Source organism: Geotrypetes seraphini, chromosome 14 (genome assembly GCF_902459505.1).
Source record: "Geotrypetes seraphini chromosome 14, aGeoSer1.1, whole genome shotgun sequence".
NCBI classification, from domain to species: Eukaryota; Metazoa; Chordata; class Amphibia; order Gymnophiona; family Dermophiidae; genus Geotrypetes; species Geotrypetes seraphini.
Genome location: NC_047097.1, coordinates 6,102,473 through 6,390,830, shown reverse-complemented (window position 1 = coordinate 6,390,830; position 288,358 = coordinate 6,102,473). Strand labels below are relative to the sequence as shown.

General features: G+C 43.1%; 2 protein-coding genes across 6 annotated transcripts; both read left to right on the top strand.

Annotated features, from left to right (window-relative positions):
* The first annotated feature begins 44,314 nt into the window (after positions 1-44,314).
* On the top strand, positions 44,315-86,551 carry OAZ2 (ornithine decarboxylase antizyme 2). The gene is made up of 6 exons (XM_033920726.1): positions 44,315-44,363; positions 58,466-58,633; positions 58,941-59,074; positions 63,587-63,762; positions 73,970-74,055; positions 83,601-86,551. The coding sequence occupies exons 1-6, from the start codon at positions 44,315-44,317 to the stop codon at positions 83,729-83,731; spliced, it is 744 nt and encodes a 247-aa protein (XP_033776617.1). The 3' UTR covers positions 83,732-86,551.
* Positions 86,552-112,303: 25,752 nt separating this feature from the next.
* On the top strand, positions 112,304-278,551 carry AP3B2 (adaptor related protein complex 3 subunit beta 2). 5 transcript variants are annotated; one of them, XM_033920996.1, is made up of 29 exons: positions 144,992-146,030; positions 159,324-159,399; positions 159,498-159,572; positions 167,041-167,136; positions 169,975-170,135; positions 170,602-170,668; positions 173,914-174,096; positions 178,910-179,086; positions 189,178-189,275; positions 193,651-193,705; positions 194,107-194,178; positions 196,970-197,032; positions 200,533-200,665; positions 203,292-203,401; positions 206,161-206,337; positions 213,884-214,070; positions 217,959-218,077; positions 221,125-221,184; positions 231,054-231,165; positions 233,573-233,762; positions 238,647-238,818; positions 244,898-244,973; positions 254,510-254,616; positions 258,971-259,202; positions 266,863-266,947; positions 268,081-268,178; positions 271,375-271,513; positions 272,656-272,694; positions 277,461-278,551. In XM_033920996.1, the coding sequence occupies exons 1-29, from the start codon at positions 145,804-145,806 to the stop codon at positions 277,606-277,608; spliced, it is 3,534 nt and encodes a 1,177-aa protein (XP_033776887.1). In that variant the 5' UTR covers positions 144,992-145,803; the 3' UTR covers positions 277,609-278,551. The 5 variants fall into 5 exon arrangements, with proteins under 5 accessions (XP_033776892.1, XP_033776893.1, XP_033776887.1 ...); XM_033921001.1 differs by lacking the exons at positions 144,992-146,030; positions 221,125-221,184 and adding an exon at positions 112,304-112,550; XM_033921000.1 differs by lacking the exon at positions 221,125-221,184.
* Positions 278,552-288,358: the final 9,807 nt, after the last annotated feature.

The window sequence follows — 288,358 nt, the reverse complement described above, 5'->3', positions numbered from 1 at the left end:
CACGCTGCTGGCCTCAATTACCTGTTGTGGAAGATTATTCCAGCGATCAACCACCCTTTCGGTGAAGAAATATTTTCTGGTGTCGCCATGAAATTTCCCACCCCTGATTTTCAACGGATGCCCTCTTGTTGCTGTGGGTCCTTTAAGGAAAAAGAGATCCTCTTCCACCTCGATATGGCCTGTGACATATTTGAACGTCTCGATCATGTCTCCCCTCTCTCTGTCATGGATACAGTTAAGAGGAACGATTAATCAACTGGCTGGGTTGGAGGGAAGAGGAGTAGGGTTAAGGATTGAAAGCTATATCAAAAAGGTGGGTTTTCAGTCTGCTTTTAACCCTTTCAGGACCAAGGGACATATTTGTCCCATAACTTTAAAATCCTATAAATTTTGATTGGGATAGTCTACAGTTCTAAATTTGATATGTACGGATTCCATATGATACTGCCTTTATGTAAACAAACTGGTTCCGACAGTCATTCATTAGCGTCGTTGCCAGATTGACGAGAAGATTCACTTGCCACACTGTCCATAAGCCAGAAGTTTGATTTTTTTAAAAAAAAATAATGATATTTCACAAAAAAAATCAATTTTTTGGCATCTGCAAGCCCTTTTTACCATAAAAATGTCGTCAAAACCACAAAAATTGGCCTACGATCCTTATGGTCCTGAAAGGGTTAAACATGGGAAGGGAAGGGGTTTGACGAACAAACTCAGGTAATTTATTCCAGACATAGGGAGCAGCTAGATGAAAGGAACGAAGTGTGGAATTGGCAGTGGAGGAGAAGGGTAACGCTAAGAGTGACTTAACTGAGGAACGGAGTTCTCTGGGAGGTGTATAAGAAGAGAAAAGCGAGGAGAGATATTGAGGGGCAGCAGAATGAACACACTTGTAGGTCAGCAATAAGATCTTGAACTGTATGCGATGACAGATAGGGAACCAGTGAAGTGACTTAAGGAGAGAGGTGACATGAGTGTAGCGAGGTTGGTAGAAGACGAGTTGCACAGCAGAGTTTTGCACAGATTGCAAGGGGGAGAGGCGACACTGAGGGATACCAGTTAGGAGTAGATTGCAGTAATCTAAGCGTGATGTTACGAGAGCTTGGACAAGGTGTAGTGTGCTCAGAGAGGAATAATAAATATCACAGCCTATGTTAATTTCTAAATAGTCACAGGAACCTCAGGCTCTCAGAATTCAGAAGACAAGACTCATGAAACCGAGACTGAGAATGCACAATGCATATGACCATTTGGCTGCTCCAACGAAAGAGATCAGAACCTGCAGATTAAAGGATAACAGATGGGATAGTTACACTAAAAGCTGTTTCTGTGAATTCTTACACTTCCCTCCTGTTAACACTAGAGGGCATAAGAGAAACTCTGCTAAATGCCTGGAATGGAAACCATCTATAACAGGAAGCTTTTCTCCCAGCCACTTTTCCAATTTATTTGCTTGTTGAATAAAGTCATCGTGCATCAGTAATTTTCATGTTGGTTTTTTTTCCACCCAATATTTCATGAATAAAGCTTTGCTCCACCTCCACTCCATTTCAAATTCTTATGTAATCTTATGATAACTCTTCATTTGGGATACTGTTTGTAAGACACAGACTGTGTAGGGCATGAAGAGAAATGTAGAGAATTGGGACACTGTCTGTCATATATATATAAGGCTAATACATCAAGCAACCTGTGAAAGTGGGATACTGGTTGTGAAATAACAGCATATGAAGAGATGTGCAGAGAATTAGGCTGCTGGGGATGTTTAATTTAATCTGTTGACTACTTATGCAGGCTGTTTGTTCATCCAAAGTGATGTACAATCTTCAAATAAAACCAGGTATGTGGTATTTGTCATTTCTTTTTAATCAAAAGCACATGTCTGCATTTTAGTAACCTCAATGGCAAACCACAGTACAGACTGTTGTAGAAATCTACAGCCTGTTTTACAAAGCCGCGCGGCAACAGTCCCGAAGCCCTTTAAATCTCTATGGGCTTCGAGGCCGTTACCGCGCGGCTTTGTAAAACAGGCCCCTAGTCTTGCACTTAACAAATGACCTGTAGGCGACAGAAATTGCCTTTGAAAATGGAACTAATATGATCTTCCATCATTAGTCTTGTGTCCAGGATTAATTTTTTTACTGGGACAATGTCTACAAATGGGTTAATGTTGCACATCTTAAAAAAATGCTGTTCTACTACTCCACAAAGTGTTTGTTGCATCAGAGGTGCTCAAAATAAATTTCACAAGCTTTTTAACTTAGCAGTTGTTTCATATAAATGTTAACAAACAAAAATACACTTATGGTGAGTGAGACCTGGGGTGTCAGATATGACCAGTATAAGCAAGAGCGCTTCCACGGTCTGTCAATTCTTCATACATCCCCAATCATCATAATGAAATGTTTTTTATAGAAAAAAATTTTTTTAAATGATTTTTTTATCATAATTATCAGTGCTTCTATCTAAGGTTTTAAAGAACTTATCTTTAAAAGGCTGTATCTTCAATCCATTATAGGTAATGAAGGAACATATCGTATATTCCAGCGTTCCATGCAATTCAATACTCCCCTCTGCCATGCTGAATTGCATGGAACGCTGGAATATACGATATGTTCCTTCATTACCTATAATGGATTGAAGATACAGCCTTTTAAAGATAAGTTCTTTAAAACCTTAGATAGAAGCACTGATAATTATGATAAAAAAAATCATTTAAAAAAATTTTTTTCTATAAAAAACATTTCATTATGATGATTGGGGATGTATGAAGAATTGACAGACCGTGGAAGCGCTCTTGCTTATACTGGTCATATCTGACACCCCAGGTCTCACTCACCATAAGTGTATTTTTGTTTGTTCACTTTTTGATTCATACTATACGTTTGTGAGGATGGCCTCATATAAATGTTGGCACATATCATGATAGGTTTCTTTTTTTCCCCGGTATAGCAATGTTGAAATATTTACAAAGTATCCAGTGGATGTGATGTGCTGCTTTATTGTTCTTTTCTATTCAGAAATTTTCTACCACCAGAACTCTGCCGCCATCTATGAAATGAGTAATCGTTTCCAACTTACTTTTTCTATGCCCGAGATAGAGGAAGTACCTGTGTGTAACAATGTAAACTGCTTTGGTTGTACCCCAAAAAGATGGTATATAAAATCCATAAGCTTTTACCCTATACAAAACAATAGTGTAAATATTCTTCCCTGAATCTTGATGTTAGAAAAAGCAAATTAGCCATCTTCATAAGAACATAACAATAGCCTTACTGGTCCAACTAACCCAGTATCCCGTCTTCACGGAGGCCAATCCAACCCACAAGTACCTGGCAAAAAACCCAAATAGTAGCAGCATTCCATGCCACCGATCTAGGGCAAGCAGTGGCTTCTCCCATGTCTGTCTCAACAGCAGTTTATGGACTATTCCTCCAGGAACTTGTCCAAACCTTTTTTAAAACCAGCTACATTAATCGCTCTTATCATATCCTCTGGCAACGCATTCCAGAGTTCAACTATTCTCTGCGTGAAAAAATATTTCCTCCTATTGGTTTTAAAAGTATTACTCTACCTTAATCGAGTATCCCCTAGGGGTCCTTTTACAAAAGCGCGGTAGCGGTTTAACGCACGGAATACCACACGTTAAACCGCCTGCCATGCTAGTATCTAACACCTCCATTGATGAGACGTCAGGATTTTAGGCTGCCGCGGGGGTTAGCGCGTGATGAAATGTCCGATGCGCTAACCCCCGTAGCGCGCCTTGATAAAAGGAGCCCCTAGTCTTTGTAAATCTTGATGCAGTAAAAAAATCAATCCACTTGTACACCACTCAGGATTTTGTAGACTTCAATCATATCTACTAATAATCATTTCTCCCCTCAGCTGTCTCTTTTCCAAGCTGAAGAGCCCTAACCTCATTAGTCTTTCCTCATACGAGAGGAGTTCCATCCCCTTTATCATCTTGGTCGCTCTTCTTTGAACCTTTTCTAATGCCGCTATATCTTTTTTCAGATAAAGAGACCAGAACTGAATACAATACTCAAGGTGAGGTTGCACCATTGAGTGATATAGAGGCATTATTACATTCTTAGTCTTGTTTACCATCCCTTAGCTAATAATTCTTTGCATCTTGTTTGCTTTCTTGGTCGCCGCCACACATTGGGCAGAAGGTTTCAGCATATTGCCACAATGACACCCAGATCTTTTTTCTTGAGTACTGACCCCCAAGGTGGACCCTAGCATTCAGTAACTATGATTTAGATTATTCTTCCCAAAGTGCATCACTTTGCATTTATTTTCATTACATTTCATCTGCCATTTGGAAGCCCAGTCTTCCAATTTCCTAAGGTCCACCTGCAATTTTTCACAATCCACATGTGTTTCAACAACTTTGAACAGTTTAGTGTCATCTGCAAATTTAATCACCTCGCTAGAAGTTCCAATTTCCAGATAATTTATAAATAAGTTAAATAGCACTGATCCCAGTACAGATCCCTGTGGCACACCACTATTTACCCTCCTCCATTGAGAAAAATTACAATTTAACCCTACCCTTTGTTTTCTGTCCAATAGCCAAATCTTAATCCACAATTGAACATTGCCTCCTATCTCATGATTCTTTAATTTTCTCAGGAGCCTCTGATGAGGAACTTTATCAAAAGCTTTCTAGAAATCTAGATACACTATATGAACCAGCTTGCCTTTATCCACATGTTTATTCACACCTTCAAAGAAGTAAAGCAAATTGGTGAGGCAAGATCTCCCTTGGCTGAACCCATGCTGACTCTGTCTCATTAAATCATGTTTGTCTATGTGTTCCACAATTTTATTTTCATGATGAACTCGATGTACTCAGTTGATCCAGAATTAAATCGCATAATCTAATTGGGATATTTAGTTCTGTTAAAGGTGATTTCCTACATATAAAATCCAGTGCCCTGGCCATATCTGTTGACTTCCAGCAGCAGTATCTGAAGAGTGCCAATGGCAATTTTTACAGACTATTTCACCAGTATCTGGAAATGGCCAGGCTGCAGCAGGGGCATTCTGGTGAATTTTATCTATTTGAATAGTGGTGATTTATTATTTATTTTATTTTTAAAATTTCTATACCGTTTAAAACTAAGCAGTTTTACATAATTTACATTCATAAAATTGTAAAAAGCATAATTAAACAAACAAACAAATAATCCTCAGAGAACATATCTACAAAGTAGGTACATAGACTAAAACGCGTGGGACAGCTGCACGCCGACAAAGCCGCTCAGACAAATACATGCAGGACGTCAGCACGGCGGATTAAAATTTAACTTTAAAGCGCTCTGAGGGTTTTTTGGGGAGAACTCCCCACTTTACTTTGAAATGTTACAGCTGCTATTGGGGGGTGGGGGTACTCCCCATTACAGAGGAAAGTGTAACTTTTCCCTCTTTTTAGGGAAAAATTATAGTTTCCTCTCTAAGTGGGGGTGTTCCCCCCACCCCCCAACTGCAGCGGCATCACTGGTAAGTAAAGTGCGGGGTTCTCCCCCCACACACACACCCTCAGAGCGCTGTAAAGTTAAGTTTTAATCCGGTGCACTGATGTCCTGTGAGCATTTGTCTGAGCGGCTTTGTCAGTGCACGATTGTCCCACACGCTTTTGACTCTTCACCACAAAGTAACACCAAAGGCTTATACAAAGGGTCATGAATGATTCATCAACAACAATAAAAGAATTATGGACTAGCCTATCAAAAAAAAGTCTTCAAAGACTCCAGCTAATCCAAAATACTGCAGCCAAGTTGATCTTTGCAAAACGCAACTCTGACCATGTGTCCCCACACCTAGCCAAACTTCACTGGCTCCCAGTGATTTCCAGAATCCATTTCAAATGCTCCTGCCTGGCTTTTAAGATCATTCACGGCATCCTTCCTCCCTTAATCCCACTATCTTATAACTCCTCGAGTCCTGACTCTACCAGACCTGCCCAAAGGTATAAACTATCCTTCCCCTCTCTACACGGTATTCGCTATGCAGGCAAACTGGGAAAATCCCTTCTCTTCAGAATCACAGGTCTTTGGAACGACCTTACTACCCCCGCTGCGGAACCTGGGCTCCCTCCAATTATTCCGCAAGCAACTGAAAACCTGGCTTTTCACTAAAATGTAATTCTATCCCCCCTTACTCTTCTCTTCTATATATAAGTTCATGTAAACCTTTTTTTTCCTTCTCTTCCTATATTTTAAGTTCTTGTAAACCGTGCCGAGCTCCACAACATCCGTGGAGATGATGCGGTATATAAACTTAAGGTTTAGTTTAGTTTATTTTAGATAAAGGTATTTACAAATAACTGCGTCTTGAATAATTTTCTAAAACTACCCTCTTCACGGCATTTTTGTATTTGGCCCACAAGGGAATTCCAGATTTTAACTCATGCATAACAGAAGGTCATTTTACTAGTCTCCACAAGCTTCGGGTTAGCATTTGTTTTCAGTAGAACTAAGTTCTCAGAATGTAATGATCTATTTGGTAAATAATTAGACATATTGCTCTTAAACAATTCAGGTATGGTTCCATACAAAAACGGATGGCAAATCATTACTGCTTTATATTGTATTCTGAAAACAACTGGTAGCCAGTGCAATTGTTGGAGATAAATGTGATCATATTTCGATAATCCCATTAACAGCCCTGCTGCTGCTTTTTGAACAACCTCTTATCAGTATGGCTATATCACTGCTCTGCATGTGTATTCAGCAAAATCCATTATCTGGGCAGTAATGCTGAATATACCTGATATTTAAATGCTCCAGTGTACGTATATTTATAACTAAACTAAACTAAACTAAACCTTAGGTTTGTATACCGCGCCATCTCCACAAGCGTAGAGCTCGGCACGGTTTAAGGTTGAAAAGGAGCTACAATGAAGGGTTATAGGAAAGGAGCTAGGAAGATAAAGAGGGACAGGGTACCAAAGAGCGGGAGGTGTTAGATTTTTGAAAAAAGCCAAGTTTTCAGGTGTTTGCGGAAGGATTGGAGGGAGCTTGAAATTCTGAGCGGGGATGTGAGGTTGTTCCAGATTTATGTGGTTCTAAAAGGGAGGGATGTTCCTAGTTTTCCTACGCGGGATATACCTTTTGCAGAGGGGAATGATAGTTTTTGGGAGGATCTAGTGAAATTAGGGTTAGAGGAGTTCCAGAAGAGTGGGATAACGGGAGGGAGGATGCCATGTAGGATCTTGAAAGCTAAACAGGCACATTTAAAGAGGACTCTGGAGTGAACTGGGAGCCAGTGAAGTTTGGACAGGAGTGGGGAGACGTGGTCGAACTTGCCTTTAGCGAAAATAAACTTGGCCGCGGTGTTCTGGATTAGCTGAAGTCTATGGAGTTTTTTTTTAGTTAGGCTTAAATAGATGGAGTTCCAATAATCCAGTCTAGAGAGGATGGTGGATGGAACAAGGACGACGAAGTGAGAATGATGAAAGTACGATCTCACTTTCCTCAGCATATGAAGACTAAAGAAGCATTTTTTTACCAAGAAGTTGAGATGGTCATTGAAGGAGAGAGTGGAGTCTATGATGATGCCAAGGACTTTGCTTGAAAACTCAAGCTGAAGAGTTGAGCCGGAAGATAATGGGATGGAGGTGGGTAAATGACCTAATATTGGGCCGAGCCAAAGTAGTTTTGTTTTGGACTCGTTCAATTTCATTTGTACAGAATGTGCCCAGGATTGAAGGTTCATTATACATGCGGATATGTTCTCAGCGAGGTTAGTGAGGTTCGAGTCGGTCTCAAGGAGGATGAGGATATCGTCAGCATAGGTGTAGAGAGTTTCCAGGGGGATAGATGAAGGAGTTTCAAAGAGGACATGTAAATATTGAAAAGGATAGGAGAGAGGGGTGTCGGGTCTATATACTGGGCTACCAGTTTTCTCTGAGTTTGGTTTTAATTTGTTTTAAGCTGGCCATGTTTGGATTTCTTTCAGGCCAAGATTTACGTATTGCATCAGTAGCTGATTTTGTGTCTTTTATGCCACATGCAAATTGTGTGTGATCGGTACAGATGCAATAACGCATATACTGTATAGTTGTTTCAGTAAGTCTGCTCATGGCTTTAGGTAAACACTGCATACAACTAGGGACAGAGAATATCTCAGAGGAATCTCACAGCTCAGCTGATGAAAGAATGGAAGTCAGTTGTCTACTGTCACTCGCGGGAGCACTTACCTTTGCTGACCTCACAATATTGGCACCAGGCAATGCCAGCCTGCTAAACCTGAAGGTGCTTGCCTGCTGGCATTAGAACCTCCTGTTCCTGATGCTTTATTGCGCCTCCTGAGCTCGGAGGCACTGCAGCTACAGCTTTGCAGCTCATGATAACATAATATAATTCTTTATTTATATACCACACATATGCCTTTTGGTTTATGGCGGTGTGCAAAAGAATACAATAAGGAAAAATGATTAACCTTAAAATTGGTTAAACCATGAGAAAGTATGGCACACAAAATCTCCCTATCTGTCCCAAATAGGGATCACAATCTGTGCTAAGGTACCAGGAAAGTAATAACGATCTCTTCATATGGTGGGCTTGAGGGATCCGTGCCAACTACAGAAATTAATTTGACATACCAAAAGGGGAAGACATGGGGAGGGTGGGGGAAGGAAGGCAGTAGGCAACAGATGATGGGGGAAGGGGCAGAAAAATTGGGTGATGTGTAAGAAAAGGGGGAGAGGCAGAGAAAATGGGGGAGAGACAAAGCAAATGGGTGGTGGAAACAGGGGAACAGGGAAGGCAGGCTCATACAAATGCCCAATCATCCTCTTGCTGATTATATCCAAGAATCCTCTCACTTCTTCCAACCATTCAGGTTTTCTTCAATTCTCATTCCTTCCAAGTTCTCATATCCTCTCCAGCCATCCTTTCTCGTTTTCTCCAATCACACATTACCTTGTTTACCCCTTCTTCCTCACCATCTCTCCACATCCTTTGTCTACATCAGGGCTGGGCAACTTCAGTCCTCGAAGGCCAGAATCCAGTCGGGTTTTCCCCAATGAATATGCATTCAAAGCAGTGCATGCAAATAGATCTCATGCATATTCGGCATATAAATTTTTAAATAAATAAATATTCATTGGGGAAATCCTGAAAACTCGATTGGATTCTAGCCCTCGAGGACCGGAGTTGCCCACCCCTGGTCTACATCCTTCCTCCATATTTTCAATATTATCCCACCATCTCTCTCTCTCACCCCCATTATCCTTCCCAGTCCTGTCTCTCACTTAACATCTTGCCTTTCATTGTATGTAACTTGTTGTAAACCGCTTTGAACTTATGGTATAGCGGTATATAAGAAATAAAATTATTATTACCTTTCTAGCCCCCATTCTACTCCATCCCCAGCCCTCATCCCCTTTGTTTTTCACTCCTTCACTAGCCTATTTCTCCATCTTATCTTTTGTTAGTCCTCTATTTATACTCTGTATTCACCCTCTCATTTACTTTCTTCTGACTATGTATTTTCACAGTTCTCCTCCCCTACTTTCATTTCCCCTTTCTTCAACCCACTCCTTAGTCCCACATATCCATTTCTTTTCTTCCATCTCTCAGAGTCTTCAGGTCTATCACATCACATTCTGACTTCTCCCCCAGTCTTATTCTCTTACTCCCCCATGCATAATCTCCATTCAATTTTGAATTCCTATTCTTTCCCTCCCATCAGTTCCTAAAGTTCTGCTCTAACCTATTGCTGGGTCTTCATTCAATCTCTTAGTACCTGTTCTTCCCTCCAGAGGCTCTCTTTCCCTCATCTATACCCCTTGCCCTGCTCAGGAACCCTACAACTAATCTCCAGCTGGCAAAATCCAAGACTGGCCATCAGGAATGACTTCTGATCCTCTCACAGCTGAGTGTGGCGCAGTGGTTAAAGCTACAGCCTCAGCACCCTGGGGTTGTGGGTTCAAACCCATGCTGCTCCTTGTGACCCTGAGATAGTCACTTAATCCCCCCCCCATTGCCCCAGGTACATTAGATAGATTGTGAGCCCACTGGGACAGACAATGAAAAATGCTTGAGTACCTGAATAAAAATTCATGCAAACCATTCTGAGCTCTCCTGGGAGAACGGTATAGAAAAATAAATAAATAAACTGTTCCTACTAAGTTGTTCCCAGATCAGCTGTTTGAATCATTCAGGAAAAAAATGTTCCAATTGCAAGAGGAACAGTTTAGAAGAGCCAAGCCTTTTAGAAACCTGACAGAAGATAAAGGCTGATTGGCCCATCCAGTCTACTCCTCCACAGCATTCACTATTTCCACCTGTCCTTAAGAGATCCCACACTGTCTTGAATTCAGATACAGTCTTCATCTCCACCACCTCCACCAAGAGACTATTCCACGCATCTACCATCCTTTCTGTAAAGAAGTATTTTCTTACAATACTCCTGAGCCTATCACCTCTTAACTTCATCCTAAGCCCTCCCCTTCTGGAGTTTTCCTTCATTTGAAAAAGACTCACCTTCTGTACATTAACCCCACGGAGATATTTAAACATCTCTACCATATCTCCTCTCTCCCATCTTTCCGCCAGAGTATACCTATTAAGGTCTGTAAGTCTGTCCCCCATATGATTTATGACAAAGACCACTAACCAATTTTGTAGCAGCCCTCTGGACCGACTCCATCCTACCTCTATCTTTTTGAAGGCGTGGTCTCCAAAATTGTACACAGTATTCCACTTTTCTGTGGGCCAGGGCTAATTTGTGGAGGAGGAACTTGAGGAAGTTTGGGTGGAACAGGGCAAAACTAAATTTTTTCACTGCCAATTGGACACAGCAAGGGGGGAGGGGCATAGTAGCAATTTTTTCTTGTTTCCCCCCATTTTACTTCTTCATTCAAGTGTAGCATTTCAACAAAACACGAAGTTATTTAGTTCTCTTCAAACAAGTTTTCATAGGCAATACAGGTAAACTGGAATGTGGTTTTTTTTAAATAAATCATTGTCTAATCCAGTGGTTCCCAATCCTGTCCTGGAGGACCACCAGGCTAATCAGGTTTTCAGGCTAGCCCTAATGAATATGCATGAGAGAGATTTGCATATAATGGAAGTGACAGGCATGCAAATCTGCTCCATGCATATTCATTAGGGCTAGCCTGAAAACCCAATTGGCCTGGTGGTCCTCCAGGACAGGGTTGGGAACCACTGGTCTAATCAACATATATAACCAACATTATATAAGATATATAACAAACATTTACCGTTCTCAGTAGAAAAGGGTAAATTGCGGGGTTCAATAATGAATACGGAAATAAGAGAGAAACAATTATACTCAACACTAATCCAGGAAAGAATACTATTCAAATTCTACTGCATACTGTTTAAAACTATAAACGGAAACAGCCCAAACTACCTAAACAACCGACTCATCCAAACTACCTCAACCAGACATAGAAAAACTCACACTCCATTCACACACCCTCCAATCAAAGAAGTTAAATAGGAAAAACTTTACGACGGCCTCCTAGATACTCAAGCAGCAAAACTAGATAACCAAATCTCCAATCTATTGACAACAACCACAGACTACAAGATGTTCAGAAAAGAAATAAAAACAATACTCTTCAAGAAATCCCTGAAAAAGTCTTAACATCACAAATACCTTTCTTCTTCCTATCTTCATCTGGACTCTCTGATATTACCTGATCTATTCGTTACCTTCACTAGACATGACCAATAATCCTCTTTTGTAACACATCTATTATAAATCTTTTGTAATCCGCCTTGAACCGCCATGGTAATGGTGAAATAGAAATCTTTAATAAATGTAATTAATTATTTTTGAAATAATCAAAAGTGAAAGGAAGATTCTTTGCATTTTAAATTGTGGGGTTCCCCAGGGGCCTATGCTGGGACTGCTGCTTTTTAACATATTTATCAATGATCTAGAGATGGGAATAACTAGTACGATAATTAAATTTGCTGATGACACAAAGTTGTTTAAAGTTGTTAAAATTGCAAGAGGATTGTGAAAAATTGCAAGAGAACCTCGTCAGACTGGAAGACTGAGCGTCAAAATGGCAGATGATGTTTAATGTAAGCAAGTGCAAAGTGATGCATATGGGAAAGAGGAACCCAAACTATAGCTATGTGATGCTGAGTTAGGAATCACTGCCAAGGACAAGGATCTAGAGTCATTGCTGAATATATGGTTAAACCCTCAGCTCAATGTGCGGCGGCAGCTAAGAAAGCAAATAGAATGTTAGGAATAAAAATGTCAGAATGTCCTTGTATCGCTCTATGATACTGTGAGCAGTTCTGGTCACCATGTCTCAAAAAAGAAATAGTGGAATTAGAAAAGGTACAGAGAAGGGCGACAAAAATGATAAAAGGGATAGGACGACTTCCCTAAGAGGAAAGGCTAAAGTGGCTAGGGCTCTTCAGCTTGGAGAAGAGACGGCTCAGGGGTGATATGACAGAGGTCTATAAAATAATGCATGGAGTGGAAAGGGTAGATGTGAATCACTTGTTCACTCTTTCCAAAAATACTAGGACTAGGGGTAAAATCTAATCTAATCTTCCATTTGTGAGTCGCACAAACCTATACAAGTTCAAGGTGACAGATCAAAGAGGAAGAGGGAAAGAAGTAGGGGGAGGGCATGGAGCAGCAAGGGGTGGGGGCCTAGAAGTAGAGGATGCTATACAGAGGCTGAAACAGTTAATTGTTAAAGAGGTGGGTCTTCAGGTTTTTCCTGAATGTGGTGTAGTTTGTCTCTTTCCTGATTGCTTCTGGTAAGACATTCCAGGTTTTCACACCCAGATAAGTTAGCAGAGAGTGGATAATTCTCTCGTTCTATTTGCCCAATTATTTTAATATTCTGCATTGTTGAAAACAAATGTCAATCCAAAATATGTGGAAACCAATGTAATGACCTTTTCTTATGCAGGAGTAAAATTGTGGAATACCCTTGTTGGCCAAATTCAGAAATGCAATGAAAGGAGTTCATTCACAAAACTGTTAAAAACACAACTATTTGTTGATGCATTTCTTTGACTATTGATTTTGATTGTTGTAAGAATTAATTCTCTCTGTTTCTACTTGTCCTGATTTGTTTTAATATTTTATGTATGTAAACATTTTGTAAACCGTTTGGATATAAAATGGTATAAATAAATTTTTTAATAAATAAATAAATTTATTCTCCTTCCCTCTCCTCCCAAATCCTTTCCTATTTCTTTATCTATTGTTTGAAGAGTTGCCAAATGTGTTTCACATTTTCAGTCCACTTATTCCTAACAGTGATGATCTTCTCCATTCTTCCACTATTCCTTTCCATGCATGCATAATTGCACATCCTGCTGTTACTATAAGCTGTAACATCAATGTTTTGTTGTCAAAACCGTAGCTTGGTTTCTAGCACTGGCCACAGTAGTAATAGCTCTGATGCTCATAGGAATTCTATAAGCGTCGGAGCTGTTACCATAGTGGACGGCGCTAAAAACCATACTATGATTTTGCAAAAGGGGGGGGGGGGGGTTAATGTTTCTTTGTTACAGAGCCCTGGTAGATATATCTTGGAAATCTTTGTATATCTATTTATTTTTAAATTTTCTAGATGGGTTACACTTCTAAATATCCATAGAAATCAGCTTGGTGTAAGGCAAATTTGCCTTTAAATTGCTCAAATGAGGCTGTTCCTGTTTGATCCAAATACTGGATAAAGCATGGTAGTCCCTTTTCCTCCCTAGAGGCCTTGGTGCTGCTCTAGGAACAAATTGGGCTTCACACTTCACTCTTATATAGGGAACTACCAGTCAAGTTAGGCCTAAGGTACAATTCTGGTTGCCATACCTCAAAAAAGATATAGCAAAATTAGAAAAGGTAGAGAAGGGCAATGAAAATTATAAAGGAAAAGGGACGACTTCCCTATGAAGAATGGCTAAAGTGGCTAAGGCTGTTCAGCCTGGAGAAGAAACATCTCAGGGGAAATATGATAGAGGTCTATAAAATACTGAGTGGAGTGAAACAGGTAGATATGACTCGCTTATTTACTCTTTCCAAAAATACTAGAGTGTGGTGGAAAACTGGAACACTCTTCCAGAAGCTGTTATACGGGAAAACACCCTCCAGGGATTCAAGACAAAGTTAGACAAGTTCCAACTTCCTGCTAAACCAGAACGTACGCAGGTGAGGCTAGACTCAGTTAGGGCACTGGTCTTTGACCTAAGGGCCGTCGCGAACTGCTGGGCATGATGGACCACTGGTCTGACCCAGCAACGGCAATTCTTATGTTCTTATGATGAAGCTACTAAATAGTAAATTTAAAGCATACTAGAGAAAATATTTCTTCACTCAGCATTTAATTACACATAAATCTGGATTCATTGCTGGAGAATGTGGTTAAAGCTGTTAGTGTAGCAGGGTTTAAAAAAAGGTTTGGATAATTTCCTAAAACAGAAATCCTTAAGATGGACTTCGGGAAATCCATTGCTTATGAGTTCCGAGGATAAGCAGCCTAAAATCTGTTTTACTCATTGGGATTTTGCAAGATACTTGTGACCAGGATTGGCCACTGTTAGAAAAAGGATACTAGGCTTGATGAACTTTCTATCTGTCCCAGTATGGCAACTCTTATGTTCTTATGTATATTGGAACAACTCTGTGTGAGCTCATGCCTGGAATACATACCAATTCTGAATACATACCAATTCTGGAATACATACCAAGACTGAAAAACACTGATATAATTCTGTGGTGATACTGCAAGTTCAGAATGAGTTACAAAAAAAAAGAATAATCAGTAATCAAAGGGCAATAATCCAGACAACTGCAGCAGTTCTCCAGGGATATTCAGCAGCAATAGTTCCATAGTGTCAATGAATATTCTTACAGACCATCTCAGCACTACCTGGATAATGCCAGGCACTGTTCCCTCTATGCCAGTAGTTCTCAACTTAGTCCTTGGGAAACACCCAGCCTTTCAAGTTTTCAGCATACCCACAATAAATATGATGTATACTGGGCTTGATGGACTTTCGGTCTGTCCCAGTACGGCAACTCTTATGTTCTTATATTTATTCACACAACGTGCAATTAAACTCTGGAATTCATTGGCAGAGAATGTGATTAAAAAAGGTTTGGCTAATTTCCTAAAAGAGAAGTCAATAGGCCGTTATTGAGTGGCTTGGGGAAATCCTCTGCTTATTCCTAGGATTAGCAGGATAGAATCTGTTTTGCTATTTGGGAATCTAAATAGGTACTTGGGACCTGGATTGGCCATTGTTGGAAACAATGGACCTTTAGGACTCCTTTTACTAAGGTGTGCTAGTGTTTTTAGCGCACGCAGGATATTACCGCTTGCTACTTGGCTAGAACTAACGCCAGCTCAATGCTGGTCTAGCGCGCGGGGCAATTCAGCGCGCGTTAATGCCCTAACGCAGCTTAGTAAAAGGAGCCTTTAGTCTGTCCCAGTATGGCAATTCTTATGTTCTTATATTTCTTCATACAACGTGTAATTTTTGATAGTGTTCCCCCGGTCTTTCGCGGTCGGCGGTTCGCAGTCCCAGTCATTCGTGGTATTTTCCAACTGTGAAATGCTGACAAGGAGGGGGCAGTGGGAGAGACAGGAGAGAGCAGCCGGAGCGCTGATGAGTACAGGAAATCACTCGCTATATGCTCCGACCGCCTCTTCCTGCACTAAGTCGGGCCTTATCCAATCAGGAGCTGCTTTAACACACAGCTCCTGATTGGTAAGGCCCGACTTAGTGCAGGAAGAGGCGGTCGGAGCGTACAGCGAGTGATTTCCTGCACTCGCCGGCGCTCCGGTTGCGCTCTCCAGTCTCCCCCATTGAAAAACCATAGTCGCGGGTTTTCACGTTTCGCGGGGGTTCCTGGAACCACAAGTATCGGGGGAGTACTGCATACCATTGTACCACATTTCAAAAGTCTTGTACTCTTAAGCATAATTTTAACTAGTGCACCATTCCTTGCTTTTTTTTTTTTGCAACTTTTTCCACCTGAGACTCTAATGTTAACTGAGAGGAAAGTAAACTGCCAAAGGTTTTAACCATTGTAACAACTAAACCGTGAACACTATTCTTCTATTAATCATAGCCACTTTGTTTTATAAATGATGAAAATCAGCATGGGAAAGAAGCATAATACAAACACAAAATTATCGAGCTACTTTTTCTGTTTTTCTTGTAGTGCGGCTTGACCTGTAGTCTCTCTGCTGTGAGCTGCAGACTCGGGTCTGTCGTTCCATGCGTGGTCCTGCATTGTTTCTCATTTCCTTCTTTCTCAGTGCTGGAGCGGTTGGCGGGGAGAGGGGGGCGGTGAGATTTGCTGCCTTTGATTTTGAGCCGGGGAGTCCATGAGCAGAAACTGTGACGGCTGCTTTCCCATGACCCCACTGCACTTCCGTCTACTTGCAACAATCCCACAGGAGAATGGTGCAGGATGTGCGCGTGTAAACTTTGGGAAACAGTCCAGGAAGTTGAGGCTGAGCTTCATTATTTTAGTACTTGGGGAAGAAGTGAGGGCAGTGGAAAACCTGCCAAATTCTATGATAGGAAAAGCTTTTCGGTGGTGTTCTCTGTGACGTGCTTGGCTCTATATACACTTGTTGTCTTTGTGATCAATGCAAGGAGGTATTTATTTATTGGGATTTATTACCGCCTTTATGAAGAGATTCACCAAAGTTGGTGTATAGCAGGTATAATTTAACATAAAACGTACAATTTTGTTAACAACATAACAGTATTAAAAAGACCCAATATAAATACAATGAATGAGACATAAGATCATAATAAATGCTACACTGGGACAGATCGAAGGTCCATCAAGCCCAGTATCCTGTTTCCAACAGTGGCCAACCCAGGTCCTAGGATAAGCAGCATAAAATCTGTATCATTACTTGGGATCTAGCTAGGTACTTGGGACCTGGGTTGGCCACTGTTGGAAACAAGATACTGGACTTGATGGACCGTCAGTCTGTCCCAGTATGGCAATTCTTATGTTCTTATGTGAGCCAAGAATAGGTTAATCAAGCCATTGTGACATTACTGATGAGTTTGACTCTTAGGCATTGATGGAATGAGGCATTATGACATCACAATCTCAACTCTGGAATGTTGCTACTCTTTGGGTCTCTGCCAGGTACTTGGGACCTGGGTTGGTCACTGTTGGAAACAGGATACTGGGCTTGATGGACCGTCAGTCTGTCCCAGTATGGCAATTCTTATGTTCTTATGTGAGCCAAGAATAGGTTAATCAAGCCATTGTGACATTACTGATGAGTTTGACTCTTAGGCATTGATGGAATGAGGCATTATGACATCACAATCTCAACTCTGGAATGTTGCTACTCTTTGGGTCTCTGCCAGGATACTGGGCTTGATGGACTTTTGGTCTGTCCCAATATGGCAACTCTTATGTTTTTATGTCTCATCCATTGTATTTATATTTGGTCTCTTTAATACTATTATGCTGTTAACAAAATTGTAAGTTTTATGTTAAATTATACCTGCTGTACACCACCTTTGGTAAATCTCTTCATAAAGGCAGTTAATAAATTCCAATAAATAAATACCTCCTTCCATGGTCGCAAAAACAAGTGTACAGTATATAGAGCCAAGCATGTCAAAGAAAACTCCACCGAAAAGCTTTTCCTATCATAGAAATTGGTAGGTTTTCCCCTGCCCTTATTCTTCCCCAATGAGATAGAGTTAAAAATCAATAAACTGAAACTTACTATGACTACCATGAAACAGTTCAAAACTATACTTATTAGCAACACTGAAATCCACATAAGAGAGATATAATACACTAGTCTTTAAGCCCGTTACATTAACGGGTGTTAGAATATATGTCTGTCTGTCTTTCTTTCTGTCTCTCTCTCCCGCTGTCTTTCTTTATGTCTGTCTGTCTCTCTCCCTGCCCCTGTGTCTTTCTTCTTTTCTTTCTGTCTCCCTCCCTCCCACTATCTGTCTTTCTTTCTATCTGTCTCTCTCCCTGCCCCCTATGCAGCAGCATTTCTCTACCCCTCCATTTCCCTGTGCAGTAGCCACAGCAGCATTTCCTCCCCCTCCATTTCCCTGTACAGCAGCATTTCACCCCCATCACCCCACTTCCTTGTGCATCAGCAGCATTTCCCTCCCCCCCCACACTTCCCTGTGCAGCAGCTGCTGCAGCATTCCCTCCCCCGTCCATTTTCCTGTGCAGCAGCATTCCCTCCCCCCACACCACTTCCTGGTGCAGCAACAGCAGCAGTATTTCCCTTCCCCTCCACATCCCTGTGCAGCAGCTGCTGCAGCGTTTTCCCCTACCCCCCTTCCCTTCCCGCGATCTGGCATGCTCCCTTAGTCTCTTGCCACCTGCCCTTCCCTTCCTGCGTTCACGACAAACCTGCCGACTCCAGCAGTGTCCGTAGCACTCTACACACGCTGCTTCAGGGCCTTCTACTGTCCTGATTTACTCTGACACGTCCCTGATGATATCATACTTAGAGATGCGGCAGAGGAATCAGAGCAGTAGAAGGCCCCGAAGCAGTGTGTGTAGAGTGCTGTGGACGTTGCTGGTCAGCAGTTTTATTGGGACCGCGGGAAGTGAAGGGGGGGTGGCAAGGGACTTAGTGAGCCGACTAGACCGCGGGAATGGAGGGTCGGATGGGAGGGTCAATGGGGGTTTGGGTGAGTCAAGGAGGTGGGGGGGTTGCCGACATCGAACTGACTTACTGTGAGTGAGAGGGGGTCATTAGAGACACGGCAGAGCAAATCAGGGCAGTAGAAGGCCCTGAAGCAGCATGTGTAGAGTGCTGTGGATGCTGCTGGAGTCGGCGTTTTTTTTGAGATCACGATAAGGGAAGGGGGGCGGCAAGGGACTAAGGGAGCCAGCCAGATCACGGGAAGAGTCCCCTTGGACTGGAAAACAGCCAATGTAATCCCACTCCACAAAAAGGGCTGCAGGACAGAGGCTGAGAATTACAGACCGGTGAGTCTCACATCCATAGTGAGTAAACTCATGGAAACACTAATTAAGCATAAATTAGATACGATCCTGGACGAGAAGAATCTACGGGATCCCCGCCAACATGGATTTACCAAGGGCAGGTCCTGCCAATCCAATCTAATTAGTTTCTTTGACTGGATAACAAGGAAACTGGATGTGGGTGAGTCCCTAGACGTCGTTTACTTGGACTTTAGTAAAGCTTTTGATAGCGTTCCGCACCGCAGACTATTGAACAAGATGAAATCAATGGGACTGGGAGAGACATTAACTACATGGGTCGGTGATTGGCTAAACGGTAGACTTCAGAGAGTGGTGGTGAATGGTGCCCCTTCAAAAACGTCAGAGGTGATCAGTGGAGTGCCTCAGGGCTCGGTCTTGGGCTCGATCCTCTTCAACATATTTGTGGGAGATCTGACTCAGGGGCTTCAGGGTAAAATCATATTATTCGCCGATGACGCCAAACTATGCAACATAGTAAGTGAGAACACTTTACCAGACAGTATGACGCAGGACCTACTTCTATTGGAACACTGGTCCTCGACTTGGCAGCTAAACTTCAATGCCAGAAAATGTAAGGTCATGCACCTCGGCAGCAGGAATCCATGCAAAACTTACACACTAAATGGTGAAACCTTAGTTAGGACCAAGGCGGAACGTGATTTGGGGGTGATCATTAGCGAAGACATGAAGACTGCCAATCAAGTGGAGAAGGCTTCATCAAAGGCAAGACAAATGATGGGTTGTATCTGAAGAAGCTTTATCAGCCGGAAGCCCGAAGTTATAATGCCGTTGTACAGATCCATGGTGAAGCCTCATCTGGAATATTGTGTACAATTCTGGAGGCCACATTACCAAAAAGATGTGCTGAGAGTTGAGTCGGTTCAAAGAATGGCCACCAGGATGGTCTCAGGACTCAAAGACCTCCCGTATGAAGAAAGGCTGAATAAATTTCAGCTATATTCACTCGAAGAACGTAGAGAGAGAGGAGACATGATAGAGACATTTAAATATATCACCGGCCGTATTGAGGTGGAGGATGATATCTTCTTTTTTAAAGGTCCCTCGGCCACAAGAGGACATCCGCTGAAAATCAGGGGTGGGAAATTTCATGGCGACACCAGGAAGTTCTTCTTCACCGAAAGGGTGGTCGATCGTTGGAATGAACTTCCACTTCAGGTGATTCAGGCCAGCAGCGTGCCGGATTTTAAAAGGAAATGGGATACGCATGTGGGATCTCTAGGGAGGTAAATTCAAGGGGGTAGGGTTGTTGGAGTGGGCAGACTTGATGGGCTGTGGCCCTTTTCTGCCGTCATCTTCTATGTTTCTATGTAAAGGGAGGGTCGGGAGGGTCAGACTGTGGTGGGAGGGTCATATGGAAGGGTCAACGGAGGTTTGGGTGAGTCAAGGAGGTGGGTGGGTTGCTGACGATGAACTGACTTACTGTGAGTGAGGGGGGATCATTAGAGACGCAGCAGAGCAAATCAGGGCGGTAGAAGGGCTCACTTATCTCCTTTCTCAATTATAACACTTAAGTTAAAAAAAAAAAAAATACTTAGTTGTTTTGTGAAGTTTATTTTTTATTTCAAAGTCGCCGTTGCGGCTCCTCTCTCGATCCCTGCCTGCGTTGGAAGCCTTCTCTGACGCAGGTGCGATTCGAGAGAGGAGCTACGGCGGCGGCTTTGAATTAAAAAATAAACTTTGTCAGTCAATTGCAAGGGTTCCGTAGCCGGCAAGCCTTCTGCGAGAGAGATAGAGAAAAATAAACATTGTCAGTCAGTCCGGAGCCGACAAGACCACTGCAAGAAAGAGAGAGATTTGCGTGGTAAGCGTGCATGCGCACTTCTGCCAACCACGGACCTACAGATCAGGGATCACGGCGGTAAGAGTGCACATGCGCGCTTAGCATTTTATTATTATAGACTAGTCTTTAAGCCCGTTACATTAACGGGTACTAGAATATATATGTGTGTGTGTCTTTATTTCTTTCTCTCTCTGTCTCCTTAGTCGCTTTTTGTAATTCTGTCTTTTTTTTTTTCTTTCTGTCTTTCTTTTGGCTGTCCACCACCACCCCTTGCGTGCTCCCCCTGTCAATTCTCCCTTATTTTTACATCCCCTGTGTCCACCACCATCCCTTCACTGCTCCCCTTATCCAGCAGCAGCCCTTCTCCCTTTGTTTTACCTCCCCCCTGTCCATCAGCACCTCTTCCTGCTCCCCCTGTCCAGCAGTAGGCCTCCCTTCATTTTTCTGCCCCCCCCAGTCCATCAGCACCTCTTCCTGCTCCCCTTGTTCAGCAGTAGGCCTCCCTTCATTTTTCTGCCCCCCTTGTCCATCAGCATCTCTTCCTGCTCCCCCTGTCCAGCAGTAGGCCTCCCTTCATTTTTCTGACCCCCCTGTCCATCAGCACCTCTTCCAGCTCCCCCTGTCCAGCAATAGGCCTCCCTTCATTTTTCTGGCCCCCCTTGTCCATCAGCACCTCTTCCTGCTCCCCCTGTCCAGCAGTAGGCCTCCCTTCATTTTTCGGCCCCCCCCCCTGTCCATCAACACCTCTTCCTGCTCCCCCTGTCCAGCAGTAGGCCTCCCTTCATTTTTCTGCCCCCCCCCTGTCCATCAGCACCTCTTCCTGCTCCCCCTGTCCAGCAGTAGGCCTCCCTTCATTTTTCTGGCCTCCCTTGTCCATCAGCACCTCTTCGTGCTCCCCCTGTCCAGCAGTAGGCCTCCCTTCATTTTTCGGCCCCCCCTGTCCATCAGCACCTCTTCCTGCTCCCCCTGTCCAGCAGTAGGCCTCCCTTCATTTTTCTGCCCCCCCTGTCCATCAGCACCTCTTCCTGCTCCCCCTGTCCAGTAGTAGGCCTCCCTTCCTACCTGAGTGCTTTAGCTGTACTGCCTTGAAGGAGGGCCGCTAGCGCCGCTCTGTGAAGGCCTCCTCCTGGCAGCCGCTGCTCGCGGCCGAAACTGACTCTTCCTGTAAGCCGCTCCTGGCCCTGCGTCTGCCCTCAGCCGACAGCCGCTTGCCTCAAAGCCCTCCTCCCGGCAGCCTCCGTTCCGTGTTGCAGGAAATCGTGTGAGTTTACGAGAGCCGGGGACCGCCTCAAGCGCTGTGTTGGGGGGGTAGGCAGGCGCGGGGACCGGGATGCACGCTTTCGAAATCGAGTTGCCGCCATTTTGAAGATCGTTTTACCCTGCTCCTTGCCTTAGTATATTTTTAATTTGAAAGACACGGTGGTGGCGGCTCCTCTCAAGATCCCCGACTGCATTGGACTTCCGACGCAGGTGGGGATCCTGAGAGGAGCCGCTGCCTCGTCTTTCAACTTAAAAATATAGTAAGGCAAGGAGCAGGGCAGAACGAAGAACAGCAGAGTTTTGTGCAGTTTGGGAGAGGAGCCGGTAGCATGCAGAGTGAGAGGCGGGGGTGAGGAAGGCCGGCGCAGATGTGTAATTTTTTTTTTTTAATTTGAAAGCCGCCGCCGCCACAGCCGAGTACAAAGCTAGTAGGTGGTGACGTAAAACCCGCGCATGCGCACTCGTATTTTCGCGACAGATCAGGGAACACGTTTTTTTTAGTGCGCATGCGCGGCCTATCATTTTATTATATTAGATACTAAAAAGGAGACATACTAATGAAGCATCTAATAAGCACAAATCAGAACATTCAAATAACATTGATATGACGCTAATGTTTTTCTATAATACAGCTTATCCTATAGCTGAGGAGTCAAATTCAAATATTAGATGGGGACAAGATGGGTAGTATGGAGTGCTTTGGGATAAAGAGATGGGAGGCTCAACTCAAGGCAAGTTGTTTATACAGTTAAGGTATAAGGAACTGATTTAGCTAGTGTGTGTGGCAAGCTAGCACTGGTACACAATGAGTGTATAGTCAATCACCCTATGTATTAAAGGCTTCGGTGAAGTGCCAGGCTTTCATCTGCTTCCGGAAGCAGATGTAGTCTGGAGTTAGACATAGCCCTTCTGAGAGTAAATTCCAGAGCATGGGGCCACTCCTGAGACGGCTCGCTGATGGGTATCACATCATACAATTTCTTTTGATAACAGTACAGATAGTGATACTTCTTGAGAGGACCCCCCCAATATCTTGATGGTGTACAAAGGTGTATTTTTTGCGCCATAAGATGCACCTGACCATAAGACGCACCCTAGATTTAGAGGAGGAAAACAAGAAAAAAAATATTCTGAACCAAATTATGTACTAATATATACCAGGCTCTACACCCAGCCCCCCTCACTCCTTGCCAGGCTCTGCACCCTGTTCCTCCCTCTCTGCCAGGCTCTGCACCCAAACCTTCACTCCTTGCTAGGCTCTGCACCCTGTCCCCCCCCTTCCCTAGAAGACTCTGCACCCAGCCCCCTTCCCCCCTTGCCCTGCAAGGCTCTGAACCCAGCCCCCTTCCCTGCAAGACTCTGCACCCAGCCCCTTGCCCTGCCCTGTACCCTGTCCCCCTCCCTCTGGTGATCTAGTGGTAGGCTGCAACAGGCTCATTTAAAAATCTCCAACGCGGAAGTAAAACTCAGCAAAGTCCTAGAAGTGACCACCTCAGAACTCTAAAAAGGAAGGTAAAAGGGCTGAAAATATGGTCAGGGAACAATGGATACCCTTGTGCTGCTATTGTAGTCCATACTTACACCAAACATGGGAGATCATCCTGGAAACCATAGTGCCCTTGGTCGACACCTGTCTGCACTGGGTTCATGAAGAGGCTTGAGTACCATCCACTCTGTCCATTCTCTGGGTCGTGCTGGAACAGCGGCATGTTGGGCCAGGGATCGGCCAGCTGTGCGAGCAGCAGTGGTGGTGTACTGCTTCTTCCCTGCACTGAGCTCCTCGCAGCAGCCCTTCTCGGCGGCAGAGGTTCCTATTCAGGCAGCCCTTCTTCCCGGCACTGAGCTCCTCGCAGCAGCCCTTCTGGTGGCAGAGGCTCCGACTCAGACTGCCCCTCACCTTGCTCGCTCCCTGCAGGTACTTCACAGCCCGACCCACTTGGCACACTGAGCACTTCCCCTAGCCAGAGCGCACATGGACTGACACGGCAATTCAAGCTGCGGTCTCACTGTTACCCTCAGCCCATGAGGGAGGCCAACATGCTGCTACTGTACGCACGCCCCGAAAACATTGGTAGACTCTCCATACAGTTTGGAAGGTACCGGGGAGAGGTTACATTCGTTCCATAAGACGCACCCTTATTTCCGCTCACTTTTTTGGGGGAAAAAAGTGTGTCTTATGGAGCGAAAAATATAGTAGCTTGTTCTTTACATATTCTAACCCATTTCATCTGAAGATCTTGAAAATCCAAAAATAGAGATTTAAATTGGGGTCAATATTCAGACTGCAGGAGACACCCTGGCTAAGTCCCACTGTCAGCACTGACCCCGGATATTCAATCCTGGTTATTTCCGATGACCAGGCTGGAGGAGGGGAAAGGGAAAAAGAAGGAATGGTTGGAGGGTTTGGGAGTTCCAGGGCTGTTAAAAAAAAAAATAGGTAATGTGATGATCTTAAGATGGCCCAATAGGTTGGGAAAAGGCGATGGCAAAAGCTAGAAGGATGCTAGGTTACATAGGGAGAGGTATGGCCAGTAGGAAAAAGGAGGTATTGATGCCCCTGGTGAGACCTCATTTAGAATATTGAATACAATTCTGGAGACCACACCTTCAAAAAGATATAAACAGGATGTAGTCGGTCCACAGGAAGGCTACTACAATAGTATGTGGTCTTCATCATAAGGGGACAGACTTAAAGATCTCAATCTGTATACTTTGGAGGAAAGGCAGGAGGGGAGATATGATAGATATGTTTAAATACCTAAGTGGCATAAATGTGATTGAGGCGAGTCTCTCTCATTTGAAAGGAAGCTCCAGAAAGAGAGGGCATAGGATGAACTTAAGAGGTGATAGACTCAGGAGTAATCTAAGGAAATACTGTACATTTTTACAGAAAGGGTGGTAGATGTGTGGAATAGTCTCCCGGTAGAGGTGGTGGAGACAAAGTCTAAATTCAAGAAAGCATGAGACAGGCACATGGGATCTCTTAGGAAGAGGATAAGATAGTGAATACTGTGGATGGGCAGACTGGATGGGCTATTTGGCCTTTATCTGCTGTCATGTTTTTATGTTTATTGCCTCTTTTTTAAAGGTGGTATTTATTTATTATTTATTTAATTATTAATATACCACTTATATCCTAAGTGGTTTACATTAAGGTAGTTTATCATATTTCTCTATCTGTCCCGACAGGCTCAAACTCTATCTAGTGTACCAGTTAGCATGCGGTAATGTGCGTAGATGCCCCAACATACCCCCTTCAACAACAACAAAAAAATTAGTGCATGCAGATTACAGAGGGACCACAGGATGTCCGAGTACATTCTGCAGTATTCCATTTTTCCGTGTGCTTAGCCCGAATTTAGGCTTAACACACCTTAATAAAAGGATCCCTCTATATAGGTATCCAGGAGAAAACATCAAAGCCCCTGACTGTCTATTATGCTAGAACCAAAAACATGTAACGTGAATTTATTCAGCCATGCATTCATACAGTATGTTAGAAGGGTACAGGGAGATATATTAATGTAGTCAGAAAATTACTGAATGATAGAAAGAACAGACTGACTATAATAGTAATGATAATGTTTAACAGTGAGAAGAGAGTGGAACTACTGGTATTCAAAAAAATGCTCAGAGAAGTGAAACCCTGAAGAGGGGGTGAAAACCACCTCTTGAGAGGAAGAGTTTACCATCCAATCATTGCATTCACATGTAGAAAATCACTCTCTGGTCACTGGTGAAGATGTGACTTCATGACTCTTATGTAGTATTATTCCAAAAGTTATGTCAGAAAACTCTCTATATGGACAAAATAAGATTGCACTTAGCTTGCAAAAAGACTTAGAAAGGTTAACAGTCTCAGGGGTCCCAACGTGGCCCCGTTTTGAGATCTTCTGCTTCAGGAGACCCAAACGTGTTTGTTTAAAGCCCTCTGTGCAGACTTAGTAGAAACAATTTTTGCCAAGAGAAATCGGTCTTAAGATTCAGAAATTCCAAACGTTTGGAATTTCTGAATCTTAAGACCGATTTCTCTTGGCAAAAATTGTTTCTACTAAGTCTGCACAGAGGGCTTTAAACAAACACGTTTGGGTCTCCTGAAGCAGAAGATCTCAAAACGGGGCCACGTTGGGACCCCTGAGACTGTTAACCTTTCTAAGTCTTTTTGCAAGCTAAGTGCAATCTTATTTTGTCCATATAGAGAGTTTTCTGACATAACTTTTGGAATAATACTACATAAGAGTCATGAAGTCACATCTTCACCAGTGACCAGAGAGTGATTTTCTACATGTGAATGCAATGATTGGATGGTAAACTCTTCCTCTCAAGAGGTGGTTTTCACCCCCTCTTCAGGGTTTCACTTCTCTGAGCATTTTTTTGAATACCAGTAGTTCCACTCTCTTCTCACTGTTAAACATTATCATTACTATTATAGTCAGTTTATGCATTCATACAGAGCATAAAGTTATATTAGGATTCTCGGTTTCATGGATCAAATTTTTTTTCCCATGAGAAAAACAACAACAAATCCAATATAAACTTCCTGAATAGCAATCAGCATGAGAAGGAGCCTCAGTTAGCGTGGGAAACTCTGATTTGCTTCCTGGGAAGTATTAATAGAGCTCCAGCTGTAAGCAAAACATTGAATGTAGGTGAAGAACACAAGCAAAACAAAAGAGCAAAAATTATATTATTCTGGAACGAAGTCTCATGTTCCTATTGCGACCAGACTTCCGTATACAGAAAGCAGACCTGGGAAAGGATGAAGTATTGCGTGTGCAGCGTTAAAGGAAAATTCTCTTGGTCAAACAGAAATGTTCATAGATACTATATCCTTCCTAATATTCAAGAGCTATGGTAACCCCTGCCTTTCCCTTATAACAATATAAGTTTCACGTTTATTATAAGCTTGATATACCACTCATCAGTATTATCTGAGCAGTGTACAAATACAATAAATCTTAATAGGGGTGGAAGAAAAAAAAAAGTAAGAAAGAACATAATAGAAGAATCAATTGCAGAGAATGACAAGGGGACAAATTTTTCCCCACCCCTGCAGGAAACTAATTTTCCTGTCCCCGTGAGTTCTTTTCCTGTCCGTGCCCCATTCCTGCAAGCTCTGTCCTCATCTGCACAAGCCTCAAACACTTTAAAATCATAAGTGTTCGAGGCTTGTGTGGTTAAGGCTGAGCTTACAGGAATGGGGCAGAGCCAGGGACAGCGACAAAACTTGTGAGTACGGGACGGGGAAATTGAGTTCCTGCAGGGACGGGGAAAAATTTGTCCCCGTATCATTCTCTAGTAAATTGTAGAGGGAGCATGGGGAGAAATACAATATCTGATAGAGTAAAGGGGCAGAGGGGAGGGGAAAGATGAGTTCATACTCAGGCAACCTCTACTGTCCTACTGTCAGTTCTGCTAAAGGAAATCCTGTGATGAGTTGAATGCACCCTGGGCCTGATTCTGTATAAGACGCTGGTATCAGTGGCCCCTATGAAGCGACCACCGATCGCATGTCAATCACGCACCACCATCCTATGCAGAATCATGCCTACGCTCCCAGACAGATGTCTGAAATGTAGGCTTCTGTCTCCCATCTATGCTTAAGCCTACCCAAGGCCACTTCCGGGTGAAGTCATGCCCATATCCTGCCTTGGGCATCACTACACATCTCCGGAGACCTACAATGTGGGCATATGATTGTCTGAGGCTGCTACAAACTAAAGATTGACACGGTGACAAAATTCATCACCGTTCTCGTCCCCGCGGATAACCGCGGGAAATAATCCCATGTCATTTTCTAGTGTCTATTTCAATCTCAATCCTTCTACACCAGCGGGTCAATGGTTGTGGCCATTCATACTCTGATTCTTGCCTCTCTCCTTAAAGAATGACATGAAGATGGTTTCCCGCGGTTATCCGCGGGGACGGGAACAGTGATGAATTTTGTCACCGTGTCATTCTCTACTGCAAACCACAAAAAAGACCACAATTTGCCATTGAAATACTTTGATGTTAAACCAGTTAGCGACGATCATTAAACGTGCGGTTAGTTTTGTGCATCCATGCTCAAGTGTTTTGAAAATGAGCCTCCATAGCAGTTTTACAGCAAGGATGACACCCTTCACTTCAAGTATTAAATCTACTGTTGTAATACCAACTTGCCCTTCGTTTCCAAAGCACAGAAATTTAATTACCACTTAAGCTGGCTTTCTAATTAAGTTTTGCCCTCAAGCACATTAACTTTTACTGAAAATATAGGCCTCTATTAAATAATTACCACCATTTGTAAAGTTACGAGTAAGCCAGTAGATAACTGACATATTCCTGGCAATCTGTTAGTTACCCATTTATGCACAATAAATTCCAAGGACCAAGAAACCTAGCTCTTATTGTATTACGATTCGCAGATTTTCAAAGTTCTCAGTGTGTTGTTTCTTGCATATCCACTGCCATTAAAGCTAATAGATGATAGCATTTAATGTAAAAAAATTAAAAAAAAAAGGTCTCTTTCACCCACCATCTAAAACTGCTTGTCGGGGAAAGTTCACCAGTGTTCAAGACCTCTTGTTCTCAGTAATATGGTCCATAGAGCTGGGTGTTTTACGTAGCAAGCATCACTAAATTTGCGCGTAACAGCTATTTTAATGGGTTTAGCTACATCACATTCGCTACTATATTTTATTAGAATCAGCATCAGAATATTTTTATCTTAACTTACTCTGAAAAATTACTCTGTCATTTTCATTAGAAACAGAATAACTACCAATAAAATGGGATTAAGTTAAACGCAAATAAATAAAAACAACGTGCAGAAGCTTTTGTAGCCTGCCAAATATTAATCCATAGGCCAGACACAAAATTCAAATCCTTTTATATTAGGGAATAAATGCCTTGCCTAACACTTCTATTGTTTTATAGCATCTTTTAAAGTTTCGAAAGAAGCTATATTACACCTCAGATAAATAAGGGAACAGAACCAGAGCGAGGTTTGAAACGCAGGCAGGCGCCACAGTGCTGGTAGCCCAGAACGTCGTTCCAAACGAGGCTCGAAACGCACGGGGGGAGGAGGAGGGGGGCCGCTTGGTCGCCCGGTTCCGCCTGCCGAGGATCCCCTTTCGTGTAACAGGGGAGGGGGTGGGATTATGCAGATGAGGGGAAGATTCTGGAGCGAGCGGCGCCGTGGGTCTCAGAAGCTGCGGCGGAGCTGGGTCAGTCGTTGCGAGGAGCCTCTGGCGGAGGGAGGGCTGCGGTGCGGCCTGCGAGCGAAAACAAAACCTTGAGCGAAGGCGAGCTGACCGCGGCGCTTTAAAAGGAAGGCGCAGCGAGCGAGGCCTGGTCCTTTGATAACGTTCTCGGGGTCCTGAGGTTGCCGGGGCTTCCCCCCGGATGCTCCAGCGCTGTTTGCTGCTGAGGAGACTTATTTCCAGGTTGCAACGCTCGGTGGCGGGACGTAGGGCTCTTTCTTCCCCTTTCCTTTCGGTAGCAAACAGTGATACAACTGTGCTGCAACGCCGAGGATGATAAACACGCAGGACAGGTAAGAAACAGGGAGATAAAAGAACCCTCGGGGAACAGGAAGTGCAAACCTCCCCCTCCCCCCCCCCCCCAATAAAATGATAGGAATAGCTCCCTTAACAAAATAAGAGGGTTTGACACCCCCCTTTTCAACTTCCAAGCTCAAAGGTAAAGCATAATAAATACAAAGGGGGGAGACTAGCCAGATCTGTAGATAATAATAGCGTGGTTATATGGTGACAGAAAAAGCTGCGAGGTTGCGTTGTGTCACTTCCTTAATGTCATGTTTATTTTACTGTGCTTAAAAGAAAAGGAACCTGCATTTAATACTAGTTTGCAATAGAAGTACAGTAGTGGTACGTTTCACGTTGGTTTCCTTTTCAAAGCAAACGCTTAAAAGTAATTAGTAATATCTATAATAATTTTTAATGGGGAAATATGTTGATCTTATTATATATTCTAAGGATTTTAAGTGATGTATAAAGTGTAAAATGTATCTTTTTTTCTTCTATTCACTTAATGAAAGTATTAAAAATGAATAAAGATTTAAAAAAAAAAAAAAAAGTAATTAGGATACTTCTTTTTTTTTAGTTTAGTCTAAAGAGAAATATTAGTTTGAGCTTTGATTCTCTTTATAATTCCTGATTATCTTAATGACTTGGTAGTATAACATAAGTTTACATCTGCAATTATCTTCTTAATTTAATGTTTATTAAGCAAACTACTTAAGGAATACCTTCTCTCTATCGCTCTCTTTTTTTATATTGACTGGAACTTGATCAGAACCCTTCTCTTGAAAATACCATATCTTTCTAAATAGGAGCTTGGTTTGCCTATTTGTATTGTAGCTGTATATTTAGCTCATGTAAAAATGGCATAGATGGTTTTGGTGAAATATGAAACACAATGTAAACAAAATTCTGTCCATGAGCAAGAGGTAGTATTTTCATATTGTTTGATTTTTGTCTTTTTGCTTATTTAACTAGTTTGATTGACAATAGCAGTTTCTTCCTGTCCTTTGGGTTTCTAAATACTGTAAATGTATAGCTAATCTCTGTTGGGCAGTACCGCCAAAAGCCTTTATTTTGAACCATGCAGGATTTCTCATATTTTTCTACCTTTTCCCTCCTAGCGCAGCCAAAGCAGTGATGGCTTTTGGCAGGAGCCCCCAGCAATCCTGCATGAGCTCAGTATGTATGAACCCCATGACCTGGCCATAGATGTAGCTGCTGAGCAGTGGTTGGCATTCTTTTTTGAGGTGCTGTGAATGTTTCTGCAGCCCTTGTTGACCGTCTTAGAAAGTGAAAACTAGGCTGGAGTCAGGTCTTCTGATTAGTACTTTATCTGTTTATTTACTACAGCTTGATAGACCTTTAGTTGTAAACCACTTTGATACATATTTTGTTTTTAACATGATAAATAAGAGAAACATGAGTTTAGAAAAAGAAACCTTAGGTTAAAGCACAGGAGCCACAGAGAGCTGAAACAGCTGAATCTTGACCAATTTTTGTAATGGTCAAGTAAGACCCTTCAGGTCTAATTGCTAGGAGCAAGGTATTAGGCCCCACACATAGCTAAATGTTTCCCATGTAATATCTAAAGGTGTGAAGTGGAAAAGGTAATTTTAATAATGATAGCTGGGAGAAATGTAGTGAGCATAAACATATGGAAGCAGAAAATTGGAGGTGTAATCTAGAGACGTTAGTAAATAAACCTTTATGCACCAAGGTTAAAACTCGACTTGAATTTAACCTGATAAGGGAAACAAGCCGATGTTCAGAAATTAAGGGCTCCTTTTACAAAGCCGCGCTAGGTCCTTATGACCCTTTTCTGCCGTCATTTTTCTATATTTCTATTCTAAGAGGGCAGGGTTAAGGGATGGGTCATTAGGGCAGGGATCTCTAGGAGGGTAGAATTAGGGGGGTGGGTCAGTAGAGTGGGCAGATTTGATGGGCTATGGCCCTTTTCTGCCATCATTTTTCTATGTTTCTAATAGCGCGCACTAAATTGCCCCGCGCGCTAGCCGCTACTGCCTCTTTTGGAGCAGGTGGTAGATTTTCGGCTAGCGTGCGTTAAAAACGCTAGCGCACCTTTGTAAAAGGAGCCCTAAGTTTGGGAAAGCATAATCAAAACAGCATGCATTATGGAGCAAGTTGACAGCTGTAGATTTAAGAGATTTATTTATTTCATATTTACTATACCACCTTTTATCCCAGGACAAGCAGGCAGCATATTCTTAACGTATGGGTGACGTCACCGATGGAGCCCCGGTACGGACACTTTTAACTAGAAAGTTCTAGTTGACCGCACCGTGCATGCGCAGGTGCCTTCCCGCTCAACGGAGGAGAGCGTGGTCCCCAGTTTCTTCGTTTCCGTGGAGCGAAGAAGATGCATGTGCTTTAAACGGCTGTTGAAATTTTCTACTTTGCCTTCCCGCTCGCGTAATTTTCTTCCTTTTTTGCTTTTTTCCCTTCGGGTTTCTTTTTCGTCTAAAAAAAAAAATTCTTTAATTTGTCTTTTCCTTTATTTTTCTGGCCGGCCCCGGCGGGGCCTGTTGCCAACATACAGGCCTCCAGCTTTGATTTTGCGGAGGCTGTGTTTCCATTCATGCCCCCTCAGCCGGGTTTTAAGAAGTGCCAGCGGTGTGCACGCCCGATCTCTCTCACTGACCCGCACAATTGGTGCTTACAGTGCCTGGGTCCAGAGCATCGGGCTGACACCTGCACCCGCTGTGCTACTCTTAAAAAACGTACGTTAAAGAATAGGCAGATCCAGCAGAACATCCTTTTTGGCACCGGATCTGCCACGGAGTCTGCCACACCATTGACGGCGCTGCTAAAGTCGGCACCGACTACCTCCACACCGCCTGATCCTTCCTCGGGGTCGATGGCGTCAGGTAAGCCGGCTAAGAAGCCTTCCACTTCCCTTGAGCGCCCTCCTGCCACGGCGGCGACACCGGTCCTCCCGGCATCCAGCCGACCCCGTAAACGCTCCGCCCCGATTTCGGTGAGTACCTCGTCATCGGCCTCCTCATCGCCGGGGCGTAGAGCAGCACCTATGGTACCGAAAAAGAAAAAAGCGGTACCGATGCCTCCTCTGGACGACCGCATTGCGGCCATACTCCAAACTCAATTACAGGAGCAGCTACAGCAACAACTACAGCACCTGTTGCCAACAATATTGGCCCCGCTCCTTCCGGTACCGGACCGGCCCGAGCCTTGCACCATACCACCGGAGTCGACTCCATCGGTACCATTAAACACGTCCATGCCGGTGCTCGCGGCGGAACCCATCAACCCTCTCGTGCAACTACACTCTGATGCCGATCCTCTCCGACATCGGGACCGTCGCCAAGCCGACCGAGACCGGCACCGCTCCTCTTCCCCCGGTACCGTCTCCATGCGTTCTGGCAAATCTCTCTCTAAGACTTGCCACGCAGAACCATCCACACCACCGTCCCGTCCTATACACACCGACGTCAGGGACCCGGACCTCTGGGAAGAATCCCAACCCGGTACCGACGATGAGGCTTCTTCAACCGACGAGGAGCCCTCCACAATCGATACCGGTTCCAAGCCTGAACAATCCTCGTTCACCAAATTTCTTCGGGAAATGTCAGCGGCTCTCTCTATCCCATTAGAATCTGACTCTAAGAAGTCACAGGCTTTCTTAGATGCCCTAGACTTCGAGCAACCCCCCAAAGAATTCCTAAAGTTACCCGTCCACGACATCTTACGGGAAACTTTCTACAAGAATTGGGAGAACCCTCTCTCGGTACTGGGGGCCCCTAGAAAACTGGATAGTCTCTACAGGGTCATCCCTATCCCGGGGTTTGACAAACCCCAACTACCCCATGAATCTCTTCTTGTCGAATCCACCTTGAAGAAAACCCGGGGATCCAGTATTTATGCTTCTACCCCTCCTGGCAGAGAGGGCAAAACGATGGATAAATTTGGCAGGCGCCTTTATCAAAATTCAATGCTTGCAAACAGAGCCAATAATTATACCTTTCACTTCTCCTTCTACATGAAGCATCTGGTTCAACAACTCTCTTCATTACAAAAGTATCTTCCTGAACGTAAGGTCCCTCTTTTCCAACAACACATTTCCAGTCTGCTCCAACTCCGCAAATTCATGGTGCGCTCTATTTATGATTCTTTCGAGCTCACCTCTCGAGCTTCGGCCATGGCGGTTGCCATGAGACGTCTGGCCTGGCTGAGAGTTTCCGACCTCGACGTTAACCACCAAGACCGCCTGGCTAACACACCTTGTCTTGGTGACGAACTTTTCGGAGAGTCCCTAGACTCCACCACCCAGAAACTCTCTGCTCACGAGACCAGGTGGGATACTCTCATCAAACCGAAGAAGAAGACTCCGCCTGCTCGCCCCTATAGACAGCAGTCTTCATACCAACGCAGATTCTCAGCCAGACCTCTTCATCCACCTCCGCAACAAACTCACCAACCTCGTCAGCAACAGCAAACTCAGGCTCGCTCCCAATCTCATCAACCTGCCAAGCCTCTCCCTCAGTCAAAACCTTCTCAGCCCTTTTGACTCCTTTCTCCAGGGCATAGCCAGTCTCTCACCAGCGTTACCTCTTCCTCAACCTATCGGAGGACGCCTGCAACTTTTTCTCAGCCGTTGGGAGGTCATCACGTCAGACCAGTGGGTCCTTACCATCATTCGCCACGGCTACTCTCTCAACTTCCAGACTCTTCCACCAGACAATCCTCCCGTAGAGTCTGCTTCTCATTCCTCTCAAACCCTCCTCCTTCTCAAGGAGGTTCAATCCCTCCTTCTTCTCAATGCCATCGAAGAAGTCCCCCAAGACCAAAGGGGTCAGGGATTCTACTCCCGCTACTTCCTGGTACCCAAGAAGACAGGAGACCTACGTCCCATCCTCGATCTCAGGGACCTCAACAAGTGTCTGGTCAAGGAAAAGTTCAGAATGCTCTCCCTTGCCACGCTTTACCCTCTTCTCTCTCAACACGACTGGCTATGTTCCCTAGACCTCAAGGAGGCCTACACTCACATTCAAATCAATCAGACTTCACGTCGCTACCTCCGGTTTCAGATACAGCACCATCACTACCAGTACAAAGTGCTACCCTTTGGCCTTGCATCATCGCCCAGGGTGTTCACCAAGTGCCTTATTGTGGTGGCGGCCTTCCTCAGGTCTCACAACCTCCAGGTGTTCCCCTACTTGGATGATTGGTTGGTGAAAGCACCTACGTCTCCACTTGTGCTACAAGCCACTCAACACACCATCTCTTTCCTCCATCTTCTGGGGTTCGAGATCAACTACCCCAAGTCGCATCTTCTTCCCACACAGCGACTTCAGTTCATTGGAGCAGTTCTCGACACCACTCTGATGAGGGCGTTTCTCCCCTCTGACCGTCAACAGACCCTGCTCCATCTTTGCCGCCAGATGCTCCTTCATCACTCCATCCCTGCTCGGCAGATGATGGTCCTCCTGGGTCACATGGCTTCCACGGTCCATGTGCTCCCTCTGGCACGACTCCACCTCAGTGGGCTCTAGCCAACCAATGGTCTCAGACCACGGACCTTCTTTCTCATCCCATCTGTGTGACATCGTCTCTTCAGCGATCTCTTCAATGGTGGTTGAACTCCTCCAATCTTTCCAGGGGTCTGCTTTTTCATCTACCCCCTCACTCCATGGTCATCACCACGGATGCCTCCCCCTACGCATGGGGAGCCCACCTGGGAGAACTTCGCACACAGGGTCTCTGGACCCCTCAGGAACGTCAACATCATATCAACTTCCTGGAACTCAGGGCCATGTTCTATGCACTCAAAGCTTTCCAACACCTTCTCTACCCTCAGGTTCTTCTCCTGTGCACAGACAACCAAGTTGCCATGTATTACATAAACAAGCAAGGTGGCACCGGTTCTCCCCTCCTCTGTCAGGAGACTATCCGCATCTGGACCTGGGCCACGGCCCGCAATCTCTTCCTCAAGGCTGTCTACATCCAGGGCGAACAGAACTCCCTGGCCGACAATCTCAGCCGCATCCTTCAACCTCACGAGTGGACTCTGGATCCGACCACACTCCACTCCATCTTCGATCGGTGGGGCACTCCTCAGGTGGACCTCTTTGCAGCTCCTCACAACCATCAACTGCCCCTTTTCTGTTCCAGACTCTACTCTCCTCATCGTCTGGCCCCGGATGCGTTCCTGCTCAACTGGACGGGTCGGTTTCTCTATGCCTTCCCTCCACTTCCTCTGATGTTGCGGACGTTGTTCAAACTCCGCAGAGACAATGCCACCATGATTCTCATCGCTCCTCGGTGGCCTCGCCAACACTGGTTCTCTCTCCTGCTCCAGCTCAGCTCCAGGGAGCCCATTCCTCTTCCTGTGTTTCCTACTCTATTTACGCAGCAGCATCAGTCTCTACTACATCCCAATCTGTCCTCGCTCCACCTGACAGCTTGGTTTCTCTCGGGCTGACCTCTCCACAGAATCTGTCTCAGCCTGTCCGTCGCATTTTGGATGCCTCCAGGAAACCGGCCACCCTCCAATGTTACCATCAGAAGTGGACCAGGTTCTCCTCTTGGTGTCTACTGCATCACCACGATCCCACCTCATTGGCGGTGGAAACTGTACTGGACTATTTGCTCTCTCTGTCAGACGCTGGCCTCAAGTCTACCTCCATCAGAGTCCACCTCAGTGCCATCACTGCGTTCCATGAGCCTATCCTCGGAAAACCTCTTACGGCTCATCCCCTGGTTTCCCGGTTCATGAGAGGCCTCTTCAATGTCAAACCACCTCTGAAGCCTCCTCCAGTCGTCTGGGACCTGAATGTGGTTTTGTCAGCCCTCATGAAACCTCCGTTTGAGCCTCTTGCCACTACTTCACTCAAATTTCTGACATGGAAGGTGCTTTTCTTCATTGCCATCACCTCTGCCAGGAGGGTTAGTGAGCTGCATGCACTGGTTGCCGACCCACCTTTCACTGTTTTTCACCATGACAAGGTGGTTCTGCGCACCCATCCTAAGTTCCTTCCCAAGGTGGTCTCGGACTTTCACCTCAACCAGTCCTTTGTTTTGCCTGTCTTTTTTCCCAAACCCCACTCTCATCCTGGGGAACAGGCGCTACATACGCTGGACTGTAAGCGTGCCCTTGCTTACGATCTTGATCGCACCAGGGCTCACCGCTCATCCCCTCAGCTCTTTCTATCTTTCGACCCTAACCGTTTAGGTCGCCCTGTCTCTAAATGGACGCTTTCTAACTGGCTTGCTGCCTGCATTGCCTTCTGTTATGCTCGGGCCGGTCTCTCACTGGAAGGTGCTATCACGGCCCACAGAGTCAGAGCTATGGCTGCTTCCGTGGCTTTCCTCCGTTCCACGCACATTGAGGAAATCTGCAAGGCTGCCACTTGGTCCTCAGTTCACACGTTCACTACTCACTACTGTCTGGATGCCTTCTCCAGACGGGATGGACTCTTCAGCCAATCTGTGTTACAAAATTTATTTTCCTAATGGCCAACCATCCCTCCTCCCCCTCTGTTAGCTTGGAGGTCACCCATACGTTAAGAATATGCTGCCTGCTTGTCCTGGGATAAAGCACAGTTACTTACCATAACAGGTGTTATCCAGGGACAGCAGGCAGATATTCTTAGGACCCGCCCTCCTCCCCGGGTTGGCTTCTTAGCTGGCTTATCTTAACTGGGGACCACGCTCTCCTCCGTCGAGCGGGAAGGCACCCGCGCATGCGCGGTGCGGTCAACTAGAACTTTCTAGTTAAAAGTGTCCGTACCGGGGCTCTGTCGGTGACGTCACCCATACGTTAAGAATATCTGCCTGCTGTCCCTGGATAACACCTGTTACGGTAAGTAACTGTGCTTTGCTGAGTATACAGAGCAACGCGGTGTACAGTCTACTGGATAACAGGAAAAGAACAATTCAGATAGGATGTTTTCATTCGCATCAGCACAAACAAAATGGGCCAAAATATTTAAAGAACAAGCTAGCCCTTTATACACTGTTGAAATCTCTGAGGTTCTATCAAGAAGCATCACTATCTACCCTCATCAAAAGAAATTGTATGATGTGATACCCATCAATGAGCCTTCTCAGGAGTGGCCCCCTTGCTCTGGAATTTACTCCCAGAGGGGCTCTGTCTAACTCCAGACTACCTCTGCTTCAGGAAGCAGATGAAAGCCTGGCATTCCATCACCCAAGCCTCTAATCCCACCCCTACCTTTATGCTCATCACGCCACCCCCTCAGCCCAAATCTTCACTGGCTCTTTATCACCACTCTTTGTGCTGACTAGACCCGGGGATTCCTGTCAGCTCTTCACCATTTGCCACTCTTCTAGTGAAGCACCAGCAAACTGTGCAAAGTAAACACACAGATGCAAACAAAAGGATAAACACGCCCTTCCAGAGGTGTTCTACATGGTCAGCTGCCACGCTGGATATATTAACACCGATGCAGCAAACAGAACTGGCTCAGCCACCTTCCAGCTAGCTCTGCAACATCTTTAGGGGTGATGTTACTCAGCAGAAGCAAATGAAAGGTCAAAGCTGTAAGTTTTTAGCTGCACAAGCTGGCTTTGTCCTACATACAGTATTTTCCTTCAAAGACAGCTGCTGTGTGAGATGCCCATCACACCCGCTGTACTCGTTGTTAGAAACATTCAAAATTCATTGGTCTTGCACCCAAAGAAACGGCAAAGTGGCTTGGTAGTTAGAACAGCGGGCTAAGATCCAGAGCTCAACCCTACTGCTACTGACATGACCTTGGACAATTCATGTTATCTTCCACTGCTTTAGGTTCAAACTGCAAGCTACTTGGGGCAAGAGAATACCTACAATACCTAGATATAAACCTGTGCTAAGCTTGGGCTTGGATTTACTTAGCCTTCCAAACCCAACTAATCACTCTGGACCTCTCTTCCCTTGTGCCCCACACTGAACTGAAGGTATGCCAAACTCATGACAGGTCATTAAGAAAGCCACTTTTTTTTGTGCTGTATCAGATCCACTGGGTTGGTTCTTTTTTCAGTTTTTTCAATTTCTGACTATATGATCTTGATGTAGTTGGTATTCTCCAATGTTTTCTTGTGGATTTGTTTTCTGCACTGCTCTTGTGATTTGTGTTGCGGGGATGGGGACTGAGCTCACAGGGACAGGGATCGAGCTCACGGGACAAATTTTTTCCCCTTGTCATTCTCTACTGGCATATTTAGATTAGGTCTTTCCTATTGATAATGGTGTTCTTTTTCTTGTTTTAACTAATTTTATTGTGCTTTGTAAGCTGCATTGATCTGTTGTAAATTGTGGGATACCAGATTTTAATAAACAAAAACAATAAACATAAGCATCGGGAAAAATTCAAACTCGGCGCTTTTCTATAACGTGCTTTCCTGGCTGAGGGCTCTTTATAGAATAGCACTTGGTACATATTCCAGCACCCAGCTTTTGGGAATGAGAATTGTACACCAACTGAAGCCAGAAATGCACACAAATCCAAATTAGATCCAATTAATTTCAGTGATCAAAAGCCAATTATTGACTGCTCATTTACTACCCCCACCCCATTTTTTTTACAAAAGCATAGTTCAGTTTTTAGCACCACCTTCAACCTGTTGACGGCAACAGGCGACTTCAAAACTTTTCGAAAAGAAATCAAAAACCTACTTTTCAAAAAATTTATCCAGATATCTTAACCCACCCTTCCCCCTCCTCCTAGATAAATTCTCCCCCAAAACCTCCACTTAAATAATCTCTTCCTCCCCAAAACACCAACCAAGTATTCAGATCCCTGAAATTAACGTAATCTTATTTGTACTCTAATTGTAATCTATTTGTTATATCACACAGTAACGTACAGTCAATTTAATATCCAATTTGCAAGTTCTTCCGGAATTAATCCAGGTACCTCTCCTCCCTTGTAACCAAAAAAAAAAAACCCCAAAACTGTTGTAACTTCACTGGAAATGTCCAGTTAGCTCTTTTGTAATCCGCCTTGAACTGCAAGGTATAGGCGGAATAGAAGTCCCTTATGTAATGTAAGTAATATAATGTAGTAACAGCTCCTATGCTCATAGTGTTGGAGCTGTTACCCGCCATGGCCGGTGCTAAAAACCACGCTACGCTTTTGTAAAATGGGGGTTGTTAAACTTATTTGTACACGGATCTTAAGATCACGTTCAATTTGGGGCTCCTAGATTTGAGTACCATTTATAGAATCCAGGGGGTGAATATGTTTCTATATGCCTGCTGAAATATGTCTCAAGTTCCCTATAAAACATCGCCACATCTTGCAACGAACTTAACTCAGAAGGAAAAACATTTGACAAAACAGATACATATATTGAACACAACCAAATTGGTGTTACTTACAATTTGGGTTTATTTTATTGGTTAAATCATATAAAACCATTCTACTAAAGGCAAACTCCTTACCTCTTGTCCCGCCACCCACATCCTCTTTGGTTCCCCTATAGTAGTAAGACTTCTTGCAGTAACCTAATGAAAAGCAAAAAAATTAAAGGTTGTTTGGTACGATGTTGCGTGCGTTTGGTTGGGGGTTTTGGGGGAGGTATCTTTAACCTATTTTTTACTGTAATATGCCTACAGTTTAAAGAATTTTAAGTACACAATGAAAATGAAATGAGAACACAAAAATGAGGCCCAGCAAAATGGTACTGATTTGAAGACAGGGCAGTTTAGCTCTTTACTCACTAGGGATTGCCCACATATGGAAATTTAATTTTATGTCCCTGTATGTGATTATACAATGTATGATAAAATTGCAATGCTGAGGGATACATTTCAGACTTGCCCCCGAGGCTAAGATGTAATGGAGAATGAACAGTTTGTGCAGTGTTGCAGCTGTCAGAATTTTGTGATTGAAGTACATTTTGATTTAGTTGATGAGGATATATCCCTTGGGGCATAGATTCTAAGGGCCTGTTTTACAAAGCCGCACGGCAACAGCCCCGAAGCCTTTTAAAACTCTATGGGCTTCGGGGCCGTTACCGCGCGGCTTGTAAAACAGGCGCTAAGTCTAGGTTTGTACATCACTGGCCTTCATTAAGTTCTTTCATTTAAATATTGATTTGTTTCCCAATTTCCAAATGGGAGCTTTCTGACATGGAGCTATAAGTGAGGTAGATTTCTATATATTGAAGATGATGGGGAAGGAATTAAAAATTTTGGATTGCTTTGTCCATTTTAATTTAAATATTTAAGCCCCCCTCCCCCACCCTGTACGCAATTGCACAAGTGTTTTTTTTTTTAGTGCCGACTGGTCCACTGAATGCTCTGCACTGCTCTGCTCTGACAGTCATAGGAACTCTGATCATTGGAGCAGCGCAGAGCATTCAGTGCTGGCCGGTGCCGATATTAGTTAAATTGGAGGGAAGGGGGGAGTAAGACAGTGTAAGCTGCCAGTTTCTTTGACCTAACTTTCTTTGAGTAACTTTGTCATTAATGCCCAACTTATGACCTTTAATTTGGGCTCGGTTGTCACATGCTAACCTGCATTAATATAAATCATTTACCACAGTTCCCATATTATGGAATGGGACTTACCCCCTCTTCTGCAAAGCCGAGCTAGTGGCTGCCACGTGGTAACGGCCCCGAAGCCCATAGAGATTTAAAGGGCTTCAGGGCTTTTGCCACGTGTCAGCCGCTAGTGCGATTTTGTAGAAGAGGGGGTTAGTTATTAATAACGTGCATTAATGGCATTTGCACATAAATCTGGTATCGTACTTCGGTAAATCTAGTTCTTTGTGTGTTTTGCATTGAAAAAATAAAACTGTACGAGATCAGTAGTTATGATAATCTCAAATCTGAGATTTCTTGCCAAGCTGGATAGCTATATAGTATAAATTTTTCCAGTTTGTGCTCAGGTGACCAAAGCCTTCACTAGTCATTTGAGGTTTAGGCATCTTTTAACATTTAACTGTGTGAATAAACCTAGCCAACGAACTCTTGAGTGTGCATAATTCAAGGGTAGACAGTCCTGTTGATACTCATTGATTTTCTCCTTAGTAGATAAGAGTATTCCAAAATGCTAACCTCTCTGCCTGTAAGTCCTGGGGTTCTTGAACGCCTGAGTGGTCAAGTTCAACCATTCTTCCTAAACTGTTCCAAGAACATATTTTTGAGATCAGTGTCATCTCATTTCCATGCTGTATGACAGGGTAGTGTTTTGAAACATGCTTGTTTGTCACTTAACCATGACAAATGAACCTCTTTCTCTGTATACATGTTGCATGATTTACCTCAAAGGGGCATATTTTGTTGAGACCCATAGGCCCAGGGACATCACTGGCCACCCAACCATAGGAGGGAAAGCAACCCAATGAGAACTGTGAACCCAGCCAAAGAGACAACAGGTGGGAGGTTATTGCTGACTGTTTTACTTGAAATAGGTCCCTTTCACCATGGGTCAGTGCGTCCTTTGGGGGATGATGGGGATTGAGAACATTCAAGCAGATTTCCTCAGCTGAGATGTTCTGGATCTGAGAAGTTGGAGCTAGACACCTGAGCATTCTTGATACATGTAGATTGCAGGGGATTCTTAGCATTCAACTTGAAGGCATTGTGCTGTAACAGTAAGGCTGGCTGGCTGGCTTGATTATTTTGAGGAGGGGGAGAAAAGTTGGTGTGCAAGACATTGATGTACTGTTAGAGCAAGGGTTCAAAAAAGGTCAATTGTGATCGACCAGTAGATAGCAAAGGCAACACGAGTCGATCATGGAGCCCATCCCGGGCTCCTCGATAGACTCACATTGCCTTTGTGTTCTGTTCTCCCTGGTTCCCTGATGCCAGGCCAGGCACGTACAAGCGCCAGGCCCACAGCCTACACCCCCATTCCCCCCCCCTCCTCGACATCAATTCTGACATCAGAGAGGAAGTTCCGGGCCAGCCAATCACTGCCTAGCTGGGCCGGAACTTCCTCTCTGACGTTAGAATTGATGTCGGGGGGGGGGGTAGGCTTGTGGGCCCGGCGCTTGTATGTACCTGGCCTGGCGTCAGGGAAGCAGGGAGAAATTGGCGGCGGTGGCTTGGGGGTGGGGGAGGAGGGAGAGAGAAAGAAAGGGGGGCAGGGAGAGAAAGTAAGAAAAGGGAGGGGACAGGGAGAAAGGAAGAAAAAGTTGGACTCATGGAGGGTCAGAGAGAGATTTTGGTTGGGGAATGGAATGAGGTCTGGAGGAGAGGAAGCATGCAGGAAGCAGAAAGAAAAAATATTGGATTTTCAGTCAGAAGAAGGAAGTGCAACCAGAAACTCATGAAATCACCAGACAGCAAAGGTAGAAAAAATTTATATCTGCTGTCTATATTTTGCACTATGGCCCCCTTTTACTAAACCGCAATAGCATTTTTTAGCGCAGGGAGCCTATAAGCGTTGGGAGCAGCGTGGGACATTCAGCGCAGTGCCCTGCGCTAAAAACACTATCGCAGTTTAGTTAAAGGGGAGGGGTTATATCTGTCTATTTTTGTATAGTTGTTACTGAGGTGATATTGCATATTTTAAAGTCATCTGCCTAGACCTCTTTGAAAACCCCCCCAAATATGAATGATAATTAACATTTTCTCTGCGTACAGTGTTCATTGTGTTTTTTAAAATTTTATTGTTGGTAGATCATTTTGACTTGGTCATTTTAAAAGTAGCTCGCAAGCCAAAAAAGTATGGGCACCCCTGTGTTAGAGCCATGGCCTTGAGAAAGCCCCTTGTATGTGTTCTGCTTTATCTGCTCATCAGTTGAGTTCTGTGCAATATTGCCAAGTATATCCACTCATCTGGATTTTGCTGCCTTATTTTTTTTTTTTATAGTATTTTTAATAGTGATTTTATTTTGTACTCCTGCTCTCATTCTGGTAATTTGTGGCTTTTCCGCTCTTTGCATTTTTGGCAGGATTGCCAAGTATCCATTTGTGGTGATCCTGGTGTTTCTGAATTGGTCTTGACAGCTGTGATATGCAATCTGGGAGGGGGGAAGAATACTGACTTCACAGGGTCTAAGCCTGCTTCAGCAGGGGCCTATTGGAATGAAGGATCATGAACCCCTTCTGGCTTAGTGGCAGCAGTGTTTGGCCTTCCTGTGAAGGAGATTTGATCAGGTCTTATTGCTTAACGTACTTAAAGGTGCAGGTGGCAACACTGCCCCGTCTTCACAATTTAGTAGAGGTTTCTTAATTGGTTGCTTTGAGTTAAGAGTCAGTAAGTGGTGCCCATATGCAGGCTTGGGGATGATCCATGCTAGATTAGTATTGCTGTATAAAATGACTTTTACAGAATATTAGCTTAGCATGCATTTCATGTCCAACTTTGGGCCCAAACATTTAGGCCTGCAAAAGGCAACTGATGGCAGTTGATGTATTCTGTAACATTGTGCATGATTTCCAGGAATACTTCTCCCATGTCCATGCCCTATTTGAAATTGCACGCTATCAAAGTCAGGCATGCATGTTATAAAATAGGGTAGGGAATATCCATGCATAACTCCTCATTGTTGCCTGTTAAGTGCTTGTTAACACCAATACAGTATAATTTTGATTATCCAATGTAAACAGGACCAACCTGTTGTCAGCAAGCAAAAAGTCAGATAATATGGAAAACAGTGGTAACTTATGTTCTTATGTAACCCCTCAATCAATGCATAAACAAAGGCAGTAAAATCTGGATCCCGGGTCCAAAACAAATTTGCTCCAGTACAAAACTTCCCTGTGTGCTATGCCGGAAAACAGAAAGAAGCTGCACTTAACAGCAACAAGATGTCACCAGAGGGTGTCTCGGATATGCCAGATGGTCAGATTAGCAAAGGTCAGATAATCAAGACTACTGTAAATGATATTGCTTAATTAGCTAATTTAGCGTATGCGCTGATCCAGGATCTGCACACAACTTTGGGTGACCTGTACAGAATCTGGTGGTATGTGTATTGCCAAGAATATCTGTTGCTGTGGGCAGGGCACGATTACGATAAGCCATTGGCAAACTTTGCAGATACTTTGGCCATATTCTGCAACATGCATCTAAAGTTAGGTGCCCTTTGTAGAATCACGCTCACCAGAGTAAAGCACTGTTTAGGCATCCTTTAGAGAATCAGGTTTTAGGTGAGATTTAGGCATCCAAACAATGTCCTGACCTCTGGAAGATAAGCACAGGGTTTTTACTTATTCAGCTATAGCAGCTTCCAGGCAGGTGTCTGACTGCCCTGTGATATGATAGCTTAGAGATCTGCTAAGCTATCATATCACAGGGCAGTCAGAGACACCTTCCTGGAAACTACTATAGCTCAATAAGTAAAAGCCCTGTGCTTCTCTTCCAGAGGTCATAAGTTCAAATCCCAACCAGCTCCCCACCACGTATTTTAATTGTGGCATTCTACCTTGTAGGTGCACCTTGATGATCTCACAATGAGGTCACCATTGTGCAGCTGCAAACCTCCATTTGCAATGAAGTAGAAGCCATGCTAAGGTCTGTATCTGTTTTTAAGCTTTTGCAAATGAAGTTATGTATGCAATCTATATATTTTTGTCATGTGCTTTCTTTGCTTTCAAGAATGAGCTGCTTGGAGCACTATTTAGTCAGAAAAAAGGGTAGCTTTTTAGCAAGAAAACTAAAGCTATGTTTATCATGTGCTGTGCTTCAGTTAATGGATCTTTTCCTCTAATTAGCAAATAACCTTGCTGTTTGTCCACAAAAATAGGTTTTGCATGCAATATCTTTTTGATGTGCCCCGTTTGTGGTGCCTTATTAAATGTATTTTGAACTTAATAAAGCAAAAATAAAATCCCAGAGAGCTGTTTAGCAGATTGCATTAAAGACATCCAAACTGTGCATTAGTTCCAGAAGAACATCCAAAGAGTCCCTAAGTTCCGACCATAGAACTCAGATCTATTTGAAGCCCAAACTAAGCTCAAAAGTAGACCTGGTTTTCATATAGGCATGATATGGACACCCTAGTTTGCTCAGTGTTATGTAAATGAATCAAAGGACACCCAAATTGAGTCATTGCCCAAACCATGCCCATTCCATGCCTGCGCCTATTGAGTTAAGCATGGGCGTCCATGAAATTATGGCTGCGTCTACAAAGTGGCGTCTATGTCCTTTGGACGTCTAAGTACCAATTATTGCTTAAGACCCTTAATTGGCTCATTAACTACTTAGATTGGATGCCTAAAGCACGCCTAACTTTAGGCATGACTTAAGCGCCCTTTATAGAATCACAGGGCCTTTGTGCCCAAATGTTTAGGGCTTGTCCTTCCAGCAGAAACTAGTTAAGATTCACATTGGAAAGGTAGTGGGGGACGGAGGACTGGAAAATAGATCTAGTCATAGGAAGGAGGTAATCTGAAGAACTCTTGCTATAGAAGAGAAATTCCTGCATTTGGTGGGTGTTGGGAAAATAAATGAACCCCTTTTGCTAGCCTGCAACACAGACATTGTACTTACTGAGTTGTTTATGCATGCCTTATTCTCCTTCATCCTCAAAAGAATGAAATAGAACTACTGTTACTTTTGTGACCACTATATGGATGCAACACTATAGTGGTTTGTCTTGTTCCTTATTCATTTTTAATATATGTGGACATACTTGTTAGGCTTGCTCACAGGCTATGGGGTGGTCTCGAATGCAGCAGCTAGAGCTGTTCAGATGTTTGCATTGGATACCTGTATATTTGTTACAGGCTCTGCCCTAGTTAGCAATTCATGAGGTTTGGGAGGGATTGGACTGTTATATTAGAGAGAAGTTGCAGCAATACGACCATGGTGAGAGTTGAATTAGTCACAAGGAGAACAATGATGGTGCTCCTATGATATGGAAGATTAAAACAGGTATTTGTGTGATCTAGGGCCTTTGTGATATTGGTTTCAATGCTGGTAGAGGTACTGCAGTATAAGCACAGAATTATTTGCTCTTTAGAAAGAAAGTAAAAGCATAAATTTCACGATAGACTGAGATGAGTTAATGTAGAATGTGTTAGGCTGGATTAGGTCAGGTTGATTTTTGCACATACCATGAGAGAAATGAACCTTAACAGTTGGCATAGAATCAGATTATCTAAATACTCCTGGAGGAATTCTGTGCTAAAAAATTCAAACTTCTTTACACATAATTAGCAAATTCTGCAAGTTTTATTCATCAAAATTTTTACACAATATTTTTGCTAATCCTATATAATAAAGCGCATGCGCACTCCTGTTTGCGTGTTCTGTGCGCTGTAGGTCTGTGGCCGCAGGAGTGTGCATGCGCGAGTCCTCAGCCTTGACCGCGGCTTGAGGCAGCCGACAGGAGCGGCGCTGGCAGCGGATGGCGGGAGGAGGGCTCATGGTCCTGCCGCCACTGCCGCTCCTGTTCACAACGGCCTGCACGTCGCCGACGCTCTCGCAACAATCGCTACCGCTCCTGTTCTTCCCCTCCCTCCAGTCACCGCTGCCATTCCTATTTAAAATGGCCTGCTGAGGTTCGCGGCCGGCTGTAGCGCACCTCGCAGGCCGCTCTCCACGTGAGAGCACGTTCCCTCTGACGCGATCGCGTCAGAGAGAACATGCTACTGAGGTGAACAGCGGCCTGCGAGGTTCGCTACAGCCGGCCGCGAACCTCAGCAGACCGTTTTAAATAGGAATGGCAGCGCTGACTGGAGGGAGGGGAAGAGGAAAAAGAAGGGCCATGGAGCAGGCAGGAAAGGGGGCTGCTTTGGGGAGAGGGGTGTGCTGGAGGGGAAGAACTGGAGGGGAAGAGGAAAAAGAAGGGCCATGGAGCAGGCAGGAAAGGGGGCTGCTTTGGGGGGAGGGGTGTGCTGCAGGGGAAGAACTGGAGGGGAAGAGGAAAAAGAAGGGCCATGGAGCAGGCAGGAAAGGGGTCTGCTTTGGGGGGAGGGGTGTGCTGCAGGGGAAGAACTGGAGGGGAAGAGGAAAAAGAAGGGCCATGGAGCAGGCAGGAAAGGGGGCTGCTTTGGGGGGAGGGGTGTGCTGCAGGGGAAGAACTGGAGGGGAAGAGGAAAAAGAAGGGCCATGGAGCAGGCAGGAAAGGGGGCTGTTTTGGTGGGAGGGTTGTGCTGAGTGCAGACAGCAATCATGGGGGGGGGGAGGAACAGAAAGGGGCCATGGAACAGGTAGGCATTGCAGAACAGGGGGAGAGGGAAAGTGGACTGCTTTGGCAAGCAGGGGGGCCAGGGAGACAGACAGAAAGAAAGACGGACAGACAGGGGACCAGGGAGAGACACAGACACAAAGAATGACAGACAGACAGTGTCCAAAGAGAGAGAGACAAATAAAAAAACCTAGACGTACAGACATCTACTCTGGGCGACGGAAGGAAGGCAGTACGGAGTGCTGCTGGAAGTGGCTGCTAGGAGGAGGGCTTTGAGACGCAGAAGACTGTCCCCAAAGCCCCTGCGTAGAGTTGGGCCAACCTCTCCTTCCTCACCGACGCCGAAGAAGCTGCAGGCCCTGCTCCCTCTCGCGCTCTGAGCACTCACGATTGGCTGAAGGGTGTCGTGCCAGTGCTGCAGGTATAGGGGGGATGCTTTTGTTGGAGAGGTGTGCTGGGGGGTAGACAGCTTTGCTGGGGGGGAGGGGGAAGACACAAGGGGGTCAGGGAGAGGGAAAGGGGGCTGCTTTGGGGGAAGGGGTATGTTGGGGCCAGACAGCTTTGCTCTGGGGTGGGGGGGGAGCGGGGGAATGACACAAGGACACAGACACAAACAATGACACACAGGGGGCCAGTGAGACAGACAGAAAGGAAGACATTCAAGCAGCGTCCAAGGAGAGACAGCCAGCGTCTAAGGAGAGACAGCCAGTGTCCAAGGAGAGAAAAATATAATAAACATAGACAGACAGCGGCCAAGGGGAGAGAGAGAAAGAAAGAAAGACAGACACATACATCTATTCTAGCACCCGTTAATGTAACGGGCTTAAAGACTAGTTATCCATATTCCATTTTAAACATTCAAAATGGTTGGGGTTTTTCATACCTTTGTTGTCTAGACATTTTCTTTCCATCATGTTGATCCCAGTTTCTCTTTTCTGATTTCCTGTTTGTTGTCTGCTAATACTCATTCAAGCAATTGCTATCCATTTGTCTTTTCTCCTCTCTCCTGTCTATTCTCTCATTACACCTGCCTGACACATTAATTGTTCCTTTTTAGCTCTTTTCTGCCTCTTTCTTATCCTTCTCCACTTTTCAACTACCTATCAAATTTCTTTTTTTTTTTTTGCAATCATTTTTATTAGAAAGGGTACATCCCTATCTTATTCTTCCTCAGCCCTCCATTTCCTTTCATCTTCAGCATACTCCCCATAACCATAATTTTCTACCCTCTGTAATAACTGTCCTCTCATCTGTTTGCTTACCACCCCTTCCTCCCCCTCCTGACCTCTCTTTTACAAAGCTTGATAGTGCAGGCTGCTTAATGGTTAGAGCAGTGGTCCCCAACCTTGTCCTGGTGGACCACTAGCCCAATCGGGTTTTCAGGATAGCTCTAATGAATATGCATGGAGTGGATTTGCATGCCTGTCACTTCCATTATATGCAAATCTCTCTCATGCATATTCATTAGGGCTGGCCTGAAAACCCGATTGGCCTGGGGGTCCTCCAGGACAGGGTTGGGGACCACTGGGTTAGAGCACCAAACATGATGTCTAGGGATGCCTGGTTCAAATCCTGCTACTGATCTTCTAATTTTAGGCAAGTCACTTAACCTTTTATTGCCTCTGGTACAAAAATTAGATTGAGCCCTCCTTCAGGAACAGGGAATGCCCAGTCTATCTTTAGCTATTAACATACATAGTAGATGACGGCGGCAGATAAAGACCCGAATGGTCCATCCAGTCTGCCCAACCTGATTCAATTTAAATTTTTTTTCTTCTTAGCTATTTCTGGGCAAGAATCCAAAGCTTTACCCGGTACTGTGCTTGGGTTCCAACTGCCGAAATCTCTGTTAAGACTTACTCCAGCCCATCTACACCCTCCCAGCCATGGAAGCCCTCCCCAGCCCATCCTCCACCAAACAGCCATACACAGACCGTGCAAGTCTGCCCAGTACTGGCCTAGTTCAATATTTAATATTACTGAAAAAGATATGTACAGAAATCTAAAATCACAAATAAATTTAAATTCTGGTAAAATTCAGTGCAGAATTTTACTCTTCCTTTAACACCACACATTTTTATTTATTTATGTATTTTACAGCAGCTCGGAGCTAACGTATAGAGAATGACATGGGGCCAAATTTGTCCCCATCCCCACAGGGACTCATTTTCCTGTCCCATCCCAGCGAGTTCTTTTCCTGTCCCTGCCCCAGCCCTATAAGCTCCGTCCTAATCTGCATAAGCCTCAAACACTTTAAAATAATAAATGTTCGAGGTTTGTGCAATTAAGGCTGAGCTTACAGCCTTATGGGACAGTGACAAAACTTGTGGGAATAGGGAAATTGAGTTTACGGGGAAAAATTTGTCCCCGTGTCATACTCTACTAGCATAAAGATGCAATTAGAGAATGACATGGGGACAAATTTTCCCCATCCCCGCAGGAACTCATTTTTGCATCCCGTCCCCAAAAGTTTTCCTGTTCCTGCCCCATTCCTGCAAACTCCGTCCTCATCTGCACAAACCTCAAACACTTTAAAATTATAAATGTTTGAGGCTTGTGCAGTTAAGATAGAGCTTACAGGAATAGGGTAGGGACAGGGACAGCGACAAAACTCACGGGGACGGGACAGGGAAATTGAGCAAAAGGGCATTTCACCTCAAATGACCAAGATTCATAGCATCTTAGTGGGTCCCAGTTTTTTCTCTTCCTCCCACTCTCCTGATACCTCCAACATGGGATGCAGGGCATCACAGGATGCTCCATATGGATCTAATGCCCACCATTTTTGAAGATAGTAGAACAGTCAGGAAAGAGTGGGTATTTGAAGGTGTGAATAAACATGTGGATAAAGGTGAGCTGTTTGATATAGTGTATCTAGATTTTCAGAAAGCTTTTTATAAAGTTCCTCACGAGAGGCTCCTGAGAAAATTAAAGTGTCATGGGATAGGTGGCAAAGTTCAGTTGTGGATTAGGAATTGGTTATCGGATAGAAAACAAAGGGTAGGGTTAAATGGTAATTTTTCTCAATGGAGGAGAATAAACAGTGGAGTGCTGCAGGGGTCTGTACTGGGACCGGTGCTACTTAACTTATTTATAAATGATCTAGAAGTTGGAACGACGAGTGAGGTGATTAAATTTGCAGATGACACTAAACTGTTCAAAGTTGTTGAAACGCATGTGGATTGTGAAAAATTGCAGGTGGACCTTAGGAAATTGGAAGACTGGGTGGGTATATTTTGTGTATATTGTTTTCTATTTTTATGGTTGAAATTTAATAAAAATGATTGAACATAAAAAAACAAAACATATTATTACCAAGCCTGCTCAGTTGCAGTATGCACTACCATGTGCTGCACCAGAGGCATGTACGCATGCAGTAGTGCTGCCTGATTCAGAGAAAAAAATTTTGATGATTTGGCCTATTGAATCGATTTTTCTGTTCGCTTTCCCACTCTCTCAGGCTTTTTTTTTTTTCCTTCCCCACATACTGGCGGGTTTATTTTGTAGCATTTTCACCCATCTTACCCCCATTTGTCCTCTCCAATCCCATGCCAGCGCTGTGGTGTGAACAAAATAAATTTTAAAAAACACTTTTCCTCTCTCTGGTCCCAGCTCATACTCGCTGTCGAACACCAGCTCTGGCAGGATATATATTTCAAATATGACATATTATAATCACAAAATAGAAAATTATTTTTTTCTACCTTCCACTGCCATATCCAACATTTGTTTCTTTCCTACTGTCTACTTTCTCTCTTCTTTGTGCTCTGGGTCATAAGAACATAAGAACATAAGAAGCGCCATCTCCGGATCAGACCTTCGGTCCATCAAGTCCGGCGATCCGCACACGCGGAGGCCCTGCTAGGTATTCACCTGGCTTATTTTATAGCCAACCATATCTTTATATGCCTCTCTCAAGGAGATATGCATCTTCTTCCTTCTACTGACTACGCCTCTCTTTATACAGCCCAGAATCCTTCTGGCAGCAGCCACTGCCTTGTCACACTGTTTTTTTCGCCTTTAGATCTTCGGACACTATCACCCCAAGGTCCCTCTCCCCGTCCGTGCATATCAGCTTCTCTCCTCCCAGCATATACGGTTCCTTCCTATTATTAATCCCCAAATGCATTACTCTGCATTTCTTTGCATTGAATTTTAGTTGCCAGGCATTAGACCATTCCTCTAACTTTTGCAGATCCTTTTTCATATTTTCCACTCCCTCTTCGGTGTCTACTCTGTTACAAATCTTGGTACCATCTGCAAAAAGGCACACTTTTCCTTCTAACCCTTCAGCAATGTCACTTACATACATATTGAACAGGATTGGCCCCAGGACCGAACCCTGAGGGACTCCACTAGTCACCTTTCCTTCCTTCGAGCGACTTCCATTAACCACCACCCTCTGGCGTCTGTCCGACAGCCAGTTTCTGACCCAGTTCACCACTTTGGGTCCTAACTTCAGCCCTTCAAGTTTGTTCAACAGCCTCCTATGAGGAACTGTATCAAAGGCTTTGCTGAAATCCAAGTAAATTACATCTAGCATATGTCCTCGATCCAGCTCTCTGGTCACCCAATCAAAAAATTCAATCCGGTTCGTTTGGCACGATTTACCTTTTGTAAAGCCATGTTGCCTCGGATCCTGTAACCCATTAGATTCAAGGAAATACACTATCCTTTCTTTCAGCAACACTTGCATTATTTTTCCAACAACTGAAGTGAGGCTCACCGGCCTGTAGTTTCCTGCTTCATCCCTGTGACCACTTTTATGAATAGGGACCACATCCGCTCTCCTCCAATCCCCAGGAATCACTCCCGTCTCCAGAGATTTGTTGAACAAGTCTTTAATAGGACTCGCCAGAACCTCTCTGAGCTCCCTTAGTATCCTGGGATGGATCCCGTCTGGTCCCATCGCTTTGTCCACCTTCAGTTTTTCAAGTTGCTCATAAACACCCTCCTCCGTGAACGGCGCAGAATCTACTCCATTTTCTCGTGTAACTTTGCCAGACAATCTCGGTCCTTCTCCAGGATTTTCTTCTGTGAACACAGAACAGAAGTATTTGTTTAGCACATTTGCTTTCTCCTCATCACTCTCCACATATTTGTTCCCAGCATCTTTTAGCCTAGCAATTCCATTTTTTATCTTCCTCCTTTCACTAATATATCTGAAAAAAATTTTATCTCCCTTTTTTACATTTTTAGCCATTTGTTCTTCCGCCTGTGCCTTCGCCAAACGTATCTCTCTCTTGGCTTCTTTCAGTTTCACCCTGTAGTCCTTTCTGCTCTCCTCTTCTTGGTTTTTTTTATATTTCATGAACGCCAACTCTTTCGCCTTTATTTTCTCAGCCACTAGTTTGGAGAACCATATCGGCTTCCTTTTTCTCTTGTTTTTATTGATTTTCTTCACATAAAGGTCCGTAGCCATTTTTATCGCTCCTTTCAGCTTAGACCACTGTCTTTCCACTTCCGGTGAATTGCCGTCTCTCACTATATTGCATAGTTTGGCGTCGTCAGCAAATAACGTTATCTTACCTTAAAGCCCCTGAGTTAGGTCCCCTATGAATATGTTGAAAAGGAGCGGGCCTAAGACTGAGCCCTGCGGTACTCCACTGGTCACTTCTGATATTTTTGAATCCTGCTGTCTGCTAGGACTATGTTGCCTCAAGACTCTTGCTTTTGTGTGGTTGGCAGCACTGTGGTTTAATCCCTCAGTTTTAATCCAGAACTGTGCATACCTAGCATGTCGGGTCAGACTCCCAGGCAGTGGCTGATATAAGCTAAGTGCATATACTACTATTGATGGAAAATTATAAACATAGAGTATATTTTTTAAAACTAAAAACACAAAAAATAATATAAAATATTGAGTATGAAAATATAAACATGGACAGCCAGTGATGAAGTGCCATATAAATCTTCCCGCGGTCATGAGATAGTACAGCGGTGGAGTGGTGGGGCTGAGGCTAACCCATAAAAGCTACTAACCTATATGATCCGGTCTATTGATTTGTAATACAAACATTTGGGACTGGTAGAAGTCTACTATTAAGGTGTTTGCCATATAATTAGAAGATCTTCAAAAATGTTGGCACCTGATTTCTTACATTGGACTACACCACTAGGGAATCAGCCTATCAAAGGAGCACCTTACTTTGGCAGGCTGATCCTGTACATCAAAATATACTGCTAGGGGTCAGGAGCTTCCATTTTGCAGGCAGATTATGGGAGAAGTAGGAGTGGGTTGGGAGGCAGGATTAATGCCCATTCAGCAGGGATCTCTGGGGCCCACGTGGACTACTGAAGATCTTTAATCTGGGTACTCTAGCTGAGCTTTGGTTCAGATCTCCCTTTGCTTCCAGACTAGAATACAGTGTAATCAATCCCTGAGATTCAGTGCTACAAAGGAAGCCAAGAAAAAAAGTGCAGGTAGTTGTTGTTGGGTTTGTTTGTTGTTGTGGGTTTGTTTGTTGTTTTTTTATTTTACATGAAGTACAATTTCAATTTGGCAGTTTTGAAGCCCAACTTGCTATCCTTTATTACAGTGATTTTGCTCCAGGTTTTTCCACACTATAAGATTCTTACTACATCAGGATTAAGATTAGCTTGGAGAAAATTTGGCAGGAAAATGCCATACTATAGTGTAGTTTATTGCATCAGCCCCATAGAGGAAATGAAAAAATGCAAAGTGCAAGGGCAGTATGTTCTCTCTCCTCTACTGAATTCTAGCTACTCAGGCAGGGGGTGAGAGGAAGAAAATGAATAGAAAAAAAAAGAGAGAGAGGCTAACAACATTTCCTCAGGATTCAGAGAGGCTTATTTCCTATCAGTTTATCCAGGTTTTGGAAAGTCCCGAACTCCAACTGTGTCTGGAGGGCCTTCAACAAGCATGTGTGGATAACGTCGCATGAATCCGCGCATGTTGGAGGCTCTTCAGATGCAGCCTGAGAGTTGTTAAAAAAGAGATGAGGCTTTTTGGGGGCGGGGCTAGAGACAGAATGGGGTGGGGCTGGAGGCAGAACGGGGCAGAGCCATGCGTCTATGTTTTCACGTCATTAAATATGGTAACCCTAACCTGATTGTAATAGCTGAGGTATCTATTCCTTCAACTTTGTGATTATCAGTTGAGATGCTGCTTTGAGTTTTAACCACATGGCATTGAAGCTGTGTCAGAGTTTTGACTCATTGTAGTAGAATCCCAAGAGTTATTACATATAACAACTCTTGGCATGACTATCAGGGTGAGCACTTGATCAAAGAATTTGTATCTGTACCAGTGGATGTATACTTAATTTATCATGGGTATTCTGCATGGAGCATTTCAGAACCAGGATTATGCATTCTGATTTGTCATTACATTTAAAATCTGTGATATCTGTCTCCTTCCCTTTCTTTAACTCTATTCCCAGTGCAAAGGGTACAGTAGTCTGGACCATAGGTTTTATCCCCATATTTGCAGGAAACATGCAGAAGGCATCGAACAGATTCTTCAGCTCCACCTCCTTGTGTCACTGGACAATGCTCTTCTCCCTCGGTTTCTTTTTTTTTGCAAGTGGATTGAGAAAGCGTCTTCTCTCTGCATCTGGTTTATTTCGGGTCTTTTATCCAATTCTGCGAAGGCTTTCCCATGCCCAAGAGGTCCCCAGTATACCTGGACACATCTCAGCCAGGAAGAAGATGCAGACTGTGTAATCGGAGATAAATAGCTGGGGGAGGGGGCGATTCTTCTTTTAGGGACCCTATCTAGCCAGCTTGCACTAACATTGTGGACAGCTTGTGATTTGGTCCCCTGAGAGTGAAACCCCTTTTCTGAAAATATTTTGGCTTTTAGTATTGCTCTCCTGTGCCATTTTTGGTGCAAAATTGCAGGTGTGGCAGCCATCTAGGATTTTTCAATCCATCTCAATCTGCCTCAAAAACACCTTGAGGAGTGTTTGAGTCACGGGGCACATGAGGGGGGGGGGGGCGGGAGTCCTGGGCTTAGCCCTTTCCAAAGGGTTGAAGGTGTAGTCAGCTCAGTTGTTGGGTCGGAAATCACTTCTAGAGTTCCCTGAGGGTGACTCGGTGTCAGCAGCAAAACGCAAGCTCGTAGGATATGGCCCTACAGAGGTTCTCGAGATACAGTGCAGGGTTTTGACTCTGATTTTGACAGAGTTTAATATTTGAAGCTTATCAGAAGTTTTAAAGGCACATCAACGACCGGAGTTTCCCAGGTGCTGGCTCGGGGTGGTTCCCTTGCACAAATCTCAATTCTACTGCAGGATCTAGAGGTCCAATGTGAGATAGATTGGGATGACAGGGAGTTGGGCTTGATGCCCTTGCTCTCTCAAAGTGTCTCCACAGGGTGGGATGAGTCTGGGTCGCAGGCAGGCGCTCGTAGCCAGGAGTCTGTGGCAGCCCTAGACCAAAGAGAGGACCCAACACTGTAGATTTTTAAGCCATCGGATTTAATGAAAGTCCTCACGGTTATCCTGCAGGAGTTAAATTTCAATCCCATGCAGAAGTCCACAGCTCAAGTTTCTGTGTTATAGTTCTAAGACCCAGTCCACATATTTTCCTTTGCATCTGGAGATCACCATAATGCTGACAGAGCATTCAGATGCACCAGAAGGCCTTTTAAGGGGTGCCAGGGCCATGTCCAATTTATAGCTGATGGCTATGGATTTTCTGCAGCTATTTATCATTGGTAGTGCAAGTTATTAAGCTTTCTTCACTTCCTTGTGAAGGTGGAGTGATCTTGAAGGATGCACAGGTTCGGAGGGATGGATCTCATTCTCAAGAGGCAGTTTGAGGTTTTAGCCTCATTTTTGGTGTATACTTGCCACAATATGTTGAGTCAGATTCTGGCTGCAGAGGAGGGCACTTTACCCCAAGTGTTGCTTTCGGGGGTGGAGTATGTAGCCAGTGCTCTATACGATGTGTTTAGAGCAGGGGTGCCCAACACGTCGATCGCGATCGACCAGTAGCTCAGGAAGGCAACCCGAGTCGATCGCGGAGTGTTGCCGTCCTGACCTACAGGGCCGATCAGCCTTCCTCTCCAGTGTTCTCTCTAGGGCTTTTTAACTGGGCGGTCCGCCCAGCTGTCATCTGCTGCTGCCGCCGCTGCTGAACATTAAAAAAAACGGCTTGGAGATTTTAGCCCGTAGCGAACTTATGCTCCGTGGCTCTAACGTGTGCGTGCCGGCTTCCCTTCTCTTCCCTCTGAAACCGGAAGTTATGTCCGGGGGGGGTGGGGGGAGAGAAGGGAAACCAGCGCGCACATGTTGAGAGCCCTGAAGCAAGCGTTCGCTACGGGCTAAGGCGGGAGACAGGTTAGTGAAGCATTTGCTCTTCTTGCTGCCGGGTCCTGCCTACTTTCTGTTTCCGCGAAGGCAGGACCCGGCAGCATTTCCCCAATAGGTCCATCGCGATCTTGGGCCAATCAGCCTTCCTCTCCTCGACGGCAGAATTGATGTCGGGGAGAAGAATGCTGGTCGGTCGAAGCAGGGACAGCCTGGGGCGTCATCGGCTTTCGGGCCTGTTATTGGTGGCGGTTTGGGTCCTGGTCCCCGATGGCAGTGGCTTGGGGAGGGCAGGGAGAAAGAAAGAAAAAGGGCAAGCAGGGAGACAGAAGGAAAGAAGAGAAACAGAAAAAAAGAAAGGGAGGCAGAGAGAAAGAAAGGGCAGAGAGAGAGGAAGGAAAAGTTGGGGGAGGGAACGAGGTCTGGAGGAGAGGAAGCATACAGGCTAAAAGAAGGGAAGAAAGATTGTATGCACAGTCAGAAGAAGAAAGTGCAACCAGAGACTCATGAAATCACCAGACAAGGTAGGGAAAATGATTTTATTTTAAATTTAGTGATCAAAATGTGTCTGAATTTATATCTGCTGTCTATATTTTACACTAAGGTCCCCTTTTACTAAACCACAATAGAGTTTTTTAGCGCAGGGAGCCTATGAGCGTCGAGAGCAGCGCTGGGCATTCAGCGCAGCTCCCTGCACTCTAAAAACTGCTATCGTGGTTTAGTAAAAAGGGAGGGGGGTATATTTGTCTATTTTTGTATGGTTGTTACTGAGGTGATAGTGCATAGAGTCATCTGCTTTGACCTCTTTGAAAAACCCTGGAATAGGAATGATAATTAACATTTTCTATGCGTACAGTGTGCGTTGTGTTTTTTTTTAATTTTATTGTTGGTAGATCATTTTGACTTGGTCATTTTAAAAGTAGCTCGCAAGCCCAAAAAGTGTGGGCACCCCTGGTTTAGAGTAATGAGCAATGTCTTTGCTTACCCTGTTTCTGCCTGCAGAACGTTTTGGATCAGACAATGGGCAGGTGATTCAGTATCTAAGGCTACTTTAAGTAGACTACCTTTCTAAGGGCAGATGATTTTCGCCAAAGGATTGGACAATCTTATGGCCAGTGTCGCACACCATCATCCTAAGTCATTGCCTGACAGTAGGCCATGTGCCCCAGGAGGATCATGTAGGAGAGTTCCTTTTGTGCCTACAGGAGTTTGCCAGTCGGCAGGCTCATCTGTGCAGAGACCCTTTCATGGATCAGCAGAGGTTTGGAGGCTCTACAGGAGCACAGATGTCAGGGTCCTACTCAGCAGCCTCCACTAAGAAGTTCCAATGACGCCAGGCCACAGCTTGAGCTTTTCCCAATAGGAGGAAGATTCTCGCAGTTCTGGGAGGCCTGGAATCAGATTTATTTAGATCAGTGGGTGTTGGATGTCATTAGAGAGAGTTACAAGCTTCAATTTTGTCGTCCTCTTCAGGATTTCTGTGTGGGTTGTTACCTTCCACCTTGGTTATGGTATGTTTCCATTTCATTAATTACTTGTTTTGATTGCAGAGCAGAATAACATTGACTTTGTCTTGGAATTCCCCGTGTCCTCCTTGCTTCTCCTATTTAGAAGTTATCCATTGCTTTTGTACAAACTGAGCGAGAAGGGCACTGCCCAGTTACACAAGGAGGTGGAGCTGAATAATCTGTTTGATGCCTTCTGCAAGTTTCCCACAAGTATGAGGCTAAACCTATGTAGCCATTTATTGGAAAGAAGATTGAGGTAAGAACCTAATCTTCCCTTCTTACTCTTGGTTCTACTGTAAATCTATATGGTTGGCAGCAAATTGTTAACATTTTATTTTACTTGATTTCTTTTTGCTATAGAAGGTATTTCAAATTTAGACTGTAAACAGTTAATTTCTGAGGAAGTGGTTTTGTAAGATTGGGGGAGGAGGTTCCCTTTCTGTTGGAGACCATTCAATATCATTAATCTCTCTGTATTGTCTTTGTTTTTGTTTTGCAGTAGTATTTTACCTTTGAGTAATTGTGTCCAGTGCTGTACGCACATTGTTCCAGGGCCTCTGTGGTGCTCCTGATGCCCCTCACCCACTGTTGAAGATCCCCGGTGGGCGAGGGGACAGCAGGGATCCTGCTCTCCCAGCTGTGATATACAAGGTAAGCTTATGTTAATGGTAAATAAGTCCATGTATATAATCTTTATGCAAAGAAAATTATTTTTCAGAATTGAGAATAAGAAGGGTGGAAATGAACTGTAGCAATAAAAGAGAATTTTAAGAGGGCAACAAACCTGTGTAACCATGTAGAGGGAAGAAATAAAATAAACTCATTTTCTAATGTAGCAGAAATGGTAAGAGCAAAGAGATTTACATTCAGAAATGGGAAACAAAATAGGATTATCAAGAAAAAAAAAAGCAAAACATGCCCAGAGAGGCTTTGACAGACATACCCCATGCAAGATGACACATTTGTGTTTCATTCAACTAGCTTCTGCATTCCTGCTCCCAAAGCTAGGTGAGCACCGCTTCCTTTACTTCATCAGAGGTGAATCTGCGACCTCGCAGCGTCTCCTTCAGTGGACCAAAGATGTGATGATCGCTAGGCACCAGATCTGTACAGTAGGATGTGAAAGATGTGCAAATTCAAGCTGTTCCACCGTCTCTTCTGTCGCTGCTACTGTACGAGGACCAGATGATTCACATTCTTTACAGCTGCAATTTTTTGGAATTCTTTTATCATTACATATTCGTGCTAAGGCATCACAGAAACTCTCTAAAACAGCAATAACAACCTGGCCGTTTGTCCAAGCGTTTAACCCCACATAGGGTGGCTACTGCTATTACAGGGAGCCCTACACCCTTTCTCTCTACTTCCCATCTCCTGCTGCTTTCTGTTTTAAAATGCTTGATCTCTGGTTGAATGACACACACTATCCTTCTGAGACATTGTAGTTTCTTTTCATGCTTTTTTGTTTTTATGTTTTAGGATTGTAAACTGCTTAGATCTACAAGTTAGTCCATGGCAGTAGAGCAAGTTTTAATAAACTATAAACTATTCAGATTGACATCATTTAAGTGGGAAAAAAAATGATATAAACGAGTCATTGGAGAGGGGTGAAATTTCTGTCCCCATACAACTCTGATTGAGAAGCAGCATGCATGCTCTCTTTCTTTTGCTTAGCTTTTTAGGTTCAGCATTCACCATAGCTCTGATTATACCTGATGGTCTGTCATTAGCATGTGCTCTCTTAGCAGGTAAACTCCAAATTGGAATTCTTGTTGTTTTTCTATTCATAGTCCATATTTGAGACAAAACTTGGATTTGCCCATAGTTGTGATTCCTGATCTGCTTTCTGAGGCTATTGTATTTCACAGTAAATATGATTGAAACCATTTCTTGGCTAGAAGGGGTGGCATTTTATTTTTCATTTTAATTTCTATTCGTAAAGCCATTCCCAGTTTATGGCACAAAAAAAATCCAGGTCTAGCCATGTATGGCTCAAGAAACTTGAAGGAAATAGTTACTCTGTAGGCATGGCCAGAATAATTGAAAGTTTGATGGTATTTGTAATTTTATAAATATGAAATGCTGCTTAAGAATCAGATATGAAATGGCATGTATCCTTAGACAATTAGCAGTTTGATGACAAGTTTAGTGGGATGCATAGGGTGTTGCCTGCTTGTCCCATGATCAAGGCTTTCAACTATCATATACCGTATTTTCACGCATATAACGCGCGCGTTATACGCGTTTTTACCTACCGCGCATACCCCTCGCGCGTTATATGCGTGAGCGCGGTATACAAAAGTTTTAAAACATAGTTCCCACCCCGCCCGACGCCCGATTCACCCCCCCCAGCAGGACCGCTCGCACCCCCACCCCGAACGACCGCTCGCACGCGCTCCCACCCGCACCCGCATCCACGATCGGAGCAAGAGGGAGCCCAAGCCCTCTTGCCCGGCCGACTCCCCGACGTCCGATACATCCCCCCCCCCCCCCCCGGCAGGACCACTCGCATCCCCACCCCGAAGGACCGCCGACTTCCCGACAATATCGGGCCAGAAGGGAGCCCAAACCCTCCTGGCCACGGCGACCCCCTAACCCCACCCCGCACTACATTACGGGCAGGAGGGATCCCAGGCCCTCCTGCCCTCGACGCAAACCCCCCTCTCCCCCAACGACCGCCCCCCCCAAGAACCTCCGACCGCCCCCCAGCCGACCCGCGATCCCCCTGGCGACCCCCACGACCCCCCCACCCCCCTTCCCCGTACCTTTGGTAGTTGGCCGGACAGACGGGAGCCAAACCCGCCTGTCCGGCAGGCAGCCAACGAAGGAATGAGGCCGGATTGGCCCATCCATCCTAAAGCTCCGCCTACTGGTGGGGCCTAAGGCGCGTGGGCCAATCAGAATAGGCCCTGGAGCCTTAGGTCCCACCTGGGGGCGCGGCCTGAGGCACATGGGCCCAACCCGACCATGTGCCTCAGGCCGCGCCCCCAGGTGGGACCTAAGGCTCCAGGGCCTATTCTGATTGGCCCACGCGCCTTAGGCCCCACCAGTAGGCGGAGCTTTAGGATGGATGGGCCAATCCGGCCTCATTCCTTCGTTGGCTGCCTGCCGGACAGGCGGGTTTGGCTCCCGTCTGTCCGGCCAACTACCAAAGGTACGGGGAAGGGGGGTGGGGGGTTCGTGGGGGTCGCCAGGGGGGTCGCGGGTCGGCTGGGGGGGGCGGTCGGAGGTTCTTGGGGGGGGGCGGTCGTTGGGGGGGAGGGGGGTTTGCGTCGAGGGCAGGAGGGCCTGGGATCCCTCCTGCCCGTAATGTAGTGCGGGGTGGGGTTAGGGGGTCGCCGTGGCCAGGAGGGTTTGGGCTCCCTTCTGGCCCAACTACCAAAGGTACGGGGAAGGGGGGTGGGGGGGTCGTGGGGGTCGCCAGGGGGATCGCGGGTCGGCTGGGGGGCGGTCGGAGGTTCTTGGGGGGGGGCGGTCGTTGGGGGGGGGGGGGTTTGCGTCGAGGGCAGGAGGGCCTGGGATCCCTCCTGCCCGTAATGTAGTGCGGGGTGGGGTTAGGGGGTCGCCGTGGCCAGGAGGATTTGGGCTCCCTCCTGGCCCGATATTGTTGGGGAGTCGGCGGTCCTTCGGGGTGAGGGATGTATCGGACGTTGGGGGGGGGGGGCATCAGGCTTTCAGGATGGGGACAGACCTTCAAGGGGGGACACGGAAGTCAGGGGGGGTGAACGGAGAGTCGGGACAGCGCACGGAAAGTCAGGGCGGGCGAAAGGAGCGTCGGGCAGCATGCGCGGTATACCAAAGTTTTTGTACATATCATCGTGATTTCTGCGCGCTATACCCGTGTGCGCGTTTTATACGGGTGCGCGTTATTTGCGTGAAAATACAGTAGATTACTCTGCTCAGAGCTTGGGGGTTCTTGATGGACTGCCCTTGGGTGCCCAAGACTCGACAGTAATGCAGTCTGATTATTTGAGTTGCTTTTATAGTAGGAAGATATGATGACTCTACCCAAGGAGAATTTGGAACTAGAAATATTTTAACAGTTTTTATTCTAGATTGTAAAAGTGGCTATAGATCCTGCAGCTCATGTGCTTTTGAACAAAAATATGATAAACCCAAATTCCTTGAAATAGTTGCTTGTGAGCTACGGGAATTGGTTTAAATTTCTGTAGCCTGATCCTCAGGAATTTTTATCAGGAAGGACCAGATTATTTATCTAAGGCACATGTGTCAAACACAAGGCCCGTGGGCTGAATCCAGCCCGCCTGGCTGTTTTATGTGGCCTGCAGTGACTGTGCGCCTGACACTACACTTTAGTGAAACATTCTCTAGGAACCTCCTTGAGTCCCCCACCTACCATCGGGCAGCCAACGGTGCAACGAAGCCAGCCTCCCGCTGTCGGTCTGCCCCAGAAGTGTTCTTTCTGCAGCGTCCTGCCTACATGGGAAGAGGAAGTGCTGCAAAAAACACTTTTGGGGCAGGCCAACAGCAAGAGACTGGCTTCGTTGTGCCATCGGCTGCTCGAAGATTTTAAATTTCAGCGGCAGGGAGGTGGTAGGTGGGGGACTCAAGGAGGTTCCTGGTAGGAAGAGGAGTCAGGAACTGGGGACAGGTCAAACCATAGGATCCAGTTGAGAGGGGAGGGCTGGGGTTGGGAATGAGGGAAGGACATGCTGCTAAGGGGGAGGGGGGTTGGGAAAGCAAGAAGAACAGATGCTGCATGGGCTGGAAGGGGGTTGGGAAGGACAGAGGCTGCACGAGCTGGGGGTTAGGAAGGGAGGGAAAGAGAGATGCTGGTGGGTGGGGGAAGAGAAAAATAAAATTCTTGGACATAGGTGTGTGGAGTGGGAAGGAAAGAGGAGAAGAGGGAGAATTGTTGGACATGATATCGTGGAGAGGAGGGAGGGAGAAATGTTACACTTCATTCCTGTTGTGTATTAAAATGTACATGAGTGATGAAGATGTATACAACACACTTTCAAAAGATAGCTTAGCATTTAGGTGATAGCTGTGATAAGTGAGGTTACATGTGTTAAAAACTGGTAAAGGCAAAACCTTGTCACTCCTTTTGTTAAGATATTTTTAGTAATGATGGCAGAAAATGGCAGTGTTTATAACCATATTCTTTATTTTTCTTTTCTCTATTGTTTTAAAACTATTAAGGACGAGAAGCTAACTGTTACCCAGGATCTCCAAGTGCATGATGGGAAACCTCATCTTATCCACTTTCACTACAAAGTTACAGATGTGAAAGTGTCTTCGTGGGAGGCAGTGCTGTCCAATCAGAGCCTCTTTGTAGAAATTCCTGATGGTCTGTTAGCTGATGGAAGTAAAGAAGGGTAAGTTAGCAGTTATACCTTCAGGATTTGAGGATTAAAGGATAGCATATAATGAATGCTGGTGTAATTGTTTAATAAGCAGTACATATAGTTTTTACTGTCGTTTGGCCTACCTTTCTGGATTCTGACTTCACAGAAAAATATATTCACATATGACGGAAACACGATAACATGGAGTTGTATTACTGCTTACAAGTTTCAACTTTGAGCTAATTCAAGTGTTGAGGTTTCAACCCTGCATTGTATGAGAATGAAAATTGGGAGGAAGAAGGAAAACTCAAATTAATTTGGGCTGCATTGCCATGTTTTTCTCAGGTTTTTATTGATTTTTCTCTCCCGTTTCCTTCCTTAGCATCTGAAATTTTAAGACTTTATCAATCGAATAAAGAGAAGTAAATTAAATAAGCATAACTTTTTTTTTTTTTTTTTAATACAGAACCTTGTAAAAATATTCACACTTTTGTACTCTGACATTCTGTTTTCTAATGCATTTTTTTTTTAATAGAAGTGTTTCACTTACTGCCCAATATACTCAACATTTTTTTTTTAAAGACAATTATAGAAATGTCTAAAAAGTAATTAAGCATCAGAATGCAAAATCCTAATTGCATGTCTTTTCATTCCCTTTACTGTAGCAAACACAAATTAACTCTAATTTTTTTTAAAAAATGCCTTAAAGCACATAAGCTAAATGGAGCCCAGCTTTGTTCAGTTCAGTACTTGAGCTGGATAAAGAATGAAGCTGTTTCTATAATATATATTGGATTTGAAGTGCAGGTCTGAACATGCCAAATATGGAGCTGCCAAAAGAACTTCAACTGAGTTATTCAAAGATACAGATTGGGGGACAACAGTAAGAAAATATCAGTATGTGATATCCCTTGGGGTGCTGTCGGATCCACCCTTCTAAACTTGAAACAATTTGGCAACACAAAGATTCTACATTATCAAACCATCCCAGTTAAAGAAGATGCTAATGAAGCCTAAGATTATTTTAAAATAACTACAGAGGTTCCAGGCTGGGAATGGGGATAATGTCTATTCAACAGTTTTTCAAGACTGAGTGTGCCCTATTTGGGAGGATAACACAGTAAATGATGGCAGTGGAGATTGAGAGGGGACATAATCAAAACATTCAAGGTACTGAAGGGAATAGACTTAGTAGATAAGGGAAGGTTGCTCACCCTCTCAAGGTAGGGAGAACGAGAGGGCACTCTCTAAAGTTGAAAGGGGATAGATTCCGTATGAACGTAAGGAAGTTCTTCTTCACCCAGAGAGTGGTAGAAAACAGGAACGCTCTTCCAGAGCCTGTCATAGGGGAAAACACCCTCCAGGGATTCAAGACAAAGTTAAACAAGTTTCTGCTGAACCAGAGCGTACGCAGGTAGGGCTAGTCTCGGTTAGAGCACTGGTCTTTGACCAGAGGGCTGCCACGTGAGCGGACTGCTGGGCACGATGGACCACTGGTCTGACCCAGCAGCGGCAATTCTTATGTCTATCCAGTCTGCCTAACAAGGTGACCAGAGCCTCCCCCCAGCACTCTCTGTAAGCCCAAGTCACCCATATTTAAATACTTGTTGTGAAGTCACCACCATTATAACCACATCTCTAATTAGAAAACGAAGGCGACAAGAGGGCATCCACTGAAACTTAAGGGAGAGAGATTTCATGGTGACACCAGGAAGTACTTCTTCACCGAACAGGTGATTGATCGATGGAATGATCTTCCCCGCCAGGTGGTCGAGGCCAGTAGCGTGCTCGATTTCAAGAGTCGATGGGACAATCAGGTGGGAGTACTACAGAGTTATGCTCAAATGATAAGATACTCCAGGGAAGAAGGGTTCTTGAGTAGGCAGACTAGTTGGGAGGCAGGGTTCTTGAGTGGGCAGACTTGTTGGACCGTCGGCCCTTTTCTGCCGTCATATTCTGTGTTTCTATGAAGGATGTAAATTAAAGAACTAAGGCCAGTATTGGACAGACCTGCACGGTCTGTGTCCCATATTTGGTGATTCGGTGTAGAGTGGGCATCATGTGAACTCCACTAATATGGAACATGAGGATGTTACTGGCCAGACTTTACTGTAGATATCCTGCAAACAACGGGATGGTTGGATAGGCTGCAGTGAGCTTGGATGGCAACTTCAGCATTTGGAACCTAGGACAATACCAGGCTTTACAGTCTACAACCTAGAAATATCAAAGAAGAGACAAGTTAATCTAATCATGTATTTTTTAAAAAATGAGTATCGCTGATGGGCAGATTGGCTGGACCGGTCAGGTCTTTTTATCTGCTGTCACTATGTTATATATGCAGCCAGACATGATGGGGATGATACATGGTGTATTGCTGACAGTATTCAAGATGCCTTCTCCTCCCTCCTAAGCTGCACGGTTTCTCCCACTCAAAGTATGTGACAATAAAATGGTCAGAGCACTGGAGTTGTCGAACTTTCACCTGTCCCTTGCCAAGTGCAGGACACAGGCCATACAAGGTTGTCTGACATCAAGCTTCATTCCCCCATACTGGATTTGGTCACTTGAAAAGAAGAAAGCTACATAATGTGACACACAAAGGGGCATTTTCAAAAAAATGTCCAAATCAGAATTGGGATGATCTGTCATAAAGTCCCCCCCAAAAATTCCATCTCGAACCATTTTTGAACAGGAGAAAGTTTGGGTTTCCTGTTTGAAAATACATGAGAAGGATGTTCTTGCACTGATAACATCCAAAATGTGAATGCCAAAAAAAAAAAATCTATGTAGCATCATTTGTACAAAAATGGCCACACATGTCCTGCAGAGGGCAGCTTTTTGGTCAGTGCAGTGGACTTTAAAAATCAAAACCTAGGTATAAATCCACCTTAATTCCTTTATATGTTGTAAGCCCTCCAGGAACAGATAAACCTACTGTTCCTGACGGGTACACCACTACAGTAACCAACATGCTTGCAGGTGTCTTAGAAATACCTGCTGTACCTAGATTTATATATTCAAAAGGGCTCGCAAAATAAGTGTTAAAATGGGAGTTACACCTGGGTCCTGTTGTTCAAAGTCCCCTGCACTGGCCTAGGTGACTTCTTACACTTGCTTGCTGCTCTATTAGGAGTGGCTGTAATACCTTACACTGTCATAGATCCTGGTATCCATTGTCTCTTTCACTTCTTAGGGGCTAGAGGGGTCAGAAATACTGGGAGGTTAAGGATGGGTCATATCTTAATCCTCCCAGTAGTCAGCTGCTCAATCAGGGCACCTTTTATACCCTGGATGTGATTGAAACAGATCTAGATTTTTTTTTTTTTCTGCCTTGGGCATTTCTTCCAGTTCTATTATGGCTGAAAAGTGTCCTAATTTGGGGTCTGCCCTAGTCCCATTTACACACACTTACTATTTGGACAAATTGCAGTATAAAAAGTCTAAATTCTACCTTTCAAAAATCACAATTCAGCATATAAAAAGTTCTTTGGCCATCACTCTTCGGCCTCCCTGTAGAAGAATCCTCCAAAATCCTAGGTTTCATACTTGACTCAATACTTACCATGGAACCACAAGTCTCCAGTCTCCTCTACACCTTGAGACAACTAAGATTAATCAGACCATACTTTCACCAGCACCATTTCGCCCTAATTGTACAACTGATGATACTACCACAACTGGATTACTGCAACTCCATCTACATAGGACTCAACACCACTTTAATCCACAAAATGCAACTCATCCAAAACACAGCTGTCAGATTAATCTTCAACCTGAGAAAATACGACTCGATTACAGCCTTCACCAGGCAACTACACTGGCTACCCATCCCATCACGAATAACCTTCAAAACTTCATGCATCATTCACCGTATACTTTATGGAAACTCCGCGGCTTCTCTCATCCAACTCTTCTCCAAAGTATGGTCTACCTTCCGCAGAGCCCTCAGCAGAATACTTCTAAATATCCCCTCCACAAAAAATCTTCAATACAAATGTGTTTTCCACTCCATGCTCACCTTTCTTGGTGTAAATACGACTATTAAATTAATATATAACGCGAGGAAATATGACCACGTCTCACCACTGTTGATAGACGCCCACTGGCTGCCAATCGGTCACAGGATTACCTTTAAAATAATGTTGCTTATTTTTAAAACACTAGCATCTAATGAACCTCAATTCATATCTAGATCTCTAATTCCACACAGTACTCAACGTCCACTTCGTTCATCTGGTCAAAATCTGCTTTCAGTTCCCTCTCTAAAAATCATAGGAACAAGAAGATCTGATATGTTCACAGTGATGGGACCTCAATGGTGGAACGCTCTGCCTCAATATATTAGAATTGAAAATGACATTACAAAATTTAAAAAATTTTTAAAAACCTATTTATTTAATGATGCTTTTAATATCTAAAATTTTAACATCTTTTAGAGAAGCTTCTAATCGTGGTTATGGTTCAATCACCCCTTACCTTTTGTTTTTTCCTTATTTTCTACCAAATATTTAAGATTGTAACTTTTAATTTTTCCCTCCCAACTCTTGTCTGTAATTCATGTTATTATATTGTTAAAATGTTAGTTTCTCCTTATTATTCTTTACTTGGATTTTGTACATCGCCTAGCAATTTTAATAGGCGATTCATCAAATGAATTAATAAACTTGAAACTTGTAAAAACTTGGAATGACCTTACTGAAGCGATCAGAATGGAACCTAACCACACCATATTCTGGAAGAAAATGAAAACTCAGCTATTTGACACTTAATCGCCTGTACCCTCCCCTCCCCCCTCCTCTTCTCTTCTCTCCCCCCCCTCCATCCTTATCCCTCTCTATAAGTCGCCTTGAGCCTACCTAGGTATGAGCAATGCAGAAATAGAAGATTAGATTAGATTTTGAGTCATCAGGTACGTTAGATAGATTGTGAGCCCACCGGGACAGAGAGGGAAAATGCTTGAGTACCTGATTGTAAAAAACCACTTAGATAATCTTGATAGGCGGTATATAAAATCCTAATAAACTTGAATAATAATAAACTTGATCCATTTGCAAAAAAATATTTAGGGGACGACACCTGCTTGTGGAGGAAAGTGTTTTTGTGGTCTGGTGAGATTAGAATGGATCTGTGGTCTCAATGCACAACACATCCCTGTGTTAACATCCCTGCAGCTGAGTTTGTTGGTGGTAGCATTATGTTATTGGGATGTTTTAGTAGTAGGAACAGCTAGGTTAATGAAGATTGAGGGAAAGATGAATGGTGCAAAGTATTTTGAAATAAAAGCTGGGGAAGACTTTTTTTTTTCCACTGAACCCTCCTCTGCACCAATGCCTCCCCACCCACACTTGCTTTGTTCTTGATATGTCTCTAGTACACCCACTCAGTTCTACCTCTCATGTATACACAAATACACACACCACACCCCTGCTATGTCTCCAGCATACGAAAGGCCCTGTTATCTCATAATTAGGCATTTTGCCCTTTACATTTACTGTAGTATAACCACTGCCCTCACATATTTCTGCTACAGGTACCCTCCAGTTTAATAATTTCCTTGCTACTGATTAGGGACCCCTGATCTCTTCTACCATAGGCTTTTTTAACTTGGTGCTACAGGGCCCACTCTGTCCTAGCTATGCCATTGAAAACAATAACCCTTTACATAAACAGAAACAATAATGGAGTGGCTCAATGTGCCAGTCAAGCCAAAACTTGAATCCAATAGAAAATTTATGGCAGGACTTTGAAGACTGCAGTCCAGACAATCCTAAACCAACATGAAAGTGCTTGTGGCTGGAAAAAGAACCTTTCTTCAAAAATTGATTTTAATGTCGTGAATCAGAACCTTTTGGCTCCTTAATTACTTTGAGTATTTCTATATTTTATAATTATTTCAATTATCTACACTGTAACGTCATGTTCACCATGAATTAATGCATTTTGGATTATATTTTATAAAGAACAGAATGTGAAAAATGTGCAAAGGTATAAAGGCGCTTATAAGGCATTCTGTTTTTCATTGTGCATATGAGTACATACATAATTAAAGTATGTGATTATATTAAAAATGCTATTGGAGAATGCCCAGGAGGATTAATTACAAGTTTTCTACTCTGTTTCATCAACAACTGTTGATTCTTCTTAAAGCACAGCAGCTCTTGCTAATTTGAAGTTTACTTGAGTGAAGACTTTAACAAAAAAACCCCTGAGAAAACAGAATTGTGACAATATAAAAGTTAACTGTATATACACATTGGCTTCTGAATATTTTCACTTTTTGATATTTGACCACTAGTATACAATTCACCTGTAATTTAATGCATTTTTAATATCTTTGCGTTTTGTTTAGTTTATTAGATTCTTTATGTACTGCCTGTGTCATACAACCAAAGCAATTTATATATTATGTACAGATATTTTCTATGTCCCTAATGGGCTCACCTAAATCCTGTACCTGGAGTAATGGATGGTTAATTGACTTGCCCAGATTTGAACCTGGTCCCCCACCCCCCCCACCCCCAAACCTCAATTCTCAGCCCACTGCATTAGCCTGTTTAAAACGCTGTCTTATTTTGGGTCTTCCTTTTGATTTGTTTACCAAAGCAAATGATTTTGCCTTCATGGTCAAGCTTTAGGCTATGTGATGGATTTGGTCATCTTATCTAAGAATTGTGGTTTAAATTTCAGAGGCTATTTGGCTCTCCATTTTCCTACAGTTAAAAATGCAGTCTGCTTTATCCAAACTGTTCTCTGATTGTATACGATCTGTGACAAATTATATAAGGCTCCGTAAATCACTAAAGACACTTTTGTTAGTTATTAATAGTGAATTTGTAAATGTCCTAAAATTTGCCTAGTCATCTTTAATCTGAACTGCTCTGAGCTTGAGGCTGGTGCGATATATAAACGTCCAATATAATGAAACACAAATTTTAAGCCTCCTTAACAGGCAAAGTTTGATGTACTTTTATTTTCTTTTGGGAATGAGAAATCCTTAGCTACAAAACTTTTTTTAAAAGCACTAACTGTGTTAATCTGGCATAACAGAATTGACAGAGGCAGGTGGCATCTTTTTATAGGCATGAGCTTTTGAGTAGAGAATGACACAGGAACAAATTTTTCCTCATCCCCGCGGGAACTCATTTTCTTGTCCCACTGAGTTCTTTTCCTGTCCCTGCCCCATTCCTGCAAGCTCCGTCCTCATCTGCACAAGCCTCAAACACTTTTTTTTAGTATAAACTTTTTTATTCACCAACATGAAAGATATACACAGAACAGAGAGAACACAATCATTTTCTCAGTACAATGCCACAATACAGATTAACATGGTAACACCCAACTAGAAATCCCAGATATCAGCGAGAGTCCAGGCCTGTACTCTGATAGCCTGGAGCCCTCCAAATCCATACTAGACACAACCCCCCAACCGCTCCATCCCAACACCCCCCACCCCCAAAACCCCACCCTCAACCCACTGGCAAGACGGGGGCAACTGGCTTCCGCAAGTGATTGACCACCTGGCTCTTTATCACAGGGGGCAAAGTATCCAAATAAGAAGCCCAAACAGACAGAAAAAGCTTGCTCCGAGATCCAGAGAACCGAGCGGACATGGACTCCCAGTCCATTAAAAGATGCAATTTATTGCGCCAATACCAGATGGTGGGCGGGGAGTCCTGAAAGCCTCAAACACTTTAAAATCATAAGTGTACGAGGCTTGTGTGGTTAAGGCATAACTTACAGGAATAGTGACAGCAACATAATTTGTGGGGATGGGACGAGGAAATTGAGTTTTGGGGACGGGGACAAATTTGTCTCTGTGTCATTCTCTACTTCTGAGGACCAAGGTCCACTTTGTTGAATGCATCTGATAAAAGTAGACTGTGCATAGTCCTCCAAAGTTCATGCTTCAATAAATTGGCTAATCTACAAGGTGCCACTTGACTTGTCACGCTCCTTAGCATCCCATTGCAAAGAGGCAAAAAACTTGGGATTTTTTTTTTCTTTAGTTTAATATGAAGTTGATATACATGTGCTCTGCAGCTTTTCACAAGTGTCCTCTATTCTCCTACCAGTAGAGAATATAACAATTCAGGGCAGGAATTTCTTTGTTTGACCACTTCAAAGCCAATTGCAGAGAAAAAGGAGGAAATGGCAGGGATGTGAATTTTCCTTCTAGTGACTCAAGTGTAGCTAAAATCAGATTGTGTTCTGTAAACTCTGTGAACTATTTCTGTGATGCAAGAGGTAATGAAGACAACAGAATGAGAATGAGTTTCTGTTTGTCTGGAGCAGAGTGCTATTAGGATACAACGTTTACAGACTCTTCAAGAAGGATTCTCTGATAGAAACTCATGCAACAGCTGAGAATCCACTTTTTTGCTAGTGTGTGTGTGGCTTTTTTAAATTATTATGTATCATTTATCATATAATATGATAATAAAGGAAAAAGAAAAGTCCATGTCATTGGAAAGAGAAGAAACATAAATCAAGAAAATAGTATGCAGGAATTCCAGGAAAATGTATATATTCCTACATCAAGATAGCCCAAATAAGTTGACTTTTTACCTCCTCTTTACAGTTATTCCTGTGTAGCCTCTTTTTCTTAACAGTTGTACTAATTGTATTGCATCAAAATTAATATGCATTTAATATTGGGAAATATAATAAGACATTTACAAGGAAATCTCAGAAGGATCCACTGGTATGTGAACATTCGACTTAGGTCGAAACATAAATGTACCTGTTTGCACTTGGTCTTGCGTGTTGGATGTTTCTTCACAGTAAACTGCACGTAACTGACTTCTTTCTAGGAAATGATGCTGAAATCTACTGACTGGTTTCCAAAGTTTGAATTCTGTACTTATTTAAAATACATTTTATGGTTAGGCTTGTATTTGGTACAGTTTTGGCTAATCTGGTCTTTTAAATGTTGTAATTATAAGTCATTAATATGGCCAAATTGCTGCTTGCCAAAACCCAGGATCACTGCTGCTAAGTTTTTGCAAGACTTAGTAGTGGTGATCCTGGGTTTTGCAAGATTATCTTGAATAATAGATCATTTGATTAGTGAAGCTGGCCCCATTGTTTATTGGCATCTTGATTCCCAGGTCAGGTCTTTCACACCTGTGGATTGGTGGAGGGAAGGGGGGGTCATGGATGATGGATCATCCAAAAGGGCCAGATTTAGAGTCGGGTGTATATTGCAATAACTAGAGTAGATATCCTTGGGGGAGGGGTGTCAGTTAAAATACAGAAAAATCCCCAAATATCTGCAATGAACTTAAGAATTGCCATCCTGGGACAGACAGAAGGTCCATTGAGCCCAGTATCCTGTTCCCAACAGTGGCCAGAGACCCAAAGAGCAGCAATATTCCATACCTGAGATTGATACCTAAGCCAAACTCATCAGTGAAGTCACAATGGCTTGATTGTCCTATACTTGGCTCACACAAGAACATAAGAATTGTCATTACTGGGACAGACCAAAGGTCCATCAAACCCAAATCCTGTTTCCAACATTGGCCAACCCAGGTCCCAAGTACCTAGCTAGATACCAAGTAGCAAAACAGATTGTATGCTGCTTATAAGAACATAAGAATTGCCGCTGCTGGGTCAAACCAGTGGTCCATTGTGCCCAGCAGTCCGCTCACACGGCGGCCCTTAGGTCAAAGACCAGTGCCCTAACTGAGACTAGCCTTACCTGCGTACGTCCTAGGAATAAGCTGTGGATTTCTCCAGGCCTTCTCAATAATGACCTATGAACATCACATTTAGGAAATTATCCAAACCTTTTTTTTAAACCCCTGCTAAGCTAACTGATTTCATCATATGGTTGTAGCAGCAGGATCTGAGTACTGGTTCTAATTTAAAGCAATAATAAACTGGGTTAAAAGAATTAGCATTCTTAATTTTATTTATTTGGATTTAGCTCACACCTTTTTCAGTAGTAGCTCAGTGTGTTAGATTCAAGTGCAGTAGATAATAGCAGTATCAAACTGAGTGCAAACCTGAATGTATCAATTTCAGATCACAAAATTGAGTAGCGCTAGGTCTTAGCTGGATTTCTTTTTGTTAATGGATAATTACCTTTCCCTTCTGAATTATGCCACTCACTTCCAATATCTAATTCTTCTCCTATAAGGTTTCCATGATTTGTTTGAAATAGCTTATCACTTTATTGTTTTAAGACTTGTATCTGATCAAACCGATGTATTACTCTTCCTGTTTTTGGCAGATTATTGGCATTGTTAGAGTTTGCAGAAGAGAAGATGAAAGTGGGCTACGTCTTTATATGCTTTAGAAAAAGTCGTGAGGACAAAGGTGAGAATCCATTCAACCCGTTCTCTTCCTATTTAAACTTGCATATATCTAAAAGACCCAATTTTTTTCAATGACAGGACTGGTCTAAAAAGTGCTTTTTTATGTGTATTTTATAAAGGCCTTGTAAAATACAGGCACCCATAGCCAATTTCCCCAGCACTCAGATATAAAATCTATCCAAGTTATGTGAGATTCATCACCTTCAAACTAGGCAGACAGATTTTCAAGGGATTCTCCCAGGCACCCAGCTATCTGCATTCCTAAGGGTCAGATCATTAACTGCAGCCCTAACCTTTTCCTTACTTTGTCAAAGTATAACATTTGACAGTATAGAGAAGAATGTTCTCAAAAATGTATCCTTCACTTTCCTTGTAGGGCTGGCTTGAGGATTATATGGTGCCTTAAGTGAACCTTCAGCCATGGAGCCCTTTTGGGAGTAGCTGAGGCTGTTTCTGCCCCCTTTCCCCCAATCCAGCTCCTCCCCTTCCTCACTGTCATGTCCAACATCTCCAACTCCGTGCTGAGCATGTTGCTGCTACCCAATATTCATTTCCAAGACTACACCAAAATAAAAGCATAGTGTATAGGTTCTTTAAGAACAGGTCTGTACTGAAGCACAGCTGCATCTCACCCCTTCCAATTCAAAGTTTCTGTTGGGGGAAAGGGGTGAGATGCAGCTGTGCTTCAGTACAGACCTGTTCTTAAAGAACCTATACACTATGCTTTTATTTTGGTGCAGTCTGTATAAAGGCTCCTTGCTGTGCTAAGAAGTGCTGCACCGCTGGAGTTGTGCCATGCCATCACATCTGCCTAGGGTAGCAGGATTTAGGAGAGTGTATGACTAGTCATCCTAGAAATAGGGCTGGCTCTGTTAAGAACACAAAAATTGCCCTACTGGGACAGACTGAAGGTCCATCAAACCCAGCATCCTGTTTCCAACAGTGGCCAACCCAGGTCCCAAGTACCTGGCAGAAACCCAGAGAATAGCAACATTCCAGAGCTGAGATTGTGATGTCATAATGCCTCATGCCACCTAATGCCTAAGAGCCAAACTCATCAGTGATGTCACAATGGCTTGATTGTCCTATACTTGGCTCACATATGAACGTAAGAATTGCCATACTGGAACAGACAGAACGTCCATCAAGCCCAGTATCCTGTTTTCAACAGTGGTCAACCTAGGTCCCAAGTACCTAGCTGGATCTCAAGTAGCAAAACAGATTCTATGCTGCTTATCCTAAGAATAAGCAGTGGATTTCCCTAAGCCGTCTCAATAATGGCCTATGAACTTCTCTTTTATGAAATTATGCAAACCATCCCTGCAAAGCTAACTGTTTTCACCACAGTCTCCAGATACAAATTCCATTGTTTAATTATACGTTGTGTGAAGCAGTATTTCATCGCATGCTCCCTAGTCCCTAATGTTTTTGGAAAGAGTAAACAAGCGAGTCATACTACCCTCTCCACTCCACTCATTATTTTATAGACCTCTATCATAGCACCCCTAAGCCATCTCTTCTCCAAGCTGAAGAGCCCTAGCTGCTTTAGCCTTTCTCATAGGGAAGTCATCCCAGCCCATTTATCATTTTTGTGTCCCTTTTGAGATACGGTGACCAGAATTGCACACAGTATTCGAGGTGCGGCCATACCATAGAGCGATACAAGAGGATTATAACATTTTCATCTTTGTTTTCCATTTCTTTCCTGGTTAGAAACTGGATTTCAGTGCTTCTTTACCTGTGTCATATTCTGCTTTCTGTTCCAAACTTCCATAATAACCTTGGCTTCAATTTTTGTACTTAAGCCTGTGCAGCACAAATGTGAATAGACTGAAGCCTTTCAATTTTTTTATTTCTAGTTTTGTTCAACTTTTTTTTTTCATCTGTGGAGTTAGACCTTTTGTGCATGGCTGCATATTTATCATTTATTGAAAGCTTCTATACTGCTATTAATGACAGGGGAGTTAATTCAGAGCAGTTTCCCGTAATGCTATAAAAATTAGTTTTGGCTCTGTTATGTTTACAGTCTTGTATCCCACCAAATCCTCCTGAGTGGAGTTTGAGGTGGCTTATAACAGTAATCAAAATGCAGTCTTGAGTCCATTTATGTTGGTGATCTGTGTAGTAACAATAAACAGTGTGGTAGTACCAATAGTCTGTCGGTGGTGAATAACATTGACACATCACATCATAGAAACATAGAAACATGTTGGCAGATAAAGGCTAAATGGCCCATCTAGTCTGCCCATCCCCAGTAACCATTATCTCTTTCTCTCTCTGAGAGATCCCACGTGCCTATCCCAGGCCCTTTTGAATTCAGATACAGTCTCCGTCTCCATCACCTCTTCCGTGAGACTGTTCCATGCATCTACCACCCTTTCTGTAAAAAAGTATTTCCTTAGATTACTCCTGAGCGTATTGCCTCTCAGCTTCATCTTATGCCCTCTCATTACAGAGTTTCCTTTCAAATGAAAGAGACTCGACTCTTGCGCATTTACATTATGTAGGTATTTAAATGTCTCTATCATATCTCCCCTCTCCCACCTTTCCTCCAAAGTGTACAGATTGAGATCTTTAAGTCTGTCCCCATGTTTAAGGATACTGGTTTGCCAATCGGGCTGCAAAAGATGAACCTACCTGTTACTTTCAGTGCTATAGAGAAGAAAGGAGGCGCCCAGGGCAGTGGCGTGCCCCCAAACTCTTTCCTGCCAGCACATACCCCCATCCGTGTACCTTTTGAAATCTTGGCCGGCAGCAACCAGCACCTCCTCCCTGCTGCTTGTGCCATCCTCAGATCTTTCTCTTACGTCACTTCTGGTTCCTTCTCAACTGTTACGTTATGGCATATGATTTTTTAACTAGGCTGTTGATGTGATGCTCAAATGTCAATGAGTTGTCTATTGTGATTCCCTGGACCCCGGCAGATCTCTATATTGAGGTTGACTCCGTTTCTCAGTATGGAGCCCGACATATCAAGTCAAGCAAGTTGTTCCAGGCATACGGCACAACAAGACAGAAGAGATGGAGTTAGCAATTGGCAGTAGAGGAGGATATAGACAAGAGAGACTTGCCTTATGAGTGGAGTTGCCGGGGTGGAGTATAGGGAGAGATATTGAGGGAGCTGCAGAGTGAATACACTTGTAGGTCAGTATGAGGAGTTTGAACTGTATGCGGAAGCAGACTGGGAGCCAATGAAGTGACTTGAGGAGTGAGATAACATGAGCATAATGATTCTGGTGGAATACAAGGCTAGCAGCAGAATTCTGAACAGATTGAAGGGGAGAGAGATGACTTAGCAGAAGACATGCGAGAAATAAGTTGCAGTAATCTAGGCAAGAAGTGATGAGAGTGTGAATGAGGGTCTTGAGACAGCGTCCTCAGAAAGGAAAGTCTGGATTTTAGTGATGTTATATAGAAAAAAGTGACACGTTTTGACAGTCTGATTGGATATATGATGAGAAGGAAAGAGATGAGTCAAAGACCGAGACTTCCCTGCCAGAATTTAAAATTGGGTCCAATGGACATTCCCACCAAAATTCAAATTTTCCACCGGAATTCATATCTTAAATCAACAAACTTTCCTACCACATTTCAAATTTGTGACCAATGAACTTTCCTGCCAAAATTCAAATTCATGACCAACAGACCTCCCTGTTCTCAATCAGGTCAGTGAACCCACTATATATAAAGACAACTTACAACATACCTTGAAAAAAGCTAATGGCTAAAACGTCAGTTCTATCTATCCAGATGTGGCGAGACCCAGAAAACGGCAACAATGATGATGCCAGTTGCTTTAAACTAGAAGTGATGGGGCAGGGTGAACAAAGCCCCCAGGTGAGTATAAGCCCTTAGGTAAGTAAATCATTGAATACCTCTACACAGATAGGAAAAGGGGGCAATGTCTGGAAAGCAGTATATGCTAATGCTTGAAGTATGGGAAACAAGATTCTGGATCTAGAAGCTGTGATGGAAGATGAGTTGGATATAGTGGTGATCACAGAGACGTGGTTCATGGAGAACCATGACTGGGATGTAATTATAACCGGGCTATAATCTGTTCAGGAAAGACAGGGTAGGAAGAAAAGGAGGGGGGAGGAGTAGCATTATATGTTAAAGATCATATTAAAGCCACACAATTGCAGGATCTGCAGGGCAAGGAAGAGGCACTGTGGATCAATTTGGAAAGAGGGCACGGTAAATATATTTACATTGGTGTGATATACAGGCCTTCTTCACAGACAGAAGATGTGGACAGAGATCGCTCCTCCTAAACTTACTTGCTCCACTTCATCACTGACGCTGAAACCGTGGATTGAAGACAAAGTTTTATTTTATTTTTCTTTCCAGCTTATGATTTATCTTTAATCTTATCTATTGTTTTGCCTTTTGTCTTTGTTTTGTTCTATTTCTATCATTTAAATTTCTCCAGAATTCTACTGTTCAACGGCTCCCCCTTCTGCTTCTATTCCTTTCTCTCCTCTCTTCTACCTTCCAAAATATTTAGATCAATGCTGTCTTGTTAAAATGTTTATTTTATTTTTATTTTTCCTCTAACTCTATTTTTCACTTCTCTATTACCCTCCAGGTACTTTAGTTAGATTGTGAGCCTTCGGGACAGTAAGGGAATTTTTCAAGTACCTTTCTTATTTCTAATCTTAATGTATATTTTCTGTAAACCGCTTAGAACCTAACGGATGTAGCGGTATATAAGAAATAAATTACATTACATTTAATAGTAGACATTCAGAATATATCTAAAAAAAGGGAAAGTTTTACTAATAGGTGATTTTAACATGCTAGATGATGCTTGGGGTATCTCTACTGCGGGGTCTTCTAGAAGTAGGGAGATCCTGGATTCTCTACAAGGAGAACTGTTCAAGCAATTGACAATGGAACCCACGCAGGATGTGGTCATACTGGACTAATCTAACCTAAATCTTGGATTTATATACAGCACATGTGTCAAACACAAGGCCCGCTGGCCAAATCCGACCCACCTAGCCGTTTTATGTGGCCCATGGAAGTGCTCCCAAACTTCCCCTACTCACAGCCCAGCATGTCTTACCTCCAATGCCAATCCGATGTCACCGTCGCACTGAAAAACCTGCCGGCCTTGGCAGCGGTTCAGCAACGTTGTCCGCAGCTCCCCTTCCTGTTTTCCATCTACTGTGGTCCAACCGGGCTGAAACAGGAAGTTGCGTGTCATTGGAGACAGACCATGGCAGGTGGAAAGCAGGAAGGGGAGCCGCGGACAATGTTGCTGAATCGTTGCCAAGGCCGTAAGATTTTTTAGCATGACGGCGATATCATATCTAAATTACTGTACTTGTTTCTTGGCCTGGCTCCCCACAACTTCAATAAAGAGATTTCAGTACCTTCAGAAGTCTGTTAAATGATTACTTTATCAGCTGCCCTGTTCCTCAGCCATTCCCTCCTCTCCCTCTCCCCCCCCTATACTGGCTATCTGCCCAGTGTATTCATTTCCAATATACTTGCCCTTGTGTTCTATTTTTCTCACTGTTCCTTATGCTCCTAAGCTCAAATATTCTATTACATCGAGCAAGCCTCTTCATACTTTTTCTTCTAGAATTCTGTGCTTGCAATAAACTCCCTACCAAGGCTTCAGGCCAAGGGTGGATGAACTATGGTTGCAGACCAAAACTGACCCACAGATCAAGATGTACAAAAATTTACCTCTTATTTATTTTTATGGAGTACACAAGCAAGAAAAATATGCATGCAACAAAAAGGAAACAGCAATCTAAATGCTCAAGAAACAAAGAACAAGACTCCCACTTTTTAACAGATGTTTTAGCAAAATTAACTCACCTCTTTTAACAATCCTACCATCTGGCCTGCCAATGCTTACGTCATTGTCTGTCAAAATGCAGCAACCCTTTCTGCTCTGTGACTCCCCTGCCAATGTCATCAGTAAATGCAATGTCTGGGACTATTTAAGGCAGCCACAGAGCTAACAGTTATTGTTTTCCCTGCATTTTAACATCAAAACTTTCCACCAAAGCCCCAGAGCACCTGACACCACAGCTAGACCCAGATCTCCAGAGGCTCACTGCCAAGTATTCATTAGTTTGTTTTCTGCCCAGCTATGGATGCAGCCTCTACAGGTAAGTACAATGCACCTGCAGTGATGCAGATATAAATGGGTGTAGTTATTAGTGCACTAGCCTTTACTACTTCAAGGTTTATTAAAAATTTGTTATACCGCTTAATCTGAAATTCAAAGCAGTGTACAATAAAATTAATTGTCAGCATACAATGACATAAAACAATAAAGTTCATTATCAGCATATAATGACATAAAAACAATTGATTAAAAGCAGAACATATCATTACGGGGGATATGTCAGTAAAAACAAACGTACATACGCCAGCCAAACAAAAGTAACATGAGGAAGAAGGGGAGAACTACAATCGGTGAACAATAAGGAAAAGGTAGACCTGAAAAATAACAAAGAAATTGTTGCCCAGGACAGACATCTGATTTGATTTACTACAGAGCAACAAGAGCTTTCAAGCATATTCAAATAAGCAATGTGTAGTTGTCTGGTATTACTGCATTCATGAGTTATAGCCTGAAAAAGAAGTGGATAGGTTTTGTGAAGCTACAGACGTTACTGTACTTGATAGCAGAAGCTGACCGAAGTTCAATTTCAGCCCCAAAACCAATCTGAAATCTAACCTGTGCATTTTAGTGGAAACATAAAACTGTAACCCTGTTCCCTCGCTAGACAGAAAACATGTTCCCTCACCAATGCTGCCCCCCCCCCCCCCAGACCTACCTTGTAAAGGTCCTGGTGCTTGAGTGGTGTCTTTAGGGCAGGAGCACCCCGAGTTGCTGCTACATCGTAAAAATGGGGAGAGGCCAAGACATCTGTGGGAGGTCTCTGTTGCCATTATGGAATAGGGAATGGCCTGAGCAGCAAGGAAGTTGTGGTTGCCATTTTCACAGCACAGCCAACGGGGACAGGAGCAATACAGGAAGCTCCTGTACTGAAGCCACCATTAGACCACCTTGGCCTTTACAAGCTAGACCTGGGAAGGGTCTGTGGAAAACATTCTCATCCTTCCTGTCTCGTTGGCTTGCAACCTCAGTGGTGCTCAATAGGGAGGATGGACGAGAATACCACTTGCACACTTCACCTTCTCTCCCAGAGCCACAAAGTCACTTTTGATATGTTCGCAGGGGTACCTGGCAGTATCATTAGTGCCAGCGTGGATGAGCCACATTGGATAATTGTCATCAGGCTTGATGAGTCTTAGCAATCTCTCCATAACATCTTGATTTTGGCACCAGGCAGATAGCATATCTGCCGGGACATCATGTCTGGTCTGCAGATGGACACTTCTGTACCCCTCAGAAGGGAATCGTCAACCATCACTACCTTATGCCTCCTAGTGGTCACAGATCAAGCAATTTTGGGGGTTTTCAAGCTTTTGTCCTTCCTCTCCCTGGGATGCTTTCATCTCTTCCAGGGCAGCATACCGGTTCTTCAGTTCAAGGGTGGGTGGAATCACAGTACCAGTCTTGCAGGGTTCCATAATCTGAGTCCAGCTATCTTCCTCTTCCCCACTGCCAGAAATCTTTGATGCCTCATAAACCATTTCATCAATGTACCTCTCATTCTCACGGATGCTTCTCAGTCTTGCCACCTCCTCTCTCAGTTCCTTTACTTCCCTCATAAGGGATTCAAGCTGAAGACAGCTTGCACATGGAATCACTCCCTCTGCCTGGGTAACGTTTTCTGTCTGCACAGAGATAGAAGCTGTAACCTAAGCAGCAGCTTTGGTGACATGATGCTTCCCAGCCATACTGTGGCTGCAGAAGTACTTGCACCTGGATGAAAAAAGAAAGAACAGATAAATCCTACCAAAGCAATGCTCTGTTCCTGGTTGTAACTATGCATTACAGATGCTACTTCATGAGACAAGGAATAAGTTTATGCAAAGCATTTGGAGAGCCCTGAAACCCCATGTGACAAGGGTGTGCATCCCAACAATTTTCATTTCACATTTTCCCTGTCATTTATGGGCTTTTTCTTTCCTATTTTTTTTTCTTTACTGGAGCAATATCAGGAAAAGTGCATTCTCTTTTGGAAAGTGCACCCTCAGCATATTTCAGGGGGGAAATCGCACCAAACGACATGGAAAATGTTACAATTTCCCCTGTGGTTTCAAAGAAATGTATATCCCTGCCATGTGACTCCTGATCATCATCTCGGTAACAAAGTTTTTGATATTACTCTACAAAAACATTTGCAAGGATTATGATTTGTAGTTTTTGCTTTGGAATTAACAGATTCTGCTGAGCAAAATGCCTTTTTTCATTGTGGATAGAAGTGGCTGTAGCTATGATGATTGTACATGTAGACCAGGGGGTTTCCAACCTTTTGGCTTCCCTGGGCCGCATTATCTGAAAAAAATGTTTCTGGGGCCGCGCAAACGCTGTAGCAAGACAGAAGAGGGTGCCGGCAAGACGGTAAACACCCAGGGGCAGCAGAGGAAAACACTGCATCGCCCTCGACCGGGGCCGCACAAAATACTTCACTGGGCCGCAGGTTGGACACCCTTGATGTAGACTTTTATATTATTGAAGAAAAAGGTATTAATAAGATCTTAGCAAATCACTAAAATATAAAATTCCTTTTAATATTGAAATGGAACCATTTCAGAAGAGCTTTTGTTTTGCTTTACACTTATTACACTAATATGCAGACAAACGCCAGTGGTATATTGGTGGTGTGTGTGTGTGTGTATAATTAATAAATATATATATAATATGAAAAGCTAATTACTGAAACATGTTTTAATCTCAAGGTATGCAACTATATAAGCTATAAAAAAAATCCAAAACTTTGGTTTCTTACAGAGCTATCAGTGTGTCTTTTTTGTAATTTGACATTTATTTCTGCAAAACTGCACCAGAAAGCCTCTACTCATTTCACCTCCATTTAATTACCATACCACTCTTATAAATCTTAAATTAATTATTTTTACTTTAGATATTGAGAAAATAAAATACTAGGAAGCGTACTTGTGTAGATCTTTAAAATTGTATTTTGGACTGAAAGAAATATATATTTTTTAAAAAAGCACAAACTTAAAAGGTGTGTTTCCAGTTTAACTCATTCTCATACTTTTGGCCATATTTATCAAGTAAATTATCCCTCTCCTGTTTCTTTAAAATTAAATAGTAAGAGTGCAGCAACTTTCTGAAACTTTTTCCCCAGAAAATACTGCATTTCTCAAATTTCAGGATTTTGCACAGCAACTGGTGTTATCCAGTGCAACATAATTGTCCAGATAGTAACCTTTTTACCAAAGTTTTGTCTGTGTTGTCAAGACTGAGGGCTCCTTTTACTAAGCCGCGTTAGGGCTTTAACACGCGGAATAGAACGCACTAAATTGCCCCCCCGCGCTAGACCTTAACGCCAGCATTGAGCTAAAATGCATGCGCTAAAAACGCTAACGCGGCTTAGTAAAAGGAGCCCTGAAACTTACCTCATCTTCCATTATCCTTTGTAGGACCACTGCTGAAGACATTCAGTTTCCTGGGCTTTGAGATTGTGCGGCCGGGTCACCCCAGCGTTCCATCTCGACCAGATGTCATGTTCATGGTCTACACTCTAGATCAAAACTCCTCCGATGAAGAATAGTAACCACAGTAAAACGCTACACGTGTGGGGTTGTTTGTTTTTTTAATCTGAAGATAACTTGCTGTGGGTGGAGAATGATGTATGTGTGCGTGAGGGAGGGAAAAAGTAGAACTGAAGAATTTTCTAGCAGCTTATTCGGCGTAAGGGAAAACGCACAAACCTCTGAACTGAAATTTGCATTTCTTCATCATTAGAGTGGGCTGTGTGTTACTTTTGAGTTGATTGTCATTGGAAATGTTTTTAGATCAAGATAATCTACTTATCTATATCAAAATACACACAAACATGTATTCATGTAGTCAGTGAAGCTGTTTATGATCTGAAGTCGTCGGATGCATTTTAAAGACAGCTGTGTGATAGCCATTTAGCATAGATGTACCTAATAAGGAAATAGGGCATGAGTGAAATTTTCAACTTCTACACTTCTTAGTTTGGAATTTTGTGTGTATGACTTTTGTTTTGGATCTTAGTTGTAGCACCTTTTTTATATCATCTGTGATGGACTGTTTTTCTGTTTTGTTCTGTTAATGCTTACTTAAACTCAAATATATGACTTATTTTGGATGTGAATTCATTTGAAGGGGGCATGCGTTTTTAAAGTTTGAATAATTCATGGTCTTCAACTGTAAAATAATATCAATCCCTGCACTAAGTTACTCAACACCAGTGTATGTTGAAAGAATTGACTGTGTTTTGTGCGTTTCTATTTATTAGTGGTATCTAAACTATAGAGAGAGGCAAGACCTTGCACTGATTGGGCAAACTTTGTAAAATGCCATTGGTGAAGCTTCTGAGAAAATGGTTTGACTCCAAGAGCAACAGCTAATCCCTTCAAGGCAAGCTAACTTCACCCTTAGTCAGATCCCTGCAGTCGTTTAGGGCAGCAGCTGCAGACAAAGGCACACAATGAATTTTGATAGTCATGGTAACGCACCATCAGCAAGTTCTTTGACCTACGGGAAGGATGTCTGGTTTCCACATCGGGAAATGGTGTTAGGCTTGCGCCTTTCTGAGACTCGAAAGGTTTTATTCGTCAGGGGTTTTTTCTAGGCCGATAAATCTACTAGAAGTGTATGCAGATGAAAACCAGTATATCTTCCCCCTTCCCCCCTCCTTATCTTTGAGAGCAGATTATTTGGATTCAGTCCTAAGCCCAGCTTCTGTTTGTTAGGATGACTAGGCTAATGTAAAACTGATTGTTCACATTCCCTGGATTGGAGGCAGTCCTAGCTATGACAGGATAATCATGTACATTCCAGCTTCTGGAGCAAATCCTAGTCTGTTGGGCTTCTGGCTGATGTCAATATGAAGACTGGGTTACATCAGGAAGGGAGAAATTAAAAAAAAGGAAAGTCCTAGATGACTGTAACTATAGACTCTTTCTACAGTAGGCCCCTTTCCTACTGAGCTTGAAGCCCAGAGGCAGAAACTTTCATCTCAAAGGTAGGTAGCTAGATTTTTCATAGAAGAAACACAAAGTATTATGCAGGTGTGGTATGCTCACATCTAACAGAGGGAAGGCAGCCGCTTATCTACTGTTGTCTACACTTACTGTAAGAGTAGTGGGTTAGTGTTCAGGATAGCCTGTGAACCCTGTGAACCAAGAAGGCAGGGTTAAAACCCTGCTTTACAGCCTTGGGCAAGTTGTTTTACTCTATGGTGACTGAGGAACAGAACTTACATTGTAAGCCCTGTGGGGCAGGGAAATACTACTGTACCAGAACATGTAACTTGCTTTGAGCTCTAGATTTTAATTAGCTCACTTTTCCAAATCAAAGTCCAAATTTACACAATTGCATTGATGTATTGTTTAACAGCACCTCTACGGCCTTTACCACCAGTGTTTTTGTGGTGCCCTAAACCTACTGTTTGTGATATGGAAGGTGGGGACTGCTGAGAGGCAAAAATGAAGGACCAAAAACAAAACAAAAAAAACCCTTTTAAAAAGGGGGATGGGGAGTTGAAATATTATTAAACGTAACTGCTTTAAGATGGGACACTTGCATATGTTCCTTCTGTGACTTTCAGGTTGTCGGTACTTGTATAATGGCATTTTTATTGATGCTTCAACAAGATAATTGGTTCAAGAGAATGTAAAGGGGGGGCAAGGCTGTTGGTTTTTAAGCTGATGCCATATCCTAATACAATATTAAGCAACATTTGAAGTTCATTAGCATACACTTCAGTTGGGGAATCAATGTGATTATTGATATGTAAACATAGGCATCGGTCATTGTGCAAATGACCCATCAATCCTGTAATATACCTCTTCTGCAGTGGCTTCAATTTTCAGTTCTCTAAGCATATATATGTAGGTATATTTTTAGATTCACATGAGGAGTGTCAATAAATAGGGTGACTTTTTAGGTATAGCATATCAACAGTTAATATTCAGCATATTGAATCTCCTCCTGGCTGAGTGTATATACATAGCCATCTTTAAAAACCTTTCTTTTTAAAGGAAAAGTGTTGAACAACTGTGCTCTGAAAAACAAAACATTGAAGAGAATTCTGTATGGTGCCTGTGTTCTCTTTGATGGCAGATAATAAATAAAGTGCTACTGAACTCCAGAAATGATTTTTATTACGGTTCTGTGCCCACCTCTCATTTTTGTACTTTTAAAGGTGTATGTAATAAGGGAGGGTACAGAGTGAATATACTGTTGCAGGGATGGAGACCCTCCCATCCTCAAGGGTCTCATGTTAGTTGAGTGTTGTGCTTTCTTTAGCTATATGTTGAACTCTCATACACTTTCATTTTAGCTAATATAGATACCTGCCTGTCTCTACTGTTTCAATATAAATTTTTATTTGTTGTAATTTTGTCATGTTTTCTTTTTGTCTCCAGCTACTCTATCACCAGTATAGTATTCTTATATTCTGCATGTACCTATAATAATTTCTGTGCAGATCACAAAACAAGAACACTGGGTATTCCAATGATACACACAGTACAGTAAACATTAACAATTTTAGCAAAAAAATGTAGTAAATTATCCAATATGCAGAGCTGAGCTGGCAAAAGTGTCTCCACGTTCTAGCTGTCTGAAAGGCAAAAGAAGAATTAAAAGGCCTCCAAGAGTATAATCTTCGAAAAACGGGAAAAATAGAAAGGGTAGATAGGTAATCAAACTACTGTATGTTGTGTGTGGAGTTTTTTCAAAACATGTTTTGAATAATCCAAATATAGGAGGAGTGTGTGGCGCATTGGTTGGAGCTACAGCTCAGCACTCTGGGGTTGTGGGTTCAAACCCTGCGCTGCTCCTTGTGACCCTGGGCAAGTCACTCAGTCCTCCATAGCCCCAGGTACGTTAGATAGATTGTAAGCCCCCCGGGACAGATAGGGAAAATGCTTGAGTACCTGATTGTAAAACCGCTTAGATAACCTTGATAGGCGGTATATGAAAAACCTAAGAAACTTGAAACTTGATGGAATGTTGCAATAATCCAGCTGGGATCCAATGAGATAAGAGTGCCAGTCCCAAAATCCTAAAGTGCAAGGTATTAAAATAATTCCTCACCAGGAAATTGACTTGAAGTTCTAAGGACAAAGTATGGTCTAGCCAACACCCAGTATCTGATTTATACAACTCAACATGATATCTTGGTTTTTTTTAGCATGCATCTGTTTAACTAAGAAAGTATTATTCCTACTTGCTATCATAATTTTTGTCTTATCCTCATTTAATTTGCCTTTATGATGAGTGGACAGTTAGGCAATCGTATTCATACAGTTCTGAGCAAGTCTGGTAACCATATTAATTACAGGATTAATAGAATCTAAGTAACTTACTACTGTTTTATCTGCATAACTTCTATATAAAACACATCCCAATGAGATAATATACAGATTAAATAATACAGGAGAAAGCAGAGAACCTCGAGGAACCCCACTCTGTACTAACCAGCTCCTAGAAAGAACATCTGACATTTTCACCTTATAGGACCAGCTAAAAATCCACAAAACCAATTCAAAACTTGACCTACAATTCCTAAATTGGCCAAGATAGCAAGAAGAATATCAAGATCCACAAGGTCAAATGTGGTAGAAATTCCAAACTGCAACATTAGATATAATCTCCTTGCATTCAGACCTACCCTGAGCTTATCTATCAAGGATTCCACAACAGTCTCTGTACTAGGGTTAGATTAGAAACCAGACTGTGAAGCATGCAGAATATAAATCTGAGTCAAAAAAGATTTCAGTTAAGAAGCCATTAGCCCTCTATTTTATCTTAATGAAGCATGGGATTGAAGCAGTTGACAATTTGTAAGTAAAGACAAAGAATCTTTAGGATCCTTTACTATAGGAGTACCTCCTTCTGCAGGAAAAACACCTGCAGCTAGAAAATAGTATATCCTTTGCAACAAGCCAATCTTAAAATCATGAGACACATCCAGAATGCAGGAGGAATTAACATATTTGGAAAAACACAAATTCAACTCTGCTTATTGAATAGGCTGGAAAGTTGACGATTCTGCGACCTATCCAATTGAACTTGATCAATACTTAATTTGGATTGACATCTAAGAGTCAAAATTTTACCCTTAAAAAAGTCTGCTAATTCAAGGGCACTACGACTACTCTCAGAACTTAGAGCCAACTGTTGCATAGATATTAATTGTGAAAAAAGATAAAACAACTTCCTAATATCAATGGAGTTCAACCCTACTGATTTTGAGTAGTAGTTTTCTCACCACTAGTACATACTGGTACTTCAGCAAACTTGACCTGAGCAATTTGCTTATAAGCTAATAGCAATGAAGACTCAAGTTATGAAATATCCCCCCGCCACCCACTAAGGGCCTTTAAATATGCACATATTGTAAAAGGGAATAATGAAATGATTGCAGTCCTTATAGATTTTATAGACCTTCATAATAGTTTCACTTCCTATCCATCTATGTAATAATATAAATATTGTCATCAAGCCAAGTATCCTGTTTCCAACAGTGGCCACCGTAGGTTGCAACTACCTGGCAAGATCCCAAAAGAATAAAACTGATTTTATGCTGCTTATCCCAGAAATAAGCAGTGGATTTTCCTAAATCCATCATAATAATGACTTATGGACTTTTCTTTTAGGGACTTGTCAACTATGCCAACTGCTTTTACTACAATCTGTAGCAATGAATTCCAGAGTTGTTTACAGGTTGAGCAAAGAAATATTTTCTCAGATTAATTGCTAATTAGAATTTTAATTGTGTACCCCCTAGTCTTTATATAATTTAAAGGTTGTTAACATATGGGATATAAAAAAGCCAGACTATTTCTGGTCTCCCTAGTTTCTCCTTTTAATTGCCACTCGAACCATCTTCCCTAAGGTCTTGAAGGTAGATCACTGGTTTACATAGTTTTTCATTTAAGAAGCACTTGAAATTCCTCTTTGGATGACTGTGGAGATATGTTTCATGTAAGAGTCCTTTTGAAAGTTTCCTGTGGTTTGGAAATCTTTGAAATAAAAGGGCTTTTCTTGAACATACCACATCTGACTTTTGGTGGATACATTATACTGTGAAATGGCCTTAATTCCTTAACAGATTCAGGAACAACTTAAAGTTGGGGGGGGGGGGGCGCTGGCATAAGCTTGATGCAGTGCCATCATGCAAAGCACTATTACACAGTTGTTTGGTGTTGACCACTTGCTTACTGTCTACATAGCTCAAGAATTATAGTCTGAGACATTGGCATTCTTGCTACACAAAGCAAATGTTATGAAATAAGTATTCAAATTCCTGATGGATTTCAGATTGGTTAATCAGGGGCTGCATGAGCAGTAATTTAACAAGCATTTTTCAGGATGTTTATGATCGAATACATTGGAGATAATTTAGTAAGTTGTCAGCATCTCAAATTAAAAGCTTTCAGCTTTGTGGAAGATCATTATTTAAACAGCTGTAGGACTCTGCTAACATGATGAATGAGCTTCAGCCAGTTCCTCATATTATTTCTAATTACATTCCTAAACTGTATTTTTCTCTCCCAAAATGGAAATCCAAAACTGTTACTTCTGTTAAATACAATAACACAGTACATCATCAATGCAACTATGATAAAAAAAAAAAAAAAACAACCAACTCTACAAACCAATTACATGTCTTATTTGTGCATGGTAAAAGGTGATCAGCTTTTTGTTTGCTTTTCTGTCTTTCTTTTATTGAATAAAACCAAAGACTGTCTCTTAGAAGATGATGCACATACAGAGCATTTATATGACTGAAGTAAATTAGATGCTGCATCGTATTTTGTCAGTAGAAGTCTTCCTTTTCTTATGGAGACACTGTGATGGATTAATACATCGCTAAAGTATACAAAACAGAACAGCTTAAAAGAGAGGGCAGTTTTCAAAATGATGTGGGTAGTTGCTAAGTACATTATGTACATGTGGTATATCAATATAAAACAGAAGAAAGTTTTGAATGCTCTTTCTTTGAGAATTGGCTATGGAAGAGGTATCAACGTATTGGTTTCACCAGCAGGTGCCTTTACAAAATACATGTTGCCTCCCCAAGCCTATCCCTGCTTATGAGAATATCTTCTGTCTCTCTGAGATAGAAGTATGAATGCTAATAGCATAGGTATACTTGACCCACATACAGTGTGACCCCACTGTATGTGGGTCAAGTATACCTAAGCTATGAGCATGCATACTTCTATCTCAGAGAGAGAGCAGATATTTTCAGAGAGCCTATTACACAGGTAGAGGGATTTTGAAAATTGTACTTATTATAAATAAGTGATATGCTTTTATATCATTTTAAGTTTAAATTCTTTATTAACATCCAAAATTGAAAAGAAAAATATTCCCCACCAAATCTCACTTGGGTACAAACAGCAGCTGAGTCTCACTGGAACTTAAACATTGGATTGATAAAAATCATCTACTATTCCCCAAACCTTTTTAAAAGATAGTGAGCTATGCTTTTTAACAGCTGCCACTTCCCCAAACTTCCATACTAAACAAACTGCATTCTACCAGGCATGCACAGTACAGTGAGTGTAGTACAGTGGTACCTTGGTCTATGAGCATAATTCGTTCCAGAAGCATGCTCGTAATCCAAAGTACTTGTATATCAAAGCACATTTCTCCATAGAAAACAATGGCAACGCTGACAATTCGTTACACAACCCAAAATGTGCTGAGGAACTGGTGAGGGGTGGCCCAGGGGTGTGTACCTGTCGGGTGCTGCAGTTTGTAGGTGGCCAGCCGCGCACAACCATCGGGGTCCTTGTACAGCTGCAGGCAGCGCCGCTTTAAGGAGGTACCTCTTCCATCTACCAGCCAGCCTTCCGCACCATGTTGGAGAACCACTGAGCCCACGTAGCCGAGCGCTGTCCCACATGTGCGTTACGTATAAACACACACAATGTTGATGATTGATGTGCATGATTATACATAACACGCATGTGGGACGGCGCTCGGCTTGTACAGGTATGTGCAACTGACAAATATTAGATTAGATCTCCTTGAAGCGGCGCTGCCTGAAGCTGTAAGTGCTCGTTTATCGGGGCGGCGCTCAGTTTGCAAAACAAAAGTTCGCCGAGTGCTTTGCTCATCTTGCAAAACACTCGCAAACTGCGTTATTCGCAAACTGAGGTTTGACTCTGCTTCCATTCAGCATAATATATTCGTATTATAATGCTAATCTTATTAATACATCAAACAATTTTGTTTCACCATTAGGCAAAAGAAGACAATGACACTGACTTCAGAATAACAATTTTATAAGTTAAGTGAAACCTGGAATTTAAAAATTTGTTTCTCTTCTCCAAATCAGCGTTGCACACTCAAACATGTGCTTAAAAGTTTCTACCTTCAGATTACATATCCAGCACATACTGGACCCTTTTTTTGACAGCTTGAATACATTATAGGGAGTTTAGAGAGCCCGATGTGCCATATAAAACAAAGTCTGAGTTACAGAAGCAGACAACGTTGGCCTACAGACTCTAGGCCAAAAAACTGTCCAGTCATCCCCTTGCAAAGTTCCCCTGAAATCATGTTTCAAAATGTTCTCCAAAGCTGCACACCAATTACCATCCTTAAACTTTACCTTCCTATATGCAGCAAGGCCTTCTTGTGCTGTCCAATAAGCCCAACACAAAAATCTCACAAGCCTCTATCGCCCCTCCTTTCCAGCTCAAAAAGTTGAGAACCCCTCAAACAGTGCTGAAACTGCAACCACCACTCAAGCTCCTCAACAGTCAAACTCACCCCCATGTAAGAACTGGCTGATGTACCAGATTCCCTTATCTCGCCAATCACATTGCTTCGTGTACTATGCATTATGCCACAGCGAAACAAGATCAGAGATGGGTTGTATCAGTCCCATTCTGTCCCCCAAAAACCTAATCACCTATGGCGGTAATTGCAACACCACAGAAGAAGCACCACCTTCAAAGTGCATTGTAAGCAAACTGTCTAAAGGAAATGGGAATGCCAAAGCCCACTCCATCTGCAATCATAGAGGGCACCTCTCATCCCCTTCCAGCAAAAACCAAGCAACTGCAGAATAAGCAAAATGATACAAATTATAAAACGGGAAATTTACTCTCCCTCCTTCCTCATCCTTAAGCTGCTTAAGCTTCCGCAATGCATTCTAGGAGACTTACCCGCAAAAAAAAAAAAGCACAATCTTATTTAACAAGCTCTTATAGAAAAGAATCCAAATGTGGACTTGGCACCATGCTCAAAATATAATTAACCTTAGGTGCCAGTACCATTTTAACTACTTCTAACCTATCCGCTATGTTAGTAACCAACTCATCAACAGTTGTAAGAGCTCTCCTCTGTTGTACCATACCAAATTCCCAAACAGTTCAACATAGTAGCAGCCCATGCCAAAGGAATGTCACCAACATGTCCCCTGTGGGTATGTATATTAAGAGGCATAACATCTGACTTCCTGCAATTAACCTTATATCCCCATACAACAGAAAACTTTTCCAGCAAGGCAAATGGAGAATGCAAAGACTGCGCCGTCAAATAAACCAAGTCATCCGCATATATAAACAACTTAAAGTGCACTGCTCCAGACTGCCCTCCCTCTATCACTCTACTCACCCTTACTTCTATTTCCAAAGATTCTAGAGCCAGATTAAATAATAATAGAGACAAAGGGCATCCCTGCTTAGTACCACGGAAAAGGGAGCAATAAACATCCTAATGCTAGGTGCAGCATACAATAACCTAACCATATCTACAGACTTATTACCCATACCAAACCAAACACTCTAAACAATTCCACTCTATCCGGTTGAATGTCTTTTATACATCCAATGACACTGCCACCAACAGATCAGGTAACCCCGGGGCAATAATAAGAACATTTCAGAAAGTGTGCAAGTTATCCATTGATAATCTCCGCTTAATAAACCCACTCTGATCATTATGCACCAGAAGAGGCAAAATATTAGAACATCTTATCAATAGGACCTTAGCATAGATTTTACAATCCACAACTATAAGAAGAGCCTTACTGGGTCAGACCAATGATCCATCAAGCCCAGTATCCCATTCTCACGGTGGCCAATCCAGGTCCCTAGTACCTGGCCAAAACTCAAGGAGTAGAAACACTCCATGCTACCAATCCAGGGCAAGCAGTGGCTTCCCCCATGTCTTTCTCAATAACAGATGGACTTTTCCTCCAGGAAATTGTCCAGACCTTTCTTAAAACCAGCTATGTTATCAGCTCTTACCACAACCTATAATTCTCTACCTTAGTAGGATCACAGCTTTGGCTTTGGAATCGGCACAACCCAGAATTCTCTGAAGTTTTCCATACCTCCAACCCCTTCTACACTGGGGTTTGCATGCATCTGAGAAGCTGAAAGCTATGCCATCAGTAATTTCACTATTAGCAGGGCCTCTCAAGGTGAACAGGTTTCAGCGGAGATGCCAGACTAATGATGGTACCATCCATCTGGGCAGCAGCAGATGGGGCAGTGTTGGAGGTAGAGGATCACGTTTGATTCAACAATGGCGACAGCATTGAATTTATTCTGCACAGAAGAAGGGTCCTGCAATCTAGTTCTGTATTCTTTCACGAAAACTTGAAGAGGATCATCAAGTTGCTAGGACTCAAACACGAATCGATGGCACCTAACATGAAGATGATGAAGCACTGGCATACCAGATTTGTTTAGGAGCAATGAAGTTCAATACTATTGGCTAATTAGGTTGCTAGTTGTATATCTTTGTTGAAATGTTAATGATGTCATCATATAGAAAGTGTAATGGTGCAGAAATTAATACAGATGATAATCCTTTCATAATGTATTCCTACATTCATGTTGCTATTAAATAGCTCTATTTGGTCTCCTTTGCACGTGTACTGTAATAGCTGATTGACTGTACAGTGTTCTATTCGCTTATGCACTTGTTCTTGTCACTGTCTTCTGTGCGTTTCCACTTTGCTACCTTGTGCATTTGGTTGTTCTCTGCCTTCACTTGGTGATTCCACCTGTATCATGCTGTTTTGCTTTGTTTGTATATTGTTCTGTTTTCCCATAAAACTGATTGACTTAAAAAAAAAAATAGCTCTAATGTGATTGCCCAGTATTTTAAACAATCATTCACAAAGTCATGTCTTCCTTTTAAAAACAAAAGCTGACTATCCATCTGTCTTTGTGAACTGGCTCCCAAGTATTTATTGGCTTTACTCATATTTCCTATTTAATGTCATCTTTATATTGTAGCTTGCTTACTGCCTTAGTAACGATTGCGCTGGCAGAGGCCGGGGCCATCTCATGTTGTTGAATAAGAGTATAATACAATTTCTGTTTTTAAGTTATGTGAAAAGATAAATTCACCGTTGCATGAAGAAACTAATTTTAAGTGATGTTTGCCTGTTTGATCAATCTAGCATGTGTAAATTAAGATTTCACAGTTTGTCCTGTTTCTGTTCTTATTAGCTTTTAACCTGCTTTGTTTGCTCTGCTCCACACTCCCCCACTCTCAATCACTACAGCTAACTCACACTTTCTACCATCCCACAAACACATAATAATAATTATAATGACTTTATTCTTTTATACCGCCATAACCAAAAGTTCTAGATGGTTTACACTAAAAAGAGCTGGATAATCAGCAAAATACAATAATACAGTAAAAAAATACAAATATTTGTAAAATAGAATTTCAATAATAAAACTCACTAAGTAATAAACTTATCGAACAAAGTGGTCTTTATTAATTTCTGAAAACTGCAATAGGAGAACATAGCTTGCTGAATACATTTACCTAACCAAGATTGTGGCCTACCAGCTTGAAATGCTAGGGTCCTATCTAAGAAGGTCTTATACCTATTCTACACCCATTAATTTTTGGATAAGCAAATAAGTAGAAGTGAGCTCCATTGGCCCTTCCCCTTTTAAGGAGACATTCTGGTGGATGATGTTAGGGTGTGGGTGGAGCTACCTCTCGCCGATGCCGCTTGCTCTCTCCTGCCTTCTGTTGCTCCTTCTTACCCTCTCCTGTTGTCTGCTCTGCTTTTCTCTCCTTCTGGTAGCATAAGGGAGCCTACATTTTGATTTCTAACAAAAGACCCATCTGTCAACCAACATCTGGTGAAAATGGAAATAGGTACAGTGAGGAGTCTATTTCAGGCACAATGTGACACCTGGAATAGTGGTAGCAGATGCTGGGAACTTTGTCTTAATACAGTTGTAATGTGAGTAAAATAAGTAGAATAAAAGATATAAAATAGTAGTCCAGATAATCAAAAATCTGGATGATTGGACATTCATTTTTTTTCTTTGGTTTTAATAATTGTTAATAATAATTTTTAAAAAAGGCAGCATTCCCTCTCCCTCCCTGAACAGGCACCACCAACTCCCTCCTGGACCCAGAAGAAAGCACCCTGGTGGTCTAGCCAAGTGACAGCGCTGGTGCAGGAGCGATCCTACTCGCTCCTGCCCATGCTCTGTCATTGATGAAAATAGCTGCCGAGACTTCCAGTGGCAGTCTCGGGAGGCTACTCATAGCCTCCCTTTCCTTTTGTTTTTTTACTAATACACACTAGTATAAAAAGCACTAAACAAGATCTGCATAAGATTCAGGCCTGGCTAGCTTGATTTATACAGGAGATCCAAGGTATTTGTCACAAAAACAGAATGGAGAAACCCATGCATGATACTAAAAAGAAATTGGGCCCTGCTTTTCAACAGAAGAGTAATAGTTATCTACTCTGAGGATATTTGGCTGTTTGAGCAGACCTAAAAAAAAGTCAATGCACACATCCTCAGTCCCCCAGAAATTCTGGAAGGGACTATTCCATCTAATGAAAATCTTATTCTGCAATATTTTAATCTTACCCTTAAACATTCCTATAAAGGATGAACGAACCTGTACTCCACTGCCTGAAAAATCTCTCCCCAATGTATCTTCTTACAAAATCTCCACTGTCCTTCAAATTCTGAGGACCCAGGGATGTTTCACAACATTTACGCCCTTTGGGTGTATTATGTGACCACTCTGCTGTAAGGAGCTCGCTCCCGTTCAGTTATGAGTTGTGAAAATTGAGGGCCCTCCCCACCTTCACATATTTCATTATTATATAATTCAGTATTTAGTTTTTTGAATTCTGTGTTTCACTGCTGCCCAGTCAGAATTAAAGGAAGAGATGGGGTGGTTTCTGTTATTCTTCTTTTCCTATTGGGTTCTATATTGAAAAAATCTTAAAATTCTCATAGCAGACAAAATCTGAGTCTTCAGTCATATAAAGGCAATGAATTGCTGCTTGTGGCTGACTTGACCAAAGCCACTGGGATCAATTATCTGCCGTTTCCAGCCTTGAAACAACAGCTATGCTTCAGCCTCCACTATTTCATCAGAATGAGGATTACCTTCAAGTACACAAAGGATTTGCTGAACCTTAAGTTCCTGAGTGAGTATTCCATTGCTAAGATGATGACTTGAATTATAGAATAAATACTCTTCTTTTCTCTGAAGGCCTAATGTGCCACATGTATTAAGTTGATCTGGATATTGAATTGTATACTTTCTAAAAGATATATAAAACTGCTTTGGCATGTACTGTGGCTCAGCAGGATGTTATAATATGTATACACTTTTTTTTAATAAATTAGATTGGATGAAATTTATGTTTCCATTTCCAAATCCAATTAAACTTTCTGGTTTCATATGCAAGATGGCTGATAACTGCCAAGGCTAGCATAGAGCATCCTACTGTGTATAGGAACAAGCTGAATTGTGCAAATATCATTAAAGGGAAAGTACTTGCTGACAGCTGCAATAATTCTCCTGAAACTGTAGATAAAGTGGGCTCTCAGACCACATGCTGTGTGCTTATTTCCTTTTGTGGAACTCTCTACTGATTAATCTCAAGCCTGAAAATGGCTTATTGCAGTTTGGAAACCTTTTTATTTCATAAATATGTTGAACATAAATTCAAATCATAAGAACAATTATATGAGTTGCAGCAGGATCATTTTGTCTAGCTGCTGGGGGGGGGGGGAAATCTTTGCCCCAAACTCTCTACCTGGAAGTAATACTGCAACCGTGGAGCTAGATGGAACTAATAATTTGTAACTCTAAGGATCTGTTCAACTCCCCTCTACTTCACAGTCCCAGAAACCCGCCACCCCTTCCCCAACCTGGCTGGAAGACTTCAAAGATTAGCAAACCAACAGTCTAGTAATTTTATCCCTCATAGCAAAGTCCAGATTTTATACTAGTGTAAATCCTTGTCAAAATGATAGGGTAAAACAGCAACCCCTTTGGGTCACGGGGATCCCATGGAGACGCCCCTTAGGGTCGCGGGGATCCCGTGGGGACGCCTCCGAGGATCGCAGTGCACTCGAGCCGCGAGGGTAGTCTCCTCCTCCTTACCTGCCCTGTCGCAGCACACAGCCGAACGGAAGTCTTCCCGATGTCAGCGCTGACGTCGGAGGGAGGGCTTAAGCAAAGCCCTCCCTTCCTCCGACGTCAGCGCTGACATCAGGAAGACTTCCGGTCGGCTGTGTGCGGCAGGGCAGGTAGGAAGAAGGCAATGGCGTACGAAAGAGGGGGGAGGGGGCGGTCCGCACCGGAGAATGTGCACAGCCGGTCAGGTCCCCCGATCGACCGACAACAGGCCCGGCCGACAAATCTCCCTGCCCTGTAGCCGCGAATCTAAATTACCTCTTACAGCAGCTTCACTACTCTAGCTGCTGTAAGAAGGTAATTTAGATTCGCGGCTACAGGACAGGGAGATTTGTCCGACCGGGCCTGTTCTGTTGTCGGTTGGGTGCAAAAGCGCCACAAAGGGAGGGAGGAAAGGTGGAGTGGAGAAGAAAAGACGCTTAAGGGGGGAGAAGGCCGCTGAAAGTACTGGGGAAGACAAAGGGGTGGAGAAGAACGCTGAAAGGACATGGGGTAAACGGGAGGGGGGGGAAGGATGCTAAAAGCACATGGGGAAGACAGAGGGGGGGAGAAGGACCCTGAAAGCACTGGGGAAGACAAAGGGGTGGAGAATGCCGCTGAAAGGACATGGGGAAAACAGGGGGGGGGAGAAGGCCGCTGAAAGGACATGGGGAAGACAGAGGGGGGGAGAAGGCCGCTGAAAGGACATGGGGAAGACAGAGGGGGGGAGAAGTATGCTGAAAGGACATGGGGAAGGCAGAGGGGGGAGAAGGATGCTGCCTGACAGGACATGGGGAAGATGGTGGGGGAGAAGGACACTGAAAGGAAATGGGGAAGAGGGAATGAGGAGAAGACACTGGCAGGGAAGAAGACAGAGGTGCCAGACTATGGGGGGGAGCAGAGGGAAAAAGATGGGTGCCAGACCAATTTGGGAGGGGGGGAGAAAGGGAGAGGCACAGTAACAGAGCAAATGGAAGACACAGAGAGAAGAGAGGCAGTGGATGGAAGGAATTGAATGAGAACATGAAGAAAGCAGAAACCAGGCAACAAAGGTAGGAAAAAAATTCTTTTTTTTTTTTTTTTTGCTTAAGGATAAAGTAGTATATTAGTTGTGTTGATAAAAATTTATAAACATTAGAGGCTCTGGAAGAAACCCGTTTACAAAGTATGAATTCTTCCCAATTAATATTTCCAAATTAATAAAGTATTTTTGCTTATTTTTAAATGGGTTTCTACCAGAGCCTTTAATTCAGTAGCATAATTAAATGAAATAACTATTTCTGTAGTTTATAGGGACGGGTGGGGATGTAGGGGATTCCTCGCGGGGACGTAGGGGATTCCTCGCGGGGACGGGCGGGGACAGAGGGGATTCCTCGCGGGGACGGGTGGGGACGGAGGGATTCCTCGCGGGGACGGGTGGGAGTCCTCACGGGGACGGGTGGGGACGGGTGGGACTTTGGCGGGGATGGGTGGGGACGGGTGGGATTTCTGTCCCCGCGCAACTCTCTAGTGTATTTCCTATGTTTATATTCTTTTTCTGTCTTTGTAGTCTCAGCCTTTTATTTCTCCATTTGCTTTGGTTGCAGGGTCTCTTTGGCTTTTCTCTATTTTTTTTCCTATCTTTGCAGGGTGTCTTGTCCATTTAACATATCTTCTCCATATCCACCTTCTATCTTCCCTCTGCATCTCTATCTATCCTAACATCTACCCTCTGTGTCCTTGTCCCTTTGTACCCCTGTGTTCAGTATTGCCCTGTGCCCCCATCCCCTCTCCATCAGTCATTCCTGTGTCTGTCCCTATCCACCCTCCATGCACAGCATCTCTTCTCTGTGCATCACTTCTCTATTCTTTTCTGCCCCCACCTTGTGGCTTACATGTCTCCCTTTCTTCCTTACTCTCCCCCTAACCTGTAACCCATTTTGAGTTCCTTGGGGGGAAACATGATAGAAAACAAATAAATACAGTCGGCATCTCTTGCTTCCTAAGTCCAGTATCTTCCCTTCCCCCAATTCACTCTCTCTCCCTCTTCTCCACTGCCCTCCCCCCATTCTAGCAACACCCCTCCTTCTCCTCCCTCCCTCCAGGTCCAGCAGCAACTCTCCCTTTCTCTGCCCATGACCATCAGCAGCTCCCCCTTCACCATCCTCCTTTCCAGTCCAGTGTGGTACATCTCTCTCTCACCCCTCACCCCACCAGCAGAAGAAACTCCACTTTCCCCTTTCACCCATACCAGCAGTAGCTCCCCTTTCCATCTCCAACCAATGGCTACAGCACCTTCCCCTACCCGGACTAGCAACTGCTGCTCAGTGTTTTAACTTGCCTGCAGCAGTGTCAGTAGCATCAGTATAGCAATTCACTCAGGCAGCCACAGGGCCTTTGCTAGGTCACACCCACTTCCGAGGAAAGAGGAACTTGCAGGCGGGCTGTAACCCAGCAAAGGCCCTGAGGCTGCCTAAGTGAATTGCTGTGCTGACGCTGCAGGCAAATTAAAACACTGAGCCGCTGCTGTGAGGGAAGGGGAGGAAGCCACTGCTAATCTGGGCGCTATTCGACCAGTGGGGCAGCAGGGAAAAGAGGAAAGCAAAACAGTGGCTGTTGAACGGGAGGGAGAAGTAAGGAGGGTGGGAGACACATGGCACCTGCATAATCCCTGCTAATGGTTTGCGTACCCACTGGGATACGTAACCCATGGGGTGGGAACCTCTGGTTTAAAGAATGTCTTTGGCAGATGGGGCATCCATAACTCTTACAGAATTGATTCATCGTATTGCTGGTCTTCCTTTTTTTCTTGCCAAGAATCCCTGTATTTCTTTTCTCTTTGCACGGTGTCTAAAATACAAAGGTCATGCAAGTTTCCAAGGAAATCTTAACACACACACACCTTTTACAAAGCAACTCCAACACCCATTAAATCGAGGGGAGTGTGTGGTGCAGTAGTTAAAGCTATAGCCTTAGCACCCTGGGGTTGTGGGTTCAAACCCACACTGCTCCTTGTGACCCTGGGAAAATCATTTAATCCCCCCATTGCCCCAGATACATTAGATAGATTGTGAGCCCACCAGGACAGACAGGGAAAAATGCTTAAGTACCTGAATAAATTCATGTAAACTGTTCTGAACTCCACTTGGAGAACAGTATAGAAAATTGAATAAGTAAGTAAATCCCTATGGGCATCAGAGTGATTACCGCAGCAGCAACCACTACTGCAGCTTTGTAAAAGGAGCCCCTAAGTCTGGCAGTTCACACTATACGATGGCTGTTCAAAAAGTATCAGACCTTTATTCATAAAAAAATACTCATATTCAGATACAATCTTATACTAATCTCCTTCAAAGTAGTCCCCTTGGGCTGCCACACACTTCTTCCAACGGTTCTGCAACTGTGGGATGCAGCACTGGAACGTCTCTTTTGAGATTGCTCGCAACTGGTCCATTGCATTCTGCATGATGTCTTCTCTTGACTGAAATCCAGTCCCTTTCAGGAGCATTTTCAGCTTGGGGAAAAGCCAGAAGTCACACGGAGCCATGTTGGGAGAGTAGGGAGCCTGTGGAATCACAGGTGTGTTGTGTTTGGCCAGGAAACTCCGTTTCAAATGTAAAGAATGGGCAGGTGCGTTATCGTGATGGAGCTGCTAATTGCCCGCAGCCCACAGGTCCAACAGTTTGCATCTCACAACGTTATGAAGGCAACGTAGAACCTCTTGGTAGCCCCTTGGTGATGGTTGTGCCATGTGGTGCGTACTCATGATAAACCACTCCACTGGAGTCAAGAAGATGGTCAGCATGACTTTTTGACATTGCTGCAGATCTGCCTTGCTTTTTTTGGCTTCCAATGTGATGACATCAACTTGGTTTCTGGGTCATACCCATAAACCTATGACTCATCATCAGTGATCACTGTGCTGAGGAAGTTGGGATCACTGTTAAGTCTCCAGCATGTCCTGTGCAATCTCCTAATGGAGTTGCTTCTGCTCAATCGATAGCAGCTGGCACAAACTTCACTGAAATTCTCCTGAAGCCCAAATCCTCAGTCAAAATAGAATGAACAGATCCAACACTGATGTTTGCCTCATCTGCAAGTTCTCTGATCGTGATTTGATGATCCTGCATCACCAGGGTCCTCACTTGGTCAATGACGATCTCATTTCTGGATGTTGAGGGCCTACCAGAACATGCTTCACTCTCCACTGATGTGCGGCCATCTCTGTGGTGCCCATTGCTTCAACCCCAAAGGCCTGTTGAGTTTTGCAGATTATTTCCACTTGGGCATCGCCAAGCTTTACACAAAATTTAATGCAGTAACATTGTTCAACTTTTTCTGTCATTTTGTCAGAAATGAAAATTGGACGGCGCTCATTTACACTTCCTCACTCATTGGCGGTCTGTCAGCGATTGACAGCTTCTATAGGCAGGAAAAATTTCAAGCATGCACATTAGGGTCGCCTACATACATGCACCAAACCACACCTCCTTAGCGTTATTTGTTTACGCAAGAAAAATTAAGGTCTTATACTTTTTGAACAGCCCTCGTACATAGCACTGTAATTCACAGGCAATGATCTTCTTCATATTGTTTTATTTCTCTGTCCAACCTTTACAACCATATGACATAATTTAAATTGCTTTGGCTTGGACAAAGTCAAATCTTTGTATGTAGAGATGCATTTCTGCACATGAATATCTTTTCTGGATCCTTCATAGCCATTATGCAGAAAGCAGTACATTGTTAGATGTTTTTTTTTCTATTTACTGCTTGTTTCATTATTAATGATTGATCCAAGCAGGCTGAAGTTCTCCACTGATTCTATTGCTTTTCTATCAAGGATCATAAATTTCTTTTTTTCCTGTTGTCAAAATCTTTGTATTATTCTCATTAAAGTGTAGTCCCATTGTGAGCCTGTTTCTTGATATAGATAACAGCTGTTTCAGATCATCCTCATGTAAGATTGTTGATGAATCTTCCACCAATTTCCCATCTTGTGTTCCTTCATACAGTCCTGTGACTCTGATGATTATTTGTTCTGCATGTAAATTGAAAGCTTTCAGATATATATAGCCATGCTTCTTAATATGAGTTTTCCATGATTACGCATTCAAAGGCCTTGCTGTAGTGAATGAAACACCTTTTTGGTATTTTATTTCTTAGAGTAGGGAAAATGTAAGGGAGATTTTAAGTCAAATGCAGTATGAGTTGTGTCCATTAGGTGGGGCAAGAGTGCTTCTATTTGTTTCTATGCATAAACTTTATTGAAAAGGAGGAACCAAAGGTTCTAGTATGGTATTTTATGGAAGGAATCATTATTTATTCAATTTTCTATAACGTTCTCCCAGGGGAGCTCAGAAAGGTTTACATGAATTTATTCAGGTACTCAAGCATTTTTCCCTGTCTTTCACTAGTAAAGGCAGGTACTTTGCTGAACTCAGGCAGTAACATACCTGTGTATTGTTCATAATAATGTCAGCATGGGTTCAGCAAAGGGAGGTCTTGTCTCACCAATTTGCTTGACTTCTTTAAAGGTGTGACTAAACATATGGATAAAGGTGAGCCAGTTGAAGTAGTGTATTTAGATTTCAGAAAAATTTTGACAAAGTTCTTCATGAGAGGCTCATGAGAAAATTAAAGTCATAAGATAGGAGGCAATGTTCAGTTGTGGATTAGGAACTGGTTATTGGACAGAAAACAGAGGGTAGGGTTAAATGGCCATTTTTCTCAATGGAGGAGGGTAAATAGTGGAGTGCATGCATGTGATGCAGGTGGGAAAGAGGAACCTGAACTATAGCTTCGTGATTCAGGGTTAAACGTTAGGAATTACTGCCCAGGAACAGGATCTAGATGTCATTGTTGAGGATACTTTGAAATCCTCAGCTCAATTTGTAGTGGTAGCTAAGAAAGCAAATAGAATGTTAGGAATTATCAGGAAAGGAATGGAAAACAAAGATGAAAATGTTACAATGCCCTTGTATCGCTCTAGGTATGGCCGTGTGCAATTCTGGTCATCATATCTCAATGAAGATGTAACAGAATTAGAAAAGGTACAGAGAAGGGTGACAAAAATTATAAAAGGGATGGGATGACTTCAAGTTTCAAGTTTATTTCATATTTGATAAAATCGCTTTTTTCAAAGATTACAAAGCGATGCACAATAAATAATTTTCAAATAAGGGAGACATACAATATAGGGATAGACAGATGTGCACTTCATGGGGAAATCAGGGAAGAACTACAGTTTGATATAGGAAAGAGAACAAATAAGGATAAAACAATATTATATTATATTAGATCAGTGCTTGCCTACTTCAATTAGGAATGTCAACTCAGTTTGAGGGGCTCACTAATCAATTAAAAGTGTCTCTTTAGGAAACTTTTTAGTTTTGATTTGAGGAAAGGCTAGAGTGGCTAGGACTTTTCAGCTTGGAGAAGAGAAGGCTCAGGGGTGATATGATAGAGGTAGAATGGAAAGGATAGATGTGAATTGCTTGTCCACTCTTGTCCACTCTTTCCGTGGATTGTTCATTGTCCATTCCCACTGTTTTCTCTGTGCATTGCTCCTGTGGGCTCGTGTCCTGTTGGACATTTGGTGGGTTTTTTTTGTAGATTTAAAACAAACCAGAGAAAATATTTCTTCACAGAATGTGTAATTAAACTCTGGAATTCGTTACTGAAGAATGTGGTGAAATCATTTGGCTTAGTAGGGTTTAAAACGGTTTGGATAATTTGCTAGACTAGAAGTCCATAAGTCATTGTTGAGATAGCCTGGGGAAATCCACTGCTTATTCCTACGATAAGCAGCATAAAATCTGTTTTACTACTTGGGATCTAGCTAGGTACTTGGGGCCTGTGTTGGCCACTGTTGGTAATAGGATACTGGGCTTGACAGACCTCTATCCCAGTATGGCAATTCTTATGTTCTTATGCAATACTGCCTTTCTACAGCATAGAATAGTAGGGGTTATAGACTATCAGGGGTTACACACCTAGTTGCTGAAGTTAGGTAAGCATAGTATTGCAATTAAAAGTATTGCAATTGCCCAACAACAACTTCATTCTTCAATTTCATCCCTTAAGAACATAAGAATTGCTTGCTGCTGCTGGGTCAGACCAGTGGTCCATCGTGCCCAGCAGTCCGCTCACACGGCAGCCCTTGGGTCAAAGACCAGTGACCTAACTGAGACTAGCCCTACCTGCGTACGTTCTGGTTCAGCAGGAACTTGTCCAACTTTGTCTTGAATCCCTGGAGGGTGTTTTCCCCTATAACAGCCTCCGGAAGAGCGTTCCAGTTTTCTACAACTCTCTGGGTGAAGAAAAACTTCCTTACATTTGTACGGAATCTATCTCCTATGCACCAAATAATTTATTTCACTTAATTACAGCTTATATCCAATTCCAGCCTAAAAACCTGAGGCGGTGTACAAAAACTACTCTCATCTAACATCACAAATAATTTAGGCTAATAAAGCCACCTTGTCAGATTACAGGCATACAATAGTATAAATTATCTTGAGACACCCAATGAAGCTTGTAATCTTCATAAATTTACACAGGGTTTGGTAAACTTTCAAACGTGCTCCAGCTCTAAAGAGTTAATAATGCCCCTTGGGGTGCAAGCACTTATACCAGCCTTTGGCGTAGCATAAGTGCTTGAGCCTCAGGTTAGGCACTAGTATTCTATAACTGCCAAATATTGCTACCGATTCAGCCTATTAAATAAGTTGTGCATACACACCGGCTATGTGCACCGTTGTGCAGGCAAAACCTTAGACACCATATATAGAATTTGTGGGTAAGTACGTCTATATGGCTGTTTGAAATGTAATGAGACTGCTTCTGGTTTTCTTTCCAAGAAGTAGATGTGGCAACATTGTGCTGGTTCTTGTTTCTGAACCTGCAGTTGGACTGCCATAGTCTTCATGGCTGGGTCACAGCAAGAGGAAGAACATCATACGTTTTGTCATGGCAGATGAGGGAGACGTGTCTGTGAGAGTACTCCAGAGGTGTGTAATTGAATTTTGTGCTAAAACTTGGAAAGAGCCGTAATTAAACTCTTGAAATGTTACGGCAAGCATACAATGATGAAACAATTAATGGTGCTGCAATATTTCAGTGGTGGAAGCACTTCAAAGAGGGTAACATACGAGTGACTGATGAAGAGTGTTCTGGGAAGCCATCCAGCGCAGTTACTGATGTCAACATTAGCAAAGCTAAGGAGATGTTAAAAAAAAAAAAAACGAAGGCTAACTTTATGCAAACTTTCAGCTTTATTTGTCATCTCATTTGAACATAGAAACATAGAAACAGAGGGCAGATAAGGGCCATGGCCCATCAAGTCTGCCCACTCCAATAACCCTCCCTACCTTTCCCTGTGAAGAGATCCCACGTGACGATCCCATTTTGTCTTAAAATCAGCACGCTGCTGGCCTCAATTACCTGTAGCAGAAGATTATTCCAGCGATCAACCACCCTTTCGGTGAAGAAGTATTTCCTGATGTAACTATGTAGTTTCCCGCCCCTGATTTTCCACGGATGCCCTCTTGTTGCCGTGGGGCCTTTGAAAAAGAAGATACCCTCTTCCACCTCGATACGGCCCATATGATATTTGAACATCTCGATCATGTCTCCCCTCTCTCTGCGTTCCTCTAATGAGTATAGCTGCAATTTTTTCAGCCGTTCCTCATACGGGAGATCCTTGAGTCCCGAGACCATCCGGGTGGCCATTCGCTGGACCGACTCAAGTCTCAGCACATCTTTGCGGTAATGCGGCCTCCAGAATTGAACACAGTATTCCAGGTGGGGTCTCACCGTGGATCTATACAAAGGCATAATGACTTCGGGCTTACAGCTGATGAAACTCCTACGTATACAACCTATGATTTGTCTAGCCTTAGATGAAGCTTTCTCCACTTGCTTGGCAGTCTTCATGTCCTCACTGATGATCACCCCTAAGTTACGTTCTGCTACAGTCCTCACTAGGATCTCACCATTAAGGGTGTTCAGCATATTGTGACAGAGGAACTGAAAATGCGTCATGAGTGTGCCAGGTGGGTATCCAGAAATCTCAGAGAAGAAAAGACGCAATGACAAGTTGAAGTGTGCAAGAACTGTTCAAATGTCAGAGAGGATTCCCGATTTCTTTTTTTCAGTGTAAAGTTTACTCCGATTATGACTCAACACGGAGCTATGTTTCAGCAGAGACCTGCCTGCATCAGGAAGCTTCTTTGTGAATGGAAACATGCGACTTTGCCTCCGCCCAAAAAATTTCATGTGAATCACTTGGTGGGTAAAGTCATGCTTCTGCTGTTCTTTGATGCGCACCGTATGATCCTACACCACTGGGTTCCCCGTGGACAGACAGTTAAAGGTGGCTACTATGACAACATCCTGAAAACCCAATTGTGTGGAGTCATGAGGAGTCATGTTTTGTATGTATGTTATATGATTATGATTGCATTTTGTAAGCTGCTTAGGTTTAAGCAGGTAAGAAATTTTATAAATAAAGACTACATTTGCTGAAGAAACGTGATTTTTGCTGCAAGACAATTTCTGGCCATTTTTTTGTTTTATTTTTATTTGTTCATTTGTAAAGTGATTTGTACAAATTAGGGGACATGCATCCCTGTTTCTGTTTTGCTGCATTGTATGCAGAGTCCAGCTTCTTGGTGGTTCAGTTTAACTTTTGTCTACATATTTCCATTTTTAGTTTGTGATTATTCCATACTGGGTGAGGGTGTTTCTGTGTTCTGTGTGTATGAAAGACATGGTTTCCTGTTAGCACTGACTGTGCAGGAACAGCAGAAGCATGACTTTACCCACCAAGTGATTCACATGAAATCTTTTGGCAAAGTCGCATGTTTCCATTCACAAAGAAGCTTCCTGATGCAGGCAGGTCTCTGCTGAAACATAGCTCCGTGTTGAGTCATAATCGGAGTAAACTTTACACTGAAAAAACGAAATCGGGAATCCTCTCTGACATTTGAACAGTTCTTGCACACTTCAACTTGTCATTGCATCTTTTCTTCTCTGAGATTTCTGGATATGTACTAATATGGCTTGTTTGTTTTACATTGGGTGTATTGATATTCTAGTGCTCGCTGCAGTATGTATGATGCTGCCTTTTCCTAGGTACACTCTTGTGTGACTTGTAGATTATTACCAAAAATCATGTTCCTCATATAGAGGAGGGAATGTTAAAAAATGATCGTCCTTAGGTGTCAGGTATACAAAAAGAGCACTGTGGAGTGACGATGCTCCTGAAATGGACGTTAAGAATGTTAAAGTTCCAAAAGTACAAATAAGCAGCGTTTTCTATGTCTCCCCATATCAGCTTTTCCACATATCTACTACCATAGGACTTTTAGGGACCCCTGAAGCAGACTATCTTGTTGAAACACGGACCATGTTAGGTCCTATGTTTTCAGCGGACTAGGTCCTTCAGGCTTTTTATGTGGATTGCTTATTTGTATTTTTGGAACTTTGACATTCTTAATAAAGTCCATTTCAGGACCATCATCACTCCACAGTGTTCTTTTTGTTTCTCTTGGATTTTTTCTCTGTGGATATCTTGGGGTCAATTTTCTTTGGTTTTGTCATATATGTTTCAAGTTTATTATAAATTTGATTGATTGCTTATTCAAAATTCTAAGTGATGAACATATCAGTAAAATTACAAAATTAAGGAGGCAACAAAACAAACAAAGAACTAAACCTTATGAAACATATTGAAGACTAACTTTACAAACATAATAAAACAAGAGGAAAGGAAGGGAAAAGAAATTCAAATTGATTGATAGAAGAGAAGACAATTATGGTAAAAAAAAAAAAAAAACAATAGGAAGGGAAAGAACAATGAACCTCAGAGAAGCTATGGGATTGGAATGAAACTCCTAGTCAAGTTTTCTAATTATTAAATGCATCTTTAAAAAGAAAGCTTTTTAGTTTGCTCTTAAATTTATCCAAATTGTTTTCTTCCCTTAAGAAAATAGGGAGGGAATTCCATGTTTGAGGAGCTGTAACAGAAAAGATGAAATGCCGCCATGTGTTAATAATTTTAAGTGAGGGAATAACTAGTAAATGTTGATCATTGGACCTCAGTAGTCTAGTTGAGGTATAGGGAATCATTGATTTGTAAATGAAAGCCGGAGTTTTGTATAGCAAAGATTTGAAAGTAAGCAGACTTAATTTATACATTATACGGTGCGCGACTGGGAGCCAGTGCGTTTTCTTAAGAAGGGGAGTCACGTGATCAAATTTCTTAGCTTTCATTATAAGTTTAATTGAAGCATTTTGGATGATCTGTAAACGCCTGATTTCATTTTGGGCTATTCCCTTGAATAGGGCATTGCAATAATCAATTTTTGAAATAACCAAGGAGTGAATTAATATGTTAAGAGACTTTGGACATAGAAATTTTGAGACCGAACGGATTTGACGAAGTCTGTAGAAAGTTGATTTAACAATGTTACTAATGTGATCATGATAGGTTAGTTTATCGTTGAAGATAACCCCTAAGATCTTAATGCTACTTATCAACTGTAAAGTGGTTCCCTTAATAGAAACTGGAAAAATAAGTTTAAAACTATCTTTCCAGGGAAAGAACATGACATTTGATTTATTAACATTAAGAGCTAATCTGTTAGCATCAAGCCATTGATGAATCTGTTCAAGTTTCTTATTAATTGCTATTGTTTTGAGAGAGTTATTGAGATCAAGCGGATGTAAAAGCTGAATATCATCTGCGTAAGCAAATACAGTAAAGCCAATGGATTGGCAGAGGGTCATGAGGGGTGCAAGAAAAATATTAAACAAAAGTGGTGAAAGAATGGATCCTTGTGGAATACCATATGTTGCCGAGAAACTTTCAGAAGTTGTATTGTTGAAGGACACAATTGAAGAGTGATTTTCAAAATAAGATTTAAACCAAAGAAGAACCTGATCCGTAATGCCTATAGACTGAAGTCTATCTATAAGAAGATTGTGGTCAATTGTGTCAAACGCCGATGAAAGATCGATAGAGATCAGAAGGACAGATGTATGATGATCTAGAAAGTAAAGTATGGAGGTAGACATGCCAATCAACGAATGTTCAGTAGAGTGATGCTGTATAAAGCCTGTTTGATTTGGATGTAGAATGTTCATTTTTTTCTATGAACTCTGATACTTGATTAAATACTACCTTCTCAGTCAGCTTTGCCAAGTAAGGGATATTAGCAATTGGCCTGTAATTGGATTTTTCCTCAGAACTGATTTTTTGATCCTTAATAATGGGACAAATGACTGTTTCCTTCCATACTTTGGGCATACTTTGGAGACTTTCATTGATTAGAGCAAGAACGAAAGAACCGAAAATTGCAAAATAACGTTTAAGAATGAAAGGGGGGATTGATTTTGCTTGGGAACCCTTAGTATTAATGGTTTTAATAAGGGATTCAATCTCCATAAGATTAGGTAGATTAAATTGTGAGCATTTTGAGGATAATGATGACCTTGGCTCAGTTTGGTCTTGATCTGGTATGGAATGCTGATTCATAGTTAGGTTTTTCCTGATATTATTAACCTTGTCTATGAAATAAATTGCAAGTTCCTGGGCAGTAGGCAGAGTATTAGTTATTTGATTTTGCTTTTTGGTTGTAGAGGTAACCGATTTTAAATAGAGTACAGTGTATTGTGTCCAGTGGCTTACCAGACAACTGATGGGGGAATGAGGGTGGGCAGTGGCCCTGAGCCCAACGTGGATGGGCACTAAATTTTCTTCCTACCGTGCCCCATGTCTCCTACCCAAATGCAAAATATAAATACCCAAGTTGGTGGGTTTTCCAGAGCCCTAACAGCTGAAGACTTCTTCCTCTAGTCCGGCGGCCAGATCTCTTCAAGCTCTGCAGCTGGTGGCAGCTCAGAAACACTGCCACTAGCTGCAGAGCTTGGTGATTTCAGGCTGCCAGATGGAGGAGGTGGTCTTCAACTGGCGGAGTTTGGGGGAACTCCACCATCCAGAGCAAGGGAGGTGGCTAATTTTTGGTGGACCTGGGATACAGAGGATGAGAAGGGGGGACTAAGGAAATGAATGGTGGGGCCAGGGGTGGGGTCATGGGCCCTCTTTTTTTTTTGTCTTCACATATATGGTAACCTTAGGTAAGGGAGCAGTGCCGGACCTGCAGGGAAGGGGACAGAGGAGGGGGGAGGAGAAAGAGGATGGAGAGGGTGCTGAAAGTGGTGCATTAGGGGAGCACAGCCAAAGCAAGTTGGCTCAGCATGCCACTATCCCTTGAACCAGCCCTGCTGTTTTATGTTAAACTGTAGCTGCATAAAGGCAGCTAATCCCAATCAAGCCAAAGAGCAATGTAAAGTTTGGAGAAGCAGCTGACAACCCCTCTGGCTTGTATCCAGCCCCAGCCTGTGCCCTGAACTATTGAGGAGTTATGGACCCATCCCATCCCATGCTTCTTAGAGACCTGAGGGAGGATCCTGACAATACTCTACCACTGAGCCTGGGTTACAGAATGAAAATAACAAAGGGGATGGAACAGATTCCCTATGCAGAAAAGTGAAAGAGGTTAGGGATCTTCAACTTGGAGACTAGATCTCTGAGAAGAGCAATGATAAAAGTTTACAAAATCGAGCAAGGTCGAAGGGGTAAATTAAGGAACAATTATTTATTTCGTTTTCTACCCCGTTCTCAAAGAGCTCAGAATGGGTTACAGGTTCAACAAACAGCAACAAGGAGAAAATCCAACGGAGTCTGCAGTGTATGGACAACAAGGCAAAACCAAACAAAAACTGCAGAATATGGACAGGATGCAGGCAAAGTTTATTGTCGGGTCCCTTGGCTGGTAATAAGGTTGTATATATTACTGCATTTTATTATTGGTACAATAAACTTTGCCTGCATCCTGTCCATATTCTGCAGTTTTTGTTTGGTTTTTACAGGTTAAACATACATAATATACTGTACAGTTTATAGGTAACAATTTGCCATAGTTAGAGTGCAAGGTTTTTCAATATAGTACAAGTTTTTTTAATCCTAACTGGACACATACTATATTGCACACACTTATCAACAAGTACTGGAGGTGAAATAAAATTGCACAAAACACTAATAACCTGAGTAATAACTATACATAATTAGAAGTAAGGACACTGAACATAGGTAATAGGTTTCAAGTTTGTGCAAATTTCTCTTCTCCCCCCTAATACTAATTAAGTGTGGAAGGGGTTACCAGAGGAAGCAATAAGGACATATAGCATAGCTTAATTTAAAACAGATTTGGACAAGTTCCTGGAATAAAAAAAAAAAAGCTGTCAGAGAAAGATGCTCGGATGAATGGAATTTGTTGCTTTAACTCAGACAGACATATGTACCGCAAAAGAGCAGGTGAAATGACTCCAAGCGAAGGGCGGTCCCTGTGCTGGCCCAGCCCCTGTGACAGCTTGTAACCCTTAAAACGGAAAACCTGCTTACATGTATGAGCACGGTAACTTCAGCCTGTTTAATCATAAAGTGCAGCGTCTGGACCACCGAAACCAATGGAGCTTACAACTTGATGGACGAAATCCCAGCCGGAATAAACACTTGGAAACGCGGTTCCCAAATCTCGCCTCACAGAGACAATCTGGCACCAGCCCCGGGCGCATGTCTCTTTAAGAGGCGGAGCTTCTCGCTAGAGGTAAGGTGGGGAGGGAGGGAGCTCGAGCCTTCCCCAGCAGATCCGATCCAGGGAAAGAGCTGCAATCCCCCCCACCCCTCCACGCTCTGATTTTCGGGCTATTGTCTCTTTAAGGAGCAGGCACGGTGGCTGAGGGCTGCCGCGCTCCTTTCTTTCAATCGCCTGCACACGTTCTCCATTATCAGCCATGTCCGCCAGCCAAGCCTATAATGATGAGAAAGGGGGATCTTCCAGCCTGGGGGAGCCCGAATACGGGCACGATCCTGCCAGTGGGGGCATATTTTCTTCAGATTACAAAAGGTAAAAGGGGGTGGGCTATGGCTGCAGACTGCATGCTATTTTTAGTCTCTACGTTAGGAGCGGTGGGTGGGTGGGAGGAGGAAGTTAATTCCATCCCTTAGCATGGAGATGGAGAAAAATGGTGATCTGGGCTGAGATTATGGCCGTTTGGGCAAGACTGCTCGATTTGCATGCATCTATGCACTCTCTTGACGCCTATTGTGCAAGTAGGGTTTGCTGGATGGAAGGTGGTTTGGTACCGCTCACTTCTGCTCCGTCTCGGATTTGAGCTTATTGCATCTTGGTTTGAACTGGGACAGAAGGCGGAGTCTTCGACATCATTGCCAGGAGCAGGACATGTGGCTTTTCCAGACCTCACTGACCCCCTTCTCCCCCCCCCCAAACCTGTTCTGTTTTTGGATGTACGTGTGTCTAGATTTGCAACTTATCAGTCGATGAAAATTCTCTAAAGGAAAGGTCTTTATCCCCGATGAAGACAAATTGTCGGAGCTCTAAACATAGAGTGACAGATTGAACCAAACCTGAGATTATGTAGGCGACACACATTGCAAATATGTAAGACTCGGGCAGTATAAATACTGCATGTGCAAATTTGTGATACAAACAATATATGTTTCAGTTTTGTTCTCCTCTGCATGTTTTTTTGGTCAAATTATATTCAAAGGTCCAGTGAACTAACTCTGTCCTAAATAATACCTGTGATTAGAGGAGCTGGAACAAAAACTTTACTGTGCACTTGCATGTATCATTAAATTCTGCAATGTGGGTAATTTATCTTGGGTTTCATTCTCCCAAGTCATCTGTTTATCTCTTGCAAGGCAAAGCAAAGCCTCAAGGGAAGGAGCAGGACAAAACTAGGCTTTAGGGCTCTGATCTTAAGGTGGATTTAATTTTCCTCTTTTCGCCTAAGATCAAAACACTTTTGTCTCTCCAATAGGAATCCAGTGTGGCAACGCATCCCCCTCTCCCCCCCCCCCCCACCCCCACACACACAGAGACTCTTGCACAGATACTTATCCCAGACTAAAGTCAAGAGCAATTCTATAACGGAGTGGATACCCACATTTCCATGCCCCTAGCACACATAAAATTACAGAATACTAAAGCTTATGCGTGTAAATTTACACTCTTCTACGAAGGTGCCAGATGGACACCTAAGGGTATGTATAAGTGGCATAGCGCATAAGTGCAAGGTGTACTCATAGTTGGAGCATGAGTGGGCAGTGGGTGAGGCTGCCATGACTATAGTTATGCCACATCTATGGCTGGTGTAGCTGGGGGTGTAGGTGTGCTGATGCCGGCTTCTGCTAATCCACTATAATAAAACCCTTAGCGCGCATGCGCACTTCAATCTCCGTGCAGCCGTGATCTGTGGCTCCGTGCCCCTGCATGCGCAGTAGGAGCCTGCGCTGGTTTGCGACGCGTGTGGCGGTTTCCCCAGCAACATTTCTGCCCCGAGAGGAAAGATGGCAGTGTCGAATTCGGCGTTACTGCTTCTCAGCCTCCTCCTCCGTCACTGACGCCTGGCCCCACTCTGTCACTCCCATGGAGCTGTGCGGCCATGGGGCATTTGCTAGACCGGCCACGGCCCAGTGTTGCTGAACAGGGGGGAGCAGGGAAGGGGTGCTGCTGGACAGGGGGGAGGTAAAAGGAAGGGAGAAGGGCTACTGCTGGACAGGGGGAGCAGGGAAGGGGTGCTGCTGGACAGGGAGGAGGTAAAAGGAAGGGAGAAGGGCTACTGCTGGACAGGGGGAGCAGGGAAGGGGTGCTGCTGGACAGGGAGGAGGTAAAAGGAAGGGAGAAGGGCTACTGCTGGACAGGGGGAGCAGGGAAGGGGTGCTGCTGGACAGGGGGGAGAGACAGAAAGGAAGAAAGACAAACATGGGGCAGGGAGACAGATAGAAAGAAAGAAAGACAGACACACAGGGGGCCATGGAGAGAGACACAAAGAAAGAAATGCCTAAGTCTACACATCTATTCTAGTATTTTATAAAGGAATCTGGGCACCTAGATGCCATTCTAGAATAGGGTCTCATCAAGCAGCATCGGGATGCCTATAGGGAGATACCCAGAATAGAACTGCCCCCAAAGGGACCAAAATCTGCTAATTTCTCAAATCTTAGGTTATTGTAGGAAGAGGTCAAGAAATGAGGATCTGACTTGTTCTTATATCTTTGAATGGGGTTTTGTAATTAAAATCAGGCAAACAAGTCCTCTCCAAAGGACATCACACAATGTGATACTTGCCAGCGAGCCTTCTCCGGAGTAGCCTCCCACACTCTGGAATGCACTCCCTGAAAGGCTCCGCTTAACACAAGACTATCACCTCTACTTTAGGAACCAGGCGAAAGCCTGGCTCTTCAACCAGGCTTTTAATTGAAGAACTAACTAACGTGCGTACCGGCTTCACATACTATGGTATAGCAGGACATGTTTAGCCAGTACCCTAGCTGAGAATTCTCAAGCACTATTCTGACTTCATATTCAACTTCTTTAAATTAGTCCCCTATTTTGTTACTCCTGTTCCTCTTATCTTATCTATCTATATGCTGTCTATTAAAATGTTTTCAAAACAATCAAGCACAAGCCACCGTTGAATTCAATCAGATCATATACTTATTGTGTCCTTATAGATATCATGTGAAGGGACTAGCCACCGATGTTATCACTTAAATTATGTATGGACCTTCAGATGGCACCTGGGCAAAACACACCCGGTTGCTACTACTTTTCGTCGGTCCAGCCTTTTTAAATTTATTCATATAAGACTCATTTTGTGATTTTTTTTATATGTTATCATTTTTACTTGAAATTTTTATAATTGTAGACTTTTTTAAGAAAAGACTTTCACTTAGCTTATAGCGATCTTGTCCTATATCTTGCATTCATGCATGTCGGGAGAGGTGAATGCAAGATATAGGACAAGATCGCTATAAGCTAAGTGACGGTCTTTTTTTAAAAAAAAAAGTCTACAATTATAAAAATTTCAAGTAAAAATGATAACATATATATAAAAAAATCACAAAATGAGTCTTATATGAATAAATTAATAAAGGCTGGACCGACGAAAAGTAGTAGCAACCGGGTGTGTTTTGCCCAGGTGCCATCTGAAGGTCCATACATAATTTAAGTGATAACATCGGTGGCTAGTCCCTTCACATGATATCTATAAGGACACAATAAGTATATGATCTATTAAAATGTTTTACCATGTATTGTGTTGACATTGAAATGTAGCATACTATGCCATATTTTGATAGTAATTTGAATATTTTTATTGCTGTAGTTGTCTGTTGCTTATGTCTGGCTTATCTTTGCTGTACACCACCTTGAGTATATTCCTTCAAAAAGGCGATTAAATAAATCCTAATAAATAAAAAGATATTTAAGCACCTTTCTATAAATTGGCATCTACGTATGTGTATTTAAGCTATAGAATAATTCAATTATATAAATAACCGATCCCCTCCCTTTGGGATTTTAACCTTAATATATCATATGTAAACTAACTTCGGAAGTGCTCAGAACCCGCAGGTAGAGAAGCCACAAATGGGGACGCGCCCCAAAATGCAAACCTCCTTGGTCTATCACTGCACTTCCTCCTACACTGAAAATCTGTTTAATTAATCTTATTATATTATTTTATTGTGATTCTCTTCTTTTATATAAAGTGCTTAGTGCTTCATTGACTTCACCAGGCTATGGACTTTTTTAGCGTTCATATGAAATGATTGAAATCTTAAGGATGAATTTCAAGCACTAAGCCCAGACTGCCAGGACGTCTATCTTTATACCACATTTTTGATAAAAATTTCATCCAAGTTCCAAACACTGAGAAAAAGACCATTTTGGATGTAGGAGGGGCTAATCCTGTAATGGACTGGCTACCCAGATGTAGCAACAGAGCAGTGGGACACCTTAGAGGGCACTGCAGTGAACTTCACATGAAGGGTGCCAGAGAAGCATCTCACCAGAACTCCCATAAAGGTTATTGTTAGCCACCAAAACCTATCATATTCACCTGTCTACAAACCAAAAAGCCCTTATGGCTGCAGGTGGCACCTGTAAGGCAGTAGATTAGGGTTTTGCGGGTTTTTGGTGATCTCACATTTTCCACCATGAATGTTGTGGTTAGAGTGGCTTATGGGACTTGCTACTTCTCTGTATGGTTCACTACTTAAGACACCTATGTGCAGTTCTACTAGGCTTTCCTATAGCAGGTGCTGATGTTTTCGAGACAGGTATGTACATTTGTATTCTGATCTTTGTGGATGTGAGGGGGTCCGTGAGCACTGGGGGAGTGTGGGATGTCTTACTTTGATGCATGCAGTGGTCTTCTGGTTAGTTTGGGCACCTTTGTGACACTTAGACCCTTCTAAAACAGGTCTAGTTCCAAATGTATAAGTTCTGCCCAGGATGTCTTGTAAAATGTTTGATTATCGCTGCAAGACGTCCATGTCTAACCCACCCTTGAGACTGCCCAAAGCCCGGCCATAACACGCCTCCACCACGCCCATCTTGTGCTCTGAATGTACAGAGGCTGGAACACCTTGCTAGAAGTACAGAAAGACTGTTCTGATTATTGGCACTTGACTGTCCTGGTGATTAGGACGTCCAAGTGCTGATTTAGGCAGATTTTTGGATGCCTGGATGTTTTGATTTTGCCCCTCGTAGTATTTTCACTGTGTCTTTTAAAGGAATCTGGTTGTCCCTAATAGATAGAGCACTATAGTGAACTATTACGGTTTTCTCCTGATGCAGTGTTTTTATCGGCAAACAAGTCCTTGTTGAGAATTTGTTTGAGCATTGGTTCCTCTTCCATATTGAACTGGATTATAAATTGTTATAAACTGTTTTGCTGGGACTGCAATTGCCCTCGATGGAGATGACTGAAGCCTGATAAGATAAGTGTTGGAAGAGCATTCTGAGACCGTGTTTTTGATAACTATATCTAATTTTGCCACTTATGTGCGAAGGAGCTGATTTATCTGGTACTCTAAAGTCTGGGTTTTTGAAGCACAGGTTTTTCTCAGACATTTTGTCTGAATTTTTTTGCTGTGCTGTTTTTTTTCCCGACTTTTAAGAGGAGCCAATGGTAGTGATCTGAGCTGAACTAAGCTTTTGGTGGTAACATTGATTTCAGTTTTCACCCAAGCCTGAGGCTCGTTTAATTAATAATTTTGAATATTCTGCTCATTCTAGCATAGCAGCAAATAAGCAAACTGCTACAATTTTAGTATGTACCGGTATATTAGTGTTTTCAGTAAGTTTGCCCCATTGAATTTAGTGTATTATGTCCCTAAATATATGTCATGAAAAAAAATTGCTTCATATATTCCAGAGTTCAATAGTAGATTATTCAACTTAGTCAACCTGAAAATTTTTCCTATTTATATGAGAATTGAAAGTATTATGGAGTCATCAACATCTCTTCTCTTATCAAGGTGCATTATGGGGAAAAGATCTGGAACAATTACTTATGCATGCTAATAACTATGAGGAATTTAGGAAACACCTAAAAACATATCTGTTCCGGAAGTACTTAGGTAGCTGAACTGTACAATTTCCCACATTTGTTCTCTAGAACTGTTAGTCACTAATCTCTAACTTTGTTAGTTCTACTCAATTTGTAGCATTTTTAACCATTGTAAACCGCATAGAACTACACGGTCCTGCGGTATATAAACTGTTATTATTATTATTGAATATTGTCTGCATTTGTGAAAAACGTACATCGAAGAGATTGAATAAGCAGAGCAAGTGTGGCTAGATAGACGGATATAAAACAGTATAGGGCAGTGGTTCCCAAACTTGATCCTGGAGGCACCCAACCAGTGTATGCAAATCTCTTTCATGAATATTGTGGATATCCTGAATGATCGGGGTGCCTCCAGGATCAGGCTTGGGAACCACTGATATAGGACCTAATACAGAATCCTGAGAAACATTTGAGGGAAGGAGTTTTGGAGAAGAGCATTAATGATAGTAGGAGGCCTTGAAAGTTTTTAAGGTAAGAGGCAGTGTAGTAATGTTTGTAGGGCTGTCAAGAGATCATGTGACTGTATTAAATAGATTTAAACAATGCAGTAATGTACAGCATTATGTATGTAGTTGTTGGAAGTCTAGATTGTGAATGGCAGCCAATGTAAATCTGTTTGATTTTAAGCTGATAATTACTTCCTTCACCTGATATAAACTGTACATCCTGCACAAACCACAGTAGAATAGAAGTGGGAAAGGAAATATTTAAGAGCAGGGAATGCTGCCCTATTAAGAGGGTCTCACCTTGTATTTAAGAAAAATAACATTTTGGAACATAAAGATCAATTCGCCCAGATTTAGGACTTAAAATATTTATTGCCCAAAATAGTTTTGAGGACTTTGGCAAACAAATATTCATAGAGATACTATGCAAGTTTTTTTTCAGTGCATGCAATCCGTGTCTAACCCACCCTTGAGACTGCCCAAAAACCCGCCCATAACACGCTAGAAGTACAGAAAGACTGTTTTGATTATTGGCACTTGGCTGTCCTGGTGATTAGGACGTCCAAGTGCTGATTTAGGCAGATTTTTGGATGCCTGGATGTTTTGATTTTGACCCTCATAGTATTTTCACTGTGTCCTTTAAAGGAATCTGGTTGTCCCTAAAAGATAGAGCACTATAGTGAACTATTACTGTTTTCTCCTGATGCAGTGTTTTTTTCCCACAAAACAAGGCCCTTGTTGAGAATTTGTTTGAGCATTCGTTCCTCTTCCATATATGGATTTTGAAAGGGCATTGGAGGTCCATAAATCCCTGAAGCAGCTTAGTGAAACACTGGCCATTGTTGGATTTCGACAAGTTCAGAAAAGCCATTGAGAAAATCCAGCCGTGTATTGGCTATTAACTTGTCAAGATAAGTAACTGATTTTTGTTTTGCTTGAAGATAGATAGATAGAATAGGTTTAAGTATTTCTCTTGGAAGGGTTGATATGCCATTTAAATTTAGTTTTGTGAGAAGAGCTTTCTGAGCCTTTTTCCTTCCTGAATAGATATTGTTATTGTATGGTTACTATTATTTTAGAACTAAAATGGCGAAGATCTTTTGGTATAATATTTGTATGGCTATATTTAATTTAATGTGGTATCTTATACACTGCTAAATCTTCCAAAGGATTTGAAGTGGTTTACAAAACAATTGACATAAGTAATGGCCAAAAAGCCAATCAGGTACTTTTGAATTTCCCTCTCTGTCCCAAACTAACTATATTACCTAATGAAAGAAATAATTACTTACATTTAACTATGTAAAAAGAAGGAAGAGGTAAGATAATACAACAAATTCAATACTATAGGTGCATGAAAGGCACAACAGAAGGAAAAACTTCAATATCAAAGAACCCCAAGCAAAAATAAACCCCAGTCATTCTCATTAGCCTCGGTCTCAGTCAGCTTCTAATTCCATGTCCCCAATCAAGCCAGGCCAGCCTGGGCCAGTACCACAAAAGTGACTCCTCTGCTTCAATTTCCCTGCTCCTGAAAGGCTAGAACCAAATGCTGCAGCTCTGCCTGCCCACTCTGAAATGGCAGAACAAAGAGAGGTGAACCAGCCTCCCTTGGGACTACATAAGAATTGCCGCTGCTGGGTCAGACCAGTGATCCATCGTGTCCAGCAGTCTACTCACGCGGTGGCCCTTAGGTCAAAGACCAGTGGCCTAACTGAGACTAGCCTTACCTGCGTACATTCTGGTTCAGCAGGAACTTGTCTAACTTTGTCTTGAATTCCTGGAGGGTGTTTTCCCCTGTAACAGCCTCGGGAAGAGCATTCCAGTTTTCTACCACTCTCTGGGTGAAGAAAAACTTCCTTACGTTTGTACGGAATCTATCCCCTTTTAAGTTTAGAGAGTGCCCTCTCGTTCTCTCTACCTTGGAGAGGGTGAACAACCTGTTTTTATCAACTAAGTCTATTCCCTTCATTATCTTGAATGTTTCGATCATGTCCCCTCTCAGTCTCCTCTTTTCAAGGGAGAAGATGCCCAGTTTCTCTAATCTCTCACTGTATGGCAACTCCTCCAGCCCCTTAACCATTTTAGTCGCTCTTCTCTGGACCCTTTAGAGTAGTACCGTGTCCTTCTTCATGTACGGCAACCAGTGCTGGATGCAGTATTCCAGTTGAGGACGTACCATGGCCCGGTACAGCGGCATGATAGCCTTCTCCGATCTGTTCGTGATCCCAGGCTTAATCATTCCTAGCATTCTGTTTGCCCTTTTCGCTGCCGCCACACATTGTGCGGATGGCTTCATTGACTTGTCGACCAGTACTCCCAAGTCTCTTTCCTGGGATTTCTCTCCAAGTACTGCACCGGACATCCTGTATTTGTGTATAAGATTTTTGTTACCGACATGCATCAAATTACATTTATCCACATTAAACCTCATTTGTCATTTCTCGAGGGTGTTTGTTATATTGCAGGTCTTTGCAATCCTCCTGCGTCTTCACTACTCTAAATAACTTCGTATCACCTGCAAATTTAATCACCTCACTCGTACCAATTTCAAGGTCTTTTATAAATATGTTGAAGAGCACCGAACCCTGTGGCACTCCATTGGTGACGCTTTTCCAGTCTGAGTATTGTCCATTTACCCTTACCTTTGTTTCCTATCCGCCAGCCAGTTTTTAATCCACTTGAGTATTTCACCCTCGATTCCATGGCTCACAATTTTTTGAAGTAGTCGTTCATGTGGAACCTTGTCGGACGCCTTCTGAAAATCCAGATATACAATGTTGACTGTGTAACCCTTGTCTATCTGCCTGTTTACTCCCTCAAAGAAGTGCAGCAAGTTTGTCAAGCAAGATCTTCCTTTGCTGAAGCCGTGCTGGCTGGTCCTCATCAGATTGTGTCCGATCAATGATGTGGTCCTTTATCAGCGCCTCTACCATCTTTCTCTGTACCAAGGTCTGTAGTTTCCCAGATCTCCCCTCGAACCTTTCTTGAAGATCGGCATAACATTCACCACTTTCCAGTCTTCTGGAATCCTTCCTGATTTGATCGACAGATTGGCTATTAGTTGTAGCAGTTCAGCTATAGCCCTTTTCAGTTTCTTTGATTACCCTCAGATGGATGCCATCCGGTCCCGGAGATTTATCGTTTTTAAGCCTATCAATCTGCCTGCATACCTCTTCTAGACTGACCGTCAACCCTGTCAGTTTCCCGTCTTCGTTTCCTGCATATAGCCTGTCGGCTTCCGGATGTTGTGCATATCCTCTTTGGTAAATACAGTCGCAAAAAATGTGTTCAGTTTGTCGGTGATGGCTTTTTCCTCCTTTAGCACTCCCTTTATTCCATGGTCATCCAACGGCCCCACCACTTCCTTCCTAGGTCGTTTCCCCTTAATATATCGAAAAAACGGCTTGAAGTTTTTTGCCTCCTTGGCTATTTTTTCCTCGTAGTCTCTTTTGGCCCTTCTTACCGCCTTATGGCACCTGCTTTGATGTTTGTGCTTTTTCCAATTTTCGTCTGTTTTTGACCTTTTCCATTCCTTAAACAAAGTCTTCTCATCTCTGATCACTTCCTTCACCCCTACAGTGAGCCACGTCAATTCCTTGTTCTTTTTCCTCTTGGATCCCTTGTTGATACACGGTATATATAGATTTTGCGCCTCAGTGACTCTGTCCTTAAAAAGGGACCACGCTTGCTCTAGCATTTTTACAATGCTTATCCTCTTCTTAATCTTCTTTCCCACCATGAGTCTCGTCCCTCTGTAATTCCCTTTTCAGAAGTTCAGTGCCGTGGGTTGGGAGCTGGATGCAAGCAGAGGCTCTAGGCTGAAAGCTGACTGTAAGAGGCATTTTCCATGCCATTAGGGCCAGCGCTGCTGCAGCACCAGCCATAAATGCTGGTTCATTTTAGATGGTTTGTTATTTGACCCCTTTTTGGATTGTAGATCACACATTTGAGTCCCTCCATGCTACTGTGTTGAACCAGCTGATAGAATCCCAAGGAAGAGCAGCAGTTAGGAGAGACGAAAGAAAACACAGTGTCCTCAGAACCTGGTGTGCTATATACAGCCATGTGGAAAAATTAGGGAAGAGTAAAGAAGTTTCCAGATTTATTTAGCACTTTCTTTCCACCTCACCCATCAAACAAGCTATCTGGGTGGCTTACAGGCTAAAAGAGAAGGTAATATAATGGATAAACAAGACTAGAGTAAAGGGAAGGAGGAACGAACTACAAAATTTTGTACAGGATAGTATGTGTGGGGGGAACACATAAGGATGGAAACTGTAGCTAAGATTTACATCCCCCCATACACCCCCAATCTAGCATGTCTCATATGGTGTGGGGGCAAAGCCTACCTCATACCCCCATTAGCACTCCATCTTGATCCAGTATGAAGGGCTGTGCTGAACAGTCCCAAGATGAAAGGGTGGCACTGAACTGGCAGCTCTTAAACAGCCACGACGAATGGTCCCATTCTGACTGCTATAACGATATGCCACCTCCATATCATGTGGTCCAGGGAAAGAAGGGAGTGGGGCATAATGGTGCTGGGCAGAGAATGGAGGAGAAAAAAAGGGATGTTTGATAAAAGGAGAAAGTAAGAGGGATGCTGGACTGGAGTCACCACTAATAAAGGAGGGGGCCATTGTGCCAAAGCTACCGTGTTTCCCCGAAAATAAGCCCTAGCATCATTTTCAGGGTAAGTCTTAATATAAGCCCTACCCAAGAAATAAGCCCTAGTCCTGGGATTCGCCAGCAACTCTTCAAACTGCCCTCCCCCCCTCCACCGCACAGCTGAACCCCTGCTGACCCTCCATCCTTCCCTCCCCACCAACAGTGAGCGAGACCTACCTTGATCTGAAGCAGTGTCGGGCCGGCAGCACTCTAAACAGGCTGCTTGGCCTTGTCCGTCGGGGATTTCACTCTGCCGCGTTACTTATTTTTAAATATGTATCAATAGAATATTTGACTCATCTCTCAAGTATTTATACGATTAGTTACCTTTTAGATAACAACATCCTGGTTTAGCCATTTAACCAGGGGAATTATTAATCTAACATTTCACATGTTTCGCTGTGAGGCTTTATCAAGGAACCCCTGCAAGAAAACAAAACAAAGCCCAGTAATCTACACTAAGAAAAGGAGTACCCCCAATCTTCTCCCCTTACTACAACTGTTATTACCTGTTTCATCCCTAGCTCTTCTCTGGAGCGAAAATGGCAGGAAAAACCTATAGGGGCTCATAATCAAAAGAGAAAAACATCCCAAAACTGGCCTAAGTCGGCACTTGGACGATGATCAGTCAAAAACGTCCAAGTGCCGATAATAAAACCGGGTTGTGGACATAATTAAAAACAACCTAGGTCTTCATAGTGCTGCTGAACGACCATAGCTAAATGGGACGTTTCAGGAGGAGTGTCAAGGGCAGGATTTGGGCGAGACGTGGGCAGGCTTAGACTTAGTCGTACTTCATGTATAACCGAAAGTTATACAGCACAGCATAGACGGAACTTGGATGTTGTGACTTAGACCATTTAAAACATGGTCTAAGTCACAAAAACCCACCTAAAGTCACCAGATAAGCACTGCAGATACAAACTTCTGACCCCCACACACTCATCAGCCAGAAGCAGCCTTTAGCACTGTCTCTGATGCTGTAGCTGTGGAGGACCTGGTGGGTGGGTAAGTAGGTGCGGGACCTTGGAATGCTGAAGGGAGGGTCCACCTGCAGGTGGCCTCTACCATTGGTGGCCCTGGGCATTTTGCCAGGCTCGTTCAATAATAGCTACTCCCCTGATGATTAGGGGCCCAAACACAATGCAAATTACCCCTACCTGGACACAATGAAGGTTCTTACTCAGTACCCACTGCACTCGCAGAGCTGGCTCCTGTGCTGCTTTTAAATTGAAGCTGAGGTTCTAAAAGAGAGAAACGGCCTGCTTTGCACACCTAGATTCCTGAGATAAACAGAGTTAAACATTTTCAGCAGGAAATATCACCTGCAGTGCAGTGTAGTGTTCATGGTGCCACGTTTATGTTCTGGCTCCACTGCCAAAGTATTTGGCCAGTATACTGTAGACACGAAGATGGACGGCCTTAAGACAGTAGTGCATGGTTTATACTGGAATGTGGCCAAATGGGATTAGTGCCAGTGACAGCAGTGCCTCGGCTAAGAGCTGTAGAGGCTAAAACTCTCCCTTTGATCCACAGAACAGGTACATGGATAGTGCAAGCTCCTTCCTAGTCTTTTCATTCTTCCCTATTCCACACACGGATGCACACTCACTTATAACACAGGTGCCACTGTTCCTTTTAAGCTGAGCGGGAGTTTTCCAACGTAATTGTTGCCAGGGGAGGGGGGGAGTGCTTCTATATTGTGTTTTCAATCGCTAGGGATAGGAGGGTTCTCTGGAGTTCTGCAAAGCTTTCCTGTCCCTCACCATTGAAAATATGATAGTGAAACAACACTAGTCACTGGTGGAGGACTTCTGCTCAGCTTACATGGAACAGATAGGCCCCTAAGCCAACCTTGGTAGTACACAAATCCTCATGCACAAATTTACACCTACGCCAAAGAAAGTGTAAATGTGATCTGTGAGGGTCAGTTTATAAAGTGTGGGGGGGGTCTAGTTTAAGAGAAAAAGTAGGTGCCTAAAGACACATAGCAGCCTCTGTTTCTTTTTACAATACTAGCTTAAGTGGCAGAAAGCATGCCTATATTATGGACATTTACACCTGCCCTCAAGGACGTGTAAGTGCTCACTCCTAGATCATAATATGCACTTTTATGTGCATACTTGTTTTCGCCCACAACATAGCACAGAACTGGCGCAGTGGTGGCGCAGCGGTTAAAGCTACAGCCTCAGCACCTGAGGTTGTGGGTTCAAACCCACACTCCTCCTTGTGACCCTGGGCAAGTCACTGCCCCAGGTACGTTAGATAGATTGTGAGCCCGCCGGGATAGAGAGGGAAAACTGCTTGAGTACCTGAATAAATTAATGTAAACTGTTCTTGGGTATAGAAAATTGAATAAATAAAAACCACCAACCTTAAGCATGGGACACCAAGCAGTCCTACTCCAATTTGACATGGGGGAAGCCACTGCTTCATTCTTGCATAGAGTTCAACTCCTCTTATTGACCTACAAGGGTATTCGCTCTGCAGCTCCTCAGTATCTCTCCTCTCTCATCTATCCCCACACTACCCACCGGGCACTCCGCTCATCTCTGTTATCTCTACCCTTCTCCTCAACAGCCAACTTCAGTCTCCATCCCTTCTGTGCTACACCATATGCCTGGAACAAACTGCCTGGCAGTATTCAAATCCAGACTCAAAGGCTACTTCTTTGAAGACGCTTTCAATTCCAAGCTCTAACCCACCTTCTAAGCACCAATATCTGTCTTATCATTCCCTCTGTAATTCCCCCCCCTGAGCACTGTGTATTGATGCACTTTCTTGTCTGGTTTGTCTTGACTAGCTTGTAAGCTCTTTTGATCAGGGACTGTCTCTTCTGTGTTTTGATGTACAGCATTGTGTATGTTTACTAGCTATAGAAATAATTAGTAACAGTAGTAGTGGATGATCTACACTGTATTACAATAAATAATAATAACAGCTTATATACCACAATACCGTGAAGTTCTATGCGGTTTACAAAAGATTAAGCAAAGGTACAAATTGACTGACTTCAAGAGGGGAAGAAGAAAGAGAAGTAATTAGACAGGAAATTCATTGTTGAGGAGAAAAGTGATCAAAAGGACAGTAAAGATAACACTTTCAATACCAGGCTTCTCGCTTTGGGAGGTAAAGCTTGTATATAAGGCTCCCAAATATCCAAAATCAGCTTCATAGTTTAATAAGGGTCATTTGTATGTGTATTTGCAGAAAAGCTTACATTCAATTATTTCCACACTGTCCTGAAATTTTATTTTGCCAAAAATAGTTTGTTACTTTTACAGATTGCTTTCCTCAAAGTTCAGCCTAAAGCAGTTTACAGCTCTCCCTCCGTAGGTTAGGTGCAGAGCCGGCCCGCGAATAGGAAAAAAATTGTGAATAATTTTTGGGGCCAGCTCTGACCCATCCCCGCCTCCCTCCTGCGTCCCCGGACCTTACCTGGTGGTCTAGCAGCGACGCGGGGCAGCCATTGTGACGACGGCTGTACACAGGGCAGGAGCGCAGGACGATCAATCCTGCCCCGCGTTGCCGCTAGACCATCAGGTAAGGTTCGGGCAGCCTGCAAAAAGAAGAAAAATAGAAGAAAAAAATTGCGAATAATTGAATTCGCGAGTAGGAAACAGCGAATCGGAGGGAGAGCTGTACAGCAAAAATAATATAAGATACACAGGGTGGATCAAAAAGCTTGCAATCAATAATGAGCGGAAAGTGCAAGTTTAAATAGAAGCTCATGTCAGTCGCATGAAGCCTAAATATTATCCTCAAGTCTTATATTGCAAAAAAAATAAATCCCCAAAACCAACCCAGTCTGCTTTGGCCACTTTCAGAAGTTTGTGACAGGAAGCAGGAATGCAAGCCAAGGGTGTTCAACAGTGTAAAATGTCTTTCTAGAATAGAAGGTGCTGGAAACACCTTCTATCTCTGTGTGTGACATTTTAAGCTGACCTTTGGTTTAGTTTTGGTGTTTATGGGCTGCTGCTATGTTTATTTTCTAGCTAATCAGAGAATTTTTGACTGTACAAAGGTACTATTGCAGGGTACCTTTTCTGGCAGGATCAAAAAGGTAGGCCTAACTTCCTGGCGCCTACCTCAGATGCCTAGAGACGCCTAAGTCAACCATGCCTATTTTTCAGGTAGGTGTTGGAGGGCGCCTCAACTTCAGTTGCATGCAGATACCTGCGAAGCAACTAGCGGCATCTAAATTTTATCGGTTTTTTTAATGATGTGGTCAATTACCACGCCATGTCAAACGATTTAAGTTGCGTGCAGAACTAAGGCATCACAAGGTGTCCGTGATTAGGGTGCCTAGCAGCACCTAACATAGGCCCCTTTTATAGAATCAGGCCCATGGTGCCTCTCTAGGCCCTTAGGTTAAGATCTACAAAACTCTTTCTCAGCCACACAAAAATAGGAGGGGAAGCCTCCAGCACCACCAGCCCCTGGATTCGTGATTTCGATCCACTGCATTCAAATAAGTCTGACAAAAAACTAAAGGAATTGACCCCAAAATATCCACAAAGAAGAAAATCCAGAGAAAACCAAAAAAAACTCTGTGGAATGACAATGTTCCTAAATGGACTTTATTTGAAAGTGTCAAAGTTCAAAAGATACTCTGAAATCATCCACATAAGAGCCTTAAAGGACCTAGTCCTGTATCCCTAGCGGACTAGGTCCTTTAAGGCTCTTATGTGGATGATTTATTTTTATGTGGATGAAATTATTTTATGTGGATGATTTCAGTGTACCTTTGGGTCCTGTACCCCTAGCAGACTAGGTCCTTTAAGGCTTTTATGTGGATGATTTATTTTTATGTGGATGAAATTATTTTATGTGGATGATTTCAGTGTACCTTTGGGTCCTGTACCCCTAGCAGACTAGGTCCTTTAAGGCTTTTATGTGGATGATTTATTTTTATGTGGATGAAATTATTTTATGTGGATGATTTCAGTGTACCTTTGGGTCCTGTACCCCTAGCAGACTAGGTCCTTTAAGGCTTTTATGTGGATGATTTATTTTTTATGTGGATGAAATTATTTTATGTGGATGATTTCAGTGTACCTTTGGAACTTTGACACTTTCAAATAAAGTCCATTTAGGAACATCGTCACTCCACAGAGTTTTTTTTTTTGTTTTGTTTTCTTCAAATAAGACTGACCATCGTAATGTAATTTAATTTAAAATTCAGCCCAAATTTAGGTGCCTAGCGGGAACCTATTCTGTAAAAGAAATGAATAGTTATTGATGTGTATTATAGATATTTCTTCCAAGACAAGTTCCTGCTGAGCCAGAGTGCGGCAGGTAAGGCTAGTATCAGTTAGGGCACTGGTCTTTGACCTAAGGGCTGCCGCGTGAGCGGACTGCTGGACACGATGGACCACTGGTCAGACCCAGCAGCGGCAATTCTTATGTTTATTTACTTTTAGATCAATTTAGGTTTTAGGTTTTGGTTATTAGATATATCGTATGTTTTACCCATGAGACACAGAAAAATTCTTATTCAAAGATACACTGTACCAAATTATATGTACTGTATACATGCCCCTTTCCTAAAGGATATAAGTGAAAGGACCCTATATAAGGCTTAGGGCTCCTTTTAACGCACGTACCGGATTAGCGCGCGCTAGCCGAAAAACTACCACCTGCTCAAGAGGAGGCGGTAGCGGCTAGCGTGCGCAGCAGTTTAGTGCACGCTATTCCGCGCGTTAAGGCCGTAACGTGCTTTCGTAAAAGGAGCCCTTAGTGTTCTAAATATATGTGATATGTTTTTAAGATTATTTTAAATAAATTGTTATTGCCCTGAAGGTTGATGTTATAGTCCCTTCCCTATCCATAACACCTTTTCCCTAAGCATTAGTAGCCCATGTTGGATGTGAAAGGCTGGGATTTTATTCATTCCATTTATGGAATGCCCTAAGGATGCATTTGCCTTGGCTATATTGAAATTGCAATATCGCCAAGGCAAATGCATCCTGCATTTATAGATTCTACGATTTGCCATTTTTGGGATCACTGTTCCTGTCCTGATCAGTTGGTTGACTTTACAGTCCTAATACCAGGTGCTTTGTAATGTATTTAAGCAAAGAAGGGGGCAATTTTCAAAGGGTTTAACCATGTAACCTTAGGAATGAACCAGTTAAATCTCTTGCTTTTTAAAAGTTTACCTGGCTTTGTGGCTAATTATTCACAAGGCAGCCAAATTTAGTAAGTCAAAAAGCCAAGAGCTCCAGAGGTGGAATTTTGTAATGTAATGTAATTTATTTCTTATATACCGCTACATCCGTTAGGTTCTAAGCGGTTTACAGAAAATATACATTAAGATTAGAAATAAGAAAGGTACTTGAAAAATTCCCTTACTGTCCCGAAGGCTCACAATCTAACTAAAGTACCTGGAGGGTAATAGAGAAGTGAAAAGTAGAGTTAGAGGAAAAATAAAAATAAAATAAACATTTTAACAAGACAGCATTGATCTAAATACTTTGGAAGGTAGAAGAGAGGAGAGAAAGGAATAGAAGCAGAAGGGGGAGCCGTTGAACAGTAGAATTCTGGAGAAATTTAAATGATAGAAATAGAACAAAACAAAGACAAAAGGCAAAACAATAGATAAGATTAAAGATAAATCATAAGCTGGAAAGAAAAATAAAATAAAACTTTGTCTTCAATCCACGGTTTCAGCGTCAGTGATGAAGTGGAGCAAGTAAGTTTAGGAGGAGCAATTGACGTTTCCAGAAACTTTTGCTAGTAAACACTGATTTTCTTCGCTAGCCAAATAGATTTAGGTGGCCAAACCCAGCCACACAGAAAGCGGGTTTACATCTAACCGACTAGTTTTGGGCAGTTTCTGCTGCAACAGTTTGCAATCTAAGGCAGTGGTTCCCAACCCTGGCCTGGAGGACCCCCAGGCCAGTTGGGTTTTCAGGATAGCCCTAATGAATATGCATGAGAGAGATCTGCATAATGGAGGTGCCAGGCATGCAAATCTGCTCCATGCATATTCATTAGGGCAATCCTGAAAACCCGACTAGCCTGGGGGGTCCTCCAGGACAGGGTTGGGAACCACCGATCTAAGGCATTCCTGGCCTAAAATGCGAGTGTCTAGAGATCTGATGATGCTTTTTGGTTCAGTTATTTTTGTTCCTTATTTGATTCTGCAGCTTCATTAACAGAGAATCTACTTCAGGCTTGTTCAACCTTTTTTGATCGGGGGCCACAATTTTCATTTTATGGCTTGCAGAGAGCCAGAACGCGCACATGCACACTCTTTGTGTGAATCACACACACACGCCTGTAAACAAATAATCCTTCTCCAGGCCCGTTACTCCACAGTCACAGTGTACTTCATTCCCTGGGGCTTCTGGAAAACTCTACACCTAGGGACCAGGGTCAGTTTAACTCAAATATACAACTCAAATCAGAACCCTACATGGAAAAAGATATACCCTCTGCAACACTAAAAGGCCTTACTCACACCCATTCATCATCCACACAACAACACATGGGACAGCAGGAAAAAAGGAAAGAAGTTGAGAAAAAGCCTCAGTTCAACTTCATCTGGCAAAAAACTCCACTTCTTCAAAAACAACACTCCTGCATTTGAATAAACAATAAGGAAAAAGCACTGTGATAGGCTGCAGAGTGATATCAAACAGCACGCCGGGGCACACCACCCCAAATAGTGATATTGTGGACAAATGAAGACTGCAGCACTACGGTCCAGGATAAAGCACACGAGGCAGATACAAAAAAGAAAAACCCATTTAGCTGCTACTGGCATCCATAAGAACATAAGAAATGCCCTCACCGAATCAGACCTTTGGTCCATCCAGTCCGGTGACCCGCACACGTGGAGGCTAATCTAGGTGTTCCTTGATGGAGACCTAGGTGTTCCCTTATGATGACCATATTTAGCCGCATCCCTCAATGTGATTTGGAAGGAGGTGCGCATCATAATGGAGGTTTCCATCACAACCTCCTCCGGGAGAGCATTTCAAACGTCCACCACTCGCTATGTGAAACAGAACTTCCTGACATTTGTCCTGGGCCTGTCGCCCCTCAATTTCAGCCCGTGCCCTCTTGTCCGAGTCTCATTTGACAACGTGAATAACGATGCTTCTTGCTCTATTTTGTCGAGTCCTTTTAGTATTTTGAAAGTCTCTATCATATCCCCTCGCAGTCTTCTCTTCTCAAGGGTGAACAAGCTCAGTTTTCCGAGGCTTTTACTAGCTTCGTGGCTCACCTCTGCACCCTCTACAGCAGGGTTACATCCTTCTTTAGGTGAGGAGACCAGTGTTGGACACAGTACTCCAGGTGTGGTCTGACCATTGCTCTGTAAAGTGGCATTATGACATCCGCCGATCTACTCGAGATACTCTTCTTTATCATGCCCAACATCCAGACACTTCTCAGTCCAAAACTTCTTCTCCTGGGCCAGGCAGCCAATCAACCCAACGGGGAACCCTCCGTTTCGCTTCGTCTCGCTGCGTCAGAGGTATCAGTAACACTGCTTCACATGCATATTTTCCAGACGCACCATGCTCCTCAGGCTCTCACTCCACTTCACAAATCACTACTGGCGCCAGTAGTGATTTGTGAAGTGGAGTGAGAGCCTGAGGAGCATGGTGCTTCTGGAAAATTCCATTTATGTACACCAGTTGATTACATAGAGACCAACTTCAAATTCTAGGCCGCTGTTAAACTTCCTTCTAGGTTGCACAATAATACATTGTACGCCAGCAGTACTAAACTAGTGTTCATCCAGTCTTTCTCTCTTGTGTACCCCTACCAGTTTTCACTCCATTTCTTTCTCTCTTACGTTCCTCACCGCCCCGCCCCCCCCCCCCACCAGCCTTCAACAGTCTCTTTCACCTACCATTATGAGCTGTAGAAGAAATAACGGGATTCCTGCTTCTCTGTTATGTTTCAACTATCTGCAAGCTTGAGCCACACCGTGCTGGAATTTTGGGTTGTGAGAGTTGAAACTGTGAGACCAACCCAAATGCCAGCATGCACGATTTAAGCTTGCGAATAGTCAAGTCATGGTGGAGATGCCGAAATCCCCCTGTGAGCATCTATGTTTTACCATAAGAATTGAAAATCTATGGGCCAGGCAAAAGCACTTAGAGGGGCCAGGTACTGGCCCCACAGACCGTAGGTTGGACAAGCATGATCCACTTTGACATTTCTGTGCATCTTTCTCCCACTATGATGCTATCCACTTGACCATCATCTTGCAATATTTCTGAAAGGCTTGTTTATATCAATTTCTAGTTACTTTACTGCTCTGTCTTATTGCTTTGAGATTTATTTGCCCTGACCACACTTTATAAAGCTCCAGGGAGGGGGCTGTAGTTCATATCTACAACCAATGATAAAGTGTCATACTTACTGAAGCTAGACAGAGACATTTATGCATTTATGTGCTCTGAAGCTCTGTTGATGGATCTTTTTGCAAAGCTGGGAACATCCTTTCTATTAGAGCAAATCTTTCATAATATTGGAAAGCTATACATTGTGCATCCTCCCAATGGAAGCCTGTCTTTTTCAGTCCATGAGAGAGGTGGCTGTAAAACATTGCATTGCATATTCTGGCCATTGTAAGAAATCATAGTCCTGTATAGATTTAGCTCATTTTGTTTTTGGAAACTGTCACTAGACACAGCCAAGTCCATTTTTGTCCTAAAGCATTCTGGGAATTGACCTCCATTTTTTTTTTGTCTGTCTTTTTTGATTTTTGGTTTCTGATGATGCTTTTGCTAAAGCAAGGGGCCAGACTGTTCACAACAGGTGGGGTTGACTTTAGATATACAATAAGGAGTCGATATTTAATGCAATTTAATAGAATACAGTTTTTATTTGTATACCGCCAATACCTCCCTGAAGTTCACAGCAGTTTACATAAGTAATTATGGTGATACAAATTAAAAACTAGTTGTCATTTGGCCAGTTAAGTGCTAGGTTAACTACATAAATAGGACTGCATAAAAGTCAATCCTATCTTTATGTGGTAGATATTGCACTTAACCGGCTGTGCGTTAGCAGGGTGCACAAAACCGGAAATTCAGTACCAGTGCCTGGACATTGCCTGGCGTTAAATTTTCAAAGTTTAGCATCAGCGGTGGTCGGCAAAACACTGATTGCCTGTGTATGAATATTGACCCTTAAATGTTTATTATTCTGCAATTACATAGATTCTCCAGCAGAGGACTCCCTTTACTAGCCCAGAGTTGACTAGCACAGAGTTGGCCTTTTAGAGATTCCCGGGGTGGGGGGGGGGGGAAAGGGTATTTATTTACAGTATAGTTTTTATTGCTGCTGCTGTTCTGTTTTTGTTAAACTCCTTATCTTGTTAAGTCACTTAAGTCTTCATTGCTACTCTTTGGGATTCTGTCAGGTTCTTGTGACCTAGATTGACCACTGTTGGAATTAGGATACTGGGCTAAATAGACCTTTAGTCTGATCAGTATGGACTTAGAACAGATAAATAACTCACTTGGAGCTTCTACTAAAAAGGTGGATTCCTAGACCAACTTATCACTCTGTACATTCCAACGAGGACACGCTGCTCCAGTCAACAAAATCTTTTCATCATTCCCTCTCCAAAGCATATAACGTATGACACCACGCAAAAAAAACATTTTTTCAGTAATGGCTCCCACACTCTGGAATGCCCTTCCATTGTACCTTCGTCATGAAACCTCACTGACTAAATTTAAAACCAATTTTAAAAACTTTTTTATTCAATGATGCCTATGATATTATATCTTAAGGCACAACAATTTTAACGTGATTTAAGAAGCATTTTATTATCCACCTCATGTGATTCTATGTCTGTCTATGTAATGTATCCCCCATTCTCTATATTTTCTTTTTCCCTGTTTTTATTGTACACTGCCCAGTATTATAATAAGCGGTATATCAAAGCTTAAATAAACTTGAATCCAATAATATTCTCCCCTGGATTTAGTTCACACCTTTTCAATATCAACTACATTCAGATAGAGTAGGCAATTTCCCTGTCAATGGAGGCAATCAAGAGATAAGTGACTTCATTTTAAGTGTAATTAAATCTTGATTTACTAACTCTTTTTGAAGGTTAAGGCAGTGTACAAATCTAAAATTACAAAAAAAAAGTAAATAAAAGCAGGAAAGGAATTCCATTTAGATAGAAAAGAGTATTGGTCCTTACAAGATATAAATCCAAACAGTCAATCATAGACAGAGGATGGGTGTCAGGTCAAAGGCGCGCCCAGACAATTGAGCGCAGCACGCGCCGCCGCGCCGCTCTAAATTACTGTTTTTAGCGCTCCAACGGGGGGGGTGTGGGGGGGAACCCCCCCACTTTACTTAATAGACATCGCGCCGCGTTGTGGGGTGTGTGGGGGGTTGTAACCCCCCACATTTTACTGAAAACTGAACTTTTTCCCTGTTTTTAGGGAAAAAGTTCAGTTTACAGTAAAATGTGGAGGGTTACAACCCCCCACACCCCCCGACAACGCCAGCGCGATGTATATTAAGTAAACTGGGGGGTTCCCCAACTAAACCCCCCATCGGAGCCCCTAAAAACTGTAATTTAGAGCGGCGCGGTGGCACGCGCTTTTGTCTTTCGCGCCGTTGTCTATGAACCCAGAGGATGAGCAGTGGGGTTAGGTATAGAATTAGGTTTAGTGCTTCTGCGCTGTGAAACAGGTACCTTCTGTATAGAATTGTGTATAACCTAATTAGGAAAAGTATTAAAATCTAGTACACAGTGTTGCAAACTTTCTAAGGTGTGCAGCTCTACTAGGCTTTCCTATATTAGGTGCTGATGTTCTGGAGACAGGTATGTACGTTTTTATTCTGATCTTTGCTGGGGGGGGTGAGGGATCTGGTCACTTTGGATACCTTCTGGGCACTTAGACCTGTTTTTACATCGTCTTAAGTCGCAACGTATAAGTTCTGTCCAGGAAGTCTTGTAAAACCTTTGATTATCCCTGCAGGATGACTAGGGACTCCTTTTACTAAGGTGCGCTAGGGCTTTAACGCGCGGAATAGCGTGCTAGACCTTAACGCTAGCATTGAGCTGGCGTTAGTTCTAGAAGCGTAGTGCACGGTAATTTCCTGCGTGCACTAAAAAACGCTAGCGCACCTTAGTAAAAAGAGCCCTAAGTCTAGGTCGGCCCACATCCCGCCCTAACCACTCCTCCAGATATGCCCCTTTTAGCTCTGGGCACACAGCGGCATTCAGAGGCCCTGGATACATCCAAAAAGCCATTTCAATTATCGGCACTGTGGCACAGTAGATATTTGAGTGGCAGTGTTAAAACTCTGCAGGGACTATGAGCACACTTATTTTTTTAAATAATTTTTTCAATCATTACATTAATATAATGAACAAGAAAAAAAGGCATCATTTACAAAACATTTACTATAATCAATACATCCATTCATAATTCCTTTTCAAGCCCACATAAATGGGGAGATATACTTCATTACAGAACAAAATTAATAGGAAAAAATGAATAAACTCAAAAGTCCATACATCATGGATCTGAATACATTCGTAATCTGATAGGGATAATTATCACTTCCTCTTATTCTTTATAGTTGAACAGTGATCATTTAATCTCTCTAGCAAGCAAAAATTGTTGTAGTTGTATTGGGTCCCAAAATATAAATTCATTGTCTTGTAACTTAACAAGGCACTTACAGGGAAATTTTAGATAAAACGATGCCTTGAGAGTCAATACCCTAACCTTTAATTTCAGAAATTCTTTTCTCCTTAATTGAGTGACTCTAGAGACATCCAGAAAAGTTCTAACCAAATCTCTACAAAATTTCATTAATCTATTTTTAAAATATAATTTCATTAATAACATCTTATCAATCTCACTCATGCATGTTATTATCAGGGTAGACCGTGTCAAATCCTGACTATCCTCTAGAAATTCTGTCAAATTAATTTGTCGATACCAGATGGTCTATACCAGGGCTGCCCAATTCCGGTCCTCGAGATCTACTGGCAGGCCAGGTTTTCAGAATATCCACAATGAATATGCATGAGAGAGATTTACCTGCACTGCCTTCTTAGTATGCAAATCTCTCTCATGCATATTCATTGTGGATATCCTGAAAACCTGTCCTGCCAGTAGATCTCGAGGACCAGACTTGGGCAGCCCTGGTCTATACCCTGGGCAGATTCTATTTTTTTCTGAGGAATATAATAATAATTAAATGGGAAACTCCGCGTTGGGTAAACCTAGTATTTCCTTAAAAAATTTATTTAACAAAATTTCAGGAGATAGTAAATGAGTTACTGGAAAATTAACCAATCGAAGGTTCCTTGCTCTATAAAGATTTTCCATAATTTCTATTTTAGAATGTATCACAGTAGAATCTTTAACCACAGAGATAGACAGTCTGAAGTGTAGTAAGTTGAGATTCCACTACATTTAGCCTTATATCTAAAGAATCCAAATTAGTATCCACATTTTCAAACTTATGAGAGACTGTGAGAAATCCACTGTTTGTTTCACTGTTGACCTCAGAAACCCCTCCACTCTAGAAATACCTAACCACAAGATGAGCACATTTTTAAAGAGACATGCCCCATTGAGTTTCCCTCTGAAAATCTGAGCCCATAGGAGACCATAGTTACAAAAGTACGGTAACCTCAGGGGATTGAAATAAGCAGAAGGATGGGAGAGAGGTGAGCAGACAAGTCTAGTGTGAGATGAGTAAATGAGATGGTGAGGAGGGATGTAGGAAAGTGAGGTGAGCAGATGGTATGCTGAGGGTTGCAGAGAAGTGAAGTAAGCTGATAAAATAGCAAGAGCTGGAAGGAGAGGGAGATGAGTAGACAGGGCTGGAGGGAAATGAAGGGAGCAGATGGGACATTGGAAGATGGAAGGGGGAGTCTGCAGGCCTCTGAGAAAGGAGTTTGTGTGTATGTAGATACAAACACAAGTTAGATTAGAGGGTTGATTTTTTTTTTTTTTTTTGTTATAGGAGAGTCCTCCAAAAGAAAAAAATAAATATAACAAAGACCATAAGGGTCATCACACCCTCCCCCCCAACTGTAACGTCATATCCTCACAACTAGGGATCCCCATACCATCTGGAATTGTTGTATTCTGATTGTTCACTTGACTATCCTGGCTGAGTATTGCAATATTACTTTGTTAGGGCTCCCAGATAGACAATTGTGGAGATTACAGGTATTACAAAATTGTGGCAGTGACGATGGCGTTAGTGCAGTGGTCTCAAACTCGCGGCCCAGAGGCCCTCAGTATGTTTATCATAATCACAAAAGCAAAATAAAACAGTTTCTTAATCATGTGTCTCTTTAGCTATAAATTACAATATTATTATTAAGACTTAGCCAAAAGGAAAGATTTATAAACTATAAAGAGTTTTACCTCATGCAAAATTGTCATTTCTTTAATAAGACGTTAACCATTTTTTCTGAGGCCCTCCAAGTACCTCCAAATCCAAAATGTGGCCCTGCAAAGGGTTTGAGTTGGAGACCACTGCGTTAGTGGGATTGAAGGTTGATCAGGCCATAAATTACACTGACTGCTATTAAGGGTGCAGATTTCATTTAAATTTCTACTATTTATATTTAAAATATATGGTTTATCTCCAACATATCTCAGCTGTTATGTATCAGTACGGGGGGTTCTTTTACTAGCCCTTTGTGCTTAAGATGGCATTTAAATTTGTTTACAGTATTGCATACCTATCTAAATTCCAGTTTTAGAAAGCAGGGATATATACATGTCCACATCATGAATATTTGCATATGGGTAGGATTAAAATATTCATGTACATTCTTCATTTCACACGGAGAATAAACATTACTATCCTCTGAGATCAACATTGGCATTTACACCTGTTCCTGAGGCCATAAAGATGCTCGAGTTGTGCAGGACTCTATTGGAGGGATTAGAGGAGGCCATTTCCTAAATCTCAGTGGTTTTTTTTTTTTGTTTATCCCCTCCCCCCAGAAGCAATACTGGCAACTGATAGGCTCTGTGACAGATTAGGAAGATGTAGACATGTATTGTTCCTGGTGGAATTCTGTGCAAAAATTTTGCTAAGTTTATTTGTAGTGTTTTCCTATCCTGAGGCCTGAAATTCCTTCCTACCTTTTCCTCCCTCAGGTTGCAGCCTCCTCAGTTCCCTCTCTCACTCCAACTGCAGTTCTGTCTCCATCTAAATCCCACCCCTCTCTCTGTTGCACCCTGAATCTCCTACTTGGCCCCCATTGTCTGGCATCTCTCTCTTTTCCTCTCTCTACTGGCTAAGAATCTCTTCCTCTCTTCCCACCCCATTTCTGATCTTGGTCACTCTCTCTACCCCACTCCCCTTGTGGGTTGTCACACCCCGGGTTCTTGCCGATGTTGCAAGCACCAGGAAAATGACCAAAACTCCAGTCCCACGTGTCCCTTGCAACTAAGGGATCCTCCAGGTCTTACTTTTAGGCATGCATGCAAGGAATATAGGTTTCAGTCAGAATGTGAAAAACCAAAAATAGCTTTATTTCAGTAATGGTAACATAATTCAAAAACATTCAGGCATCAGCCTTGCAGTGCAGTATGCATTCACAGCACCTGACATCAAACTCATAAAGGTTCCAAAACAAAACTCGAATAACACTGTAATTACCAACAGTCCCTGTTTCTGGGCTTGCAAGCTTATGGGTCTCAGTTCTCTTCACCAGAGCAACAGTGTTTTAAATCAATATTCTTTTATCCAAACAGTTCACTTGTATATTCCAAAAATCATTGATATATCACAGGTCTTCAATAGCACATGTATGTTTCCCTTCTCTGCTATAGTGCACTTGGGGATTAGCCACAGCTGAGAGAAAACAACATGCTGGCTCAGCTTGGCAATCAGCCAGGAAATACAAACACTCATCCCACCTTATATAATTCAGGGCTTTACAGAAAACTTCTGCATTTAAGCTTTCAGGGAGAGTTTTTAAAACTGAAATATCTAAGCTTTCAGATTCCCTAGCAGCACAGCATGAGAGAACATCCAGGTTTAAACTCACTATATTTCCATAGGCAATGGCTGAGTTTCAGTGCATGCCTGGCTTGCCTGGGTGTCCATTGCTTCCTCCTCTGGCTGCTCCCAAGGCTCCCTGGTAGAAGCTGCATCATCTGCCTCTAGCATGGGCCAGTCTGAGAGAGTCTGGCTCTCTCCAGCTTCATACCCTCCTGGGTATTCCTCTCCAGGGTGCTGAGTCTGGCTTCTCTTGGCTGCTTCCCCCCTTCTGTTCTCAGCTGGCTCGTTATATCTGGTGGAAAACCACTCCCCTTCTGAGACTGTGGGGGAAGGGTTTTCCACCCACTGACTTGCTTCCTGCTTTCACAAACGGGATACTTTCTAGCCCTGGTTTTAACTGGCTGTTCAAATTTCCTGAGGGATTTAACAGTGTCAGGATGAGGTTTGCCTAGAGTGAAACTTTCACACTTATCCTGCCCTGTTTCTGTTATTTCCATTTCCCCGTCAGAGCTAGAGTCAGCTTGATTAATTAATTGGTCAGTCACCTGATCTGCTCTCCTGCACCTAGGTGGCTTGTGCACATTCCTGCTCCCTGGGACAAAACCAGGAACGGATCCAGGTTTATTGTGGGTAAGACCTGAAATAGACCTGGGTTTGTCACAGGGTCCAGTATTCATGTCCCCTCACTCCATTCACCACCTCTCTCACTTGCACCCTGAATCTCTTCCCCACTCTCCCATGATCTGGAACCTCTCTCTCGCTCTCCGATGAAGCATTTCTTCCTTCCCGCCCGCCTCCCTCTTTCTGGCCTGGGTTTCCTTCTCTTCCCCTTTCCCCTCTACTTACTAGTCCATCATCCATGTCTCCTCCCCTCTCCTCTTCTCCCTGCAGGTTTAGTATCTATATTCGTTCCTCCGCCCCACTTGCAGTCCATGATCCATGTTCCCTTCCTCTTCCTCCCTCCCCCTCCCCACATGCCTAGCATCCATGCTCCCCTCTCCCCCCCAAACTGCGGTCTAGTATTCACCGACTGACCCCCACCACTCTGTGAGATCTGACATACTGTCAGGCCTCCCAGAGCATTAGTAGTGGTGGCAGTTGGCCAACAGTGGCATTGCTGTGAACTGGCTACTTGTGGCCAGCCCTGCCAGGGCTTTCCCTCTGCTGCATCATCCAGCTACAGGAAGTGATGTAGCAGAAGAAAGGCGTCGGCAGGGCCAGCCGCAAGCTGCCTGTTTAGAATTCTGCACAAATGCTGTGCAGTTGCATAGAATTCCACCAGGAATAATGTATGCTTGTAAAATGGTGAACATAACACCACTCCAACGTTTCAGAAAACACTTGAAAACTTGGCTTTTCTCTAAAATGTAACCACTTCCTCCCTCCCCACTCTACTTAGTCCCCCTCCTTCCTTCCTTTTTACCAAGCCCTCCTTCTTCCCATTGGAGTTCCTTTCTTTAGTAATTCCTGTAAACTGTGTCGAGCTCTACTTCCGTGGAGATGATGCGGTATACAAACTTAAGGTTTAGTTTAGTTTAGTTTAGTATACGTTGCCTTGTGGATTTTTAGAAAAGGTGCTAGTTTGGCAGATCTTTTCCTGAAATACTAGTGCAAAATTCTGGTTTGTATGTTCTTTCTAAAATCTGCCTTTCAATGTACTTCAACAGCAACTACATGCAGTAAATGAAATTCGACTAAATCTACCATCCGTGATGCAATTCCAGCTATAGGACTCATTTCAGGAGTTGTGGTGTTTGCCATCCTCCTAGGAATTTAGGCGTGCTTAGAACATGGTTGTTTCATAAATATCTGTCTTTTTAGGCAAGGTTTTATTTATTCTGATGAACTTTCATGAGTCAATTTGTGAATCTTTTATTGTGTAGTATTCTCATTGCAGTTATACATTCTGGAACCTTCCTTGAACTGTTCAGTAAAGCAGAATATGAATTTACAAATGAAATTAAATGGCAAGATATTTTTATGTACACCCCTCCCCCACCCTCTCAGTAAAGAAATGTCTTCTGATATTCTCAAGTGAACCCCCAGGGATCTCAATTCCTGGTCCCTTCCTGTAAAATTTTCTTTTCAGCTGAAAGGTATTTATGGAGGAATAGCCTAATGGTTAGTGCAGTGGCCCATGAACCAAGGGAACCTGGGTCCAATTCCCACTGTAGCTTCTTCTGACTCTGGGCAAGTTACCTCACCGTCCATGGCCACAGGTACAAAATAAGTGCTCGGGTATAATATCTCAAGTGCTTTGATTGTAAACACAGAAAAATGTTATATCAAATACCATACCCATTATTAACACCCTTGGTTTATTTGAAGGTGGGAGAGTATGGCGCAGTGGTGAAAGCTACAGCCTCAGCACCCTGAGGTTGTGGGTTCAAACCCACGCTGCTCTTTGTTACCCTGGGCAAGTCACTTAATCCCCCCATTGCCCCAAGTACGTTAAATAGATTGTGAGCCCACCAGAACAGACAGGGAAAAATGCTTGAGTACCTGAATAAATTCATGTAAACCGCTCTGCTCCCCTGGGAGAACGGTATAGAAAATTGAATAAATAAATAGTGTGAAAAGCTTCAGCCTCTGATAACCATTTGGTCTGTGTCTGTATATGGCCATTTGGTGGAGGATAGTCTGGTGAGGGCTTCAATGGCCGGGAGGGTGCAGATGGGCTGGAGTAGGTTTTAACGGAGATTTCGGCACAGTACTGGGTAGAGCTTTGGATTCTTGCCCAGAAATAGCTAAGAAGAAAAAATTAAAAAAAATTTAAATTGAATCAGGTTGGGCGGACTGGAAGGACCATTCGGGTCTTTATCTGCCGTCATCTACTATGTTACTATGTAACCAGAGCTGGTATTGTGATGTCATAATGCCTCATTCCACCAATGCCTAAGAGCCAGCCTCATCCGTGATCTCACAATGGCTTCATTGCCCTATATTTGGCCTACTTCTACTACGTTTAGATTTCTAGAGTGGTGCAGTGGTTAAAGCTACAACCTCAGCACCCTGGGGTTGTGGATTCAAGCCCATGCTGCTCCTTGTGACCCTGGGCAAGTCACTTAATCCCCCCATTGCCCCAGGTACATTAGATAGATTGTGAGCCTACTGGGACAGACAGGGGAAAATGCTTGAGTACCTGAATAAAAATTCATGCAAACCGTTCTGAGCTCTCCTGGGAGAACAGTATAGAAAATTTAATAAATAAAAAAATATTCCTTCCCTCTGACCCTCTTATCCTATATTTGAACCCTTTATTCTCATATCATACTATTAGTGCCACTACTACTATTTATCACTTATATAAAAGACATATGCAGCTCTGTACATTTTGACATTTAATAGATGGTTCCTGCTAAGAAGAGCTTACAATCTATCTTGGACAGACAGACATGACCATATAAGGTTAGGGATGCAGCATCCAAGGTGAGAGGAGTTAGGAGTTGAAAACAGTCACGAAGAGGTGGGCTTTTAACTTAGTAGCCTTTCTTTGGACCCTCTCTGCCTCCTTTTAGAGATATGGTCTCCAGAATGAGGCACAACACTCCAGAAAAGGTCTCGCCAATGAACTGTAGGTAGGCATCTTCATTTCTCTCGGTATACTTTAGCATCTTCTAGCTCAGAGCACAGACTTGCCATAGTTTTGTGATTTTTAAGATCATTCAGGGCTGGCATAAGGGGATGGCCACATTGTGTCTAGGGCCCACAAAAGGCATATTTGTCTTTGGGTGCCCCTCAATGGTGTTTAATATATGTCAGAACTTTTAATTTGAATTGTATGTGTATTTTATTTGTATTTTGTTTATTGTGCATATTTTCAAGGCCAAAAGTCAAATCATAAAAATAAATAGTTCTTCATTTTATTCTTTCTGATTTAAAAAAAAAAAACAAAAAACATTTTTGTTGGCTGTAGGCACTTTGTCTATTTGGGCCAGATTTTGCATTGGCGCCATAATTGGCAGCCACCTACAAAAAATGGCACCAATCATGTGTCGATAATGCTACGACACCATTTGTAGATTTGCGACTCCCATTAAAGGTAGGCGTTTGTAACATAGGCCAGAGTTTTAAAAGCCTACATTACCAGCACCTACCTTTGAAGGAGAATCATGCCTAACGGCGCCTAATGCCATTTATGGTCCAAACCACGCCTACTTTGACCTTAGGTGCCATTAGGCGCCTAGGCGCCTACATTTTAAAAAATGAGACTTCAATTGTTTTTTAATCAGTGCAGTCAACTAGTTCACTGATTAAAACAATTAAGTTAGACAGCAGTAGGGTGCCTATTACCACCTAACCTATGGCACCCTGTGTAGAATCTGCCCTATTGCGCCTAATGGATAAGTTTGCCCTGTGTGTGGGGTGGGTGGGGGTGTGGTTAGCAATTAGGGTACTTGCCCTGGGCTTCTATCAGTGTCGTAGTAAGGGGGGATCCACCCCTGGCGCCATCTTGGTGGGAGTGCCAGCACCTATCCTCCTCTTCAACCCCCTCCCCACTTTTCCCTGCCCCCCTCTCCCACTACCATGCACGTGCCCCTGCCCACGAACCTCTTTAATGTTCCCTGCGCGAGCAGCAACCCCAACCTGCTGCTCACGCCAGCGTCAGCTCTTCCTCTGACTTCACTTCCTGGACCCGCGCCTAGGAAGTGTCGTCATCAGAGGAAGCGTCGGCGCGAGCAGCAGGTTGGGGTTGCTTCTCGCGCTGGGAACATTAAAGAGGTACAGTATAATCTCATTATAACGGACTTCAAGGGACCTGGAAAAACGGTCTGTTATATCCAGAGTCCGTTATATCCAAAGTTGCATTTTTTTTAAAGCTTTATTTAGGGCAACTTGAAACAATGTACTGTACAATCAATGAACAACAGTCACTGCACAAGCAAATCAGCAACATCAATAACAAAACTCAGCAAAACATTGATATGGCACAAAATGATTGCAAACCAGAACACTGTACTGGAAAGAAAAATACTCTGTCATTCCTTTCTGGGCTGCATTTTGATGCTATATCACCGGCATGCCACGTGCCTTGTAGGCGGAGCCTGCATGTCCGTTATAGCCGAATGAAATTAAAGCTAAAATGGCTCTGGGGACCATATTGTTTATCCGTTATATCCAAAAGTCCGTTATATGCGAGTCTGCTATATCCGATGATTTTCTGTATATTTATAAAGGCGCTTGTCCGGGACCAGTGGACCTCGTCCGCTATAAGTGAGGTTCCGTTATAAGCGAGTCTGTTATAACGAGATTACACTGTATGGGGAAGGGAATGGGTGCGCAGGAGGAGGGGCGCCATCGCCCCAGGCGTCTCTCACACTCGTTATGCCACTGGCTATCCTTGCCATGTAGGGTCCCAAGCCTGCCTCAAAATGAAGGAGGAATGACCTGAAGGTAAGCTTCAGGTCCTCTTCCCAGATTCTGCCCTGATCCCCTGTATGTCCAGTATTAGCCCTGAAATCATCACAGACAAATCTATAGGCATTTATGCACACACACAGATATCCACATCATATGCATCTCTGCCTCTGTACATGTGCCGCCACATCTGTCTTGTGTCTACACATCGACATGCTTCTGTCCTATTAAGACCATTCTTTCGTGAATATGAGAACAGGAGTTTTCTGTGCAGTTAAAGGCTGGCGTTCGCTGACTTCTGCTTCCAGCATCGGGTTTCAGCAGCATCCCCAAGCCAAACTGGGAAAGGAAGAGGCGGAGGAGGGGAGGAGAGAAGGCGGCTGTCAGAGGAGTGTGTGTGTGTGAGCTGAGTCATACATCAGAACCCCGGTGTGTGAGAAGGGAAGCGGGGGACCTGCAAACGTGGCTCATGGAGTGAGCCGCACCTCCCCTCTGGCAGGCAGGGCCGGCTCATCGCAGAAGGACCTGTGGAGCCCCAAGCTGAGAGCGAGATAAGGCGCAAGCTGCGTGCTTTGTGTGAGGAGGGAGCAGTCCTGTGCAGTCCCAAACCGAGAGGGAGAAAGACAGAGCAGGTTGTGTACTGTACGGAAGGAGTGAGGGAGACAGTCTATCTTTCCTATAGTATAGTTTTATAGCCAATAATCCTTTGCAATGCAGGTTTGATTTTTATTTTTTTTTAATCCATTCTTATTTTAAAGTAAAAAGCCAGAAGTAAATAGAAAGACAGGGCCCAGATATACTATTTCCTAAAGGCAGAAATAGAGGGAAGCTATATAGTAACTCTGACCCATAGTTTAAGTGCTGTATACTAAACCCACCATGCACATATAGATTGTATGTATATATCTGGTCAAAAAAGGGAGAGACGGGGGTTATCTTTAGTTGGCTTTGGTCTCATTCGTATGCTGTTTTTTGAAAGATGTTCTTTGCCAGTTGCTGTTTCCACAGTGTTGCCTCGGGTCCTTCAAACAGGTCCATCCCTGAAGGAGCGAGGAAAAGGAGTGGAGAGAAAGTGTTGGGGGCTCTGAAAACTAGCCCCCTTCTTGGAGATTAGTATATAAAAGTGTGGATAATTAGCCAGAAAAGCACCCTCTGCTTCCTAGCTCGTACCCTGGTGGTGACCTGTTGAGCAGTGTCTGGGTGGGTTTAATGTCCTGGATTTATGTGGGAAAAAGTAAGCAAATAGCAGTACAGCATGAAGCCGATGCAGAAGCTTCTGCAGCTCCCAGTAAGTGCTGTGAATCTGGTGAAGTCCCAGAACAGCAAAGAAGCCAAGAGCCCGGTGCTCTCACCCGATGGGAGCCCGCAGACATGGTACAGCACTGTACAGGCAGATGAGCTGCGTCTGCTGAAGTCGCCATCGCTCGAGTTGGAACCTGTCATGGAGGACAGCAACAATGGAAGCCAAACCCAAGCACTACGGTAGGACAACTTGGGAACTGGTGGGCCTGGGGGTGGGGGAGGCTGTGTGCACTGTTCTGCATGGCGTTCAGATTCCAAAGTACATGGGTAATGGGTCATAAAAAGACATATCTTCACCTCCACTGGGGTTCTCATCTCCACTCCCTTGGGCAGTCACTTTAAATAACAGGAGGGAAACTAAGGTGATAGAAGGGTCCTCAGATACCTGGGTAAGATGAGTATAGTTCTTATTGTGGACTAAGCCCAGGAAGGCTACATGACTTGCTTGCATTCAAAGTGAATGATCCAAAAGGGCCATTTCCTTAGGGCAGGGGTGTCCAATGTCGGTCCTCGAGGGCCGCAATCCAGTTGGGTTTTCAGGATTTCCCCAATGAATATGCATTGAAAACAGTGCATGCAAATAGATCTCATGCATATTCATTGGGGAAATCCTGAAAACCCGACTGGACTGCGGCCCTCGAGGACCGACATTGGACACCCCTGCCTTAGGGACTACACCAGGGGTGTCAGTCACCCCTCGAGGGCTGCAATCCAGTTGGGTTTTCAGGATTTCCCCCAATGAATATGCATGAGATCTATTTGTATGCACTGCTTTCATTGTATGCTAATAAATCTCACAATAGGCTACACCCTGCACAATAGGCTCTAGGACAGTGTTTCTCAACTCGGTCCTAGAGTACCCCATTGCCAGTCAGGTTTTCAGGATATCCACATTGAATTTGCATAAACTTTATTTGCATACACTGCCTCCATTATATGCAAATGGCTTTCATGCATATTCATTGTGGATATCTTGAAAGCCTGGCTGGCACTGGGGTACTCCAGGAGCGAGCTGAGAAACACTGCTCTAGGACACGCATCACTTCTACTGACCTGCCATTCACCAAAAGATGACTGTGTGTAGGGATGGAAAGCCTAGTTGGGATGTTTCCAAGATGATTTTATGACAGATCTATCTGGCAGACTGCCTAGGTCCCTCAGGACTAAAACTTGTGTCCCGCAAAGCAGCTCTAGAATATGCATATGTTCTACAACACACGTACTATTTGCTACTTTAAAAAAAATAGTAGGAGAGGGACTGTACACATCATCCTGGGATAATATGCTCTTGTGTGTTAACGTGTAACAAAAATAATTCAAAATTGCGTCTGTCACTTGGTCGATCATGATCTACAACATGTGCCCCTAATACAGTATCCATAAAACAGATTGGTTTCTCGACTTTGATATTCCAGTACAAGTGACATAGACTGTATTTTGCAATTTTGAATAATTGTACCGTAATAATTTTATGTTATGTGTGAATTATCCTAGGTTTATATGTACAGTCCCTTCCCTACTTTTTTCCTTTCTATTCGCTCTTCGTGGGGTAGTGTTTCCTTGTTTTCATTTTGTATCTGCTTAAAAAAATGGCATTTCCTGGGACACATATTTGGGAGTAAATTCCCCACATGTGGTTAAATATTCAGATGTATCTGCACAATTCCCAATTACTTTCTACCTGCCATATCTGTGAGTGAGGTATGTGAATATTTATGCCCCAGTGTTACATGTAAGAATTTCTTGAAATTTACTTGTATACAGAAGTATCTTTGTACCTTTCCTTGATGCAACCTAGCGAAAATTGTTTACAATTATTTTTTTTGTTTGTTTAAACTTATTTCCCAATCTGTATATGAGCTGCTGACCCATATATCAGACTCCTACTGGTCAATCATAGATTGCTGTCTGCATGACAGTTTATATTTTCTCCCAAATTAAACCTTAATGTTGGTCTTGCTCCCCCTTCCAGAATATAATGTATACATCGCTTATGGAAATCTTGCAGGAGTTCAGACTGCCTTCTCCCCAGTTCCTGTCCTTAGATGTGACGGGGTGGGGGGAGGGGAGGAAGTTGACATCAGCCAAGACAAGACTTCCTGAGGCTCCGTACTTGCATAAGAATAGCCATATTGGGTCAGACCAATGGTCCATCTAGTCCAGTATCCTGTTTCCACAGTGGCCAATCCAGGCATAGGCAGCGTGTGTAGGGGCTCAAAGGCTCCGCCCTAGCCCCAGCAGGATCTTGTGGCACAACCTTTCTCTCCAGCTCCTGACTCCCCCACCTACCTTCCCTGGTTGCTGTAATTTTAAATCTTCCGGCAGCCTCTGCACAGCGTCAACAAGCAGGTCAATCCTGGAAGTCTTCATTATGCTGTGTGGCAGTTGCCCGAAGATTTAAAATTGCAGCAGCCGGGAGGAGGTAGGTGGGGAAGTAGAGCCAGTTTTTGGGGAGGCCATGACCCCTCTGGCCTCCCTGGTTCTGATGCCTATGAATCCAGGCCACAAGCATGTGGCACAAGACTATTAGGACCAGCATGCATTGGGAGCTTAGGCCTAAGCTGTTATACTGGGTTGTTGCAACGTCTCTGGGTTGGTTTTTTTTAAGTCATAAGAACATAAGAAGTTGCCCCCACTGAGTCAGACCAGAGGTCCATCTTGCTCAGCGGTCCGCTCCCGCGGCGGCCCATCAGGCCTAGTGCCTGAACAGTGGTCCCTGATTAATTTTGTAACTTACCTCTAATCCCATTCCTATAATCTACCTCTACTCTTATCTGTACCCCTCAATCCCTTTGTCTTCCAAGTACCTATCCAAAGCTTCTTTGAACCCCTGTAGCGTGCTCCTGTTTATCACATCCTCTGGTAGCGCGTTCCATGTATCCATAGCTATGATTGCCCTGATGGTTGTAGCATCATGTTAGCTGGGTGAGTGATATGTTACAGCCCAAAGATGACCCTTTGCTGGTCCTAACCAATTCCATGCTTCACAGCTGCTGCACAGGGGAAGTAATACACAATGGGGTCCTTTTACTAAGGTACACTAATGAATTAGTTTGCATTAGATGCCATGCAGCCCCAGAGGAATACAGTGGACTCCACAGCATTCAGTGTGCCCTAAATCCATTAGCATGCCGAAACAAAAGGATCCCAGTATAATTTTGGTATCTATTACATGTAGAAGCAGCAAGCTGTGGTGGATATAATTGTAGATTAACTTAATGCTTCTGTTATACAGTAGTTCCTTCATCAGAGAAATACATGGAAGTATATAACCCTTAAAAGCCAGGTTGTAGGCAATGCCTTGTCACATTTGTGACTGGCTTTTAAGGGTTATATACTTCCATGTATTTCTACAACCTATTTATTGACTTTTAATTCTTTACCTTTGTGGACTATCACAGAAATCATGCCATACTATCAATTTTTGAAATCAAAAGCCTTCACGTGAGGAGCTAGTGTCCTGAAAAATCAGTTTTCCTTTTATAGAAACTGAGAGAAATCCATGGTCTTGGCTATCTCAGGTGCTTTAGAGGCAAATGTCCTTCCCAGGATTTTTTGTTTCACCTACAATCCCATCACCTGTCTTCAACCTTTACTCCAGAGCACAAAACACAAAAAGGGTTTTCCGAATTCCTAAGTTTTGTAGGAAGAGACTTGGAGTTTCTCTTTGTGCTATTTAGCTGGCCTCACTTTCTAGTGACATTCTCTTGCTGTCCTTGTCTGAGAGAGAAGCCCTTTCAGAAACATTGTGTGACTATAGTAAAACTGTGAAAAGAGAACAGGAAGACAGCCTCCAATTTTTCCCGCTTAATCAAACAAGACTTTTTGTTTTGTTTTGAACATAGGCATTAATCAGAATTCCAGCAGCACTACATTTTGTCCCTCTCAACTTTCTGGTGTCATATCTCTTTGATCTCAGATATAACATAGTAACATAGTAGATGACGGCAGATAAAGACCCGAATGGTCCATCTAGTCTGCCCAACCTGATTCAATCTAAAAATTTGTTGGGTGGGGTTTTTTTCTTCTTCTCCTTAGCTATTTCTGGGCAAGAATCTAAAGCTCTGCCCTGTTCTTAGGTTCCAACTACTGAAGTCTCCGTCAAAGCTCACTCCAGTCTATCTACACCCTCCCAGCCATTGAAGCCTCCCCAGCCCATCCTCCCCCATACGGCCATATACAGACACAGACTGTGCAACTCTGCCAAGTACTGGCCTTAGTTCTTCAATATTTACTATTATTTTCTGATTCTAGATCCTCTGTGTTCATCCCACGCTTTTTTTGAACTCCGTCACCGTTTTCCTCTCCACCGCCTCTCTCGGGAGCACATTCCAGGCATCCACCACCCTCTCCGTAAAGAAGAATTTCCTTACATTGCTCTTGAGTCTACCACCCCTCAACCTCAAATTATGTCCTCTGGTTGTACCATTTTCCTTTCTCTGTAAAAGATGTTGTTCTACGTTAATACCTTTCAAGTATTTGAACGTCTGAATCATATCTCCCCTTCACATCAAGTCTATATAAACTTTAAGAAAGATAGGTTCTTCTAAAAAAACTATTTTCAGCTGTTATACCTTGCTGTCTTTACCACTAGATCAGTGTACTGAGATTATCAGCCTTTTAAGAGGATGCATAAGAAGCTTTTTTTGCTCAACTTTGAACCTTTTAAAAAAAGTTTTAGCTTATGGGGCTCATAATCGAAACAGAAATACGTCTTAAAACCCGCCCAAGTCAGCTCTTGGATGATCAAAAAAACAGGTTGTCCAAATGCCGATGATCAAAACGGGTTTTTAGACATATCCAGAGACTTTTTAGGCCTCTGAATCCCGCTGTGTGCCCACAGGAGAAAGGGGCAAAGTAAAGATCCACACACAATCCCCCCGTGTTTACTGACCCCCTCACACCAACATAAAAATCAGAATAAACTGATTGTAAACTGCTTGGTACAAACTATATAGAAATTGTTATTTTTTTAAAAAGATGCCAGGCTGGCAATCTGGCAGAAATGAACACTGGATTTTCCCAAAGAAGGAACTGTACTATACATTCCTGAGAATGAATTAGGTGAGTTCAGTGAGTTACATTATTTGGGAATTTAATGCAAAAATGATTTCTAAGCACTGTCGCGTTTTAAAAATTTTCTCGGGGGGAAAAAAATAAGGAAGAAAGCTGTTCCTGTCCTTCTGTTGAAATGCAACTTTTCAGTACCAGTATTTGGAAAATACACTTTCTCATATCATGAGTGTTGGGATGTATGTTCTCCTTGATACAGGAGGTCTGCTCTAACTGTCTTCAGTTGGTGGTTCGGTTTAGAATAATCTTAGCACTATTTTCTGTGAAGCATATGTTTTAAACCTAAAAACTGTGTAAAAATTTGGCAAATCGCCGTCTCATAAGCCAGTCAAAAATATTTCTAGTTTATTTATGCGCTGGACAGTGATGTGTGATAAGCTGTGATGACGGTGAATCTGGGTAATTTCACACCCTTTTGTCCGCTCTTCGCCTCCCCCTCCATACATCTGTCCGTGAGGAAAGGTGGCTGTCTGTCTTCCTCCACAGACCTCCCTCTTCTGTAGCGCTGAATGGAATTAGCAGCTCCTATGTGATAGAGAATGCTGGAATTCTAGCATTGAGGTTTCCATAACAACTGTTAGGGCCAAGGGCTTCTTTTCATGCTGGTGTAACTTAATTTCTGTCAGGAGATAAATATTTCACAGCCTACTGTTGGATTATTTTCCTTCCTCAGAAAGGCTTGCTACCCTCCTTTGCTTATCCTGTTTTTAAATGAAAGTGTCCATGGTGTCTTTTTTTTCCTTTGCCTTTTTGAAGTTAAATAATCCAAGTGGTTTTATACAGCTCAGTGCTTAAACCCTTTTATAGCTACAGGGAGGTGGGTGGGGGTGACTAGGGATTTCCACCTAGCAGCAATATAATAATGAGGGGGGGGGAATGGGAGGGGTATGAAAATTTTTTATGACTGGCTGGTATCTCGATGTTCAAAGTACTGCATCTACTTTGTATTGTTGTTTTGGTGATTTTTCTGTCGTCAATAAAAATGACTTGAACTAAACACTTTTATACTACTGCAACAGGTTGGCTCCTAAGATAACAAAATCATAGAGGCAGGTCCTTGCTGTCTGCTCCATCTCTGGTTCTATTTGAGAGCCCTGGAAATTCCTGTTTTAAAATTGTTATTTTTCATTCTATTCTGAGGGGTTTTCCCCAGTTTTTAAGTTCACAATACCTCCTGTGGTCTAGTTATTACTACAGCACTCCACAGCTATGGCACCCTTCATAGGGTTACCATATGGCTCCAGAAAAAGGAGGACGGATTGAGACATCTGGGTTTTACTTCCATTGAAAGCAATAGAAGTAAAACCCAGATGTTTGTTTATTTAAAAATTTATATACGGCATAAAACTATGCGGTTAACATTTTGATTACACACATAATATACCAATCGCTCTTTAGTCGTATGGATATGAACAAACATCTTATCAATTAAACATCCTATATAATAAAACCCTAAGCGCGCATGCGCACTTAGGGTTTTGTGATCCCTGTGGCCGTGTTTTCTGATCCGTGGCCGGATTCTATTTTAGAATGCGGCGGCAGGGATCACTCTGGCCACTCCCGTCCTCCCGCCCTCACTCGCCAACTGCTGGAGGAAGCGCAGGCAAGCTCTCTCCCTGCCCGCGTCCTCGGCAGGGAACACACTGGAGTTCCCCCCCTCCCGCCCTCAATCACCAACCGCTGCCGCCGCCACCGCTGATCCTTCTCTTCAAAGCAGCCTGCGATCATGGCCAGCTTTAGCGAACCGCGCAGGCCGCTCTCCAACCTCAGTAGCACCTTCCCTCTGACGCACGGGATCGCGTCAGAGGGAACGTGCTACCGAGTTGGAGAGCGGCCTGCGAGGTTCGCTAAAGCCGACCACGATCGCAGGCTGCTTTGAAGAGGAGCAGGCCAGAAGATGCCAGGATGGAGGGAGGGTAAGAACGTAAACAATACAGGGGAAGAGGGAAAGGGGGCTGCTTGGGGGGGAGGGGTGTGCTGGGGACAGACAGCTTTGCTCTGGGGGGGAAGACAGAAGGGGCCATGGAGAGACAGGGAGAGGGAAAGGGGGCTGCTATGGGGGGAGGGGTGGGCTGGGGGCAGACAGCTTTGCTTGGGGGGGGGGAGGGAAGACAGAAGGACACAGACAGCGGCCAAGGAGAGAGAGAGACAGACAGACACATCTATTCTAGCACCCGTTAATGTAAGGGGCTTAAAGACTAGTTCATCAATAAAACTGTAGCAAGTTAAAACCCAGATGTCTCAATCCATCCTCCTTTTTCTGGAGCCATATGGTAACTCTAACCCTTCAGCAACTGCTCTGGTGTGTCTTAAATCCCACCCTTACTTGTAGGGCATTGTGTGATAACTGGGGCTTCTTCCTCTGCATTCTGAATGGGAGTACACTAGCTCCATGCCATCCCTAGCCCTGGCAGGCCCAAGGGGGCAGAAATGAGCCCCATTGTCTTGCCACAGAAATGGTTATTTCATTCTTTCATTACATATTCATCAGTGGGAGCTTTAGCATATTTCTTTGTGTAATGTATTTAGGGTTTTACTGTCTGTAACATGCTTTGTTTTTTTAAACAGTTACTTATCAGAAAAGATTTTGAATCCCATTGAAAGTGTTTTGGATGGGATGGGATGGGCCGGTGGAGGAAATGGTCATTCCCTTTAGAAAAGAGAAAGGTGGAAGATTATTTGTACCTCTGTGAAGATACCTATCGAACTTAACCCGATGCAGTTTAGTCCTACTGATAACCATAGCCTCATAAATGCTTGCTGTACTAATAATGCTGCAGGAATGTTCTGCTGTATGTCAGTTCCTCATCTATTTTGACCATTTAACACAGCCTCTTAACTGGTTCTTTTTTTAATCTATGTGTCTTAACTAGATTGTAAGTTCCAAGGAGCAGAAGTGGTCTCTTCCATGTTTCTGTAAAGTACTGTGCAACCTTGTAGTGCTACCCAAATAACAAAAGTAGTAATACAGATTGAGGTAATATCACTCAGTTGTAGACTGTAACCCAGGAGTTCACTACAGTTAAATGAAGGGAGAGTACACCTCTTGTTTTTCATTCCTGCACAAGCCTAGGCTATTTTGAAACAGTACCTCAATAGCTTCCAAACCCAGCCTGTGCAGCCTTTCTCCTTTCCCTCCCTCCCTACCCATCCCCAGCCTGCACAGCCTCTCTCATTCCCTCCCTTCCCATCCGCCCCAGCCCATGCAGCCTCTCTTTTCCAGTCACTGGCATCAGGTCCAGTATACTGCCACTGCCAGAGGCCTGTAGCTTCTGGGTGGACAGTCCTGAGTCCAGTCTAGGTGGGCCAGGCCTGTCTAGGGCTACTCATGGTTATGCCCCTGCTACCTGCCCTCCCTCCAGTATGGAGGTGTATTGAACAGTGAGGAGGAGGAGGAAAGTTCTGTAAGCTCAGGTGAAGACCCCCGAGAATTTCCCTTTCACAGCAGTAGCAGGCCAAAGCAAGGCCAGTACAGCTAAGACCTAAAATGGTTGCTGAAAAAGCAAATGGGCTCTCTGACTAGAAATTGTCAACTCTGAAAGACACTTCTGCTTTTTCTTAGAAACAGAGTGTAGTTAGGGAGAAAACCAATTCTGATGAAAAATATAAGCAACATGATAACTTCATGATAGCTTTATGAAAGTTTCACCAGAGGAAAGACGAACTACGGACAGAAGTATACAAGAAGGCTAACCACAGAGTTGGAAAACCATTAGGCCCAGGTGCTCGAGGGAGGGTCTTGATATATTAAGAGAACACTTATGGGGAAAGGAGGGTAGAATTAGATGGAAAGAGGCGTGACACAGAATCACTCAATTATTAACCAATCCATAGCTTAATATATGAAATAATGAATATGATTAACCAATGAAAGTGTGAAATGTAACATGCACCAACGTGGGCCAGAGCTGCCAGAATCGTATAAAAGAAAGCTCCCTGAACTATAGTTTCAGAACTCATTGGAGGTTCTCCATCAGCCTGGCCAGCCTGGTGTATGCTCTATCACTCTGTATGCTGTGTGATTTGTTCCTGTAAGCTATTACTACTTGATTATTAAATTCATATTATTTGGATCAGTATAAAGAGAGTTGAGTGGCCTGTCTGTGAAGGCCTAGGGTCTTCAGCAGTCACGGAGTCGCAGTCTACAGGCATGTGGCTGTCGGACATGCCGTCCCTTATTATGGAACAGGAAGCTGACATCAGAGGGGGCAGGGGACCGGCAGAGCCGACAGTCATACACATATAGACTGCAGCTCTGTGATTGCTTAATGCACTTCTGTACTGCCTGCGCCCAGGGCAAACTGCACCCACCGCCCCTCCCTTGGTACATCACTGTGATTGGGTAACTTAAACAAGGGGCTGCTTCCCTATCCTCTGGACTGCCACTGTGACCTACACCCAGAAGTGGCAGTCAGAAGGGGGCCTGAGAGTTAGTGAACATTGATAGGACCTTCCTCCTCCTCATGGGCGAGCTACGTGTTAGACCGGAAACCAAGACACAGAACATACAGAGCTGCACAGGATCCTGTGATAACTACTGCTGCGGTTGCTGCCAGCATTCTGCCATCTTCATGCTGTGAGTAAGTAGAGGGAACATAAAAATAGCCATACAGGGTCAGACCAGTGGTCCATCTAGCCCAGTATCCTGTTTCCACAGTGGCCAATCTAAGTCACAGGTACCTTGCAAAAACTCAGATAGTAGCAACATTCCATGCTACCGACCCCAGGGCAAGCAGTGGCTTCCCCTATGTCTGCCTTGGTAGCAGACTATGGACTTTTCCTCCAGGAACTTGTCCAAACATTTTAAACCAGCTACATTATCCGCTGTTACCACATCCTCTGGGAACGTGTTCCAGAGCTTAACTATTCTCTGAGTGAAAAAAATATTTCCTGCTATTGTAACTTCATTGAGGGTCCCCAGCAGTGTTCCCTCTAAGCGGGCGGGTGTTGTGAGCAAACTTTTTTCACCGTGAGCCAAAAATATCGGGCGCCAGCAAGTTATGAGCCAACTCGCCCGATTCTCCTCTCGCCGCCCTGCCATCTGCCGTACGCCTCTTCCGATCGTGCGCTGTGACGAGAAACGTGTGCGCTGCGATGTAATATTTTGTGCGCCAGCGCACGCCAGCGCAGCTTAGCGGGAACACTGGTTCAAATGGTTTTATTTATTTCCCCAAATTTATTTTTGTTATATGCATTGAAAATATTTGATATTGCGTTTAAATCAAAATCTCAATAAACTTGAAACGAGTGCCCGTGAGATTGTGGGAGGGTTAAATACTCAAAACTTAGAAGTTTTTGCTACGCCAGCTTTCTGGTATCTTTACATACAGTGGCGTACCTAGCATATGTAACATCCGGGGCCCATCATTTTTTGGCACCCCCCCCCATCTGTAAGAAAAACATGATTTTTAGTAACAAACCACACGTCACACATGAGTACCTAGGAAAAGGCAGCATCTTACATATTGCAGTGAGCAGTACATCAATACACCCATTGTAAAACTAAACAAGCCAGACCAGCACAGATCAATCCTACACCGTCAATCCTAACAGAAAACCATGTCTTTCGAACACACAGAACACAGAAAACACCTTCGCCTAGTAAGGAATATGTAATCACAAACTAACCCCTCCCTCTTTTACAAAACTGTAGTGTGGATTTTAGCTACGGAGGTAACAGCTCTGATGCTCATAAAATTCTGAGCATCAGAGCTGCTACCACCAAGGCTGGTGCTAAAAACGCTTCACAGTTTTGTAAAAGGGGGGATAAAATAAAAATACATAGACAAAGGTTAAATTGAACCAGCAAGAAGCTGGACTCTGCATACAATGCTTCACAGAAACAGTGACACATGTCTCCTAAAGCAATAAATAAATAGAAATTTTTTTCTACCTTTGTCTTCTGTGGTTTCTCCTTTCCTCATCTTCTTGTAACTCTCTTCCTTCCATTCACTGTCTGCCGTCTCTCTTCCCCTATATGGCATCTTCTCTCCTTCTATGCCCCTTCCAGAAACTGTATGCCTCCCCCTTCCATCTCTCCTTTCACCCCATTGGTCTGGCATCTCTCTCCCCGCCTTCCCTCTCCCACACCTCTCCTCATAGTCTGGTATCTCCCCTTCCCTGATTCTCTGGCATCTCTCTCCTTTCCTTTTCTTCCATCTTTCGTTCCCCCTCCATGCTCTCACATCTCCCCCTTCCTTTTCCCTTAGACTGGCATACCTTCCTCCTATGCTCCAAGCCCTGGCATCTCCTTTAATTCCCTCCCTCATCTTCCTTCTCCCTCCAGCTGGGTACCGCAACACTCTTCCCTGCAGCTCTGCACTTCCCCACAATTGCCATGCTTCGGTTCCTCTTCTTCCTTCCTTCCTCCCCCCCCCCCCCCGCGGGACCCTGCGGCACCATCAACTCTTACTCCCTCTAATGTCGGCCCTGCAGCTCCAGACTTCCTCGCACCTTCTCCCCTCCCCCTTTGGATCGCTATTATTTTAAATGTTATAGCCGCGGAGCTGTATCCATCAGTGGAGATGTCTAACCTCGGCCTGCCCCGGAACTCTTACTGCAGCAGCCGCCCGTCTAGGCAGGAACAGGAAGTCACTGTTGCAGTAAGAGTTCCGGGGCAGGCCGAGGTTAGACATCTCCACTGATGGATACAGCTCCGCGGCTATAACATTTAAAATAATAGCGATCCAAAGGGGGAGGGGAGAAGGTGCGAGGAAGTCTGGAGCTGCAGGGCCGACATTAGAGGGAGTAAGAGTTGATGGTGCCGCAGGGTCCCGCGGGGGGGGGGGGGGGGAGGAAGGAAGGAAGAAGAGGAACCGAAGCATGGCAATTGTGGGGAAGTGCAATCCCCCCAATGCGTCCCCTTACCTTACCTCCCCTTACCTTTGCGACGCGTGTGTGCGCTGTGAAGAGAAACTTTGCGCTGCGATGTAATATTTTGTGCGCGCGCGCAGGCCAACGCACCTTAGCGGGAACACTGGTCCCCAGTCTTTGTAATTTTTAATGGAGCACAAAATCGATTCACTCTTGCCCGTTCTACACCACTCAGGATTTTGTAGACCTCAACTATCTCTTTTCTAAGCTGAAGAATCAGGTTTCATAGAAACATAGAGTATGACGGCAGAAAAGGGCCAACAGCCCAACAAGTCTGCCCACTCGAATAACTTTCCCTCCTAAATACTCCCTCGAAGCAACCCCACATGTTTGTCCCATTTTTTCTTAAAATCGAGCACGTTGTTGGCCTCAACTACCTGAAGTGGAAGATCATTCAATGATCAACCACCCTTTCGGTGAAGAAATACTCCCTGATGTCGCCATGAAATCTCCCACCCTTGATTTTTAACGGATGCCCTCTTGTAGTCATAGGTCCTGTGAGGAAAAAGATGTCTTCTTCCACCTCAATACGGCCAGTAACATATTTGAACGTCTCTATCATGTCTTCCCTCTCTCTGCGTTCCTCGAGAGTGTATAGCTGCAACTTACCTAGGCGTTCTTCATATGGGAGATCCTTGAGTCCTGAGACCATCCTAGTGGCCATTCGCTGAACCGATTTCATTCTCAGCACATCCTTTTGATAGTGTGGCCTCCAAAATTGAACACAATATTATCAAATATCAAAGCAGTTTTACAGACCTTTTTTTTTTTTTTTTTAAGACATTAAAAACAATTATCAATACAGCAACAAAAACACCAAAAGACAGACAATGACTTACTGGTACAAAAGGTAACAGGGAACAACTACAATATTAAGATAGTAAAGAACGGGAAGGAAAAAGCAAAGGGGAGGGGGAAGCAGGTACTTTTAAACTAGCCTTGAATTTATCAAAGTACGTAAGCTCTCTTAATTGGCTAGGGGATGCTTTCCAGAGTGTAGGTGCCGTAACTGAAAAGAGGAGTTCCATCCTCTTTATTGTCTTGCTCGCTCTTCTTTGAACCTTTTCTAATTCTACTATATCTTTTTTGAGATATGGCAACCAGAATTGAACGCAGTACTCAAGGTGAGCGATACAGAGGCGTTATAACATTTTTAGTGGATGAAGTTGGGAAGGGAGTACAAATCTGAGGTCTTTTGTTGTTTTCATCATTATCTGGGGGGAGGGGGGGCACATGAATTTTTAAAGTGTTAAAATGTGGTCATGTTGGATTAAAGTTTGGGAAGTACTCTACTACCTTATTCTGTCAGGCAGTTGCACTTCTGATTCTAACCTGAAATTTCCCATTAAGTACAAGTAATGGTGTGTCCTGTTTTTTTTTGTGTGGGATCAAACTTGGTGCAAGTATGTGTAGGATTCATTCTTATCTGAATCTAAAAGTGCTCCCCATTCATAAGGGCATCTGGACCCCTCCCAAGTCCCGCATATCATGTCTGTGACCTTTACTGGGGTTCTTTGTGGTTTCCAGGCATGATGACCTGAAGGAGATGCTGGACAGTAACAAGGACTCTCTGAAGCTGGAAGCAATGAAGAGGATTGTTGCGGTGAGCAAGTTTCAACTGGATAGTTTAATCTTGACATCTGATCCCATATGGCTGCTTAAGTTGATTCTGAAGGGCAGTGCTCTCTTTCCTGTTCTTAGATGATAGCTCGAGGAAAGAATGCGTCAGACCTGTTCCCAGCTGTCGTCAAAAATGTTGCATGCAAGAACATAGAGGTGAGTCCCATTTCACCAAGGAGTGTAGCGCAGGGGAAGGGGTAAAACACGGACCTGACGGACCTCGCGGATCTAAACCCGTACGGCCTTAAAAATCTGAGGTCCGTGTCGGTCCGTGTCCGTGGCGTTTGTAATTGCTGTTGCTGACAGACCTTGATGAGATTTTTAGCGCTGACGGATCCGTCTCAGCATAGGGAGGGAAAAGTGTTAGGATCCGTCAGTGCTAAAAATCTCTTCGAGGTCTGTCAGAGCCAGAGACTAGTGCTGGAGCGGCAGAGCAGAAGCCAAGAGAGCGGGGACATTGGTTTTGGGCGTGCGTTATGGAAAAGAAGTCTCCAAACTCCAGCACTAGCCTCTGGCTCTGACAGACCTCGAAGAGATTTTTAGCGCTGACGGATCCTAACACTTTTCCCTCCCTAGGCTGAGACGGATCCGTCAGTGCAAAAATCTCATCAAGGTCTGTCAGCGACAGAAACTACAAGCGCCACGGGAAGGGGTAAAACGCGGAGCTCACAGACACGGACCGACACGGACCTCAGATTTTTAAGGCCGAACGGGTTTAGATCCGCGAGGTCCGTCAGGTCCGCGTTTTACCCCTTCCCATAGCGCAGACAGTAGAAAGCCTCTCTCCTGGGCAGTCTGAGAGGATTTGTCATGAGCATGCTAAATATATCAGGATCTGAAACTTTCCATCATTAACCATTCTACACAGCTTGAAATTGGCAAATTTACAGAGCAGGCCAGAGTCGCTCAAAATGTCCCCCGACAGAAATTCAATGCTAGACCATGTCTGGGCACTGGCGTTGAAGTTCTGGGTTTCTGAAGGTGGCTAACACATAACTGGGTAAGTGCAATATCCAGCACTTAATTGGTTATGGGTTACTCGCAGGGGTGTCCAACCTTTTTCTGGGGCCGCACAAATGCTGCAGCAACACAGAGGAGGGAGCCGGCAAGATGGTAAACACCCGGGGGCGGCAGAGGAAAACACTGCATCGCCCTCGATTGGGGCCGCACAAAATACTTCATGGGGGCCACAGGTTGGACACCCCTGGTGCATAAAAGAGAAGACTGACTTGAATGCGGTCCTATTTATGCTGAATATTGACACTTAATCAGCCGTGCTCAGTCTGCTCCCCCCAAATATTTCAATCTTTTTTTTTTTTTTTAACAAAAAAAAGTTAAGGAATTTCTCTTTCGAAAAAATAAATTCAGTAGCTCTACAATCACACTTGATAGTGAATTGTAAGTTTGAATCCAGGCGTTCAGCCAGGAAACAAAAGTTAGCAACATATGCATAGTGCTATTCCAAATAAAAAAATAAATATAATTTAAAAATTGTTTCCAAAATAGCACAGATTGAAGAAAATAAACAGAAGAATAAACATATTCATCTTCAAAAGCAGCTGCATATAGAGTAGCAACAGATGGAGCAAACGATGCTTCCATCGCTACCTCATCTATTTGCTAATAATATTCCTTTTCATAACAAAAATTATTCCTGGTCAGTACCAAGATCATCAAATCAATAAAGAAACGAACTGGTATATGATGATTGTTTTGAGCCATCGGCAGAATTGATGTCATCAATTGTGTCATGCAGTCATGTGGAATTTGTGTATAAAGGAAAACCACCTCCCTAGTAATTAATAGAACTGGAGAAGGTGGAAATGGAAGCTCAACAACTTGAACCAAAGGTTGAAAACAGGTATCCACAAATTTGGAGGGAGGTTGTAAAACAGATCCCCTAGTAGGTATAGTCAGTCTACTGGGGGAATTAGTGAAATCTCATGAACCTTTAAAAGTAAATAAATATAAGGAATCTTAGGGCTCCTTTTACTAAGGTGCGCTAGTGTTTTTAGTGCAGGCAGGAAATTACCGCGTGCTACGCTTCTAGAACTAACGCCAGCTCAATGCTGGCGTTAAGGTCTAGCGCGTGTGGCAATGTAGCGTGAGTTATTCCGCACGTTAAAGCCCTAGCGCACCTTAGTAAAAGGAGCCCATAGGATAATAAGTAATCAAAACTACAGTCATAAAAGTAAAGCCCTAGTCAGAAAAAAAAAAAAAACCCTCAAGGGTTAGCTCTTTGCTCTGGAAGTGTCCTTTTCAGCACCACCGTTCCCTCATGATGAGTGGACAGCTCCCAGCAGCCTTTGCAGGATATTATTCAAATAAGCTCCTTCTTTATACTGCTCAGGCTTCCTCCACTGGTCAGTGACAGGAGCTCCACCCTCTAAATAGGTAAGTTAACCAGCAAATTTTATCTACTTAACTTTATGAAGATTTTCATCCAACCCCCTCTTGTATGAAACCGCACTAGCGTTTTTTAGCGCAGAGAGCCGCGCTGTATGGCCCGCATTGCTCCCAATGCTCATTGAGTTCCTATAAGCGTTGGGAGCAGCCATTCAACGTGGCTCTCTGCGCTAAAAACCGCTAGCGCAGTTCTGTAGACGAGGGGGGTAAGTGTAGATGGTTAGATACTGGGTTGAAAATTGAGACAAATCTGTAGCCTGGTCATAACTTGCATAGCTAGGTTTATAAAACTTGCAACTGGATTTTCTAACATGCACTATCATGTCGGTGCGCATTGATACCATTAATGCATGTTATTAGTAACGAGATTCCATTCATTGGGACCTGCAATGCAATAATGGGCATGATCAGCACTGGCACACCCTATTGTGGAGCACACATTAGTAACTAGCTGTTTGCTGGTTAGAGCTGAAAATCAACATTGACCAGCAAGGTCCCCAAAAGTCCTGCCCCCAAAGCCATCTCCCTACTTACAGGGAAAGAAAGGTCTGGCCAGAACCAATCTGCCCCTCCTATTTAAAAGAAATTTGTGTCCACTACCGCATTCCCTTGCCTTCTGAGGCAGGAATGCAAAAGCGGAAGGGTGACGGTTATGGGAGACTTCAACCACCCTGGGATAGACTGGAGCATTGGACACTCCAGCAGCGCGAGGGAAACAAAGTTCCTGGAGGCTGTGAGGGATTGCTTCTTGGAGCAGCTGGTCCAGGAACCGACACGAGGAGATACCACACTTGACCTAATCCTCAACGGTCTAGGGGGCCCCGCAAAGGAGGTGGTAGTAGTAGGGCCACTAGGAAACAGTGATCACAACATGATCCAGTACAAACTAGAAATGGGAACATCAAAAGTGAAGAGAACCACAGCGATGGCACTCAACTTCAGAAAAGGGAACTACGAAGCTATGAGGAAAATGGTGAGACATAAACTCAGAAACAGCTCACGGAAGATGGAGACCGTAGAGAAAGCCTGGTCCCTACTCAAGAACACGGTGCAAAAAGCACAAAACATGTACATCCCCAGGTTTAGGAAAGGGCGCAAACAGAACCAAACAAAAAACAAGGTATGGATAACAAAGGAAGTGAAGAAGGCGATAAGCGACAAGAGATCATCATTCAGAAAATGGAAAAAGGACCAAACAGAGGAAAACCGGAAGGAACACAAAAAACACCAGAAAGAGTGCCACCGAGTGGTTAGGGAAGCAAAAAGAGAATACGAAGAGAAGCTGGCTGGGGAGGCGAGAAACTTCAAACCGTTCTTTAGGTACGTGAAGGGGAGGCAACCGGCAAGGGAGGAAGTGGGACCATTGGATGATGGAACCAGAAAGGGAGTGGTAAGAGAGGAAAAAGAGGTAGCAGACAGGTTAAACAAGTTTTTCTCGTCAGTCTTCACGAGCGAGGACACATCCAATGTACCAGAACCTGAGGAGATTATAAGTGGGGATGTAGATGAAAAGCTGGAGCAAATAGAAGTAAGCCATGAGGACGTCCTACGACAGATAGATAGATTAAAAAGCGACAAATCACCGGGCCCGGATGGAATCCACCCAAGGGTACTAAAAGAACTGAGAAAGGAAATAGCGGAAACACTCCAGCAAATATGTAATCTATCATTGAAAACTGGGGAGATCCCGGAGGACTGGAAAATAGCAAATATCACGCCTATCTTTAAGAAAGGATCAAGAGGAGACCCGGGAAACTACAGGCCGGTGAGCTTGACTTCGGTTCCGGGTAAGATGATGGAAGCACTTATTAAGGACAGCATCTGCGAGCACATGGAAAAAAATGGGCAGCTGAGGGAGAGCCAACATGGCTTCTGCAAGGGAAGGTCTTGCCTCACAAACTTACTACATTTCTTTGAGGGAATAAACAGCCAGATAGACAAAGGGGAACCCATAGACATAATTTACCTCGACTTCCAAAAAGCTTTCGACAAGGTACCCCACGAACGACTGCTTAGGAAGCTGTGGAACCACGGAGTGGAGGGGGATGTATACCGATGGATTAAACACTGGTTGGCGGGCAGAAAACAGAGGGTTGGAGTGAAGGGCCAATACTCAGACTGGCAACGGGTCACGAGCGGAGTTCCGCAGGGGTCGGTGTTGGGACCGCTCCTGTTCAATATATTTATAGACGATCTGGAGACAGGGACGAAATGTGAGGTTATCAAATTTGCAGATGACACCAAACTCTGCAGCAGGGTTAGAACCACGGAAGACTGTGAAAGCCTGCAAAGGGACCTAACGAAGCTGGAAGAGTGGGCCAAAAAGTGGCAGATGCGTTTTAATATAGAGAAATGCAAGGTCATGCATGTTGGGAAAAAGAACCCGATGTTCAGCTATACAATGGGGGGAACATTGCTAGATGTGAGTACCCTTGAAAGAGACCTGGGTGTGCTGGTGGATACAACAATGAAAGCATCAGCACAATGCGCGACAGCCTCAAAGAAAGCAAACAGAATGCTGGGTATCATCAAGAAGGGTATCACGACCAGGACAAAGGAAGTCATCATGCCACTGTACCGTGCAATGGTGCGCCCGCATTTGGAGTACTGTGTCCAGTATTGGTCGCCGTACCTCAAGAAGGACATGGCATTGCTTGAGGGGGTCCAGAGAAGAGCGACGAAAATGGTAAGAGGTATGGAAAACCTTTCATATGCCGACAGGCTAGAACAGCTGGGGCTGTTCTCCCTGGAAAAGAGGAGACTTAGAGGAGACATGATACAAACTTTCAAGATCCTGAAAGGCATAGATAAGGTAGACAGGGACAGATTCTTCAGACTGTGGGGAACAACAAGTACAAGGGGGCACTCGGAGAAACTGAAAGGGGATAGGTTTAGAACCAATGCCAGGAAGTTCTTCTTCACCCAGAGAGTGGTGGACACATGGAACGCACTCCCGGAGGTAGTGGTGGGGCAGAAGACACTACAGGGATTCAAAGAAGGTTTGGATAAATTCTTGAAGGAAAAGGGGATTGAGGGATACAGATAGAAGTAAGGATAGGTTTTTTTTTAGGGCAGGGAACACTTGACAGGTCATGGACCTGATGGGCCGCCGCGGGTGCGGACCGCTGGGTGCGATGGACCTCTGGTCTGATCCCGGTGGAGGCAACTTCTTATGTTCTTATGTTCTAGTTTCCTTTTAAAAAATGCTGCCTGGAGTCTCATCTCTTCTATCATGTTAAAAAAAAAATTATCAAGTTGCTTGGACTGAGGATAATAACCTCCTTCACTACTGCCAAAAAAGCTAGGCAGGATACCCCTGCTTCCCCCATGTCCAAAAAAAAAAAACCGGAAGCAGACAGGAAGGAGATTCCTGGCCAACCCTTTATCTGTTTTTGAATAAGGAGACAGGAGATCCTGGGGCAACTTGGCCAACTTTATTTTTCATATGGGTTTTTTGGTGACAAGAAGAAGAGAAGGAACAGGGGATGGTGCAATGAGAATCAGGAAGGTGGCAAGGAGTTTGCAAGATTTAATCCTGCCCTTGCAGCATCTTGATTGGCTGACCAAGTTAGGTGGCTAGAATTGAAAATCATTGCTAGCCACCTAACTTTTTCCTCGGAGCCTAATAATAACCCTCCTTACCTTGGCCTATTTTGAATTTGATTAATTAAATTTTGGGTTTGAAAAACTTTGATGTAGATCTCTCGGATACTGACCTCGTAGACACATAAGAACATAAGAAGTTGCCTCCGCTGAGGCAGACCCTTGGTCCATCCTGCTCAGCGGTCCGCTCCCGCGGTGGCCCATAAGGCCCATTGCCTGAGCAATAGTCTATACCTATCTATACCCCTCAATCCCTTTTTCTTCTAGGAATCTATCCAAACTTTCTTTGAAACCATTTAATGTTTTCTTGTCTACATCAGCCTCTGGAAGCGCGTTCCATGTATCTACCACCCTCTGAGTGAAAAAGAACTTCCTAGCATTTGTTCTAAACTTGTCCCCTTTCAATTTCTCCGAGTGCCCCCTTGTACTTGTGGTGCCCCTTAATTTGAAAAATCTGCCCCTGTCTACTTTTTCTATGCCCTTCAGTATCTTGAAGGTTTCTATAATGTCTCCTCTAAGTCTTCGTTTCTCCAGGGAGAAAAGACACACTGTTGGAAATTTCAGAAAAAGTGTTACACATCAGACTAATGGCAATATTCTAGCCTCACATGCCATGCATGTAGATGTATATATTTGGGCTTCAGTAATTCATATATGAGATTTCTTGTGAAGAGACTTAAATGCAATAAAATACTTTCCATCAACCAAAGTCTATTCAGTACCCAAAATTAAGCGTGCATTTCAGTGCACAGTTATAGAATAGGGCCAATTGTGTGCATAGCATAATTAACTAATTGGCAATAAGTACCAGTTTTTGGAACACTCTTCCTACCCCTATCAGAGAAGAAAATAACTTAGATCGTTTTAAAACTCATTTATTTAAAGATGCCTTTAATATTTAAATCCTCCCTTCGGAGACTCCTGCTCTTCTGCTAAAAGAATCAGATCACTGTACCCCCCCTTCTTTTTGTTCATTCCTTATTTATTCTCTGTCCTATACTGATTGTATTTCCACCCTATTCCCTTTTTGTATCATGTTAGTTCCGTTCTTGTCTGATTTGTGTTACGCCATTTACTGAGTTGTTTCAATCTTTTTTAATTGTACTGTTAACTGGCGTGTTTTAATTTTAGTTTGTTTCCCCTTTTTAATCTGTAAATCGCTTAGAAGTTATATAAGCGATAGCATCAGATTTTAATAAAAACTTGAAACTTATGTCCCTATTCTGTGTACAGTGTGCCTGACTTCTCTCTTTGGCAGATGCAAAGATGCGTTCATGTGGGAGGGGCATGTCAGGGGTGCTGACAATTCTTGCACACACTTTATAAAATAGTTGTATTTATGTGCCCAACTGTCGCATTTGGGCGCCACCCTATAGACCTAAGTGGTCGCGCCTAAAGTTTGGCATGTAACTGCAGACATACGCTAGTACACTATAGTAGATTTGGTTGCAACTCTGCCATTGTAGAATTTTAGCTTAGTGCCACGTTTTATGGCACTTAACTTTTAGAATGGTGATGTTTTATGGCACTTATTAATGAGATGAGTGACGGAACAGTCTAGTGCAGGCTACTCTGACTCTTGTTTGTTATGTTGCCTTGAAATCTGTCCTAACAGGTGAAAAAACTGGTATATGTCTACCTGGTCCGATATGCAGAGGAACAGCAGGACCTGGCTCTTCTCTCTATCTCCACCTTCCAGCGAGGCTTGAAGGTCAGGCATTACATGATTCTTGCAAATCCGCATGTTCAGTTGATTTATTGTGCCTAGGGACCAGGTTGGTAACAGACATCCTATGTCAGGCCATGTAGCAGGTTCAGCATGGGGGAATAGCAGTTAGTTCAGCGTTGGAGGAGTGTGTGGCACAGTGGTTGGATCTACAGCCTCGGAACCCTGGGGTTGTGGGTTCAAACCCCGTGCTGCTCCTTGTGACCCTGGGCAAGTCACTCAGTCCTCCATAGCCCCAGGTACATTAGATAGATTGTGAGCCCACTGGGACAGATAGGGAAAATCCTTGAGTACCTGATTGTAAAAAAAAAACCAAAAAACCGCTTAGATAACCTTGATAGGCGGTATATAAAATCCTAATAAACTTGAAACTTGTTTCACATACCATATACAGTATACTCAAATATAAACTGACCCAAATATAAACCGAGTTAACTGTTTTTTCCACCCCCAAAAAAGGAAGAAAAAAGGTTTACTTGAATATAAACCCCGGGGGGGGGGAGTTTAATGTTCAACTGCATTGCCTTGCCTTGCCTTGCCCTGCCCTGCCAGACTCTGCACCCTGTTCCCTCTCCCTCATTGCTCTGCCAAGCTTTGCATCCAGCCCCCTCACTCACTCATTCATCTGCCCTGCCATGCTCTGCACCCAGCCCCATTCCCTCTCTACCAGGTTCTGTCCTCTGTTCTCCATCCCTCCTGATGAGTTGCAGGCCTCCACTGGACTTGTCATGAGATCTGGCGGTTCAGCGATGGCTGGGACAGGAAGGATCCCTCCCACCTCCTGTCCCAGCCAATTCTAAAAAATTTTACCTCCCTCCCGCCTCCCCTGCGTACCTTTAGTATCCCTGGTGATCCAGCGGTGAATCGTGGCAGGAGCGACCTTCCTTTGCGCCTGCCTGTGCAGAGCCGCTAGCTAATTTGCTGCTGTGAACTCACGGCAGCCAATCAGCTAGCGGCTCTGTGGCTCTGTACGGGCAGGAGCGAAGGAAGGTAGCTCCTGTTACAATTCACCGCTAGATCATCAGGGATACTAAAGGTATGCAGTGACAGGCTGGGACAGGAGGCGGGAGGGATACCTCCTGTCCTGGCCACCACTGGACCACCAGACCTCAAGGCAGGCCCGGTAGAAGCCTGCAACATGTTCATGAGGGGGTATGGGTCAGTACTGACCCGACTATAAACTGAGACCCCCATTTTTGGGCTGTTATTTTGGCCCAAAAATCTCTGTTTATATTCGAGTATATATGGCACTTCTCCACCAATAAGCCTCAGCTGTGCTTTGCAGACATCACCTTTCAGGCCAGGGAGCTTTATCTGTACCTTTTCGTCAGAAAGTAGCAAACATAATGTAACAGATAGGTAGGTGCATGTGTCCATTGAGAGAGGTGCAGAGACTACATGGGCCAGAGTTGTCAGGCTAGCGAATAGTAACAACTCTCAGTCACTACTTACCTGAGTTAGAGTCAAACCTGTAACCCAGAAATCACAGAAACACAGCTTAAAACATTGCATAAATGCAATCAATTTGGTCTTTTTCTCAGCAGGTGTGGGAGTTGTAATTTATTATATTGCATATTTAAAATGATAACAAATATAAAGTAAAAACAATGATGGTAAGGCCCATCCTTTGTATTGTAAAATCAGGGACTGCTATTCCTGGATAATATTTTATTGTACTTACTGTCTTGAAATTTGAACAGAAATTAGAAACCTCTTAAATGAAAAGGTTTCAAGTATCATATTTCTAAATGTGTTAAATACGTTTATTTTATGAGTTTGTCCAGTACTTGTCCATGGTGCTGATTTTGTTTGGATAAGATGTTAACAGGAAACGTTGGGATTCCTGGGTTCCGGGCACAGCCCTGCCACTGTCTTAATATAGTACAAGTCATGGGGGATGGGCGGAGGTAATTTTCAATCCGCCCACATTAAGATAAGGCCATGTATAGATTTCATCTATGGACTTTGCACCAGTTCTCAGAGTGCAAGTATACGCTGTTACTGGAATACGTTGTTTTGTATGAGTAGAATTTTGTATGATCTGAAAAAGCTATCGTACACATACTTTTCCTTTTACAACCTGAACACACTACCAGGAATGCCTTTTCGCAATATTTCAAAGTCTGGGTGTTGTGGAATAACATTGGATCTATATTCAAAGTGATTTAACCAGCCGTAAATGGCTCCTGGCTATTTAAATTGCCTGTTTGGGGCTAACTGCTTGTTTCCGTGGCACTTAACCAGTTAATGCCGTTGAAAATAACTGGTTAGCGCTGAATGAAAACCGGCTATTTTAGGAGCATTCTAGGAGTGGAGTTATCACTAGGCCAGTTATTTGCAATATTCACCACTTAAGTGGCCAGGTTAACCACATAAATAGGACCACATAAAAGTCAATCCTATCTTTATGCGGCAACCCAATAGCCAGTTAAATGCTGAATATTGCATTTAACTGGCAATGCATTAGCCAGCTCCAGAAACTGAGAGATTCAGTGCTAGTGCCTGGACATGGCCCAACATTGAATTTCTGGGTTTAACTGTGGCGGCGGTCAGCCAAACAAAATTGGACCCATTCAGATTTAGCTGTGTTGAGGGTGGGCAATTTTCAGACAGGATAAAACACTTTTTACCTGTGGAAATTGCTTTGAAAATTGGCCTCCATACCATCTTGTGCCTCACTTTTTGACACTTTGTGCACTGTTCGTGGCTCTCTGTCACATCAACGATGGCCTACTTGTTTCCAAAATCAAGCCTACACAGATGTCAGTGAATGGCGTGTGCCAGCTAAATCCAGATTAGTGACTTCTCATTTTCTGTTTGTAGGATCCTAACCAGCTGATACGTGCTAGTGCTCTCCGTGTCCTCTCCAGCATTCGTGTACCCATCATTGTACCAATTATGATGTTGGCAATCAAAGAGGCTGCTTCTGATATGTCCCCCTATGTCCGCAAGACAGCTGCTCATGCCATACCAAAACTGTACAGGTAAAAAAGAGCCAGCATCCACACTATACTCTGTTCCAGAGAGCTTGATGCTTTAGAAACATGTACAAATCATCCCTTACAGGACAAGAATTGTCACAAAAGACATTCTCCAGCCTCTGAAATGAGCAAGGGTTATAAGCTCTGAAAGATATCTGGAACACTGGAGACTCTGGGATTCCTTAGAAAATGGAAGAAAAACGTTCTCTCTATGCTCTTCTCTAACCCTGCTATTAGGCCACAGTGGGAGACAGGAGACTTAATGAACCAATTCAGAGAGTAAATCCTAGAGGCTAATGCAGAGGGTAAAAAGGTGGGGGTGGGGAATGGACATCAGTCTTTAACAAACCACTAATCCAAAGTAGGACACTTTCCCCTAGGCCTTCTTTATACAGCTAATGGTCTAGTGGTTACATATCTTGCCCTTTGAACTAACAGAGAACTTGGCAAATGATTCCTTCTATTGCAGTTTGGACTCGGATCAAAAGGATCAACTCATTGAAGTGATAGAGAAGTTACTGTCTGATAAAACTACGGTGAGTGAAACTTTGAATCAGCAGCACTGATGTTGTTCTGCTTATTAACAAAAGGAAGGCTGGAACATCTCTGTCTTTACATAAACACCAGGAATTGGGGCATACTGTAGGCTCAATGAACAACCTGGGGGAAAAGTATCTCATATAGGGTCTTTTGTACCTCTGTACATTGTACTGTGGTAACAGAGTACCATATTTCTGTATCAGCAGCCCAGTGGATCTGATGTCCCTCCATATGTAGCACTGTAGAAGCAGGGTCTTATCTCGTTTTGTATGTAACACTATAAAATTAGAATCTTATGTCCTTTGATATAAGCAAGACCTTATGTAATGTCGTGTTGTACATTCACACCAAATGGTCAGGTTGACTTCAAGCAAGATTAGGCACTACTTTCAGTGATTTTGGAAGCTAAATGTTCAAAGATCCCATTGGATGCCACCCAAAAATATCATATCCACAGATTTTTTTGCAAAGAAGAAAAACAGCAGTCTAATGAAAATCACATCTAGGCTTCTTCCAAGGGCTCAGGTCCAGGAGTCCCCCAGCAGGCCAGATGCTTATGAAGCACTAGGGGGCTGTTTCTGGAAGCGGTGCCTGCCGCATGTCAATTCGGGACAGGCGCTGCGCCCAGAATTGCGGTGAGCAGGGACCCTAAGCGCCAGAAAATGTAGGCCAGGGTTTAACAGGCCTACATTTCTGGTGCCTAGGGTCCTGTCAGAATCACGACCAGCAGCGCATAGCAACACCCACTTCCGGGCTTTGGTGTCACTATGTACCGCTAACCGCCAGGGACCTAGGCGCCAGTCCCCGAGGCCATGTAGCGGCGGCTATTTTTTATTTTTTTTTAACAAAGGTTTAATTGGGCTTTAATGGCATGACCAATTATCGCACCACCTAAACCCAATTAAACATCTTATATTAGATAGTAGGTGAGATCTAGGCCCATGCCGGCGCCTATCATAAAGCGACTTGTTTGTGAAGCCAGGCCGAGATGTCTAGAATCCCATCTGTATACTCTAATTATACAGACCCAACAATGAAAAAAAAATCAATATTCCTAGAGTCTCCATCAAACCCATGTACAGTTTGTGAGAAAATATGAATTGCAATTGTTTAGTTATCTGTTCTGTGTGTGTCAATTTTTTTTTATTTTTTTTTTTAATTTACTGTCTATATTGTCATTTGTAATTATATTGGATCAGATTGATTTATTTGATATACTACCTTATACCAAGGTTTTAAAGCAATTTACAACACAACTAACTAATTTGTACATAAATAGCCTACACATGTTTGCACAATAATATTAGCAGCAAACCATAATACAGAACAGATTATTGAAAAGCGTTCTGGAAAAATCCAGGTTTTGAGAAGCTTGTGAAGAGCATAGGGCTCCTTTTACGAAGCCACGTTAGCGGTTTAACGTGCGTAACAGCGCGTGCTAATTTGACGGCCGCGCTAGCCTCCTCTTGAGCAGGCGGTAGTTTTTCAGCTAGCGCGGGGGTTATCGCACGCTAAAAAATGCGCGCGCGATAAAGCCGCTAATGTGGCTTCGTAAAAGGAGCCCATAGTGTTTTGCAAGTGGCAGGATTGTATACTGGCCTTAATGAGGTGATATCAAAACATTTGAATATAGTTTGTTATAACATCAGACAGGGCTTTAGGCATTTTGCAGTAACTAATATGTGTTGGGGTACAAGAAAAGCCTGTTGATCTTGTAACTCCCAAGAGAAGGGCAGAGTGGCTGAGGGCAGATAGGATGTGTGTGTGAGAGAGAACATAAGAGTTGTCATACTGGGAAAGACCAAAGGTGCATCAAGCCTAGTTTCCTGTTTCCAAGAGTGGCCTACCCAAGTCCCAAGCACGGGGCGTATAGAGATGAAAGATGATATCTTCAGTCTTACAGGGCCCTCGATAACCAGAGGACATTCGCTGAAAATCAGGGGAGGGAAATTTCAGGGTGATGCTAGAAAGTACTTCTTCACCGAAAGGGTGGTCGATCATTGGAACGAGCTGCCTCAGCAGGTGATTGAGGCCAACAGCGTGTCAGATTTTAAGAGAAAATGGGATATTCACATGGGATCAATAGGGGAGTAGGAGTCAGGGAGTGGGTCATTGGTATGGGCAGACTCGATGGGCTATAGCCCTTTTCTGCCGTCAATTTCTATGTTTCTATGTTTCTATGTTTCTAGCTTGATCCCAAGTAGCAAAACAGAAATAAAGAATAAGCAGTGGCTGAGGGCAGGTGGGAGGTGAGAGTGGTAGAGAACTTGCCCAGCTGAGAGAATATAGTGACCAATTAGATGCCATGCTTCATTTTCCCAGAGAAAAGATTAAACTCTGTCAGTCACTAATGGCAACTTTGTGGAGGTCTTCCTTTTCTCTTATTCTTATAAATAGGCCTTATCTAAGGGCTCCTTTTTCGAAGCCGCATTAGCGGCTTTATCGCCCGCACCTTTTTAGCGCGCGTTAATCCCCGTGCTAGCCGAAAAACTACTGCCTGCTCAAGAGGAGGCGGTAGCGGCTAGCGCGGCCGGCAAATTAGCACGCGGTATTACACACGTTAAACCGCTAACGCGGCTTCGTAAAAGGAGCCCTATGTGTCATTGTTCATTTTCACTTACTTTGTAAGGATGACTGTGATCCAGGTGTAAGAAATAGCAGTATATCAAGAAACAAATAAACAACAAACACACCACCTGTCAAGGCGCCACTTTATATGAGACTGCCTTGGTCTGTAAGCCAGTTGCAGTAACCTGTATTGTTTATATATGTTGCCTAGTTAGTTACTGTTTAACAATAACATGTCCATTTCAAAATTTCTGCTGCTCAGAGCTTGGGGGTACTTGGCTTGAAGAAGTTGGGAAACACTGGTCTATACTGCTTTCTGTTTTATCTTCTACTTTAACATCTCTTTCTCTCCTTTTCCTTGACTTGTTCTTTTTTTACTCTGTTCTCCCTTTTCTTGTACTTTGTTCTCAATGATCTTTCAACTTTCTTAAATTCTTTCTATCTCCTTCATTGTTTTATTTCCCTTAACTCTTTTCTCATCCTTTCCCTCTGCTATCTCTTTTCTCTTCTTATATTCTGCTTTTTTTTTTTTTTGCTCTTCCTGCCTCCCCCTCATACTCTGTTCTCTGTCTGCCTCACACTGTTACTCTTGTTGCTTTTCTTCCTCTTGTACTGTGCTCTCTCTTTCTCTTTTTTCTCTTCTGTTTTCTCTCCAATTCTTCCTTCCTCTCAGCTTGTGGCTGGCAGTGTTGTGATGGCTTTTGAAGAGGTCTGTCCTGAGCGAATTGACCTGATTCACAAAAACTATCGGAAACTTTGCAATCTGCTTATTGACGTGGAGGAATGGGGCCAAGTGGTGATTATCAACATGCTGACCCGCTATGCACGTACGCAATTTCTCAACCCCAACCAAAATGTAAGTATAAACATAAGAAAAAGAAAATATATGAGGCAAATTATAGGCATATGAGTAACCTTGATATCTGAACAGCTGAACATGTTGATCATACTTCTGTTGCACCATGTGTTAACTGCAGTAAGAGTGTAAGTAGTAGTATTAGCTGACTGATGCTTATATAGAACTATAGAATCAGTACTGTTCTAGGACTGGAAGATGGCCTGCTCCTTCCTCCTTTTTTTTATCCCACATCTTCTCCACCATTTACTCAGTGCTGAAGAAGAAAATGGGGATCTGAGGGATGTGCAGAAATCTGGGTATAGCAGTAAGAGCCACCACTCTTACAGGATCACCTCATACCTCTATGGCCATGCTGCATTCCAGTCTACACCATCAATGTATCTTGCACAAAGAGTTGATAATGCATCTCGGTATGCAGGTTCTTTTAGTTCTGGCAAAATCATAGTTGCTACAAGCAATATAAACTATATGCATAAAGCTATATGGATAAGGCCATAGTGGAGAGACTGAGCTAATTCTTTGCTTCGGTCTTTATGGAAGAAGATGTAAGAGATTTACCTGAACCGGAAATGGTTTTCAAGGGTGATGATGTGGAGGAACTGAAAGAAATCTCGATGAATCTGGAAGATGTACTAAGCTAGATTGACAAGTTGAAAAGTGATGAATCACCTGGACCGGATGGTATACATCTCAGGGTACTAAAATAACTCAAACATGAAATTGCTAACCTGCTGAAAAGAGGAGACTGAGAGGGGACATGATCGAAACATTCAAGATAATGAAGGGGATAGTAGATAAAGACAGGTTGTTCACCCTCTCCAAGGTAGAGAGAACAAGAAGGCACTCTCTAAAGTTAAAAGGGGACAGATTCCGTACAAACGTAAGGAAGTTTTTCTTCACCCAGAGAATGGTAGAAAACTGGAACACTCTTCCAGAGTCTGTCATAGGGGAAAACACCCTCCAGGGATTCAAGACAAAGTTAGACAAGTTCCTGCTGAACCAGAACGTACACAGGTAGGGCTAGTCTCAGTTAGGGCGCTGGTCTTTGACCAGAGGGCCGCCGCGTGAGCAGACTGCTGGGCACGATGGACCACTGGTCTGACCTAGCAGCGGCAATTCTTATGTTAAGACCCTGTGTCAGCTGCGCTGAATCTGGTTTGTAATCACTGACGGCTGCACTGGTGCTGTAGAGAGATATGGCTATGTCTAGGGAATATTTACACCTTTCCCTGTCTTGGGTTAACCATTCGATAGCAATAAGAAGGCCGAGAAAGAGAGGTTCTATGTACTCAATGATTTAATTGTGACATAAAACAAAAGCATAATAGGGTTGTTTTCTTGGAGATAGGTTTGTTATGAAATTTTAACTTACTACAACTAATAAATTTTGTCTAATGGGTCCTAAATCAAGAAATTAGAAAGCTAGATTCACACTCCCAAAACCAAAGCAAAATTCCCCTAACTTATCCCAAAGCCAAAAAAAAAAAATAAAACAGTAACCATACAACCTTCTTTGGCAGTCATAACACCAGCTCCAGGTCTGTTCCCAGGAAGGCAGGTGTTCTATAATGAGGCATAATTTATTTGTTATGTAGGCTACAGACAACCCAGTCCTCAAGATAATGACCAGTGTTTATTCAGTTCTTGATATACAGTACCACCTTTCTGTGGTACAACAAAAGTAGTTTTATATACAGTGTTCCCCCGGTCATTCGCGGTATTCTCCGACCGCCTCTTCCTTTACTAAATTCAGGCTTCACCAATCAGGAGCTGCATGTCAAAGCAGCTCCTGATTGGTCAAGCCTTACTTTAGTACAGGATGAGGCGGTTGGAGCATACCGCAAGTGATTTCTTTCACTCGCCGGCACTCTAGCTGCCCTCTCCTGCCTCTCCAGCTGCCCTGTCTCCCCAGGCGAAAAACTGTATTCATGGTTTTTTGATATTCGCAGAGGTTTCTGGAACGGAACCCCCGTGAATATTGGGGGAGTACTGTATAGGTATTTTCTGTGCTCCCTAGTGGGCTCACAGTTTTTATACCTGGGGAAATGGAGAGTTAAGTAAGTTCCCTAGGGTCACAAGGAGCCACAGTGGGAATCAAACTCAGTTTCCCTAGTTCTCAGCCCACTGCACTAAGATACTCCTCCATGCCTGCATGTGTGAACTTAAAGATAAGGCCACAATGGCATATGAAGGAATAGGTGAGAAAATATAGTGTCCTGAAGAGTCTGTGAGTCTTACGAGTGTTATCTTGGATGTCATCACAGGAACAGGATCCCCCGCATTGTCATGTACTGTGGAAAAAAAAATGGCACAAAGCAAAGTCTTTGCCACAGCAGATAATTAGTACAGTAATTTTAGTCTTCCATTTTTTGTGCTATATGCATGCTGTATGTCTGAACACTGGAAACGGATTCTATGATTGGTTGGATTGGAGCTCACCAATGTTAGCAGAGCAAATTAGACATTTGCTATCACATGCATGTCAGATGCACATCTTCAGTAATGAGGCCAAATGCAAGTGAGGAATGCTAGAGTACCAATGCTGGCTGAAAATGGTGGGGGAGAGTATGGCATAGTGGTTAAAGCTACAGCCTCAGATCCTGAGGTTGTGGGTTCAAACTAAAGAATGACATGGGGGAAAAATCTGTCCCCGTCACTGCACCGTCCCCGGCCCCTTCACTGCCCTGTCACCGCCATTTCCGTCACTGCCATCCCATTCACCGCCCCGTCACCATCACTGCCATCCCATTCACCATCCCGTCACCTTCCCCGCAACATCCATACCAGCCTCAGTACTGCAATATTTAGCTTATTCCTTCTTTTTAAATCAAAGTTCTGGCTGCTTAACTGGAGAAAGAGATGTTCAGCTGGCAGGGCTTTGTTTATAAATTTTTATCAACACAACTAATATACTACTTTATCCTGAAGAAAAAAAAGAAAAAGAAATAGAATTGTTGTCTGGTTTCTGCTTTCCTCATCTTCTCATTCAATTCCTTCCATCCACTCTCTGTCTTCTCTCTGCGTCTTCCATTTGCTCTGTTACTGTGCCTCTCCCTTTCTCACCCCCTTCCAAATTGGTCTCACCCATCTTCTTCCCTCCGCTCCCCCCATAGTCTGGCATCTCTGTATTCTTCCCTGCATCTCGTCCCTATTCTCTCTTTCCCATTTCCCTTCAGCGTCTTCACCCCCCTCTGTCTTCCCCATGTCCTGTCAGTGTCCTTCTCCCCTCTCTGTCTTCCCATGTGCTTTCAGCATCCTTTTCCCCCCTCTGTCTTCCCCATGTCCTTTCAGCATCCTTCTCCCCCCCTCTGTCTTCCCCATGTCCTTTCAGCGTCCTTCTCCCCCCTCTGTCTTCCCCATGTCCTTTCAGCGTCCTCCTCCCTCCCCTGTCTTCCCCATGTCCTTTCAGCGTCCTCCTCCCCCCTCTGTCTTCCCCATGTGCTTTCAGCATCCTTCTCCCCCCCCCCTGTCTTCCCCATGTGTTTTCAGCATCCTTCTCCCCACTCTGTTTTACCCACTTCCCTTCAGCGTCTTTTCCTATCCACATTTCCTCATCCCTGCCCCTTACTTTCGTGGCGCTTTCAAACCCCCCCCCCCCCCCAGACAACAGGCCCGGTCCGACAAACCTCCCTGTCCTTTACCTGTGGCCGGCGATGTCTAAACTGCCTTCTTACAGCAGCCGGAGCATTGTAGTTGCATATGGCTGCCGTAAAGGTCGTCTCTGATGCTATTTCTGGTTGCGTCAGAGATAACCTTTACGGCAGCCACACGCAGCTTCAACGCTCCGGCTGCTGTAAGAAGGCAATTTAGACTCGCGGCCATGAAGGTAAGGGGCAGAGAGGGAGAAAGGGAGCCGTTTCAATTCGGCGGCGGCAGTAAGGAGGGAGGGAGTGCAATAGGTGACCGCACGCATTCCCTCCCTTAACTGCGGGGAAAAGGCCATTCACCACTCCACGGGGTGGTGAATGCCCTTGTCCACGTAGCCACGGTGAACACAGGTTTTTCCTCACCGTTTTGGCAGGTTAACCATGGCTACCTGCGGCTAGCTGCGGGTAACAACCACTGTGTCATTCTCTAGTTCAAACCCACGCTGCTCCTTGTGACCCTAGGCAAGTCACTTAATCCCCCCTCCCCCACCATTGCCCCAGGTACATTAGTTAGATTGTGAGCTCACCAAGACAGACAGGGAACAATGCTTTGAGTACCTGAATAAATTCATGTAAACTGTTCTGAGCTCTTGGGAGAACAGAATAAATAAGTAAGATAATATGGTTGCGTCTTCAAGATCTTCTTAGCTATCCTTGAGTCTGAGAAGGACTGGCCTCTGTTTCACTGCAAATCACAGCAGGAAAGCAAAGAGCAAAGTCTCATAGTTCACACTCAGTTCTCTAGGGCTCCTTTTACAAAGGCGCGCTAGCGGTTTAACGTACGTAATAGCGCACGCTAAACTGCCGGATGCGCTAGCTCCTCTTGAGCAGATGGTAGTTTCTGACCAGCGCGGGGGTTAGCGCGTGATGAAAAGTCGCGCGCGTTAACCCCGCTAGCACGCCTTTGTAAAAGGAGCCCTCGGTCCAGAGTGCTTTGCTCTAGTCAATGATGGTTTGATTCTGGCATCACGTAAGCAAAGAAAGTGTCGGGTCAGGCTATAGCCCCATAGTGCTACCTTAAAAACTGTGCTGTGCTGCCCTAGCTGGTGAGGTTGCCCTTACCCTAACCACCGCCCACCATCTTTACCTTCTCATTCTGGCAGTATATCGGTTCTGACTTAGCTCTTAGATAGTACATAAAGTCCTTTATCATTTTCATGCAGGAATCTCTCTTGGAGGAAAACCCTGAGAAAGCTTTCTATGGTTCTGATGAAGATGACTCTAAAGAGGAGAAAACAGAGGCTGCCTCTCTGGTAAAGCGGAAACCATATGTGATGGATCCAGACCACCGACTACTTCTGCGAAACACCAAGCCCCTCCTGCAGAGCAGGAATGCTGCAGTAAGATCCTTTCCTTTTTATGTAGCCTGCTGTCAGCCTGACATGTGCCTTGCAGCCTGCAACTCTAGGTTAGAAGACATGTCCTTCAATGAAAAGTTTAGTTAAGTTTATTGACTTGCTATACTGCCTTTCTTTGTGCAGGGATGTCAAAGTCCCTCCTCGAGGGCCGCAGTTGGGTTTTTAGGATTTCCCCAATGAATATGCATGAGATCTTTTAGCATACAATGAAAGCAGTGCATGCAAATAGATCTCATGCATATTCATTGGGGAAATCCTGAAAACCTGACGGGAGGCCACATTACCAAAAAGATGTGCTGAGAGCTGAATCAGTTCAGCGAATGGCCACCAGGATGGTCTCAGGACTCAAGGATCTCCCGTATGAGGAAAGGCTGAGTAAATTGCAGCTATACTCATTCGAGGAACGTAGAGAGGGGAAGACATGATTGAGGTGTTCAAATACATCACGGGCCGTATCGAGGTGGAAGATGATATCTTTTTTCTTAAAGGACCCATGGCCACAAGAGGGCATCCACTGAAAATCAGGGGCAGGAAATTTCATGGCAACACCAGGAAGTATTTCTTCACCGAAAAAGTGGTTGATCATTGGAATGATCTTCCACTGCAGATAATTGAGGCCACCAGCGTGCCAAATTTTAAGAGAAAATGGGATAGGCATGTGGGATCTCTTGGGGGAAGAAGTTAGGGAGGTGGGTATTAGAGTGGGCCGACTTGATGGGCCGTGGCCCTTTTCTGCCATCATTTTCTATGTTTCTATGATTGCGGCCATCAAGGAGGGACTTTGACACCTGTGCTGTACTGTATATACTAACGCAGTGGTTCTCAACCCAGTCCTAGGCCACAGTTCCCAATCAGGTTTTCGGGATACCCACAATGAGTATGCATGAAGTAAATTCACATACAGTGGTGGAGGTGCATGCCAATTTTTGTGGATATCTTGAAAACCTGACTGGCTGGATATGTCCCGAGGACTGGGTTGGGAAACCCTGTACTAAAGTACATTACAATAAAAATGTCAAATACATAGAAAGCATCTAGTTCAGAACTCAAACCATGTATTCGGGTAAATGGCTTAGCCAGCACTTACTATGGATATTCAATGGCACTGTCTAGATCAGCGGTCTCAAACACGCGGGCCGCATGTGGCTCTCCAGGTTTTATTTGCGGCCCGCAGTCTGGAGGCCATCATTCTCTTCCTTTTGGAGCAGCAGCCAGCTCGTTCGCTCAAAGCCGCGGGTTGGCGGCTCCTTGCGCTATCCACTCCTGCATCGGAAGCCTCTCTGATGTCACAACATCAGAGAGGCTTCAGACGCAGGCGCGGATCTCGCAAGGAGCCGCCACCCGCGGCTTTGAACGAACGAGCCGGCCAGACACGCTGCTGCTCCAGTGGCGTACCAAGGGGGGGGGGCGGTCCACTGTTCTCTTCCCTGCAGGGCCGACCAACTCTGGCGGCCCAATGTCAATTCTGACGTCGAGAGGACGTTCTAGCTAGCCAATCGCTGCCTGGCTGCCCAGAATGTCCTTTCCGACGTTAGAATTGACATCGGGCAGTGAGAGTTGGTCGGCCCCGTGCAGAAGAGAAGCAGGGAGATGGCCTGTTCCCGATAGCGGCAGCAACAGCAGCAGCCTATTCCGCGGCGGCGGTGGCATGGGGGAGGGCAGGAAGGAAGGAAGAAAGAAAGAAAGAAGGTGGGGTGGGGATAGGGAGCCAGAAAAAAAAGCAAAAATGGGGCACAGAGGAAGGAAGAAAGAAGGAGGGGGGACAGGGAACCAGAAACAAAAACAAAAAATGGGGCACGGAATCAGAGAAAGACAGACAGAGAAAGAAAGAAAAAGTTGGGGGAGGGAATGAGGTCTGGAGGAGAGAAAGCATACAGGAGGCTGAAAGAAGGGAAGAAGTATTGGATGCACAGTCAGAAGAATAAAGTGCAACCAGAGACTGATGAAATTACCAAACAAAGGTAGGAAAATGATTTTATTTTCAATTTAGTGATTGCAATGTGCCAGTTTTGAGAAAGAAAAGATATTGAACTTTAAATGTGAGTGCTGCAGAAAAAAATAGAGTACTTGGAGGGCCACAGAAAAAATAGTTAATGTCTTATTAAAGAAATGACAATTTTGCATGAGGTAAAACTCTTTATAGTTTATATATCTTTCCTTTTAACTGTTAAAGGAAAGTTTTATAAACTATAAAGAGTTTTACCTCATGCAAAATTGTCATTTCTTTAATAAGACATTAACTATTTTTTTCTGCGGCCCTCCAAGTACCTACAAATCCAAAATGTGGCCCCGCAAAGGGTTTGAGTTTGAGACCACTGGTCTAGATAATGCCACTGAATATTCTTATAGACTATCTCTGCCCTGTCTAGATAGTGCCACTAAATATCCTTATAGATTACCTCTACCCCTCTCTTTGGTATCAAAATATCCTTATAGGATGGATGCATTATGCCACTGAGTCAGCCACCAACTCATGGCAACATACAAGGTGAGGAATCCACCTTGGCAGAGTAGAGGAGTGGTTTGCCATTGGCTTCTCCTGGTTGAATGGGGTAGTTTAGATTGTTAATGTGTAATGAACAATCTAAACTACCCCATTCAACCAACGATGAAGATTCTAGGAGTAACACTAGACCAAGGACTAACCATGAAAGACCACATAGACTCCTTAATCAAAAGAGGGTTTTTTACTCTCTGGAAACTTAAAACCATTAAGGCGTACTTCCACACTTCAGCATTCAGAGTCCTAGTACAATCCCTAATACTAAACCACCTGGACTATTGCAACATCACTCATCTGACAATCCCCCAGAAGCAAATGCAAAGACTACAACTGATACAAAATGCAGCAGTCAGGATGATTTTCGGGCTGAAGAAGTCCGATCACATAACCCCTTCCTACCGACTCCTACACTGGCTGCCGATGGAGGCGCGCACGAAGTTCAAGCTAGGATGTCTCTGCTTCAAAGTGTTAAATGGTCTAGCCCCAAAATACATCACAGACCTCTTCTCATTCCCAACCAATAGACATGAAAGAAAAACACACATGAAATTTGTCTCCCCACCGGCCAGAGGGTGCAAATATAAGAGACACCATCAACAACTGCTATCATATCAAGCAGCCATATGGGGTAAAGACCTAGGAAAACTAATCACGCACACAAACAACTATGAAGAATTCAGGAAACACCTAAAAACCTACCTATTCCTGAAATACCTAGGTAACGAACCGGAACATCAACCCCCCTCGTAACATCACCACATACCTGAACTTGCAAACTGTTAACCCAACCCCTAATCACTAAATATGAACACTCTATTCAACCTACGGAACATTTCTACTTCTGTGTAAACAACTTGGCACTCCCTGGCCTTGCAACACACAAACTGACGTTAACATTATTAATGTTATCAAATGTACACTGCTATACCCTTTAATTCGTTGTATAAGATATTCACTGCTATACTCTTCAATTGCTGTACGTAAAGTTTCTCTTTATTCTTACTGTATTTACAGTTTCTTTTATTGTAAACAGCTTCTTTTATTGTAAACCGCCTAGAAGTCGCAAGATTGTTGGCGGTATATAAGAATAAAGTTATTATTATTATTATTATTACATTTTACGTAAAATGGGGCTTCACTTGTGTAGTCAGGGCTGCCATCAGAAATTTCTGGGCCCCTTACTGAGCAATCCTATTGGGCCCCCCACGCACCCCTTCCCCCCCCGACACCCCCCTTCTTCCATGGGCCAAATACACACATACTTTTCTGCTAATGCTCCACCTAAGCCAGTCCCGTAAAATCTTCTCACGTCCATTGGGTGATTTGGCATAGAGGAGATATTCATAAAAAGAACGTCCGTCAAGATCTTTACTCATAGACTGTGCCATTTGCTTTAAATCATCTTCCATCATTAATCCAAATTGCACAATTCTTTCTCTGTCTTTGTCCTGAATGGCATCTGGCCACATTGCTGGATCCTTCCAGTCAACAAATTTATGAGCAGGCGCAGAGAACGCATTTTTAAACAAATGTAGTTTATCCTTGTACTCCTTATGTAATTTTAATCATCTATGGATATGTTTGTATGTTTATTGTTCAAATGGTTTTATTTATTTCCCCAAATTTATTTTTGTTATACGCATTGAAAATATTTGATATTGCGTTTAAATCAAAATCTCAATAAACTTGAAACTTGAAACGAGTGCCCGTGAGGTTGTGGGAGGGTTAAATACTCAAAACTTAGAAGAATAACAATTTACTTAAAGTTTTTGCTACGCCAGCTTCCTGGTATCTTTACATACAGTGGTGTACGTAGCATATGTAACACCCGGGGCCCATCATTTTTTGGCACCCCCCCCATCTGTAAGAAAAACATGATTTTTAGTAACAAACCACACGTCACACATGAGTACCTAGGAAAAGGCAGCATCTTACATATTGCAGTGAGCAGTACATCAATACACCCATTGTAAAACTAAACAAGCCAGACCAGCACAGATCAATCCTACACCGTCAATCCTATCAGAAAACCATGTCTTTCGAACACACAGAACACAGAAAACACCTTCGCCTAGTATGGAATATGTCATCACAAACTAACCCCTCACTCTTTTACAAAACTATAGTGTGGATTTTAGCCACAGTGGTAACAGCCCTGACGCTCATAGAATTCTGAGCATCAGAGCTGCTACCACCACGGCTGGCGCTAAAAAACGCTCCACAGTTTTGTAAAAGGGGGGATAAAATAGAAATACACAGTTTCAACGCTCTAGCTCAGAGATGCCCAAACTTTTTGAGCTTGTGAGCTACTTTAAAATGACCAAGTCAAAATGATCTACCAACAATAAAATTAAAAAACACAAAGCACACTATACGCTGAGAAAATGTTCCTATTCTGGGTTTTTTTCAAAGAGGTCAAAGCAGATAACTCAGTAACAACCATACAAAAATAGACAAATATACCCTCCATCCTTTTTATTAAACCACAATAGCAGTTTTTAGCGCAGGGAGCTGTGCTGAATGCCCAGCGCTGCTCTTGACGCTCATAGGCTCCCTGCGCTAAAAACCACTATTGCGGTTTAGTAAAAGGGGACCATATTGTAAAATATAGACAGCAGATATAAATTCAGAACTGTGCATAGTAAGTGAAGGGAAGTTTTCATCTCTGGGAATTTACCCAGTTAACTATTAAGTTATATGGGCAAATTCCTTTGAAAACTGTGGTAATACTGCCTCCACTTTGCTAAATTTAAAATAAAATCATTTTTCCTATTTTGTCTGGTGATTTCATGAGTCTCTGGTTGCACTTTCTTCTTCTGACTGTGCATCCAATCTTTCTTCCCTTCTATCAGCCTGTATGCTTTCTCTCCTCCACACCTCATTCCCTCCCCCAACTTTTTCTTCCTCTCTCCCTGACCTTTCTTTCTTTTTTTCTGTTTCTCTTCTTTCCTTCTGTTTCCCTGCCTGCCCCCTTTCTTTCTTTCTCCCTGCCGTTCCCCAAGCCACTGCCGCTGCCATCGGGGAACAGGACCCACCAATGGATAACAGGCCCCAAAGCCGACGCTGACGCATGCTCTCCCTGCTTCGGGCCGATCAGTCTTCCTCTCCCCGACGTCAATTCTGCCGTCGGAGAGGAAGTTCCGCCCAGCCAGGCAGCGATTGGCTGGCCCGAACTTCCTCTCCAACTGCAGAATTGACGTCGGGGAGTTGAAGACTGATCGGCCCGATAGATTAGATCGCCAAGACAAAGTGAGTCCTGGGTGATTGACTCACTTTGCCTTGGCGAGCTACTGGCGCCCCTGCCTTAGAACACTGCCTAGGACCCTGGGGGAGCCCGGGCCCCTGAATGCAGGATTGGTAGTATTGCCCGGGCCCCTGAATGCAGGACTGGTAGTAGGCCCTGTGTGTAGTTATGCTGATTAATTTAGAACAGGTATTTTTTTTGTGCTCTAAAAGTAAACCAGGTAACCAGTGACTGAATATCGCTACTGTCCATATAGCCAGGCACTTTGCCCTAACTCCCCTGGCATTATCCATATAAAGACCAATTCTATAACAAGTGGCTCATAGAAGCCCATTGAATAATGGAACATAAGCACCTACATTCTTTGGGTATACATGTTGTGATGAGCAATCTATGCCTGCTAGTAGTGGACCTGTAGCAGCAGAGCATGTAGGAGCTGACAAGACTTCATCCCCACGTTTAAACACACACATTTCTGAGTTTGATACTGTTCCCATCCAAAACTCTAGAGGGAGCAGCTCTGCACAAACACCTGTAGAACACATAGCACACTGCAAGAGCTATCCCCGTAATCAGAAGTAGAGAGCTGCACGGGAACGAGGACGACGGGAATCCTGCGGGACTCGCGGGGATCCCGCGGGTTCCCCCTTCGGGTCAAAGGGATCCTGTGGGGACGCCCCCTAGGATCGCGGGGATCCCGTGGGGACGCCTCCGAGGGTCGCGGGGTTCCTGCGGGGCTGGATGTATTCAGCCGCGAGGCTCGTATCCCTACCTGCCCTCAGCCCTGCCGCACACAGCCGAACGGAAGTCTTCCTGATGTCAGCGCTGACGTCGGAGGGAGGGCTTAAGCAAAGCCCTCCCTCCCTCTGACGTCAGCGCTGACATCGGGAAGACTTCCGTTCGTGTGCTGTGGCAGGGCAGGCAGGGAAAAGGCATGGTACAAGGCGGGGGGCAGTCCGCCCCGGGAGCAGCACAGCCAGCCAGGTCCCCCGACCGACCGACAACAGGCCCGGTCCGTCAAACCTCCCTGCCCTGTAGCCGCAAATTTAAATTACTTTCTTACAGCAGCTTCAATACTCCAGCTGCTGTAAGAAGGTAATTTAGATTCGCGGCTACAGGGCAGGGAGGTTTGTTGGACCGGGCCTGTTCTGTTGTCAGTCGGGCGGGTAAGGGAGGGAGAAAGGGAGGAAAGGTGGAGTGGAGAGAAAAAGGGCTTAAGGTAAAACTGAGGGGGGAGAAGGACGCTGAAAGCACTGGGGAAGACAAAGGGGTGGAGAAGGACACTGAAAGCACTGGGGAAGACAAAGAGGTGGAGAAGAACGCTGAAAGGACATGGGGAAGATGGGGGGGAGAAGGACGCTGAAAGGACATGGGGAAGACAAAGGGGTGGAGAAGGACACTGAAAGCACATGGGGAAGACAAAAGGGTGGAGAAGGACGCTGAAAGGACATGGGGAAGACAGAGGGGGGAGAAGGACGCTGACAGGACATGGGGAAGATGGGGGGGGAGAAGGACGCTGAAAGGAAATGGGGAAGAGAGAGTGGGGAGAAGACGCTGGCAGGGAAGAAGACAGAGATGCCAGACTATGGGGGGAGCGGAGGGAAGAAGATGGGTGCCAGACCAATTTGGAAGGGGGGAGAAAGGGAGGCACAGTAACAGAGCAAATGGAAGACGCAGAGAGAAGAGAGACAGTGGATGGAAGGAATTGAATGAGAACATGAGGAAAGCAGAAACCAGGCAACAAAAGTAGGAAAGAAAATTCAATTTTTTATTTTTTTTTTTCTTTAGGATAAAGTAGTATATTAGTTGTGTTGATAAAAATTTATAAACATTAGAGGCTCTTGTAGAAACCCGTTTACAAAGTATGTATTCTTCCCAATTAATATTTCCAAATTAATAAAGTCTTTTTGCTTATTTGTAAATGGGTTTCTACCAGAGCCTTTAATTCAGTAGCATAATTAAATGAAATAACTATTTCTGTAGTTTATAGGGACGGGTGGGGACAGAGGGGATTCCTTGCGGAGATGGGTGGGGACGGAGGGGATTCCTCGCGGGGACGGGTGGGGACGGGGAGATTCCTCGCGGGGACGGGTGGGGACAGAGGAATTCCTCGCGGGGACGGGTGGGATTCCTCACAGGGACGGGTGGGACTTTGGCGGGGACGGGTGGGATTTCTGTCCCCGCGCAACTCTCTAATCAGAAGGCAGTGAGAGAAACTCCCGTACATGGTGCTTGGGGGCAGGGCTGCAGGTTTTTAAGTACTAAGTCTGACTTGCTAGAGGGGAGGAGGAGAGCAGGGCAGTTAGAATCACACAGGCTTCAACAAGACATGGTGACCTGGATTGGCCACCGTAGAGAACGAGCTGCTGGGCTTGATGGACCATTGGTCTGACCCAGTAAACCTATTCTTATGTTCTTAAGAAAACTGGATACTTTGAACTGAAGGACTGGGGGTTTTTTTTTTCCAACAAGGACTGAGAATTGGCAAAGTGTGTTTGAGAACAATGCACTGGTGTGAGCTGTACCGCCCAGCACTCTGAGTGGAACATTTGCTTCTTTGAAAGATTTTTATTACTGCTTGTTTTGGCCTCTCCTTTTTTAAGCCTACAGGAGTTGCTGAGAAGCCTGAACTTTTATGCGAGAACTTACCGGTTTGGGTTTTTGTTTTCTTCACTTTGCCTGTGCTGAGCACCAGCAGGGCAAAAGCACTGAAGTGTTTGGGGCTTGGGAGACTGAAATTATTGCCTTTTGTTTGTTTTATGATGAACTGAATTTTGAAACCATCCTGACAAACTGAATTTTGCACTTTAAGAACTGTGTTTGATTTTTCTGTGTTAATATCTTTTTCTGAATGCACTGTTTGTTGGCTTCTTGAAAAGCCACCTACCTTTTTTGAGATTGATTTATCCCATAATAAAACTTAAAGCTTTGTTCTACAATATGAACCTTGCTGGTGTGGGTGTTTTTGCATTGAACTGCTCGGTATCCAGAAACCTAGTGCGACCCCTAGGGGTGCACAGTTAAACTGTCACTTCTATCCAGAGGTGCCTTCCCTTTAAGGTGCCTGTGACAATGTGCTTAACATTTAAGCATGAGCATTTACCCCAGCCATAGAGCCACAGCTATGCATGGAACTTATAGTGTTTTATAAATTATGTTTGGGTTCCATCTTTGTTCCTCCCTTGCAAACACACACCATTAGGGTTCTTTTACCAAAGTGCACTAACAAATTAGGGTGCCTTAAGTGTCATGCAGCTCATAGATATAGAACAGGCTGCTTGGCATTTAGTGCACACTAAATCCATTAGTGCACCTTAGTAAAAGGACCTCTATGTAAGTTAAAAGAATATTTGCAGAATAGTGCTTAGGCAGCATGTTAGCACTTATATACATAGTACACACATATACAGAAAAGCTAGTATTCTACACATTTACAGGGGTAGGGGCTCCCATCCACAACTGCCCCAGTAGTGCCCCAATGATTGGAAAGGTATTGAGCTGCACTGTCTGGATATTGTCACTGAAAATCCATGTGTAGGGGGCTTATACATTTTGGCCTGCCTTTTGACTATTGACCAGATATTTCTGGAATAGAGTCATGCAGGTTAGTGAGTTGGCCATTTCTATTACTTATCCTCTTTCTAATCTTGTTTTCCCCTGCCTCCCCCATCCATTGTTGGATGGTAGCTCCTATGCTGCAATTAAGAACATAAGAATTGCCATTGCTGGGTCAGACCAGTGGTCCATCATGCCCTGCAGTCCACTCACGTGGCGGCCCTGTGGTCAAAGACCAGCGCCCTAACTGAGACTAGCCCTATCAGCATACGTCCTTGCTCAGCAGGAACTTGTCTAACTTTGTCTTGAATCCCTGGAGGGTGTTTTCCCCTATGACAGACTCTGGAAGAGCGTTCCAGTTTTCCATCACTCTCTGGGTGAAGAAGAACTTCCTTACGTTTGTACGGAATCTATCCCCTTTCAACTTTAAAGAGTGCCCTCTCGTTCTCCCTACCTTGGAGAGGGTGAACAACCTGTCCTTATTTTTTAATAATTTATATATATTTTTACCTTTTCATTGGTAGCTGAAAATGAGTTTACTTTCAGGTACAATCAGTATTTAGAACCTTTAAAACAAGAAGGCAAATGGTTTGCAATATCCAAGGAGGAAATAGAAGAAGAGCAGACCGGTTCTGTTTAAATGCAGATTTTATTCACTACATGTGCTCTGCATTTAAATAGAACAAGTCTGCTCTTCTTCAATTTCCATAGTATTTAAAACCCTTCCAAGATCTGGATGTTGATATATGATATTCTTCTGCACCTGCACAGGTGGTCATGGCAGTGGCACAGCTGTACTTCCACTTGGCCCCCAAAGCAGAGGTTGGAGTGATCGCAAAGGCTTTGGTGCGTCTACTGAGGAGTCACAGGTTTGAAATAGGATTTTTTTCTTGTTCTGTTTTCTTGGAATCATTATTTTATTGTCTCACCCTTCTCCAGTATTTCTCTCTGTGCTGTTATTTTTTTTTTTTTTTCCATTTTAACAGTTCTTGTTTGTAGATGACAATAAGGAGATAGAAAGCGCAGTATAAATTATCACACTAGACTACTTCTATTTATCATTTCTATAGCTCTGAAAGGTGTATGCAGCAGTATACATTTAACATTCAATAGACGATTCCTGCTCAGACACAGGACACCTCAGGTTTGGAGAGTTTCTAGCATAAGGAATGATACGATGGGTATAGGTATGTGACAGTGAGGCGTGAAAGAGTTGAAAGAAGCTTCAAAAGCTTTTACAAGGGGCATTCAATAATTTATCTACCTGAATATGAACAAAAGTAGCAAGCATATTGAAACAATTCTGTGCATGTTGTGACATGACTTTAGGTTGTGGTTCAGTGTAAGTCTAACATTCCAAGAAACAGGATGTCGGGAGAGTCCTTGTGCGAATCAAGTAAGAAACTGCTAGATTTGGAACACTGCTCAGTGATAAAATTTCTCACCAAAGAAGGGAAAAAGCCAAAGGAGATCCATGAACGCGTGACTGCAGATTATGGTGAGTCTGCCCCATCATCCTACAAAGTAAAATTTTGGAGCAAGCAGTTTAAGCGGGGTAGAGAGTCCATTGAAGTGACCCTCACACTGAAATGTGCAAGAAATTTGAAGATTTAATTTTGTTAAGACAGTCGAATTAAGGTTTCCCGAATAGCTGAAGAAATGGGCATCTTGGCAGGTACAGTTTGGAAAATAATTCATGAAAAGTTGGGCATGTCCAAGGTTAGTGTAAGATGGGTTCCAAGAATGCTGACGCCATGTCAGAAGGCCACAAGGCTCCAGTGCAGTCAGGAGAACTTGGATATGCTCTGTGAAGACCAAGTACATTTTTTTCATCGTTTGGTGACTGTAGATGAGACTTGGGTCTTTCACAGAGATCCTGAGTCTAAAATGGAGTCTGTACAGTAGAAGTACAAGTCATCTCTCTCCTCCAAAAAGTTCAAGACAGATAAATCTGCAGGCAAAGTCAAGGCAGCTGTCTTCTGGGATGATGAAGGATTTTTGTTTCTGGAGTTCATTCCACACAAGACAACCATAACTGGGGAAAGTTACGCCAACACAATGATCGCTTTGTGGGAGTCAATCAAGGAGAAAAGATGATGAAAACTCACAGCAGGCGTGCTGCTTCTTCACAACAATGGGCTGGTGCACGTGTCATGACAATCACAGGCTGCCATCTGAGAATGTGAGTTTCAGCAGCTGAACCATCCACCCTACAGTCCTGACCTGGCTCCTTTGGATTATTTCCTGTTCCGAGTTTGAAGAAATCTCTCAGTGGACAGCAGTTTTCAAATGATGAAGACATCAAGGAAGCCGTGACATCCTGGTTTGAAGGTCAAACAGAAGAATTCTTCTCAAATGGGTTAAAGTCATTGCAGGAAAAGTAGATGAAGAGTATGGAGCTATCAGGGGACTATATTGAAAAATAAAACAAATTAAAAAAAAAAAAACACCTCTTTTCTTTCCTACTGAGGTAGACAAATTATTGAACACCCTTTGTAGCTTGGATTTGAATACTGCTAGAGATGGAGCATGATCAAGGCATATGGCACAGCAAGAAAGAAGAGACAGAGTCTGGAGCTAGTGGTGGAGGAGCATGGTACAGATAAGAAGGACTTACCCAATGAACAGGTAATAGTGTAATAGCAGTAGTAAAGGTTTCAGCAGATAGAGATCAGTTGGTTCATTGTGTGCCCATTTATACCTACCCCCTATGCTATCTGTGGTCTTTTTTCTCCCTCTACCCCTAAGGACCTATAACGTCCTCCCTCTCAGTGAACAGGTATTTTCTGTCATTCCTTGTGATCTTCCCTCTCTTCATCTTTGGGCTTTTCGGTATATGGTACATACCTTCCCTCTTGTACTTCATTGAAATCTGCTATTTATTTGAATGTATCCCTTCTTTGTTCTATCACAAATTGTGGTTCTGCTCTCTGTCTGGCTTCTGTCCTCTCTCCCTCTATTTCTCATACTATCCTCATAGACAATGTTATGTAAATCACGTAGATGCTTCGTGAAGTGTGGTATATCAAAAGTTAATAAAACTTGAAAATTTAGCTATACAGCAACACAAAGCACAATTGGCCTTAAGCACAGGATACGTACGATGTTTTTATTAAAATGACCCGACACAGCCTGTATTATGGGTGAAAGCCTGCATCAGGTGTCTAAAAATACTGAAATAAAGTCGTTGTAAAATCAATAAATGATACACGTATAAAAGTAAATATATCAAATAATAAATAATATATGTATATACAAACAATAGAGTTTATCACAAAGAAACAGACTTTTTTGACATAAATTAAACCCCTCTTTTACAAAGCCCAATAGCGCAGGCCGTTGCGGTAACAGCCCTGAAGCCCATAGGGATTTAAAGGGCTTCAGGGCTTTTGTCGCACATCAGCTGCTTGCGCAGCTTTGTTAAAGGGGGGTAAATTAGAAACATCAAGTTTCAAGCTTCTTTATTTTTGATATACCATTTATCATACAGGTATCTAAATGGTTTACAATATAAAGAATAAAAACTTATCTAAACTAAGAAAATGGGGAACATTTACGCATGGACATACATGATACATTAGGAGATGATAGGAAGGAGAGATAAAAATAAAAGAGGAGAATGGGAAAGGCAGATAAAGTCTGAATGGGCCCATCCAGTCTGCCCATCCACAACATCTACCTCCTCCTCTCCCTAAGAGATTCCAGATGCCTATCCCATGCTATCTTGAATTTAAATACAATCTTCATCTCCACCACCTCCACTGGGAGACTATTTCATACATCTACTACCCTTTCTATAAAGAAGTATTTTCTTACATTACTCCTGAGCCTATCACCTCTTAACTTCATCCTAAGCCCTCCCCTTCTGGAGTTTTCCTTCATTTGAAAAAGACTCACCTCCTGTACATTAACGCCAAAGAGAAATTTAAACGTCTCTATCATATCCTCTCTCTCTCATCTTTCCTCTAGAGTATACGTATTAAGGTCTCTAAGGGCTCCTTTTACAAAGGTGCGCTAGCGTTTTTAGCGCACGCACCGGATTAGCACACGCTACCTGAAAAACTACCGCCTGCTCAAGAGGAGGCGATAGCGGCTAGCGCGTGCGGCAATTTAGCATGCCCTATTCCGCGCGTTTAGGCCCAAAGCACCTTTGTAAAAGTCTGTCCCCATACGATTTAAGACAAAGACCACTAACCAATTTTGTAGCAACCCTCTGGACCGGCTCCATCCTATTTATATCTGTTGGGTTTCCAAAATTGCATACAATATTCCAAATGGGGCCTTACCAAAAACTTATACAAGAGCATTATCACCTCCCGTTTCCTATTGGCCATTCCTCTCCTAATTCACTCAAGCATCCTCCTGGCTTTGACCGTCACCTTTTCTACCTGTTTTGCTACCCTGAGATTATTAGACACAATCACCCCCAAGTCCTGCTCTTCTCCACATTCAGAAGTAGTTTTCCTCCTATACTATATTGTCCTCCTGGATTTTTGCAGCCCAAGTGCATGACCCTGCACTTTTTAGCAGTAAATCTTAATTGGCAATTACCAGACCATTCTTCAAGCTTCTCCAGATCCCACCTCAAAATGTTGTCCACACCCCCCGGAGTGTCTACCCTATTACAGAGCTTGGTATCATCTGTAAAAAGACAAACTTTGCCCTACAGTCCTTCTGCAATATCACTCACAAAGATGTTAAATAGAGCCGGCCCAAGCACATAAATTCTACATACATTAATATAAAATATGATCCATATATACAAACAATAAATTGAGTCTTAAAAAATTAAATCATAAAATATCTCATAAGTCAAAATTGAACAAACCATATCCATAATTTATAATCAAAATTTTTTTTTTTAAATCCACATAAAAAAACTCTTGTATAGATAAACATAAATAGAACATTAGCCAATAAATAGTGAAACTCCACCCTACTCTTCCTATGTAAGACCAACAAAGTCTCATGGATTGAAAATATATCTTAAAAGTGGGACAAACATATTGTGAGCCTCTGGAGGCAAGAAAATACTACTGTTACCTAAATATAACTCACCTTGAACTACTGCGAAAAATGTGAGCTAAATCTAAATCCCCCTCCCCCCTTTTTACCCTCGTACTCATGTTCATATTGTTTTGCTCTAAAAAGTGCCTCGCATACCTTGTACAGGGTAAACAAAATTTCTGCATTAGTATCTGTTCCCTTCCCTCACTCCCCTGTTCTCTCTCTTTCTCTGGGCAGTGAAGTGCAGTACGTGGTGCTCCAAAACGTAGCTACGATGTCCATCAAGCGCAGGGTGAGTGGCTGGTCATGTTCACAATGTGGCCTTTGTTCCTTCTTTAGCTTACCATACTCTGGTTTATTGGGATTTCAAGGCTGAAGGAGTTTGAGATTATGGTGTTTCATTGGGCACTGGGGGAGTTTTCTCTACCACAATGCACGGACTTTTACCTACATGGTGAAGGGGACATTTTTCAGACATTTTTGATGAGGCTAGTTCCAGGCCCATCCTGACCTACTTGTTCAGATGTTTTCTTTTCCATGTTATTATGATGTATGATGCTCTGCTAGTAATCCTGGTGTGCAATACTGTGTACCAAGTAAAAGTCAGTAAAAAGAGCTGAACCAAATGTAAGCAGTGCTAAAAGAGCTGTAATTAAGTGTGTAACTGGTGTTTTTCACTTTCTGTTTATTAAGGGAATGTTTGAGCCTTATTTGAAGAGCTTTTACATTAGATCCACTGACCCGACACAGATTAAAATTTTGAAGGTATGTTTACATTGTATGTACTTTAAAGTTTGATTTTTTTTTTTTTTATATTATTGAAGTCAAGGGGGTTGATTACTAAGATTCAGCCATGGTACCGATAGCCAGCCACTTTGTAGACCTTCTCACCAAACTCATGAGCCTGCATACAAATGGACTCTAGGGTCACCACATTGCTCTTCCTATGCACCCAAGGCCTACTACTACCAATCATTCCTATAGTGCTGCTAGACATATGCAACTCTGTACATCACAGAAGAGACAGTCCCTGCTCAAAAGTGCTTACAATCCAGTCAAGACAGATAAACTCTGGCAATATCTACTTATTGGAAGAAGTCTCAAATGCCTAGTCTACTATGGGTTCAACATAAATTGAGCTATTTGCATCTTATGTCAAAATTAACAGCACTTTCTCACAACAATATGAGGATCTATCATCAAACCAGATGGCCTACACGTTCTGGTAGATCCTAGCCTACTTATCACTTTGATCCTTACCCATTGCCTATTCGCCTAGTCTCTTTATAGCCTATTGGTATTTGATTGTGTTTTCATCCTGCATTATTGGGGGGATTGGAGGGAACAGGGAGGACAAGGGAGGGAGGGTGTAAGCAATTCAGTCGAGGGTTTCACTGTATAAGTTGATGGAGTTTAGTAGCTTTGTGTTTATCAAAGGATTGCTCTTGGAACTAGAATGTTTATGTGAAAGTTTTACTGTTAATTTGTTCTGTTGGATTCTGTAATAAAGATAAGTTTAAAAAATACTTCAGATACTTGGGAGATATTTATTATGACTTGACACTCACTAGTAACTTCCTTATGTAAGTAGTGTTGCTTGTGTTTCAATAATTACATGAAAATATGTAAATATCACATTATTAAAAACTCAAGTTTTAAAAAATAATTAATTGATGCTCCTGCTCACCGGTCGATTGAAATTGGACCAATGTCAACGCAACAATCACCACGTCACTTAATTCATTTAATATATAATACTGTATAATACAGTGTTTTAAACCACGCTCAGTACTTAGCTTGCATCACCGCGCCACATAAGAAGAACAAACTTCTCAATTTTTAAAGCCATTTTTCATACTTGAGTCATTATATGAGATAAGTACTGAGCAGGGGGACTGAGCGGTTGGAAGTGGCATTAAATTTCCATTCTATTTTTAGCTGCTAAAAGTATAGCTGGCTAAGCCAATATTTATTGGCTGGCTAAGTCATAGTGACCAAAGACAGGCCTATTTTTTCTGTGGGTCTTCTGGCCGCTCAGCTTAGCCAGTCAGCCAATGAATATTAGCACTAACTGGGTTGGCTGCTTAGCGCTAATATTCGATGGCCACCTCATTCTGAATATTAGCGCTTAGCCAGCTAAATGCTATTTACCTGGCCGGTAAAATAGCACTGAATATCGAACGGCATGTGTATAGTGATCGCACAGTTCTGCAAGTCAATTGTACTTCCCATTGGATCAGTGTAAACAAAATGTTAATCAGAAGAAGGTCATTTGAAAGATTTTCCTTCAAAGTAGCCCAGAGGCTGCGCATCATAATGAAAGTCACCCAGTCAATGATGGCCAGTTTCTAACTTGGGTAGCAGAGCATCTCAGCTCAGCTCTGTCTACTGACCCACAGCTGTGCAAAAAAACATCAAAGGGTAAGAGGCAAACGAGAAAAGAAATAAACACACAGGGACAAACAAAAAAGTAGAAGTTATTTATTCTTAATACACTGTGTAAATGCAGTTATTTAAAGAAATATGTGGAACCCACAGGGAGAGGAATGTGTAAAAAACTGCCATATGGATAAGCCATAACAGAGGCAACGAACCACAGAATCATTCACAAGAAAAAGCCGAAGTGTAGTAATAAATTTTATTCCAGAGCATGGGTGCAACCACCTGAAAACAAGAATGACGTACCAAACACAGGCAAATTTGTTGGTAGGAGGGAACCATTAATAAATGGTGTTGGGAGGAGCAAAAAGGACAGCATATAAGGAATGAGAGAATTATAAAGAAATGGCAGGGGGTGGGGACAATGGCAGGGGGTGGGGCCCTATTAGCTAGGACCAAAATCGTGAATGGTATTAAATAATTCACGGGCAGTCAGTGCTCCCTAGAAAGCAGTTACGATACTCTTGTTTCTTTGCACCATAAAGTAATTTAACTGAATAGTTTAGTGTAGGCACAAAGAGGGCAATATGATTTCCTGGCCCTTTGATTCTCCCTCTGTCCAAAGTAAGCAGGTGATGTAAAAAATTGGTCACGGGTGTACTTTAATGGAATGATATTTAGAAGATTTTATGTCAGTTTGAGGATATTATCATGTTCATATCCAGGACTGTGGAGTCGGTAGATAAATCATTTGACTCCAACTCCTCAGTTTCTGGTATCTTCAACTCTGACTCCAGGTACCCAAAATATCTCTGACTCCTCGACTCCAACTCTGACTCCACAGCCCTATTCATATCTATGAAATTCCTAAGCTAGCAATCTGTGATAGTACCCTGGCTTTTATTAAAAAATATTTTTATACAATTGATGTTACTGTTTTTGCTAAAACTGGTGAAGGACAAGGGATGTTGAACTTCCACTGCATCCACAGCCCATCTTTCTCCTTTTACTGAAATAATGAAATGCTGCATGGTTCATCTTCATCATCTATGTGGAAATTATCTCATTATGTAAAACATTTGTACATGGATTTTGTGCATGCATCCTTTCTCTACCTTACAGCTGCCACCCTTCTTGCCCATACGACTTACAAACCTCCCTCTGTTCTTCTTCACAGCTGGAGGTTCTCACTAACCTGGCTAATGAAACCAACATTTCCACCATCCTTCGAGAGTTCCAGGTACTGCAGGAATATTAGGGTTGTTGAAATAGGAAAGGGATGGTGCGGTGAGGTGAGGTTTCAGAGTGCCTTGGGCTGTCCGTCAAGGGAGGGCTTTGTCTCCTGCTCTTGACAGCGATTCTATTCTCAGGGTATGGTTAGTACCCCTATTCTGTGCTCTTTGAATCATTTGCAAGGAAGGCAAGCAATGTCAGAGTATTATTAGAGGATGTAATATCAATAGCATGTTGTTCTATTTATGTTTGTTTCATTATGATAAGAAAGTTGAAACCACCATTTGCACTAAATGAAAAGCCAAAGGGTCTCCACAATAGACCAAAATGACCATTTTCATTTGAAAATGAGATTATCTCTTAAGTGCTCCTGGCTTTAGGTCACCCCTGATATTTTGCTCTACTCCAGTTAGATGGCAGATAAAAGCCAAATGGCCCATCCAGTCTGCCCATCCGCAGCATCCATCTCCTGCTTTCCCTAAGAGATCCCACGTACCTGTCTCATACTTTCTTGAATTCAGACACAGTCTGTGTCTCCACCACCTCTGCCGGGAGACTGTTCTATGTATCTACCACCCTTTCTGTAAAAAGTATTTCCTTAAAATTACTCCTGACTTCATCCTGTGCCCTCTCATTCTGGAGCTTCCTTTCAAATGAAAGAGACTCACCTCTATCATATGTCCCCTCTCCTGCCTTTCCTCCAAAGTATACATATTGAGGTTGTTAAGTCTGTCCCCATACGCCTTATGATGAAGACCACCAACCATTTCAGTAGCCTTCCTCTGGAGCGACTCCATCTTGTTTTCTTTTTGAAGGTGCGGTCTCCATAATTGTACACAATATTGTAAATGAGGTCTCACCAGATTCTTATATAGGGGCATCAATACCTCTTTTTTCCTACTGGCCATATCTCTCCCTATGCACGTTAGCATCCTTCTAGCTTTCAAAATCACCTTTTCAACCTGTTTAGCCACCTGAAGATCATCACAAGTCATTTGATTCATTTCTACCATAGACTAGCTGATGGGGCAGATTTTGCTTATCCTAAAGACCAGATCTGTTGATGTTATGTTATGTTAATCAGGTTTTATATTCCGTTTTACCTATTCAGTTCAAGGTTGGATTACATTATAAGAGGATGGATCAGTTACCTAGGAAGTTACAATGCACAGTTTACAGGTAGATCAGTGCAGTTATTATTACAATTACATCATACTTGCAAATACATAGTTACAAGTTCAAGTAGGTCATCGTTTGCTCATTGTTTTATCCCAGAGTTGCAAAAGGCAGTTTAGAAATGAGCTTTTCAGTTACTTGAGGGTTGGCTCGCTGTCATGGTATAGAAATGCTTATAAAAGTTTTCTGAATCTGAGGTAGTGGTCGCAAGATCGTAGTATAAGTAGTAGTTGGTTCCAGCATTTTGCTAATTGATATTGGATGGATAAGATAATTTGCCTGGTAGACTTTATATTGCTGCATGCTGGGAATTTTAAGTAGAAAAGATTTCTGAGGGGATTTCTGAGGGAATATCCTGAAGTAGGATGGCTTACTCTGTTGGGTAGTTGGGGGCAAAGTCTGTCAGGATCTTAAAGGCAGAGATGCCTAATTTAAACTTGATCCTTGCGGTTATGGGCAGACAATGTAGTTTCATATAGTAGGGCTGTAAGTGTTCCAATTCCATAGCCCATATATGAATCTTCCTGCTGAATTTTGACCTAGTTGTAGATGTGATAGCAACGTTTTAGAGCAAAGAACTAGTGTTACATTACAGTAGTCTAATCAAGATAGGATTAGGGATTGCACTAAGGTTTGGAAAGCCTCAGTTTCTAAGTATTTTCTAATGGATCTTAGCTTTCTCATCACAACGAAAGATTGTTTTATTATTGATTGCACATGGCTCTTCATGGATAAGTGATTATCAATTTCTACTCCCAAGATTCAGGATTGTAGATCTAGTGAAAAGTCTGTTTTGTCTACTGTAATCCTTGTGGTGTAGTGTGGGTCAGTTGAAGGTCCTAGCCAATTTGGTTTTGTTCTTATTTTGTTTGAGAAGATGGGTTGAGGTCCAGTTTTCTATGATGCGGACACATTTTTTTGACAGTGGTGAGGGTGTTGGCTAATTCAGCCGTTACAGATAGCATGATCGTATGTCATCTGCATAGGTGAAATGTTTTATTTCTGCGAGATCTTGGTTGACTCTCAAGAAATGCATTAGAAGGTTGAACACTTATGGTGAAAGTGGGGATCATTGGGGGACCCCGATGGGAGGGTGTCAGCTGTCTGAAAGTTCACCATCCTTACGTGCACTATAGTGCCGACTGGTTAGGAAGCCTTGGAACCAGGAGAGCACTGGGCCACTAAATCTGAAATCACTGAAGATCTCAGACATTTGATCAAAGTCTACTAAGTCAAAAGTGCTCCTCAGGTTGAATTGGATTATGATTGCGCTGTGACCCATGCTTAGTAGTTCTTTGCCATATGTTACTGGTGATGTAACCACCATCTTGGTGCTGTGATTTTTTTCTGAATCCCAGTTGTGAAGGGTGGAGGGTATTTAAGCATTGTAAGTAGCATTCGAGTTGTTCTGTGACGTATCCTTCCACTATTTTGTTAAATAGGGGGCTGGAAGCTACTGGCCAATAAATTGGTCACATCAGAAGGGCTGAGTTTTGGGTTCTTGGGAATCGGTGTTAAGACAATTCCTCCTCATGATTTTGGAATTAAATTCTAGGTAGATTGTGCTTTTTGCTGAAATGGAGGAGGTGAGTAGATTTAACTGATGGCCTTTTTCGTGTGTGGGTTGTTGAAACAAGGGTTTGAGGTCTAGCTCATTTAAGAGATCAAGGAATTTCCGAGTTTAATAGTTTGAGATTGAGTCTAGGTAGAGGTTGAGCTCTCCTATGATGAAAGTGGAGTCATATTGTACTGTGGTTCTTGAGATGATGTCTGAAAACTGTGGTTCAACTTCTAGCCACATTCCAAGAGGGATGTAGAATGCAGCAGATGGGGTGTTGGGAAAAGTTGCTGCTTATTTCTACTATTAGTAGTTCTAGTGGGGTGAGAATTATAGATTCCATGATTTTGATGTGAAAAGATGATTTGTGCAGTGTCGCCAGGCTGCTACCCCTGCGACCAGTTCTTGATGGCCCTTGTCATTCCATGATTTCTCCTGATGGACCCTCTGATATTATTGTCAGTTCCCTCCATCCTGAAACCTTTAGCCTGCTTAGAGTTTTTAACCTCTGACAGAGTATTTGCTTGTCTTGATTATTTGAGATTAAGCTCTTTTTTTTGTGCTTCAATTTTGATTCACAGTGTTATGTCTCCCTGTTTTTGAGTATTGTGGAGTGGCAGAATTACTCTCCACATATGTTAGTCCATCACTTCTTACAGTGTTAGTGTTATAGGTTTTCTTTCTTGCCTGTATCTCATAATGTCCTCCTTTGTTTTTTATTTCCTTTTCTTGTCTTCTTGCCTTAACTCTCCATCATACTTCTGTGTCTGTAGACATATATTCGAAGTATGGATAAGGATTTTGTAGCTGCAACTATCCAGGCCATTGGGCGCTGTGCAACTAACATTGGAAGAGTTCGAGATACCTGTCTGAATGGATTGGTCCAGCTTCTGTCCAACAGAGATGGTAAGAGACCTAAAAGGAGATGGTAGACCGGGTGAAAATTTAAAACAATAAGCAAATGCAAAATTAACAAATAAAGAAACAAACAAATGCAAAATACAAAAAAAGAACATAAGAAAAAAAATAATCAGGAAATAATTATTATTTTGCAACCACTCTCTTTTAAGAGGAAACAATAAGAAAAAAAATATACTGAAATCAACAGTTTAACATAAGCCTTCTGAAAGACAGAAGCAGAGTTTGTCTGTCTTGACTAGGTTGTAAACTCTTTTGAGCAGGGACTCTCTCTTCTATGTTTTGATGTACAGTGCTGCGTATGTCTAATAGCACTATAGAAATTGATAAGTAGTAGTAATAGTAGTAGCAGAGTACAGCAGTGTAATGGAGATGCATTTCTTTCTAATTATGCAACATTAATATATAAGCGTTAGTAAAGAAAAAAATAAGATTACAGTGGATGAAAATATTACACTGCATCTTCAACGTTTGTCTACTAGTGGTAGAGAATTTTAGAAACACGTGGAAGTTGATGTCTACGAAGAAAAACATAGAGTAGATTAAGAATGTTATAGAGTAGACTAAGAATGTTATAATGCCCCTGTATCGCTCCATGGTGCGACCTCACCTGGAGTATTGCATTCAATTCTGGTCTCCTTATCTCAAGAAAGATATAGCAGCACTAGAAAAGGTTCAAAGAAGAGCGACCAAGATGATAAAGTGATGGAACTCCTCTCATATGAGGAAAGACTAAAGAGGTTAGGGCTCTTCAGGTTGGAAAAGAGACGGCTGAGGGGGAAGTATGATTGAAGTCTACAAAATCCTGAGTGGAGTAGAATGGGTACAAGTGGATCGATTTTTCACTCCGTCAAAAATTACAAAGACTAGGGGACACTCGAAGTTACAGGGAAATACTTTTAAAACCAATAGGAAGAAATATTTTTTCACTCAGAGACTAGTTAAGCTCTGGAATGCATTGCTAGAGGTTGTGGTAAGAGCAGATAGTGTAGCTGGTTTAAAGAAAGGTTTGTACAATTTTCTGGAGGAAAAGTCCATAGTCTTTTATTGAGAGACATGGGGGAAGCCACTGCTTGTCCTGGATCGGTAGCATGGAATGTTGCTTCTATAGGGGTTTTTTGCCATGAACTAGTGACCTGGATTGGCCACCGTGAGAATGGGCTACTAGATGATGATGGACCATCGGTTTGACCCAGTAAAGCTATTCTTATGTTCAAATATGGGATCAAATGTGGATGCTTGAACAATATCCCAACCTCCCAGGAAAAATTAGTCCTCTTTTTCTCTAAGAAATGAGCAGTTCTACTGGTAACCTCTGGTTACATTGGGGAAAAAAGCCATAAAAACACCAGGGTGATTATCTGAAGCACTTAGGTGGCCAACCCTGAGCTCTGAAAAATGTATCCAGTCAAAATTAAGAAGGGCCAGGAATGTTTCAGTGGGAAGGCAGTATTCATCTACTATCTGGATAAATATATCTGTATACTGGATCGCATAAATAGCAGTCCTAACTTTATACAGATGATTTACCATATATTTGATAGTCCAAATTACAGTATATATTGGCCAAAACTTCATATAAAGTTATCTAGATATCTTTATATATGCAGCACTGTGTATACTTATTGTTCTCTTTAAACACGAAACCTATACAAAAAGCAACACACAAATTAATGTTCTCAGTAGGTTGGTATGAAAGAGGCCAGTAATAAACTGATGAGATAGGTGTTACAGGTATGGAATGCATTCTGAAACATTGGACATAACATAACATAATAACAGATTTCTATACTGCATAACCCTTAGTTCATTGCGGTTTTCAAAAGATTATGCTATGAGTAAATACAGAGATAATGCAATACGCAAGAATTAGCTAGCTACAAATTTAGAAAAAAAAGTTTTTAAAAATTTTCTGTAATGTTTATAAGATATTGATCTGGTCAGTAATGGGCGGAATTCTTTATCGAATTGAGCTACTTGATAGGAAAGACAGTGCCCATGGTATTTCTTATTTTTACAGCCCTTAACAGAAGGGAACATAAATAGGGCATGGGATTGCCTACTGTTCCCGTGAATTATAGTAACAAATCTATCAACAAGGTAAAGCGGAGGGGCACCAAAAGCGACTTAATAGTATAAACAACCCAACTTAAAGATCACCCGAGCCTCAACTGGGAGCCAGACCAGAGACCATGTACCCCCAGCAACAGAAAAGTATATGAGAACTCTCTGATGCACATTTGAGAATGTGTTCCTGCATGTAGAAGGATAAATTTTCAATAAAACACCTAACCACCAGCCCTAGACCTAGAGGAAACTCTTGGGCTCCACTTGAGGCCTAACCAAAAATCTTGTTTAAAAAACAAGTTTTGAGGTCCTTCCATAATATAGGTTCTCCATAAGCAAATCAAGATCTTCTTATATACTTCCTCTAGGCACCTGCTAGAGGGGTCATTAATTTGACCCAGGGTGGCAAATCTTATCTTCCTATAGGTGTTTCTTTCTTCGGTGAAAAGGTGTCACTACTGATTTTTATTTTTTATTGACCTTCTAACTGTTATATATCCAAATGCCCTGACATGGCAATGACTCTGCTATATTTGGTCTCCCGTAGAACTGGTCGTGGCAGAGTCTGTGGTCGTCATTAAGAAACTCCTACAGATGCAGCCATCCCAGCACAGTGAGATCATCAAACATATGGCAAAACTCACTGACAACATCCAGGTAATGAGAAATAGTTTTGGCCTGATATTGAGTCACCATGGCTGGCAATTTAAGAAAAAAAGACTACTGTAATGGTAAAAAAAATCTTGATATTCAGTGCCAGTCTCCAGATAGTGGCCAGTGCATTCCATGGATAGAGTATGACCAGCGGCATTATCCAGATAGCAGGATTAAAGTATAGGCAAGCTTGGCTTGTACCTAGGACCCAAAAGTTTAGGCAACACCTTTTAAGATGTATTAATTGAATTTCTCCAAAGTTAGACGTTGTTTTGGTCTATCTTTGGCCACTAGGACTTAGCTGGCCAGCTGATGAATATCAGCTTAGATAGTTATGTCTTGGCCAGCCAGAAAACCCCCCAGAAATTCTAATCTAATCTAATCTTCTATTTGTGAGTCGCACAAACCTATACAAGCTCTAGGCGACTGAAGAGTAAACAGAGAGGGAAGGTGGGAGAAGCAGGGGGAAGGGGACATATAGGAGGAAAGGAGAAAAGGCAGATATGAATTAATTGTCAAAGAGGTAAGTTTGCTTTTTTTTTCGGAAGAAGGAGTAGTTGGCCTCCTTTCTGATAGTTTCTGGGAGATCGTTCCAGGTTTTTACTCCCAGATAAGTTAGCATGGAGTTGAAATTCAATGCCAGTCACCAGATATGGCGCTGGCATTGAATTATAAAACCATGAAAATTCAATTAAAAAAGTACTTTTTTAATTGAATTTTCATGGTTTTATATGTCAGTGTTTAATAAATTATCTCCAGAACATCTGTAACCACAGTTTTTATCGATGGATTGTTTTCACTGTGGAACAATGGGTCTCCCCATTTTTCTTTGTTGTGCTGGCATTGAATTTCTAGTTTTGCCATTAACCACAGGAGATAGCTGGCTTTCTGCTGCAGTCTGAATATTGGCTGCACTCTTTAAATCCTGTCTGGTGGGCGTCAAAATAATTCACCATATTGATTTCAAAGATCTTATGTTCCTGGATTGCCTTAAAATTTCCTTTTAGTTTCTTCATCATAAAGTCATTGATGCAGTGCTCTGGTTTTCTAAAGTGCTGTCCCACAGAAGTGACTTCCTAATTGTCATTGTTGTGTTTAATGCAATGTCTGTGTAGGTTGACACTTAACGTTAGCATCTGGCTCATCTCTCCAAAATAGCATCCTTCTTCACACTATTTGCATTGAATGATATATACCACATTTGAAGCTGAATATTTTTAGGATCTCTTTATGCCTAATGCTTTTCCTACGTGAGTGACTGTGGGGGTCCCGTGATATTTACTGGCACAATATTTATATATTTTAAAAACTTATCACCTGCTTAACACCTAAGCAGTTTATAAAAATGCATTCATATTAATTAAAAAATAATACAACCATAATGCAACATAACAAAAAAAACCCAACTTAAGCTACACTCTGCACACAAAATACTCTGCTCTCAGAAAGTTGTCACCAGTCTACTCCAATCAGATAGTCAGAAGTGCATCTTCAGTAGTTTTTTTAAACACTGTGTACTCACACACAAACATAAATACCCTGGCAACCTTTTCTAGCCACCAAAAGGTTGATGGCCTCATATTGGCACATCCAACAGCATTGTAGTCTCAGATCTCAATAAATGTCTTAGATAGTAAACATGCAGCAGTTCAGTAAAATACCAAAACAGCCAAATAGAAGGAGGCAAAGAGATGTCAAAAGTTCAACCAAACAGATGCTTTAATAATAAGCATTGTAAATCTTAAAACCGTACGAAATCTATAAATCAAATGTCCATCTTGATAAAAAGTAGTGTCCCAACTAGGATCCCAGTTTCGGCATCCATAGATGCCTTCCTCAGGGAATGTGAACCACTAAAAGAGTTCAAATTAGGAAAACTTTAAAATAATAGAACCAGTCATATAATTGAGTACATAATGTACTCAGGCATATACAGAACTAGACAGAACAATAAAATATATAAAAACCATGTGTGTACAAATAAATAAACCTAAAACATAAATTAACTTGAAAAATGAATGAACTTGAAGCATACCAAATTATAAATGTTCATAAAAATGCATTAAAAAAAATTAATACAGTAAAAACACAATTAAAATGCTCAGTAAATGATAAAACAGTGTCAGGGAAAGGACTCGACAAGCAAGAAAAAGATAGGGCACTGCAGAGTGCTGAAATCACCAACCGTGAAACAAGAACAAGAGCCTGAAAAACAATGTAAACGCCACTAGAAAGAAAGAGGGATAGTGGATGAACCTAATCGTTGGTTGAACTTTTGAGATCTCATTTGCCTCCTTCTGTTTGGTGGTTCTGCTACTTTTTGAGACAAATTTCTTCTTTCCACTTTCAGCAAAATACCAAGGCATTTTACCATATAATGCTCAATGAATTAATGACGGTATCTTATCCTGTATTTGAAACTGGATGGGCAGCTAGTGAAGTTGCTTCAAGACTGGAGTGGTTCAAATAGGGTCTAAAATCGCATTATTACGAACTCGCTGAGTTGCTAGTTTGTCAATTTTGTGATCATTCCTGCTGTAATTGTTATCTACAAAGTGTGTTTGCTTTTATTCTGCACTGATTGTTACCTTAATTTTCTTTTGTAAACTGTTTGAAGGGTGGTCTAGTAAATATTTAAGTCACGATTACTTAACCACGTGGTCATTGAGTTGAAATGTTTCCCTGGCTTCTGCTATAGAATGAAAGAAGCATGACGCAAGAAATTCTCTTTCTCTGCTTTCTCTCTTGCCGTGCGTGTCCAGGTGCCAATGGCTCGGGCCAGCATCCTCTGGTTAATTGGAGAATACTGTGAGCATGTTCCAAAGATTGCGCCTGATGTCCTGCGGAAGATGGCCAAGTCCTTCACCAATGAAGAGGACATTGTGAAGCTTCAAGTCATCAATCTCGCAGCCAAACTCTACTTGACCAACTCCAAACAGGTAAAAAGACTGCAATGCAGTGTGCAGGTTACTAGCAGTAGTCAGGGAAGAAACTCTGCCCCACCCTCTCCACACAAACTGATATTGTCAGCAAGTTGATATGAGAGAGGCTAGTAATAACCTGACGCATAGTCATCGGAACAGGGGAGGCCACAGGGACCATAGCCTTCCCCAAAATTAGCGGTCGCTGGTTGGTGCCTGCCCTCCCACCCGTTTCCTGATGTTGTACTATAAATCTTTGGGGCAGCTGCCGCGCAATGTCAATGAGCAGGTCTGCCCCGGAATCCTTCATTCTACTTACAGGGACAGGCCTGCTTGTTGATGCTGCGCAGCGGCTGTCCTGAAGATTTAAAGTACAACGCCGGGAGAAAGTAGGCGGTGGAATCAGGAGCTGGTGACGGGCCATGCCGCAGGATTCCACTGGGGCTAGGGCGGAGCTCCTGGGCCCCTATTCCACTGCCTATGAACTGACATAGAAACATAGAAAGATGACGGCAGAAAAGGGCTATAGCCCATCAAGTCTGCCCACTCCACTGTCCCACCCCATTAAGTCAGAGTGCTGCTCGACCCACGTAGAGATCCCACGTGGATGTCCCATTTAGTCTTAAAGTCGAGCACGCTAGTGGCCTTGATCACCTGCACCGGTAGTTTGTTCCAGCGATCCACCATCCTTTCTGTAAAGAAATACTTCCTGGTGTCACCACCAAATCTCCCTCCTCTGAGTTTGAGCGGGTGCCCCCTTGTGACTGAAGGTCCCTTAGGAAAGAATATGTCGTTTTCCACCTCAACACGACCTGTGACGTACTTAAATGTCTCAATCAAGTCACCCCTCTCCCTGCGCTCCTCTAGAGAGTAGAGCTGCAACTTGCCCAGTCTTTCCTCGTATGAGAGACCCTTGAGTCCGGAGACCATCCTAGTGGCCATTCGCTGGACCGACTCAGCTCGAAGTACATCTTTACGGTAATGTGGCCTCCAGAATTGCACACAGTACTCCAGATGAGGTCTCACCATGGTTCTGTACAGTGGCATTATGACTTCAGATTTACGGCTGACGAAGCTTCTATTGATACATCCCATCATCCGCCTTGCCTTGGATGAGGCCTTCTCTACTTGTTTGGCAGCCTTCATGTCTGCACTGATGATTACTCCCAAGTCCCGTTCTTCTGAGGTCGTAGCTAGTGTTTCTCCATTCAAGGTGTATGTTCTGCATGGATTTCTGCTGCCGAGATGCATCACCTTACACTTTTTTGCGTTGAAGCCCAGCTGCCATGTCGAGGACCAGTTTTCCAATTTGATCAGATCCTGCGCCATACCATCCGTGAAATCGCTTTCACCTACTATATTGCACAGTTTGGCGGCGTCGGCAAACAGCGCTACTTTTCCCTGAAGCCCTCGGGTCAAGTCCCTTATGAATATGTTAAAAAGGGATGGTCCCAGGACTGAGCCCTGCGGCACTCCGCTAGTCACCTCCGATGTCTTAGAGAGGGTGCAATTGACCACTACCCTCTGAAGTCTTCCACTCAGCCAATCATTGACCCATGCCGTTAGTTTCTCACCTAACCCCATCAATTTCATCTTGTTTAATAGTCTACGGTGTGGGACACTGTCAAACGCTTTACTGAAATCCAAGTACACTATGTCCAGAGACTCTCCCGAGTCTAGCTTTCCTGTCACCCAGTCAAAGAAGCTGATAAGATTGGATTGGCATGACCTGCCCCTAGTGAATCCATGTTGACAGGGATCCCTCAGATTCCCCTCATCCAATATCGTGTCTAATTTCCCTTTAAGTAGAGTTTCCATGAGTTTACACACTATTGATGTGAGACTTACTGGTCTGTAATTTGCAGCCTCCGCTCTGCAACCCTTTTTGTGCAGAGGAACAACATTGGCAGTTTTCCAGTCCAGGGGGACTCTCCCCGTACTTAGGGAGAGATTGAAGAGCATGGCTAACGGTTCCGCCAAAACATCGCATAGCTCTCTGAGCACTCTTGGGTGCAGATTGTCCGGTCCCATGGCTTTGTTCACCTTGAGTCTTGACAGTTCTTTGTAAACATCAGCTGGTGTGAACTCAAACTTCTGAAATGGGTCATCCATGCTTTGCTTTGCATCCAGCCGAGGCCCGTGCCCTGGTGCCTCGCAGGTAAAGACTGAACAGAAGTAATCATTCAGTAGTTTGGCTTTATCGGAGTCAGTTTCCACATAATTCCCAACTGGCGTTCTAAGGCGTACTATCCCGTTTGTGTTCTTTTTCCTGTCGCTAATGTATCTGAAGAAGGATTTGTCCCCTTTCTTGATGTTCTTCGCTAGAGTTTCTTCCATACGAAGTTTGGCCTCCCTGACTGCTGTTTTGACCGCTGCACACTTTGGCCTGTATTCAACGTTTGCTTCTTTTTCCCCCATGCGTTTGTATGATAGAAATGCTCTTTTCTTCTCCTTGACAAGGTATGATACCTCATCTGTGAACCATTGGGGTTTCCTTTTTCTTTGTTGTTTGGTTACCGATTTTATGTAGCGGATAGTTGCCTCATGAAGGATCGATTTCAAGGTTGTCCACATAGCTTCCACATTATCAGTTACTTCTTGAACCTGCAGCGTCTGGTAGATGAAATCTCCCATGCGTGCAAAGTCAGTGCCCCTGAAATTGAGTACCCTTGTTTTTGTTTGTGATCTAGGGAAGCCTTTCTTAAGGTTAAACCATACCATGTTATGGTCACTGGTGGCTAGCGTCTCTCCCACCGAGACGTCCGAGACGCTTTCCCCATTCGTAAGTACCAGGTCCAGGATGGCCTGGGCCCTAGTGGGCTCTAGTACCATTTGTTTGAGCCTTACTCCCTTCATGGACGTTAATATCCTCCTGCTATCACAAGTTGTCGCTGATAGTGTGTTCCAGTCCACATCAGGCATGTTGAAGTCTCCTAATAGAACAGCCTCCCCCCGTAAGGTGATATTCTCAATGTCTTCAATTAATTCTGCGTCCTTTTCCTCCGATTGTCTCGGAGGTCTGTATACCACACCAAGGTACAGGCATTTTTCTCCACCTCTGGCCAAGTTTACCCAGATGGATTCCCCAATATACTTGACATCTGTGATCCTGGTTGTCTTAATGTTCTCTTTGATGTAAAGTGCTACCCCACCACCTAACTTACCCTCTCTATCTTGTCTAATCAGGTTGTATCCTGGTATGGTTATATCCCACCCATGAGAGTCTGTGAACCATGTTTCGGATATTGCTACTATGTCTATGTCTGCATTAACTATTTCTGTTTCTAGTTCTAGAAATTTATTCCCTAGGCTGTGTGCGTTAACATACATAGCTCTCCACTCTTTCTGTTTGCTAAGCTCCTGTTGTGAGCCACCCATTTGAGTCAAATTGTCTCCTAGCGATTCGTTTGCAGTAAGGGTACTTACCTCAGACCTAGAAACGTAATGTTGGTTCGCTACATCAGGAATGCTACTTACTGCTCCGGTGTAAAATTGGGTACCCACCCCCGACTTACCTAGTTTAAAGCCCTTCGAAGTAGGCGGGCTAGTCTGTGTCCGAAGACATTCTTACCTCTGTTGGTCAGGTGGAGTCCGTCTGGTCCCTGTAGTCCCTGTAGTGTCTCTCCGTGATTCAGGAATCCGAAGTTCATCTCCTGGCACCATCGTTGTAGCCACTCATTCGTCTTCAGGATGTGTTCGTCCCTGTCCCTTCCTCTGCCCCTAACAGGAAGAATGGAAGAGAATACTACCTGTGCTCCTATCTGCTTCAGCCTCTTTCCCAGAGCTCCGAAGTCTCTCGTTATGTCCTCCAGGGTGTTCTTGGCAGTGTCATTCGTTCCGATGTGGATAAGCAGCATGGGGAAGTGGTCCTGGGGCCTGAGAAGTCTATCGAGACAGGTGGTCACGTCTCTTATTCTGGCTCCGGGCAGACAGCAGACTTCCCTCGACTGCATATCCGGTCTGCATATTGGTCCCTCGGTGCCCCTCAACATGGAGTCCCCAATGGCTATTACTCTACGCTTCTTTTGGGGGTGTCGATCCATCGTCCCCGGAGATGGAGAAGTGTGTTGATCATGGTCCACGTCGGTAGTCTCTTCCTGCAAGACCTGGAATCTGTTCTTCAGGCTCAGCTGTGGAGTTGATGTGGAGCTGCCCTGGTGAGAGAAAGAGTGAGAAGGTGAGGAGATTGTAAATGAGGGGGGGGGGATCTCCTACGTTTACCTGTGGAGGAGGTCACTAACTGCCAGAAGTCAGTGTCCCCATCCATCTCCTGAACTGCAATAGTTGGTTTCTTTGTCGGCGGCCCTGGAGTCATCATGGGTGATCCGTCACGGGTCCGTTCTGTGATTTGGGATAGTTCCTGCACTATCCCATCGATGTAGGCCTCATCCTCTCTAATGCCTCTCAGACGTTTCACCTCCTCCCTAAGGCTTCTTAGTTCCTGCATGATGTCTTCATCCCACTGACCGACCTCCTCTGTCTGTGTAGAGGCCGTGATGTACTGCTGTGGGATGGCCTCGGTCTGCGCGGAGACGTCCTTTCCCGGGGCTGTGTTCTCCTCCGTCTGTGTGTAGGCCGAGTTCATCTCCCGGATCACCTTGCTTGTAGTTTTCACAGTCCTCGTCCGCCCTGCCATAACAAAAGAGAGAGAGTAAATGAGAGAGAGTAAATGTAGGAGTATGAGAGATAGTGTGAGAGTATGAGAGAAGAATGAGAAGAGGAGAAAAGTACTTTTTTTTTTTTTTTTTTTTTAAGATAGGTGTTTTGTTTTGTTTTTTAATTAGAAAAATTAGGTTTGCTGCTAGGCTGCCTGGGCTCCTTCTCAAGGCTCCTTCGTGAAGGCGCTCTCGCTAAGGCGAGCGCCTTTGCCGCTCGCCTTCGCCGTGCGCCGAATGGCTGGGCGCCGTTGGCTCCCTTCTTTTTAAAGTGGAGCCCGGCACCGATGCGACCTCTGACGCGGCGGGGGTGGGCGGAGCTTCCTCTCGCCTCGACCCCGATCAGGCTTCCTCAGCTCTGCCTCTCCTGCCTTCAGGCTGTCTCCCCTCTGCTGATCCTGGCAAGAAAAAAAGAAAAACGCTGCCGAGGTCTGCCTCGTGGTCCGGCTCCCTTCTTTTTAAAGTGGAGCCGGCACCGATGCGACCTCTGACGCGGCGGGGGTGGGCGGAGCTTCCTCTCGCCTCGACCTCGATCAGGCTTCCTCAGCTCTGCCTCTCCTGCCTTCAGGCTGTCTCCCCTCTGCTGATCCTGGCAAGAAAAAAAGAAAAACGCTGCCTAGGTCTGCCTCGTGGTCCAGCTCCCGTGGTCCGGCTGACGACATGGAATGTTTTGTGGAACCTTGGACCAGAGACCATGTGCCCTCAGCAATAAGGCAGTACATGAGAATCCTCGAATGCACACTCGAAAATGTTTTGTTTCACTTAATACATTTTCAGTAAGGTCCCCTAACCATAGGAGCATGTGTGTACTTCGCAGGTTGCACAAATCAACCTGTATATAATACATAAACCACTTTGGTTGTATCATAGAAAAGCAGTAGATCAAACGTATTACATTTACCCTTATCTGCATTTATGCATATTTCTGCCACCTAAAACCAGGTGACCCCTTATAGAATTACCTTCATTGTGGGAGGGTGATTTTCAGATTGCCAACTGACATGCACAAATGGCTTTCAGAGATGCTTTTTATGAAAAATGTTATTTACCTGCACAAAAAATTTGCGGCTTTCCACATCCTAGAGACCAAAAATATGTTGTAATTTTGAAATAGAACAGTGGTTCTTAAACCTGTCCTGGGGGACCCCCAGCCAGTCAGGTTTTCAAAATATCCCTAATAATTTCATAAACATAATTTCATAAACAAAAAGAGCTCTATATTGTTTATGAAATTATGTTTTAATATATGAGAGCTATTGAATTGATATTATAAATCCCGTTGTTTGGAGATTAATAAATATGCATGAGAGAAATTTGTATGCCTACTACCTACCTTATAAGTAAATCTCGCTCATGTGTATTCATTAAGGATATCAGGAAAAACCTGACTGGCTGGGGGTCCTCCAGGACATGGCGTCTTCAAAACTATCTTACTGTTTGGCAAACTATCGTAGCTGAAATGTCAGTAAAAGTCAAAGCATTTCTAAAGTATGGCTTGATGGCTCAGCAGTAGTGTGTAAGACCTGAATGTTTAATTCTGGAGCCTGGCTCTTGGTCCTTGAGAGGTTTCTGGCTGTTTAAATCGCATGTACAGTCCTGTCGGTGCAGGACATTTAACTAAATAGTGCTGATGAATGCCCCCTCTAACTGACTACGCTGAAGCTGGCTAGTTTGTGGGTGGTCCAAGATCAGAGTTAGGATGAAGTGGAAACTGCCAGTTAGTGGCAATTTTCAGTCCGCTAACAGTCTTAAGTACCGTAACTCATAAAGTTAGGATAGCAAAACAGCTGCTGAAACTTTGAGGCAAGTAAATCGGTCACAATTAACTTCCAGGTTGGTGGTTATACTAAGATAATTACATTACATTACATTAGGGATTTCTATTCCGCCATTACCTTGCGGTTCAAGGCGGATTACAAAAGGTTAAATTAGAAATACAGAGTTACATTGATTGGCTAGATAGGTAAGTTGTAGATTTTATAAACATTAACGGGTTGTTGAGGGTGAGGTGGTTTGTAAGAGAATTAATAGTTGGTTATAGTGGAGGTTCTTTTGTTGTTGTTAGTGCAGTAATGGGTAGATCAGATGTCGGTTTTAGCGTTACTAAGAGGTCGTGATGTTAATGCTGCTTCAGGAATTTCTTGAAAAGTGTGGTTTTTATTTCTTTTCTGAACGTCCTATAGTCTGGAGTGGTCATCAGAAGGTTGGAGATCTGGTTGTCCAGCCTTGCGGCTTGAGTGGCTAGGAGGCCGTCGTGTAGTTTTGTTCTTTTTACTTCTTTGATTGGGGGGGGTATGAATGAACACCCAGAGCCACACATTCTCCAGAATTAAATATCCAAGGTTAGTTCAGCCCACAGCTACAAGCTGTTTATCTCTACTTGCTGACTATCAACCCCCTAGTAAATTTTAAGTATAAATTTATGCACTTAGCTCTAATAAATTTTCAAAGAGGTCAATTTATGAACATAACTCTCAAAGGTAGGAGCATAAGTCCTTTGGGTATAGGGCCCTCAGAATTTTTCTGCTTTTGGGTTTCCTGCAGGTACTTGTGACCTGGATTGGCTAATGTTGAAAACAGAAACTGGAAATGATGGACCTTTGGTCTGATCCAGTGTGGCAGTTATTTTTATGGAATGTTGTTTTTGAACAAGACAAAAATTATTTTTTTATCTTGTTCTCTAAAATGACATATTTCAGTTGGGGATCAGAAATTATTTCTCCATATAGATTATATGCACACCATCAAACTGTCTCCACAGCACTGAGTTCTCAGGGAAGTCATTTCTGGGGATTGTAAAGAGCTGTTAGTAAAACTGATCCATTTCATTTCAGTACTTGCCCTGTTCACTTCTGAGCTAACCTACACTAATTGCCTTTCCTGCTTTCTGCAATTCTTCTTGAACTCAGACCAAGCTTCTGACCCAGTATGTGTTAAACCTGGCCAAGTATGACCAGAACTATGACATCAGAGATCGGGCGCGTTTCATCCGGCAACTTATTGTCCCAACTGAGAAGAGTGGTGCACTGAATAAATACGCCAAAAAGCTCTTCCTGGCACAGAAACCGGCACCCATTCTAGAATCTTCTTTTAAAGGTACAGAGAAACTAAGGCGTCCTATATGACTGAACAAGAGAGCTTGTGGTAAATATATAACAGTACAGATTAGTGCTGCCCGATTCAGGAAAAAAATTTTGATTCGATTCAGCCTATTAAATTGGTTTTTTGATTTGATTCAATTCGATTTTCCTGCTCAATTGGGTGTTTTTTTCAAACATCCTGGTGGGTTTATTTTATAGCTTCTTTACCCCCTTTGCCTTCTCCTAACCACACTGGCACTGTGTTGTAAACAAAATAAAGAAACAAAAAGGACTTTTCCTCTCTCTGTTAAATCCTAGCTCACGTTTGCGGTCTAACACCAGCTCTGGCAGGATGCACGTTTCAAATCTGACATATTGTAATCACAAAACAGAAAATAAAATTATTTTTTCTACCTTTTGTTGTCTGGTGAATATTCAAATCTTGTTGGTCCTAGGCTCTGGTTGTCTTCTGATAACTGTGGTAACCATCAATCTTCTATCTCTGTCCTCCCCTTCCGTTTCCCTTCCCTCCCCTGGAGGTCTGGCATCATTCCTTTTTTTCGTCTCCATCCCCAGATTCATCTTTTCTCAACTACCCTTTCATCCAGCATCTCTCCCTCCTTCCCCACCACCCCAGGGTCCACCATCTCTCCCTTTCTTTTCCCAACTACCCTCCTATCCAGTATCTCTATCCCCCCCTCCACACCATCCCTTTTGTCCAACTTCTCTCCCTTTCTGTTCTTTCCCTCCCTAAATCCCATTTTCCATCATCTCTCTCCCTCTCCTCTATTTATAGACCCATTATTTCTTCCCCACAAAGTCCAGCATATGCATGTCTCTTTGAATCCCCCCTTCCCTCCCTCCCTCCGTCTACTTCTACACCAGGGCCCCCCTCCCCTGAAGGTCTGTTCCCCCTGAAGGCCTGCACCTCTCCTGAAGGCCTGTCCCCCCCCTTGAAGTTCTGTCCCCCCTTAAAGGCTTGCATCCCACCCCTGAAGGCCTGCCTGCCTGTCCCCCATCCCAAAGGATTGCTCCCCCTCCCCCCCCCAGAAGGCCTGCATGTTCCCCCTGGCCTCCCACTGGTGTCCGGCTTCCCCCCTGGCTTCCCCACACCGTTTACCTTTGAGGAGCAGCCTACAGACAAGATCACGGTGCTAGCGATCTTTGCAAACTGCTTCAGAGCTGTTTCCTCCGCCGCGATTCTGCATCTGATGTCAGAGGAGGGGCAGGACCACGGCAGAGGAAACAGCTCCGAAGCAGTTTGCAAAGATTGCTAGCACCGCAATCTTGTCTGCAGGCTGCTCCTCAAAGGTAAACGGTGCAGGGAGGCCGGGGGGGGAAGCTGGATGCCAGGGGGGAACCGGATGCTGGGGGGGAAGCCGGACAGCAGCACTTCCTGACTGACCCTCGCCCTCTAAAGCAGGTGTGGCAGCGGCCGGCCAGCAAGAGCAGCGCTGCTGTTCCTGCTTTAGGGGGCGATGGGGGAGGGTCAGCCGAATCGGGAAGCCGATTTTTTTTTTTTTTGTTTTACATCGATTTGAATCAATTCACCTGAAGTGAATCGGTGAACCGATTCGAATCATGAATCGGGCAGCACTCGTACAGATGAATAGATGATGGATAGATTAATAAGAAAGATCTATGCCTGGAAAATATGAATGAGTTAAATAAAATAAAATGAATGGGTAGATGATATCTGTGGCATAGTGAGGGTGAGAGGCACCCAGGGCGGTGGCGCCCCTCCCCGCCCTCTTCTCAGGCCCCCCCCACCTCGACACACTCCTTCCTTCCACGCGCGCACCGCTTCCCTTTCCCCATACACCCAAGCTGCTGTTGCACCAGTGTCAGCTCTTCCTCTGATGTCACTTCCTAGGCGCAGACCCAGGAAGTGATGTCAAATGAAGAGCCGACGCTGGCATGACAGCAGCTTAGGGAGCAGCTGCTCCCGCCAGGAACTTTACAGAGATATGGGGGAAGCAGTGCACATGCGCAGCAGTGGGGGGGAGGAGGACGGGTGTGCACTGCTTCCCCCATATCGCTGTAACGTTCCTGGCGGGAGCAGCAGCTCCCTAAGCTGCTGTCATGCCAGCGTCGGCTCTTCATTTGACATCACTTCCTGGGTCCGCACCTAGGAAGTGATATCAGAGCAAGAGCTGACACTGGTGCACCAAGATGGCACCCGGGGGTGATCCGCCCTCCCTCCTTACGCCACTGGATGATATATAATTTAATAGGATATGGATGGATGATGTAGAAGATTAGGAACTGGAATAAAAATGATGAGAAGAAAGTGCTATAGATGGATATATGAAGAATGTCAAAGAACAAATGACTCTCTGTAAATGGGCAAAGTGAGTGTAGGACTGAAGTACTGATATAGTTGGGTGGTGGTGGTATGTGGAGTGCACAGGAACAGGTATAGTACCCTAAAAGAGCAGGTGGATAAATGGTGAATGACGATTGGATGGAGGCTGAGTGGATATATGTCATATGAAAGGATCATTATGGCCCAGATTCTCTGTATGGCACCAATATTAGCTGCCACTTAAAAAGTGGCCGTCAATCACATGTCAATTATGCAACAGCAAATAATAAATAGAACCAAGGGAGGCTGTTAAATAAATCTATATCCACATAACACAACCTCAAAAATATAGGATAACAAGTCCAAGTGTTACTCTCAAGGGAGAAAAGACCTCAGTGTCTAATAGGGAAAATCAAAGCAACCCTTTTAGACAGGCTAGTTGCAAATGTCACTTGCAGCCAGCAGACACATCCTCGGTCAAAAACTCCCAAAAAGTTGAGGTTGTTTCCAACAACCAAGAGCTGCACTGAAGCAGTCCTCAGCTACTAGAAGCCAGCAATCTCCTTTATAGCAGCAAGCTCAGCAAATCCCTGAAGAAGCGCACCAGCGAAACAGGGAACCCTGTTGGATTATGCTAGTGGTGATATTTAGTAGCTGCTATGCTCTGAGTTTGTCTCCTATGAAGTGATTTTCTCCTGCTTCCAAGCTCCAGGATCACGTTCTTGTGTTTGCAATTTGATTGAGAAAACAACAATTTTCAGATAAGTGTTTTTTTGAAAACTTTTTGAGACTTAGAATTAAGACTGTTGAAATTCACTGTGAAATTGTGTCCTCAACTTTTTGGGAGTTTTTGACCGAGGATGTGTCTGCTGGCTGCAAGTGACATTTGCAACTAGCCTGTCTAAAAGGGTTGCTTTGATTTTCCCTATTAGACACTGAGGTCTTTTCTCCCTTGAGAGTAACACTTGGACTTGTTATCCTATATTTTTGAGGTTGTGTTATGTGGATATAGAATTATGCAACAGCGTCATATGGGGAATCGCACCTCCAGGGTTTTCCAGGCTTATATTTCCAGTGCCTATCTTTGTTGTGAATGGAGCCTATGTAAGTATTTTAGGCTGCCTAACACCATCTCTAGCATTAGGTGGCCTAAAGCGCCTATGGAGGCATGACCCTGGTGCCAATTTTTTTAGGTACCAATAGGTGCCTTGAAACTTGGTTAAAAACGTTGTTTCAATGGCGTTTTTTTTGTTTGTTTGTTTTTTTTTTTGCTGAGTTTGGGTGCCTACCAGCGCGTAAAAAAATTGGCACCATTTAGAGAATCCAGATCTATGTGAATAGCATATTTCACTGAGGTAGGGGTCACAGATAAGTGAGTGAATACTACAGAGGCCAATACAAAAATCCTTTATATTTTAATATCTATTAGTTTATCTGTCATTATTTTAGTGATTTGCCCAACCTATTTCTAATCGTAAGGATTACAGTGAATGCAGTGAAATGATTTTGCTTTACATATGTGGAACAGTGACATGTTTATTCATTTATTGACTTTCCTTTTAATGATTTCTTTGTCCATTTCCCTTCTCTTTCCAAAAGACCGGGATCACTTCCAACTTGGTTCACTCTCCCATCTGCTAAACTCTAAAGCTCTCGGCTATCAGGAGCTCCCAGACTGGCCGGAGGAGGCACCCGACCCATCCGTGCGGAACGTGGAGGTGAAGGGAACTGTGTATGGGTGACCCCCAGTATCAAATAAGAACTTGCTGTCATGTTATGCTTTCTGTGCCTAGGAGTGGAACACAATAGAACATGGTAGCTCCTTTATTATTATCCTGGGTATTTGTGGCTCCTCCACTATCAGAGCAAGGTACCGAATACAGACTAATTAATCCACTTTAGAACAGGATAAGTAAACTGAAATCAGAGCAGAGACTGACATGTCTAATAACCAGGCAACAATAATCAAGCTCTTAGGGCTCCTTTTACGAAGCCACGTTATCGGCTTTATCACGCGCTAACTGGAAAACTACCGCCTGCTCAAGCACGGCTAGCACGGACGGCGGATTAGCACGCGCTATTACAGGCGTTAAACCGCCAATGCGCCTTCGTAAAAGGAGCCCTTAGTTTCGTGAAAGATTTTAAATGTTGGCGAATTTTATAGGGAAGTGTGCAAAACTTTCTTGGTGGTCTTCAAGGTGTTAATTTTCCCAGCAGGGTTCAGGAAAAGAGAGATGCTTTATCACATTTTTGGGGGTGCTTAGTGCACCCTAACAGGGTCCTTTCCTGCATGCTAAGCCTAATTCTAGCATGACTAATGGGGCTTTTTTCTATTTGTTGAATTCCTTGCTGAATGCTAATGTTAGTGCTAGCGTTTGACGCACAACAGAGAAGTCGTGAGGATGAGATGTCAAATAATCAGCCTTTGTGGCACATTTATCAACAAAGTGACGTGAACATTACACTCCTGGCTGATTATTTGACATCCCGTCCTCACGACTCCTCTGTTACGCGTTTTCTGCTCTCGTTGTTGAGGCCGGTCCTTGGCTTCCGATTCGGCGCTAGCATATGGCCATGTAAGAAAATTTAATGCAGGAGCACTTTTAACACCTCCTATTTAGGATCCCGTGTTGTGGACACAGTAAGCAGATAGTGTGGTGGTAATATCAATGTACTAGCTGTATAGTTCTTCCATGTCCACTCTCTGCCCCTGTCACACCCCTTTCCCCCCAAAAAATTAAATAAATACAGCGCACTTAACTCCAAATTCTATATATGGCGATTAAAAAAATCGGCACCAGTCATAAAAGCACAATTCTCTATAAAAAGCACTTGCCATATATACTGTAGAATCACTCTTAGCACCCTTACGCATGACTAACTTAGGCACACCCATTTAGACCAGTAAAAAACAGGCATAAATACCTGTGCCTAAATTGTGCATAGATCGGGCATATTCTATAATACTGCGCCTAATTTTTAGGAACACCCACAATCCATCCATGCTCCTCCCCCTGGCCACGCCCCCTTATGAGAATGCACCTAGTACGGTGGTCTCAAACTCAAACCCTTTGCAGGGCCACATTTTGGATTTGTAGGTACTCGGAGGGCCTCAGAAAAAAATAGTTAATGTCTTATTAAACGACAATTTTGCATGAGGTAAAACTCTTTATAGTTTATAAATCTTTCCTCTTGGCTAAGTCTTAATAATAATATTGTAATTTATAGATAAAGAGACATATGGTCAAGAAACTGTTTTATTTTACTTTTGTGATTATGATAAACATACAAGAGCCTCAAAAGAGGACCTGGTGGGCTGCGAGTTTGAGACCACTGCTATAGGCTAAGGCTCTTTACACCTGCATTGTGATGTCATAGAACTTTATGGTTATAGAAACATAGTAACAGATGGCCATCCACAGCATCCACTATCTCCTCCTCTCCCTATTGGCTAAGGCTCTTAACATTTGCATCTCCTCTTCCTATAGGCCAGTGGTCTCAAACTCAAACCCTTTGCAGGGCCACATTTTGGATTTGTAGGTACTCAGAGGGCCTCAGAAAAAAATAGTTAATGTCTTATTAAAGAAACGACAATTTTGCATGAGGTAAAACTCTTTATAGTTTATAAATCTTTCCTTTTGGCTAAGTCTAATAATAATATTGTCATTTATAGCTAAAGAGACACGATCAAGAAACTGTTTTATTTTACTTTTGTGATTATAATAAACATACCGAGGGCCTCAAAATAGTACCTGGCGGGCCGCGAGTTTGAGACCACTAACCTAGTTGAATTTACATGCACCAATTTATAGAATGCACTGAGAAAGTTGTGTGCATAACTTCTAATCAATGCCAATTAGCGTAAAATATCGATTGCCAATTATTGATGCTGATTAGCTTTTTCAACAATTTGCATGCGCAACTTGAGTCACACAATATAAAATCTCGACATTAGTGTGCAATTGGCATAACTAATGCAGAATACTTTAGCACATCCTGCATTAGGCCATTTTTCCTGCATTAATTCCATGTTAGGGCTTAACGCAGCTTAGGGAAAGGGCCCCAGAATTTCCTGTTTGACTTGAAAAGCAATACCTGTGTTTGTGTGGGCAATGAAAAATTGCACAGGACCGGATGGTTGATTTTCTCTGCTGAAGTACTGTAGAAGAGAAAGCTTTCTTACAGCAGGCGAAATAGTTCTGGGAAACAGGTGTAGAGAAAAGCCGCAAGGGCTTTGCCGCATTTCTTAGAATGCAGAAATAGTCTTCTAATTTAATGGTCATCTGTCCTATTCTGACATTTTACAGTAGCGTATATTCTTACTGTTATGCGAGATCAACAGCCTTCTGTAGTCAAATTTGGCAATGTAAATGCACCCCTTACTCCTTAGAGCAGGGATCTCAAAGTCCCTCCTTGAGGGCCGCAATCCAGTCGGGTTTTCAGGATTTCCCCCATGAATATGCGTGAGATCTATGTGCATGCACTGCTTTCAATGCATATTCATTGGGGGAAATCCTGAAAACCCGACTGGATTGCGGCCCTCGAGGAGGGACTTTGAGATCCCTGCCTTAGAGTATTCTTTTTTTGGACTGTATGCAGTTATTTGGCTGGAGACCTGGCTTCTGCAAGGACTTTTGTATGTTTGAGAGGGGGGGGGGGGAGGTTGGGGGGAGGGAGAGGGTAGGATAGTTTGTGGAGTCAGCATGTCGCTTTTCCATTCTGACCACAGATGTGTTTTTTTTTTTTTCCCATCCACTATTTGCAGGAGGAGGAAATGATCGTCCCCAGCGAGGGGCGCATTGGGCTACTGGGAGAATTAAGAGAGGTGTCTCTTGTGTGCTTGTGGGGCTGCCTTTAGCTCTTCTCTCTATCTCTTCTTTGTACCATTTCTGCTTTCTGACATTTACTATTCTCGTACATACCAGACAATGCGAGTACCTTAGTAACATAATAAATGACGGCAGATAAAGACCTGAACGGTCCATCCAGTCTGCCCATTAGAACCAAAATTGATTTATTGAAGAATAAGTAATCAGAAGAGAATATGCTACTGTTGACACTGAAGTGCTGCTTGTTCAAGCTCCAATTAGGAGAAAGTGCTTTTAATTGTTTCCCTTTCAAGTTTCAAGTTTAATTATTCTTAATGAATCGCCTATTTTAAATCACAAAGCCTTAATACATACAGATTGATACCTTAACACATACAAATTAAATATTATTGACAATATAAAGTAAATTTTTTTAAATACTAAACATACTTAATTACTTACGTATATTAAAATATTAGTTAGGGTATAGAGACATACTTGAATTGAGAGGATAAATAGGAAAGAAATTACAATAATTGGATAGGAAAGGAAGAGTAATAACAAAGGAAAAAACAAATAGGAAGGGGAAGTAAATTTATAGATAAATAAAAAAGCATAATAAACTATTAAGAATCATATGCATCTTTAAAGAAAAACGTTTTTAGTGTTTTTTTAAAAAATGGATAAATCTTTTAATTCCCTAATGTGTTGCGGTAAGAGATTCCAAGACTGAGGGGCAATAACAGAGAACATGTCGTTGCGCCTAGTTCCAATCACCTTCAACGAGGGGACCGACAGGAGGTTGGAAGAAGATGAGCGAAGATGGCTCTATCCCCTGCCGCAGCCTAATTCTAAGCAAAACACGGTCACATTGGACAAGTTTTGATCACTTATTCAAATAAGTCAATTTGGCACTTATACATTGTTTGGTGTGTATGGTCTGTTCCTTGTCAGCACTGCTTTTGCATGCGCAGATCATTGCTGTGTGTCCTGAAATTTACCTGCTGGGGCTCCACACCAGTAGAGACAGAGTTTACCAGGGCCAAGTGAATTCTCACATTGTAGGGACTGACTACTAAGCAGCAGTAGAATTTGTGGGGTGCAGCTACTGGGGAACCCCAACAAGTGCCTGTGGTGCCGGATGAAACATATTCAAAATTCTCTAGCAGCCCACAAGGTACTTGTTCTGAAACCCTCTGTGTGTTGCAGAAACATAATAGGGTTGGAATTTAGAACATAAGAATTGCCGCGGCTGGGTCAGACCCATCGTGGTCCATCGTGCCCAGCAGTCCGCTCACGCGGCAGCCCTCTGGTCAAAGACCAGCGCCCTAACTGAGACAAGCCCTACAAGTGTACGTCCTTATTTAGCAGGAACTTGTCTAACTTTATCTTGAATCCCTGGAGGGTGTTTTCCCCTATAACAGACTCCGGAAGAGCGTTCTAGTTTTCCACCACTCTCTGGGTGAAGAAGAACTTTCTTAAGTTTGTACGGAATCTATCCCTTAACTTTAGAGAGTGCCCTCTCGTTCTCCCTACCTTGGAGAGGCTGAACAACCTGTCCTTATCCACTAAGTCTATCCCCTTCAGTACCTGAATGTTTCAATCATGTCCCCTCTCAGTTTCCTCTGTTCGAGAGAGAAGAGGCCCAGTTTCTCTAATCTTTTGCTCTTCTCAGGACCCTTTCGAGTAGTACCATGTCCTTCTTCATGTACGGCAACCAGTGCTGTACGCAGTACTCTAGGTGAGGGCGCACCATGGCCCAGTACAGTGGCATGATAACCTTCTCTTCTGGAAAATTATTCTTTTACTCTGTATTTCTTGTAAACTGTTTTGAAGATTGGAAGCCCACTTAGGAAACTAACCTCCTCTTTTACGAACGCATAGAATTCCTATGAGCGTCGGAGCAGTTACTGCCACTGCCGGTGCTAAAACCCGTGCTAAGTGTTCTTAAAAGAGGGGGGGGGGGAAGAGCAGTATTTATGTTTATTTCAAAAGCTTCATATACCGCTCAGTGTCATCGGATCAGGGCAGTTTACAATAAACCACCAAACTTCAGTTTAAGCTATGAAAAATCCTATATAAAGTGTCCAAAATAAAAAATATAGGATAAAAAGCTATGGAAATAGAAACATAGAAATATAGAAACATAGAAAATGATGGCAGAAAAGGGCCATAGCCCATCAAGTCTGCCCACTCCAACAATCCTCCCCCAATCTACACTCTATCAATCGTCCCCATGCTACCCTCCTCTATGCTACCCTCGTAGGGATCCAACGTGGGCATCCCATTTATTCTTAAAATCTTGTATGCTGCTGGCTACGATCACCTGCTCCGGGAGCTCGTTCCAATGGTCCACCACTTCCAATGGTATCCCCATGAAATTTTCCCCCCCTGATTTTCAGCGGATGTCCCCTTGTGGATGAGGGTCCTTTTAGAAGGAAAACGTCGTCTTCCACCTCTATGCGACCAGTGATGTACTTAAATGTCTCTATCATATCTCTCCTCTCCCTACGTTCTTCGAGAGAGTATAGCTGCAACTTGTGCAGCCTGTCTTCATACGAGAAATCCTTGAGCCCCAGGATCATCCTGGTGACCATTCGCTGAACCGACTCAACTCTCAGCACATCCTTACGGTAGTGCGGCCTCCAGAATTGCACACAGTACTCCACTAAAACTCCAGTCATTAATATATGTATGTGAAGTGTTCAGAGCCCAAATCTACTGTAGGTGAGTCGCAAAAGAGTTAACTTGGGGACTATCACTCCACTCCACCATCCCCAATGCCCTGATTGCAGATTTAACAACAATAATAGTAATAATAAGTTGAAGCATGGCACTTATCTGTAGATATGCAGCCGCTTAAATGCTCCAACTTGGATCATGACTCTTTCTCTGCAATTCTCAAAGCAGCTCAGCAGGACAACCTCAATAGTGACACAAAAGCCTAATCTACACATTCTTATCAGAATTACATAAAAATAGACACCCATAGACATATTCAACCAAGGTGAAAATCAGTATGTCTAAGTCATATTAACTACACTTATTGAAAATCATGTTTAATGATCATGCAGAAAGGGACTTGGTAGTTCTCATCTGAGAAGATATGAAAGCTGCCAATCAGGTGGAGAAAGCTTCAGTAAAGGCTAGACCAGTGTTTTTCAACCTTTTTACACCTATGGACCGGCAGAAATAAAATAATTATTCTGTGGACCGGCGGTTGAAGAACACTGGGCTAAGTTGTGGGCCAGACCCCTCTACCCAATCTCCACCCCTGACACCGCCCCCATAATAGTACTAATTGCACCTTGTATGTCCTGGTTCAGGTGCAGGATGCCCGTAGGAGCCACTGCCCGTGGCTTTGTGCACTGAATCAGTTAGGAAGAGCTGGCTCGAAGATAACGCTGCATCGATTGCATCGTGGACCGGCGGTTGAAGAACACTTTTGGGCCTGATGCACATGCTGGCCCTGTGGACCGGCACTGGTCCATGGACCGGTGGTTGAAGAACACTGGGCTAGACAAATGCTGGGTTGCATCAGAAGGAGCTTTATAAGCCGAAAGCCTGAAGTCATACTACCGTTAAACAGATCCATGGTGAGACCTCACCTGGAGTACTGTGTCCAGTTTTGGAGGCCACATTATCAAAAAGATGTGAAGAGAATGGAGTCGATCCAGAGAATGGCCACTAGGATGATTTCAGGACTTAAAGACATCACATATGAAGAATGTCTGACCAGACTGCACCTATATTCTCTCGAGGAGCATAGAGAAAGAGGGGACATGATAGAAACATTCAAATACATCACGGGTCGCATTGAAGTGGAGGAAGAATTATTTTTTCTTACGGGTCCGACGGCAACAAGAGGGCATCCGCTAAAACTTAAGGGGGGAAGATTTCATGGTGACACCAGGAAATACTTCTTCACCGAATGGGTGATTGATCGATGGAATAAACTTCCACGCCAAGTGGTCGAGGCTAGTAGTGTACTCGACTTCAAAAGTCGATGGGACAAACAGGTGGGGGTGCTAAAGAATTATGCATAAAAGATGGTACACCAGGGAGGGAGGGTTCTTGAGTGGGCAGACTTGTTGGGCCGCCGGCCCTCTTCTGCCATCATATTCTATGTTTAATCCTCTAAGGCCATTTGCTTTACAGTTCTGTAATAGTACAGTTTAGTTTTATTTCATTTGATAACTCCTTCAACTCTGAACACTTCATCCTGTTACCACGCTGTAACAAAATACTCAGCTAATGACTGTATCGGGTACTGTAATTGGTTGCACTTCAGCTATTGACCTTAACAGACTCCTTCTACCTCATGACTTCATTGTCTTATTCTTTTAAAACTGGATGGGAGGAGACGGAGCAGAGAAAGTGCTAAATGGGATGAAGTCAGTGACACAGCAGAGAGGGAAAATATTGAATGGGGGAGACAGAGCTAGAGAGGAGTAGTGCTGGATGTGGGGGAGAGAGAGAGACGGGCAGTTCTGAAAGCCAAGTAGAGCGAGATGAACAAACAAGCAAATTTGAATGGTGGAGGGAGGGGAGAAAAGAAAGAGAGGAGATGTTTGATGGAAGAGAGGTGATATGGTGTAGATTTTGGACGATAGGAGATGATGGGGGGAGAGATGGGGCAGTGCTGAATGGTATGAAGGAAGGGAAGATAGTGGCAATGCTGCATGGTGGTGCAAGGGAGAAAGAGAGGAGATTCTGTATGGTGGATGCGGGGAAAAGAGAGATGCAACAGAGGAGATTCTGGATGGGGAAGAAAGAGAAACAAAAGAGGAGATGCTACAGACGAGGAGATGTTTGGTGGTGGAGGGATTGAGAGGCAGACAGAGAAGATACTGGATGGCAGGTGGTAAAGAGAGACAGAGGGAAGATGCTAGATGGTTGGGGTAAAGAGAGACAGAGGATATAGTTAATGAAAGGCTAGGGAATAAGAGGAAGGATCTTGAGAGGGCCAGGGTAAGGGAAAGAAATGGAAAGCTGTAAGTAGACCCAGTAAAAAGAGGGAGATTGAAGACTGGGTAATGTTCTGAAATCTGAATAGACAGGCTAAAAAATGGAAGAAAGTTGATAGGAACAGATTTGTGTTGTATGTAGTAGAGGAAGGAAGAAGGAGAAGGAAGAAGACAAAAGGAGAAAAAAATGACAAATAAACAGGAGACTTGGAAAGGCCAGACAGCAAAGGTAGAAAAAATAATTTTATTTTTAATTTAGGATGAAGTAAAATGGTAGCTATGCTAGCCTACTTTAAAAGTTAATACATATAAATAAAAGCAAATTAGAGAGCTGAACGGGGACGACGGGAATCCCGCGGGACCCGCAGGTTCCCCCTTCGGGTCACGGGGATCCCGTGGGGACGCCTCTAGGGTCACGGGGATCCCATGGGGACACCCCCTAGGGTAGTGGGGTTCCTGCTGGGTTGGATGCACTTGAGCCGCGAGGCTCGTCTTCTTTTCCCTACCTGCCCTGCCGCAGCACACAGCCGACCGGAAGTCTTCCACGATGTCAGTGCTGACGTCGGAGGGAGGGCTTAAGCAAAGCCCTCCCTCCCTCCGACGTCAGCGCTGACATCGGGAAGACTTCCGGTTGGCTGTGTGCTGCGGCAGGGCAGGTAGGAAAAATTCAAGGCAATGGCGTACCAAGGGAGGGGCGATCTGCCCCGGGGCAGCCTTAGGGGGGTGTGCTGAGCCGGCCAGATCCCCTTACCTTCGTGGCGCTTTCCCCCAACCGGCCGACAACAGGCCCAGTCCGACAAACCTCCCAGCCCTGTAGCCGCGAATCTAATTTACCTTCTTACAGCAGCTGGATTCAGGGCATGGAGGTTTGTCAGACTGGGCCTGTTCTGTTGTCGGGTGGGCGGGGAAGCGCCACGAAGGTAAGGGGCAGGGAGGGAGAAAGGGAGGAAAGGTGGAGTGGAGAGGAAAAGACGCTTAAGGGAAATGGGTAAAACTGAGGGGGAGAAGGACGCTGAAAGGACATGGGAAAGACAGAGGGGGGAGAAGGATGCTGAAAGGACATGGGGAAGATGGGAGGAGAAGGACACTGAAAGGACTTGGGGAAGACAGAGGGGGAGAAGGACACTGAAAGCACATGGGGAAGACAGAGGGGGGAGAAGGATACTGAAAGCACGTGGGGAAGACAGAGGGAGGAGAAGGACGCTGACAGGACATGGGGAAGATGGGGGGAGAAGGATGCTGGAAGCAAATGGGGAAGAGAGAGTGGGGAGAAGATGCTGAAGGGAAATGGGGAAGAGAGAGTGGGGAGAAGACGCTGAAGGGAAATGGGGAAGAGAGAGTGGGGAGAAGACACTGAAGGGAAATGGGGAAGAGAGAGTGGGGAGAAGATGCTTAAGGGAAATGGGGAAGAGAGAGTGGGGAGAAGACGCTGGCAGGGAAGAAGACAGAGATGCTAGACTATGGGGGGAGCGGAGGGAAGAAAATGGGTGCCAGACCAATTTGGAAGGGGGGAAAAAGGGAGAGGCACAGTAACAGAGCAAATGGAATACGCAGAGAGAAGAGAGATAGTGGATGGAAGGAATTGAATGAGAATATGAGGAAAGCAGAAACCAGGCAACAAAGGTAGGAAAAAAAATTCTATTTCTTTTTTTTTTTTTTTGCTTCAGGATAAAGTAGTATATTAGTTGTGTTGATAAAAATTTATAAACATTAGAGGCTCTGGTAGAAACCCGTTTACAAAGTATGTATTCTTCCCAATTAATATTTCCAAATTACTAAAGTCTCTTTGCTTATTTGTAAATGGGTTTCTACCAGAGGCTTTAATTCAGAAGCATAATTAAATGAAATAACTATTTCTGAAGTTTATAGGGACGGGTGGGGACGGAGGGGATTCCTCACAGGGACGGGTGGGGACGGGTGGGACTTTGACGGGGATGGGTGGGATTTCTGTCCCTGCACAACTCTTTAAAGCAAATACGGAAAGTAAGATGATTTTTTTTAAAACTAGGTTTCGGAGGCCTAGACCTGCTCCTTCATTTTGGGACAGTATGCTACTGTTGTAGTCTGTTTTGTCCTGACTTAAGAAAAGGAGGTTTTGGCCTCCAAAAGCTAGTCAAAAATGTAATAAATTATTCCAGTGTAATAGTATTGTCTTATTTTCTGTGTTTGTTTTATTTAATTTTAAATGTAAGAATTAGATGTAAATTTCAAAAACTGACTTATTCCATCTTCATATTTTGCACAGTACAGAGGGATATGTGTCACTGTTTATTTCTCTGCTGTTGCACTGTATGCAGAGTCTAGCTTCTTGGGAGTTCAGTTTAATTTTCTATTTTTAGTTTGTGGTTATTTATTCTATACTTAATGAATACCTATGTTCATCAATCACTGAATTATCTGTGCAGGATTGATTTGTACTAATCCAGCTTATTTAGCATTTAAATAGGTGTATTGATGTTCTAGTGCCCAATGCAATGTTTACAGTTCTGCCTTTCCTAAGAAGGTCCTTGTTATGTGACTGCTGGAAGTTAATACTATTATGGTATGGTAAAATTGCTTTATAGGTCCTGAGTGATTTTATAGAGTTTTGTATTACTTTACATTATGTTTGTGTTCAAAAGTATCACACTGTTCTTTTACTGCTGACTCAGGCTTCCACCCCCAACTCCAAAGATTTTAATTTGCTCTGTTCAGTTGCACTCCGCCACATACCCCATCTGTAGATGGTCTGTGCATGCCCGTCTGAGATGCGACCTTTTTTTTTAACTTGAAAAATTTTTTTTGTTAGTTTTTAGCCCTGCGAGCCCGTGATTTTAACCCACTTTAAACCCACGGGTTAAAACCACGGGCTCGCTGGGCGGGGAAGGGCAGGAGAACGGCGATGCGGCAGGAGAGCTTCAGGAAGAGCAGGAGAATGGCGATGTGGCAGGAGAGCTTCAGGGAAGGGCAGGAGAAATTCGGGGAGATCGAGGCAGAGCAGGGCAGCATTCGGGGCGAGCAGGCAGGAGAGATTGCAAGGCAGAGAGCAGGGCTTCCAGTCGGAAAGACGTTTTCGACTGGTCCCCAGCAGTCGCTTCTTCAGGTGATCGGCAAGCCCAGTTGGATCAGAAATTTGGTATTGTGAATCGCGTCCCAGCCTACTTTGTATGTGTTTCACCTCATTTGCATGCATGGATTCGAAGCGGATCGCAGGAGAGGTAAGTGAATCAGGCCGGATGGAAATTTGATAGTAAAGGGGTCGCAAACCGATCGGCCCTAAGTTGGAGCAGGCAACCTCTAAGCCAGTCAGAGACAGAATCCAGACACTGATTCGAAGGCATAGCTGAAATCAGGTGTTGTGGATCCTAAATGTATAACAGCTGAATGGCATTTGCATTCATAAAGCAGGTGGCATCCATAAGGCACAGAATTAGAGTTTCTAATGGTGCTAAAATACAAGTTGGAAAGAGCTAATGAGAAGAGTGACTCTTGAGGAAGACTAATCAGAAAAAAGCACCAATCTTATCCTGAGAAGAAGGTTTCTCATGAATAGATTAATACACAGTGAGATCAGACTGAGATCCTCTAGTACTTCAGTAAGGAGGGTTTTCTTACAGAGCAAAGGACAGAATGATAAACTTAAAGCTAGAGAGAAGTTTACATATTTTAAGGAACATTTGAAAATGTTAGTGCCTGATAGGGAAGGGTAGAAAAACTCTTCTTATTGTTAGCATCTTGGGGAGGGGGGGTCTATGTTTAAGCCAAAAATATAGTCAAGGAGTCATTTTTCCAACCATATGAGCTCTTCTGAACTCCTTGTATAGTTGTTCACTTCTCACTTCCCTTTTGCTCAGCATTTTAAAATCGGTTCTTTCCTGGTTCATACTTGATTGGGACCGAGGTGAGGCGCATGGTGGGAGCAGCAATGCCATAAGAATTGAAGAAAAATACCTCTATGTACTTTGCACTGCCCGAGGTTCCCTCTTATAGATCTGCCACAGACAGGGCTGTATCAGTGTCCGAGAATTTGTCTTTTTCCCATTTTAATCTATGTGTTATTGTGCTAACACGGTGACTGAATCTGTCACCATCCATGTCCCTGTGGATAACCACGGAAAACCATCTCTATGTCATCCTTTAGGAGAGAGGGAAGAATCAGAGTATGAATGGGCCCAATCACTGACCCTTAAGCCTTGCATTAAAGAATGCTGGTGTAGAAGGACTGAGGTTGAGATAGACTCTAAAGAATGACACAGGATGGTTTCCCGCAGTTATCCACGGGGATAAATTCTCTCTAATCTAATACTTAGTTTTGTATACCGAGACTTCAATTCAGGAAAGCTCGACTCGGTTTACAATGATTAAGTTAGGCCAGTAAGGACATATTGAGAATTATCAAGAAAGATTAGTTTCCAAAATGTTTAGTAAACAGAATGGTTTTCAGAGACTTACGAAAAAAGGGAAGGGAACCAGAACTTCTTAAGCGAAGTGGAAGGTCATTCCAAAGTCGAGTAAACTTAAAAGACAGAGATTGACCAAGAGACTTGATTCTTTTAATACCTTTACTGGATGGTCAAGACAGCTTGAATTGTTGATCACCCCTTGCAAAAGAGAATCTATAAGAGTTCCAAGATAAAGGAACTACCACAGAGGATTTTAAAAGTGACACAGGCACATTTAAACTGGATTCTAAAATAAACAGGGAGCCAGTGGAGATTATAAAGCAGTGGGGTCACTGTGTAATACTTTGCTTTCAATTAATGATTAAAGATGAAGGTTAGGGGGGCTCCCTTTCTTGTCTGCTTTAATTGTATCACTGAGAAATGCCAGCATTACATTAGATATTCTCTTTAAGATTTATGAAGTTCTAAGAACCTCTGTCACGTTTGCTCCTCTGACTGGGCTTATTGAGATTTTACCTCATGTTCCTTCTTGGACAGGTGCCAGAATGGACAAAATGCACCAGCAGGGAGAAAAGAAAAGAGAAAGTAGAGAAACCATTTTATTCTGATTCAGAGGGAGAATCTGGACCCACAGAATCTGCAGACAGTGGTAAGGAATGTTTCTGTGTTTTGATCATGAAAATTTCCTGCCACCAGTCCAATCTTCACTGAAAAGTATTTGTCTTGTTGCCAAGAAACTTTGATGTGAATTGCAGAAGATGGTAAAGAAAATACCTAATAAACCATGCCTTTTCCCATAGTGAGCTTAACCATCAGGCAAACTAGGGGGCTTCCTAGAGTGGCAGCTTCTGGGGGGCAGCAAAGAGCAACTATAGTCAAAGCAAGAATTAGGCTTTGGTACCACACAAACTCAAAGAATCGTCAGTATGTACTTTTATCCACAGGGAGGGGAACAGAGTTTTCAAATAGCCTATATACCTAGAAAATGGCTTTTGGAAATTTATCTCCCTATGTACGTATAAATGTATGGATGATGTCCTCTTTTGTGTCATAAATGTTGCTGGAAACAAGACTTCTCAATATATAAATCAAATACTGAAACTTAAATAAGAATGTCAAAAGCTAGGGTTATACTGTTTTCAGATTTGTGTAATCCAACCAAGAGCCATGGCTACTATAGCCGAACCCACCGTCCCATCACTATGTATGACTTTGGTGCAAAAATAATAATAAATAAAGGCAAGTGCTCTTAAAATACTAAATTTGTTCTCAAAGGAAAATCAGAAGAGACCTTTCGTTTCAACTTATGAACACAAGATTTTGTCCGAATCACACAGTAACCATGTCTTTGGCATTTGAAGTTTTTCACATCTCCTTTGGGTTCCTTGAAACAGACCCTCGAAACATGGCCCATGTCGGGACCTGCTAACACCTCTTACAGCTAAGTGGAGTGGTTTTTCCTCTTATTGCCATTGAGAACAAATTTAGTATTTTAAGAGCACTTGCCTTTATTTATCATTATTTTTGCACCAAAGTCATACACAGTGATGGGACTGTGGGTTCGGCTATAGTAGCTATGGCTCTTGGTCGGATTACACAAATCTGAAAACAGTATAATCCTAGCTTTTGACGTTCTTATTTAAGTTTCATTATTTGATTTATATTTGATAAGTAGGGAGGGAGATAAGTAGGGAGAGCTGCTGTTGGACTCACAATGGGAGGTGAAATGGACAAAGAGGGAGATAAAGAGAAAATGCTAGGCCCTGCATCCAACCTTAAAAAAAAGAATGGAAAGGGGGCAGGGAGACAGAAATAAAGGGGAGGGGGCAGGGAGAGAGGAAGAAAAGTTGGCAGAGGGAATAACGTCTGGAAGCATACAGCAGGCTGAAAGAAGGGAAGAAATATTGGATGCACAGTCAGAAGAAGAAAGTGTAGGCAGAGACTCATGAAATCACCAGACAACAAAGGTAGGAAGAATGATTTTATTTTCAATTTAGTGATCAAAATGTGTCCGTTTTGATAATTTATAACTGCTGTCTATATTTTGCTCTATGGCCCCCTTTTACTAAACCACAACAGCGTTTTTTAGCGCAGGGAGCCTATGAGCATTAAGAGCAGCGCAGGGCATTCAGCACAGCTTCCTGTGCTAAAAAATGCAATCGCGGTTTAGTAAAAAGAGAGGGGGTATATTTGTCTATTTTTGTATAGTTGTTACTGAGGTGACATTGCATATTTTAAAGTCCTCTAAAAAAAACATGAATACAAATGATAATTAACATTTTCTCTGTGTGCTTTGTGTTTTTTTTAATTTTATTGTTAGTAGATCTTTTTGACTTGGTCATTTTAAAAGTAGCTCGCAAGCCCAAAAAGTGTGGGCACCCCTGGTTTAGAGGGTTGAGAAGCATTGAATTATTGCTTGCAGAGAGCCCTTATTTCCTATAAGAAAAGGAGCAGAACTAATAGGTACTTAGCTATTTCTGTTGCCAAACCCTGGGCATAATGGTGAGTCACAAGTTTGTGGACTGCTTGGTTGAACTCTTCGGTTTCCTGGAGGCATTCTAGGTAAGGAAACCTCACAGAGGTGAATTGCTTTGCCTAAAGCAGGGATTGACTGTCATACTCAGTGGGGGTGATGTCTCCGCCAAATCCCTGCCAATCTTCAGGCAGCAGAGATAATGGGGTCACTCTTGCTTTGGTTCATCAAGTCACAAGAAGGACCAGTGGAGGAAGGAAAAGAGAATATTGCCAGTGAAAATACTGCGCTTCCCTTCCCCCATTAATATTTTTAGGCCTGTTGTAGAAATACCACTAATGGTTACAAAACATTTTATTTCATGCATTTTTTAACAGAGCTGAAATACTAAGCTGAGTAGTGTTATAATCATGCTGATTTGCACTGGAGGGAATGTATCAACATGGACTATCTTCTTGGCCTTGTCCCATCCCTTCTGCTACCACTTGAATGGTAGAATCGCTATGAAATTCCCAGAGTGCTAATGACACAGAAGTGGCTCCAGCTCACACCTCTGAAAGCTTGCATGTTTTCTGCTCTTCAGAACCAGAAACTGTCAGTGAATCGGAGAGTGAGAATGGCAGTGAGAGTGATTCGGAGTCCGGAAGTGAAGAAGATGAAGAGGAGGAAGAAGACGAGGAGGAGAGTGGAGACCAATCAGAGTCTGAAAAAGAGGAAAAGAGGAAAAAAAGAAAGGAGGAGCCTAGAAAGGTGACACTAGAGAGTGTAGAAAGGTAGGTAACATTTCAGCAGAGAGTTTTCCTTAAATTCCCCTTTCAATTTACCCAGGATAGAGCCATCATGTCCTCAGTAACACTAATATATTCAGATTTAACATGGGATACTTTTGGCACCAAGATCCTCACTACTAGCCCCTCCTTACATGGAATGATTTAGGAGTATTATATGGGAGGGGTGATTTTCCTTCTAGAAGGAGGATCTCATTTGGGCCATAAAATGTAATCTCTTCCTTTGTTGCTCTGATTGGCCCAGACACATAAGGCCCCTCCCATAGGAGAGGCCTTAAAAAACCTGGGCCAATCAGAGCCTCAGTCCCCCCCCCCCCCCACACACACACACTCATTCCCCTGGTCCATCACAGGATGCACCGGGGAGGGGAAGGCCCATTTTAAAGAGGCGGGTCAGCTGGCTGGAGGGAGTAGGCATCCCTCCGGTTAGCCATCTAAATCAAAGTAAGGGGGAGAGGATGCCAGGCATCGGAGGCAGGGGGGTATTGTGTGGCAGTGGGAGAGAATGGGCATCTCTCCCGCTGTTGGGGGGGGGGGTGTTTGTTGGCAGTGGGAAAGATTAAACATCTCTCCCACTGTTGTTGTGTTTTGTTTTTGTGTTTATTCTGCACATGTGCCCATCGCTATCACCAGCGATGGGCACGAGTCTTCGCTACTGTCCGTCAACCCATTTGCATGAGCGTTTTTTGGAGAAGGACTCACTTTTTAAAAATCACTACCAGAACGGCTGTGATAGTAGCCTGTCGTTTTTTTAATGCGGGGGGGAGGGTTTTTTTGGTTGTTTTTTTTTTTTTTTTTTTTAGAATCTAGGCCTTAAGTTCTTACTCAGTTCCAGCATCAGTGGTTGGAGGCACCGCTGCCTACTTTTCTGTACTGCAGCAGTTTGAGGAGGAAGGGCGCAGCTTAGTAATAAATGTCTTTGGCGGGGCTTTAGCACCCCACCAGCCATTTAACAGGAGCTACATGAGTTGTGGGTGATTATTCTGCTCAGCTTTGTTTATATCTTGATGGTAATGTTTGTTATTTCTGTTTATCTGCTATCTGGACATCAATAAAATTGTTTATACCTTAACAGGAGCCACATGATTGGCGGAGGCCTGAGGCCAAAGGGGAGGGGGGAACTCAGGCCCCCAAGGCCCAACCCTGTGCCATGGCTATGCCACTGATAAGTGGGAATTTTGCACCCATTGTGACAATTCTGGAAGTGGGTAGTGGGGGCCTCCTTGTAGGCATCCTGATGCCGTCATGGAATATTCATGTAACTCAGCATTGACTTGTTTTATATTCAGGTGTCCAAAGTTACACTGGTCTTGGAGGTCCAAATGAGCAGTTAGCCAAAGTGTTGCACATGCCTTGGAACAGAATTTTTTTGAATAATAAGTGTATTGTTACAAATAATAGATAAATATATATATATACAGTGGAACCTCGGTTTGCGAGTAACGCGTTTTGCGAGTGTTTTGCAAGACGAGCAAAACACTCCCGCAAACCTTAACTCGCCAAAACGAGCATGTCCCGATAAACATACATACATATACACACCTTTCACAAGTGTTGTGAGCTGCAGACCTAAAATTACTCTTGTCTCTCATGTAAGACATGTGTTTACACATAAACAGTGTTTATGCTTTCTGAAATGACCCCTTATGAGGGTGCACGTTCTCATAACTATGATTATTCTGAGCGTAACTCACAGAATCATAGTAAGGAGGTTTTTGCTGGCTATGGGTGGAGGGGGCCTAGTCTGTACCACTGGAGTCCCTGTAAAGACTAGAGTAGCATTGGAGGCAGCTCACACCAGCTTCTCGAGTGCTACAAAAACTGTGAAGCACTTAAAACATTTCTCAAATTTGCCACCCAAGTAAAGTAACACCATATTTCTGCAATTTTCTCAAACAAGCTCTGATTTGTTTCTTTAGTAAGGTTTCTCATTACACAGTTGCTGCTACACTTTGAGATTTGTTATTTAGGGGCAAGGAATATCTCTTAAGATATCAAGTTTGATATACTGTGTATGAGCGAACTATCTGAGTGGTTTACAATTTGTTCACAAATAATATAAAAATAGACAAAAACATTATTTATACAATAAAAGATATATAAGAGGTGATATTCTGCGCTAAGGAGTAAATTCTAGATATATTACCTATATATATATATATATATATATATATATATATATATATATATATACAGTGGTGCCTCGCATAACGAACGCCTCACACAACGAACGCTGCACACAACGAACTTCATGTCTTGATTCACACAACGAACTTCGTTTCACACAACGAACTTCACACAACGAACTTCGTTTCACACAACGAACTTCGTTTCACACAACGAACTTCGTTTCACACAACGAAGTCGCCCGAGCTGCCGATCTATTGCATCCTTCCGCGCAGGCACTGCAGGCAGTCGTTAGTCACTGCGCTTAACTGCCCTCTCTCACTGTATACAGTCGTCCTTTTAAGATAAACTCAATATTTTTTATATATCATGGCTTCTAAAAAAAGCAGGAAGGTGATTTCTGTTGAAATGAAACGGGAAATAATTAGAAGGAGTGAATGTGGGGTAAAACAGTGTGACCTCGTCAAAGAGTTTGGCCTCAGCAAGACCACCATTTTCACCATTTTGACAAATTTATCTTTTTTTATGTCATCTTAGCATATTTTATGCTGCAGAACGAATTATTTTTTTTAACATGTATTGTTATGGGAAAACGCGTTTCACATTACGAACTTTTCGCATAACAAACTTGCTCCTGGAACCAATTAAGTTCGTTGTGTGAGGCACCACTGTATATATATACCTAAATCTGTGCCGAAAAAAATCTGCACTTAGCACTATGAACTGCCTATGAATTAGGTGCAGTTTATCCGTGCAACTAATATTTAGGCACAGCTGTTTATGCCAGGGGGAGAGTGTGGCGTACTTGTTAAAGCTGTAGCCTCAGCACCCTGAGGTTGTGGGTTCAAACCCACGCTGCTCCTTGTGACCCTGGGCGAGTCACTTAATCCCCCCCTTGCCCCAGGTATGTTAGATAGATTGTGAGCCCACCAGGACAGACAGGGAAAAATGTTTGAGTACCTGAATAAATGCATGTAAAACCGTTCTGAGCTCCCCTGGGAGAACGGTATAGAAAATTGAATAAATAAACAGTGTGAAGAGTTTCAGCCGCTGATAACCAGAGCTGGTATAGTGACATCATAATGCCTCATTCCACCAATGCCTAAGAGCCAGCCTCATCAGTGATGTCACAATGATTTCATTGTCTTATACTTGGCCCACTTCTACTACATTTTGATTTCTAGAGAGGCAGAGTGGTTAAAGCTACAGTCTCAGCACCCTAAGGTTGTGGGTTCAAACCCACGCTGCTCCTTGTGACCCTGGGCAAGTCACTTAATCCCCCCATTGCCCCAGCTATGTTAGATAGATTGTGAGCCCACCAGGACAGACAGGGAAAAATGTTTGAGTACCTAATAAATGCATGTAAAACCATTCTGAGCTCCCCTGGTATAGAAAATTGAATAAATAAATTAATTAAATAAATAAACCAGGCATAAATACCTCTGCCTAAATTGTGAGCAGATCAGGCGTATTCCATAAGTGTGCCTAACTTTTAGGAATGCCTACAACCCATCCATGCCCCTCCCTTGATCACGCCCTCTTTTTGAGATTCATGCAGAATTTACACGCACCACTTCACAGCATATTCTTTGAAAGTTGTGTGCGTAAATTCTAATTAATTGATGCCAATAATTGCTTGCTAATTGGCAATTATCAGCACCAGGGCCGGATTTTCCTATAGGCTAACTAGGCTTCAGCTTAGGGCCTCAAGATCAAGAGGGGCCTACATTCAAATTGTTAGCAAAATTAAAATTACACTATTCTAAAAACAGTGAACACTAAAACACTGAACTGAAAATAAGGAGAAATTCTACGCTTCGGGATCAGAACCGGCTCTGGCCACAACGGGGCGCCGACTCGGCTTCTCCCTTTCTTTTTCTCGCTCTGGGAGGAGGATCGGGGAGGGAAAGACGTCGGTCCTGAAACAGCTGGGCAAAGCCCAGCCCCGCGGGGAGAGAGGCAAAACGTGGATTCATCAGGACAGGGCAGCCCAGACTGGCATCGGAGGGGGAGTGGGGGGGTTTAATGGAAGGCAGGCAGGCAGGATGGCATGGGGGGGTGTTCAATGGAAGGGGGATGGGAGGCAGGCGGGCATCGGAGGGGGGTGAGGTAAGGAAGGACGCACTGGGGGCACTATGGACATAGGAAGGGGCAATGTTGTGTGTTATGTTTGATTAGTTATTGTTACAAGTACTATATATGGTGCTGAGAATAAATGTCCAAATAAGTGTTCTCGACTTTTTTTTAATTTATTATCCGTGTCACATTTTTTATAAAAGTTAGTACCAATAACAACATGTTTCATTTAACATATTGATATATATCACAGTAATGATGTATTTTATTATCTCTCATGTAATTTACAAACTTAAAAATGGGAGGTGAAAGGGCCTCATAAGTGGAATAGCCTAGGGCCTCTTTTCAACTAAATCCGGCCCTGATCAGCACTAATTGGTTTGTTAATTAAGTTGCACTGTGGCAATGTGCACAGATTTGCATGCAAAACTGTGGTCAAAGTATATAGAATCTGAGGGTAAAGGCATGGTGGGGGAGGGGGGGCTAAAAGCTAATCTAAGCATTTCTGGCTACATAAGCCTGCGTGTGATAACTTATTATATCACATGAGACATTTACTTCAGGTGCAAATGTTTAATTTCTGTTTAAAAATCAGGTGAACAAAGTTAAATTAAGAAGAAAGCAAAGAGTAAAAATGCTTTAAACTGAGGCTTCTCATTCTGGCAGTGAACAGAGTGAGGAAGATGAAGAGAAGAAGCTGACAAAGAAGAAGCCCAAAGGGAAAGTGATTTCCAAGTCATCATCTGAAGAAGGCAGCAGCTCCGAGAGTAGCTCCTCCGAATCTGAGTCTGAATCTGAAGAAGAAGAGCCAGCGTCTGAGACAAGGAAAAAGAAAACGGTGAGATAAGGAAGAGTAAAGGGAATGGTGGGGCCACTAAGCCAGGTGGCATTTAGATGCAATGATGTTAGAAAGCACTGAAGCAACACAGCCTGCTCTGAACTTGCTTTATCTGCAGGTAGACACTTGCTGAAAAGAAGCACATGTAAATGGAAAAATCCATTTTATGTGATATGTTTTCAGAGCCTATCCTAAACATGTCTCTTTCCTCAGAAACACCTCCTCACACTACTTACACTGTGGAACCCCAAAATATCTTTTTAGCTGGTAGAGGTTTCTACCGCAGGTCAGTGAGTTAAATGCTCCAACACTCTTAGAATTTCTGTGAGTGTCGGAGCATCTACCTTGCCAGCCCACGGTAAAAACCTTTACTGCCATTAAATAAAGGAGCCCTAAGTTAAGGCAATTTTCAGACAAGCCAATATACCCAAGTAAATCACTTTCAAATTTTTTCTCCATATGTGCAGCATATTCCAGGGTGCAAACGAGGCAGCAATATTAAGACATACAGTGCCTTGAAAAAATCTTCAGTCTTGCACATTTCATTGTCTACAAAATATGATTCAAAATTCATTAAAGAGTTTGCTTCACTGATCTGCATAACATACTTTACACTTTCAACATTTGAAGACAAGTGCAGAAATATTCAACAAGCAGGTAAAGATAAGAAACCAAAATATCTTACTTGCATAATCTTCACCCGACTTTATACTTGGTGGAAATCTATAATACTGTTCTAAAAAAAAGCAAGGAAAAACTTCTACGGTGACAAAATCTCCAAATAATCTCCAAAAATGACTCCATACTTCCCTCCTCCCCCTCAGCCGATTCTCTAGCAAAGTTCTTCAACGACAAGGTCTCCACCTTGAGGCGCTCCTTCCCAACTGCAATCTCCCACAAATCTCTGATTCCAATTGACCCCCAACCCTATCCCAGCAGACAGACCCTGGTCTTCCTTCGAACTTGTTTCCGAATCCCTGGTCTATAATCTCTGTCTCAAATTGAAATCCTGCAACTGTACCTTGGATCCTTTCCCCTCCTACCTCTACGAGAACACTCCCCCTCAGGCCATCTCATCTTTTACCATTCTCATAAACTCCGCCCTCCATTCGGGTCTCTTCTTCCCAGAAATGGGCCATATTTCCTTAACCCCACTACTGAAAAAACCTGAGCTTGACTCCTCTACACCATCCAGCTACCGTCCAATAGCTAACATTCTCCTTCTTACCAAGATGCTAGAGTCCATCATATCCACTCAACTATCTTCCTACCTTGAGAAATTCACCATTCTTCAACCCTACCAATACGGCTTCCATCCCAATTTCAGCACCGAATCCCTTCTGACCTCCTTAATCTCAAAAGTTCAATATCTCCATTCTCGCAACAAGTTCGCTGTCCTTCTTCAATTCGACCTCTCTGCAGCTTTTGATGTTGTCCATCATGATATTCTAATTTACCAACTCACCGAGATAGGCATAAACTCCACAGTACTTGACTAGTTCTCGAAGTTCTTACACTCCCGCTCCTACATAGTCAACATGAAGGGCACTTCTTCCTCTCCCTGGAACCCGATCTGTGGAGTCCCGCAAGGCTCACCTCTCTCTCCTATCCTCTTCAACATTTATATGTCCTCCCTTAAACTCCTCCATCTCTCCCCCCTTGAAACACTCTACACTTACGCAGACGACATCTTTATCCTCCTCGAGACCGACCGGAACCTCACCAATCTCTCGGCGAACATATCCTCATTATATCGAACCTTCAATCCTGGGCCCACATTGTGCAGATGAAACTGAACGAATCTAAAACAAAACTTCTCTGGCTCGGCCCAAAATTGGACCAACTGCCCACCTCCATCCCACTGTCCTCTGGCCCCACTCTGCATCTTGAATATTCTAGTAAAGTTCTGGGAGTCATCATTGACTCTACACTTTCCTTCAACGACCACCTCAACTCCCTAGTAAAAAAATGTTTCTTCAGCCTTCACATGCTGATCCTGTTTCCACCAAAAACACTTTGCCGTCCTTGTCCAATCTACCATCCTTTCCAGACTGGACTATTGCAACTCTATCTACCTTAGCCTAACAAAGAAAAACCTTCAAAGACTCCAGCGGATTCAGAATACCGCTGCTAAGCTTATCTTCGCAAAAAGCAAATTCGACCATGTCGCACCGCTTTTATCCAAGCTCCACTGGCTTCCAATTATCTCCAGAGTCTACTTCAAATGTGCCTGCCTCACTTTCAAGATCCTACACGGTATTCTCCCTCCCTTCATTCCTCTTTCTTGGAACTCCTCTAACCCCAATTCTGCCAGATCCACCCAAAAACTAAAACTTTCCTTTCCCTCTCTAAAAGGCGTTTCACTTGTAGGAAAACTAGGTTCTTCCCTCCCTTTCAGAATTACTCAGCTCTGGAACAACCTTACCTCCCCTCTTAGGAATCTGAGCTCCCTCCAACTCTTCCGTAAACATCTGAAAACCTGGTTATTCTCAAAAATGTAACTCCTCCTCCCTCTCTGGTTATTCTAGTCTTCTAAATTTTCTCTTCATTTTGCCTCTTCCCTCCACTGGAGTTCCTTTCTACCCTAACTCTTGTTAACCGTGTCGAGCTTTACGAATGTAGAGATGATGTAGTATACAAACCTAAGGTTTAGATTTAGATTTAGAAACCTCTTTTGCAGCAATAACAGCCTTGAGTCATTTGGGATGGTACAGCCTTGCATAGAAGAATGGTACAGTTTTTGTCCACTCTCTTTGGTGGAATAGCTGAGGCTCTTTAGGGTTGGCTGGATATAATCTGTGACAGCAGTCTTCAAATCCTGCAGCAGATCTTCTGTTGTATTCAGGTCTGGGCATTGACTGGACCACATTTCTTGCTGAGTCGCTCTATTGTTGCTTTGTGTTTAAATCGCTGTCCTGCTGAAAGGTGAATCTTCTCCCCAGGCCCATCAGATCTTTGGCAGTCTGGAACAGGTTTTGCTCCAGGGTTTGCATGTACTTTGCACTATTCCATCTTTCCTTCAATCTTCGAAAGCCTCCCTATTCCAACTGCTAAAAAGCATCCCCACAACATAATGTGCTACCAGCATGCTTCACTGTAGGGTTGGTGTTAGCAGGTTGATGTACTGTGTTTGTTTTATACCTCACTTATCACTTTGCATTAAGACCAAAGAGTTCCACTTTGGTCTCATCAGACCACAAAACCTGATCCTACATGTCTGAAGCTTCCCTTAAATGTTCTTTGCAAACACCATGCAGCACATGGAAGCAACTCTATAACATGACATTTCTTTTTAGGTGCCTCAGTGCCACACAATGAGAGCCTATTCTACAATAGCATCTGAGCACCTGAATTGCATTATGGGATACAAGTGTAAGCCAGTATTGATACATTTAACATTTAGGCGCCCACAGTCATGAACCTGGCGTGACTGCAAGCACCCAGATTTAGCAAGTTACTGTATTCTATATTGCCCATATAAAAGGGGTTGGGATTTGATATACCACCTTTCTGTGGTTACAATCAAAGTGGATTACATATTATAAGCAGATATTTATTTTGTAGCTGGGGCAATGGAGGGTAAGTGACTTGCTCAGAATCAGAAGAGCTGTAGCAGGCATCAAACCCAGTTCTGGTTCTCAGGTCATTACCCTACCATTAGGCTACTCCTCTGTTCCGATCGTCAGCCTTGTCCATGCCCTTCCTATGGTACGTCCATGTGAATGTCCCCCTTGCATTTATGTGCTGTTTCACTAATACATGCCCTTACAGAGTAGCGCTTAGGCGCAAGCATAAATGTTCGCTAGGGTCGTCCTGAAAAACCTAAAGTTGGATAAAACTGTGTTAATTGCAGTTTTTCCCATGAATTTGATTGTGCTTCATCAGAAAATAATTTTTTAAAATTTTGTAAACCTTATCCTGGGGTCCCTCAAAGCCACTGACTACATAAAGCTCCATTTTTCTTAAAATTTGCTATTATTTTTGCTTAATGAAGCAAATTTATTGGTACTATAACTGTAACATTTATATCAATAATGCATGGATAAAAAGATATTTTATATGTCAAGTCTGTTTTATTGAAAAGGAACAATAAATCAGTACAGAAATAACAGTACAGAGTCTACAATATACTTATTTTAACAAGTGGAATCAGGATTCCTAGAACCTCACTAATACAGTGTTACATAAGAACATAAGATTTGCCGCTGCTGGGTCAGACCAGTGGTCCATCATGCCCAGCATTCCGCTCACACGGCGGCCCTTAGGTCAAAGACCAGTGCACTATTTGAGTCTAGCCTTACTTGCATATGTTCTGTTCCAGTAGGAACTTATCCAACCTTGTCTTGAATCCCTGGAGGGTGCTTTCCCCTATAACAGCCTCCGGAAGAGCATTCCAGATTTCTACCACTCTCTGGGTGAAGAAGAACTTCCTTACGTTTGTAAGGAATCTTTTCCCTTCTAATTTTAGTAGGTGCCCTCTCGTTACAACCACAAAAGAACAGGAAAACATTCTCCTGTCATAAAATAATGATAAAAGACATTTTATGCAGAAACTCTAGCAGCATTTTATTAAATGAACCTTCATTATCTACACTTTATTGTGGAAAATAACAGAAATTTAACATAGTTCATTAATAGCTAAACATGTACACTTTGGTATAAACTACCAGTGGCATTCTAAACACTCAAGCATTCAATGTCTTGAGATAGTCAGGATAAAGTCTGCTGCATGCTTGTTGCAAGGAGTACACTCAGTGTGCAGAATGAGGCATCATGCCATTATACAGAACCATGGTGAGACCACATCTGGAATACTGTGTGCAATTTTGGAGGCCACATTACCGTAAAGATGTACTGAGAGCAGAATCAGTTCAATGTATGGCCACCAGGATGGTCTCGGGGCTAAAAGATCTCTCGTACGAAGAGAGGCTGAACAATTTGTGGCTCTACTCTCTCGAACGCAGAGAGAGGGGAGACATGATCGAGACGTTTAAATATAGCACCGGACGTATAGAGGTGGAAGAAGATATTTTCCTATATTTTCCTTCTCAAGGGACCATCAACCACAAGAGGGCATCTGCTCAAACTCAGGGGTGGGAAATTTCATGGCGACACCAGGAAGTATTTCTTTACTGAAAGAGTGGTTGATCATTGGAACGAGCTTCCGGTACAGGTAATCAAGGCCACCAGCGTGCCAGATTTTAAGAGTAAATGGGATGCCCATGTGAGGTCCCTAAGAGGGTGGAGTTAAGGATGGGTCATTAGGAGCGGGATCTCTAGGAGAACAGACTATGGGGGGTGGGTCAGTTGAGTGGGCAGACTTGATGGGCTATGGTCCTTATCTGCCGTCATTTTTCTATGTTTCTATGAGGCCTTGTTGCAAGGAGTTGAACAGCATCACAACATTTAAGCTTTTCTGAAACTCCTGATGATCAATACGTCTTTCAGATGTTAACCAGTTGCTTACACCAGTTGTATATATATTTTCTCATACAATTTCCGTTTTCAAATTCGGGTTGAAGAAGTTTCCCTCGTACTTGTTCACCATGTACTGTAACATCATTTACTCATGTATTGCAACACCGTTACTGAAACACAGGTATTGTAACATCATTATAAAAACTTATAAATTGTACCTCAGATATAGTAACAGCATTACTGAAGTTCATGTATACTCTGGTAGCAGTCACTTGCATTTCTAGTGTCAGACAAAACCTGTTTTCACTGACTCCATCTGAAAAGTACATTTCCAGGGTCAGACATCCCTGTATACACTGATGTCATCAGAAAGTGCATTTCCATTTCCATTGATATCATTAGAAAGTGGCAGGGGTCATTTCTGGTGATGCAGACGGTGGGGGGGAGGGTATTACTTTTCATGCGGCCAGTGGGTGGGGCTACCATCAATCATTCCTAGGGGAGAGTCATGGGTGGGGTAGTGGATATGATGTAGACGGGGCATCATGGGTGTGGTCTGCCCAGAAGTGAACAATGATTGGTTGATCATTATCTAATCTCTCCTGTCAATCAGTTTGATATGTAGTGTACCCACTATAGTACTCATGTTTTTGTCTTTCAGCCTCCCCTCACAAAACCTGACCCCAAACCTGCGAAGAAATCCACTAAGGAAATCTCCTTACTGGACCTGGATGATTGTAAGTAGCTCAATGGAACTGTTAGATAAGAGAAATTAGAAAATGGATTCCAGGATATACAAAGTGTAGTATAAGATTTCACTGTTTTATCTAGATCAAGGGTATCAAATTACAATCTTGGAGGGTTGCAAACCAGTAAAGCTTTCAGGATATCGCTAATGAATAAAATACATTAGCGTACACTGCCTCCATTGCATGCAAAAGTATCTTGCACATATTCATTAAGGATATTTTGAAAATAAGATTAGTTTTTATCCTTCTAGGAATTCACTTAAAGCAAGATTCTCAAAATTTTAACACGGTCGCTAAGCAGTTTTTCGGCGGTTTAGCCTGCATGCATTTTAGCAGCGGATTATCAAAACAGATTATCTCTGTCTTTAGCGAGGTTTCTACTAGTCTCTAGCAATGGCATGCAAATGGACTCTTTAACATTGAAATGAGCCCTCCGGTGGATTCTTAAAAATCGCTGAGGCATTTTCGAAGAACGACGTTGGCTTTTGACGGCAAAAAGCAGCGACTGGTCCAGGGGTGCCGTTACAGTGCCAGCACTTGTGTTTTGACTGTGGCTAATGAAAAAAAAAAAGTGTATATATATATTTTTATTGGAGGGTAGTAAAATCATACTTCTTTTGAGTTTTTGGAGAAAAAGGCTTTTTTCATATGCGCTTGTTAAAAGCCAGCGTTTCTTCTTGAGCGCGTGTATGATACCCTTGTCTTGTGGGTTTCTGGCTTTGGGTCTTGATTAAATTTTACATTAAAAACAAACTACAAGATTTACCTGAATTATAGTAATTTTTGGAGAGAAAGGTATGTTTTATGCGCGATTGAAAAAAGTCAACGTTGCTTCTCCCCTCCATTCGTCCAATAGTGCAGCAGGAGAGTGTGTTTTTTTACAGCGTTTTTCCGCGCATGTGCCTATCAGTGATGGACACATGCAAATATAGGAAATCTTTGCTGCTGTCCGCTGATCTTATTTGAATGCGTGATTTTTTTAAAGAATGTCTTGGGTTTTTAGATTCGGTATCAAAATGGCTGCGGTAGTCTATAATGATGAAAGGAACCAGAACATTTCATTTATAAAGTAGCTGCAGTTAAGTATGCCATGCCTTTTTATTTTAAAAAAGATGAATTCATCAGTATTTTCTGATACTTCTTTTTGGGAATTGATGTCTCTTTTCTTGGGGTCAGAACACCAGAGTCACACAGCTCATAGGCTTACACATTAAAATCACTGCTATGCATTCCAAGCTACTGCATAGAGAAAACATCTGCTGAAGCCCAAGCTGTATTTATTCATTTCATGAAACCATGAAACAATCAACTAGGACTCAGCATTAATAGATTGAGGGCAAATAAGAGGAAAAAAAGACAGCAGGATTTTGTGGGAGGAGTCAAACAGACAATATGTTTTTTTTTAAAGTGAGAAACGGTTGTGTTTTAAAATGAATTGAGAGTTTTCTCAATAGGTAGATTTTGGCACACCTAGATTTCTACCTTATATACCAATTCATTGCGGAATTTGTATTCTTTACTGATGTTATTCAAGGAATGCTGAGCCCTAGCGTGTCAGAATTTTAACCGTAGTTAGGTCTCATTAGGCTGAAAATTTGGCAAATGTAGGTGCCTAAAACTGAGGTCTTATATTTAGGCCTGCTCTTCACTTTTCTAAATGTAGGCAACTAGGTTAAATGCCTACAGCTGGAAATCGGCACCAATGACTTAGCTTGCTTTCCATGTTCTGATACTGTCCCTGTAGTCACTTGCTTTTCAGGTAGTGGAATTTAAATGTTTGGCCCAGGTCAGTTTTCAGTCTAATTATATGAACCTTTATCAAGGAATGGTTGTTCCAGGGGCACCATGAGATTGGTATGACAAAAAGAGAAGTTTTGATTCCTCAATCAGGTCTTCTGCACTCCATGGGTAGCATTCATAGCCCCTAGGGTAGGGCTACTCAAATGAGCTCACAGGCCAGTTGGGTTTTCAGGATATCCTTAATGAATATGCATGAAACTGGTTTGCATATAATAGGAGTGACAGGCATGCAAATCTCGCATGCATATTCATTAGTAACAAATACTAATATACAACAGGACTTCTCAATTTCTTAAAAATAGCTTTGAAATATACAATATTTCTACAAAACATGAAAAAGCTATTTACCGTATTTGCCGGCGTATAAGACGACTTTTTAGTACCTTAAAATCCTCCCCAAAGTCGGGGGTCGTCTTATACGCCGGGTACTGTTTACATGCCCTTACTTGCGGGGCTGGATGTACTCAGTCGCGCGGCTCTTCTTCTCCCTACCTTCTCTGCTTGCAGCACAGAGCCGAACGGAAGTCTTCCCGACGTCAGCGCTGACGTCGGAGGGGAGGGAGGGCTTAAACAAAGCCCTCCCTCCCTCCAACGTCAGCGCTGACGTCGGGAAGACTTCCGTTCGGCTCTGCTGCAGGCATGGCAGGTAAGGAGAGAGAGAGTACCAAGAGAGAGGGGCGGCCGCCCCGCCCCGGTTGCAGCACAGCCGGCCAGGTCCCCTTACTTTTGTGGCACTTCCCCGACCGACCGATAACAGCCCGGGTCCGACAATCCTCCCTGCCCTGTAGCCGCGAATCTAAATTACCTTCTTACAGCAGCTGTAAGAAGGTAATTTAGATTCGCGGTTAAGGGCAGGGAAGTTTGTCGGACCCGGGCTGTTGTCGGTCGGTCGGGGAAGTGCCACAAAAGTAAGGGGACCTGGCTGGCTGTGCTGCAACCGGGGCGGTAGAGAAGGGGGGGGGAAGGACTCTGAAAGCACTTGAAGACAGAGGAGGGAGAAGAACGCTGAAAGCACATGGGGGAATACAAAGGGGTGGAGAAGGAAGAAGGGGTCGTCTTATACGGCGAGTATAACACAAAACTCTATTTTTTAACTAAAAGTTGGGGGGTCGTCTTATACGCCCAGTCGTCCTATACGCCAGCAAATACGGTATTTATTTTAAAATTATTTATTACAACCTTTTTCATACATTCATGTTATAAATATCAGTCACATAATTCAAACATTTTTTGATATCACCAATCTTACATCTAATAAGAAGCCCTCCCTGTCTCTCTATAATTATAAATTCACTCTCAAGTGTCCATTTAGATATTCAGTCGTCTTTAACTAGTTATACCACCATCATCCACAACTTTTCATGACAATTTGTCACAGGTCACTCTGTTCATCAAATAAACTGTAATTCTTCATATTTCTTACGCTGAAAGATAGTTCACTAATTTGCCGCGCTCGACACAAGACTGTGTTTCGCTCATAAGCGTCTTTATTAGGCAGGCAAGGGCTCCTCTTTCTTACTTCATTTTAATATCAGTGCTATCAATGGCATCAGGAATGGGCTCCCCAAACTCGGGACAAGAGCCAGCCACCTCCCAATGCAGGCAAAACGGCATCGGTACTGCTTCCAGAGCGCGGCTGATTAGTTAACTATCTTTCAGCGTGAGAAATATGAAGAATTACAGTTTATTTGATGAACAGAGTGACCTGTGACAAGTTGCCATGAAAAGTTGTGGATGATGGTAGTATAACTAGTTAAAGACGATTGGATATCTAAATGGACACTTGAGGGTGAAATTATAATTAGAGAGAGACAGGGAGGGAGGGCTTGTTATTAGGTGTAGGATTGGGGATATCAAAACATTTTTTATTATGTGATTGATATATATAATATGAATGTATAAAAAAGTTTGTAATAAATAATTTTAAAAGAAATAAATAGCTTTTTCATGTTTTATAAAAATAATGCATATTCATTAGGGATATTCTGAAAACCTGACTGACCTGTGGTCCGATTTGTGTAGCCCTGGCCTAGGAGATAGTTTATGAATGATTATCAACTAGGACAACAGCAAGTTGGATTTAGAGGCCAGGATACAGGTTTCTGGGCAAAGTCCTGGTGCACAGCCCCATTGTTGCAATTTCCAGTGGAGATGGACAGCCTGTTTAAACAGGAGAAAGTCCCCCAGCTTATTGTAAATGAAGACTGATAGCATCAAGATTTCAATACTGATTCCAGCTGAGCTGAAAGAAAAGGAGAAAAGGCAGAACTAATAGTGCCAAAAAAAAATGATGCAAATAATATACAAGTAAGATACCAAGCTCAAAAATTGTTATACAGTACCTTGCTTTTTTCTGTTTTTAGTTCTTCCTATAAATGCAAAGGTGTGTGGAAGGCAATTCTATAGCAGAGGCCTGGTAGGAGCCTATTATACAAAGGAAAATAAGCACCTACTTTCCTTTACAAAATACTAGCATAACAGAGTGTGTACATGCTTAATACTGTATTTAGGCACGAGCAGTTACACCAGCTATCATAAGAACATAAGCAGTGCCTCCGCTGGGTCAGACCAGAGGTCCATCGTGCCCAGCAGTCCGCACATGCGGTGGCCCAACAGGTCCAGGACCTGGACTGTAATCCTCTATCTATACCCCTCTTTCCCCTTTTCCAGCAGGAAATTGTCCAATCCTTTCCTGAACCCCAGTACCGTTCTCTGCTCTATTACGTCCTCTGGAAGCGCATTCCAGGTGTCCACCACACGTTGGGTAAAGAAGAACTTCCTAGCATTCGTTTTGAATCTGTCCCCTTTCAACTTTTCCAAATGCCCTCTTGTTCTTTTATTATTCGAAAGTTTGAAAAATCTGTCCCTCTCTACTCTCTCTATGCCTTTCATGATCTTGTAAGTCTCTATCATATCCCCTCTAAGTCTCCTCTTCCCCAGGGAAAAGAGTCCCAGTTTTTCTAATCTCTCAGCATATGAAAGGTTTTCTATCCCTTTTATCAGACCTGTCGCTGTTCTCTGAACCCTCTCGAGTAACGCCATATCTTTCTTAACGTACGGCGACCAATATTGGACGCAGTACTCCAGATGCGGACGCACCATCGCCCGATACAACAGCAGAATAACTTCTTTCGTTCTGGTTGTAATACCCTTCTTGATTATGCCTAGCATTCTATTTGCCTTCTTAGCGGCCGCTGCGCACTGTGCTGTCGGCTTCATTGTCATGTCCACCATTACCCCCAAGTCCCTTTCTTGGGTACTCTCCTATCAATAATATCCCTCCCATCATATAGCTGCACCTCGGGTTTCTGCTTCCCACATGTAGTACTTTACATTTCTCAACGTTGAACTTCATCTGCCATCTCGTTGCCCATTCCCCTAGTTCGTTCAAGTCTCTTTGCAATTCTTCGCAGTCCTCTTTAGTCCGAGCTCCACTAAATAGTTTGGTGTCGTCCGCAAATTTTATTATCTCACTCTTCGTCCCTGTTTCTAGATCATTTATGAATATATTAAATAGCAACGGCCCAAGCACCGAGCCCTGCGGGACACCACTCGTGACCCTCCTCCAGTCCGAGTAGTGGCCCTTCACTCCACCCTCTGTTTCCTACCCGCTTGTGATTAAATGCCACAGATATATGTGTAACTTTGAGTATTCTAGAAGTTCCATGCATAAGTGTGAGTCCCTCAGAAGCTCCACCCAAGTGTATGCCTTCCCCTTGCAAATGTGCACTGTGTAAATTAAGCATACAAAGTAAAACCTTGGTTTGCGAGCATAATTTGCTCCAGAAACATGCTTGTAATCCAAAGCACTCGTATATCAAAGCGAATTTCCCCATAAGAAATAATGGATACTCAGATGATTCGTTCCACAACCCAAAAACTTTAATACAAAATACTATACGTACTTGTATTGCAAGACCTCACTCATTTAGAAGAGTCGCTACACTCCTGAAGCATCAGAGAGAGAAGAACCATCGGCTCAGTTGTGATGATGTGACGCGTGTATACTGTATGTACTTGTATTGCAAGACATTACTTGTATATCAAGTTAAAATGTAATTAACTCTTTTGCTTGTCATGCAAAACACTTGCAAATCAAGGGCTCCTTTTACAAAGCCACGATAGCGGTTTAACGCGCATAATAGCATTGAGCTGGTGTTAGTTCTAGATGCGTAGCGCGGGTTTAGCGTGCGCTAAATAGCTGCGTGCGCTAAAACTGCTAACGCGGCTTCGTAAAAGGAGCCCCAAGTTACTTGCAATCCAAGGTTTTATTGTATTTTGGGCATAGTGCTTAGGTGGATTTTTGTCGCCTAAGCAATAATTGATATACAAATGTTAATGCCTATGTTATAACATTATTGCTTGCTTATTTTATGTCAAATATTTAGAATCTTCTTTATCTCGGTATTCTAAGCTGTTATAGAATTGGTACTCACCACAAGTCATTGGCGTACCTAACAGGAAATACCCAATAATAAAATTTCCCTGTATACAGTTGGATAGGGCAGAGCATGGGTGGAGCCATAGCAGTCCCAGAACTTATCCAATATTCAGGCTTTTGTCTAGATAACTTATAAAGGTAATTTAGATAGAACACTGTCCTAAATTATCCGGATGGCTGTCTGAATGTTGCCATTACTCGTATAAAGTAGTACTGTAGGCACCAGAACTTATCTCGATATTCTATGCTGGCAATTATCTTGATTGTGCTGAATTTTTTGACTGCTGCAACCAGTATTTTAAAAAAAATTGACCACGACAGCTGATATCTATCTACAATTTTAGGACTTTTAGTTCCGGGTTTGATCTGTCCATGGTACTGAAATGGCCATAAAGATTGTATTGTTAGGGTAACTTTCAAAGCAGATTCTACAGTGCTTTACTCATGAAAATCCAAATATGCACAGGAATGAATCCACAATCTCTACAATACTTCTCATCCCCTTTAGTGCTGGGGAATGAAATTCTACACCAGGATACCAGCTTAGTCTCCCATGAAGTGGCATGGTTTCATTTTGGCTGTGCATTATTACAGAAGCGTTTAGAAATCTTAGACACCAAAGATGTGGCTATGGATCTTAGCTCAGACAGAAACAAAGGTGGAGTTCATTTGAATTTTGTTTATATCTGTTTTACTTGAGTCATGCAGGCATGAGCACAAATGTGACTCATCCCCTGGATAAGATACCGCAGGGTAGCTATGCAGATTGCTGTCATTTCTGTCTCAGTCTGTTTACCAAAAACGAATCTTAACTCAGTCTGAGACAGCTACTGATAAGGGCAGGCAGTGTAATCTGATCAACAACCTGGTCAGCCTGACACAGTTTAACAGGTTGTCTATTTCTTGCTTATTATATAAAGACTTTTATTTTTTTAAAAACAAAACTAGAAGTAAAGTGACAGAAATCATGCCTGGATTAAAGCTATGGACATTTACAGCTGCTACTGAACAGGCTTAAATGTACATATGTAAAGTACATATGTATGTAATAAACAACGTGCCTGATATTCAGAGTAATTTTAGCAATCAGGAGAGGCTCAGGCCCACTTAAATCACAGTGAGTCATCCAACTGCCAGTATTCAGCAGATTAAACCAAGCAGTGCCACTGAATATTATCTCTAACCAGCCATGTTAAAAGTGTGCAAGTCAGGGGTGGTATAAGGGGCAGCACCGAGGAGGAGCCAGTGGTTAGTGCAGGGATGTGTATAGCTAACTGGCCAAATTAAGACAGCTCAAAACTGTTCTAACTTGGCTAGATTAGGTTTTTGGGTCCTGGCAGAAACTAAATATTGGCTGGGTCCTGCATATCTTTTGTTTTGTTTTTGACAGCCCCTTTGATCCTCCTACCACCCCTTAAAAGTTCTCCCTCATCCTTTCCACTCCCACCCTTGCCCCCAGCCATGAGACACAACCCCACCTCAGCCTTGGAACAGTCTCCCAACCCCATTCTCCTGAGCCTACCAGATATCTCTGGTGGTCCAAGTGGGGGCATTGGATCCAGGAATAAAGCCCACTCGCTCATACCTCTTGCAGTGTACTTCAGAAACTAACTGCCATGATCCCTCATGGTATAACACAAGTACCTTGTCACTGCATATATTTTTAAGGCATAACCTTTTATAATTTTAACATGCATACAAAGGCCTTTATGAACAGTAGATGATGTGAGGGGACCCCAAAATGTGTCTCCTTCAGTTTGGGCAGATGTAGGCCTTCCTGTCCTGTTTGACCTCTCCCACCACCACCACCACCAGTGTGGAGCCTGGTAGTGTGGAGCAGGCAGAGAGGTTGTTAAACCATCCACCTCTAAAAATAAAAAGTCAAAACTGTGCCCATGTAGGAGAGGAAAAATTACAATGTGCAGAGGGAGTTAAGGGGGTGGGGGAGAAAGAAGATTAGAAGGAGAGAGGAGGAAGCAGAAAATATGAAAGAGGCGAGGTTGTAAGCCTAGATGTCTAATTATCAGCAGACTGTACAAATGTGCTTATTTGTAATTTAATCAGAGTCATTTCATAGCTCAAGGACAGAGCTTTAACCTTCCTGAAACCTCCTTCCCCCAGCTCTTCCCCCATACAGAGCAGCAATCTGCTAGCTCAAAGCCAGCCATAATAAATAAGGGGAGGCAAGGACCACATTAGGGTCCCTAGTTTCCTTATTTATCTGTCCTGTTTCACTTTTAACATTTTCACACAGTTTAGGAAGAAAAGACACGGTGCCAAAATGGGGTTTTGCTAAGGATCAGTATAGTAGCATCTCAAATTGCTTAGCTTGACAGTGGTAGGAGGGAACTTTTAATTCCCTCAGAACTGGCATGAGAAATCTACCCAAAAATAATGATTTGAGTGGTTTACACAGTCATCTGAATTATGTCTATATTTACAACAAAGAAAAATGGGGAGACCCAATGATCCACAGTGAAAACAATCCACTGATGAAAACAAAAACTGTAGATACAGATGTTCTGGAGGTAATTTATTATACACTGACATATAAAAACATGAAAATACAATGATAAAAAATACAGTGGTAAAAATCCAACTGGACCCAACACTCTTTCCTCAGGGGTCCAATGGTTTGCAAACTCACATATAAAGAATTGGACTGAAAACAGTCTTTAAACATGTGAGCAAAGAACACCACAGACAAGCTGAAGTAGCAAAAAAATGCTAAGCCTTAGCATTTTTTTTGCTACTTCAGCTTGTCTGCGGTGTTCTTTGCTCACATGTTTAAAGACAATAGACTGTTTTCAGTCCAATTCTTTATATGTGAGTTTGCAAACCATTGGACCCCTGAGGAAGGAGTGTTGGGTCCGGTTGGATTTTTATCACTGTATTTTTTATCATTGTACTTTTTTAATTGAATTTTCATGGTTTTTATGTCAGTGTTTAATAAATTATCTCCAGAACATCTGTATCCACAGTTTTTGGTTTTGTTTTTATGTTCTTGCTTTAACTCACTTGGCAAAAACAAGACTGCTTCACTTAGTACACTGATGCAGAGGAAGCTGAATTTCAGCTGAACAATGCGATGGTACTCATGCAGGGAGAGAAGGAGCAGCTGGGCCCAAGAGTATTAGTGAGGGGTTTCAGCCTCAGCAGAGACTTCTCCTACAGCCCTCCGCAAGGGGAACCTGAGTTGCGGAGATAGTGGTGGAAGAGTGCTTGAAAGAGGAGAGGTGAATGAATAGAGCATGCCACTGACTCACTTGCTTTGCTTTCGTAGTTTCGACTCCCACTACCCTGCCTGTATCGCCCAGCAGCATTGTCTCTGCCAGCCTGGTGACTGACCTAGAAGGACTGTCCCTGACTGACACTGCATTAACTCCTTCAGTACGTACAAATTATTTCCTACCATCTCAGAAATCCCTGCAAACCTATAAAAAGCATGTGTTGGATAACGTCATAAGTTCCTTCCATCTGGTAAGTCCATGCAATCAAAAAGAAAGTGGTTAATGTGTAGGTGTATCACATGAACGCAGCTCCATTTCATTTGTGAGCATTGTCTGTTGCCTCAGCTCTTCTCGGTGCTATAGCAGTGAGGCCAGGCTGAGCGTCAGTGGCTTGTAATGAGAACGTTGTTGAAATGAAGTCCTGGATGAGATATCGCTCTCCCTGTTTCTGTCTTGGGAGTAGTGGTGGCCGATTTTATCATCTCTTTTTTAATGCATCACATTCCACATCTCTCTTTTTTAAACTCATTTTTCAATAGGACCCCTGAAGAAGGAGTGTTTCTCCAAATCACGGACCGTGTTGGGGCTGGTCTTCATGTAAATGAGAGCCATTCTTTGGAAAACAACTTTTTATTGACTTCAATAAACGTTCCTGAACCTTGTACATTCCTCTCTGCAGTTTCTTTTTGTTTTTGACTGACTTTATCAGGAAATGATGATCACTCTTTTCCAAAATATGCTTTTTTGATCCATTTAATACCACTGAATATAAGTTGCTGTTAAATAAATTAGAAAATTAAGATGTGGAGGAATAGCCTAGTGCAGGGGTGCCCACACTTTTTTGGGCTTGCGAGCTACTTTTAAAATGACCAAGACAAAATGATCTACCAAAAATAAAAAATTTTTTTTTAAAACACAAAGCACACTGTACGCAGAGAAAATGTTAATTATCATTTATATTCCGGGGTTTTTTCAAAGAGGTCAAGGCAGATGACTCTATACAATGTCACCTCAGTAACAACCATACAAAAATAGACAAATATACCCCCTCCCATTTTACTAAACCGCGATAGCAGTTTTTAGCGCAGGGAGCTGCATTGAATGCCCCACACTGCTATCAACGCTTATAGGCTCCCTGTACTAAAAACCGCTATTGCGGTTTAGTAAAAGGGAGCCATAGTGCAAAATATAGACAGCAGATATAAATTCTCAAAACGGACACATTTTGATCACTAAATTGAAAATAAAATCATTTTTCCTACCTTTGTTGTCTGGTGATTTCATGAGTCTCTGGTTGCACTTTCTTCTTCTGACTGTGTATCCAATATTTCTTCCCTTCTTTCAGCCTCCTGTATGCTTCCTCTCCTCCAGACCTCATTCTCTCCCCCAACTTTTTCTTTCTTTCTCCCTGCCCCCTTCTTTCTTTCTGTCTCCCTGCCTCCCTTTCTTTCTCTCTCTCTCTCCATGCCCCCTTTCTTTCTGACTCCCTGTTCCCCCTTTCTTTCTGTTTTCCTTCTTTCTTTGTCTCCTTGCCCCTCCTCTTCTTTCTATCTCCCTGCCTGCCCCCTTTCTTTCTTTCTCCCTGCCCTCCTCCAAGCCACTAAGTTTACCGTCACCGCCATCGGGGAAAAGGCCCCCAAGCCACCACCGCCCCAAGCTCTCCCTGTAGAAACGTTGCGCTGACCAGCATTCCGCTCTCTGACGTCAATTCTGATGTCGGAGAGGAGTTTCGGGCTAGCCAGGCAGCAATTGGCTGGCCCAGAACTTCCTCTCCGACGTCAGAATTGACGTCGGGGAGCAGAATGCTGGTTGGTCCAACGCTTCTGGAGGGAGAATAGTGGGGGACATCTGGGAGAGGAAGGCTGATCGGCCCGGTAGATCGGGACGGCAACACGAGTCTATCACGGAGCCCGGGATGGGCTCCGCGATCAACTCGCGTTGCCATCCCAATCTACTGGTTAATCGCGATCGACGTATTGGGCACCCCTGGCCTAGTGATTATCACCAGGCTAGCAACAGTCAGGCTATCAAAGCAGCAAATTTATCGCACAAATAACAGAGGGTGCTTCACACAGATTTGTCCACCTGCAGAGCTGCTGAAAAATTATACAAGATCTAAGAAGTTTGGCTGGGGTGCTGTTGTGCCTGCTACTAAGCAGATAAGTGCATTACCCTGGTCAAATGTTATACTCACTGCTTATGTAAGGGTAAGGGGACTTGGAAGTGTCATGATGGTCCCCATTAGCAACTAGCAGCGGCTCGCATGCAGTTGGAATGGTACTGAACACTTCATATGTTTAAAAACATAAGGTCCCAAAGATTGACAGCTAGATCCTCAGATGCACCACTCCACGTTCAATTCAATTTCAAAACGTTAAGCTTAATGTGCATTGTCTTCACTGGATCCAATTTTATAAATGCATTTAATACTCCAAGTTTAACTTTATAAATATATAGATTAAATTTTTAAATTTTAACTTATCTTTTAGTTCGTGGTCTCTCTTTCTCTTAGGGACTTCCTTTTGCCTATATATTTATATTATAAAGTTAAACATGGAGTATTAAATGTATTTATAAAATTGGATCCGGTGAAGACAATGCACATTAAGCTTTATCTTCCGTTATATGTATTATCTTCTGTAACAAGTATTATCTTCTGTGAAATTGTAGTATCATAACTCATTACTGTTCCTGTAACTTACTCTTATCCTGAAATGTAACTCTACTGGAATGTCCCAGATATTTTCTATATTGTAATCCGCCTAGAACCGCAAGGCACAGGCGGAATAGAAATCCCTAATGTAATGTAATGTAATGTAATGAACGTGGAGTGGTGCATCTGAGGATCTAGCTGTCAATCTTTGGGACATCTCGAAAAAGGAACAAGTTCGATATATGGTTATTGTTGAATGATTGTTGAGCAAAATTTATGAATGAAGTGCAGTTAGTTGGATTAAAAACATAAGGTTGCACATAGCAATCTAAAATAAAATAATGTTTGTTGAAGTATATCCTATACTATAAAAAAAAAAAGAGAGAGCTATCAACTAGTAAAGCCTGATTCAAATCCCATTACTGCTCCTTGTAATCTTCTCAACCTTTCAGTGCCTCATGTACAAAATTAGATTGTGGACTTTGCCAGGGACAGTAAATCCCTACAGTACCTGAATTAACTCACCTTGAGCTATTATTGAAAAAATGTATGAGCTACATCCAAGTAAATAAATAGCGTATTTTACTGTTTGTTCTGTTATTTGAAAAAAGGAACATTCATGTCTGTTGGCCAGATTGATAAAAAGCTTGGATCAAGAAAGCGCTTCTTATAGTGTATTTAGTTGAGATACTTTATTTTTTTTATGAAAAATAATTATCAACAAATCCTTGAGGTGCACATATTTTGGAATATAGTTCATTAAAACTAATTCTGTGAGGAGGAAGAAGTGATGTCACCCCCTCAAGTTGGGGATGACAAATGTGGTTTTCTTCTAGGAAAATTTTCAGTCATCCCTGGACAGTTTGAGGCAGTTGTTAAATCCTTGAAAACCACTGGAGGGAGAGGATGACCATGCAGAAAAAGATGGTGGAATTAGGGGAATTCTCTTTCAAAGGAGCCAGAACTCTGCATAGTGAGCAGAGAAAGAGGGTGGCAATGTCTGCTTCAACCTAAGTTCCTCAGTGAACAGCAGAGCCTCTTCCCCTCAGAATAGTGAGTCCGAGTGGGGTCTGCAGGGCAAAATGAGAGCCTGGTTCTGTGAGTGGAGGTGGGATCTGGCTTGCATAAAAAAAGAAATCTCTGACCTGATTGCTAAGCTCTAATGTGAAGTGATAGAGATGGGGCAGAGGATGGAGGAAGTAAAGAAGCATACAGATTTGCTAAATGTGTTCAAGAGATGGGTAGGCATAATAGATAAAATGCAGCTGGAGTTTGAGGACCTAGAGAACATAGAATGACAACAGAGTCTGGGATTCCACTGGGTTCCATAGTTTATGGACTTTACAGCAGTAGTGTATCAAATAACACAGTATATCTTGGAAAAGAGGCAGCTGGGGGGGGGTATGACTGAGGTCTACAAAATCCTGAGTGGTGGTAAGAGTGAATCAATTTTTCACCCTTTCAAAATGAAATTACATGGAAAATACTTTTGAGACATATAGGGAGGAAATAATTTATCACTCAAGGAATATTTTAAGTTCTGGAACTCATTCCTGCAGGATGTGGTAACAGTAGTTAGCATAGCTGGGTTTAAGAAAGGTTTGGACAAGTTCCTGGAAGAAAAGTCCATAGTCTGCTATTGAGAAGGACACGAGGGAAGCACTTTAACAAATAAGCACTTTTGTGGTATATACACTATAAGAATTTGTGTATGTTGCAACTCCTTAGTCACACTAATAGTTTCTCTCCTCTCTTCCTGTGTCTCTTTTTCACCTTCCCTCTGCCTGTACCCAAACTCCCTTATCTATCCCTTCTCTCTGTGTCTCCCACCCCACATCTCTGTCTGTACTCTCGATTCCAGATAATCAGCCCTATATTTAGCACTGTGAAGACATATGAATTACTGCACCGGATGACAGGTGAGGGCCTCTCTGTGGAATACTTCTTCAGTCGTCAACCCTTCATTCCTGACTCCCACATGGTCGCAGTTCAGATTCAATTCTCCAACAACACAGATTCGGAGGTGAAAAATGTACGAATCAGTGAGCCGAAGCTTCAGGCTGGGATGAGGATCCATGAGTTCAAGGAAATTGGTAAGCACCCACACGACCGAAGTAAAGAGGAGTAAAATGGAGGCCTCTCACACTTTCCCTCACTTCACAGTAATACTTAATCTAATCTAATCTTTGGTTTATATACCGGGTCATCTCCCAGTGGAGCTTGACTCGGTTCACATATAATTAAGACTAGAGTACATAGCAGAAAACATAGAAGGAAGAACTAATTAAAAACTAAAGTACATAAGAAAAATAACTATAATATTATCATTTCGTTGAGACTATAGTTAAACCATTTAAAAATTGCAAGAACAACAAAGTTTTCAGGAATTTACAAAATAATTGCAGCTGGCCCAAAAGCCTAATGGAGTCAGGAAGTTCATTCTAGATCTCTACAAACTTGAAAACAAAAGATCAACTGAGCTTTCCGGCAGATTTAATTCCCTTATATCTTTATGTGTTTTTCAAATGGCAAAGTCTAAGGGTATTCCAACATAAGGGGGCAAAAGGATCAAATAGAGAAGCTTGAAGATTATGCATACACATGTAAACTGGATCCTAAAGCGAACTGGGAGCCAGTGAAGCTTTATGAACAAAGGGGAAACATGATCATACTTTTGTTTCCCAAAAATGAGCTTAGCTGCAGTATTCTGTATTAACTGAAGTCGTTTTAGACTGATCTGCTTAATGTCCAGATAAACTGAGTTACAATAATCTAGCTGAGGAAGCACAGTGGATTGTACCAACACTGAGAAATGTTCTTGAAGGAATAGTGACCTGACCTTCCTCAACATGCGCAGACTAAAAAATACACTTTTTTGTCAAGGAATTTATCTGTTTATGAAATGTAAGTGATGAGTCCAAGATGACATCCAGGACTCTAGATGAAAAATCTGAATGTTGTGAGATACCTGTTTTCAATGTGACAGAGGAAGGGAGGTTTTTTAATCTTGGCCCAATCCAAAGCAATTTGGTTTTGTATGAAATCAAGGCCTCCTAACTGCTTTTTATTTGACTTTCTGCCACTGTGTAATTGCTCAGTGGACTAATCAGAAACCCTTCTTTTTCATTTGGGGCGCTCAAGTTGCTGCACTGAAAAGGGGGCTAATGAAATTCAAGAATGCCATAATTGGAAAATAGTGTACTAGTTATCCACTCTGAAAGCGTGTGAAAAGCTGAACATTGAGATGGCATAGGGAAAAGATAGGAAAAGATGACTAAAGTCACTGGAATAATGGATTTTTAATAAATTCTCTTAGATCAAACAATTTGCAATGCAACAATCCAAATCCCATCCTTTTATGCGAAATAATAAAAAAGTTAAAGAAATACAAACGTAACTTTTGCAAGCTGCTTCTGAACCCATGACATGATCGTGTAGGGCGATGCTGCAGGGCGAAGGGCTTGGGCTCCCTCTTGCCCTGATCGTGTCGGGGGTTCGGGGGTGCCGCAGGGCAAGAGGGCTTGGGCTCCCTCTTGCCCCGATCGAGTCGGGGGTTCAGGGGTGCCATGGGGTACTTCTTGCCTCCGAGTCCCTCCTTCCAATGTAACTTCTGGCCAAAGTTACATTGGAAAGAGGGACTCGGTGGCAAGAAGGTTCCGGTCTAAGTAGCCCCGCCTCATGCGTGCAGGAAGTTTCCGTTCCAGGCTGGTATGCCCGCCCCGGGAGGTACAAAGGGGCCGACCCAGGAGTCACTTGCAGGGGTTTTTTTTGGGGGGGGGAATTTTTTTTGCCATCCGTCATCAGGAGGGGGGAAGGGTGCGAGGGTGGGGGCTGTTGCACCGGCAATAGGGATGGAGGGACGGGGACTGCTAGACTCACTAGGGGTGCTGCTGCTGCACCCACAAAGGGGGGAGGAAGTTGCTTGGGCTGCTGGATGTGGACTGGCAGGAGCTGAAGGGAAAGGAGACAGTTGCTGGATCTAGTCTGGGGATTGAGGGGAAGGGAAACACGTGCCGGGCCCATGTGGTGGGTGAAGTGGAGCTGGAGGGAAGAGTGAGGTGCCAGACCAACACCTGTGCATTGAAGGTAGGGAATAGAGCTGTTGGACCCGTGGGAAGGGGGCTAGAGGGAAGGGGGATAGGTGCAGGACCTGCAGGGAGGAAGAGAGAGAAGGAAAGAGAAAAGCTGAACCAAGGAGATGAAGGAAGAGTGAGTGAAATATTGAACATAATGTAGAGAGGGAGGAAAAAGAGTGTGAGAGACACATTGGTGTTAGAGAGGGGAGAAGTTGGACACAGGGAGATATACAAAAAGAGGAGAGATGGTGGGCATGGATGGGAGCATAAGAACTAGGACAAAAAGGGGAATGCTGCATCTGCATGGGGATGGTGTATGGACACAGAGAGAAGATGGCTAGACATGGAGGAGAATAAGAATGCAGAAGGAAGATGCTGGACATGCGGGGCATAGGGGTATAGAGGAATGCACAGGAGGAGGGGATCATAGAATGGTGAGATGATGAAGGCAGGGAGATGGGCACAAGAGAATTACTAGGAAACAGAGAAGGAAGATGTTTGCTGAACATGAGGGGAAAAATATGTACAGAGATGGAAGATGAATGGTGAGCATGGAGAAAGAAGACATGTCAAATGGTCAGGAGACCCTGACAAGTGAGTTAAGAGTAGACAGATGGAAACAGAAACCAGAGCCTGAGACTAATGTGATATGAAGAATAAAATGACCAGACAACAAAAGGTAGAAAAAAAATTATTTTCTATTTTGTGATTAGAATATATTAAATTTTAAATATGTGTCCTGCTAGAACTGGTGTTAGATATAACTGGGGACTGCAAAACCCAGGCTGGGCTGCTTTAGCTTCCAGCTGGCTTAGGGCTGTCTCTGACTAGGGGGTAGTTGCCCTAGTTGCACTCCCCTAACACTATTGTGTGTGACTATGGTATATTGTTAGCATGATTTTTCTGTGTAACATTCTGTAATAATTTGGCTTATTCAGTTTTCTTGATAGCGGAGGGGATATTTGTGATGGGGAGGGGAGACTGGGGTTTTGTTGATCCTTGCTATGTATTATTGTATTTGTGTTTATAAAATGACAGTTGTACAGAATATTGTTTCTTTTTATACTTTAATAAAATAAGTTCAATATAAAATCATAACTACTCGAGGCTTGTGTGGATGGGATCAGACAGTTTGCAGGGATGAGGACCGAGCTTGCTGGGATGGGGCGGAGACAGGGACTGAGCTCGTGGGAATGGCGGGAGGATAGGGACGGGATGGGGCGGAGACAGGCCCTAAGCTCACGGGGATGGGAACCAAGCTTGCATGGACAGTTTTTTTCCCTGTGTCTTTCTCTACCTGGGACCTTTATTATGAAGTTCACTGTGTGCCCCCTAGGCTGCCCCACTGCTCTGCTGGGGAGGGCAGTCTGTGTGGCCAGTCTAATAAGACTGCTGGACCCCAGATATCCCAGTGGCTTGTTTTTGTGCATTTTTCCCTTGGACATTTCATGTTTGAAAATATCTATCTTTTTGGTTTGAAAATCACCCTATTTTAGATGTTTTGGAACTTAGTGCATCTTTAATGGCTGTCTTTTTGGTTTGAAAATGACCATGTTTGGCTCCAGCTTTTTGGGCATTTTATGTTGAAAATTGGATTTGGATTTCTTGTTGTTCAGGAATGCTCAGCTCCTAAATTTTGGAGACTTTTCAGCTGAACATTGCCTAAGTTTAGGTCTCTAGTTCATTTGAATAGAGTCAGGAACCTAAGTCTACTCTTCAGTGTGTAAAAGTGCTAAATGCCTGCATTTTTTTCTACCTTAACCTTTTCCTATCGTGTGTCCCAGATGATGGGACATTCCAAAAATGACATAGACAGTGGATAAACAGTCTGTATAGACTAATAAAGAGCCAGGAACACAAACTATTTGAATTTACAGACTTATGACTTATTTACATTATGTTTACAATAGCCGTAAATGATAACAGTGAATAATACAAAACTTTGCTAAAATAATTACGACTGGAACCAGCGTAACGTAAAATTTATTACGATAGGAAAAGGTTAATTCAATCCCCATAATTGCCCATGTTTTAAAAACCCAAGTTTATGTACTTTTGTCCAGATTCTCTAACTGGTGCCGTTGTTGGAAACCACCAATCGCATGTCAATCAAGTGATGATGACAGTTTACAGAATCACACCTCTGGCAAAGGTATGTACCAGAAATGTAGGCCAGGGTTTTCCAGGCCTACATTTCCAGTGCCTACCTTTGCAAATCATACCTCAGTAGGTTCTTTAGGCCACCTAACTCCACTTCCAGCTTTAGCCAGGTCTACAGTGGCGTTAGGTGGCCTAAAGCAGCTACAGTAAAACCGAACTGAGCTTGGATGCCTAAAAAACCCAGCTCCATTTAGAGAATCTGGGCCTTAGTGAAAAAGTGCTGGATTCTACAAATGGTGCTGCTATCGGCAGCTGCCTAAAAGACATCCACTGATCGCATATCAGTCACTCAACGGCACTGTTTGTAGAATCATGGCTACCTCAAACATAGGCGCCGGAAATGTAGGCCAAGGTTTTCGAGGCCTACGTTTCCAGAACCTATGTTTGACATGAATTGCATCTACAGCAGCACCTAAGGACGCCTAAGGTAATTTCCAGCATTCGCCATGTCTTCTTCAACCTTAGGCGTCCTTAGTCACCACTGTAAACACGATCTAGGCGCTGGTTTTGTAGGCACCTATATTTTGGGTTTTAAATAATTTTAAGGTCGCTTTTAAACAGCGTTGCCGCTTAGGTTAGGCGCCTAACTTATGGCGCCGTTTATAGAATATGGGCCAAAAGGCCTACTGAATGTCGTCTGTTTTCTAAAAAGCTGATTTTGGTGCCTAATTCTATACCTTAAGGATTATTCTTTTTACTGTTAAAACGTGCTTAGACCTGTTTTCCAATTTTTTAAGAGGAAAACAGGGCAGTACTGCATATGCTGAAGGCCAGGTTCAAGAGTTTTTTTTCCATATGGCATAGGACTGGAAATGCATTTGAGACTACAGGTCTCAGAATGTAGAAAAACCTCATAGAAAGTTGGGGCAGAACTGGTGCAGTGTGTCTGGAACGGGCTGGGTGAACTGGCAGCTCTTTTTGCATTGGCTGGCACATGATGGTTGCCTTGTGTTTTCCTTTCACTGCAGCAGCATTGTTTTCCCTGAGTCACTTGGATTTCTGAACTGCATTTCTCTATCTGCAGGCTCGTTGTCTGGGATATGAGTAGATGCTGTGATTAATGTTTTTGTTTTCTTTTGTCCCTGCTCATGTTTGTGGGTTACACTCAGAGAAACAGTTCTGCTATACTTAATCCTTTTCTGTAAATATTTCTTTCTCCCCCCTCCAAAAAAAAAAAAATATATTATTTTATTCCCTTTCTTCTTCCAACTGAGCAGGACCCTGGTATAGGAATATGTTAACCTGAGCCTTCCGGTATAACTAGCCATAAATTTTTCCACTGTTTTGAGAAACTCTCCCTCTTACTTTTACTAATCTGATTTTTGCAGCCGTTGTTTTTGGGATGGGAACCATGTCCTAGGGCTTTATCAGGAACTCATGGGCTCTAAATCTAAGCACAATAACCTTTGCAGTGTCCTTAATCCCAGTCAACCTGGGATATGGAAGACCTAATCTAGGAGTCCAACCACGCAACCCCCCCCCCCCACACACACACACACACACATGGATACACACAGCACGGAGACACTAATCCAGCCCTCTTCACTAAACATTTCTGTCTACAGATAGGTGCATGGCAGGGTACTAGAGGTGGGAATATCTGTCACAGAATTTATCAGGGGCAATAGAATGACATTTTGGTTGGAGGGGCCAATCAAACCGACCCCTATTTCAAAGCTGTCTAGATGCTGATACACTATTGGACAGAATTTTGGCAGGGCCATGTCCCCAGTGGCCCACCCCATTCCACTGCTTAAGGAATGAAATAATTCAACAAATTGGGGGGGGGGGTTATGTTTGTTTTAGGGAGGGGGGTATTTTTGACTTTTTCTTATAATTAATATAGAAGACTTTGCAAAGCTTTGTGACAGGAAGATTTGAAGTAAATTCATATGTATACAGGTACCCTTCTGCTACTCTGTTGGAAAAGAATGACAGAGCTGTAACGGAGCTTCTTCCAGGGATTGTAGACTGCTGTGGAACAGTTAATCAGCCCTCCCAGATACTAAAATCCTGTTCCAATGGAAGTGCAGGAACTTGGGTGCAGTGGGAACATTCAAAGGTTAAACAGGTTACTTACAATACAGACTTGCAGTACAGACATGGTGCGTTTTTCCTTCCTTCACTAGCAAATTTGGGTATGTCCACCTGATCCAGCAGCATGAGGTGATAACTGTGGAGTGTGAGTGTGTCATGGGAACATAAGAACCGCCATACTGGGACAGACCAAAGGTCCATCAAGCCCAGTATCCTGTTTCCAACAGTGGCCAACCCAAGTCCCAAGTACCTGACAGAAACCCAGAAAATAGCAACATTCCAGAGCTGTGATTGTGATGTCATAATGCCTCATTCCACCAATGCCTCAGAGCCAAACTCATCAGTGATGTCACAATGGCTTGATTGTCCTATACTTGGCTCACATAAGACCATAAGAATTGTCAAACTGGGACAGACCAAAGGTCCATTAAGCCCAGTATCCTGTTTCCAACAGTGGCCAACCCAGGTCTCAAGTACCTAGCTAGATCCCAAGTAGTAAAACAGATTTTATGCTGCTTATCCTAGGAATAAGCAGTGGATTTTCCCCCGAGCCATCTCAATAATGGCCTATGGACCAGGGTATATATGTGCTTGGAGGGATTAGTGCATATGTATCTGTGGATGCCAGTTGTACAAAATATAAGTTGGTGGAGTACAGAGGGATGTCTTATGAGCTTCATGTTTGTGTTTGTTTATCCCCTACCTGTCACTCCCTACAGCACTGTCTCCTTTCTATCATCCTCCATGTTCAGTCCTCATCTTCTTTTGCCATGAGTGGTCCTCTAGTTCTGGTGTGAGGTCTTGACCTCCCTGCCTCCCTCAGCTCCAGCTGTGAGTTCTTCACTTCTTGAGGTATTAGAACCTAGGTGCCCCACCACCCCTGCAGTTCTTGGCACCTGCTCTGATTCTTTGAGTGTCTGCGGATGGGCAGACTGGATGAACCATTTGGCCTTTATCTGCCATCATGGTTCTATGTTTCAATGGCTGTCCATCCACAGACAAACGGACAAAGCCTCGGCAGCAGCTGCTTCTGCTCTCTGCAAAATGCACCAAAAAAGAATGGCAATTTTAAAAAGGTAAAATTGGTTCTGTAGTTGAATCATTGTAAATCAGTGTCATTTAACAAGAAGTTGTGATCTCGCACATCTAATCACGATGCTAAACTTTAGCATGCTCTTTGATAGTGGTGTCATGCATGTACAATTTTGGGACTGCACAGCCAGTCAGGCTGCAGGATACCTATCATGAATATATAGGAGATAAATCTTCATACACTGGAGAGCCAGCATATTCATTCAGGATGTCCTGAAACCAGCTGACTATGAGGTTGAGAAGCCCTGCTCTAGGATGTACTTGGGAATAGCACACAAACGACCAGAACTATTTTCAAGTTCTCTTTATTCTCATGACATACATAGTCATAGATGGAATGTGCTAGTAGTACATGTCCTCTCAATCTATATGTCTGCTTTTCCCTTAGAATCTCTGGCATCTGGGGAAAGTACCACAATAATAATGGGCATTGACTTCTGTGACTCTACCCAGGCAGCCAACTTCCAGCTGTGGTAAGCTCTTCCTCCATCTCGTTCATTAAGCACAATTACGCTGATTCCCATATTCTGGCTATTTGAAGCAATAGGGACACTGTGTCAACAGGTCATTGAACCTAACTGGGGACACTATGGGGGGGCTCATTTTCAAAAAAGATAGATGTCCAAAAGACAGCATCAACTGGCACTATGACGTCTTACTAGTCAAAACGTCCAAGTGGGCATTTTTGAAACTGATTTTCCAGATGTCTTTTTGGTTATTTTGTCTCCAGTGCATCTAAATATTAAGGGGGAATGTTAGAGGTGTGTTTTGGGTGGGCTTAGGACTGGCTTATGACTTGAACGTTCTGCAGGGATAATCCAACTTTTAACAAAACGTCCAGGGCATCATTTAGGCGTTTGGAGCTAGACCTGTTCTAAAAATGAAGAAGGATCAGAAAGGTTCCCAAACTGAGCAGATGATCCCTGGAGGGATTAAGGCTTGCCCTCTTCTACTTACCCAATGATCACCACCCACAGATATGAAAAAAAGAACAGTATATGCCAGCCTGTATTACAGCTTCAGACAGACACACAGCAAAGGGGCACTCGAAGGGGTACTGCAGTGAATGTCACAAAAAAGTCCCAGATACACATGTCACTATAACTTGCTTAAACTGTATGGCTGTACCTCCATAAAGATGACACTTGCAGGCATAAGAGCTATTGTTGTGGTGTCCAAGTGGGTACAGTAAGATTTGGATGGGTTTTGGAGAGCTCATTATACAATATAAGCAGGTTATAGTGACATGGGTACCTGGGACTTCATATGTGACATTCTCAGTACCTCTTAAAGTGCCCCTCTTCTGTGCTCAGCTGTCTGTGGCCAGTTTGCTAAGAACGATGGCTGCTTGGATGTCCAAATAGCTTGTTTTTCATTTGGATGTTTTTGTATTTGAAAATGACCAAAAATGATAGACATGCTAAGGGCTAAAACATTTTCTCTATTGGATTTCTGGATGTCTTCCCCAAAGCATCCAAACTCAGACTTAGACGTCCTATCGAAAATATCCCTCTGTTGGTCCAGATCAGAAAAACGTTGCCGCCATGGTTTGCTTTTAAAGTAGCAACACATTTTTTTTTAAATGCCTTATTTTCTCCTCTTCCAGCACCCATACTCGACAGTTCTATGTGTCCATTCAGCCACCAGTTGGAGAACTTATGGCACCGATTTTTATGAGTGAAAATGAGTTCAAGAAAGAGCAGGGTGAGTGCTAAGTAGTGTTAAAATGGATATCTTATTTCCCAGCCCTGATGTTAAAATTACGCTCTTCAACAAAGTGGCTTTTAATTTGATTCACTGAATTTTCAAACGTTTTGAGGACAGCTTTTAAAGCCAGTTGTGCAAATAAATAGAGCCTGATTCTTGTAAATTCCCTTTCTGATAATAGCCCTCCTTTAGTGCAGCTAACACATGCTGACAGGTAGCGTATGTACTTTTAGCAGCTTTGAGAGCATGTTTAGGTCATGGAAGGAACACAACATACATAGACTGTCTATTCAGCTCTTTGCACATTTCTCCTAATTCTGTAAACCTGCATGAACAATTTTATGCTATAACGCACATAGTTGCATGCTCAAGTTTACAGAATACTGTTTACTACATGGCTGTAATTGGTACTAATTACTAATTATGTGCATAACTGTGCTTAGTTGTGATTCAACAAATTGCATGCACAAAATATATAACATACAACTGCTTGGAGGATTTGGACCTGGGAGGAACATGGGCGGGTCAGAGCGAGCTTAGCACTTACATGCACGTGTTGTAGAATATTAACAGTAATGTGGCTAACTGCCTACTGTCAGGCATATACATTTACACTAGCCATTGAGCCAGTATAGGTGCTTGCGTCTAAAGTTAGATACATAACTGTGGGCTTATGTTAGTATTCTATCATAAATCAATCCACTATACTTATATTATCACTCAACAGGGGTTGTATTAAACCTTAATCAGCTTAGGTTTTTCAAATTATTATTATCTTCCTTTTTATTCACTTCCCTTCCTTTTTTCTTCCCATGAAATTGTATTGAGTTCAAAAAGTTACATGAGTCAAAGAACAATAACAGAACATCAATGAGCATCACAGTACATCAGTACATATATTAGTATAAAGCAAAGTATCATATCTATTTACGTGCTTACATTGGAAGCAAAAGAGAGAGAAAAAAAATTACTATAAATTGAAAAATATCTTTATACACTGGCAGCGACTGTAGGTACATTTGTAAAGGGGACCATTGTTTATTAAAGGAAATTGTGTTTGCAAATTTTGTTGCAACGGTCAATTCATATTTATAGTATTGTAATACTAATTGCCACTAATAGTGTGAGGAAAGAGAATTGGCCAATTTCCAGTTAGATAGAATATTTTTAAGTGCTATGGAGAGAAGAGCATCTAGGAGTTTGGTATGGTTTTCATTAATAACTATTCCTGGAGCATGAGATTTAAATATTATTATGGAGAGAAAAATATCAAGTTGAATATCAAAACTTTTTTGAATGATCTCCCATATTTCTTTCCAGTATTGTCGAAAATATGTGCATTCATATATCATATGAAGTAGGGAGCCAACAGCTTGCCCACAATTCCAACAAATGTTGGTCTGGAGGAGACCTGCCAGTGAGAGCTTGTGAGGAGTCCACAGGGCTTTATGATAGAGAAAAAACATGGATTGAGACATATTGGCGGAGGCTAGCGGTCGTGCGGATTTCCTCCAAAATAAAGACCAAGCATGTTTGCTTAAAGAGGAGTCACTTCTTTTTTATTCAATAGGGAAAAAGCCTCAGAGTCAGAGCCATTAACCCATACGGGTCACAAAAGTGACATTTCACTCAGCTCACAATGCAGTCATTGGCAAAAAAAAAAACCCCTCATATTATTTTTCTCTTTTTTTCTTCTTTAAATACTTCTTTCTTAATTATAAAACCACACCTACTGTGACCCGTGCATATTTATATTTTTAAAATCCATATATTAACACCCTTTCATTGAGAAAATAACATTAAACGTAAGGAACAGCAATTCAGTCTCTATCCGTACATTTAATAGAGAAAAAGGCAACTTATCTTTAATGTTTGCTTCTCAAGATTCCTTAATTCATTTTTCAGCATACTTTTAAATCCGCCTTTTAACAACCAGCGCAGCCTGCGTTTCGTGAGTTTTATTTTCTTCCCCACTGCATCAGGGTATTATTACAGCAGCTTAGCTTCTGCTTTCATCTGTAACGTGATCTGCTGCCCTGAAAGGAATCAAAATGGCGCCAGTGGGGAATTACAAGGGACTTAAAAGGTGGAGGGTAGTAAGAGTGAATGACAACAGATATGGGTGCTTTGCAAGTTGGCAGGGTAGGACTTAAATGTAGCTTCAAAAAAAGTGGGCTTTCAGCCTGGACTTGAAGACTACCAGAGACGGGGCGCAACACACTGAGTCAGGCAGGTCATTCCAAGCATACGGCGCAGCAAGGTGAAAAGGAGTTGGGAGTTGGCAGTAGAGGAGAAGGGTACCGACAAGAGAGACTCACCCAACGAATGGAGTTGCTGGAGCAGAGTGTACAGAGAGACAGGAGAGATACTGAGGAATTGCAGAATGAATACACTTCAGTAAGAAGAGTTTGGACTATATGCGGATTCCTACACATAACTTTGGGCGCAAGATTAGGCTTACCAGATTTGTTTGTGCTAAAAAGAGGACACATGTCCCTGCCCTATTCCGCCCCCACACAAACCTCATCTCTTCTTCCCCGAGTCCAGGCCATGTCGAGAATCTCCAAGCCATCTTCCCCCTTTCAGTAATATATCTGAAAATATTTTTGTCTCCCTTTTTTTACATTTTTAGCCATTTGCTCTTCCGCCAGCCATATCTCTCTCTTGGCTTCTTTCAGTTTCACCTGGTAGTCCTTTCTGTACTCCTCTTGGTTTATTTAATATTTCAGGAACATCAACTCTTTTGCCTTTATTTTCTCCACCACTTGTTTGGAGAACCATATCGGTTTCCTTTTTCTCTTGTTTTTATTTATTTTCTTCGTTGCTCCTTTCAGCTTAGACCACTGTTTTTCCACTTCTCTTATGTCCTCCCATCCTAACAGCTCTTTCTTCAGGTACTCTGATGTCGACAATGAATATACATGAGATCTGTTTTACTACTATATGTAAATAGATCTCTTGCATATTCATAGTTGACATCCCAAAAGCCCAATTGGATGTAGCCCTTGAGGATTATGTTAGGGAACCCCAGTGTTTAGAGTGACATGTGGATCTTATCTTATAATTAGGGGAACTGGAGGGCTTGCTGTCCAGACAAACATGGTAAACTTGAGGAAAAATGGACCTTCTGCAGTGGAACCTGGTGCAGTGATTGGTACCATAACCAGCCCATTTCTTCTTCTGCCTTTTACAGGAAAACTGACAGGAATGAATGAGATTATGGAAAAGTTGACTCTGCCAGTCAAGTGCCTCAGCGATCATGCCATTGTCCAGCGAGTAACCTCCGCAGCAAACCTGAGCCGGGTCCCTTGCGGAGGTGACAATGAATACAGGTGAGAAAATCCGGGCACCGGAAGGATTGGTTCCTTCACTTTTCATGATATGGGTGGAGCAGGAGATGCCCTAAGGTGTACAGATCTTCAGTTCCCATCTGCTCATTTTGGTTTAGCTTTCAGTTGAAATCGTTCATTAATCATTAAGGGTAGGATTAGGATTGCAACTTTTTGTGACATTAATAGTTATGTGTTTGAGTGTTTTTCTGAAATTTGTCATCGGATGCGAGATCAAGGTGAACATAGTATACAATTCACCATATAGTGCTTTTATCATTTATTTTGGTAAAATGAAAATTATGAAACCTAACATTGCTTGTATTGAGATATACTATACAAGGATAAAACTATGGGATATAAAATTTAGAATGAAAAATAATACTGTTATTTAAAGAGTCACTATAGGTGGAAAGAGTGAGAGAGAAAGAGAATCTGATTAATAATCAACTGTGATTGTAAAGAATACAATTGGATTGAGAGACTCGGTTCCCACAAGTACAAGTACTGCCTGACATTGGGTCATGATAGCTCTATCAGGGGAATGGAATTTGTTAAGAATTACATATGCTTCTCCCCCCTTCCTCCCCTCCCCCCAAAAAATATACAAGGCTCCAAGCCATGCCAAGGATTGTGCAAACTGTGCAACCAAACAATATGCAAATGGAGGGGTGCAAAAATTGCTTCCGGAAGGAGGGAGCATAAATATAGCTCACTACAATCGTGATTCTACCACCATCACCACTTTCTAAACTCTTTCATTGTGACTTTTCCATTCCAAAATAGGAAAAATGGATTGAATTTTAAAAGCCCAGACTTTGGGCTCCTTTTACTAAGGTGCGCTAGTGTTTTTAGCACACGCAGGAAATTACTGCGCGCTACGCTTCTAGAACTAACGTCAGCTCAATGCTGGCGTTAAGGTCTAGCGTGCACGGCAATGTAGCGCACGCTGTTCCGTGCATTAAAGCCCTAACGCGGCTTAGTAAAAGGAGCCTTGTGTGCTGTATAAATTTTTGCATTATTCCCTCATCTCTTCTCCTCCCCCCCACCCATGTGACTGGATCCATGCTCACTTTGGCCCCCCCTAGAATCCCTCCATGACCTTATTCTCATGGCTTGTCCATTTTTCATTTCACATTACACAGGGATCAACCCATTTTGACCACATCTCCAGATGGTTTGAGGTAACTTCTTGCTGTTTGAATATTTTTCTTACTATTGTAGACCATTCATCAAAATATTGAATTTATAAATTCTGCTTTTAATGTTAGGTCTCCTAAACTGTATGGTGAAGGAAATTGGCTGCCTGACTCTGCTTTCTGACCTTTATTCTTTCTGTGCCAGGGCTTAATTTGTAGACAAAAAGAAAGTAGAACTATGAAGCTAGGGGAGGGTGCAGGCAGGCCAGGGCAAGAGCAACATGTGCGGAAGAGCTGGATTAGGGAGCAGAATGACTGTTTTCTGCTCTGCTGTGCTCCAGGTTCACCCCCTCCCCTCTTTTTCCTTGCAGCTTGCCTGGAAGAGAGGGGCTAGAGTAGGATACCTTCTGCCGCTCTTTAGTTGGAAAATAACTGCATTCCAGGTCCTTCCCCAGAAATTAAGCTCTGTCAACCTTTGAGTTTCACCTGTTAAATGCATGCCTGTGTTGCAAAAAAAAAACAAGTTATTTCAGTTAAAATTTGATTCCTGTTTGTTGACAAGGCCTTTGTAGTGTCATTGTTGTATTATTTATGAGTGTGGTTTTGTAAACCGCCTAGGTTTTAGACAGTTTTAAAAATAAATAAATAAATTGGTTTGGGGCACAGAATACTAAAAACATAGCCAAATATCAGGGGTGCTTGGATGCAAGGTTGGGCAGTTCTTGTTTAAAAACATTTATTTCCATGAGTTTTCAGAATTTTGGAAAACAGCTTCTGGACTCTTCAGTCCTTGCAAATTTGTTCAGTGCTTCCAAAATAGGCACAGAGGCAAACACTAAAGGGCCAATATTCAGACTGCAGGAGTAGCTGGGCTGACTCCTGTGGTCGGCACTGAGCTTGGATATTCCATGCCAGGCCATTTCCGGTGACCAGCATTGAATATCTGGTTTATTTCTGGCCTCTATAAATTTAGCCAGCTAAGTCAATATAGCATCCCATAAATCAATCCAGAGACTTGTGGGTTATGCACCTCTGTCAGCAGGTGGGGATAGAGAGAACACTAAGCTCTGCCATATAGGACCCTGTGCAGCAGCCTCACTTTCAGTATTATCTCTATCTAGCAGGTGGACGGACATATCCTGTGTAGCTCTGGTTTGATGCTGACTCCTGGCCTAGTCCCCTAGGACAGTTGAGTTGGGGATCAAACAGGCCTTTGGAGGCTGTGGGATACACCTGGTGGTGCCAGGTCTCTCCCCGTGTTCACCCCCCCCTTTCGTTTCCTCCCATCTAACTAATTTGGCTCCTTGCCTGTGTAATCTTCTGCCTCTTTAAAACCAAAAAACAGTTTGAAGGAACCAGCCAGTTAGAATTAGAGAGTTGCGCGGGGACAGAAATCCTATCCATCCCCGCCATGATCCTCTCCATCCCCACCCATCCCCACCAGGATCATCTCCGTCCTCACCCATCCCCGCCAGGATCCTCTCCGTCCCTACCCATCCCCGCAAGGAATTACCTCCATCCTCGCCCGTCCCCATAAAAAGCAGCAATAACTTCTGACAAGATCATCAATTCCACAGTTTCTTTTGCTGTTTTCCTTGTGGAATCTCTTTGGTGGAACCCTTTTTTTGTTTTCTGTTCAGGTAATTAATTTATAAACCCCCTCTTTTACTAAAGCTGACATGTCCATTATATTATATGGACGAACCCTGCTTCCAAAGCCTTCCATCCCCGTGGGAGTCCCGTTGGCTAGAGGGGGTCCCTGTGGGAGTCCCGTGGACCAGAGGGGGGTCCCCGTGGGTTAGGGGGGGATTCCCGCGATCCCCGTTTCCTTGCAGACCTCTAGTTAGAATATGGAGAATGTTGAATCAGTGCTGGTTTCTTCCTGCTGAATTGGCCCTCTGAGCTAGTCAATAATTTTATTTTTAGTGCTGCAATGGCTGCTCCTGTGGAGAGTATAAAATGCTGCTCCCAGTGTGAGAGCCTGTGAGCAGCATCAGGTACCTGCAGAGTGTGAGACCAGGTTTCTCGTCACAGTGCCCCTTTGGCGGCCATTTCTTCTCCTTCCTGCCCGGGTTCTTCTCCGTCGATATTAGAGGAAGTTTTGACAGGCTATGTGGGTCTCAGTTCAGCATGTGGTTCATCCGCCACCATCTTTGATGCATCAGTGCATGTCTCTCCTCAGACACAAATGGTGGTTTTGCCACGGGGATAGAAGAGGATGCCCACAAAGGCAGAGAGTAATGAGGAGAGGCCGGCAGTAGAAGTTTTAGGGAGGCCATGGCTGAAGTCCCGTTTTCATCCAAATTTGTGCTTTAGCTAAACAAGAACTTTTTGTTCCTCCACTTCTGCAGTGGGCTATGAACATCCCTACCTTAAGGGCAGCATCAGTCATTGAGTTAGGGCCAGTTTACTTCTTCAATACAGAAACTCAGGCAAAAAGTAAGACCACTGTGAAGCTTACTTGCCCCCTGATATCTAGAGTTATTTAGCTGGTCAGGAACGGCTCCTAGCCAACCAAATAGCACATAGTTGCCTAAGTACTAATATTCAGCACAAGATGGCAGCTGAATATTAGCAGTTAACAGCTAATGGCTAGCCGGCTATGTCAAGTGGCCAAATAAGGCTGCTTAAATAGCTAGTCTATCTTTGGCCGTTATAAATTTAGCTGACCAGCATTGAATATTAACATGGCCAGCTAAGTTTTTAGCGGCCAAAAATAGATTGGATATTTAGTGCTGGTCACTGAAAATGACATGCATCGAATATCTGGGCTCAGTACCAACCACAGGAGTCAGCCTGGCTAGCTTCCACAATTTGAATATCGACATGCCACGTGCCCCCCCCTCCTCATAGTCCTGTCTTCACTTGCGATGCCACATTTCCTTAGACCCAGCTGTCCCAATTATCACCCCATTACACTTTTTATAAATTATTTTCCTCTCCTGAAGTTATAGGAAATGTAGGGTTACCAGATTTCATAATGAAAAAAAAGAGGACACGTGGCCTTACCCCATTCTGCTCCCAGCCCCGTTCCCACACAAACCTTGTCTCTTCTTCTCTGAGTCCAGGCTGCTTCTGGAGGGCCTCCGAGTATGCACGGATGTGACACAATGATGCCATATGCATGTACACATGCGTGTGACTTCATCACATCGCATCTCTGCGTGCTCAGAGACCCTCCGAATGTGGCTCTAAGCTCCTGGCCTTCCAAAACCCAGACAAACTGCTGGGTTTTGAAAATCCGTCTGGATCGCATGGTGTTAATATGTTTTAAAGATGGAATATTGAGAAGATGTTGTGTAACAGATTAGAGAAACTGTGAGAGATGTTGTGAGAGATTAGAGAAACTGGGCCTCTTCTCCCTTGAAAAGAGGAGACTGAGATGGGACATGATCGAAACATTCAAGATAATGAAGGAAATAGACTTAGTAGATAAAGACAGGCTGTTCACCCTCTCCAAGGTAGAGAGAACGAGAGGGCACTGTCTAAAGTTAAAAGGGGATCGATTCCGTACCAATGTAAGGAAATTCTTTTTCACCCAGAGAGTGGTAGAAAACTGGTACGCTCTTCCGGAGGCTGTTATAGGGTAAAACACCCTCCAGGGATTCAAGACAAAGTTAGACGAGTTCCTGCTGAACCAGAATGTACGTAGGTAAGGCTAGTCTCAGTTAGGGCACTAGTCTTTGACCTAAGGGCCACAGCGGGAGCGGACTGCTGGGCACGATGAACTACTGGTCTGATCCAGCAGCGGCAATTCTTATGTTCTTATGTATAAGAAGTCTATTGAATTCTGGTTGATTACTTGATCTGGTTTTAAACGTTAGTAAGAAGATTTTATAAGTAATTCTATGTTCAATAGGCAGCCAGTGTGCTTTGATTAGTAAGGGTGAAACATGGTCAAATTTTCTCTGAATGGAATATAATTTTAATAGGAGTATTTTGGACGATATGCAGATGCCTAATTTCTTTTTAAGTGATGCCTTTATACAAGACATTACAATAATTGATACAGGAAATCACCAGTGAGTGAATTAAGGTATTAATGGATGGTGGGTCAAGAATTTTGGAAAGAGAGTGGTAGTCGGTAAAATCATTTTTGCACTACAGAATTGATTTGATCATGGTAATTGAATTTACTGTCAATAATGACTCCAAGTAATTTTAGGGTAGATAAAGTCTGAATAGGAGTGGAATCAAATTGAATGGGATTGAGAAGTGATAGGCCTTTCCATGGGGGCAATAGGTTTTCCTATGGTAACTGGACGGGTCAAGTCCAGATCCCTTTGCATTAAGACTATCCTGGACTTTTCCTTCTACAGCTTCTGCTTCTGTTCAATAAAAAAACTTTACAAATTCATTTACTCCATGCTTCTTAACTTTTTCTGATGGTCCCAGCTTACACATTTCAGATTCTGTGTTTCTAGGGTTACCATATGGCTCCAGAAAAAGGAGGACAGATTGGGACATGTGGGTTTTACTTCCACTGAAAGCAATGGAAGTAAAATCCAGATGTCTCAGTCCGTCCTCCTTTTTCTGGAGCCATACGGTAACCCTATGTGTTTCCCCACAGCTTGATTCTGCTGGACCCCGCTGACTAAGAGCTCTTTTCCTTCTCAGCATCAGCTTCTAAAACTGAAAGCCAAGCTTTCCACACCAGAGATGGCTATACCTTGTGTGCTTATAAAGCCTTCTAGTTATGAAGTGTGCTGGCATTCAGACTGTGTGTGATGTGCTGTTTGTGACCTGCCAAGCTCTACTATGAGGGTCTGGTTTTGAACAGCTATTTGTTTTGTTTTTTTCCCATTTTGCAGGTTTGCTGCAAAGACGGTGAGCAGTGGCAGCCTTGTCCTTGTTACCATGACAGCAAAGGAAAGTGGCATGGCACATCTGATTGTGAACAGTGAGAAGATGGTGATTGGTACCATGTTGTTGAAGGACATTATTCAGGCCTTGGCATAGTAACACAGGATGAAAGGGAATATATCTGGAATCTTTTATGTCTACACCTTCTCCTTTCCCCTCCCTTCTTGCTCCACTGTAACCATATACCTAAATTATTTGCTTAACAAAATAATGGCATCTTCATCTAGAGTGCAAGAACTTTTGATGTGCATCCCTGTGCCCTTATCCCACTGGCTGAGGTTAATAAGTGATACAGATACTATCCCACATCTTCATAGACAGTAAAAGTCCCATGCCCTGCTGTATTATATCTTGTAAAAACATGGCCAAAAGTCTCCATCACACATTCATTTTGGATATCCTGAAAACTCAACTGGCTGTAAGATCCCCAGGATCAATTCGGGAAGCCCTGCTGTAGAGAGAAACTTTTTCATTCGTCTTTTTATTTTATGCCTCTCTTGATGCATTTAGGTAGATGGAGGGTGGACCTCAGAGAGAAGCAGAATTGTTGGTGAGAAAGAGGATACAACTCTTGTATTTGCAGAGGATGCCAGCTTCTGATGGGCAGTGCCACCTCAGCATGGATACTCAATACTACTTTCCACATGATGAAATTTATTCCCAGTTGCCAGCTTTTCTGCCCCACAGTGAGTCCCTCCATCCCTGCATCTCCCATAGACCACACTTGGTTGCCAGCAAATGGAGTTGTGGAGCTAGTGGTATCTCCCAGGTCTCACGAGCAAAAGAATCATGGGAGGAGGCAGCAGTAGTAGTGCAAGCAGGCAGGTTCCCAGAAGCCTGTCAGTGAGGAAGCTAAAGGTAATATAGGGACCAGAGAACCACTGCAGGGACAACGTAAAGACCCACACACACCACCCTGGGTGCACTGACCTCCTCACACCATCAAAATAAAAATGTACATACTTGCCTCCGGAACATCAGCACTTGGCATAGGAAAGCCTAGTAGAGCTGCATAGAGGTGGCTTAAGAACTCTGGAGGATGGGCTAGTGAGCCATAGAGAGGAGGACCCAACCCATAAGCCACTCTAACCACTGTATTTATGGTAAAAAATGTGAGTCCACCAAAACCCTACTCTCTTGTCATAGGTGCTACCTGCAGCCATAAGGGCTATTGGGGTTGTAGACAGGTGGGTTTTGGGGGGCTCAAAATTATCTATAAGGGAGTTCTGGTGAGATGTTTATATGGCACCCTTTTTGTGAAGTTCACAGCAGTACCTTGTAAGGTGCCCCACTACTCTTGCCATGTCTGGGTGGCCAATCCATCACTTTGCTGGCTCCTCCCATGACCAAAGGACGTATCAGACTTGGATGAAATTTTGGTTGAGAATGTGATATAAAGATAGACATACTGGCGGTCTGGACGATCAAATACTTGGACGTACAAAGACGATTTTCGGGAAAAAAAAATCTTTTGGATGTACTTTTTGAGAATGCACCTTTTGCAGCTACTGACTTTGGGTGACTGGCGCCCCAGGTCCAAATCGGACTTAGACGTTTCTTTCTATTATGGCCCTCCACATGCATGGATGAATATTACAGGGTTCAGAGAAGAGCAACTAAGATGGTTAAGGGGTTGGAGGAGCTGCCGTACAGCGAAAGATTAGAGAAATTGGGCCTCTTCTCCCTCGAACAGAGGAGATTGAGAGGGGACATGATCAAAACATTCAAGGTACTGAAGGGAATAGACTTAGTAGATAAGGACAGGTTGTTCACCCTCTCCAAGGTAGGGAGAATGAGAGGGCACTATCTAAAGTTGAAAGGGGATAGATTCCGTACAAACGTAAGGAAGTTCTTCTACACCCAGAGAATGGTAGAACACTGGAATGCTCGCATCTTGGAGATGAATGTGTGGCTACGTGAATGGTGTCATCAAGAGCGTTTTGGCTTCCTGGACCATGGGATGATTTTCCAAGGGATGGTGTGCATCTATCAAAGAAGGGAAGAAGTGTCTTTACCGGCAGGCTGGCTAATCTACTGAAGAGGGCTTTAAACTAGAAGTGATGGGGCAGGGTGATCAAAGTTCCCGGGTGAGTATAAGCCCTCAGGTAAGTAAATCACTGAATACCTCTACACGGATTCGAAAAGGGGGCAATGTCTGGAAAGCAGTATATACTAATGCTCGAAGTATGGGAAACTTATTCTGGATCTAGAAGCTGTGATAGAAGAAGAGGAATTATTGATAAATTCTGGCTGGTTATTTATTTTTGTTTTATAGGTTAGTAAAAGAATTTTATAGGTGATCCTATGCTGTATTGGTAACCAATGAGCTTTACGTAAAAGAGGAGCGATATGGTCATATTTTTTTTTGCATTAAATAAAATTTTTACTGCTGTATTTTGAACCAATTGAAGTCTTTTTATTTCCTTTTTTGTAATGCCCTTAAGGAGGGCGTTGCAGTAATCTATATAAGAAATAACGAGTGAATGAATTAAAATATTCAGGGTCGCGGGCTCTAACAGTTTTGCTAAGGTTTTAATCATGCGTAATCGATAAAAGCAACGTTGCATCACCGTACTAATATGTAAGTGATAAGTAAATTTGCAATCAAAAATGTCTCCAGTAATTTTAAAGGGGAAGTCTTGCTAATAGGTGATGTTGAATGGAGTATCCCTATTGCGGGGTCTTCTAGCAATAGAGAGATCCTGGATTCTCTACAAGGAGAACTGCTCCAGAAGATGGTAATGGAACACATGCGGGATGGGGTCATATTGGACTTAGTGCTTGCACACGGGGAAAGTGTTTCTGATATTACTGTGGGTGATTGTTGCATGGTACAGTTTAATATTAAGATGGGTATAGAGAGGGCTCATTCAAAAGCAAAAATTCTAGACTAAGGGGCTACTACTGCTGCCTCCTCCCATGATTCTTTTGCTCGTGAGACCTGGGAGATACCACTAGCTCCACAACTCCATTTGCTGACAACCAAGTCACGGAAGGTCTTGGAAGGAGTGGAAATGCGGTGGGCAAAACAGAAATGAGCGCTTGCGAGGCAAGTAAGTAAAAGTAAGAGGAAAAGAAGGCTGCTTTAGTTCTCAAAAGTAGTAGCTGAGAAGGTAAGGAATAAGAGGTTAGCTTTCATAAACTACAAAAGATCGCAAAACGAGGAAGACAGGCAAAAATATCTGGAAAAGTTAAGAGAGGCTGGTCGAGTATTCAGGAAAGCAAAGATGCAAATGGAAGAAAAAAAATAGCTGACACGGTAAAACAGGGTGACAAGGCATTTTTTAAAATATATTAGTGATAGGAAGAAGTTCAAAAGTGGCATTGTGAGACTCAAAGGGGAAGGGGAGGAATAGGTAGAAGCTGATAAAGAGGCCGAATTGCTTCTGTGTTCATGGCTGAAGCAGACTGCAGAAGACAAACATGAATAGGGATGGAGGAGTAAAAGACCCTGATCGATTTTCAAAGGGTTATGTTAATGAGGAGCTAGCTAAAATAAAGGTAGACAATGCGATACGGCCGGATGGTGTACATCCGAGGGTGCTGAAGGAACTTAGGAAAGTTTTGGTAGCTCCACTGACTGACCTTATTAATGAGTCTCTAGAGTCGGGAGTGGTACCGGAGGACTGTGGTCCCTCTCCACAAAAGTAGAAGTAAGGAAGAAGTAGGGAATTACAGGCCAGTAAGTCTGACTTCTGTGGTAAACAAATTAATGGAAACGCTTTTAAAACAGAAAATGGTCAAGCTTCTGGAATCCTGTGGATTCACTAAAGGTAGGTCTTGTCAGACAAATCTGATCAATTTCTTTGACTGGGTGACCAGAGAATTGGATAGAGGATGTGCGCTAGATGTGGTGTATTTAGATTTTAGCAAAGCCTTTGACAGTGTTCCACACAGACATCTAATAAATAAACTGAGTGCCCTTGGGATGGGTCCCAAAGTGATGGGCTGGGTCAGAAACTGGTTGAGTGGAAGGCGACAGAGAGTAGTGATCAATGGAGATCGCTCTGAGGAAAGGATGTTACCTGTGGTGTGCCTCAAGGTTCTGTTCTTGGGCCTGTTCTTTTTAACAGTTTTATAAATTACTAGTCTTTAAGCCCATTACATTAACGGGTGCTAGAATATATGTCTGTCTTCTTTTTTTTTTTTTTCTTTCTGTCTCTCTCCCCCTCCATTTCCCTGTGTAGCGCTGTCTCTGCTTTCTTCCTCACTTTGCACTCTCCAGCTGTAACATTACTGCCTCGCTTTTTCTCCTGCAAGCATGTCTGCTCTCTTTCTCATCCCCAGTCTCTTTGCTCTTTTTCTCTTCTTGCAGAGGTCTCTGCTCTACTTTCTCAATGTGTTCCTTATTCCTGCAAACCTCTATGCTGTATTTTTTTCTCTGTATGCTCCTGATCTTGTGTTTCCCTGTAGGTATTTATTCCTATTTTTTTTTCGTTCTTCAGTCTCAGCTCTTCTTTCTCTGAACATTTCCTATCTCAGTCTCTCCAATTTTCTTTCCTTCTTCAGTCTCAGCTCTTCTTTATCTGAACATTTCCTTCCTCAGTCTGTCCAATTGCAGCTCTCTTGCCCTCTAAGCCCCTGCTGCAAATGGCTGTGCATGTCTTCTCTCCTGCTCCCCTTTCCCAACAAACCTGCTCCTCCAGCAGCGTGTGCAGCACTCTACACATGCTGCTTCGGGGCCTTCTACTGCCCTGATTTACTCTGGCACGTCCCTGATGACATCATCAGAGACGCGGCAGAGCAAATCAGGGCAGTAGAAGGCCCCGAAGCAGCATGTGTAGAGTGCTCCACACGCTGCTTGAATCGGCGTTTGGAGTCGGGACCGCGAAGAAAGTAGCGGCTGGAGTCTTTTTTCAGCGCTTCCCTTCCCGCCCCTTGAGATGTCGCCGCAGCCTTCTCCGACGCTGGTGCGGCTCGTGAGAGGAGCCGACAGGAGAGCAGGATGTCCAGCTCTGGGGTCCAGTCCTTCCAGCGAGTGTAGGTAGGTGCTGGGGATTTGCGCATGTGCACTCCTGCGGCCACAGACCTACTGATCATGGAAGCACACCGATAGGAGTGCGCATGCGCGGCTAGCGTTTTATTATATAGGATATTGCTGAAGGGTTGTTGGGTAAGATTTGCCTCTTTGTGGATGATACCAAAATCTACAATAGAGTAGACACGCTGGATGGTATGAATAACATGAAGAAAGACCTAGCAAAGCTTGAAGAATGGTCTGAAATTTGGCAGCTAAAATTTAATGCTAAGAAACGGAAGAGTGGGACTTGGGTGTGATGATCTTAAGGTGGCCAAACAGATTGAAAAGGTGACAGCGAAAGCTAGAAAGATGTGAGGTTGCATAGAGGGAGGTTTGGCCAGTAGGAAAAAAGAGGTAATGATGCCTCTGTATAAGACTCTGGTGAGACCTCATTTAGAATATTGTGTATAGTTCTGGAGGCTGCATCTTCAAAAAGATATAAAAAGGATGGAGTCGGTCCAGAGGAAGGCTACTAAAATGGTGTGTGGTATTCGTGATAAGGCGTATGGGGAAAGACTTAAAGATCTCAATCTGTATAATTTGGAGGGGAGATATGATAGAGACGTTTAAATACTGTCACCAGCTATCCCCTGCTCTGACCGTCAGGTGGATTAGCTGTGCTGAATCCTGACCTGCCGGCGTGGTTTCCCCAGGAAAGAGGAAGGCTTTTCAGGTAAAACAGACCTAGGCTCCCGCTTAGTCTGCCCAGGCCACACTGAGATACGTTTGCCAATAAAGGGAGACACAATTCAGGTATGGTCAAAATCTCATTCTCAGGCTTTATTTGATAGGGGGTCTGAACACCGTCAGCCACCCTCAAGGCATACATAAGTCAGGCAAAAAGTAAAAAATAAAATATCATTCAGTTGTCAGAATGGCTTAAAGTCCAAGTATGGCATACAGTTACATGCCCCTGGACTTTCTCTGCTTTAAAGATAGTCCTCTTCACCAGGGTTCAAATAAACACAAATGCCATGAAAATAAACTTCAAACAATGAAAGCAAAACTGCATAACATAGCAGGTAAGTGAAGTAGCAAACTTTAGAAATAAAGTTCCAAGCTTCCCAGCTAACCTTGCTGGGTAAAGAGTCCAGTTTCCAGTTCATACTCCGTTCAGAGCTCTGCCTTACAAAAGAGCTCATCAGCATCAGCTGAGCTTTTCAGCCGATGGAGCACAGCAGGGTATTAGATAAGCTGTTAATTTATAGAGGCTTTAACACAGTGGCTTCACACAATCAAAGATATAGTTCTTTTATCAAACAATCACCTCCGTGCAGTCCCAGAGTAGAGAGGTTTTCCTTCTCTCCCTAATCAGGGACACCTGGCCTCTGGTTACAGAGAGCCAGCACATAAACCAGCTTAGTGAGACAGATACTTTGCTTTCCTTTAGCTTATGGACTACCTCCATTCTTTCTGGGTTACAGTTGGCATCCAGAAACCACTCTGTTGTGTCCATTGCCTCAGCTCTTTCCAGGTTCTCAGTGGCTGAGCTCAGGCTGGGAAAGTCCTCTACCATATCCACGTCCTCACTGCTGTAGGGCTGAGGAGAGAGACTCCTCCCCTCCCCTTCTCGCTCGCTTGGCTGCTCATGCCTTTGCCTCAATTCCCCTGCTTCACCTCCATTCCTGCCTTCCTCTCTGTGATTCAGGGCTCTGCTTATACGTGTGTCATAGCCCCACCCCTCTCTCCTAGGAGCAGGGGGTTGGGCTGGAAATCCCTAGAAAAATAACTCTGGTTTCTCCTAGGCTGATAGTGTGAATACCTTGCAGGACTAGGTCTCCACTTCTCAGTAAAAGTCCTATCAGGCTTTCTGGTGTATTTATTCTGATATGGCATGCTGTGCTGAATCACCTTAGGTTTAAACCCTTCCTGCAGTACCTCACTGTCTGAGGGGTAGTCAGCCATTTCAATATCCTTACTTTTACCCTGGTCAGCTCTCCTGACCAGGGACCGTGCTCTGCTTTTATCCATTACAGGGACAAAGCTGGCTACGGGTTTGTCACAATACCTACGTAATATAAATGTGCATGAGTCGAGTCCCTTTCATTTGAAAGGAAACTGCAATGAGAGGGCATAGGATGAAGTTAAGAGGTGATAGGCTCCGGAGTAATCTGAGGAAATGCTTTTTTACGGAAAGGATGGTATATGCATGGAACAATCTCCCAGAAGAGGTGATGGAAACAGAGACTGTGTCTGAATTCAAGAGAGCCTGGGATAGGCACGTGGGATTTCTCGGAGACAGAAAGAGATAATGGTTATTGCAGATGGGCCATTTGGCCTTTCTCTGCCATCATGTTTCTATGACTGCAGATGGTGGATGATGAAATGTGTGTTTGGTTATCTATTGAGCTATGTTTTGAGTTCATTTGCACTCAAAAACAAGCACATCCATTGCATTGATTAGCAATTCTAGTCTATCTAGTTTCATGTTGTTACAATTACCCGTACATAACTTAAAGAATTTTAAATAAATAACTCTCAAATTTAAATGTGTTTGGGGTTTTCAATTTTATAATATAAATTATATTGTGCCACGAAAAACATGTACTCTGTTTAGTGTGCCGCAAAAACATTTGCTTCATTTAGGGCTCCTTTTACTAAGGTGCGCTAGCGTTTTTAGCACACGCAGGATATTACCACGCACTACGCAGCTAGAACTAACGCCAGCTCAATGCGCGCTATTCCGTTAATGCCCTAATGCAGCTTAGTAAAAGGAGCCCTTAGTGTGCCAGAGCTAAAAAAGTTTGAGAAGCACTGATTTATGCAAACACCTTGATAGTAGCAGGTGCAAATGAGTAGTAATTATTTTTAGTATGTACCTTCTCTTTCTGTGTGGCGCAGTGGTTGGGAGGAGTGTGTGGCGCAGTGGTTGGAGCTACAGCCTCAGCACCCTGGGGTTGTGGGTTCAAATCCAGCGCTGCTCCTTGTGATCCTGGGCAAGTCACTTAATCCTCCATAGCCCCAGGTACATTAGATAGATTGTGAGCCCACCGGGACAGATAGGGAAAATGCTTGAGTATCTGATTGTAAAACCGCTTAGATAACCTTGATAGGTGGTATATAAAAAAAAAACCTAATAAACTATAGCTAGATTTCCTCCAGAAACAGGAACATTCCAAAGGTTCCTCTGTCAAAGTCTCTCTTTAGAGTGTAATTTGTTTGGTAGTCCTCTTTCTGCCTTGTTGCATCATTTTTGAACCGTATTATAAAAAGAACTGCAGATTTGTATTTGAAATGGGGCCGTGGATAGCACCTAGAGCAGCACGATTTAATTTTTTTTTAATATAAAAGGCACCAAAGTATTAGAATATTTTACCAAAATAAGCTACTGAATCAGTAAACGTGTGCATGTTATGATCAGGATTGTGGGGGGGGTGACAGTGATTAAAGAAACAACTGGGCAGGTTTAGAAGGGATAGCAACCAAGGACGAGACAGCAAGGTCTGTGGTGTTGCAAAGGTGGACGTGCTAGAGCCAAGGACAAAATGTTTGGCTTCTCTTCAAATTGAGCCAGTGCTTATATTAATAATTCTCATAATAACTCTTTCAAGTTCATCTTTTCATGTTTCTCACAGTAGCAAAACTAGAACTTCAATTTGAGGGAAAGGGGTTAAGCCCAAAGTGATTGGACACAGTTATGCCCACCCCCTGCTCTCCTTCCCTTTCCCGTAACTCCCCAATTCAACTTTGAAATACCTAAGCTGATGGGGATCCCCAGGCCCTGCCAGTAGAAGAGGTCTTCCAGCAGCCAGAAACTCCCCAACACTAGTAGTTAGCGGCACTTGTGATAAACCAGCTTCAAGCTGCTTCCCTCCATGCATGCATGGTGCAAAAACCAAGCATGCATGGTGAGAGGCAACATGGCAGCAGCTCATGGAAAGAACTGCCAACTGTGAGTGTTGGGGAGTGTCGGCCCACCAGGGGCTTGGGGGATCTCTGCAAGACATAGCAACAGTGCCACAATTTTGGGGAGCCTGAGCCCGAAGTGGTTGACTCCAGCCCCCACCCCTAGTAGCTATGCCACTGGTTTCTTGATTTACTGCTGTATAGGATTTGAATATAAGGAGGACCATCTTCAAAAGCATGGAGGAGTGGCCTAGTTAGGGTTAGAGGACTGTCTAGATCACAGGTGTCAAAGTCGGTCCTTGAGGGCCGGAATCCAGTCGGGTTTTCAGGATTTCCCCAATGAATATGCATGAGATCTATGTGCATGCACTGCTTTCAATGCATATTCATTGGGGAAATCCTGAAAACCCGACTGGATTACGGCCCTCGAGGAGGGACTTTGACACCCCTGGTCTAGATGCTCGGACGGACTTTCCAAAACCCGGCAGTTGGTCCGCATCTGGAGAGTCTGAGCATGCACGGACGACGTCACACAAGTCCATACCCTCCAGACGCGGCCGGAGCTCGTCAGGGAAGAAGAGAAGAGGTTTGTGGGAGCAGAACAGGGCGAAACTGGGTGGGGTGGGCCAGGCCGGAGGCAGAACAGGGGGGGGGGGCTTTGTGGCCCAAAATATGGTAACCCTAGGCCTAGTGGTCAAAGCAGCTACCTCAGCACCCTGAGGTTGTGAGTTCAGTTCCCACTGCAGCCCCTTGTGACTCTGGACAAGTCACTTAATACTTCATTTCCCCAGGTACAAAATAAGTACCTGTCTAAAATATGTAAACCACTTTGACTGTAAGCACACAGAAAAAGCAGTGTATCATGTCCCATCCCCTTTAAATACATGTATACCTATATAAAAGTTGAAACACAGCTTGCATACAATCCTCCTTACTGTAGCTAAACATTCCATAGCATGTGATCCATCCACATTAGAAAGTATGTGAGGTTGACTGGGGGAAGTGAAAGAGTATGGTCATACTGCTTCAAAGCTGTTACCAGCTGATTCCAGATTCATAGAAACATAAAAACATGATAGCAGATAAAGGCCAAATGGCTCATCCTCAGTGACCATTATTTCTTCCTCTCTCTAAGAGTTCCCACTCATTTTTGAATTCAGACACAGTCTCTATCTCCACCACTTCTACCGGGAGACTGTTCCATGCATCTACCACCCTTTCTGTAAAAAAAGTATTTCCTTAGATTACTCCTGAGCCTATCACCTCTTAACGTCATCCTATGCCCTCTCATTCCAGAGCTTCCTTTCAAATGAAAGAAACTGAACGTAGCTTCGCATGACGAAATCTTCACAGCGATGTCGATAAAGCACAACGATCTATGAGGATTTCGTCATGCAAACCTAAGTTCAGCATTGCTCTCTTGTCCTTTTTGTTGTTATTTTCCCTGTGTACAGTGGTGGTTGAGTACCCATTTTGAAAATGGCATTTTTGTCTTTGTGGAGTTTTTTGCCCGCTGGATTGCCGCTGAAAGCAACTTAATGCAGTTGAGGCTTTTTCTCCACTATTACTAAATGTGCTTCAGTGCGTATCTCCACCACTTGGCTAATAACATTACTTTTGCATATATTATTTAAGCATCTCTATCATATCTCCTCTCTCCCGCCTTTCCTCCAAAGTATACATATTGAGATCTTTAAGTCTGTCCCTATATGCCAACAGGGTTTACCCCAGTTGCATCTAGAAACTTGTAATCTTGGTTTTTTCTCTAGGGAATCTAGTTTGTAAATCAGAACAAGTACCTACATGCAATGGGGTAAAACCTGGACTGTATCTACCCTATTAGATAAATCTGGATCCATTTGACAACTGTATTTGGAAATTAATTTAGAGGTCTTCTGGACAGTTCAGTTAAAGTCATATCTGAGAGTCAAAAACTGTTTTAGCAGTGTACAAAGAGAGTTTTGAGGAAGGTGACCTTGC

What these genes read in the sequence shown, in the direction of transcription:
- OAZ2 (XM_033920726.1), top strand. Translation starts at nt 44,315, where the DNA reads ATGTCACCAGAGGGTGTCTCGGATATGCCAGATGGTCAGATTAGCAAA. An exon ending in AGATGGTCAGATTAGCAAAG is followed by an intron (nt 44,364 to 58,465) that starts GTCAGATAATCA and finishes TTTTGATTGCAG; the next exon opens with AGCAGAATAACATTGACTTT. An exon ending in AAAAAGTCGTGAGGACAAAG is followed by an intron (nt 74,056 to 83,600) that starts GTGAGAATCCAT and finishes TATCCTTTGTAG; the next exon opens with GACCACTGCTGAAGACATTC.
- AP3B2 (XM_033920996.1), top strand. Translation starts at nt 145,804, where the DNA reads ATGAAGCCGATGCAGAAGCTTCTGCAGCTCCCAGTAAGTGCTGTGAAT. An exon ending in CGATGTCCATCAAGCGCAGG is followed by an intron (nt 193,706 to 194,106) that starts GTGAGTGGCTGG and finishes CTGTTTATTAAG; the next exon opens with GGAATGTTTGAGCCTTATTT. An exon ending in AACTCACTGACAACATCCAG is followed by an intron (nt 203,402 to 206,160) that starts GTAATGAGAAAT and finishes GTGCGTGTCCAG; the next exon opens with GTGCCAATGGCTCGGGCCAG.